The 242,085-nt window shown below is 39.4% G+C and overlaps 5 protein-coding genes across 9 annotated transcripts in view; 3 read left to right on the forward strand and 2 right to left on the reverse strand.

Moving 5' to 3' along the window:
• Nucleotides 1–793, forward strand: part of SCRN2 (secernin 2) — a 20,154-nt gene extending 19,361 nt beyond the window's left edge. For both annotated transcript variants that reach the window (XM_083378136.1, XM_083378135.1), the window contains exon 9: nt 1–793. This exon is cut by the window's left edge. The gene's annotated coding sequence lies outside the window, so the exon portion shown is untranslated.
• Nucleotides 794–7,356: 6,563 nt separating this feature from the next.
• LRRC46 (leucine rich repeat containing 46) lies at nt 7,357–20,532 on the reverse strand. Of its 2 annotated transcripts, none has more exons than XM_083378137.1 (8): nt 20,297–20,532; nt 17,471–17,570; nt 17,230–17,338; nt 16,282–16,328; nt 13,398–13,507; nt 12,675–12,744; nt 12,082–12,245; nt 7,357–7,781 (listed from the first exon to the last, which is right to left on the reverse strand). In XM_083378137.1, exons 1-8 carry the CDS (start codon nt 20,304–20,306, stop codon nt 7,408–7,410), a joined length of 984 nt encoding a protein of 327 aa, XP_083234263.1. In that variant the 5' UTR covers nt 20,307–20,532; the 3' UTR covers nt 7,357–7,407. The 2 variants fall into 2 exon arrangements, with proteins under 2 accessions (XP_083234263.1, XP_083234264.1); XM_083378138.1 differs by having other exon boundaries at nt 17,471–17,512; nt 20,297–20,418.
• Nucleotides 20,533–21,127: 595 nt separating this feature from the next.
• On the forward strand, nt 21,128–29,574 carry MRPL10 (mitochondrial ribosomal protein L10). The gene is made up of 5 exons (XM_083379079.1): nt 21,128–21,178; nt 23,453–23,622; nt 25,181–25,345; nt 26,091–26,235; nt 27,575–29,574. The coding sequence occupies exons 1-5, from the start codon at nt 21,136–21,138 to the stop codon at nt 27,802–27,804; spliced, it is 753 nt and encodes a 250-aa protein (XP_083235205.1). The 5' UTR covers nt 21,128–21,135; the 3' UTR covers nt 27,805–29,574.
• A 4,877-nt stretch (nt 29,575–34,451) lies between these two features.
• On the forward strand, nt 34,452–127,169 carry OSBPL7 (oxysterol binding protein like 7). 3 transcript variants are annotated; one of them, XM_083377060.1, is made up of 25 exons: nt 34,452–34,519; nt 46,664–46,867; nt 47,463–47,585; nt 49,269–49,322; nt 49,494–49,607; nt 50,776–50,901; nt 54,525–54,651; nt 55,352–55,455; nt 55,703–55,795; nt 56,148–56,277; nt 57,180–57,328; nt 57,943–58,050; nt 61,097–61,228; nt 64,355–64,448; nt 67,522–67,835; nt 68,420–68,557; nt 70,769–70,832; nt 73,767–73,845; nt 73,965–74,109; nt 75,283–75,427; nt 83,521–83,647; nt 84,296–84,418; nt 86,039–86,072; nt 121,838–121,923; nt 126,735–127,169. In XM_083377060.1, the coding sequence occupies exons 2-24, from the start codon at nt 46,751–46,753 to the stop codon at nt 121,901–121,903; spliced, it is 2,706 nt and encodes a 901-aa protein (XP_083233186.1). In that variant the 5' UTR covers nt 34,452–34,519; nt 46,664–46,750; the 3' UTR covers nt 121,904–121,923; nt 126,735–127,169. The 3 variants fall into 3 exon arrangements, with proteins under 3 accessions (XP_083233186.1, XP_083233187.1, XP_083233185.1); XM_083377061.1 differs by lacking the exons at nt 55,703–55,795; nt 121,838–121,923; nt 126,735–127,169 and adding an exon at nt 94,757–95,026; XM_083377059.1 differs by lacking the exons at nt 121,838–121,923; nt 126,735–127,169 and having other exon boundaries at nt 86,039–88,511.
• On the reverse strand, nt 95,200–143,392 carry TBX21 (T-box transcription factor 21; the record flags this gene model as incomplete). The annotated part of the gene is made up of 6 exons (XM_083377062.1): nt 95,200–95,869; nt 96,382–96,443; nt 99,019–99,177; nt 99,319–99,440; nt 103,709–103,863; nt 142,779–143,392. 6 exons carry the CDS (start codon nt 143,390–143,392, stop codon nt 95,200–95,202), a joined length of 1,782 nt encoding a protein of 593 aa, XP_083233188.1.
• Between the last annotated feature and the right edge of the window lie 98,693 nt (nt 143,393–242,085).

Below are 242,085 nucleotides of genomic sequence, written 5' to 3' on the forward strand. Positions count from 1 at the left end.
CCCCCAAGATCCACCTTCCTCACAAACTTTAGATCAGTGAGTGACATCATGGCAGACTGTTTGGACTAATGTTAAAAAGGCTCTAACACAAATCGCAAAAACTTACAAGGAACAGGCCAATAAGAAGCGTCCCTCTCAGGGTGGGGGAGAAATTCTTTCAACAAAATATTTAAGACTTAAATAACCTAGCAAGAAATTGGGACCGAAATTTCTTTGTTCTTCTTTTCCTGTAGTTAGGTTTATAAATCCTGTGACAGTGGAGTTAAAACTTCCTCACTTGTTGGGGAAATTTTATCCTGTTTTTCATTGTAATTTTTTTAAATCCCATTTATATCCCGCCCTTCTCTGAAGACTCAGGGTGGCTTACAATCTAAGAAGCACAAATCAATGTGCTTAGCAATAGCCTTCATTCTATGTATATGCCTGCTTATTTGGGGGGGGCCCAAGTGGCATTTTTACAAAGTCAGCTTATTACCCCCAACTATCTGGGTTCTCATTTTACCTACCTCGGAAGGATGGAAGGCTGAGTCAACCTTGAGCCTGGTGGGACTGGAACCTGCACTAATTGCAGGCAGCTAGTGTTACTTAAGGAGGTTACTTAATTTGCTAAAACCTCTCAGAGAGTCATCATTAAGACCAATTCCTAAGAAAGCACTTGGTCCTCTTTTGGTTGAGGGGAAACTCATTATGAAATTAAACAAATCCTTGACTAGGTTATACAAGGGGAAATTACAGTACTTAGTACAGTGGAAGGGATATCCCTTGTCAGAGGCAACCTGGTGAAAAGAACATATGTCAACGTTTTACGATAAGCATCCTCAAAAAACTCTGCAACGAACCTGAATGAAGCCATTTTGGCTCGTTTTCAGTTGCCACCAGACAGGGAGGTGGCATTTTTGTGTTAGCCTAAACAATTCTCTGTCCTGTGGGAACCAAGGTCATTTCTGTTTGTTAGATTGGGTGCTAAGCCTAATGTTAAAAAGCCCGCCAAATTATTCTGAGGAACATAGTTGATTGATAGTACTGGAATGGGAAGTTTAACTATGTAATACTGTAACTGTTTGGAGGGAACTTTAGTCTTGGTTTGATTGTGCTGATACTTTGTAGCCAATAAACATGTTCTTAAAGGAAAACTTAAGCCTTGTAGTTCTGTTCTAGTTGGTCTAATCTATCGGAACCACTTACGTTTATTTACATTTATTTAAACATATCATGTGTCAACTTTAGAATGATCATCTCTGCAGCTATTTTTTCCTTCTCAATTCTAGCTGACACGTAGCATGGAGAGAAAGGGGTTGCCAGGTGTTGCACTAGACCAGGGGTAGGCAACCTCGGCTCTTTTATGACTCATGGACTTCAAGTCCCAGAATTCCTGAGTCAGCTATGCTGACTCAGGAAGTCTGGGACTTGAAGTCCATGAGTCATAAAAGAGCCGAAGTTGCCTACCCCTGCACTAGACAAAACAGACTTTCTCTCTCAGACTTTCTCTCATGGGAACCAAAGTCATTTGCTGCTCCTGAGACTGCGGGCTGGGCATTTCATGAAAAGCCCGCCAACAAGCTGTATGCTTGCATAGCCTTAGGGGTGGAATTTTTAAACTTTATATTGGGGAATTGTTATGCATCTCTTCAGACTTGGTTTCACTTTTGAAGTGCTGATACTTTGTATCAATAAACTTGTTCTTTGAAGAATTGCAAGCCTTGGAGCTCTGCTTTATTTGTCTGTCAGAACCATGACACCATGTTTATGTTTACCCCTAACTAAAGGCCTTTCATTTGTAAATAGCACTAGTCCCAACACAGATCCTTGAAGAAGTTCACCTCCCATTTATTCCTACTCATTTCTTTCTGCTTTTAGTTTGCAGTCCATAAAAGGGTAGATCCTCTTACCCCATGTCTGCTAAATTTACTCAGCTTTTCATAAGTGTTGTTGAAACTGTCAACTCTAGAAGGTTTGTGAAACAGGTTTTATCTGTGCAGATTTTCCTTCAGCAAGATTTTTTTCTATGTGTCAAATTATTTATTGCTTAATTGTTTTTCTTTAATTACACGTCTACCAGTTTGCCTGGAACAGATGTTACATGACAGACATATAATTTATAGGATCTCCCTGGGTTTCTTTTAAAGATTTGTATCACATTTGGTTACCTTCCAGTCCTCTGGCCATGTGGTTGATTTAAGGAAAAAGTTACTTATTGCCTTTATGTTGCTGGATGATGGGGAAATGAAAATTATAATTATAGTGCCCTTAACATTGCAGAACTTATGTACTAAGTTCTGGAAATTACAGCCATTGGTATAAATACAAGATTTGTGTCTGGTGCAATGGGTTTTAATTATTTGGGAATTTTAAGGACACTTTTATTGCAATATAACTTTAATTAATTTCTTACAAAGTGATGGTGGTTTTTTGTATCCTCACTTTGGGATTGTGTTATAATTAAAAAGTGGGTTAGGGTAGGAAAAAATTAAAGAAAAATAACTAAAAATAGAACATCTCTGTAGATAAACCAATAGAAGCATTTAGCTCTTGTTATGTGAAACTTCCTTGGGGGTTTGTCCACTAAACTGAAGTAGCCTTTTGAAGTCCTATGCATAATCTGTGTGACATCTGGAGACTCATAAATATCATAAATAATATCATAAATAATCTGTGTGACATCTGGAGACTCATAAATATCAAGGACAGGGGCAGCATTTACAGTATCAGTTTTGGGAAACTAAGGCCATGGGAATCTTGGAGACATCACATCCATTATGGCATAATCGTGTACATTAAATGAATTATTTACGTCTTGTGTGCAATGACATTAGGATACATGTGATGTCACTGTGGCTCCTACAGCTGATGCTGCAAGAAATGGGATTGTGTTGCAAAGCAAAAGGACTAGGGAGACTTCCAGGTAAGATGTCCTGGTGTAACGGGCGCAGGAAAACGGGACTCCGTTTTCCACGTTCAATTTCGGTCTGCTGGGAACCCTAAAAAGGGCCTAAAGTCATCCTAGAGAGGCGACGAAGGGGAACGTTGTTGATCGCGGAGGGACGGCAGCCCTTAATCTGAGGAAGCCCTTCAAACCAGCAGAAGAAAGATTGGCCACATTTATGCGGCCAGCCCGAAGCCACCAAAAACCCAAGATAAGTACTAACTAGCAACTTCTGAAAAACACGGATGGAACTGGGTGAGAAGGATCCTCTCTTTATAACTTTAAAACTTTTTCCTGGAAAAAAGAACTCCCAAAGCAAAGAACCCCCCATATGATAGAGAGAACGGGAATTTAACCGCCCTGAGTCCTTCGGGAATAGGGCGGTATATAAATTAATTACATAAACAAACAAACAAATAAATAAATAAATAAATAAATAAATTTCCACCCCATTCTTTCAGGAAAAGAGAAGTAGCGAATAACTTCCTTCGGGGGAAATTAGAGGAAACTATAAGATTAATTTGGATTTAATATAGAGACATAGCTTTGACAAATATTGGGGACTAAAAGTATTTTTAAGACTTTATTTTCAAAAACTTATTTGGAAAGTTGGTGAAATAGGTTTGGATTTAAAAGCTGGAAGATGGATGTTAATGACATCTAGTGGTGAACCTTGGCATTAAAATTTATTATGCTTAAAGAAAATTTGGCACAAAGCCCAGACATAGATAAGGCTCTTTGTTGTTCCTGGAAAATTTCACTTTTGCAGACTGCAGCTGGGAAAAGGGGCGGGGAATCCTCAAGCTGTTTTATCTGTATGAAGGAGACAATAAACCATTCTAAATTGGCTGGCCTGAATTACAAATATTGTCTGACTTAGTTTCAAGAATTATCAAGAAATATTAAGAAATAGTGGGAAAGTTGCTTCTGGACTATTTCTCTTTGGAAGAAACATTGATAATGAACAAGAAAATGTAAATGGACTTCAGAAAGAAATTCTTTCCATGTTAAAATAAACCAGCCTAAGCTCAGGGACCTGATCACCCTCACCCCCGGGCAAGAGGGTGCTAACCGGAGGGTCAGAGCGCGCCATCGTTCGAAGACAGCAGGGGCGCGATCCCAGATGTTGATATGGCCCTCCGTGCAACCGCCTGCCACCATTCCCTATCGTCGTGGGGATTTGCAGCCCCACCCCAGCACACACAGAACCAGCAGTCTCCGCCCCCAACCCTATCTCGCCGGGACCCTTCATAGGCCCAGACTGGGTACCAATTAAAAATTCCCTCCCCATCCCTAACCCTTTAAAATACCTAGCTAAAAAATATATCAAGGGCCTCTTAATGCATCTCCACCAGAGGCCCCTAGTTAAGCCCAGCCACCTCTCGGGGTCCCAGCAATTGGGCCCATCATCAAGGGAAATGTTAGAAAGGGCGGCAGGTCGTATCCAGGAGGGAAACCCCCCCCCTGAGGGCGTACAAGTCCAATCTAGAGTATTGTACTCGAGCCATGAGATAGAACTGTCTGTATGAGCCATTGTTCACAAATGGGGTCAGATGTTATTAAGATTATGTTAGTTAAGATGTAAAAACATTAAGTCCGGAACATGTCTTCATCCAGCAATCCGCCAGTCCGGCTCTGCTCTCACCTGAGCCGGTCCAGACAAGGGTCCATGACTGTCCTCTCACCTAGCCATGAGATCCAGCCTGGGATGGATAAGGGCAGCATTGCTGGGGGAGCAAAAAAAAAATCCCCCCTGCTAGTCTCTCACACCAGCAGGGGATTGATAGCCAGTCCAGGGCCGCCCTCTCACCATGGCCTGTCCTAGACTCCTTCTGGAACATCATAGGGAGGTCACGGGAACAGGAAAAAAAATGTCCCAAATCCTGTTCCAGCCTCCAATCCATCTTGAAAAGTAACAAGCAGAGGCCATCCAAACACGCTAAATCCATTCCTAGGGCAGCAGGGAACTCAGTCAAAAATGTCAAGTGCTCAGATTCAAGCAGCCAAATCTCCATCGTCCTCTGAGAAAAAGGAGACAGAAAGGTCTCCCCCATAGCCTCCATGCCGAAACGGGAATCCGCGGCCATTTTATAAGCGAAAAGGCCAGGAGTAATAGTCAGGAGTAGAGAGATCCACGTGGCTGCAAATGGCACCCTCTAATTGAGTTCAGGTGCCAGATAGTCCATCCAGGGGTCCGCAGCAGGATCCTAGGCTGCCGAAGTCATTTCAGTCTAACGAAGCTCCCCAGCGCCCGAGGTAAGTGGAAGCAGGCGATCGATTCAAGCCAGCACAGCGCTCGACAGCTGATCCAAAGCACCAGCTGATCGGCGGCAGGTTACAAGCCGCCTGGCCGCTGCCGCTGCTACTTCTCTGGGAGGGGGGAAAGGCTCCACACCGCAAAACGGTGCTAGCCTGTTATTCCTACACCCCCCTCCAAATATGTCCCTCGGCTGGGCTTTCGTGAGCCTCCCAGTCCCCCATTGTGTCGGCTCACCGCAGAGCTCAGCGAACGCCGTATATCAAGGGCCTCTTAATGCGTCTCCACCAGAGGCCCCTAGTTAAGCCCAGCCACCTCTCGGGGTCCCAGCAATTGGGCCCATCATCAAGGGAAATGTTAGAAAGGGCGGCAGGTCGTATCCAGGAGGGAAACCCCCCCCCTGAGGGCGTACAAGTCCAATCTAGAGTATTGTACTCGAGCCATGAGATAGAACTGTCTGTATGAGCCATTGTTCACAAATGGGGTCAGATGTTATTAAGATTATGTTAGTTAAGATGTAAAAACATTAAGTCCGGAACATGTCTTCATCCAGCAATCCGCCAGTCCGGCTCTGCTCTCACCTGAGCCGGTCCAGACAAGGGTCCATGACTGTCCTCTCACCTAGCCATGAGATCCAGCCTGGGATGGATAAGGGCAGCATTGCTGGGGGAGCAAAAAAAAAATCCCCCTGCTAGTCTCTCACACCAGCAGGGGATTGATAGCCAGTCCAGGGCCGCCCTCTCACCATGGCCTGTCCTAGACTCCTTCTGGAACATCATAGGGAGGTCACGGGAACAGGAAAAAAAATGTCCCAAATCCTGTTCCAGCCTCCAATCCATCTTGAAAAGTAACAAGCAGAGGCCATCCAAACACGCTAAATCCATTCCTAGGGCAGCAGGGAACTCAGTCAAAAATGTCAAGTGCTCAGATTCAAGCAGCCAAATCTCCATCGTCCTCTGAGAAAAAGGAGACAGAAAGGTCTCCCCCATAGCCTCCATGCCGAAACGGGAATCCGCGGCCATTTTATAAGCGAAAAGGCCAGGAGTAATAGTCAGGAGTAGAGAGATCCACGTGGCTGCAAATGGCACCCTCTAATTGAGTTCAGGTGCCAGATAGTCCATCCAGGGGTCCGCAGCAGGATCCTAGGCTGCCGAAGTCATTTCAGTCTAACGAAGCTCCCCAGCGCCCGAGGTAAGTGGAAGCAGGCGATCGATTCAAGCCAGCACAGCGCTCGACAGCTGATCCAAAGCACCAGCTGATCGGCGGCAGGTTACAAGCCGCCTGGCCGCTGCCGCTGCTACTTCTCTGGGAGGGGGGAAAGGCTCCACACCGCAAAACGGTGCTAGCCTGTTATTCCTACACCCCCCTCCAAATATGTCCCTCGGCTGGGCTTTCGTGAGCCTCCCAGTCCCCCATTGTGTCGGCTCACCGCAGAGCTCAGCGAACACCGTCCATGGTCGCCGCCATCTTGAGCAAAAAAAAAACAAAACACTTTTAAACGTGTTTAACTTATTGTAAGAGTTGTGGGCATTTGTTTAATCTTTTTTAATTTTTGTATTTTGTCTATTTAACATGTATTGCCCTGTTCACCGCCCTGAGTCCTTCGGGAGAAGGGCGGTATACAAATAAAATTAATAATAATAATAATAATGCTGGGAAAGATTGAGGGCAATAGAAGAAGGGGACGACAGAGAATGACGTGGCTGGATAAAGTCACTGAAGCAGTAGGCGTGAGCTTAAATGGACTCCAGAAGATGGTAGAAGACAGGAAGGCCTGGAGGAACGTTGTCCATAGGGTCGCGATGGGTCAGACACGACTTCGCAGCTAACAACAACACAGGTGCAATTTTATAATTCAGTATTTTCCTTGGGGCTTTTTCCTGCCTCAAAGATAAATTAGTATTCACTGTTGTACATCTGTGCTACAAATATTAAGCACAGAAAAGCTCATTATATTTCACGAGAAAGAAAATTTCAGAGGGATGAGTATACCTGCTATTAATTTCCTGCCCCTCCCTTTTCTCAATAGAAGTGTTTCTTGCAAGTTACTGTGCAGACTACCCATTTTTCTAGTTTTCTGACTGGCAATCAATCATATTCTCCCTACCTCCTCCAACAGTTCATAATATCTTGTTTATTTTAAAAAATGGGCAATGCTTCACAAATGAAGTATATTAGTTTGATAAGATAAAGAATTACATAAGTAAAATAATGTTTCAACAAAATATCATTTTTTTATGTTCTTCTTTGCAGTTTTAGCTGCACTAGATGTTTTTCCTTTTGATATTTTCTGCTGGGTCTGAGTTGTGCCTTTGTGTTTTTCCTTTGGAATATTCGTTCCTGCATCAACTTCTGGAATCACTGTTCCTTGTGGTGATGGATTCAAAACCATATGGTTTTCAGTTTGAGATAAATTAGTTAGAACTGGAGATCTTGATTCTGGTAAATTTAGGGGTTCACCTTCACTGGTGCTGAACACAAGCTGCCTCAGATTCTGTCGCTGCCTCAGCTCTTCCAGACGGGTTTCGTGTTCACTCATTGCTGTCTCTCTCCGCCGAGCTGAGCGGCTACTGAATTCATTATGGAGATCAACAAAAAAGTCTAGCAAAAAAGGAGAAAAAGTTATAGTCTCTATAGTCCATTTATTGTTTTCAGCAAATTTGCATAGAAGTTGCAGAATTGGGGAATGCAAATTATTTTTGTTAATATGGATACACATAAACCAGAGGGTCAGGCTCAATGTATAGATTGAGCTAAAAGCTAAAAATACAGATGGTTTCTTCACTGAGTGCTGACTTGTTCAGTTTTGGGTTATAACTGGGGCATCTATTAGAGAAATCATGGCAGTCTGAGCAAATATCAGATCAGCCAGGAAGTTGCTCAAAGTCTCCACTTTAAAAATTGCACTTTTAATACAAATATTAAACATAATATACTGTAAATATAATTAGTATACATTTAATCTTAGCAGTTTTTAAAGAAAAATTAATATCTACCAGATCTTTTTTTTCATCTCTACTTTGGAAATAAAAGATTCTTTGGTGAAGATAAATGTCACTACAATTAATAATAATTATATTTATAATTCATGGATTACTGCCTTGTCGTGGCGAAGGGGCTTGCGTAATTCAATGAAGCTATGAGCTATGCCATGCAGGGCCACCCAAGACGGACAGGTCATAGCAGAGAGTTCTGACAAAACGTGATCCACTGGAGAAGGAAATGGCAACCCACTCCAGTATCTTTGCCATGAAAACCCTATGGACAGTACCAAAAGGCAAAACGATATGACGCTGGAAGATGTGCCCCTCAGGTCGGAAGGCGTCCAATATGCTACTGAGGAAGAGCAGAGGGCTAGTACTAGTAGCGCCAGAAAGAATGAAGCGACTGGGCCAAAGCCGAAAGGACGCTCAGCTGTGGATGTGTCTGGTGGTGAAAGGAAAGTCCAATGCTGTAAAGATTTTCTCTCCATAGGAACCTGGAATGTAAGATCCATGAATCAAGGCAAGCTGGACGTGGTCAAACAAGAGATGACAAGACTGAACATCGACATCTTAGGTATCAGCGAACTAAAATGGACAGGAATGGGTGAATTTAATTCAGATGACCATCAGGTATACTATTGCGGGCAAGAATCCCTCAGAAGAAATGGAGTAGCCTTCATAGTCAATAAAAGAGTAGGAAAAGCAATACTGGGATACAATCCTCAAAATGACAGAATGATCTCAGTTCGAATCCAAGGCAAACCATTCAATATCACAGTAGTCCAAGTCTATGCCCCAACCACCGGTGCTGAAGAGGATGAAATTGACCGGTTCTATGAAGCCCTACAGCACCTTATAGAACTAACACCAAAAAATGATGTCCTTATCATCATGGGGGATTGGAATTTTTTATTTATTTTTTTATTTTAATTCCATTTATATCCCGCCCTTCTCCGAAGACTCAGGGCGGCTTACAAGCTTAGCAGTAGCCTTCATTCTATGTATATGCCTGCTTATTAGGGCTTTCACACACACCCCAAGCGGCATTATTACAAAGTCAGCTTATTGCCCCCAACAATCTGGGTCCTCATTTTACCTACCTCGGAAGGATGGAAGGCTGAGTCAACCTTGAGCCTGGTGGGATGCGAACCTGCAGGCAGCTGGTGTTACTTAAGGAGGCATTAGCCCACTGCTCCACCAATGCTAAAGTAGGAAGCCAAAAGATAACCGGAATAACAGGCAAGTTTGGCCTTGGAGTACAAAATGAAGCAGGGCACAGGCTGATAGAATTTTGTCAAGAGAATACGATGGTCATAGCAAACACTCTTTTCCAACAACCCAAGAGACTGCTCTACACATGGACATCACCAGATGGTCAACACAGAAATCAGATTGACTATGTGCTCTGCAGCCAAAGATGGAGAAGCTCTATACAGTCAGTAAAAACAAGACCAGGTGCTGACTGTGGCTCAGACCGTGAGCTTCTTGTTGCAAAGTTTAGGCTTAAACTGAAGAAAGTAGGGAAAAGCACTAGGCCAGTCAGGTATGAATTAAATCATATCCCTGTTGAATATACAGTAGAGGTGACAAATAGATTTAAGGAATTAGATCTGATAGACAGAGTGCCTGAAGAACTATGGACAGAGGTTCGCAACATTGTACAAGAGGTAGCAACCAAAACCATCCCAAAGAAAAAGAAATGCAAGAAAACAAAATGGCTGTCTGAGGAAGCTTTGCAAATAGCTGAGGAAAGGAGGGAAGCGAAAGGCAAGGGAGAAAAAGAAAGATACGCCCAATTGAATGCAGAATTCCAGAGAATAGCTAGAAGAGATAAGAATGCCTTCTTAAATGAACAGTGCAAAGAAACAGAAGAAAACAATAGAATAGGGAGGACCAGAGATCTTTTCAAGAAAATTGGAGAGATGAAGGGAACGTTTCAGGCAAAAATGGGCATGATAAAGTACCAAAATGGCAGGGACCTAACAGAGGCAGAAGAGATTAAGAAGAGGTGGCAAAATTACACAGAAGAACTATACAAGAATGAGCTTAACGTCCCTGATAATCACAATGAGGTGGTCACTGACCTCTAGCCAGACATCCTAGAATGTGAAGTGAAGTGGGCCTTAGAAAAGCTCAGCAACAACAAAGCTAGTGGAGGTGACAGTATTCCAGCTGAGCTATTCAAAACCTTAAAAGACGATGCAGTAAAAGTGCTACACTCAATTTGCCAGCAAATTTGGAAAACTCAAGAGTGGCCACAGGATTGGAAAAGATCAGTTTACATTCCAATTCCAAAGAAAGGCAGTGCCAAAGAATGTTCAAACTATCGCACCATTGCACTCATTTCTCATGCTAGTAAAGTTATGCTTAAAATCCTACAAGCTAGACTCCAGCAGTATGTGGATCGAGAACTACCAGAAGTACAGGCAGGATTTCGAAGAGGCAGAGGAACTAGAGATCAAATTGCCAACATACGCTGGATTATGGAGAAAGCTAGAGAGTTCCAGAAAAACATCTACTTCTGCTTCATTGACTATGCTAAAGCCTTTGATTGTGTGGATCATAACAAACTGTGGCAAGTCCTTAAAGAGATGGGCGTACCAAACCATCTTATTTGTCTCTTGAGAAACCTATATGCGGGCCAAGAAGCAACAGTGAGAACTGGACACGGAACCACTGATTGGTTCAAAATTGGGAAAGGAGTCCGGCAAGGCTGTATACTGTCACCTTGCCTATTTAACTTATATGCAGAGCACATCATGAGAAAGGCAGGGCTAGATGAATCAAAAGTTGGAATTAAGATTGCCGAAAGAAATATCAACAACCTAAGATATGCAGATGATACCACTCTAATGGCAGAAAGTGAAGAGGAACTGAAGAGTCTCTTGTTGCGAGTGAAGAAGGAGAGTGCAAAAGTTGGGTTGAAACTAAACATTAAGAAAACCAAGATCATGGCATCCGGCCCTCTCAATTCCTGGCAAATAGATGGGGAAGAAATGGAGGTAGTGACAGATTTTATTTTCCTGGGCTCCAAGATCACTGCACATGGGGACTGTAGTCAAGAAATTAAAAGACGCTTGCTCCTCGGGAGGAAAGCCATGGCAAATCTAGACAGCACACTAAAAAGCAGAGACATCACCCTGTCAACAAAAGTGCGTATAGTCAAGGCTATGGTCTTCCCAGTTGCAATGTATGGCAGTGAAAGCTGGACCATAAGAAAGGCTGAGCGCCAAAGAATTGAAGCCTTTGAACTATGGTGCTGGAGAAGACTCCTGCAAGTCCCTTGGACTGCAAGGCGATCAAACCGGTCAGTCCTAGAGGAGATCAACCCTGACTGCTCTTTAGAAGGCCAGATCCTGAAGCTAAAACTCAAATACTTTGGCCACCTAATGAGAAGGAAGGACTCACTGGAGAAGAGCCTAATGCTGGGAAAGATTGAGGGCAAGAGAAGTAGGGGACGACAGAGAATGAGGTGGCTGGATGGAGTCACTGAAGCAGTAGGCGTGAGCTTAAATGGACTCCAGAAGATGGTAGAGGACAGGAAGGCCTGGAGGAACGTTGTCCATAGGGTCGCGATGGGTCGGACACGACTTCGCAACTAACAACAACAACATATTTATAATGGTTATGCTTTTTTTACTCTGCATATTTAATTCCTGTGAATTGTGGCTTTTAACCAGTGTTTCCATGATTTTCCCCCTTTGTTTTATCCTCCCATTGTTCTTGTGAGGTATGTTAAGTTAAAAATGACTGACCCTAAGATTATTAGGAAACATCAAAGGAATCTGTATTTCTTGATGCCTTCAGTATTAACCATTTCATAACATATCTTCAGAAGTATTTTTTCATTGCAGAACTAAGAATCTTTGCTTCCACATTGATGTAGCACTCCAAAACTGGCCTTGTAATTGGAATACCTTTTTCTGTGCTCAGTGGCTGAAAGAGCTCTGGACAGTCCTCATAATCACTCTCTTCTGAGCTATTTTCTTCCTCTTCATTGTTTTGGAGTATGATTTTCTGCTTTGAGATGGCTTTGTTGTCCAGTTCTATCAGATGGGGCAGAGCTGCCAATACACGCTCCCTGGAAAATGAAAATAAAAGTTCATCTCCGTACTCTGCTCTTTGTTGATTAATAAAAGTAGTAGGCAAGATCTTTTACATTTAATGATTCATATTTTTTGTTTTGTTTTAAATCAAATTCTTCCTGCCACCCATTTGCAAAGTGAGGACTTCCAGAATTATCTAACCAACCATTCTAGCCCAGAAAACACTGCCTCATTTCCCATGTTCTTAAAGGATTTAGAACATCCTATTTGCTTTATTCTATGTTGATGCAGTGGCCTTAGTGATGGGGTACTACTTTCCTAAATTTAATACCTTCCGGATATTAGTTCTTATACTGGCTGCGATAAAGGAAGTTCCAAATTCAGCCTGAAGAACAAGAAGTTAGAAAAGATAATTATAGGATGAGTTACTATGAATTAATATGATTTGTTTTCCCTGGTTTTACCTATAGCCTTTTTGATTTATGCATTTATTTCCAGTCAGGTCAAGGATTGCAAGGTTCAGGGGCAGCTCATCTATATAAACAAGAAGTTAGAAATAAGGAAGCTGGTGAGAGTGCAAATGAATACAGATTGATACAAGAATTTTTGGAGATTCAGGAGACTGGTTCATATTTTCATGAAATATTATCAAATTCAAAATACAATTATTATTTTATTAAATTGCTAAATAAATACTTCACATATCTTTTTTCATATTACAAGTCAAAGTGAAGGGCTGAATTTTAATAATATAGTGTTCTATAGTATAAGTTCATATAATATTTTCACAACGCATGAGGGAATATAAGTACTGATCAACACTGCTTGTCCAATTCTAGCTGTAGAGCAAACCTGGGCATTTTATGGCCCCTGAGCAACATATAGCCCTTTTACTGTCCCTATCTGGCCTGTGTAAGATTAGTTGAAAATTAGAAATCAAATGTCAATAATTGCATTATGCACAAAAGTAAGCAGAATAAAATTCAGCCTGTTGGTTGAGCTTTCCACAGGAGTCTCAGTTTGGGAAAATTAATTGCTCACCACTGTAGCAGAGGCCACAGCTCATAATTCTGATAGTTGATAATTAATGGTTATTGAATTATATTTCCAACATATCAGGAAAACACAAATTTGAGGATGGCTGGTATAGGTGGCAAAGATGAACAGAAGAATAGACATAGACTAACCTATGTCTAAAGTATCAATGCAATTCTGTGAAATATCCAGAAACTTCAAGTTGAGGAGAGATTGGAGGTTCTCTACTTTGCTGATGTAATTTCCAGATAATGACAGAAACCTGGAAGTATGTGAGAAGGCAAGACAAATTGTAAAATTCGTAAGACAAACAATAGTAATACACTGCCTTTCAGAAAAAAAGGAAATATACAGAAGCCATGATGACATCATAAAGCATGCAATCTATTTCTTACAGCAGACAGCTAGTTACAATCCAACTCTTAAAGCCAGGTGAGTGTTTCACTACCTGTTGGCTGGAAATCAACTACACATTTCTTATTCTCATTTCTGAATCCCTGATTTTAAAATTGGTCTAGTTCTCACTGAAGTGATAAGTACATTTCATTCAGATAAAAAATTAGCAACCCAAAAATAAAATATAACCATGTTAGTTTTCTATACTAAATTTTAAGTTTAGGGATGATCCCATCTGTAGATGTAACATTACACACCAGACAGGCCCTTCATTCTTGAGATAAACAAGCCTAAAGAAGAGTCGGTGGCTTTGGGGCACTGAAGCTCATTCTACTTCAAGTTGTTGCACACTCACGACATATACAGCCCTTTCAGTGATTTAGCTGCAAGTTAATTCTCTAAAATGGTTACACAGAAAATGGATCAGTTGATTTAGCTAACAGGAAAAGCATGTGGTATGCGGACATAGCAATACCTACATTTAATATATTTATATTAAAATGTTATGCCACTCATTTTCCCTGAAGGTGACTCTAAATGTCTTACTGGTTATAAAACAAGTAGAAAAATAACTAAAAACTATACACCGCCCTGAGTCCTTCAGGAGAAGGGCGGTATATAACTAAAATTATTGTTGTTGTTGTTGTTGTTGTTGTTGTTGTTATTATTATTATTATTATTATTATTATTATTATTATTATTAATTTAAAAACCTATACTGAAACCAGAACTAAGACACATATAGGACAGGATGAGGTCTTATCCTGTCAACCATCTCCAGCGGTGAGCATCCCCATCAGGGCCTCAGGGTAACCAGCAAAATCAATTTAAATACCTTTCCAGAAGGCCAAAAGGCTGAGAGCATTTTCACTTCCAGTGATAGAGCCTTCCAAAGAAATTAGGCCATGGCAGAAAAGACTATTCTTGAACCCACCTGATGGAATTTCTTAGCACATGGGACCCATACCAGGCTTCTTCCATTGGCTCAAGAGGGGGAAGCTAGTTCCATTGGGAGAGATGGCTCCTCAGATACTCTGGACCCATGCCATATAGGGCTTTAAAAGTAACAACCAATGCCTTGAATTGGATACAGAAGCAAACTAGTAACCAATGCAGCTCGTATAATAGTGATGTTATATGTGAGGCCTAGGAACTTCCAAGACTGTGCAGCACTGCATTCTGCACCTGTTGCTGTTTCCGAATACTTCTTAAGGATAGCCGCATTGGAGCATGTTGCAGTAATCCAGCTGAGAGATGACTAGGGCATGAGTCATCATGTGCAGTGCCTCACAATCCAGGTAAGGGAACAACAGATACACAATACAAAATTGTGCAAAGGCTTTCCTAGCTATGACTGCTGCCTGCTCTCTCAGCAGGAGTCTTGCAACTAGGAAGACCCCCAAGTTGCACATGATGTCTGTCTGAGATAGTGTAACCCCATCCGGAGTTAATGATAATAACAAATATGTAATTTATTTGAAGCATTTCATCTATTATCATTTGATGTATATTATCATAATATATTTGGACTCAATTTGATGCACACTGAATTGTTTTATTTCCATACAAACTAAGGAAGATTTTCCAGCTTCCCTTTTTAATTATTTGAATTTGAATTTGAATTTATTAAATTTATATGCCGCCCTTCTTCCTAAGGACTCAGGGCGGCTCACAACAATAAAAAGTTAAAAACATAAAATACACAATTTAAAAAAGAATTAAACAATGAAGTAAATACATAACAATAGACCCAGTAAAACCAAATTTAAAACTACAGTCAGTCCAGGCCCGATTGTTGGAACATCCATGTCTTCAGGTCACGGCGGAAAGACCGAAGGTCAGGGGCGATCCTCAGCTCTGGGGGCAATTCATTCCAGAGGGTTGGTGCGCCCACAGAGAAGGCTCTCCCCCTGGGGGTCGCCAGCTGGCATTGCTTAGCTGACGGCACCCTGAGGAGGCCAACTCTGTGGGAGTGAACTGGGCGATGGGAGGTTGATAATGGCAGCAGGTGGTCTCGCAAGTACCCGGGCCTAAGCCATTTAGGGCTTTAAAAGTGATTACCAGCACCTTGAATTGCACCCGGAGGACAACCGGAAGCCAGTGCAGCTCGCACAGGAGTGGTATAACATGGGAGTATCGAGAAACTCCCATAAGCACCCGCGCGGCCGCATTTTGCACCATCTGAAGCCTCCGGGTGCACTTCAAGGGCAGCCCCATGTAGAAAGCGTTGCAGTAATCCAGGCGAGAAGTGACAAGGGCATGGGTGACCGTGCACAGGGCATCTTAGTCCAAAAAGGGGCACAACTGGCGCACCAGGCGAACCCATGCGAAGGCCCCCCTGGTCACAGCAGCCAGATGATCCTCCAAGTTAAGCCGTGAATCCAGGAGGACACCCAAGTTGCAAGCCCTTTCAGAGGGGGCAATACCTCCCCACTCATCAAAAGAGGTGGAACATGTTGGACAATACGAGATGCCGGTATCCACAGCCACTCGGTCTTGGAGGGGTTCAGCCTGAGCCTGTTCCTTCCCATCCAGACCTGCACTGCCTCCAGGCACCGGGACATCACGTCAAGGGCATCGCTGGGTTGGTTTGGGGTGGAGATGAACAATTTAAATCATGTAAGTTAAAAATATACTTACTTCAAGTTTGGAAAGCAATTTAAGTTTTCAATTTTCTTTATTTGATTCTAAAAATGAAAATAGCACAAGTCTCAAGTTGTTATTAAATGCAGGAAGGGAATTGGGAAAGATTCATTCAGTGTATACAAATATATGTGCTTGCACTTTGAAAAGGAGTTTTTCTCCTAGCTATTAGGTCTTTGTGCAGTCCCTGAGAAACCTTCTAGGTAGTATTGTTTCATCTATAAAAGCAATAGCACTGTCATCACAAACACCAGAAAAACTCTAGTAAGAAAGTGGGACATGTAAGTTATTTGTGGATATCTCTGCTGTCTATTTTCCTGATGCTGCATCCTTATATGCATAAAGCATTGTAAGAAATATTAAGAATGGCAGACTAACTTTATTTTGGAATGACCACACCCAACCTGCAACCAAGGAAAATATTTTGCCCTTCATGGCAATTGATAAATATCATATTTAGTATTTGCTTTAAAAATAAAAATAAGATCAGCACCAAACCAAATTATGATTCACCCATCAAGATATCTGGATTCCTCCTTTATGAATTTTGCTAAATATTTTTTGTGTACATCTTCAATATAGTCCGACAAGAAAGAAGATAGGCAAAACACTGAGCACATAAATCATTTTTCTAAAACAGTGATCTGTCACTACTTCCATGGTTGGTTTTTTTGTGTGTGTATAGTGATACACTTTCAGGCCCTAAAGTCTTGGAAGTCTGAATATTTTTAAAACAGCTTTTTCTAGCCCAGTGCTCCAGCTGTGATGGAAAGTTGCTATCATGCCCAACCAATATAAGTTGTCACTTTATCAAAGGGAGTTGGGAAACAGCTAGTGGTACATAGTTAAGGCACATGCTTCGGATGCCAAGAAAGGGGGAAAAAACCCTTACCTTTCGAAGTTAGTGCTGTACTCAGTAGCAAAGAATGTAGCAGAGTATGTTACCTGTTGTAAATAGATGCTGTGGACATGTTTTAAGTCTGGCAGGTTGGTAATGCAGCTAATTCTCTCCCTATCTAGCCGTAGGATCTGTAGAGAAGCCAGAGCTTCAGATCTGGAATTCCAAAAATGTTTTTTCAGCCACTAACATTATACTTCTTTTCCTTTCCCCCATCCTCCTCCCTGCCAAAGTATTATCAGCACCTAAAAAAAAGTGTAATATTTAAACAATAGCAGGAATACTCACATCTTCTCTGGGTCCTCTTTCTCCACTGGTACTGGCATATTCCTTTGGACAATAAGAGATTTTGTCAAGTATACTCCTTCAGTGGAGGGTTGTAAATTTGCTGAAAACAAGTAAAGGATTCTGGTTTATCTAGGTTTAAATCGGCATATCAGCTACGCTACTATGTCATAAAAGCAAACCTCCTTGTTATTGTTTCTAACAGTGAAAGTTCATAAGAAAGATTCTAGGAAAAAGAACTCTGAAAGAAAATAAAAGATAATATATTTCCAGAATATATCAGAAAGGAAGAGGAAGATCCTTAATTTTATATAGAATACTGTCCCATGGCTATATCTCTACTTTGTATTGTATGGCTTTATTTGCCAAAGTTTTGTTGTTCTTAGTCATTGCCAGAAAAAATCTACCTGAGACACGATTAATTTTAATAACAGTCAGATTTAATCATACCTAAAATAAACCCATTGAAATGAATGGCACAAATTAACTATGATTACTGTAAATCCCACTAGTCCATATTAATAAATCTTACAGAAAGTATAATGGATAAAATTGATTTACCTACCAAATAACAACAAAATGATTTCTAAATGTCAGTATGTAGTCCTCAACCTACAACAGTTCATTTAGTGACTGACGTAACAACTGCACTAATAAAAGTGACTCATAGCACTAATAAAAGTGACTCATAACCGTTTTTGACACTTAACACAATTGTTGAAGCAGTGTCACCATGGTCACAAAATCAAGATTGGCAACTGACTGATATTTTCCTGGGGTCATGTTATCCCCTTTGGTAACTGATAAGCAAAATCAAGGAGGAAGCCAGATTAATTTAACAATCATGTTACTAACAACTACAGGGATTCACTTAACAACTGGCAAGAATGGTTGTAAAATGGGGCAAAGTTGTGTTAGCAAGAAAGTTTGGGTCCAATTGTAGTTGTAAGTCAAGGACTACCTGTAAATGTAATTCCAAAAGAAAATACAGAAAGGTGAAAAATATAAAATATAAAAAAGTAAAAAATAGGCAGTAATGGGCTGATTTATTTCCAGCTAAGAGCTGGGGGTACAGCAATACAAGGGAACAACAATCAATGAATTAATGGCCCGTCATCAACATCCCAATCAACAACTAAAAGCCACACACAACCAGGCACCTTATAAATACTATGCACAGAACAGCCCAGTGCACACATCCTGGAGATTGAAAAGTCCCTGAGGATGGGCTCCAGCGTGAGTCAAAAGCCTGAAAGAACAAACCTCTAGTCCCAGTGACCAAGTCAGATTGGATCCTGGGACGTGTATATTTGCCTTTATTCGCAAGTAGTGTCGAATTTGATTAACCTTATCCATGCCATGAGGGAAATAAAAATATACAAGAACTATCCCTCATTTAGTTAGGAACAATATTTTGATCACTGAGAAGGTTGATACTAATTGCTTATTGTTTCAGTTCTACATTGGACTAACTCCCTCAATCCCTATTGAAATTTAGTATTAGTATTGGCAACTAACCCATGAGGCTTTGTCACCTTAGATTTGGAGGAGATGTACGCTGTGTTGTCTAAAACCTGAGAACTTTTTGAAGGAAAAGTCTTCATCGTGGTTCAGTCCAAGCCGGGAATAAACAATATGGCAATTGCTTTAGAACAGACATGTCAAAACGTGACATCGCGAGATATATTGAGATTATTTTGCCATTGCCGGCAATGGGGCGGGTGTGGCTTCCGGATGACATGTCTGGCCCATGGGCCGGCAGTTTGACACCCCTGCTTTAGAAAGAAGGTTGCAGTTTATTGAAGAGGAGAGCCAGACAGAAATATGGCTCTGGAAGAAAAGAGAGAGAACATGTAGGGAGTAGGTTTTTATACCCTCTAAGGCTCTTGAGGTTCTTTTCTGTTCCTGTTTATTTTATTTTTATTTTTATTTTTATTACATTTATATCCCGCCCTTCTCCGAAGACTCATGGCGGCTTTACAAACTTAGCAGTAGCCTTCATTCTATGTATATGCCTGCTTATTAGGGCTTTCACACACACCCCAAGCGGCATTATTACAAAGTCAGCTTAATTGCCCCCAACAATCTGGGTCTTCATTTTACCTACGGAAGGATGGAAGGCTGAGTCAACCTTGAGCCTGGTGGGATGAGAACCTGCACTAATTGCAGGCAGCTGGTGTTACTTAAGGAGGCATCAGCCCACTGCTCCACCAAGGCTCTTTTGAGGCTTCTGTCCCATGCAACACTCTTTATAATCAGATATAAATATAATGACTATAAGTTATTTATTATAAAGGATAGTACTTCATTTCAGAAAACTGGCCTTTAGATTTAATTATTTTCTTGGTTTTGCTCTTGAATTTTCCTTTGTAAAGCAAAGTTATACACAGTTAATTTTTTTATCCTTGGGATTTAGAAAAGAATTTGTTCCCTTTTGAGGTTTATTTTTCCCCAAGAAAATATGATCACTATAGGTATAAACAACTAGTTTGCACATGCCTATTTTTAAAAATCTCAGTTTCTATTTTCTTAATAAGACATAAACTGATCTCTTACTTTCTAATTGACACATCTTATCTCAATTGCTTCTCATTCTTTTCTTACCTAGAGTGACACTTTTGCTCCTCCATAAGGGTGAAACATTAATTTGTATTTATTTTAGTGTTTCATTGGATTGTTGTTGCTGCTCAGAGTCACTTTCTGCGAGATGAGTGGCTGTGTAAGTCGGATTGATAAACTTTCTAAAACGGTGATACAGTAGTTCAGTTCTTTAATAATTACTTTTCAACGCCTTGAACTCTTAAGATACCTTCAAAGTGGAGGACTTACCTCCTGGCATGACTGATGAATCCTCCTGATGCCCAAAAATGATATCTGTCTCCTAGAAAAGAGACTGGGGAGGTTATCTGCAACCGCTATAGGTTCAGAATCTCAATGGAAACGGTCCACAGATAGTAGGGGGAGGAGGCAAGAATTACTATAACAACTCCTTGCATTTACTTGGCAACCAAAGAATGCAGCCATAGCAGCGTTCAAAAGTCTTTGTGTTCACCCCCCAAAAAAAACTTTGCAAAGGGAGATTCAGTTGCTTATAGCAGCAGGTTGGAAGGAGAATTTGTAAGAATTCCTTATGGGTGCGGATATCCACGCAAGGAGTGGCGGTGTCTCCTTGGCAACATTTATGGCAGTGTTTCTCAACCACAGTCACTTTAAAACGTATGGACTTCAGCCCCCAGAATTCCTCAGCCCACCCATGCTGGCTGAGGTACTCTGGGAGTTGAAGTCCACAGAGTGGCTGAGGCTAAAAAATATTGATCTAGGGCGAAACTAGCTTCTCTCATCTTTTTTACAAATGAACTGTTGTAAAACTGAAGTGTGGTACCTCTGCCTTTTTCTATGGGTGCCACTAGCAATCCTTAGGGTTACCATAGCTGAAGAAAGCAAAGGGTTGGAATCTTTCTGTACCTCTTTCCAGTCATTAAGTACTCGGAGAGAGAAAGAAGCTTGAGAGAGTTGATCACGAGACAACTTCTCGAGCCTTCATTGCTAGGAGACAAGAGCCTTTTTTTCTTTTTCTTTTGGGTACGTAGGACTGAGAGAAAAGGGTTCCTTCCCCTTTAAACCTCCACTCCCGTGATGCTCTATACTGACGTCCACGTTTTTCGGAAATGGCTGCTGTTGGCGGTTGGGGTAAAAGGGTCTGTAAAACCGGTAAGAGAAATGAAAAGTCGGAGAGCTTTTACGCCTCCGGAAATTATTATCCGTTATTGTGACTTGTAAATCACTATATCTTGTATGCAGTGAATGCTCATCATCTTCTGTGTCGGCGAGGCTAGCACTACAGCTCTCTCTGTTGAAATTCAGACTGAATCATTCTTTCTTTGCCAATCTTTCGCCCGCATTGCAAGCATCCTAACTTTTTGTAAATTTTGGACTGACACAGTTTAGACTGTTAGATTATTCAACTATTCATATCTCGATAAAGCAGAGGGAATGGGGTAACGAGGAGCTTTTGACATTGGTCAAAATTGTAATTGATAGTATTACGTTGAGTCTTTTGGGGGAAGAACTCGGTGTTTTTTCCAAGTAGATTTTAATATTAGGAAATACTTAAATAATTACACAGATAATATTGTGCATAATGCTGTATGGTACATAGACAAGGTATCCAAAATAAAAAGTTTTTAAATTGTAAAAGGTACTTTGAACTTCCTTTTATAATAGCTAACATATAACATAAGCAATTGTTACAAGTTTTGCTCCTTTGAATAAATTGTCCATTGATTTATAGATTTCAGACTCTTAATAGTTTAACAGGTCCCAGTTTGTTTTTACTATTGTTTTTTATTGTTTTTTATTGTTCAATCTGTATACCTTCCTTCCTCTGTACACCGCCCCGAGTCCCTCGGGAGAAGGGCGGTCTATAAAAACAAACAAATAAATAAATAAATAAATAAACATACAATAATTAATATTCTCTGCTCCCAAACATAAAGCAACTACTGTTTCTTCAATGATTTCTTAATCATTGTAAAAAAATGAGGCTAATTTTTATGTTACTGTCCTTTTGTAAATGAAATTTGTGGGAATCTCGATGGATGGAGATATTCAGAGCAATTTCTTTGGTATTAGTTGGTTTTAAAGTTTTGTTTTGACACAGAAATTTCTAATTATTTCTTATATCCTCTTTTCCTGTTTATCTTTTAAGCTAAACAGTCTAAATTATATAAATATGACCTTTGCAGCATCCCCATGGTCACATGATCAAAATTCAGAAACTTGTCAACTAACTCATATTTATGACTGTTGCAGTGTTCCAGGGTCACATGACCACTTTTTGCTACCTTCGGACAAGCAAAGTCAATGAGGAAGCCAGATCCACTTAACTGTTACTAATATAACAACTATATGTTTCATTTAAAAACTGGCGAGAAAGGTTGTAAATTGGGGCAAAATTCAATTAACATATATCTTGTTTAACAACAGAAATTGAGGATTACCCATATTTGTTTTCCAAGACAATTACAAGTACAAGTAGTATATTAAATCTAAAGTCATGACAGAAACTATTAATCAGTCCAAAATTTAATACCCATGATACTTACTCATTACTAAGCCTAAATTGACTCAGGTTGACTCAGCCTTCTATCCTTCCGAGGTAGGTAAAATGAGGACCCAGATTGTTGGGGGCAATTAAGCTGACTTTGTAATAATGCCCCTTGGGGTGTGTGTGAAAGCCCTAATAAGCAGGCATATACATAGAATGAAGGCTACTGCTAAGCTTGTAAGCCGCCCTGAGTCTTCGGAGAAGGGCGGGATATAAATGGAATTAAAATAATAAAAAAATAAAAATAAATATCTTACAGAAAGCTTGAGTGTGAGGAGTTACGAATTTCAAGAGTATTCTTGATACCTTTATGATTAAAAAAATGTTCTTCGTATGGTTGGTAATTCCTGTTGCTTCTAATCTTGCATGTGAGCTCAGGATGTCTCTGACAACTTTATTAATCACAGTCTTCCTGCTTAAATGTTTTATACTCTTTGCGTGAATACAAAACAATCAAATCTCAAAACCAGACATTTCTGTTTTTTCACTTTCCAGACAATTCTGATGCCAAGTACTATGATAGCATAAATATACAAATGCATCATATTATTACATTAGGCCCTGTAAGGGTTTTTATATTTTTGTTTTAGTTTATTTTTTTGTATTGGGGTGGAAATATGTTTTCTTTGTTCCACATGGAATTATGTCTTCTGTAACTATTGCTTAATCTTTTATTGTCTGCTCACATCACATCAATCTGAATTATTTATATAAATTAATCTTTATATTACTGGACTCTTAATTCTTTGTAATACTAGCATCCTTTGATTTTTCCTTGTGGAGTTGTTGTCTTGGAAATCGTGGTCATATAAGAGCCCACTTGCCTACATTTGGAATTTGTACTGTAGTCTAATTCTTCTGTTATTCTATTGGTCTAGGCTGGTTGCCTGCCCTGCAACTTATCCGTCATGGCTCCAAATCTGTCACACGTCATTGGAAACCAATGCACATTATGAGGGAAAAGTTGATGGCAGTGACTGAATATATCCCACCAAAACCTCCGACTTCAGAGACCTGTATGAAGCCCCATGTCATTCTTGCTAAAGAAGTAATAGCATTCTTCTATTTTGGGATGGTTGGAATGATATAAATACTCATTTGTAATTAAAATTCTTGAAAGACTTTTTATACTTTGCCCTTCGTAGTTCTGTCAGTTGTAGAAGGTTCATATTATATCTTTCTATAATAGATAGCCACATTATTCTAATAATGACTTAGATATCTAATGCTATGATTTCTGCTGACCTTTGGGCAATAGTTAATTTGTTCTGCTATTCAACTGTAAAGCCATAAGGAATTTCACTTCACATCCTTGCTTATGGTCCACTAAAATCAGAAATCAGCTGTGGCTATTCTACTCAGTTGTCTGAATTTAAATACTTTCCTCATGCTAGATCAGGCATGTCAAAGTCGTGATGTCACGTGACATATCGGGACTTTTTCCCCCGTTGCTGGCAATAGAGTCGGTGCAGTTTTGGCGTGACACATCTGGCCCTTAGGCTGGCAGTTTGACATACCTGTCCTAGATCATCTACATTTTGGTTATTTTCTTATGTTCAGGAAAGCATTTGCTTGATTCAGATGAGAATTAGTTGAATAGATCACTATTGCTTTCTCAGTGTTTATTTAATTTGCTTTATGGAATTTTTCATTTATATAAATTGGACCTTGTCATACATGGCTTTATTGTTTAAGATATAAGCAGAATTGTGAATCAGAGATGAATGGTAGAAATAACCCTATAAAGCCAATAGCACAACTGACATTCAAATAATATTGCTGGAGCTAACTTGCACTGATAACGCATCAGAGATATCCATTTTTTAACAATTATAAGGTTATACAACTGCCTTGGCTAACAGCTATATTATACTAGTATTGTAAAGCAGAATTCATTATACTGAATATCTCAAATTTACTTGTATTTTGACTATGGAAGTAAGACTGAATTTGTTTTTGTTCAACAGCAAGAGCATCTATCTATCTATCATATTCCCATCCAGATAGAAATTCTGCTTTCCTTTGTGATGGAATGACAGACGAATCCCTGCTGAATTGAGCAATTTGATTTGTATTTGTTTGGTTTAATTCTGTGCGATAAGTACCTAAAGTCTGAATTTTTCCACCTCCAAAATCATGGTAGAATGTTGTTTATTTAATTTTCAAATAGCAATAATTCTAATGAAGCTTGTTTAAATCAAGTTTCTGAGCCTTACTAAGTTTGGACAGAGTTTGAAGTAACATACACCTAACTAGACGGATAGCTTTAACTTAACTGATATCACAGAGAGAAAAAGCTAATTAAGTATAATTGTGAATGGTCATTATAATTAGAGGAACATTTTATTTTTATTGGTATCCCACTTTTATTATTTTTATATAAACTCAAGGCAGCAAACCCATTCAACACAAATTTCGCCTCTGATTTTCTCCACAGCCACCACCCTTTGAGATGAGCTGAGAGAGAGTGACCATTTTACGTTGGTGAATAAATCAGAATTTATGTTTCTGAAATCTTCTGGTATTTTGGAACTATGGAATATAATCTTTTAGAGTTTTTATTGTCTGTATTTTCAAGATTTCAAATCCATTTTTCTCCCATGCAGGAGACTGGCTATGAAAGACTATTATTGCGTCAAGTGAAACAAATATTTCTTGAAAATAAAATGATTATTGTGTGCCAATACAATTATATTCCTGGAAATGATATGGAATTATTCAGGCATCGGCTGCGAAAATATAATATCCATGTCAAATTTTTCCCCAATAAGGTATAGTTTTCTGTATTAATAGTCTTTCAAAAATATAGCATTGTAATAGTGTGTATAGTAAAGCATTTTTTTCTTTTGCTCTCTTTGATTTGTAAAAATAAAATATGTGCTTAGACTTAAATATTTTGCTTTCTCAGAAGGATCAGCCAATGAATTCTAATTTTTTAAAAAGTTTGTATAGAAACAATGTGCTAAAGGAACGTATGCTCCTTTTTGTTTAATACATTGTCAATAACTTATTAAGATAATTTAACTGATCAATAGCTAGCACAGTCAGATTGTATGGTTGTACAATTTTATCTTTCAACTCTTGCTTTGTTGTTCTTTGTTGTTCTTGATGCCTTTCTCTTTTTTCTTTCTGTGAAGTTAGTATGATTTTATTGGTAGAGTTGTAAGAGATCCTATTTGCCATTTAAAAGTTCACGTGCACGTGGAGAAGGGTTATAGTTTCAGTATATCCTATTTCTGTGAATGAAAAGTAGAATTTTGTTATAGCTCAGTCATACCCATATGAAATTCTATGTGGTGTACTTGTTTGATCCAGCACTGATTTGCTATATTGTTTCTTCTTGTTCCTTCAACCCTTCAATCTCCACAAAGTAGGACACTTTAATACAATAGGAAAATCTATTTGGGAGTCTCCAGGGAAAATGACCCCTTGTCTGTTCTGCTGTAATCTCTGTAATTATGATAATTTTTCAGTGTAAGGACAATTCTGGTATAATCCTTTCCTCCACTTTTCCAGATCATGATTCCCTTTCTTTTGGAATCTAAATACAAGAATCTCCTCCCTCTATTTGTGGAACGCAACCTTCTACTTGTCAGTATGGAAACAAGGGCTCGGGAAGCACTACAAGTCCTGAAGCGTGTGCCACAGATTAATATGTTAGGTAAGGGATGAGTTCTTAAAACTTTTTTGATGACAAAAGCATTAACAATCAGTAGTGGGGTAGGTGGGATAAGCACTTTCCAATCTAGACATTGTTTGTGGATGTTGACTCCCAGAGTTCTCACCAATGGTTGAAAATTCTGGAAGTTGCAGTGCATGTGTCTGGAAGTATCCAAGGTAGACAAAATTCCTATGATGGAGTTAGATAACCAGAAAACAAGCTATGGAAGAGGCAGATTAGAGGCAAATACTTGGAAGAGGCATTGCTCACAACTTACTTTATAGCAATTTGACAGGGTGTATATATATATTTGTTTTAAAAAAAATTCAGGTGGTGGAAGCTGCTTATTAAAAAAATAATAATTCTCAGAACTAGTTCTAGAAGGGTGGTTGTTGTTGAGAAACACTACCTTTTCTTGTCAGCTTAATGACTAATGGGAAAATAAGCTGTCCCCAAGGGACTAAGCCTTTTTTTTCCTACTTAGTCTTTAAGATAAAGTTGAATTCAAGAGACGAAGGGTGAAAAACTCTTCTTAGTTCTCTGTAGGATAACCTTCCCACAAACAATTAGGGCGAAAAAATATTCATTCCTTCCAGTTGCTTTTTTCCTTGGTCTCTTGTGAAGAGGGGTTTTGTTGTTCTCTTAGTCCTTTGGAACTAAGGTTCCTATAGAACCTTTCAAGTATTTCAGTTTGAAAACTGAAAATAGAATGCCTTTCTACTATTGAATTTGTGGATGTGCATAGTGCTGCACAGTAAAAAAAACCCGAGTTACCTATTTTGAGCAAATGTGATTATGTGACCAATTTTATTTATTTAATGTGTTTTTAAACTTTTTAGATAAAACATTTGTGCATTCTGTTTTCTTCTGGTTACATTCAGTCACCATCTTTTATAATTCTGCATCTCTGTTTGGAAATAAAATGTAAAATTTAATTTTTACAATTTTCTAGTTCAATTTTTAAAAACAAATCAGACTTCTCCTGTGCTCTCTTGTGTCATCCTTCCTTACCAGATTTCTCAGTTTCTTCAACCATGACCGCTTGCCATGAGAAGTTGTGGGTGCTTCATCACTTGAGGTTTTTAAGAAGAGACTGGACAGTCACATGTCTGAAATGGGATAGGGTCTTCTGTTTGAGTAGGGGGCCGGACTAGAAGAACTCCAAGGTCCCTTCCAGCTCTAGTCTGATTGATTGATTGACAAAGCTTCTAATGTTTTGGTTCAAAACATTTTGCCTTATAATGTACTGTTTTGCCCATTTAATGGTTACAGGAAAAAGAGTTTTAGTAATACATAGATTTCTGTCCTAACTTGAATGTTTTTATTGTTTTTTTTTCAGGAGCTTGCATCGACAACGTCATCCTAAGCAAACAAGGCTTTGTAAATTATGCTAAGCTGCCATCTATAGTAACTGCCCAGGGAGAAACTGCAGGTGTATTCTCACTCATGATGTCCAACACAAGCAGAGTTCTGCAGCGTGGCTCTGTTCATCTCAGTTCGTTGCTGGACCAATATGTTCAACAGGAAAATGAAAAAGTTGAAGAAAAAGCAGATGGGAACATCAGCTAAACTGGAAGCAATTTAATTCTTCAGTGTAAAATGGCCATGTTTACTTTATTGCATGCCCATGGGTTTGTGGGAGGGGTTAATTAGTATGATTGATAAAATTCTGACTATCAGTTAGACCACACAGAGAAAAAAAGCTGCAGAGCTAGACAATGAACAAGGAATTTTACTGACTGTTTATATAATAGTATATATTTGTAGAATTTTGCTGTATGTGGAAGATCCATAGATATTACCATTTAAATCAAATGTGCAGGTGCAGTACATTTTTAATATGAACATTTTATTAATTTGCATAATTTTCTGTTTTAGGTTGGGCAAGAAACAGTCTTTAATAGGAACTTATGTATTTATTTTAGGCTGTTTATATATCGTATCCAAATAGTTTAGTTTGACAAAGTAAGTTTTAAGAACTGAAGAACAAAATAAAAACAATCTTCCAGGCAATCCAAAATGAAATAATATTGAAAACATGTAAGATAACACCAAACTATTTACTCTTGCACCAAACTGCATATAATTTTTATCAATCTTTTTAAGAACCTAGGATGAATAATAACTTTATACTGTAATGCCAACCAGCTGTTCTTGAAAGGACAGATGTTTTCCCCACTTATGGTCCATTATTAGTATGATAAATGGATAGAAATTACAATAGTTTTAGTGAGAAATAGGTTGTTTTGTATCACTTTCAGAGTTCAGTTATTTGGACGGGGATTCCAACAGGTTCAATTAAATTATACAGTGTAGGAATAGAAAATAATGTGAGAAAAAATTAAAGGTTGAAATAGTTTGCTGAATGAGAAAACCTTTTTTGACATGAGCATCTTGAATATATAAGAAAGAACATAGGAAAAAGATACATAATTTTTTGTTATAGTACAAAATGTGTTTAAATAGAAATAATTCAGGATAAATAAAGTATGTGTGATCAACAGATAGCCATTCATTGCTTTCCATCTTTTAAATGCTTGGGTAGGATAAATGTTCTTATTTGGTTAAATAACTATTAAAATACTACAGAAATGCAGATTCATGGTAGTTGTATGTAGTGGATTTTAGCTTAAATTAAGCATGTATAATTATTCAGGTAGGGAAATAAATATGCTTGTTTACAAGATAAATAAAAATGTCTTCAATTATCTAAGTGAAATAATCCTGAGATCAAGCTGCATTGTCTGCTAAGATTTTTAAATTTAGTAATTTAACTACCATATTTTTCGGACCATAAGAGGCACTTTTTTTCCCCAAAAGTGGGGGGGAAAACGAGGGTGCGTCTTATGGTCCGAAGGTGATCTGTATGGCCAGCCCCAACCTCTGCAAGTGGAGCACGAATTGGCACATGTTGAGAAACGCCAATTTCACGCTCCTGCACTCTCCCTCGCTCGGTTTCAGCTTCCCTTGCTACAAGAGAAAGCAGGCTGAAACGGAGTGAGGAGATTGCCAGGAATGCGAATCGGCTGATCTCGCACTGCTGCAATCTGCCTCGTTTCAGCTTGCTTTCTCTTGTAGCAAGGGAAGCTGAAACCGAGCGAGGGAGTTTGCAGGAGCGCGAGATCGGCCGATTCGCATTTCTGGCAATCTCCCTCACTCCGTTTCAGCTTGCTTTCTCTTGTAGCAAGGGAAGCTGAAACCAAGCGAGGGAGTTTGCAGGAGCACAAGATCGGCCAATTCGCATTTCTGGCAATCTCCCTCACTCCGTTTCAGCTTGCTTTCTGCAAGAGAAAGCCGGGCTGCAGGGCCGCCTCCGCGGGTACTGCTCTAATGCAGAGAGGGAAGGACAAAGAGGGAGGGAAGGAAGCAAGGGAGGGACAATGGGAGAGGGAGGGAGAGAAAGTGGGAGAGAGAGAAGGAGAAAGAATTTTTTTCTTGTTTTCCTGCTCTAAAAACGGTGCGTCTTATGGTCCGGTGCGTCTTATGGTCCGAAAAATACGGTAAATTTAGCAGACAATGCAGCTTGAATAAAATATTCTGTTTTAATAACATTTTCTCAGGAAATATGAAAATTCAAGATATTGTATAAAGTTTGTGTCTTCCTATAACATTAATTATTGAGTTGGATCACTCACCATGCTTAGTCCGTTTTCTGAATAAATGACAACTAGCTTGGTTTCTTCTTGTTCTTCACTGACTATGTCATGTCTGACTCCTTGTGACCCCATAGACCACAGCATGTCAGGCCCTTCTATCTTCTACTCTCTCCTAGAGTCCACCCAAACCCATGCTTACTGCGTCAGTGATAGTCATTCTCTGCCATCCCCTTCTTTTGCCTTCATATATTTCCCAACATTAGGGTCATTTCCAATGAGTCCTTTTTTCTCATTTGATAGCCCAAGTATTTGAGCTTCAGCTTCAGTATCTGTCCTTCCAAAGAATAATCAGGGTTGATTTTCTTTAGGATTGATTAATTGAATCTCCTTGCAGTCCAAGGGACTCTCAAAAGTCTTCTCCAAAACCACAATTTGAAAGCATCCATTCTTCAACTCTCAGCCTTCCTTATGTTCCATACATTACTCCTGGGAAAACCATAGCTTTGATTATATGGACGTTTGTTGGCAAGTTGATGTCTGGTTTTTGATATGCTGTTTGCCATAGCTTTCCCAAGGAGCAAGTGTCTTAATTTCATGGCTGCAGTCACCATCTGCAGTGATCTTGGAGCACAAGAAAATAAAATCTGTCACTGCTTCCATTTCTTTCCCCTTCAATTTGCCAGGAAGTGGTAGGGCTGGATGCCATGATCTTAGTTTTTTTTTAATCTTGAGTTTCAAGCCAACTTTTGACACTTCTTGCACCCTCATCAAGAGGCTCTTTATTTCCTCTTCACTTTCTGCCATTAGAGTGATGTCTGCATATCTGAGGCTGTTGATATTTCTCCCAGCAATCTTAATTATGGCTTGTGATTCATCCAGCCAACATTTTGCATGATATACTCTGCATATAAATTAAATAAGCAGGGTGACAATATAGCCTTGTCAAACTACTTTCCCTATTTTGAACCAATCAGTTGTCTGGTTCTAACTTGCTTCTTGAGCCACATAGACGTTTCTCGAGATAGGTAAGATGTTCTGGTACTCCCATCTCTTTAAGAACCTGACACAATTAGTTGTGATCTACACAATCAAAGCCTTTAGCATAGTCCAAAGGCAAGTGAATGTTTTTCTGAAATTCCCTTGCTTTCTCCATAATCCAGCGAACGTTGACAATTTGATCTTTAGCTCATCTGCCTCTTTGAAATCCAGATAGTAGTTCTAAAACGTTTTTGGTAAATTTTGAGCCTGAACTTACTAGCATGTGAAATGAGCGCAACTTTACAATAGTTTAAACATTCCTTGGCGTTGCCCTTAGGGATTGGAATGTAAACTGACCTTTTCTAACTCTGTGGCCATTGTTGAGTTTTCCAAATTTGCTGGCATATTGAGTGCAGCACTTTTAACAGCATTATTGGTTAAGATTTTAAATAGCTGAGCTGGAATGCCGTCACCTATAGCTTTGTTGTTTGTAATGCTTCCTTAGGTCCACTTTACTTCGCATTCCAGCATGTCTGGTTCAAGGTCAGGGATCACATTATCATAGTTATCAGGGATATTAAAGTCATCATTATCACACTGTTGTATTTATATCTTGTTTCTTGGTCATTGTCTATTATTTTACTTCTGTTTACACACCTTTTCATTTTTGTAAGCAGCCTAGAATAGCCCCATGATGAGATAGGTGGCAAATAAATTTAACAAACAAAAAATGTGCACAAGCCTGCTGAAACCACTTCTGCAGCTTAGAATGACTTTTTTTTTAAAAAAAAAATCAGTTGCATAATAAGATGAGGGAAAGGAAGCATGACATTTGGAATATTTCCCCCCCCCTTAAAATAACTGCCATGGGTTACATGGGAGGGTTAACTGGGAGGGTGGCTCATATTGGAGCCCCCACTTTCTGAACCAATATTTTTGGCTTAGAGTGAAGCACTTTTCTCTACAGCTTGTAGCTGGATTCAGTCCTTTTTGAACGATCTTTGTTTTGCTGGTTTCTCTCTCAGTGGAAAATTTGGCTCTATTCTTTTTTTCCCCAGTAAAAATAAATTTATTTAATTTATATGTAATTAAATAATGACATTAAAGCCCTCTCTTTTGTCTCAGCTGTGAAAATCTGGCTTAATTTTTATTTATTGTTAAATTTATTTGCCTCCTATCTTGCCAAGGGGCTACTCTGTAGCTTTCAACAATAAAAAGGAAGAAATGAAGAGTGTAGAGAAAACAAAATAACAATGAAATAAACAATGAAAAAGAACAATGGGAAAATATCATTTTTTCTTTTTACAACTCTTTAATCCCTTGTTTCAAGGTGGAGTCGGGGTGACTGAGAGGAGTTGAATGTTTGCTGGCCAGATGCCCTTCCTGACCCTACGTGGAGTTTGCAGCAGATATTTTCTCTGCACCGATAAAGAAACATCAACAAGAAAATGGGTGGGTGGAGAACAGAGGGCAAGGGGTGTGTGTGGAGTGTGCCATCAATCCAGCAGCCACCTCCAATGTAGAACTCCCCCATTTGGTTCCCAGGCCAACTGGCAGAGCCAAGTCTTCAGGCGCCTGCAGAAGGATAAAATGGTGGGAACAGATCTTGCCTTAGAGGGTAGAATGTTTCAAAGGGCAGGCACTGCAGCCAAGAAGGCTCTTCTGGATCCGAATAGTAGGGAGTTCTTTGACCAACAAGGTCAGCAACAGGCCCTCTGCTAGCACAAGTAGGATGGGCTTGTCTTAGCAGGGATGAGACAGTTCATCCGGTAGCCTGGACCAATGCCATTAAGGGTTTCAAGGGCCATAACCAACACCTTGAACTGTACTTGGAGGAAAACCAGGAGCCAGAGAAGTTTGTTAAACAGAGATATAATATTGATTTTTTTCCCCTTTGCCTTCTGCTCTCCACACACCATTCTTAGGGGCCCCAAAGACTGCTCTCAGTGCCACACTTTATACCAGCTGAAGCTTCCAAATAGATTTCAAGGATAGTCTCACCTTGAGCTATTGCAGTAGTCCAGATGAGAGATGATTAAGGCTTGAGTAATGAGCGCAGGGAGTCATGATCAAGGAAAGCTCACAGCTGGTACACAAACTAGAGTTGTGCAAAAGCTCTCCTAGTCACACCTGCCACCTGCTCTTCAGGCAGGAGACATGAAAGCCTCTAGGTTGCAAACGGTCTGAATGGGGTTGTGCAACCGTGTCCAGAAATAAGAATAACAAAAAATTGGATCCTGAAGCTCCATGCAGTTAAAGCCACTCAGTCTGTCCAAAGTTTGTTCTTCTCTATCCAGCTCTCTACAGTCTCCAGAGAGACAGCAGAGACATCATCACTTGGATCACCATCTGTAGAGATGTAGAACTGAGTATCACCAACACATTGATGAAATCTCAACCAGTGACAGATGATCTCACCTAATAGCTTCATATAGATATTAAAACATAGAATACAGAGCCCTGTGGGATGCTACAAGTGACCAGGGCTGTCCTATAGCCAGTCTGAATCCTGACAGAAAAGGGCCCAGGAAATCTGTTTCATCCAGGATTTCCTGAAGCTGCTCAACAACCACCTTCCCCCAAAAATGGGAAGATGGGAGATTGCATGACAGTTGTCCAGGCAAGAGGGGTTGAATGACTTTTTTAAACAAAGGACAAATCAGGGCCTTCTTGAAAGGTCTCAGAAATGTCCCCTTTTGCAGTGAAGAATTTGTCATTGAATGAACCCACCTGGTGGTCACCCTCCTGGAGGCTTTCACCAGCCAGGAGAAACAAGAGCAGTGGTGGGATTCAGCCAGTTTGCACCACTTCAGTAGAACCAGTAGCTAATTTTTTGTTGCCCAGGTCCAGAATGTCTAGAAAATATAGCTGGATAATGCCAATATTGTAACAGTTCCTTGTAATAATTTCTGAAAGATCTATTTTTGTTGAATTGGCATGAACTCTTAAAGATGAGGAAATTCTTATGTAATGATTTATAAACCTGAATCTATTTTGTCAGAAGGCTAAAGTATTTCTCATGCTTTGTAAGGTTAAAGGGAAAAATAATAAACTAATTGTTAATTCTTCAACATACACATTTGATTTCTTCGTGTATAAATAAATGATCTCCAAGGCTAATTATTAAATTTATTGAACGAGTTTGCTTTTTTTCTTTGTTCTTTTCAGAAGCACTTAATTATTTAGAAATTTTCTGGTAAATATGGTAAATGAAAACACCGGGGATGAAAGGATGAAAACCTTTGGGTTTAAGAAAATACCAAAATATTGTACATCTTCTAATATCAATATATCATTGTCACTAAGCGGCTTGCAACCTTTCCAGCACCGCTTCGCTTGATGAAGTATTCTAATTACGAAATTCTGAGCGATCGCAAATCATCCCATTTTGGACCATATATATTTATTTCTACGAAGCCAAAGGGTCTCTTGGCGTTTTTTCTCTCTCTCTCCTAGCAATAATTTTGCCCAGGATGTTTAATGAGCCAGTCCTCCAAGAGGCAAGGTGGCAGATGCGAGCGAAGAGCAAAAAAAAAAAAAAAGATAAATTAACAAGAGTTGATCAGCGAAAGGAAGCGGCAGAAGTGGATTTCTTTCGGCTTTGCTCGGCAGCTGCTTCCTGGTTCCGGTTTGCAGCGGCAATAACTGTCCGTGGCTGTAAGAAGCGCAAAAGGAAGACCGTATGAGGCAAGCCTCGCAGACGCGTGCAGGTAAAAAAAAAAGTCAGCCTTTTCCTCTTCCTCCTTTCAGTTGGGGTTGGGACCTCGTTTCGGAAACGGGGAGGCAAGAATAGTGATTTTGTGCCGGGCTTGCTCGGCCCCGGGAACAAAAGGGTCTGCCTTCCGTTTTTTATTTGGGTGGTTGTGTTAACCTGGAAGAAACAAACGAATCGGAACATTGGGGTGAGATTGTGGAAATCGAATTGTAGTCGACTTTATCAAGTCTGTCCTGGATCATTATAGCAAAGAAAATTTAGAGAACGTTGTCACCAGGACAAAAAGTTGATGGTTCTAAGGAAAACTCCATAGCAGTTACAGTAGTTCTTTTTTCTTTGACGAATAGATACAGAATTTATTTTTATTTTATTTATTTTAATTCCATTTATATCCCGCCCTTCTCCGAAGATTCAGGGCGGCTTACAAGCTTAGCAGTAGCCTTCATTCTATGTATATGCCTGCTTATTAGGGCTTTCACACACACACCCCAAGCGGCATTATTACAAAGTCAGCTTAATTGCCCCCAACAATCTGGGTCCTCATTTTACCTACCTCAGAAGGATGGAAGGCTGAGTCAACCTTGAGCCTGGTGGGATGCGAACCTGCACTAATTGCAGGCAGCTGGTGTTACTTAAGGAGGCATTAGCCCACTGCTCCACCAAGGCTCTGTTAAAAAATATTTTTAAAAAAGTCTGAGGATTGTGAAATAGCATTGTAGGGGGAGCATAAGTTCAATTACTCAGGAGGTATTTCTTTTTTTTAGCAAAAAAAAGTGCTGATGAAATTTAAGTGTATGGAAAGGATTTTGCCCCTATTAAAAAGAAGACCTGTGAAAGAAAAAATACTGCTTTCCAGGGGGATAAATGAGATGAATTATGGGAAATGTGGATTTTGACACTTAATAGGCAATAAGAAAGGCTGGCTGAGTCGGATGTCTCTTTAAGATAAGTGAAATGTTATCTGAAGGATTTTGCCCTATTAAGAAGATGAGAATGTACTGAGACTTCTGAGTCAGAGATAGATGAGTGGTGGACTTTTACCCTTTTGCATAAAAGAGGATGTGGATTTGTGGTGAGAGATGTTGAAGAAAGGCGGGATGGTCATCTGAGTTCTGCTATGTGACATACAGTATATGGAAAGCATATGGCTATTTGACATACAGTGATTGGAAAGGAAATAGAAGACAACTAGCTGAGATACAGCTATGCTTTTGTGTAAAGTCCCTGATTAAAGACCCTAGTTTATCTTGGGCTGCCATATCTGAGCTGCAAAAAATCAGGATAGCCACTAGACAGCAGCCAAGTGTTTCTTTTAGCAGTTCTCTGCTGATTGTCTGGAAGTTTGCAGCTTGGATATGTAACGCTAATTTCTCTTAGGAAGAATTGGTATAGCAGTTCCTATGACTAGGATAAGAGGAAGATAGGGCTTTTATCTGGGCATCTTTCCCCAAAGAAGTGATATTTTGAAATTTACATGCATGGCAGAACATTGCCTATATTTGGAATTGTTCGCCCATATGTTTAAAAATTGCATCTGCAGCAGTGATTTAGGTACATGTATATGGGCTGTTCCAAATGCAGTTCCACAGATAGAACTTCCATGGTGGTCAAAGGTAAAAAGTTCAGTTTTTACTGTGTGGAATCCATTCACAACCACAAACTGAATACTTGTTTAAATATTTGTCAGTTCACTTCCACTTCCAAGCTTTGAGCAATTCTAGATCATATCCAAATGTTGCCACTGAATTTTAGTTCTTAATATGACAGAAGGTTTAAGCATGATTGTATTTAAATGTAATTAAAATGGACATTTAATATAACCAGCTTGATTTTGGGTGACTTCACTCACTTTTTCTTTTGGTCCAACTCCCTTATTGGAAGGCAGAATCCAACTTAAAAGTTTATTGTTGCATTTGGACTGAAGTGTTTTTTACCTGTATAATTCATTAAGTAGATAGAAGAAAAGAACTGGTACATTATCAAGCCATTGCAGATTTATTCATTTACAAGCATAAATCATATTTTCATACTGAATTATACATAATTTAAGTAGGCCTAGTAGTTCATGCTTCAGTTGTTCTTCTATAGTTTGCTATTTCAATCCCTTTGATTGCCTGTGCCTGGTTTCTGAATTCTGTCCAATATTTTCTCGTCTTTTCAGAACAGTGACATTTAGAATGGACTGTGTATTATTCTCAGTGGAAAGTTGCCAGTTACTAAGTACCATAATTGTATTTCAGTCCCAGAGCGTGGATGTTATACTTTAAATTTGTAGAACCCAAAATACCCTGTCCAATTTCAGCACAGAACCAGAAACTAGAACTGAAACCTCACCTGAGCTTTATGGGATATTGTGTCTCTGCATCTGTTACATCAGACATGTCAAACTCGTGACATCATGTGATTTTTATTTTTTTATTTTTTATTTTAATTCCATTTATATCCCGCCCATCTCCGAAGACTCAGGGCGGCTTACAAGCTTAGCAGTAGTCTTCATTCTATGTATATGCCTGCTTATTAGGGCTTTCACACACCCCAAGCGGCATTATTACAAAGTCAGCTTAATTGCCCCCAACAATCTGGGTCCTCATTTTACCTACCTCGGAAGGATGGAAGGCTGAGTCAACCTTGAACCTGGTGGGATGGGAACCTGCACTAATTGCAGGCAGCTGGTGTTACTTAAGGAGCCATTAGCCCACTGCTCCACCAAGGCTCTTATGTGATGTCGCGAGATGTATCGGGACTATTTTGCCATTGCCGGCAATGGGGTGGGGGTGGCTTCTGGATGCCGCATCTGGCCTGTGGGCCGGCAGTTTGACACTCCTGTATTACATGATAGTAATTTAAAGAAATAAGAACATTTTTATTTTCACAGGTTATCAAAAGTACATCTGATTTTATTGTTATGATGACTGTCACCGTGGAGATTTGGAAATTTTCCAAATTATTTTGGAAAGGTAATTTTTTAATTCCAATCAAATGGAATATTGTGAAGAAATTGTCTATAGGCGCCTGAGAACTCTGTCTATCTGCAGAAGTAACTCTTTGAAAACTGAATGGAATGAGGTCAAATTTGCTGTGCTTGAAAATGGGGTGGATCAGATATGGGGATGTGGATAAAAAACCCAGAATATACCCTTATGAGAGAGAGAGAGCTGGATAGCATATTGGAATGTTGATAACTACTGCTTTCCAAATTCCCATTCTTTTGTCCTTCCAGCCTCTCTACCAAGAGCAAAGCATATGTATAGATAAGTATACTATATAATCACTGCTGGCAAGGAGGTTGGAAAGAATTCCAGAATCCATGGCCTGTATATTTTATCTGTATTGACAATTATGGCGATAGTATATCTGGATTTCAATTAAATAGCATAGCACTGCAACAAAAAAATACCAACGGCTATTCAAATTTCTAAGTAGCAACTGTCCTTAATTTAAGGGCCAAGGATGTTGCAAAAAAACAACAACAATCACAACATTTCCCCCCCTTTCTTTAGTCTCACCTACTTGTTGAAACTTTGAATATTGCCTTCTGTGCAGGGATCAGCAGCATTTTTGGGTTAAGAGCACACTTGGAATTTTGAGAGCATATATAAGGGATATACTTTGTTTGACTATTAGGTAGTCCTTGATTTATAACCACAAGTGGAACCAGAATTTCTGTGGATATGCAAGGCGGTTGCTAAGTGAATCACACCCAATTTTCGAGCCTTTTTTGCCATAATTAAGCAAATCATTGCAGTTGTTCAGTAAATCATGGTTGTTAAATGAATCCACCTTTCCCCCATTGACTTGGAAGCCAGCTGGGAAGATCACAAATCATGATCACATGACCCTGGGATTGTAAATACTTGCTAGTTGCCAAATGTCTAAATTTTGATAAGTTGATTATGGGCATGTTGTGATAGTCATAAGTACGACAACCATAAGTCACTTTTTCTGTTCCACTGTAACTTCATATAGTTGCTAAATGAATGGTTATAAGTTAAGGACTACCTCTAATGGAGAGAGCAAATCACAAAACTTTCATAAAATAGAAGGCAAAGTAGTTAGTTCTCAACCATTCAGGATGCTTATGCATGAATGGTAGGACTTTATATCTGACAGCATTTCTGGATATGAATATAATGCCAGAGGCTGGTGCTTTATTTTGTAGCATAACAACATTAAATTTTAAAATGTTGGTGGGGCAGTAATTATGAAGGAAGCCAAGTGGGCTTATTGATCTCATTGCACTCCAGGTTATCTTCTGCTGGCTAAGGGTGTTTCAACTGATACAGCAAGTTATCATTTGTAACAACTGACCCACTACACATTGGAAGTCAATTTGAATGGAGAGTATTTGCTATACTACTACTTGTAAACAGTTAAATATATCTGTTTATATTAACAGAGGGGACTGAATGGCTGATTCTGTTATTCCATGCTTACAGATATATTGTGACTACGATATCTAGAATTCCCAAGCCAGATAAACATCCTGGGAATGTATGGTTTTTAACTCCTAGAATTTTCTAACTAGCCAGGCTATTGCTGAGAATTTTAAGAAGTAAAAGCAGGGAAGTGCTCAAGTTGGGGAAAAAAGGTGGCAACCAGAAAGCCTTTATATCTCAAGGGAAATTTTATAGTTTGGGTAAGTTAATGTCTTCAGCTTGGGAATATAATCAGATAGCTATAATTTGCTTGTTTTATGACACTTGATAGTACTTCATTTATCTGAAATGTACCTGAGCAGTTGCCTTTCCCTTGAACACCTGCCAGCTCCAACAATCTTATCTTTAAACCATTATCAATGCACTTTCTGCCCTCTCTGAGCAAAGGCCATTTCTGCCAGGTAGGATGGTTGTCATAAGCAACTTCCTTTTACCTTATTTAATTAAATCCAAAGAACAATATTGTTAAGCTTCACTAAAGGCAGAACATAGCTAAATAATGCTTTTTCAGGCCATCCTGCCTGAAAAACTGGGTGTCTATGCCAATAGGGATAGGAAATGGAGGATGTATTGTATTCGGCAACAGCCGGCATTGTAAAGCTAGCAAGGGGTCTATAAGATTTTTTGTTTCATCCTTCCTTAGCAAACTCTGACTCTTTTTCTGGAAATATATAAATCTTGTTTTATCTGCACACTGGGTTCCAAATCTAAACTATAACTTTTGAGGATTTTTGCCTGTCAGACCTTGCATTGCAAAACAGTGTTGTGTTTAGAGTTCCAATCTATTGAAAAGATCTAGCATTAGTTTCCTATTTAGCAACAAAGCCAACAGTTACTTTTCAGTCTAACCTACATTACAGAGTTGCTGTAGACTAAACTACAGAGAAGGAAGCCAGGAAGTGAGACTTTGTCCTAAGCTCATTGAAAAAAATATGAAATGCATTAAGATAGCAACGAATGAGACTGGTTTGGTACAACAATTTGTATGCTGTGCATTGTTGTATCCATACACATTTTTTAAACAATACAAGTCTAGTATATGAAAAGCCAAAACGTATTGTTGACTCCCCAGGCAGGTGTCTCAGTGTACTTTGAATTAACAGATTGTCAGCAGCTTGGAAGTGTTTAAAGTGTCAGTCTTCTGCATAGGGTTGTTCTTGCACAGATGCTTGGTTCCTTGACATTTATAAATTATAGATAAGCTCCAAATCTGTTTTAGGTAGATACTCACATTCAGTGACTTGCTGCTTAGGTGATCAGAATCATAAGTAGTCATATCAAGCCCTTAAAACCTGTGTGATGTTTTGGTCTTTTGAAGGGTCATTCATTTTTTTTGGCAATGCAATTCTTTGTAATAGTTGAATTTTGTTGTTGTTGTATTCCATAAGTTGCCCAAAGTCATGGCATTGGGATTTCCTTAAATTCCATAAATACATGAATATAGACTGGGTGAAGCATAAGGAGGCAGTATCAGAAAAATTGGGGAAACTGTGGCGTTGGCAGAAATGCATAGGACAGTATTTCTCAACGATAGCGACTCTAAGAAATGTGAACTTCAGTTCCCAGAATTACAAAGCCAGCATGACTGATTGGGGAATTTGAGGAGGTGGTCTACATATCTTAAAGTTGCCAAGATTAAGGAACACTGGCACAAAATTTTATTAGCAGAAAAAATCTTCAGAAGAAGGAATGGAATGGAATGGAATATCCTGATGTATAGTACTTAATGTATCAGCCTTTTGATCCATGGCTCATTAATTATATCTTTCACAAAAGGAACATTATTGTGTAATCCTCATTAACATTTGTGGCAGTTGTATACAAGTCACTACAGTGCAAAAGCTTTTGTCCTATTGATTTCAGGGAAAAGATGGAAAATGTAAAATAACTATTGCCATGTCATCACTATGGCAGATCATATTGCATGATTTCATTTGGTACCAAATGATGTTGCACAGGATTGTAAAAAAGGCACACAGAACAACCATAAATAAGATGATTTATGGTGTAGAACAATCATAAATAAGATGTTAAGGATGCATTATGGATTTTTTTCTGATTCATGTCATGAGTACTTAAAGCTTACAAAGAACCCATGCATAAAATAAACAGGCCTTAACACACACAAAAATGGAAGGACATATGGTTTTGTCTTCTTAGTAAAATGCCTTGGATTAACTCTGCTCAAACAGGTTGCATATTAAATCCTTCTAGAAGAAGATATTTAAAAAAACCATTACCATCTGATCACAGGGATGTTGCAATGGTTGTTAGTATAAAAACTGGTCATAAATCACTTTTTTCAGTGCTGTTATACCTTTGAATGGCCACTTACAACTAAATGGATAGTTGTAAGTCAAGGACTATCTCTATTCCTCTCAGAGTTGGATGGCTGGTCAGATTTCTAAAATAAATAAGTTTAGATCCTCTAGAATCAGTGCTTAAAAACCACTTTTCATTCATTTATTTTCAGTTAAGAGTATGACTAGAATTTTTGTTTCAAATTAATATGGATCAAAACTGTTTTTGAATTCAAAATTCAAGTGCCACATTCCTGGAAAACCATCAGTGATGCTGTAGTTGGGAACTAATGGATAGGCTTAAGAGCTTATTTATTGATGGCAGCGACGGTCTGAAAAGCCATCCATCATTCCAAAATTCCCTCAGTGCCCCAGAGTAAAGCTATCTCAAGTGTTCTTGAAACTGGGAGGAGTTTTAAATGACTTTCTAGAACTATTCACTCTTTCTAGGTAGTCTTCCAACAGATGAGTTGATCAAAGCAGTCAGGATTAATACTGATTAGCATTGTATAAACATAGGTATTGTTGTAAACCAAAGGATTCAGTAAACTGTAAGAACATAAGAACATTCTGCTAAATCATACAGTGGAGTTCATCTAATCCCGGATTCTGCATTTTTATGGTCAGCCAGACGTCTTCGGGAAATTCAGAAGTATGGAAAGCAGAATGAAAATCCTCTTCCATTGTCTCTTCTAAGTTGGTAAAATTAGGACCCAGATTGTTGGGGGCAATATGCTGACATTTGTAAACCACTCAGAGAGTGTTAGAAAGCACTATGGAATAGTATATTAATCTAACTAAGTGCTATTCGTTTTCCTACTTACACAAAGACAACTTCTCAGCAAAACACTCACTCGAAGTCTGGAATTGTTCTTTTGCATGGGAAAAACCTGCAAATTCTGTGCAAACAAGACACTCTTTCTTTTCCTTCATGTAAATATAATTATGCCAATCACTGCAATATAGTTACAAACTAGGTTCATTTACATCAATTAATCTTGATTTGTTTGTTCAGATTCAGATTATTGCTTGTATCTTACTATGTGTATATTTTTATTACTATGTAGAATAACATGAAGTATGTTATTCTAACAGGAAGAAAAATAAACAGTAAGCGACAAAAGTGGATAATTATAGTTGACTTCATTAGTTAATAAAAGCAGAAAAAAACACACATTTCCTAATATTCCATCCATTTTAACTTATTCAGTTCAGGAAACATAATTTGTATGTTCAAAATGTTTTAATGTGAACCTGCTGTGCAAATAACAGTATAGTATATACGTCTTACTTTGCTGTAGTTCACTGAACAAGAAAAATGGTCACATAAAGCCATAAACTGTGGTTTACAATCGACAGTGATTGAACTCCCACATGCAAAACATTTGGTTAAATACCTTTCCATGTCATTGGTTGATATGCACAAAAACGATCATTAGAAAAAGGATTAAAATGTTCAGACTCTGCAATGCTGCAATGTTTATAAGTGTGAAGTGTGAAAACTTTTTTCAGTTCCATTGTAACCTCAAACATCATCAAATAAATGGTTGTAAGATGAAAACTACCTGTAGTTAATCACTCAGAAATATACATAGGCAATCCTTGACCTATAACCATAACTGAGCCTGGAAATACAGTTGTAAACCACAGTGGTTGTTAAGCTGGTCACCAGATAACCATGCTCCATTTTACCTTTTGGGGGGGGCAGTCATTAAGCAAATGTAGTTGTTAAGAGAACCTGTTTTCCCCAATGGCGTTTTTGCTGGAAATCAGAAATAAACAGCAAAAACCCACAAAAAGCATGGTCATGTGATCACAGGATACTGTGAACAGCCATAGATGCAAGCCAGTTGCCAAATGCCCAAAATGCGATCATAATGACCTTGGGCACGGGTGCAGCCATCTGTTCTTCAAAGTCAGATCATAAGTAGCTTTGGGGAAGTCTATCATAACCTCAAATGGTCACTTGCAAACTGGTCAATAAGCAAAGACTACTTGTACTTAATCTCATAAATTGCTCCTTAGAAATCCCCACTAGTCAATCCAGACTCCAAGATTGTACCTAGGCCACAACTAGGGATGGACTTCTTTCATACTTCTTGTTCAAAATAATTTGAAAAAATTAATCCTGAACAAGAGAGTTTTAAAAGCATGAGAGGAGTCCATTGACATAGTTTGTTTCTAATCTGAGGTGTTTTAGGAACTCAGGATTCTAACTTTTGGACTTGACAGAAAGCAATCTTGTGCCATTTTTTTGGACATTGCAGAAACGTTATGACTAAATGTTTCAAAATTATGATAAGAGTAATGAAACATGAGTTAATGCTTGTGAATTTGTTTATTTTATGAGCAGGGCCTTTGTGCAACTTGCAGTCTGCATGTATTCAAACCAGAGAGAAAACATTTTTTTTAAAGAAACATGATTAAGCAGAGAAAAAGTCATAGGGGGATCTGTCTGGCTATTAAAAAAAAAGATTTCGTTATTTAAAATTAAATCTATGCTGCCGCAATAAAAAAAACACTTGGCAGCTTATATAGAAGAGATCATTTGAAGGAATGTACTCAAGCCAACTTTAGGGTTCAATATTCCCCATCCATTGTATCCCCATAGAAAGATTAAAAGTTTTCAGTTTTGGTTTCATCCAACTATGGGCCAGCATTATTTCATTTGAGTCCAAAGTGGTTCATTAAGGCAAACTAGCTATATAAACCAATGCTGGCAATGGTTTTACTCAAAACCTTGACAGACTAATTTGTGAGGCCTGTCCCAGGTTGGGCATTTAGGAAAGAAAAACCCTTGACTTCATTTGTAGAAAAAAGATATACTTTTACTAAAGACAAGCGGTTACAGCATAAGCAAAGCCAGATCTGAATATTCCGGAATAAATCCCTTAATTTCCCCCTTTCTCAGATTCTCCCAGGTCCTCCCTCCCTTAGTCGTTTGATCAATAGTATTCAAATTAGATGTTTTGGTAACAGTCCCAAAGATTGTTGCCTCTTTGGCCTCTTTGGCGGCTGTTTGCATTCTGTTCTCACACTTATCTCCTTGGATCTCGCATCTATTGTTTTAGATTGGACCTCTGGTTCCCACCATCCTCTTCTCGGACTCTCATCCCCATTTTCCCCTCCCCTTTTTTATGGCAGGGTGCCATCAACGCAAAGCAAAGATGAAGGGAATAGATGGCAGATCTGCCATCAGTGGCAGATCAATGCATCCAAATACACTGCTTAACTGGTTAAACAATGAAAAGTCTCCTATCTTGAATCATGCTTCAGGATTTATGACAAGGTCATCCATAAGACTCATCTAAGGCTCATTTGTAATGGGAACCATAATTTACTGTTATGTGCCTCCCTTTGTAAGATTCTCTTTTCTATTTGAGGGAACTCAGCTGACCTTCAAAAAAAAAAAAACCAAGAACATAGGCAAGATGTATTCTGTTTTCCCCTTTCTTTTTTTGGCTTCAGCAGGTGACAGACGGACCAAGATATTAAAGTTGCAGAGTTCTGCATGGCTGTTCCAATTGAATACACATAAGATCAGGTGACAAGCTGAGAACCTGTTTGCTAAGGGAAGATTGATGCATAAAGGGTGTAACTGAATAAGTGCTCCAATGGAACCAGAACAGTGTTGACAATTGTATAGGTGACACTGGTCAGAGGGCAAGATGTAGAAATGGGATTCAGAGCCACCTGGACCTCTGTCTGCAGGAGGATTTGGTGAATCAATCATAGCAATACCAGGATGGTTAAATGCTAATGGTTCTCCCTACACTAGAAGGAAAAAAAACACCTTTTGCTTATACTTATATGCTAAATTTTGCAGTAGGAAGGGGGAAAAACAGAGGAATCTACATTTTGCAGTCACAACAAGCACTGCAAGAGGAAAGAACCTTAGTGTATGTGGTGTTGCTGTTTACAACCGTTTGTGCTTTGGATAGGGATGGAAGAAAAGAAAGTAGAAACAAGGCTCAAGAGGGGGGAAATCTATCAATTTTTGTGTATGAGAGTGAGAGCAAGATTCATTTAGTTTCTACATATTGCTAAGCAGAAGTTCAAGGCAAGATTATCCAATCTCTAAGGATTCGGATCATGAAATCACAGCCTTGTTTCTAGGACATCAGAAATTAGGAGGCTGAGATATTTTAGAGGGGACTGCAATGCAAGACAAAGCTAAGACTAACTCAGCAAGATAGGGGTAAGGCTTAGTGGTATCCTTTTCAGTCATGGGTTGTTGGCCAAGCAGGAGAGCTTGATAGTGGCTAATACTCTGCATAAATCCTCCAGCAAAACAAAGGTCAAAATCTGGAAAAATATTTTTCCTTGATTCCGGATCCTTTTGTTAATTATTTGTTCCTTTCATAGCAGATCCTAGAAAGGAAGACAACTCTGTATCATATTGTATGAGAAAGTCAGAATGGACATGGATTAATTTCTTAGTAAACCTCCATCAGGTTGTGCTTCAGATCTTGCACCATGATTTGCAAAAGAGGATTATTATTATTTTTTTAAAAAAATGTATTCCAATTTCTGTGTAGGATTTTAGAGTCACATCTATATAAATTATTGAAGGGATACTTTAAAAAAATCTGAGTTATGTGTAAGGAATTGTTTGTGAAAAGGTCTATAATTTGTGGAATAAAGAAGCAAAGCAAAAATAAAATTGTGATTAAGAAGTGCAGAAACCATCTGACAAGAAAATAGAATTCTGCCCCTCCATATAATTGAAATGCTTTGACCACAAACCATGTGGGTGATTTAATTTCCCTGGGAGTTATTTTAATCGGGATATCTGAGTACTTACCACTTTCTACAGAGGGACAATCGAGAGCATCCTGTCATACAGCGTCACAGTCTGGTTTGGAAGCATCACTGCTTCAGACAGGAAGGCGGTGCAGAGAGTGGTGAGGATGGCCGAAAAGAACATTGGCAGTTGCCTCCCTCCCATCCAGGACATACCGGTAGCATATAAGTGTTGCTTGAACAGGGTCCGTAAGATTATCTGGGACACTACACATCCTCTTCACGACCTGTTTTCCTTGTTATCTTCTGTGAGGAGGCTTCGTGGTATCTGAAGCAGAACATCCAGATTTTGTTCCATACAGTATTAACCTTGTGAACTCTAAAGCTTCCTCCTTCCGTTATGTTTTCAAGATGGACAGTTATTAATATTTATATCTTATTTATATGTAAGGGTGTAGGTCTATATGTATGTTGTATATAAATGTGTGTTATGCATGTGTACACTTTGAGAGCAAGCAACTAAATTTCATTTTTAATGTGTGCCATTGTGCCCACGGTAAAAAATGACAATAAAGGTCGGTCTATCTATCTATCTATCTATCTATCTATCTATCTATCTATCTATCTATCTATCTGTTGTTGTTTTTTCCTTTCTCATAGCCATAGCCCTTTGAAGGTGATGATCTGGAGATGAAGACACAGTCCCCAAAAGTGCATCACTGATGCTCCCTTGGTTCATGGCAAGAGATGATAGCCTTCCCAGCGATGGGTAACCATGAAAAAGAGTCGTCATCTCCTAAAAGGGCACTACCCCCTTCCCGGTCTAATAGCACTGTATCTTCCAAACACAGCATTGCTTGGCAGGTATAGTTCCTTTTGACTGAGTGTCTACAAAACTGATTCCTACATGTCCCTGGGATTGGGGGAGGAACTCCAGATCAAATGTGTGACCAGGTACACCTGTCTACTTTGCTTAGGTTAATGTGTGTGTTGAGGTGGGGAATTTGTGCTAGGTATTTTATGGCCCTCGGGCCACATCTGGCCTTTTGGCTGTCCCTATTAGCTGAACGGGGCCTTGGCAGGGGCAGGGCATTGATGGGGGTACAGCGGTGGGGATGCAAGGCAGCATTGTTGACCCTCCACCACAGTCCAAGTTTCTCATATGATTCCTTGAGAAAATTAATTACCCATCCCTATTCTAAGTCCTACTAAATAGTAACTTCCAATATTGCCTTGTGTTTTGTGAGACTGTTGGAAGTGGCAGTTCAGCTCTGTTCAAGGGCCTGTCCATATATTGGCTGCATTGTACATGGCAAAGTACATGGTCTTGAACTCTAGCTGGACAGTGATGAGGGACTGCAGTATAGTGAATGATGCCTGGATAGTTATAACTCAAGTCGTCAAAGATTTCATTTTGGATGAAAGCTCCCATATTTCTGACTTCTTTTTTTTTACATAGAGTTCTGAGAGCTGGGAAGTGATAGATGATTTGCACATCCACAGTGGGGTCATCCAGCACCCAGAAAGGCAGGAGGGCTACCTGCTAAAGAAGCGAAAATGGCCCCTGAAAGGCTGGCACAAGGTATGTGTCAATAAAGTGACAGGATTCCTATTTTCTTTCCATGATTCAAGAGTGGGGATGAATTGCAGCTTTGCTCCTTGTTATCCTAAGTTGTCCCTGCTAGCCTTACTATTCCCAGTGGTCAGAATTAAATAACTGTAGCATTAAATTAACAACTCCATTCCCAAGTCATTTCTGTTCTCCTGAACTGGGAAATAAGCAAAATGTTGGTCTCCCAAAAATCTACTGGCTGCTGCTGTGAATTACAGGAGATGGATAAATGGCAAATGGTTGCTTTCAAGAGTTCTTACAAGAATTTTTGCCATAATATATGTGAATTATTTTGGGTGTTTTGGGGCTACAGTCTTAGACATACTTAGCTGGGAGTAATTCTTAATGGATGTTAATGGGTCTCATTTCCAAATATTGGAAATTCCAAGTATTTCCAAGGACTCATACCAAGCATTAAACTCTGCAGCAATTGATTGAGATCATACTTATGAAACACCAAGACTTCCATCCTTATATGTTATAGTTGTAAGTAAAAAAAACAAACCCCACATGACTACACCACCTAGCAATGGCATGTCCAGCAAGCCAGGTTGCTGTTATTAAACAAGGATTACACAGGTCATTAAGTGAGGACTTCATGTGACTACACCTTGTGACTGCTTGCCAGCTTCCCTATTGACTTTGCATATCAAAAACCAACAAGAATAAATCACAGTCACAATAATAAATACTAGCCCAGTGGTAAATACTAATTTATCACCACTGTAAGTTCAAACGATCACTAAACAAGTGGTTGTTAAATGAAGATCACCTCTAGAGTTGGAAGATACCATTTAGAGCATGTGTCCAAACCTTTGTTTGGTGCAGGAATGCATATCTGTGAAAATGAATTACAATAAATCTAGCCTATTTTATGAAGTTTAATGAGTACAGTGAAAAAAACTTCAAAGTGAGGAGAACTTTTTTAATGAAATATGAAAATAATGTTGATCAGTACCTTAATTTTAGCTTCTCAGAATAATCATCTAAAAAGTGAACAATGTAAGCAGCAAGAATCTATGGATGCTGTTGGCTAAACTCTAGTGAAATTAATTGTCAGGGGCCAAAGGATATTTATTTTACTTTATTTACATCCCACCTTTTAATATTTTTATAAATAATTCAAGGAGCCCACACAATACTCCTTCGTCCTACTTTCCCCACAACAATCCTGTGACTTGGATTGGGCTGAGAGAGAGTGACTGGCCCAAAGTCACCCAGCCAATTTTCATCCCTAAGGCAGTACTAGTGTTCACAAATCTCCTGGCTTCTAGCCTGATGCCTTATAACTACTAGATCAAATATTGACTGCTGGAGGAATGGACTACTATGCATTCTGAACAATGGCGTGACTGGTGGTTAGAACTTTGATTGGGAATACTGAACAATAAATAAGTAGTAGAATATTATTTATACTATTTATACTATGGGTCATGTTTACGATCTCCATTTTTAATAAACGGTCTAAAACAATTTTCCCATTTGGTGGACTACAACTTCTAAAATTCTCAGCCAGCATAGTAATTAGTTGAAAAAGACTAGTCTAGAAACCAGTGAGTGTGATAAAAGCAATTTTGAGACTATATTGTCCAACTCTTTTAACTTTTTAAGGAGTATCATAACATATAGCTTTTCTCTCTTTCTCCCTCTAAGCGTTATTTCATTTTGGAAGATGGCATTTTGAAATATGCCACTACACGCCAAGATGTGAGTATAGAATGGTGGAATTGGGGAAAACTGAGTGTCATGTACCAATTTTTACAGGAATCCTGATGGGGGACAAAGGGGAGGGGCAATTAATTTACTGAGAAACATATTTAAGAAAAAGGCTTATATTATTTCTCTGTGTAACTACTACATCTGTGACATTTCCCCTAGGTCTTGAAGGGGAAGTTACATGGCTCCATAGATGTTTGTTTGTCAGTCATGTCAGTTAATAAGAAGGCTCAACGTGTGGATTTGGACACAGAAGAGAATATTTATCATCTTAAGGTACATGTAGAATGACCCAGGATGAAAGAATAGAAAAGATCATTGCAATTCTGAAATCATATGCCAATTCATCCATAAGCTTTGGCTTACAAATGCTAAGGTGTTGTTTCTCCATTGTTTCAAAATTTGAGAACTGGTATATGATGGAGAAAGGCTTGAGCTGACCAATTATATCTAAAAATTTGTTTTTGCAAGGTTATCATGTTGGCTGCACAAAACATTTCTCCATGTGGTAAAGCAGAAAAATGTTTTGCAGAATAGTAATACCCTAATATCTAATATATGCCTGTGGAGTACAGCAGACATAATAGTATCTGCACAGAGTATTTTTTTGCAACTGCTTATCGTTCTCTAGATCTCTGGTAAAGGGTGAGTCCCCTTGTTCTGTTGTTTTATGAAGATAGAATTTCAAATTCCAGGTGAATATTTAAGGCCCCTTCATGGTAGGATTATTTATGCATGTAGGGCACAGCTGAGTATATGGCATCTTGAAGTTTGATTGTATTCATCCATTGCTAAAAGCAGAACTCAGCATCTAAATTATGTTTTCTTGCACTTTTCAAATAATGTAGCAGGTTGATCCTATATGAATTGGTGGCTACACATTTTTATTTACAATAACGGTATCTGAGGCTTCCCGTGGCCTTTGCAGAGTTTTTGAAATGAGGCAGTTTTTAAATCTTCTAAGTCCAATAAATTCTTAATAATAACTGCTATCTCCATCCTAACCCTCACAGGTTACTATCTTTTGTCAGTCATAAAATCAGAAAAAAACACAAATTCTTGCCATGGAATCATGTTAAGATGAGGATCATAAAATCATGCTAATTTTCGAAGATCTAGAAATCAGTTTTGTGTCTCAGATTTCAGACTTCATCTTGTATCCCCATCTGATTGGAGGTGCAATTTCCACTAGCAGAGTTGACCCTACCTTTAGATGAATGAAGAAGCGACTTTCAGTTACTAATTTGGGGTGTCAAAAGAAGGAACAGATTGTTAAACTGTTGCTGTCAGGGAGGAGAAATGAAACATTTGTGATATTTTTTAACTATCTTATAAACTTTGGATCCAGCAGAAGATGAAGTATGCTACTGCAGCTCAGAATCAGAATGATTGGGACAAATGTTTTTATTTTCTTAACATTTTGCTGTCTTCTCTTGGCCTCTAGATAAAATCCCAAGAGCTATTCAATAATTGGGTTGCAAAGTTGTGCTTGCATCGGCAAGCAGAGAAATTGCATTCATCCCAAAGACAGTTCATGACAGGTGGTGACAGAGCCTCTCATCCCTCACAAGTGAGTACAATAAAATGGAGCCTTCTTGCTTGGTGGCAAGCATCTCTTCTGAAATGTGGTAAGGGAGCATCTTAAATGTCCCTTACTGGTTTTTTGTAGGTTGTATGCAAAGAGAGGAAAATTGTATAGCATCTATCCAAAGAATTTCTTTTTGCAACATGAGTCAAAGTTGTGTAGATTATTCCAGTGAATAATTCTCTTCTCCCCTCTCTTTGAGCTCTTCTCGGACTTAGAGGCATGTAAAAGACAAGGAAAGAAGTAAATTGGGTGAAAGGTGCTGCTTCTATTTTTCTGAGAAAGTCAGCAAATAAAACTATATTTGAAAAAAATTCTCTTGCTGCCTAGTAAATTGGAAGAGGATATGAAACACCAGAAGTATATGTGTATGTGTGCTTTGATCTAAGAGTTTGTCTGAGCATCAGACATTAATGTTTCTGTCAGCTGGGCGGCAGTGCCTACAGTAGCTGAACTTGGCTGACAATGAAAACTAAGCAGGTTTAGATATCTATTTACCACAGTAGTAATCAGAGATATCAACTATGCAGATACCAAGTTGGAAATCAACTCTATGGTGAGTGGGAGACCAAACAGATTCCTAATCAACCTAGCCAACAACTTTGTCATACAAAAGATGGAGGAGGGAACTAGAAGTAAAGCTATACTGGATCTAGTTCTTATTAATATAGAAGAAGCGATAGAGCAATTTGAATTTGCCGGAATCTTGGGTGAAAGTGACCACATCATACTGGAATTCAGTACAATGCAAACACAGGCAATAGAAAATAATCCAGCCAGTATCTTAAACATCAAAAGAGCTGATTTTAACAAATCAGAGAGAACCTAGGAAAGATTCAGGGATGAAAATCCTAAAGGGGTAAACAACTCAAGAAATGTGGGAAACTCTGAAAAATGCGATCATGAAAGTCCAGTCCAGCAGAATACCACTGGGGGAAAAAACCAATAAGAAATTCAAGAAACCAGCAAGGGCTGCACAAAGCTCTCTCTGACAAGCTGAATGACAAAAAGGACAAGTACAAAAAAATGGAAAGACGGACAAGTAAAGAGCCTTGGTGGAGCAGTGGGCTAATGCCTCCTTAAGTAACACCAGCTGCCTGCAATTAGTGCAGGTTCGCATCCCACCAGGCTCAAGGTTGACTCAGCCTTCCATCCTTCCGAGGTAGGTAAAATGAGGACCCAGATTGTTGGGGGCAATTAAGCTGACTTTGTAATAATGCCGCTTGGGGGGTGTATGAAAGCCCTAATAAGCAGGCATATACATAGAATGAAGGCTACTGCTAAGCTTGTAAGCCGCCCTGAGTCTTCGGAGAAGGGCGGGATATAAATGGAATTAAAATAAATAAAAAAATAAAAATAATTAAGGTTGATTATCAGCAGATATCATGCAAAGATGAAGTCAGGAAAGCAAAGACTCAGAATGAACAAAAATTTGCAAAGAAATCAAGGACAATAAAATAAGTTTCTTTCAACATAGTAATAACAAGAAAAAAGTCAAGGGAACTGTAGGTCTGCTAAAGAGAGAAGATGGCAAGGAAATAACAGACAATAGGGAGAAAACAGCTGGTTAACTCATTCTTTGCATCAGTCTTCACACAAAAAGAAATTATAGCCCAGCATACCAAAAACAATACTGCAAAAGACAGACTAGAAACAAAAATTAAAATAAGCAAGAAAATAGTAACAGAACACCTATCTGATCTTGACTAATATAAATCACCGGGACCTGACATTATATCCCAGCGTTCTGAAGGAGCTGGCAGATGTTATCTCAGAACCATTGCACCGTATCTTTCAAAAATCCTGGAGCACTGGGGCAGTACGTGAGGGTTGGAAAAGGGCTGATGTGGTTCCCTTCTTCAAGAAAGGAAAAAAAAACACCCAGACCCAGGAAACTATAGACCAATCTGTCTAACATCAATACCTGGGAAGATTCTGGAAAAGATAATAAAAAAACAGATCTGTGAACAACTAAAAGCAAACAAAGTTATAACTAGCAGCCAACACGGGTTTGTTAAAAACATCATGCCAAACCAATCTCATTTCATTCTTTGATAAAGTGACTAAATTGGTAAACCAGCAAAGTGCCATTGACATAGTATACTTCGATTTCAGTAAGGCATTTGACAAAGTAGACAACAACCTACTTCTTGGTAAGCTGGAAAAAGGTGGAATAGACAACATCACCACCAGATGGATTTGTAGATGGCTGACAAATAGTACTACATCCACATGGAGAGAAGTAAGCAGTGGGGTACCACAAGGCCACATCTTAGGCCCAGTACTCTTTAATATCTTCATAAATGAGGAAATAGAAGGGGAACTCATCAAATTTGCAGATGACAATCATTTGGCAGGAATAGCCAACACCCCAGAAAACAAACTCAGGATCCAGAAAGATCTTGACAAACTTGAACAATGGGCCCTATCCAACAAAATGAACTTTAATGTGGAGAAAAGCAAAGTTTTACATTTAAACAGGAAAAATCAAAGGTATAAGTACAGTTAGGCGAGATCTGGCTCAAAAACAGTAACTGTGAGAGCGACCTTGGAATCCTAGTGGATGATCACAGCCAAAAAAGCTAATACAATCCTTGGTTGTATAAACAGAGGCATAGAATCAAGATCACGCAAAGTATTAGTACCGCTTTATAAAACCCTAGTAAGACCACACCTGGCATACTGCAACCAATTTTGGTCACCATACTACAAAAAAGATGTTGAGACTTTGGAAAAAGTTCAGAGAAGAGCAACTAAGATGATCCAAGGCTTGGAGACTAAAACATATGGAGAATGGCTGCAGAACTTGGGTTTGGCTAATCTAAAGAAAAGAAGAAATGGGTTGCATGACAACAGTGTTCCAGTATTTGAGGGGCTGCCACAAAGAAGAGAGGGTCAAATTATTCTCCAAAGCACCAAAGGGCAGGACAAGAAACAATGGTTGGAAATTGATCAAAGAGAAAAACAACCTGGAATTAAGGAGAAATTTCCTAACAGTGAGGACAATTAACCAGTGGAACAGCTTGCCTTCAGAAATCGTGGGCGCTCCATCACTGGAGATTTTTAAGAAGAGACTAGACAGCCACTTGTCTGAAATGGTATAGGTTCTCCTGCTTGAGCAGGGGGCTGGACTAGAAGACCTCCATGGTCCCTTCCAGCTCTACTCTATTCATTCATCAGGATATCCTAAGTCTGTTTACTAAAATGGGACATCAAAGTAACAAGTTAAAAAAAAAATCCCAGAAGTCATGGCTAACCACTTCTAAACTATTGTTAAGAAAATGACATGGAAAATTCCATGTAGACCTCAGAAGACAAGCTGGATTTAAGAAACATGTTTCTACCATTGTATTTTATGGAAGCCAATATCAGCATTGTGGTTCTGTCCAAACTCTCCTTTGTAATCAGTTTCTCAGACAAGTTTCTTATGTAGTTGGGAATGTTCTCTATGGTTTCCATTTTGTGATAGCGTCTTTTACAGAATTGCCAGGATACCCAAGAATTCTACAGGCTGAAGATCCATCCTAGATTCTGAAGTGGACTGAATTACTCAACTTCTTTGCTTCTAGTTTCATTTCTTCCTGTATTGTCTTGCTTAATTCTTGCAGGCCTGCAGCTCACGGCGCCACATACTGATGTCAGAAAGTGTCCCTGCCTTATCTTCACTGGCCAGTCCCCAGGAAAAAGTGAATTCTTGGCTCAGTGACAGTAAAGGACTAGACAGGTGCTCAGCAGGTAAGAATGAGACCTTCTTATCATCAGAAGGTCTTTCTTATATGGTAGATACAATGCTTATGGCATGAGCTTTGGCTATTTCCAAGCCAGCTTTCATCTTCAGAGACAAAGAGATTAGAATAGAATTTTCCAGAGTAAGTAGATACCCAATGAAGGGATTGACCAGTTACCTACATTAATATAGTATCTACTGTTATGGGTAGGCTTATGGCCTCTCAGGTATGAATTAAATCAGAGAATGAGGTGGCTGGATGGAGTTACTGAAGCAGTAGGCGTGAGTTTAAATGGACTCCAGAAGATGGTAGAGGACAGGAAGGCCTGGAGGAATGTTGTCCATAGGGTCGCGATGAGTCGGACACGACTTCGCAGCTAACAACAACAATGGGACAGGAGGGCAAGTTCTTCCCAATAAGTTTTCTTCAGGTTTTGGTTACTAAATACTGTAAATTCTTGTGGGAATTTAGCCAGTGAAATACATTTTCAGTGTAGGTCATCCATTCATCCTTCCCTTTGCAAATTTCCTCCAGTGTGTGTTCTTTTACAATGACTGATTGGTGTTTTGATATTCTGAGAGAACAGAAAGTGCTGCCTTCCTATTTCCTAGTCTACTTTTGCCACTTTTGCACTGCACGTTGGCAGTACAAATTCTTTTCAAGTATAACATATCTGTACTTTTCTAAATGATTTTGTTTTTTTCCAGAACTCTCAGAATGTCATGGAAAGCTTCAAGAACTCAGCCGTATGCTACAAAGTTTGGAATCTCTCCACCGCATTCCCTCTGCCTCTTTAATCTCAAATAGTCAGGTAAGGTACAGGTGTGTTAGTAGCATTTCTTTTTTACAAAGTTTTACATTAAAAAAAAAACCCTAAGCAACATATTTGGTCAAAGGCTACAAGGTTACTTTCACACGACTTAGGGTAGTTATGAATCACTGCTGTAGTAACCACTACACAATCAGAGCATTCCTGCGATTAGATTATGGTTAGTTATTTTGATTTGGAATTGATCTTTGATGGTTGTACAGTTTGAGATTGCATCTTGATTTTACAGACTTCAACAGGAACAGAAAGACCCAGAAAGGCAAAGAGATCGACGCGGATCTGGTGCACTCAGAGCTTTGCAAAGGATGACACCATAGGCAGGGTGAGATGGTTTGTGGATGGATGGGGTAGACAGCTTTTGGCACAAGGGTAGGAAATACAGAGTGAGAGAAGCATTCAGTCACCAGTGGAGAGATTCTTTGCTCTGTGGAAGATCCCAATGTTAGATTTCCAGAGAGGGCTGGATGAAGGGCCCAAAGTTACTACCAATTGGTGTGATTAATAGAGAACTATTGACTGCATCCCTAGGTTAAGAAGGGCCACTGTTGATTATGGAGATGAAGTACCTTTCTGGGATAGAGAAAGGAACCATCTTAAGGAATTAAAGAGGAAAGAATTTGTGTTAGGGAAGTTTTTGTGGGTGCCTTAAAACCAATTGGTTTTTCTTCTAGCAGGTGGGACGCCTGCATGGCTCCGTTCCCAATCTCTCAAGGTATTTTGAGTCCTGTCAGAACCAGGCCATGTTTAGCGTACCTCCAGAGTATAGCCAACTCCAAAGAAGTTTCTGGATCTTAGCTCAGAAAGGTGAGCTCAGTGCAGATATTAATAGTTGTATCAAAAGTTCAGGGATGACTGTCTTATTTTTACTATGGTGTAGTGCAGGGGTAGGCAACCTTGGCTCTTTTATGACTCGTGGACTTCAACTCCCAGAATTCCTGAGCCAGCCAAGGTTGCCTACCCCTGGTGTAGTGGGAGACATTGATTTCGTTCTTGGACTGTGGAGAGGAATGAAGCCATTGTTTTATGGACTCTGACTATTTTCTTTTTTCTCTTCTTAAATTCTCCAGAGAAATATGTTTCATCACAGTCAGTCACAGCCATGAGATCTAGAGAGTTCTGATTCCTTTTGTCACCTATATAAAACATACAGACTTTGTTGATATATTATATAACTTTACTTTTGGAAAATAGGGGAAGCATACATAAAAAGAGCCTTGCCTATCTATTGCTCTCCAGATTTATTGGATTACAACTTCCACCATGCTCCGCCAATAAAGCTATCTAAGGGATAGCTTTATCCCCCATCAGTAGGGAAAACAATGTTGTGTCTTTAAAAATTTCTCCCCAGCTCCTGAAGGTACACTGTCTTTCTTGCTTGCACACAAAACATCAAATTAACTCTTGTCTTGTGAGATTTCACTGGACCTTGATACATCAAGAATAGGTAATCTTACATTCCAGAAGTTTTGGACTACCTTTCTGGCTATTGCTTATTAATGACGACTGAAGCTCATAATGTCTGGAGGCACCATCTTGTCTATTTGAGTACAGATCAATCCCACTTTGATAGCTGCAGTCTATAAAACTAGAAATTTGAGGTTCTTCAAGAAAGTTAAAATTCAGAGGATTCCGGAATCTTTTCCTGATACAGAATCCTCTGCACTAATGAAATATAATGCTGCCTGTAACCATTTTTTCGTTGCCAGTTCACGGTTCTCTCAGCAGTGTCCTGGCTGTGCTGAACTCTGAGCGTGACCGTCTCCAAGAATTGCAGCAGATGTCAGATCTGCAACGTGACACTCTATCTTCTGCACAGGATGACCTTGGAGATGGCATCAACTCTACTACAGCTGTTGTAAGGGGTCATGATCCTTTGAAAGAATTATCAAGTGTTGGTTTAAAGCTTAGCTAAGAAATTCATACATCCGGTAGCCCAAATCAAGCACAGGTCATTTTACATGAACTGAAAGGATCTCCCCATCACCTCATTCCCATCATATTTCCTGTATTTGTAACAAGTAGTGTTTGGAACGATGATGATGCCATTCCAGCTTTATTTCATAATACTCAGTGTGGCATACAGTATGCTCCTGCTTCCTTTCCCCCCCCACAAAACAACTCTATGAGGTGGGTTGGGCTGAGAGAAAGCATCTGTCCCATAGTCACCCCCTGGCCTTCATGCTTACTGTGGGACTAGAACTCAGTGCTTGGCTTTAGTCTACCCATTTAACTGGGGATAGGTGAGGATAACTACCACCAAATTGGTAAAAAGCTCTACCATTCATTCATGGCAAATGTATTCAGTCCCCTGCATGTGGTTGTCTGAATGCTTTAAGTCAGAAAATAAGACAGAGCTTAATTTCTTTACAATTTAGGAAATATTCAGTGCCCAGTTTTAATGTACAACCCTTAACATTCATTTCCTCATTTCCCCTGTGCCAAAATAACAACCCTTTTTACTCCTTTCAGGCTTCTCTTCAGACTCTTGACAATCCTGAATGTATGCGCCGCTTTCATTCTCTCTCCGTTTCCTCAGATACTACTCTGGATTCTTTTGCCTCATTCGGTGCTTATGAGGTAAACCTTTCCCTAAGTGAAAACTAACTGGAATTGCTCTATGATCAGAAGTCACAGAACTGTTAATGTATCTCTAGCATGATCACTGTGTATTAACGCACAAATGCTTCCTTAAGCTGCATGAGGAAAGGATGGTGAGCAGCTAAAAGAATTATCACAAGGGAAAACAGCTTCTCTCCTGCTTTGTGGAATCTGACAGTTATATCTGTCCAGAGTTGCAGCAGTGAGATAAGTGGTTATATAATCTTAATTAAATTTTAAAAATAAAAATAAATAAACACTGGGCACAGACTTGAACACTGGGTCCTATCTAACAAAATGAAATTCAGTGGTGAAAAAAGTAAGGTTCTACATTTAGGCAAGAAAAACCAAATGTACAGGTATAGTATAGGTGGTACCTTGCTCAATAGTAGTAACTGTGAGAGGGATCTCGGAGTCCTAGTAGACAATCGCTTCAATATGAGCCAGCAGTGTGCTGCAGCTGCCAAAAAAGCCAACACAGTGCTAGGCTGCATTAACAGAGGGATAGAATCAAGATCATGTGAAGTGTTAATACCACTTTACAATGCCTTGTTAAGGCCACACTTGGAATACTGCATCCAGTTTTGGTCACCACGATGTAAAAAAGATGTTGAGACTCTAGAAAGAGTACAGAGAAGAACAACAAAGATGATTAGGGGAGGACTGGAGGCTAAAACATAAAAGGAACCATAGCTGGAATTGGGTATGTGTGGTTTAATGAAGAGAAGGACAAGGGGGGGACATGATAGCAGAGTTCCAATATCTCAGGGGCTCCCACAAAAAAGAGGGAGTCAAGCTATTCTCCAAAGCACCCGAAGGCAAGACAAGAAGCAACGGCTGGAAACTAATCAAGGAGAGAAGCAACCTAGAACTAAGGAGAAACTTCCTGACAGTTAGAACAATTAACCAGTGGAACAACCTGCCTACGGAAACGGTGAATGCTCCAACACTGGAAGTTTTTAAGAAGAGACTGGCCAGCTATTTGTCTGAAATGGCATAGGGTTTCCTGCCTGAGCAGGAATGATGACCTCCAAGGTCCCTTCCAACATCATTATCATTATTATTAGTTCCCTGTTATTGTAGAACTGGGTATTTTTTTGTCTGAGATGCAGTGAAATCCTCTGTCTTAATTTTGTCAAATGCAATCATATGAAAGAGTTTTGCTTTGTTAATGTTATGATCCTCTATCCTCCAAGTATTGATACAAATTGGGAGTCAAAATTCCAGACCTTTCAGCATACAAAGGCTGAATAAATTCTTTGTTTTATTTATTTATTCAGATTTTGTGCTACTTCAGTTTTAAAATTGACTCTGAATGATATACATACCCAATCTGGTTAAAAATACTATATGTAAAAATATGTGTAATATTAGGGAAGCAGGAACAGATGGGATTTTTTTTAACAGTTCTTGAAATATCAGCTTTTCTTACGATGTGGCCTAAATTATGTGACAAATCTTTCAGAAGGTGAGAAGTTTGATAAAAAAGAATCTAGTGAAAATAATTATAGAAGAGTAGGGCACATTTCTTTCCAAAGAGGCTGCTGAACAGGAAAGAGCATGTGGAGTCATTATAGATAGAAATTCAGTAGCCTAAAAAAAAAAAAACTGGTGCTTTGTGGGGCAATGTTTCTTTGAAATAGTTTTTAACCATTTATATTTTGAGAAATGCTGCAACACTTTCATTATAGTTGCTTCTTCGGGCATCATCATAATCTGACAGCAGTTTCTACCTCCCTTCCTCTCCCAGGTTCTGTCCTCTGAGACTTGGCCACTTGGCAGAGATGTTGCCATCCCTGGAATGCCAAGGGGGGGGGGGGGCGGGTGGAGGGGGAAAGCCCCAAAAAGGGTTTAGGGTTTCATTCAATTCCACTGCCTTCCTTCCCCCTCTTCTCTCCTGATGGGGCAGTTTCCATCAGTTGAATTCCACCAAATCAAATGGATCCTGCAAATGTTTTTGCAGCTTTACTTTGTTTTCCTAGAAATAGAGGAGAAAATGTATCAGTTTTAAAAATAAGTGAAAAACAAAATGTACACCAAAGCATGGTGTTTCAGTTCCAATCCATCTGAAAAAGTCTAGACTCTAGAGCCAGGGGTAGGCAACCTCGGCTCTTTTATGAGTACAGAGAAGAGCAACAAAGATGATTGGGGGACTGGAGGCTAAATCGTATAGGGAACGGTTGCTGGAATTGGGTATGTGTAGTTTAACGAAGAGAAGGGTGAGGGGTGACATGATAGCAGTGTTCCAATATCTCAGGGGCTACCACAAAGAAGAGGGAGTCAAGCTATTCTCCAAAGCACCTGAAAGCAGGACAAGAAGCAACGGATGGAAACTAGTCAAGGAGAGAAGCAACCTAGAACTAAGGAGAAACCTTCCTGACAGTTAGAACAATTAACCAGTGGACAAACCTGCCTCCAGAAGCTGTGAATGCTCCAACACTGGAAGTTTTTAAGAAGAGACTGGCCAGCCATTTGTCTGAAATGGTATAGGGTTTCTTGCCTGAGCAGGGGGTTGGACTAGATGACCTCCAAGGTCCCTTCCAACTTATGATGATGATGATGATGATGATGATGATGACTCATGGACTTCAACTCCCAGAATTCCTGAGTCAGGAATTCTGGGAGTTGAAGTCCATGAGTCATAAAAGAGCCGAGGTTGCCTACCCCTGCTCTAGAGCAAAGAAGGGTGAATTAGATTAGTGCTGCTCAACATCAGCAACTTTTAACATATGAGGATTTCAACTCCCAGAATTCTGTAGTCAGTCAAGCTGGTTGGAGAATTGTAGAAATTGGAGTCTCCACATTTTATATATGCTGGCTGGGGAATTCTTGGAGTGGAGGTCCACACATCTTAAAGCTGCCAAGGTTGACAAACACTGATTTAGATTATATCTCAGTTTACACTTGCCACCTTACCCTAACCCTGTTTGAAAGTACCATTTGGACTGACCTCTTTATTATTAAGATTGAAAATTCAGTAATAAAAACAAAAAAAAATGAAGAATTTTTGTATTCCCTTTTTCAGCCGGATGCTCTCTTGGTTAAGGGACAGAAGCAACAGCTCTCAAATTGCAGCATTGTCTCTCTCTCGGATTCACACACCGAGTTCTTTGATGCCTGTGAGGTATTCCTGTCAGCCAGCTCATCTGAGAATGAGGTTAGTGACAATAGCTATGAGAATTTTGCATTTCAGGAAGTCTTTTTGGGGAGGAGATATCTTGCCAAGAGTTTGCCTGCTTTTCTCCCTTGTTGGGAGGGGCACATCTGTTTGGGGCTTTTCTGAACAGATCTGTGGAAATTCAGCATATAAATCAGACATGTCAAACACAAGGCCCGGGGGCCAGATCCGGCCCGCGAAGTGGTTTCATGCGGCCCGCGAAGCTATCCTGGAAACAGTGAAGGAACGGCCCCCACTGCCTTGGCCCTGGCCCAGAGACCCTCCTTTTGCCAGAGACCCTCAGATCTGTCCCACTCCTGCCCAGGCCCTCATAGGCACCCTTGATGCGAACGATGTAGAGCTGGCCATGCCCACCCAGTAGGCCATACGCACTCTAGCCACGCCCACCCAGTAGACCACACCCACCCAGGCCACACCCACCCGGCCCCCTGAGGGCAACCGCAATGCTGATGCGGCCCTCAATGAAATTGAGTTTGACAACCCTGATATAAATCAACCATGAGGTTATTCATAGTGAGCAGATGATGCCCAATCTTTATGGGGGGTCTCAGCAACAGGTGGAAATCTGGCTGGTAGAAGGAACCCTGCAGCTGGAAAGGAATAGCTGTGTTTTCAGAGGGAGTTGTCATCTCAAGGGAGTTGTCATCTTAAGCACGCATCTATTTTTGAAAGTCGAAAATTGAGGTGCAATTATTTGCACAATTCTTGCTGAATTTGTTATAATATAGCCAGCTGCAAGAGCTTAGGGTCAGCTCAGGGCAATAGCATAGACAGGTTTTCAGTGAATCATTTGCCCCATCTGCTGGCAGCTAAGAAATAGCTATTAGATATGCCTAAATGTGCAATTACATTTAGCCGTTGAGTATGTACAGTTTTGTCAGGGACGCGGTGGCTCAGTGGGTTAGGACGCTGAGCTTGTCGATCAGAAGGTCGGCAGTTTGGCGGGTTGAAACCCGAGTGCCGTGTAACAGAGTGAGCGCCTGTTACTTGTCCCAGCTTCTGCCAACCTAGCAGTTCGAAAGCACGTAAAAATGCAAGTAGAAAAATAGGGACCACTCTGGTGAGAAGGTAACAGCGTTCCGTGCGCCTTTGGCGTCTAGTCATGCCGGCCACATGACTACGGAGACGTCCTCGGACAAGCGCTGGCTCTTCGGCTTTGAAACGGAGATGAGCACCGGCCCCTAGAGTTGGAAACGACTAGCACGCATGTGCGGGGGAACCTTTACCTTTTATGTACAGTTTATTGCATATGCAGTGCATCTCAGCTATAGTTTATCTGGTTGCTTTATTATTCGTTAGAAATGATCAATTGGCCAGGTTAGCTTTAATCTAAAGCCATATAACATAATAATGTATTCTGGTTTTTTTTTAGATTAATGTGATCATCACTTCTCTCTATTTTTCCCCATTTCTCTTTCTTCCTTTTGCCAATTAGTCAAGAGCCAAGCCACCCCACCCTTCTCCTAGCAGCTGACCTTCCTGCTCCACTTTCCAATCAGTTAGCACCACATACCCCAAACCCTACCTGTTGTTTTCAGCCCCTGCCTCTCCTGGCTTACTTTTTTGATTGGAAAATGCCAGCTTAGCAGAATCCAGACCTTTTTTTGCTTTTTTAGCTTAGATCTTTCCTGCCATTACCATCTTTTCCCACTTGGAAATAAGTCTAGATTCTTGGGATTGAAGTTAGGACCTATTCCTATGTCCCTGGGACATGCTGCTCCTAAAGACACTTTTCTGCCCTTTCAAGGCCTCTCAGTTTGACTGTATTCTCCCTCCTCTCAGGCAGCTCCACTTCACAACCTTTACTGTAGTGTTTCTCAACCTTGGCTACTCTTAAGATGTGTGGATCAACTCTCAGGATTCTCCAGCTAGCCATGCTGCTGTGGAATTCTAGGAATTGGTCCAAACATCTTAAAATTGCTAAGGTTGCTTTACTGTCCCTGTGTTCTGGGCACTCTCTTCTTGTTGTTGTTATTGCTCTCTTCCTTCCTTTCAATCTCCAGGTCCTCAAAACAGCCAGCTTTCACCAAAATTGAATATAAGTAGCATAAGGTTGTATAACTTGTAACTGTTTTAATACATGTTTATAGCTCCAAATTTGATACCCATTATCATAATTTAAATAGAAATACTGTACATGCCCATTTTGGATTGAGCAGGGAGAGAACTGAATCTATCATCCATCTGTCATCTAATTTTTTTTATTTTGGCACTTTTAAGGCCCCTATTCTCCCTTTTAGTTCCTTATCTTTAAGCACTGACTTGCCTTTCACAGCTCTTCACGTATAAGGTTGCCCATTTATTTATTTGTATGATTTTTCTTATAGTCACCCATCTCTTGCAAGTTAGTCTAAATGATTTTCAAGGATTAAAAGACATAAATATTGATAAAAATTATCCTCAGTTCTAAGGATAAACAATAACTTACGATGTGTTTCCCTTATTATTAATATCTCTTCATCCATTATTCTTTCCTGTTTTAGCTTTGCTTTTATAACTTTTAATTCTTTTTGATAATTATTATAATTGTTTTAACTAGTAAATGTCTCATTTACTGTTTTTACTGTATTGTTGTAGGCTGCCCAGAGTCACTTTCTGTGGGATAGGAAGCCATATAAACTTGGTAAAAATCAACAGCAGTGCTCATCTAACTACCTGACCCAAATGCCTGGGGAAAGTTAGATATAGTCTCTATTTAAATTTGTATCAACCAGAAGCAATCTTACTTACATTGAGTATTTTATGGTTATGAATTAAAGAGTTCTCCTGCTCTTTCACTTTTTTATATAGAGAAAAGAGATAACTTGCTCTCTATTAATCATTCTTTAGAGCTTAAAGCTTGTGTTTATGAGATTCCTACTGTGATTAGAGGCTACAGGTAGGATAGTATCTGCCTCACCTAGGCAATATTTTCTTCAGCATAAACTTATTAAAGAATGGATCCATAGGAGATCCATCCTTCAGTGTCCTCTCACCTTCTGATCCTGCCTACGTTTCCCTACATAGCAGTCCCGTTCTTTCCTTTCTTTCTTCTTGCCCATTTTTGCTCTTCCCTGGTAGCTCCTTATTTGCTGTGGTCTGTGTAACCTCCTGTTGCTCCTCCAGGCCACGGATGACGAATCCTGTGTCAGTGAAGTCACCAACAGTATCTCAGAGGACATGGTGGATATGCCAGGATGCTCTGACCGTTATCACAAAGGTACTTGATCCAAGGAATGGGCAGTTGTGTGCCCATAGGGGGAGAAAACTCAGTAGGGAGCTGGGGTTGAAAGATAGGGCAAGGGGAATTATCACGCTTTCCAGTAATAATGGGATTTCAGCTTTCAGAAATAACAGTACATTAGCCATGCTGGCTGGAAGTTTTTCGAGTTGTCATTCCAACATGTCAGATGAGTGTCAGATTATGGAAGGTTGAGTAAAAATGATCTTTCTGTAACCTGACACCCTCATGAAGTGTTGAAATTGTGATTCCAAAAATAAGGACAGATTGGTTAAAAACAAACATTGGAAGGTAAATTAGAAATGTAGATTGGAAAGGGTCTTCATATATCTTCTGCGTGGTCTTCCTTCCATAAGAAGTGATGTGTAGAATTTACTGTTGTTAGATATAGTGGTGAAGCTATGTTATGATTTTGGCTTGACTGAGCAGATTCTTAGATGACAGAATTGATTTCTATATACAGGCTGGTAATTTGTGTGCGTGTGTGTATATACGGCCCCATGCGTTTGTGTGCATATGTACACACACCTTTGAATAAGTTTTGACTTCTGGACATTGCCTGAATGAGTCTGTATAGTTTTCTTGACAACGTTTTCAGAAATAGTTACCACTGTCTTGTTCCTAGCTCTAAGAGAGAGTGACTGATCCACCCAGGTGAATTCATGCCTAGGCAGGAGTAGAATTCATAGTCTACTAGTTTTTAGTCTATGCATTTATCCACTATACCCTGGACGGTATCTCTTTCCTCTCCTACCATCCGGTAGGAGATATAGGAATATAGCCAGCCGTACCAACAGGCTGAAAAATAGCTTTTATCCGTGGGCTGTTAGGCTTTTATATGGGACATAATCTTATGCAGAATTGACTTGGGAGGCCGGTGTGTGGTGTAGTTGGTTCACATAGTGTGGTAGGATGGAGGGTTTATTGTCACTGTGTGTTGGGGGGAGAGAGCACGGGGGGAGGCTCAGCTAATCTCAATGTACACATGTTGTACTTTGACAATAAAGGTTTATTATTATTATTATTATTATTATTATTATTATTATTATTATTATTATTATTATTATTATTATTATCTAACTACAAGTTCATAGAATCATAGGGCTGCAAGGGACCTTGCAGGTCTAGTCCCCAAGGCAGGGGACTCATTGCATCCTAGACAAATGGCTGTCCAATTTTTTCATGAAGACCTCCAACAACGGCGCATCCACAATTCCAAGAGGCAAGCTGTTCCATTGATTAATTGATATTATTGTCTGGAAATTTCTCCTTCATTCCAGATTGGATCTTTTTTTAAAAGCTTCCACTGATTCCTTCTTTTCCTGTCCTCAGGTGCTTTGGAGAATAAGTGGACGCTCTCCTTCCTGTAGCAGCCCCTCAGATACCTGAAGACAGCAATCATGTCACCTCTAATCCTTCTCTTTGTTAGGCTAGAAATAACTAATTCCTAAACTGTTCCCTAAACAATTACGGTTCCTTATCATGTTTTTATCTGTTCTCTGCACTTTTTCTAGAGTTTCAGTGTATTTTTGGTATTGTGACGCCCAGAATTGGTTGTAAGTAGGGGCCTTACTTAAGTGCAGTATAGAATGATGCTATCACTTCTTGTGATCTTGATGCTCTCCCTCTGTTGATGCAGCCTAGGACTGCATTGGCTTTTTTGGCAGCTGCAGCACACTGCTGGCTCATATTTAAGAAATGGTCCACCAAGATTCTCTTACATTTATCACTGTTAAGCCAGGGCTGCCTATTCTATTTCTATATTTTTTTGTTTTTCCAGCCTAACTATAGGATCTTACTTTTCTCACCACTGAATTGCATCTTGTTAATTAGGGCCCAATGTCCAGGTCCGTCGAGATCCTTCTGAATCTTGAGTCTGTCTTCTAAAATGTTGGCAGTTGCCCCCAGTTTGGAGTTGTCTGCAAATTTGATCAATTACATTTTTATCCCCTCATATAGATCATTTATGAAGATATTGGAGACACTGGGCCCAAAACAAACTTTGAGGTACCCCATTGTTAGTAATGGTACTTCCATAATGGCAGAATACCACTTGCTCTAATAAACAGTGGAACAAAAGTGGTTTTTTCTTTGCTTCCTTTGCTTTCATGAAATATCTATGAAATCACGGTTGGGAATAAGGTTAGGAGGATGATCCTTTGATTTAATTCAGGAGCTTTTGGATAGGAACATTAACATATAAACTGGCAGAATGTGCTTTTGTGGTCACGATTTTTGACAGATGTTTCTGGATCAAGAAAACTAAATTTTGGGCTCTAGTTTTAAAGCCAGATTTAAAACTTCAAATCTTTTAAAACTTTAGTGGTTGTAGTCATCTATTAGGTGATTTAATTGCCTTTAAGTTAGTGTGATGTGGGAAAACAACCATTAGGTTAATAAAAGAAGTTTATGGTTTATGATTATATGATGATCAAGTTGTTATCATTGTATTAAGAATATGTAGTATGGAATATATAATATGGAATTTGGGGAACATGCCTATCTGCCAAGTTAGGTAAACCAACTGAAAAAAATGTTTGTCATGGGGGTCATGTCAGATTTGAAATATCCATTTACCAGAAAGTGAATTGAGGATGCTCACTACCATACCAGAATAATCTTTTTGGGATCAACAAGCCTTGTTATAAATACATGTTTCTCAAAACTCATGCTTTGCTTGCAAAATGAATATTACTCACTTCTTTTATTATTTATTTCTTTAGACACAATTGATAGCCAACCTCAGTCCTAACAATACAACAATCCCTCCCTCTTTAAACAAAACTATGCAGTAAAAATCAAAGTTAAAGGAAAAATAATTATCAGAGATGCCATTCACATGATCAAAAGGCTCACTGGAATACTTGTAAAGTTGAGGCAATTTGTTCCACCACAGGATACTGGGGTCTAGTATTGAATATGCATTTATTATTGCTTTTTTAATTTAAAGGAACTTTTTCTTTAAATCAGGTAGGCTATGGCACCTTAAGGGCACCCAAGGTGATATCTAGGGGCCTCAGCACATCATTGACTGTTTTCTACCCTCCACTAGGTTCAGGCTCTATGCAATGTATTGGGAACTCTTCCGAGATGAGTTTAGGTATGCCAGTGCCTCTTCCTCTTTATCTTCCTGGGCCGGGACCTGGGATAACCCGGAGGAACTGCCTGCCAGCTTCCCACAACCATGCTAATGACATCAGCCTCTGGAACATTCTTCGTAACAACATTGGCAAAGATCTCTCCAAGGTCTCCATGCCGGTGCAGTTGAATGAGCCACTCAACATGCTGCAACGCCTTTGTGAAGAATTGGAGTACAGTGCCCTGCTGGATGCAGCCAGCTGCAGTTTGGACCCCTGTGAAAGATTGGTAATATGCCTCTCCATATGTCAGAGATGGACCATCTATGGGTGGCCAAGGTTGCATCTAACTTTGTCACATAGTGGGGGGGCATGTCTCGGCTTTGGAATAACAGGTTTAAATATATACTTTTCTGTACATGGACATATCTTATAAGAAATATATATGCATGCTTAGAGGCAAATAACACTGCCTCATATGCAATCAGCCCTGGTTCGAATCTCAGATGGGTATAGCTGGCTGATGACGACTAACAAGTCAGAAATGCATCTCAGTTTCCCTTTAATTCTTTGTTAGTAATTTACACAAATATATGAATTGTCCGGTGTGACTACTGCCTGTTCGATAGCCTTCAAGATAGGCTGAAAACAGGAAATAAAGATTTGCCCCATGTTTGGGCCCTAGCAAGGTAATCTAAATAGTTAACATTTGAAATATATACCTCTTTGGGAATTCAACCTCTGTGATGTGGCTTGCAGAAAATAAACTTTCTAGGGTCCTCCCCTTACCTCCAAGTACATTCATAGCTGATTCTGGGAGTTTTTTTCCCCTTCTTGCGGGCATCCCTAAAATTTTCTGCTTCCTTCTAACAGCTCTGCATAGCTGCCTTTGCTGTATCTGCCTATGCCTCTACCTACTACCGTGCTGGCAGCAAGCCATTCAACCCTGTGTTGGGAGAAACATATGAGTGTGTCCGCCCTGACAAGGGGTTTCGTTTCCTAAGTGAACAGGTAATTGGCCGTAAGCAGCGGTTGCAGGCAGGATCTCAAATTTTCCAGTGACTTTTAGGCTGCATATAGAAGATGGATCAGGGTTTTCCTTCGATGATCTGTGGGAAAGGATTAGAGCCAACAGACAGAAATTTCAGGAAAGCAGATTTGGCTAAACATTACAAAAAGACTGGCAATATGGTCTTGTGACTCCTTTTATGAATGTAAAATAATTTGTTGAAATTAAAGATGGTTGAAATGCATGATTATCTGATAATTTAGCATTCTTCTCTGTGCTGAATTCTCAGGATGAGATTTTGGCGGTCATGGATAATTTTGTGGTGGGTGGGGGTACTTTTGGCATCCAGACTTGGAAATTTCACAGTGCATGAGAAGAAACTTCCTAATCTTATGAAGTGGAAGATCTGCTATTTTATGCCATCTTTCAGCATTGGTCAGAGACATTACTTTATGGCCCCATTTTAGATATTAGACATATCAGCCCAAGCATATGGGAGATCCAGTATTGTATAAAATGGACACAAAGATTTTTTTTCCCTCATCCATCCCAGATAATAAGATAATTGTTTTCCTCTCTAGCGTGACAAGTAGAATGACAGTGGAGGAGGGAAAATTATAGCTTTTAAAATCAAGACTAATAGGGAGAGAAATATGCTTGAATGTGGGTGAACCAGAAGGACATTTTATTTCCAATCTCTGAGTCAGTATAGCAGGGAACGTGGCATCATCTGGAGGAATGGCTCAGCAACTGCTTCATTGGAGAAAGAAAGGTCCCTTTTCCAAAGAGAAACATTTACCTTAAGAGTCACCAGTTTGCAAGTTGTGGTATCTTTCTGAGGGCAAAGTGGCTGTGGAGAACATTGTGCACCCGTTGAGTTCTTCCCCAACTGCGTCTTTGAGAGCCTGAAGTGAGCCAGAACAAAAATTAACAAGCCATTAATCATTTCTATCCTGTGTGCTGCCTCAGATAACAGATGCCATAGCTTGTTCATTATGAGCAATCCTTAGATGAGAGATAATAATTTGGATCATGCCATCTTTCCTAACAGTGATCCTGAAGAGTTTAATCTCAGTGGTAATAAACTGCTGCCTTTCTCTGATCATCTTTTTTAAAATTTCGAACTATGTAGAAGGTATTTAACATACCATGCTTAATATTTTATCTTTGGTGATGCAGTTTTCAAATGGATTGATATTTTTGGAATATTTAAGGGTCTCACCTTTATGGCCCTCTGTTCCAGATTGCATTTGCGGTGGTATTTTTGAAATCTTATTTACTAACTTTGAAAGAGCATTAACATTGTCAGATCTGTTATTTTACTTCTAAAGAGCTAGTAGTCTTCTGGCTACTTTGTTTTACTTCTTTTCCTCCCTTTAACCTTTAACCTTAATTCTGAATATAGAATAAAATATTGAATTTTTTTCTAGGCAGTTTTCCTAAGTATTGGTGCAGCCTTCACCTAAGTTTAACTAATCTTTAAATAGATCCATATGCATAAATGTGGAGCTCTGCATTTTCTAGTTATCTTTGATGAAGATATTATAGAATGAATGAATGAATGAATGAATGAATGAATGAATGAATGAATGAATGAATGAAGGGAAGGAGGGAGGGAGGGAGGGAGGGATATGTATGCTGTCTTAAATCCTCAAGTAAAAATGGGGAACAAATGCAATAAAAAGAAAACATTTGTAACAAATCTTTCCATTATCGGCAAATCCTCATGTTGTCTGGGAATGATGGCAGTTATATTCCATTACTTTTGAAGGCTACTGCAGTGGAAAAAATTGCACGAAATCTATTTGGCCGTTTTTGGTTTTTTTTGCCAACTTGGAATGTAGGTTAGAATCAGTATGAGCATGTATGCCAGTATGCCAACAGACTCATGCCTCTTTCCCATGAGACTTTTGTTCCTATTTTTAGAATCTTTGAAAGAAAAAAAATATTAATTAGGAAGTAGGGAAGAATTTGCTTTCTAACAAATTAGTCTTTCATATCTATCCATGGGCAAAATGGAAGTGATTTTGAGAATAAGCAAGAGTATTCCTTCCACGCAACCTATTTAATGATGCTGTGTGAATTTCAATAGTTTAGAATTATAAATAAAAACCATAATTTTGAAGGATCTTATGAGCAGTCAAGATGATTCAGATGGCTGCAGTGATTTAGATTTTTTGTGTGCTCTTTTGTCTATCCCACCCCAACTGCAGGTGAGCCATCATCCTCCTATCTCTGCCTGCCATGCAGAGTCTGAAAATTTCATTTTCTGGCAAGGTGAGGCAAAAATCTATTCTTGGTTGGAAAATGGGGGAAACAGATGGAATTTATTTTATTGAAAATAGTATTGACTGCTCTTTTAATCAAAACAACCAATATTACTTGTCAGGTTCTTTCCTAGAACTAGATCTGTACAAAATTTACTACAGGTAATTCCCGAGTTATGAGTGTTCACTTGACGCTCATTCAAATTTACACAACAAGTGGCCCCTAGTGTTTACAAGCAAGTCCCAAAATCACAAATATTGTAGCACCACGGCACTTGTTCGCCCTTACGAGTGACTGCAGAGGCTCTGCGGCATCACCTATTCCCCTCCCCAAAACTGCTTCCCCCCTCACTTCCTGCCGTGCTGGATACACTCACCCTACACTCATCTGTCTCCTCTCTGCCACGGTTTCTTTCCCTTTGAGGGAAAGGAGAGTTGGCTTGGAAATGCTTTTCGTACTGACAGTGGAAACTCCTGGGTGCAATAATATTGCATGAGTTCAAACACAAATTCTCTGCAAAAGTGATCATGGCCCCCAGAAGCTTCCATTCTCGGAGGGGGGAGGAATTGTTTGCTTTATTGCCTGGCTATGGGGCAAGGCGTGGAATCAAAGTTGGCAAGGCCCAGGAACCAATGCCATCCATTGCCTGGGTGTGCTGCTCACTTGCGTGCACCAGTCTTAGTTTGAGGGCAGAAATGAAGCCTTCAACTGAGTGGGGAGGCATCACAGAGCCAGGCCCCTTGCACCTGTGTCCAAGCTGCCACCGTCAGTGGCAGCAGCCATGATTCCCCCTCCTCAGCCAGCTACTCACCCTGCCTGACCTACTCCTTGCCTGACTGGCTGGCTGGCACAAATCCTGACTGCTCTTCTCCTTGTCATCCTCCCCACTCAAGTGGTGGCAGCAGCTTGAGTTTCTCGGCTCTGTCCAAAATGAACAAAGCGAAGACGCATCAGCAGGATTGCTCTCAAGAAGACCCCGCTCACGTGCGCCAGCCTTATTGAGAGCAATCCTGCTGATGCGTCTCCGCTTTGTTCATTTTGGAAGGAGCCAAGAAACTCAAGCCTCTGCCCCCGTTTCAGTGGGGAGGATGTCAAGGAGAAGAGCGGTCGAGATACGTGCCAGCCGGCCTGCCAGGCAATGAATAGGTTGTGCGGGGTGACTGGGGAGAAGGGATCATGGCTGCCAGCAACTTGGGTTTCTTGGCTCCATCTGAGTGGAAAAAAGTGGAGGCTCAGCAGTGGGATTGTTGTCAATAAGTCCAGTGCTTGCAAGCAAGCAGTGCATCTGGGTCTTCTTGAGAGTAATCCTTTTGCTGCCTCTCTGCTTGCTTCCACTCGGAGCCAAGAAACTCAAGTTGTTGCTTCCGCTTGAGTGGGGAGGTTGACAAGGAGAAGAGCGGTCAGGATTTGTGCCAGCCAGGTGGTCAGGCAAGGAGTAGTTCAGGTGGGGTGGCTGGCTCGCTGGCTAGGGATGGGGGACCATGGAGGAACCATGGCCGCTCAGGTGGCTGCCGCTGCCAGTGGCTTGGGTTTTGAAGCTCCCCATAGGCACTGAAACACTTTTTATCCAAACAGAAACCTGACAGACACTCCAAGCTCCGTATGCGTGGAACGGGGCGCTTGAGAAACAGAGTCTTCTGCTCCGTTTCTAAGCGCGCATTGGCAGCCATGCGGAGCTTGCAGTCATCTGTCAGGTCTCCATTTGGATAAAAAGTATTTCAGCGCCTATGGGGCGTTTGAAAACGAAGCAAATGCACTCAAACTCTTTTTACCTGGATGGAGACCTGACAGACACTGGAAGTTTTGCATGGCTGCCAGTGACGCTTGAGAAACGGAAAGGAGTTGGGGGGAAAAGTAGAAGATAGATGCCACAAACACTGCAAGACTTCAGGCTCACATTTTGTGCAAAAGAGGATGGGTGCCTGAACCCAGTGATATTACGGGCACCCAGGAGCTTCCATTGAATCTCCTTTCCCTCAAAAGCAGAAACCGTGATAGAGAGGAGACGGGTGTTTTTGAGGTAAGTGAGTCGTACACAGCAGGAAGGGAGGGGGAAGCATGCGATATCTTAGTGGGTTGTAGAGGCCTCGGGGGTCTGTTCCGTCACTAGGCCCCCCCATGGCCTTCCCCACCCTGAGATACCTTATGTGCACTTAACGAGTGGCACGTGTGTTAACGAACAGGGAGTGATCTTGTTCTCGGAAGGAGATTCACTCCCACAAATTCTCGAGTTACGAATGGAATGGGCAGGCCCCATTACATTCGTAACTCAAGGACTACTTGTATTCTTCGAGGGCAGTCACTCAAAGCCACTGCTTTTGGTTCAGTGGATTTTCTTTTGAAAAAGGAAAGGTTCCCTGAAATAGCTCTCAATCAACAAGATTTGGATGAGAAATGGGGAATTCTGAAGTTCTCTAGAATCTTCTGTTCCTTTCATGATAGATTTTGCACATTTAGAAGCCTGCATTGAATTTGAAAGAGTTAAAAAATTAAGTGTTTTCTGCTTCATGCAAAGTGCATCGTCTTAGCCAGTAATTGTCAAAAAAAAACAAACACCAACCCTCTTGTCTCTGGCCTCAGGTTGGTACAGATTTTGGATTAGAATGGGCCACCTTCTAGTGGCCTGGAAGTCCAAGAGATTAATTTTATGTTTTTAAAGAAATAACATCCACCTAGAATAGCCCAAGCAGAATTAATTAGATATGATGGGATTTGTAGCCTAAAAATCAGAATAGTGTCATATTAGTCACACTGCAATATAGAACTGGTTTGTTGGAACCACAATTGATTGGGAATTTTTGTTAGTCCCAACATATTTAATGAACCTCACTTGTAGTCCCAATTGCAATAATCTACATACCCCAATTTAAATTGATTCAAATCCTAAAGTAATATTGTGACTTCACACTTCATTTCTTTTTCCTTGAATTTTGTTTTGTTTAGACATGAAGTGGAAAAATAAGTTCTGGGGCAAATCCCTGGAGATAATTCCAGTTGGTACAGTGAACGTCCAGCTTCCCAGGTGAGTCACAAAGCCTGTTTGTTCCACCCTTCTTGATGATCCTTCTCTCATCGATTCCACACCCCCCCCATACCCTCACTTCTGGCACTCTTTTATCCTTTTTATTCTCCCTTCAAAAGGTTTGGGGATCACTATGAATGGAATAAGGTGACTTCTTGCATTCACAATATTCTGAGTGGCCAGCGTTGGATTGAGCATTACGGTGAGGTGTTGATTCGAAACGCGCGAGACAACAGATACCACTGCAAGCTTGCTTTCTGCAAAGTGAGTTGTAATATGGATCTGATCTTCCTGACTCCTGCCATGTTTTTTCTTTGGTCTCTGTTTAACTCCTCTTTCTGGTACTTCATCCGGTTTTTAATGTCAACTCTGAGGCTATTGAATATCAAGCTATAGTACAGGAGTCTTCAAACTTGGCTCTTTTATGACTTGTGGACTTCAACTCCCAGAATTTCTCAGCCAGGCATGCTGACTGAGGAATTCTGGGAGTTGAAGTCCACAAGTCATAAAAGGGCCAAGTTTGAGGACCCCTGCTATAGTAGATTGTTGTTCCATCTGGCTGAGTATTGTCTTCAGTCTTACTAGAAGTAGTTCCCTGGAACCTCAGATTGATCTGAAAAAGGATTTCCCTCTGGAAATGCTGTGCACTCCCACTGAGCTTTGGTCCGTTCTCTCTGATGTAAAATTTTAAATACCACTTCTGTCTTGATATATCTTACTGTGCTTCATTGTCCTGATTTGTGGCACTTGTTTCCTTCTCCTTTAATTTCTTGGCTGGTATTCCTAATCAATATGGTAACTCTTTCATTCCATACTCATCTCATCTCCCATTTCTTTTTTGGAGTCATCAGGCTTCATCATTTTCCTTTTTGTATTTGATTTCTCTCCTTTTGAGCCTCAGGTTTAGGATTTAGGATTTATTAAATTTATATGCCGCCCTTCTCCCTAAGGACTCAGGGCGGCTCACAACAATAAAAATTAAGAGACATAAAATACAAAAATTAAAAAAGAATTAAACAATGAATATAAGAAATATGGGACAATTTACACAATAAAAACCAAATTAAAAACCATGGTCAGTCCAGGCCTGCTTGTTGGAACAACCATGTCTTCAGGTCGCAGCGGAAGGATCGAAGGTCAGGGGCCGTCCGCAGCTCTGGAGGCAGTTCATTCCAGAGGGTCGGCCCGCCCACAGAGAAGGCTCTCCCCCTGGGGGTCGCCAGCCGGCATTGCCTGGCCGACGGAACCCTGAGGAGGCCGACTGTGGGAGCAAACTGGGCGATGGGAGGTTGACATTGGCAGCAGGTGGTCTCGCAAGGTTTGTCCCTTTCCTTTCATCTTCATTATCTCTTCTCAGACATCTCCTTGGCTTCCTACCAGGTGAACAGAAAACTGAATAGGAAGCCTACCTACCTTAACCTCTTCTCTTTTTGGCAGGCACGCTACTGGGGCTCCGGGGTCAATGAAGTGCAGGGTGCCATTCACAGCCATAACGGCAAGGTTATCCATCGACTTTTCGGGAAGTGGCACGAAGGGTTGTATCGTGGTGTGCCTCCTATTGGAAAGTGCCTCTGGAAGTCGAGTAAGAAATCAATTCTAAGGATTGCTGAGCAGTGGGGAAGTATCAGCTGCTTATATGGGACTGTTTCTTTATTTACAGACCAGTTTTCACCCATCTTAGCAAGCTCCAGATCAGTTTCATCAACAGTTCCCAGAATCCCCATAGGTGACAGTTTGGGAGATATGTGCAATTTCAGCTCATCTGTACAATATAAGATCCAGGAAGCTGATCTTTAATGTGTTAGTGGTCTTGTAAACCAAATTAACAAAATGGCAAAAAATGACAAAGTTAAATATGAATTAAATCTAACACAATCAGATGCATAATATATATCTTTTAAGTAACCTCAAAACCTAGTATACACATTTGTGCATTTGTATGTGCTGATCTTTGCAATTGTTTGGAAGTGTGTGGAATTCCTTTGTGGGGAAATGCTAAAGGGGGATGGGCATCTGTCAGAGCTGTTTTCCATTCTTAGGGTGAGAAACCGCTCCCCCTTCTTTCTAGTTCATATTCTGTGCACTAGCTTGAGGGAGCCTGTTTTAAAAATTTCAGTTAGGGAAATATAGGCAATTTTAAAATGTTATTTACTGTCCACCTTTCTACATATTTAATGTCTTAGATAAATACAGATGTTGAGTCATTTGATGTTCTCATGTTATGAGTTTTTGATCCTTTCCCCCTTTTGCACAGCATATAATATATCCCGTGTGCGGGTTTTACTGCATCCCTCAGTGTAATAATAATAATAAAAAAGGTGGCATCAGCTACATATAGCTGTCATTGAGATGTCAATGTCATCAGTTAGGGATAATTGAAAATTAGAAGAAGAAATCTCCAGCAAATCATTTAAATACAAACAGATTTAAACAGATTTGGAGCAAGAAAGATTTGGAGCAAACTCTTCTATGACAAACATGACAAGCATGAGATTAGTCAAATTATATTCTTTTTGACATCACATTCTAAAGTTGACTCTAGATGAAGAGAGATTAAATCTCTCTTAATCTCTGTATCACCGGAAACACTAGTAAATTTAGGCCATGAAATTCCCTTTGGGAAGTTATTAAAGGCAGTCTTTAAATCCATAAGGACTGATATAAACATTTGCCAGGAGATATTAATGTTTTAAATTACTTGGTAGTTTGAGACAAAAAAAATAGTGAAATTTTGACGCGCCCCCTACTAAACTAGCTTGCTCTGGGCAGAGCATATCTTCAACTTCGGGTTTTTCCAGGAAACTGGTTTTCCATTAAGATAACTAGTATATCGTGTGCCAGCAACTGAGAATAGATTTCACGGGTAGGTAATTGGAAGTAATTAATTAAAAATAATTGAAATTACTTTTTAGAAGTTGATATGATAGTTGCTAGGGACCAATATGTTAGCGTGTCTGATTATTAATTTGACAGAATAAAACAGCTAAGGTGGGCAATCAAGTGCTATAGGTTTTCAGAAGTTCTGGCATTACAGAATTAGAACCTGACGCCTTCCCAGATTGCAGCTTTCAGATCATTGCTTTTGAACAGTGCCGTGGGAAAGCACAGAAAAGATACGTAGTTGTTTTTTTCACTGTTTTTATTCTATTTTAATTGTGCTGCCCAGAGACATATATATAAAGCGGGCAGCCTATGCATTTATTAAATAAATAAGGCTAAGTTAATACACTGTATGTACACAAACACCGCAGAATGATCTTCGCATCTAGTACTGTCATCAAAACAACAAAAGCATATTATGAAGAAAGTGCTGCCTCCTCTGTACATTTGTGCAACATCACAATACATGAAAAAAGGGGTGAAGCTTGTGATGCAACACTGTCATTTCTTTCTTCCCTCCCCGTGGATAGCTTGGTATTTTCCAAACTTTTGAAAATGTAGAGCCCCAGTCAGCCATGATTGAGATAAAATGATGCACTAGATCAGACACGTCAAACACAAGGCCCGGGGGCCAGATCCGGCCCGCGAAGTGGTTTCATGCGGCCCGTGAAGCCATCCTGGAAACAGTGAGGGAACGGCCCCCACTGCCTTGGCCTTGGCCCAGAGACTCTTCTTCTGCCAGAGACCCTCGGATCTGTCCCACTCCTGCCCAGGCCCCCATAGGCACCCTTGATGCGAACAATGTAGAGCTGGCCACTCCCACCCAGTAGACCATACGCACTCTAGCCATGCCCACCCAGCAGGCCACGCCCACCCAGGCCATATCCACCAGGCCCCCTGAGGGCAACCGCCATGCTGATGCGGCCCTCAATGAAATTGAGTTTGACACCCCTGCACTAGATAGTATAAATAAAACAATGTTTAGTTTAGGATCTTCTGAGTTTCTAGGATATTGGAGAAAGTAAATCTTTGGTTTCTTTAAATGCCATAACTGGGGAATAAAAAGAGACACTGTTGTGAGAACCAACTCCTGCATTGAAATCTCCCATAAACAGATGAGAGCAAAGAGCCTGGCACTCTAAATCTGTTGCAGAATACATGGGAATTTTCCACTCTCTAGTTAACTGGTCTCTACTTGCTTCAAGAGAGGAGAAATATATACATTAATTAAGAAATGAAATAAACCAAATTTAAGTGGGTATCTTAGCCCTTTTCATAATTGTTGGTATTTGAACTACTAAATATTTATTAAAAAATCAGCATCAATTCCTTTTTATCCCTGTTGAATTGACAGAGTATCAAAAACATTATCCAAATAAATACATTATGGTCATTAAAAATAATTCCATATTTCTCAAGCTTCCTAGGTGATATACCATTCTGAAATGAATATGTTCAGTTTGAAGGGGTTGGGCATAGCCACCAAATGTTTTTCAGGAAGCAAAACACTTGAAAAAAAAGTTGTCCAATGTTATATCAGCACTTTTTTATGACTGGTACTTCAATCACTTTGTACCAGATGATTTCCAATTCAAGGAGCAGAAATATTACCTGAAAACAAAATAGTAGTGTGAGGGATAGAGGTAGCAAGAAGAGGAAGAAAGTGCCTGGAATGAGACAAGACTGATTTGTAAATAACAAATCCAGTGCAATTATCAAGCCAACATAAAAATGGCCTACAGTATAAGCAACCAAAGCATGGGAGAAAAATCTCCATGGTTTTAAACTTTGGAGCATATCTATGTAGAGAATTAGATTTTTAGCCTTTGTGGAAATTTTTATTGTAATTAAAGTTGCTTATAGCAGTAGAATATCTTATTTCAGATCAAGTTCTTGGTTTCCTATAAAAAAGGTGTAATCCTTCAGAAAGGATTATTGGTGGGCCTTGGCAAGGCAACCATCAATATGTTCTCCTTATTCTAGACCACAGGTCTGCAACCCGCGGCTCCTGCGGCTCCCAGTCCTCTGCCATGTGCAGTCCCCCCCCCCAAAAAAAAGTAGGACTAAAAAAATTCAACCAATCAATTCAAATATGCAGGGTAGGTGCATATCTCGCCTTGTCTCCACTCTTCAGTCAAACCCTGTTCTGTGCATGCGCGCATGTAGCGGCTCCCAGTTTTTCCTTTTGTGAGGGAACCAGTTCCGAGTGGCTCTTTCACTGTTTCAGGTTGCTGACCCCTGTTCTAGACCATGTTCCCACTCATCCATCCTTAGAGAATTTATGCACAAAATATTGGAAACAACTGGACATCCATTTCAGAGAGGGGATCATTGTGGCAAATAAGACTTCATAGGAATTTTTTTGGGATAAAGTGATATTTGTATGCGAGGAGAAATTTGATGAAGAAGTAGATGCAAAAGTTTATACTTATAATGAAACACTTTGCTGCAGCTTGGAAATCAGTGAAAAATCAAGCATTGGTAAATGGCTGGAAGAAATTGCTTTACAAGATGGATGCAGAGTTATAATTTGAAGTCAGTGGCTAGCATTGAAGAAAGTTGGTGAAAATGAAGCATAACTGTATCTTGAGTCTAGACGAAGATGAAAGAGATCGTACATACCAAGTAATGACAAAGCATAAGATTTTGAACATTCTACGGTTGACAAGAAGCAAGACAGTGAAATAGTATGAGAAGGAACAGCCAAATTAAGTTTTGGTATTCAGATCATGTCTTGATTATAAGACAACTTTTATTGACTCATCATCTCATCCTGAAGTCCAGCCTTACCACTCCCACATATACTTTTAAGTATGTAACCCAGGATTAAGTGCTACATTGCTAAGTCAAGAAAATATTATTTTATAAAGCAATCTCATCTGTGAGTATGAAATATGTCATTCAGATTTATTGGATGTTCAGCTTTAAGAGTTACCATTTTTCTTATTCTTTTAAATTCAGAAGTTGTACCTTATTGGTCTTCTACACTGTTTGTGCCTGGTTGTATTATTTGGCTTTCCAATAATTTCCATTTTTTCTTCTCCGCCTTTTGTGGTTATTGTATATCATTCTCCTTTTCTTTTCTTTTTATTGAAAAGTTTTACAGTATTGGGCCCATTTTATCATACAGTCCTTAACAAGCTCTGTTTCTGAATCAATCTCTATCAATGCAAGATATATCCGTTTAATGTGTGCAGGTTCCTGATTTCTAATTTGCTTTATCAAATTTTCATCAATCGTTGCAAATCCAATTTTCTGGTCTTCTTTCCACCTGGCCCGTAACTGAGTATATTGAAACCATGTTTGAACAACCTTCTCTTCTCGCAAGAAGCTATATGATTTCAAGCACCAAACATTCCTTTCCAAACTTAAAATTTCCTTGTAGGTAGTCTCATCGTGTTTGAAACCAGCATGTATATTTTCTATTGTGTGTTTTGGAATTGCCCACAATGGTATCTTACAACTTAGCTTATGTCTATACTTCTTCCAAACTCTCAGCAATGCCTGTCTTAAAATATGCGTCCTAAACACAGTACCTACCTTCTTATCATACAACAAATATGCATGCCAGCCAAACAACAAATCATGGCCCTCAAGATTTAATAACCTCGATTGCGTCAAATTGATCCAATCACTTATTCCTACTAATGCAGCAGCTTCATAATATAATTTAAAATTAGGCAATTTAAGGCCACCTCTCTCACGAATATCCTGCATAATCTTAAGTTTAACTCGTGGCTTTTTCCCTGCCCACACAAATTTATTGATACCACGCTGCCATTCCTCCAAATTAGAATCTTTCTTAAGAATCGGTATCATTTGAAATAAAAATAAAAATTTGGGCAGGACATTCATTTTCACTGCTGCAATCCGTCCCAACAAAGTCAATTGCAATTTTTGCCAACTCTCCAATTCTTTTTGAATTTCCCCCCACAATTTTTCATAATTATTTTTATATAGCTTTGTATTCGAGGGCGACAAAATTACCCCCAAATATTTAACCCTTTTAACAATCTCAAATCCAGTTAATCCTTCCAAGAAGGCCTTCTGTGAAACTGTCATGTTTCTAGCCAAAATTTTAGTTTTCTGTATGTTTACTTTAAATCCAGAAACCTTCCCATATTGTGTTATTATCTCTATCAGGTCCACAACAGAATTCTCTGGCTGGGTCACTGTAACAACCAGATCATCTGCAAATGCTCTCAATCTATAGTCCTGATCTCCAACTTGTATCCCCTTAATTTTTTCCGAATTCCGAATCTTGTTCAATAATATCTCTAAAGTTAATACAAATAACAAGGGCGATAACGGACATCCTTGCCTTGTACCCTTCTCAATATTACATACTGCCGTCAGACTATTGTTAACTATGATTCGGGCAGTTTGCTTTTGATATAATGCCCTAATCGGCTGTAAGAAATTTTCCCCAAAATCCATTTTATCTAACATTCTCAACAGAAATTGCCAATTCAATTGATCAAAAGCCTTTTCAGCATCTAAAAAGATTAGCGCTGCAGAGATCTGGTTGTGCCTTTCCAAAAACTCTAACACATCAACTATATGTCTCACATTATTTTTCATTTGCCTACCACTAATAAACCCCGTTTGATCCCCATGAATCACCTGTTGCAGAACCCTCATCAGTCTGTTAGCCAAAACCTTAGCAAATATCTTATAATCTGTATTTAAAAGCGAAATCGGTCTATAATTTTTAACTTGAGTAGCATCCTGATCTTCCTTCGGAATCAATGAAATAAAAGCTGTTCTCCAAGACGGTGGCACCTTTCCCCCCCTCTGGATTGTCTGGAACAGTTCCTTTAACGGTTTTATCATCTCAAATTGTAAATTTTTATAAAAGGCCGCAGACAAGCCATCCGTACCGGGCGCCTTATCAACCTTCAAATCCTTAATTGCTGTAAGGATTTCTTCTTCTGTGATCAGTTGGTTAATCCCCTCTCTTTGTGCTTGCGTAAGGACCGGAATATTAGCATTCTCCAAATATTTATCAATGTCTTTTACCTCAATTTCCTCTTTGGTATATAATTTCGAATAAAAATCCACAAAAGCATCCTTAATAAGATTCTGTTGAAACACAACCCTTCCTTTATATTCAATCTTGTCTATATTAGAGGCCCTTTGTTTCTTCCTCAGTCTATAGGCTAACCATCTGCCTGGTTTATTAGCGTTGCAAAAAGTATTATGCCTAGCAAACCGTAGATTGGTTGCCACTTGGTCTGCCATTAATTTATCAAATTGTCCTCTTAACAGCCTAATAGCCTCTTTAATCTTCACGTCCCCTGGATTCAAAATCAAAGCCCTTTCTTTTTCCTTTATTTCATTCTCCAGTTCTTTCCTTCTAGTTTCCACTACACGTCTACGTCTATTATTCATATATATCAACACACCTCTCATATAGGCCTTACTAGCATCCCAAACCATATCCATAGAGGTACCCTTATTCATGTTAATCTCAAAAAAATCCTTCATCCGCTGTTTACATTCTTCCACATTTCTCTGATCTCTAAACAAGTTCTCATTTACGCGCCACGAGCGCCTGTCTCTTTTCTCCTTATCAATCTCCAACCAAACTGGACTGTGGTCTGAAATAGTTCTTGCACATATCTTCACTTTTTTAGTTCTCAAAAAGAAATCATTAGTCAACAAAATAAAATCAATCCTTGAGAAAGATTGGTGTCTGTCAGAGTAAAAAGTATAATCCTTCTCCTGCAGGTGCCTCTCACGCCAGATATCTCGCAATTCCAGATCATCCTTCAATTCAAAAAAAGTTTTAGGCAGTCTGGCGTGGCTTGGAATACGCTTAAAAGCTCCAGCTTTATCCAAGTGTACATCCAGAACACCATTCCAATCTCCCATAAAAATAAAAGATTTATAATCCAACTGGGTAAGCTTTGTATGAAGTAAGCTAAAAAAATCAGCTTGTTGTTGGTTAGGTGCATATAGTCCAACTAGAAGCATCTTTTTACCTTCTAACAGCAGCTCAATCATAACATATCTTCCATGCTTATCTGCTTCAATTAAATCTGCTGTTAAGGCACTTTTAACATAAACAACTACTCCATTTTTCTTATTCTCTGCAGAGGCAACAAAATGCGTACCCAGTCTCGAGTTCAGTAAATACTTTTGATCCAAAACTCTAATATGCGTTTCTTGCAAACATATAACGTCTATCTTAAATTGCTTTAAATATTGAAAAACTTTCTTCCTCTTCTGCGGTGAATTCAGTCCATTAACATGGGGAGGGAAGAGGGAGGGGGGAAGGGGGGAGGGAAGGGGGGAGGGAAGAGGGAGGGGGGAGGTAGGGAGGGGAGGGTGGAGGGGGATGGGGGTTTTTAATGGAAAATTGTATTGTAAAACTTTTCAATAAAAAAAAAAAGTTTTACAGTACATTATATTTTTAACAACAAAACAAAACCCCTCCCAACCCCCTCCCCTCTCCTTTTCTTATAATTTCAGGAAGGCCTTACCTAATTTTGGAGAAAAGCCTCAAACAAATATTTTAATTTATCAATTGTATTGTATTATATAATTAATAGCTGTTCAAATATTTATTCCTCTTTGAGGGAGATGGGAAGTTTAGAAATGTGAAATATAAATAAATAAAATATTGAAATAAATATAAGTGTGATAATGGACTATATAGACTTTAGAAATCTCTCTCTCTCTCTCTCTCTCTCTCTCTCTCTCTCTCTCTCTCTCTCTCTCTCTCTCTCTCTCTCTCCCTCTCCCTCTCCCTCTCCCTCTCCCTCTCCCTCTCCCTCCCTACCTCCCGTCTAGATCTCATGCCTCGAGACCAAGAGAAGAACTATGGTTTCACTCAGTTTGCACTGGAGCTGAATGAACTTACTCCAGAGCTGAAACGCCTGCTTCCATCTACGGACACAAGATTGAGGCCTGACCAACGGTAAGGGCCAGGAAGAGATTGATACAAATTTTCCTTTATTTTTCAGTTCTTTTGAAAAAGATACATTAATATTATCCTAAAAGGTAAAGGTTCCCCCGCACATGCGTGCTAGTCGTTTCCAACTCTAGGGGCCGGTGCTCATCTCTGTTTCAAAGCCGAAGAGCCAGCGCTTGTCCGAGGACGTCTCTGTGGTCATGTGGCCGGCATGACTAGACGTCAAAGGCGCACAGAACGCTGTTACCTTCCCACTGTAGTGGTCCCTATTTTTCTACTTGCATTTTTACGTGCTTTCAAACTGCTAGGTTGGCAGAAGCTGGGACGAGTAACAGGTGCTCACTCTGTTACGCGGCACTCAGGATTCGACCCGCCAAACTGCTGACCATCTGATTGACAAGCTCAGCACCCTAACCCACTGAGCCACCGTGTCCCTTAATATTATCCTATCTTTCCACTAATAAGGTATTCAAGATAATTTACTTTCTGGCAGTTACAAAATTGCCAGTATCAGTTATAAAATGGATACAGCAACAAAGTAAGAATGAGCATTAAAACTGCACTTGAATGACTGTAAATGTGTGTTATAATCCCAACCTCCTGCATATTGTGTGAATTAAAAGCAATGTCTCTGAATTCGGTGGCTTCCTCCAGGTATCTGGAAGAGGGAAATGTGCAGGCTGCAGAAGCTCAAAAACGACGGATTGAGCAGTTGCAGCGAGATCGGCGCCGTGTGATGGAGGATAACAATATTTTCCACCAAGCACGCTTTTTCAGGTGCCTTTCCTTCTTTGCTTTATTTTGGGTTTCTTGGCCACAAGTGTAGCACCTACTTTTTGTTATTCTTCTTCCAAGAACCAAACATGAGGAGAACCAGTCTTAAATGAAGCCTGTCTATCAAGACAATAACTAGTGACGGTTATAAAGTGGGCCAGGCAACCACTTTTATTGCAGTGGTTGTTAAGCGAATCATGGTCATTAAGCAAATACACTGCCATTAAGCAAACTAGTGGTTTGCTATGAGCTCAACTTTGCTGAAAGTAAATGCCGTTTTTTTGGCAAAACTCAGAAAACGCAGTCATATGACCATGGGATGTTGTAAATGGCCATAAACGTAAGTTGCCAAGTGCCCAAAGTGCAGTTATTTGACAGTGGGGGGTTGGGGGCAACTGTTGGAAATCTGAATCTGGATCATAAGTAACCCACAGGTAGATCCATCGGAACTTCAAATGGCCATTAAGTGTCCAGTTGTAAGTTGAGGACTACATGTAGTAGTGCTGGAATAAGTTCAGTTCCTTATTCCATCAACTCAAGGGCCACTTTATATATTTGCATCAAAAGTTGCACTCCAAAGAGAGTTTGGCCAGACTGATTTTCTGGAAAAAATTGAAATGGGGTGAATGGGGAGATAGACTGTCTATCTAAATAGATACGTTTTAAGACATATGTTTTAACCACCTAAACTCCTCCCTCCCACCTCCAAAGAGGTGGGGGTGAGCCACATATTTTTCATCCCTGAAAGGGTTTTTCTGACATAGTGCTTTAAAAAGTTTTGTCTGCAAACATAAGGACTATGTGATGCCTAAAAAAACTAATACATTTACAATTGCATGAGAACATGGACATGTGGATCATTTCATCAGATGCATGCAAAAAACAGTATTATATTTGTAGGGGAGAGAAGTGTGGCTGGAATTATTGTCTAGAAATAAAGGCAACAAACACAATAGATTGCATTAGAGATAGAATCAAATTCTTACCTAAACAAAGCAAAGACAGCCTTAAATCAAGGTTGGTATGAAATCAAACCTTGGTATGATTTGAAGCCCAAAAAATCCCAAATATTAAATATGTATAAGAAACCTGAGCTACCTCTGATTCCAAGAAATCCACAAGTCTTTTGCATACTTACTATGTACTTGCACAGTCTAATACTGGAGAAAGTTCAGTATCCAGAAAACTGTAATTTTCATTGTGAAAAAGCAGCAAATAAACCTATCCTTAAAACTGCAAAGATTGATTTCTAAAACATGTGATCAGTGCTTAAAAAAGCATAAGTTGTGGTTAAGCAGAATTTCCTGTTATAATCTTGTTTTGATATTTTTTTTCCTTTTTGCATCAGCTACATATACGGTGGGTTAAAGTTTGTTAACATTCTAGTTCTCTAATTCCGAGAGGATATAAAAAGTTTAAAAATAGGAATGAAGACCATGTCGCCATTAGAAGTGGCTGGATTTGTAATTCACAGCATTCCTAACTCTGGGCCTTTTGGCTGGAGAGGACCAAGTTATGTTTCTGCAACAGATGTGGTGTTATAAAATTTCCCATTCCTGTTTTAAAGATTCTCCTTTTGCCTAGTCTAATGGCTGATGGGTTTCCTTCCTTTTTTTCTGACAGGAGGCAAGTGGATGCCAATGGCAAGGAATCTTGGGTAAGCAACAATACCTACTGGAAGCTGAGGACAGAGCCAGGCTTCAGCAATATGGACAGTGCAGTCTTATGGTAGCTGCTAGCATTTGCAAGAGCTGCAGTGCCTTCCCACCATCTCCCAAAGTGTGGTAGTAGACAGCAAGGATCTCTTGCTGGATAAGCACAAAGTGATCAAGGCATGTAACCCTGGAATACCAGCAACTTATGAAGGAAGGGGACATTGTCTCTTAGGTGTTGTGCTATTCGCTTCCAAAGCAGCACTCTTAAGAAAGACAACCCACGTCCATCTGCCATACTTGCACTGCTGCCTGCTGGGTAGGCAGACATTGGTTGATCCTTGCATTGTCACAAATGAAATTGGCAATAGGAAGCACTTTAATTTCACTTGGATCTTGGTGAGCAAAGCAGAAGTGATAAGACTAGTCAACTAGATTGCTCCAAAACGTGCATAAATAAGAGGTTTTGCTTTCAAAGCTTACCTTTTGTTCAAGTAACAGCAACATCCAACAGCAATGTATGCCGGAGGATACTAGCAATGTATGCTGGGGTAGGAGGCACAGAAGGAATTGTTTGTTTGCACAAAGGAGTTAGGGGCTTGAAGATTTGGGTCTTCTGGCTACTAACAGTGACCTCCTGGGGTGACTCTTTTCACATCTGCTTTTTTTTTAAAAAAAAGTACACCATCTGAAGAGAGCTCTTCTTAAAGTATTGGTGGAAATTTGACATCAGCCAGAGTAATGTTTCCTCAACCATAAAATGCCAGATTTTTGCTAACTATGTGGTACATCTGTTTGGGCAAAACCAGGATCTTTTCAGGCAGAATGTCTTAAGAAAGCACCTCTTGGGTTTCCCCTAAACCCCTTCCTTATCCCACTGTTTTTGTGGTTTATCTTTCCTACTTCCTCCTTTGCACAAATATGTTTCCTTTCTGCTTTGCTATATTTCCTTAGTGTTTGAAGCAATAATTAAAATGGAGGCCTGTGGAGAAGACATTTTAATATTCTCAAGTGAAGGAGTGTGGATTCCTCTAATAGCTCTTTGTAGCTCTGGGCAGAATCTTTCAGAGGTGTGATTGTACTGAGTGAAGAAGGGTGGAAAACCATGTATGACAGACATAGGGCATTATGAAAAGTGAAAGCAAGTATAGGTTGGTAGACAGAGAGGAAACTTGTGTTTTGTGGGAAACAAAGCAAACCTAGCAAGGGTATAGGATGGTGTGAATTCTGGGCACCTGACTTTTATTTCTAATAGGCAGATCAAAGGAGGAAGGAAAAGATCTCTGCCTGCACCCATGTAGTTTTCAAGTCATCATACAATAATAGCTGAGCAGCCATACTTATGAGACTGCTGCGTACTTGACAGTTCTATAGTTCATTGAGCACTGGATGGGCCACTATTTAGATTAGGATTTAGCTCAGTTTACTCAGGCTCTCACAACTATTTCTCTAGTTTATGCTTTCTTTGTTTTATTCTCCATTCCCTATCCCAGAGCACTCCATACATGGGGACAGGAGGTGACTGGAAATTATATCACACGTATATAATGCTAATATATTTGACCTGTGCTAGGCTGTGGTCTCCAGACCATCTCCTGTGACCTTACATTTTGTATACAATTATCAGAGCTTTCTCAGCATTAAACAATTGTACATCCAATGTTGTACTGCTCTCTACAGCATTAATGGAAAATTGCAGGGCAGGGCAGGACAGCCAAAAGTTTACATAGCTTTATGTTGCTTTTTCAGTGTTCAACTGACTCTTTCATCAGAGATCATTATGAAGGAAAGTTTTGTTGCTAGCACTTTGGGTTGTAGAATATCAAACACTGTGCTGATCAGTGTCTCCTGGTGCAACTTTGGACACGCTACCATCTCTCTTCGCTTGTTTATTAACCCAGTATAACATTTGCGTGTTTCTGAAAGGGATGGCGTCACTCACTGAATTCCTGGAAAGTACTTTGACTTCCAAATTTGCTGTGAGATATTGTGGATTGGTGTGTTTGGGTAAAATTGTGTTGAGTCTTACACTAAGCTTGTAGGAAAAAATCTGGAAGAATTTATTTCCATGTGATTCCCATATTATGTTGGGGGGCAAGAAGCTCTTTTAGCTAGTAAGGTTCAATTTGGATCCTTTTATTTTGCTATTTGATACAATAATGTGATGACTGCTGCATGCAGGGAAGAATGTTTTCCCTGTGACCTGCACTTAAAAAATTCAATCATACACGGTCGAGTAGATGTCCTCTGTGTGAGTCTGTCCCTCTCTGTGTGCTTGAGTGTCTTTAATATTTTGTCTTTCCCAAGTGCAGGTCAACCTGCTTTCATTTGCCTCTTCCGGCAGGTCCGGTCCTAAGTTTCTACTCCATATTAATTGGCCTATGTCCTTGTACTGTAGCTTGAACAATCAATGGCATGTCTAATTAAAAAGAGTTTGGAAAGTTCTAGTGTGGGGGAGTCATTTTTAAAATCTGACATATGGATGCTTATTTTCTAGTCTTTCGGATATGTGTCTCTCATGAATATTAATTTAAAACAATAAGTGCTTAGCAATCTTTCAGTTTACAGGTAGAACTTGACTTAAAACCATAATTGAGCCCAGAATTAAATTGTCATAAATTGAGGCAACACATGACTGGATTCAAAGTTACAGCCATTTTTTTATAATGATTGTTAAACAAGCACCATGGTCATTAAGTGAATCCACTGACACTTTTTGCCAGAAAACAGAAGCGGGCAAAAAACATTGCATATCGTGGTCACATGACCACGGGATCCTGCAAATAGCCATAAAGGTGAGCTGGTTGCCAAGTGCCCAAAATGCAGTTGCGTGACTGTGGAGGGATGGGTGTGGATGGGTTATATGCAGTCATCATGACTTAGAAAATGGGTCTTAGGAGGTCCATCATAATTTCAAATAGTTATTAAGTGATCAATCGTAACTATGATTACTCTCTATATAAATCATTTGAAGAAGGTCTCTTAAATCTCCAATGATGGAGCGCCCACAATTTCTGAAGGCAGAAGGTGATTCAGAACACATTGGAAAAATAATATATTTTTTTAGGATTGTTAAAGTGGCTGTGATTTTTACAAGATTTTCATGGCTGCTTTGAAACTTCCTGGTTTTGTGGGTGTGCACTAGGACGATCAGTGAATTGACTGAACCTGCACATGTACAGTATATGGAGATAGTTAGGAGCAGTTTCTGCTGCAGCTACGGCAGCCTTGTAAAAGACATGATTACCTCTTTTAAATGTTTTGGACAGTCCTAGTATTTATAACGAGCAGTGAAACTTCTCTCCAGAAATTGTTGGATTCCAATTTCCATTATTCATCTCCGATCACTCTGCTTGATTACAAAAGATGGATGTTAGAATTCAGCAACTATTAGAAGGGTAGTAAAAACCATTATTGTGCTTAACATGTTATTTTAGTATTCCTTATAGGCTTGGAATACCATTTTTTTTCTGAGCAGAGCTGCCATATCTAGGCATGAATTTGATGCAGCTCTTGAAATTATTTAGTCTCTACCTCCTAATTATGAATCCTACTTTGGAGGCAAATCCTCTGATATAGATTTTGCTGGAATAGTCCTACACAGAGCATTAGAACTGGTATGCTTTAGATATACTTGGACAGATCAGGAAATAATTGTATTTTGCTTCAGTATTGTAATGTAAGAAAATAATATTTTTATCTTCATATTGCAGGAAGTAAGAAATGTACTGGGCCCGGGGAAATAGTTTGCATGAGGAAATTGATGAATGCCTAATGTGATTATAGTGAACCCCAGCATTTGCTTATCAGTGGCCCAGTCTCTTAGTTGCTATGAGACTATTTTCATTTACTAACATTTCTCAAGATTAAAAAAATCAAATGGTTGGGTGTGCTGGAAAGTGCTTTCTTCTGCTCAACAAACTAGTATGGCTTAATATGGTGTCCTACTTCACATAATCTGGTAAGACTATGGCTGGATTCTTCAAACATATTAAGCCACTCAACTGATTTTAGTCTAATGTAGTAATGTGCAAACCCCCACTGCAAAAACCAAATTTAACACCAGAACCCATGTTTGGACCTACAAGAAAAAATACTTTTGATGGAGAGTCTGCCCTCTTATCTCATCCTGTCCAGTATTATTAAATTTAATCCAACATTTTAGCTCCAAGACCAGCACCTTTGTTGATTTCATGGACTATTTAAAAATCCATTATGATTTTGGCCTACAAAGAGCACAGGATGGTGATAGGGTGCCATGTTTGAATCATGACCTATTGAGGGAGAGTTTTGATCTAGGATTTCTCCCAATGGCCTAAATTTATTGAGGGCAATATGTATGATATGCAGCACAGACTTAAGCACCCACACTTTAGTCTACTGTATGATTTGTTTATGAGTTCATTATCTAGTATGATATCCATTTACTGTAAACAAGCATATTGTGTAAAGTATGAATAAAAATTGTGGGGATGGGTATTCTTGGTCATGTTAGCCAAATTTATAGGCTCACTTGTCCAGTCCAAAGTTTTACCCTCACCCCCATCCTCAGACTGCTGAGAAAGAGAGCTACACATAGTGTAAAGGAATTTGTGGTGCCTCATGTTACAACAATTATTTCCTGATCCAAATAGAAGAAATGTGAAATCATACCAAGACACTTCTTATTACGAAGACACTGGCTGAATCTGTGAGATCACCAAGAATTGAAATCAGCTTGAAGGAAACTTTACCTCTTAAAAGCTCCTTATGGCTTATGAAAGAGCTAGAGGCTCATTTTTGAAATCATATGTCTGGAAAAAGCTCATAGCATCCCAGCAGAATACCGCGTATGTGATAATTTAAATGCCATCTCTGAAGCACAACCGGTCTCGGATATTTTGCTGTCTGAAGGACAGTATGGTTCATGCATGTGCAGACAGATGAGCACATGTTCAGAAACAGATCAGGTAGGTCAGTGAATTTTCTTCCAAACCAATGAGTAGTCCAAGACATCTCAGAAGAGCAATATTCCTCGGGGAAGGTACCATAAGCTATGTGGCTCAAATTCTTCCATTAGTAGTTGTTAATCCCCACTTCCCTGCAAGGTGGGGTGCTGTGATCACTTCTGTCTCAGTGAGGATATGACCAATACTGTACATGTATAGAATTACTATAATGATGGCGTCCCCAAGGAATGAAAAACATACATGTTCACATGATACACATTCCAATGTGCGACAGTTTATTTAAAGAAATTCTTAAGCCCAAAAACAAATCTCACAGAGCCTGTACACTACTTTCAATAAATATTTGCAACCATAAAGATTTTTGTTATCCTGAAAAATAAAATTAGAAAAGAGAACTACAAAACACCACAAAGATCATTTTCTCTTTTACATCTACATCTTTTTTGTTATCTTTTAAGAGTGTAAACAGCTGAATCTGACCACCACCACCACCATCCCAAGGTGATTCAGCAGACGTTACTGGGCCAACAAGAGACTTTGAGGGGAGTGTCCCTTTTGATTGTCTAGCTTAATTAAATTACCAAATGACCATCAAGTGTTTCCAGGATCAGGGCTTATAAATTACGATTCGTTTGGGAGGGAAAATCTTTCTAAGGGAACAGGTTGAAATATAAAAATACAACCTATGTCTGCCTCTGCCCATAGTCCATAAAGCTAATTATTTAGATAGGGTTTTATAAATTATCAGGTGGGCCAACCCACTGGGATATTTTTCAGTATTTAAAAGGATTCAATGGAGGGGGGACACCATGCGTAGGATAATGGCCTGAGGATTGACAACATTTTTTGCCTTTGGAAAATTGGAGGATATGCTTGTTGCATTTGCCTGAAAATTATGGCAAATGCTACAGAATCCACCAAAAAAGTTTGATACAGAAGTTCTTCTGATTTTGCATACAACAAGAGGTAATTTGTTTTCTCCCTTTGCCTGCACCACCAATTTTCAGAGGAGAGGAGTAGGGAGACTCCTTGGGAAATCTATTCCTGAATGCTGATTACATCTGGCCTTTGCTCTTCTCTGTGGTTGAAATCTGTGGACTGAGACATAAGATAGCAAGCAAAAATGGCAACAAACATTTGCAGTGTAGAAGACCTACAAGCAGCCTGTTCAATCTTTTAGAATTCAGGTGTTAGAAAGGAATTCATGGTGCATGGCATTTACTTCCTAGGACAGCAGTCCCCAACCTTTCTGGCTTGGTGGCCTGGCACAGGTGGGGGGGGAGAGGGAATGTTTCCATGTGAGTGGCAGACGCCCGTGCATGCACAGGTCCATTTGTGTGAGCAGCAGGTGCATACACTCACTGCTTGCGCAAATGGAGCTTCGAAAGGGAGTGTAAGAGCCTACTGCTTGTGTGAGTGGAGCTGCATACCTGCACACTTGCCTGCCTCTTGAGCAGCCTGATTCAGAATGGACCACAGTCTAGTAGTGGGCCACCATCCAGGTGTTTGTTTATTTATTTATTTTATTTATTTAGATTTATATACCGCCCTTTCCCGAAGGACTCAGGGCGGTTTACAGGGCATTTAAAAGAAAGTCAATACAAACATTAAAACAAATTTAAAAAGATTAAATAGAACCCTGAGAAAATTAAAACCCAGTTAAAATTAAGATTAAAAAATTCTCAGCCTGGGCCAGAGAGCTCGAAGAGCCAGGTCTTCAGGTCCCGGCGGAATGAACGGAGGTTGGGGGCAGTCCTAAGCTCCGCAGGCAGCTGGTTCCACAGGGCAGGCGCACCCACTGTGAAGGCCCTACCCCTGGGTGTTACCCGCCGGCAGTCTTTAACCGGCGGCACCCTGAGGAGACCCTCCCTGTGGGAGCGCACTGGACGAAGGGAACTTGATGCTGGCAGCAGGTGTTCCCTCAAATATCCCGGACCCTCGCCATTTAGGGCTTTATAGGTCATCACCAGCACCTTGAATCTCACCCGAAGGGCAACTGGAAGCCAATGCAGCTTGCGGAGTAGAGGTGTTACATGGGAGTATAGGGAGACCCCCATCACGACTCGCGCAGCAGCATTCTGCACCAGCTGAAGCCTCCAGGTGGACCTCAAGGGCAGCCCCATGTTGGGGGCCCCTGTGCTAGGAAATTTAGAATGGAGTCATAGTACAGAATCTTCTTGTTTGACTAAGTTTTAAACCATCCCAGAGTCCCAAGGAACTTCAGCATTGTCCATATGGCCCAAGTATGCATAGCAGAGAATACATATTTGCACACCTGTATAAGTTTTGTCCTAGAGCTGAGTTATGAATCCCCAGAACTGGCTAAATTTCTGCTTTTTTTTTTTACATTTCTTTACATGAGGCAATACACCGGATTACTAAATCCGATTACTAAGTGGAATAAGCTTATCCACAAAGACCCATCTCTCAGGTTCAGCTACTCTTGATGATCCAGGATTAGTTGGTTTGTTTTGCCACAAAAACAAGTTTTGTTATTTCTAGTTCATAATTAGAGAGATAGTGTTCTATGATAATGAAATTATTACTGTAACCTATGGTTTTTGCATATGTAGACTGTAACTGCAATCTTTTCCTGGCTAGGTTATTATTGAACTTAACTTTAGAGATGAAATTATTTATCTTAAGAGTTCTCAGAGGGAATCAGATCTTTTGAAAGTCTTTTCTGTTTGAAAGGAGGTACAGCTAAAATCTAGTTAAAAGATTTTTTTTAAAAATATCAAAAGAGATAGCAAGGGCATATAAATTGGCAAACAACAACAATCTTTGTATATAGCAGATTGACCAACAGCTGTACTGGTGAAAGCTTTTCCCACTGTTTTAAGATATATTGCATTCTATTTGTATCGATTCCCAAATTTGCATATGTATGTGTCTATATGAGTTTGTGTATCTCTACCATCCTTTGTTTTTTTTGGGGGGGGTATACATTTCCTCTTTTCTTATAATGCATAAGTGGCTGACTTCTTTAATTCAAGCACTCATCCAAGTAAACGCAAAGCAATGAGAACACAGCACATCTGTATGTGATCAGATGTATACGCTGAGCTCTATTAAAAAGACACTTGAGGTTATTAATCCCTGGTGGGTTGGACCAACAGAACCTTGATTTTGAAACCAAGCATGCAGAATTGAAATAAAATGTAGGAATAGTACATTTTTGTTTTGTACCAAAAACATTTTTCCAAATTGCTTGCCATAATTTTAATTCAGTCTTACTATCCACAATAATCCCAATGATATGTTAATGGATTGTGGGGATTTTAAGAAGGATAGATAGGTAGAGATTGGAGCGTAATTACATTGTCCTAAATTTAGTTACGATAAAGACATTGAGATGTTACTAGCTGTGCAATAAGAGAAGAGGTCCGTTTGTACTCATTCAAAGGCACAAAATGCATATCCCCTTTAAAGCAAAGTGCTGCAGAGAGATTGCATCCTCAGAGAGATGCATAGCCTAGTTGTATTCATGGTTTCCAATTCAGCAGGTGATACTTACATTGAGGCCTACTTTGCTGCGCCAATCTCTAATAGATCAGAACAACTGAAACCAGAAAGCTGATATGTAGCATTATGGCATGCACTTTAGAATTAAGAAGTATTTGTGCACATGTGTGAGTTTATCAGATCTCTCCATGTCAAATTTCACATCTTAATATTTGCTAAACATTTCAATGCATTTAAGAAGATAAAATTGTTTCTCATTGCTCAACAATATGCAGGAATGGCAGAGCTTGGAAGCAAAACTGAAAATAGCTACAGTATGTGAAGAGAACCTGCAGATGTGTTGCGTTGATGCATTTCTACTGGAGTGTGTCTGTCCTTGTCATTTGCCACACACAAGCAAAAGCTCTTATACATGAATATAAGGGAATCCAAGAGCCAAGATCTGGGCTCACCATGAAAGCTTGCATCACTTAGATCCACAAATGTCGCAATGAATGCATGTTTAACATCAGAAGACTACCACCTGGAAACTGTAGAATAAAGAAGTGTGATTACAAAGAACCTCAATCTATGACTTAGCGATACTTTTGGCAGTGCCCATGGAGGAGTGGACTATTCCCCACAAAGAGATGCATCTTACAGGGAACTTCTGATACAAAGTTACCTCTGCAGAAATTCCCCCCCCCCATCCTTTGCTATTCCACCTCTCTGACTTCTCTTAGTTGCCATAGAACCCATAATAACCACTGTCCCCACCACTTTCTTTGTCATAGAGCTCCCCATTGCGGAGAGGTGGGGAGCTTTCGGCACTTGAGACATAAGGAGACACTCTGCGACGCTTACACTCAGCTTCGTATAAGCCAGAGTCTGACGAATCTGCAGACTTCACTGAGCCTGGTTCAGCCCAGCCCTCATTGTCCTTCCCTTTCTCCTCTCCAGCAGGCAAGGCCTGCAAATCCCGCATGGGCCGGAACCAGCTCAGGGGCCCAGGATTGGGCTTGGGATGGTGGTACTGAGGTGGTGAACTCCATGCAGGAGGCGGACCAAATGGGTGGTCCTGATAATAGGGCAAGGAGGAGTGGGAGGCCGGCTGGAGAGCAAATGGCTTTACCCCATAGGGCATAAATTTGTTCCCTCGGAAGTCTCCCTCATAGGCACCATATTCCAAGGGAGCAGGGGGAGGCTGTTGTGAAGCAAAATACCAGTGGGGAGGATCCTTGGGTGGCAGAGGGAGTGGGACACATTCTCGATTGAAGAAGCGGCTCTGGGGCAGTGGAAACTGGTCGTGCAAGAAAGGCTGGAACCGGCTGCCTGACAGGAGCTGTTGGCAGCTGGCCACACTGGGTGGAGATGGGGTTGTGCGCTCTCCCTCGGTTGTGGTATACATCCTGGCAAAGGGTGGAGAGTGGAGAGAGAAAAACAACAAGTGGGTGTGAGACAAGGAATCTGCACCAGATAGTTAGGAAAGACAATCAAAGGAGTTCATTCTTGGGCAGTAGATTGGATTGCAAGCCTATTTCAAGCCATAGTACCTGATTGTCCTGCTCTAGGATAGACAGTTGGCTATCCTCCACATACAGCTCACACATATTCCAGATAGCATAACTAATCAAGGATTATGGATGCTATATCTTTGGATCTCTGCAGAATACCAGATTATCCACTGCAATTTTTGCTTGTTAACTCCCCACTGCAACCCATGTAATATACTAATTACTGTGCAATTAAGAAATCATATCAAACTACAGTTTGCCATAGTTTTTTAACCATTTCTATGCAATGATTAAATTGGTAACACACCTAGAGGAGGCAAAGGGCATTACATTCAAATAGAATACAAGGGGTCATGAAATGCTAATGAATACATTAAGAAATTAGGAAGAAAATGCAATAGACTTACGTATCAAAATTGTCGCGGAAGCCTTTAGCAAAAGGGTTATGATCTATTTTCAGCTGAGTGATCTAGAAAAAAATCAAGGAAACTGAAAATAGTAGCTATAAATTTTATTTATACTATAGTATAGTATAGTATTGTATTGTATAGCATAGCATAGTATTTATAGTATAGTATAGTATAGTATAGTATTTATAAAAGGGATGCAGTGGCTCAGTGGGTTAGGACGCTGAGCTTGTCGATCAGAAGGTTGGCAGTTTGGCGGGTCGAATCCCGAGTGCCGCTTAACAGAGTGAGCACCTGTTACTCATCCCAGCTTCTGCCAACCTAGCACTTCGAAAGCACGTAAAAATGCAAGTAGAAAAATAGGGGCCACTATGGTGGGAAGGTAACAGTGTTCCGTGCACCTTTGGCGTCTAGTCATGCCGGCCACATGACCACGGAGACGTCCTTGGACAAGCACTGGCTCTTCGGCTTTGAAATAGAGATGAGCACCAGCCCCTAGAGTTGGAAACGACTAGCACGCATGTGTGGGGGAACCTTTACCTTTACCTTTACCTTTATAGTATTTATAGCATATATAGTATTTATACCATAATACCAAAAAGGAATGAGTTTAGCTATCTCATCTCATCCAATTCATTATTATTATTATTATTATTATTATTATTATTATTATTATTAATAATAATAATAATAATAATAATAATAATAATAATAGAGTTAATCTTCAATTTGATTCTCAAGTATGAGGCCGGTAAAAACTTAACAATTCAAGTTCTAACCAAGGACCTAGGAGTTGTTAAGGTAATGTCTGAGTAAATAGTTCTGAGTAAGGTGGTTTTTTGCAAAGTCAGAATATTCACGTCTGATAAGTTCAAAATTTCCATGTGTCTAGGCAGCCTTTGGGTATTGCTCCAAGGACTCCTATTACTATTGGCACAACCATTGATTTCTTCCTCCACAATCGCTCAACTTCAATTTGCAGATCACGATATCTCATTATTTTTTCTAGTTGTTGAGTATTGTTGTTGTTATTGTTGTTGTTCATCCCATAGTTAACCAGATGTTTAGACTGGATTTGGCATTTGTATTCACTTATCAAATCCTGGCTTTACTACTTCTACAACTAGTGCTACTATACTACAATTACTATTATTTTGGATTTCATGTTGTATGTGGGGTGGCGCAATGGCTCAGTGATTAAGGAAGTGTGCTTGGAAAGCTGACAGCTCAGGTTCAAGATGTGAGAACCATGTGATGGGGTGAACTCCCGACACTGCCCCAGCTCCTGCCAACCTAGCAGTTCGAAAGCATGCAAATTTGAGTAGATAAATAGGTACCATTTAGGTGGGATGATAACATCACTCTGTGACTTCATGCTGGCCACCTGATTATGGAAATGTCTTTCAACAGGGCTTGATCAATGGCCTAAAAACAGAGATGAGCACTGTCCCCTATAAGTGGCAACATCCAGCGGGGTAAAATCCACAGGGATTCCTTTTTACCAAGTTGTATGTATTATACCAAAATCCACTATATAATGATGGGGACAATGGTGGTAAGAATAAATAACTATTGTATGCTATGGCAAAATGGATTTTTGATCCTTGTGTTACTTCACAGAACTTCAAGTGTACTCAGTCATTCTTTGCCTGCAAACACTGTTGTCTTTTTCATTTCTAAATTAGCTGATGTGTTCTTGCCAAGAGGATATTTATTAACTTGGTGATTGTTAAAGAATAACTTTCCCTAACTGAACTACTTTAATTATTAAGTTCCCCCAGCCAATCAGAGATGTGGTGGTTAGGTTAGACCACAGGTCTGCAACCCGCGGCTCCGGAGCCGCATGCAGCTCTTTCAGCCGTCTCCTGTGGCTTCCAGTCCTCTGCCATGTGCAGTCCAAAAAAAAAGTGGGACTAAAAAGTTCAAACAATCAATTCAAATATGCAGGGTAGGTGCATATCTCGCCTTGACTCCCACTTTTCAGTCAAACCCTGTTCTGCGCATGCGCGCATGTACGTGCATGTGCACACATTTTTTTGCGGCTCCCAGTTTTTCCTTTTGTGAGGGAACCGGTTCCGAGTGGCTCTTTCACTGTTTCAGGTTGCTGACCCCTGGGTTAGACTAAGACTAAGACTAGGGAGATCCAGGTTCAAATCCTAGCTAAGTCATGGCACTCAATACAATAATCCTCATTTAATGACCGGCTCATTTAGCAATTGTTTGCAGTTATGATAGTGATGAAAAAAAGTAAGCTTGCAACACATCCTCCCTTTTACGGCTTTTGAAAGTCTGTAAAGCAAAGGAAAGCTTTAGTAAGATTATAAGCCCAATCACAATTTCACTTAGCAATCGCTTTGCTTAACAACCAGTTTGCTGGTCCCAATTCTGGTTGCTAAATGAGGGCTAGCTATAGATAATTTGAGCCCATTACCACGTAGAGCCCTAAAGTCCCTCATAGGAATAGCATGAGGATAAAATGGGGGTGGGAAGCCAGGAGTGTATGAAGTTTTAGAGGAATGTTGGGATAGAAATACTACAAACAGGCAAATAAATATTTTCTAAATTTGTCACCACCTTCTTACCCTTCTGCCATACAAAGAGTGAAAGGGTGCGATTCTTCTTCTCATATAAACTTACATCAGCATTTTGGTATGCAGTAACTGCGATGAACTGAGTCTCTGGAAAAGTAAAGGTCTGGGTGCAGATTGAGGGATGCACTTCGTCCACTTCGCCCTGCTTGGCCTCAGTAACATGCAGGCGAGGCTGATACTTGTGTAAGGACTGCAGTACAATCATCTGCCAAATACACGGGACACGATTCATTCATACAAGATCTGTGAGTGGCAGCTGAACATATTCCACCCCAATAACAGTCCTGGATTTTTTAATATCAATGCTGACGAGATGGATAAAATCCAGATTCAAGAACCCCGTTACCTGGGTGATATTGTTTGATGCTCCTTTATTGTTGGTGAGTTTCAGTTTCCCAAAGGAAATTTCCTGTCGCATCCAATGTGCTCCAGTGTTGGGAGAATCTGGATGCATGTATGTCCGATTCCCTGCCAGAACGATGGCATTTCCAGTAAGTATCTTGCAGTTTAAGCATGGAGAAAGTACATACTAAACTATTAAGTAAACAAACTCACTTGAAGCCACTTCAGACCAACTATTCTTGCTATGTTTTGCTCGGTCTGTTCCTGAAATGACAGTTCCCAATCAGTGGCGTAGCGTGGGTTGTCAGCACCCAGGGCAAGGCAAGTAATTTGCGCCCCCTAACCCGTGGATTTTAGCACTCGAGTCTCTTCCACTAGATTAGTTAAAGAAACCCTTACCCCCTAAGCACGTTTGTTATGAAAATACTGATGTAATTAAAGTAAAATGCATCTAATGCGCCCCCCCAGATGTTGCGCCCGGTGCGGCCGGCCCCCCCTGCACCCCCCACGCTACGCCACTGTTCCCAATTTCTTAGCAGGAAGTATGACAAATACATAAAGTGGCTGCTTGCTTTGACGGGTAGGGTGATAAGAAGAGGCACATATAGATTATGGGATGTTATCTAGGACTATGACCCTGCCTATAAACAGGATAACCCGGAGTGTGAAATCCCATAAATATGCGATTTTCTTTACATTTTTAGACAGATTCTTGGGCCAAGGGGATTCTAATAAACAGCAGATTCCCCTAAACTCATCTCAGCTTGCAACATAGCCATAGATTATAATTTTTAAAGTAAAGCATTATGTTTTGAAAACAAGATATATTAAAGCTCTAATACCTACTGTACAAACAATTAGGATTAGAATGGTTCCTAAATATGCAAATCTATGTCCAGGGTGTCCCAATGCAAATTTCCCATTAATGATATCAATATTAAAATGCTTTTCATATTTTAAAAATTACCTGCTTTTAATGAAATTATTATTATTGTTATTATCTTTTATTGTTATTTGTAGTACAGGTAGTCCTTGACTTATGATCACATTTGGGGCCAGAACGTGCTAAGCAAACCAGTTGCCAAGAGACTTGTGTCTGATTTTATAATGTTTTTTTGCTATGGTTGTTAAGTGAATCATTGCACTGAAGTGAATAAGTGAGTCTGAAGGGGTTAAGTGAGTCTGGCTTCCCAAATTGACTTTGCTTATTGGAAGTGGCTGAGAAAGTTGCAAATGGTGATCACATTACCCCAGGATGCTGCAACTGTTGTAAATACATGCTAGTTGGCAAGCATCCAAAATTTGATAATGTGACCATGTGGATTGTTGCAATGGTTGTAAATGTAAGTACTGGTCACAAGTCACTTTTTCCAGTGCTGTTGTAATTTTGAACAGTTACTAAATGAATGATTGTATGTCAAGGACTATCTGTATTATTACTTAAAGTAATTATTTAATAAATTATTTTTATAGAGTAGACATTTAGGGGTCAGAAATTCTTAAATCTTAAATCCACTGGACCATTAAAGCATGTGGCCTTGTTGATTTGCTGTAAAACTAAATATTTAGAACATGGACAGTAATTTATAGTAATGGAAACACACTTTGTACATGCTCAAAAACAACTTTAATTTATTATTTCATATCATAATTTTTGTATTGTCTGTAGGAATAGGAATAGTCTGCATGAATAGGAAGAGGAAGAAGTATTAGGCATGTTTGCCACCTTGAATTGCTTATAAGAATAATAAAGGTGGGATTAAAAATAACCTAAAAAATTTTTTTGTATTAATATTTTGCTAACAGATTTTAATGATTACAGTGCCATTTCTCATCTCTGGCAGTAGATGGAGCAATGGTTCTTGAAACTGGGGTAATATTTGAAAACGCAACTGGGATGGTGGAATGGCAACAATGAAAGGATATTTTTTTCCACTTTCTGATTTGAATCACATATTTAAACATTCATTCTGTGTGACAATTTTATTTACAAATTATCTGCTAATAATTTTATGATATTTTGAATAGTATTAATAGGACAGTTTTTAAAAAGAATCAACTGAACAAATAGGAATCCCAGCTAGGAAATAAAGCCTCTTTTTTTTCCCACCTCAGCATTCCAGATAAGTTCTAAGCAGAAGGAAAATGGAATGCTTCCAAAGAGATCTCCTGAAAAATTGTAGCTTCTGTCATTGAAGAGATGGAAAATGGGGTCCACTGATTGGGCAGGTATTATGGGATGAAAGAAACATTTTAAATATTTTAAGTTGCAAGCTGCCCGGAGTCACTGAGAGCGAGTTAGGTGGCCCTATACATTTTATTTAAAATATTTTTCCAGACTGAAAGTTTTTAGCATTGCCTCCCTTCTTCTTCTTCTTCTTCTTCTTCTTCTTCTTCTTCTTCTTCTTTTTTAATAGAAAGAGAAGCCCTAATATTTTAGTTCAACCAAAATGATTGTGACTGATTCTTAGCACCTGCCTTTGAGGCTTGTTTAGCTGTATCAGGATGATGTTATTAATCTCTCATTGGTTGAAGATGGGAAATAACTGCTACCTTCCTCTAAAATCCCAATTTCCATCTAAGATCTTAATTTCTTTAGATCCGTTTGAGGATCCTTAGATTCCATTTAAAATACTATTTTCCGACTTGGATAGCACTCCTGACTGCCTATTTTAGATAATTAAATATCATTCCTTTAGAATGTAATAAGTACCATTTTTAGTATCTGTGGAATTGTATAATACAGGGGTCCCCAACCTTTGGGCTGAGGTCCATTAATATAATGGGCCGTGGCCTGTTCAGAACCAGCTGCACAAGCAGTGGGCAAGCATGTGTGTGCGCGCAGCTCCTCTTTTGCAAGCGATGGGTGCTTGCACTTGTTTGTGAAGCTCCATTTCCATGAGTGCCCCCACATCTGCCGCTCATACAGAACCATCCCCTGTCCCCTCCCTGCTGGACTGCCAAGCAGGAAAGGCTGGGGACCACAGGTGTAATACCTCTGGGCATTTCTGACATCATCATCAGTTTCAACTCATACCTAATGGTAGGGTACAGTAGGCCTCAACTTATGACCCATTGCTTAGCACCAGTTTAAAGTTACAGCAGATTCTCAAAGGTTCTTATGACCTGGATTCAAAGTCCAATGTCCCCCTCCCACCACACACACACACACATACAGACACACATACACACACACCATAGTCACAGGATCACATTTTGGATGCTCAGCAACTGGCCCACACTTATGACTGTTTACATTATCCTGTGGTCATGTGACTATGATTTACAGTGGGTTTTTTTTGCTGGAACCGAACATTTATTTCCAAAGTCTGGCAATGACAGTTTTCAGACAGTGGGCTTCATTTAATAACCACCATGTCAGCTTAATCTTCACTTAATGATTGCCACAAAAATATCATAAAAACAGGTTGGTCATGCTTAGGTGCCTCAATTTATGACTGTCATGACATATGACAGAAATTCCAAGCTCCATTATGGTTATAAGTTAAGGATTACCTGTAAATGTTTTGGGAAGCCTTTGTAGAAAAGCAATAGATAAACATTCTAAATCTATGAATTCCTACATACGAATAGAAGATTCATGACTGAATTGAACCGGAAATGAATCCTGATACTGTATGTCAAGAAATAAGAAATGTAAGAAATAGAGCTGTGTGATGTTGAAAGAAAAGGGTGTTTGGGAGCATGCATAATCATCTTCATAATAACTGCATATTCCTAGGAACAGATGTCTTCGTTAAGAGTAGCTATTGGGGAATTCATGAGCACCTCCAGGTGCTACAAAGCAATTCTTCCCCTCAAATTTGAAATGCTGCATGCCCATAGTAAGAAAGCCTTCAGATTCATGAAGAATGTATCTCTTTTATTATTTTATTATCTTGGATTGAATACGTTATCTAGAAGTTTAAACTATCACGGACCTTCTCCTCATTCATTTTGCTATAGATGCCTGAGAATGAGTCCGATAATGGTAGAGACCTGAAGTACATATTTCTTATTGCTGATTTTTAAAATTCATTTTATAGTATGGGTCCAAACTAGATTTGAAACCATCCACATTTAATTTAGGGTGGTAATTGCCTCTTTAAAAAAAAGAAAACAAAACAGTAGTCCATGCACACAAACCTAAAAGAAGATTTGTTTAAATCAGGGGTCTTCAAACCTGGCCCTTTTATGACTTGTGGACTTCAACTCCCAGAATTCCTCAGCCAGGCACACTGGGAGGAATTCTGGGAGTTGAAGTCCAAAAGTCATAAGAGGGCCAAGTTTGAAGACCCCTGGTTTAAATGTTTGCTAGTAGAATCCTGATTGGAATTTTACTCCTTTGAAAAGAGAAGAGACAATGAAAAAAGAGAGGATTTCTCTATTTATACCTGGCATATTTCCCTCGGCCTTGCCGCATTGAACCCATTTCCCGCCTTGGTATCGCCAATGGTGCTGATCCACTAACACAACATCCACATAGATGCTATAATGAGCCACAGGATCCAGCCCGGAGATGTTGAAACTCAGAAATGGAAACATCCTCCTAATTGGTGAGGTAGAAAGAAGGATTGGGGAAGAGAGAAAAGAAAGGTAGGCTATCACATTACATATTTCCCAGAAACTCAGTTTGTTCTCTGCTTTTATGCTGAGACATGCCTGTAGTCAAGTAAAGCACATTTTTAAAGAAAATGTTATGGCAACTGTTCACACTTCTGTTTTCTATATGTATTACTTATTATTAGAAAGTAATTACAAGGTGACACAATCCTTGCTTGTCCCTATTGCCATTTGAAATCTTAATTGTGCAAAATAACTCATGTAATATGCATTCCTACCAAATTCTTACTTTCCAACTATATAGCCCACATGTAGTCTACATATTGACTACATATTACACATACACACACATATATATAAAATGTTGCATATTTTTGCATTTTAAAGTTTCTTATTACTTGGTATCTGTATTTGTCCTGATTTATGTGTTTGTGTCTTTGTTGGAAAAAGCTGACCTCATTGCAGAACACATATTAATTTATTAATACTCATTCAGATATACTCCAATATACTGGGGGGAAAAACAAGAAAATCAGTATGCAATAGTTAAGGAGTCTGACCAGAAGTGGGAAGACCCAGCTTTTAGTCCTCCCTAATGGGTGATCTTGGATAATCACTTCCTTTCATCCCAATCAACATTAGATTCTGTCACAACCCAGCTGATAAACAAAATATCTTGTCTCACCATTCAACAACAGAAGTGTTTATGGCTCAGTGCTTAAATATAAAATTATCTTTCATTGATTAGTTAGGACAGTAAGGGCAAATCTGTTGAGCTTGGCATATCAAAAATTAAGAAAATATCTAATTTGACTGTGCTGGCATGTCACCCACCTCCACGTACCCTCCTGAACAGCAGTGGCAGCAATGTTGAAAGTAGGCTTGAAATAGAGGCCTTGGGCCTCAAACCTCAGCCCTAGCACTACTACTGGCCCTCAAAAATGCTACTCTGTGTCACTGTCCAAGGTGTGACAGGCCCCTATGGCCTATCAAAGGCTGCTCTGAGTTGCACGAGGCCTTTGTTCTTGAAGAAGCTTTGGAGAATGCTTTTCTTCAACCTCTACATGCTCTGCAACCCCCCCCCCCAAAATATGCGCCATTCTCATGTGATTTTTGAAGACTCTGGACGCCCTGCAGGAACATACCCATTCTTGCACAGCCTCCAAAAATTATTTGAGAACGGGATGTATTTTCAAGAATAGTTGTTGTCAGGTATTGTTGAATGCTGATGAGTCTTCTGAAACATTGTGGCATGTCACTTTTGACACATCAAAAGTGGGAGTATTTCTTCCAAAGAAAGAAAGGAAGAGAGGAAAGAGATGAATTTTCACTGTGTATCAAAATAATCTTTTGCTTCCCATCTGTTCTTGCTGGTGTAGCTGAATGTGCAATACATCCTTCAGCTTCTTCAATGGCTGCATTTAGCCCTAAGAAGGTTAATTACTTCCCAATGGACAATTTCCAGCCATTCACAATTGCTTCACCTAATTCCAAAAGGGCAGCTCAAACAGAATAGAACAAGTTCTGTATTTTCTTTCCTGAAGAACTGTTGAATTGACTGCAACAGATGTAAGAACAGCTCTGTTTCTTTTTTACCCCCTCTGACCTTAAGCAAATTCTTTACCTTACCATTTCCCTCTTGCTCCTCCCTTCCTCCCTCCCTCTTTCGTTCCCCTTCTGCCACATTTCCGGTTCAGAAATAGACACTGCTATTTTCAGAGAAAGTGAGAAGAGAAGAAAGAGAGAGAGAAAACCCCTCAAAACAGATGGACAAAATGTCAGATAGTATGAGTCTATTCCCAGGGCAAATTGTTTGATACTTGAGAATGGAGAATCCAAATCACAAATATACACACACTGAATAATCTGGGGCTTGCTTACAAAAGAGTTTTTCTGCATAATTGAAATAAACAACTCCTGTCTGAACAGTTCCCATTAATTTGAATGGGACCTATGCAAAATAATTTCTCATTCAATCATTGTATAGCACAGGGGTAGCAACCTTGGCTCTTTCATGACTTGTGGACTTCAATACCCAGAATTCCTGAACCAGCCATGCTGACTCAGGAATTCTGGTAGTTGAAGTCCACAAGTCATAAAAGAGCCAAGGTTACCTACCTCTGGTATAGCAAGTATCAAATTTAGCCATCAACCTTTTAAAACACATTCTGCAATATCAGTCCTAATAAAATGGATTATGATTGTGCCAAGCCAGATACAATTTTGTTTGGAATCTTTTCCCATATCTCCACACAAATGCTGATATAACTGAGGGATGAGGAGAAAATTAAAGAAGAAAAATCAGAATCTAAACTCACAGCTTTACATTCAAAATGTGTCACAATCAGATTCTTTTACTCTGATTGTGCAGAAAAGACTGTCAGCAACCTCACAGGAGACATACTTGTTACAGTTCTAGAAGGAATGTTGGTAGAGTTGGGATTGGACAAAATAGAACCAAATATTTATTCTAAATTTATAGCACATAGTTTCTTTTGAGATTATAGAAGTTTAAATCGGACTTAGTTTTGTTCCATTAATTTCTCTACAATGCAAGTCCATACATATTTTTAGAAGTAGGCTCAACAGATTTTAATACTAAGTAAGTGTATATATAGGATTGAACCAACCCATCATGATTCATTATCTTTTCCCTTTTAATCTATTAAACTACAGGAGCATCTTGAATAGGGTAAAGAGGAGGCTGAGAAGTAAAGTGAACATAAATATTATTTTCTGTTCGTTATTTTTTAAGGACTTGATGATTGTCACAGATAGAAGGAAGCTTCTCTTTCTCAACATGGCAAATGATGTAAAATGTAGATACATGTGTTATACTAAAATATAATAACATCCCCTCATATATGACTAATGTATATAGTCAGCAAACTCTTACATTCTTGAGTTGTCAAATATTTGAAAACTAAGAGATGCACATGTGACTCAGCAATTCAAGCTAATCAGAAACACCATTAGGGCGGTATATAAATGGAATTAAAATAAATAAATAAATAAATTATCTTGAAAAAGTCCAAATCAAAACAAAAGATCTTGTGAAGTATATGTACATTTAACATAGATCTCTCACTAGCACAAAGAATTACATAAGGAAAAAGGCATGATTAGAAAATTAATAAACATCCTTTATAGATTCCCACAAATAATACCATTCTAGAAGCATTGAAGTTAAAAGTGAATTTTTCATCTTCCTGATAGAATTAAATATGTCAGAGTTAATGCCTCTCTGGATATCAATTTATATAGGGCACAAGTTCAATTTAGTTTAGTTGATGGCCAATGACTATGTAAAATAAATAACCTAAAACTGTAGTATAAAACAGGGGTCCCTAATCTCCGGTCCGTGGACCTCTACTGCGCCACGGCATGCCAGCAACCGGTCTGCACAAACAAGCAAAGCCCCATACGCAAGATGCAGGCAGCACACAAAACCACGCACCCTCCGGTCCACAGAGAAACCTCTCTCCACAGAACTGGTCCCTGGTGCCCAAAAGGTTGCGTACCTCTGGTATAAAAGATAAATTTTAAATGTGGTTCATAGCATCAGTGATACACCAATAGTAATGGCAGAAAGAAGTTATTGTCTGGCTGTCAATCTCAATGCCTCCATTTTTTTTCAGGGATGTCTAGTTCATTATGAATCCTCGCTAAAAGTTAATGGTGGCTCAGTGGGTTAGGACGCTGAGCTTGTCGATCAGAAGGTCGGCAGTTTGGCGGGTCAAATCCCGAGTGCCGCATAACAGAGTGAGCGCCTGTTACTTGTCCCAGCTTCTGCCAACCTAGCAGTTCGAAAACATGTAAAAATGCAAGTGGAAAAATAGGGAACACTACAGTGGGAAGGTAACAGCGTTCTGTGCGCCTTTGGCGTCTAGTCATGCCGGCCACATGACCACGGAGACATCCTTGGACAAGTGCTGGCTCTTCGGCTTTGAAACGGAGATGAGCACCGGCCCCTAGAGTCGGAAATGACTAGCACGCGTGTGCGGGGGAACCTTTACCTTTACCTTTTAACAAACCCAGTGAAATACAAAAAGGAACATTATGGATACTCAATGTCTCCTCTCTTTATTTTATTCTTGAAATACTCACTAGAGCAGGGGTGTCAAACTGCCGGCCTATGGGGCAGACGCGTCATGCGGAAGCCGCGCCCACCCCATTGCCGGCAATGGCAAAACAGTCCCGATATGTTGTGCAACATCACGTGACGTTGTGAGTTTGACATGTCTGGACTAGAGATATAAGATGAGATGATTGTGGGAATAAAGATTAAAAAAGAAACTTATAGGTTAAGGGCTTTTGTAAGTAACGATATTGATTTTGGAAGATCATTTAAAAGGACACTAAGGGACAAATTAAAATAATTTAGTACATTAACAGGGTTCAAAATTAACAAATAATATGAAGATAGACAATCAAATAGAATTGAATATGCTGGTTTTTAAGATTCAGAAGAAGATAAATTATCTGGTATCACTGACTATATGTTATTTCTATGTTATGAATTACATGTTATTTCAAAATAACTATGTTAATACATAGAATGAAGTTAAAGATAAATGTTAAGATGGGAGAAACTACAACTGTCATTGCTGGGGAGAATTTCGGCAATAAAAACCAGTGTATTGCCTACAAGGATGTTTTTGTTGCAGAGAATACCTGTTTTAACAACTGATTAATCATTTAAACAATGGCAGAAAGACTTATCTAAATATGTATGACAAAAAGCCACTAGTTAAATACTGGTAGTCATTGATTTATGACCACAATTGAGCTCAACATTTCCATTGCTAAGCAAGACAGTTGTTAATTGAGTTTTGCCACGTTTTACGACCTTTCTTCCCACAATTGTGAATTGAATCATTGTAGTTCTTAAGTTAGTAACATGATTGTTAAGTTAATCTGGCTTCCCCTTTGACTTTGCTTGTCAGAAGGTCATAAAAGGTGATCACATGACCCTAGGATACTGCAACTGTCATAAATTTATGCCAGTTTCCAAGTGCCTGAATTTCGATCACATGCTGCAATGGTTGTGAGTGTAAAAAAACAATCATAAGTCACTTTTTTCAGTGTTGCTGCAACTTTGAATGGTCACTAAACAAAGGTAGTAAGTTGAGGATTACCTGTATAAGGGGTTACAAGATGCAAAGAAAAGTGGAGCCTACTTGATTTGAAATTGTATTTTGCAGCTTGCTGTTTGGTTTGCATGGAAGATTGGGTACAGCTGAGAAACAAAATGCTTTTGGTGTTAGAAGGACATGACTTGAGAATTGGGTGGCATGGATATTTATGGTGCAACAAAGTCAAGGTTAATGTGGATTTTTAAAAATGATTATGTTAGATGTATGTTATTGAGAATATGGAATAGATATAAACCCAGGTTGTGTCCAAAACACCTTTCTGATTCTCAGTACAAGAACCATTTTATAGACAAGAAATAGGCAAAAAATGGCTTATTTACTGGGAAATACTAGAATTTTGCCAAGGGGAATGTAAAATAAAATAAGAATAAAACTATTCTGAGTTTCAAAAAAAGAAGCTAGATACATTTTTTTGTACTTAAGATGTTTTTGAGAAGATAATTTAAAAGTCACATTCATTTAATGGAATAAAATCATTTTTTTTCTTTTGTACCTTTTTTTCTGTTGGAAAGATCACCCTCTCCAATTACCAACATACTGACTTGGCCCCCTCCCCTAATTGCCAAATGGGAAATATCTCCATACCAAAAGAAGTAGGCTGCTCTCAAAAGATCAATTCCTCAGAAACCAACAAAATCAATGTTTTAATCCCACTTACTACTAAATTTAATCTCAAACAGAAGCAGCCCATCAAGATTTCTTTCTTTAATGAGATGGAGAGAAGATGATGGAATTGGGGTTCACTCCTCATTAAAAAAATTCTTCATATTCCCTCAGGTCCCTCTTCCAGGTCTGCGTCTTAAATCTAACTATAAAAATTGCCAAAAAGGAACACTATGCTGTAATGCTACTGAAATCAAAAGTTGGCATTACAGCTCATCTGAGAATAGAGGGTTTATTTTTCATTGCAGATATAGTAAATCAGGAGAGAAATTATTTGGACGTCAGAACACCCACCCAATCAAAATAGAGAAATGCACCACTTCCTGCCCCACCCAACTTAAAGTAGAAAGATATGTATGAAAACACACACACACGCACACGCACACACGACAAATAAAATACTTATCAAAATAATGACTAAATTCACTTCACACACTGGGCTAAACTAAAATGAGATTGGTTGGTTTGTGTTTCACTGTATTGAGAAACCTTCTACTTCTCTTTGCATGCTGTTTATACTGAGTCATTCCATTAAAATTTAATGTGATTTATTTATTTGCATATACTGTGTTATGTGAAGACAGAAATCATATTTTGTTGGTCTAGGTTTAGAATGTTTTACAACACAGGTTGAGCTCCGGACGGCGCCCGATCTTCACTCCTTTCGCCGCGATCTAAAAACACACTTGTTTGAACAAGCCGGCCTGGCCTGATGGGGGATTGGTGGGGTTTTTATTGTATTTTATTGAGGTTTTACTATGTATTAATTGTTTTTAGTGGGCATGTATTTAATCATTTTTTAACTTTTGTAATTCTGTGATTTTATTCTTGCCCTGTTCACCGCCCTGAGTCCTTCGGGAGAAGGGCGGTATAGAAATATTAATAAATTAAATTAAATTAAATAAATATTGGGTTTTGTAAGCCGGATCTAAGACTAGGATGATCTGTGCATCAGCTGCCCCTCTGATGTACAAATATGCTCTCTGTCAATGGTTGTGATTTCTAAAAAAGACCTTAAAGACAGTTTGGAACAAGGTTCTGATGAAACAGGGTATAGCAATAACAATGACACCAGCAACATTTTTGTCTCATGAATTGATATCCTTCTGAAATTTAGATATTCCCATCTATTTTCTGCATGATTTAATACTATATTTTGAGATACAGGATAATACTATAAAAGTTGCATTATGTCATTAATTTATGCTTTTATCCTTCTGACTTACTTTTCTGAGGCTTTCAAAAAGAAGATACAGTTAATCAATGAAAGGATTGGATTTGCAGTCTGGTTTGTATTCCAGCAATTTAAGACTTAAAAATCAAGTTTTAAAACTTGGTTTAAACTTACCTCCCGGATAGATTACTGCAATGCTCTCTATATGGGGCTCTCTACATGGGGCTGTCCTTGAAGACCACCCGGAGGCTCCAGCTGGTGCAGAATGCGGCCATGCGGGTAGTGATGGGAGCATCCCGATACTCCCATATTACACCCCTCCTGCGTGAGCTGCATTGGTTACCGGTTGTCTTCCGGGTGAGATTTAAGGTGCTGGTACTTACCTTTAAAGCCCTACATGGCCTAGGCTTGGGATATTTGCAGGACCGTCTGCTGCCGGGAACGACTTCCCATCGCCCAGTGCGCTCACACAGAGAGGGCCTCCTCAGGGTGCCGTCGGCTAGACAATGTCGGCTGGCGACCCCCAGGGGGAGGGCCTTCTCTGTGGGAGCGCCAGCCCTGTGGAACCAACTCCCCCTTGAGCTCCGGATGGCCCCGGATCTCTGGTCCTTTCGCCGCGGCCTTAAAACATTCCTTTTTCATCAGGCTGACCTGAACTGACGACAGGGTTTTTTAAAAATGTTTTTTAATTTTTAATTGTTTAGTTTAACTTATTTATTGGGGCTGTTTATTTAATTTCTTTTAACTTTTGTATTGTTGTTTTTATTGTTGTTAGCCGCCCTGAGTCCTTCGGGAGATAGGGTGGCATATAAGTCCCAAAAAAATAAAATAAAATAAAATAACTAACTAACTAACTAACTAAATAAATAAATAAATAAATAATAAATAAATCACAGAATATTAGCATGACTGAAAATATGAAATTTATTCAGAATTGTCTCCTTCCTAAAGAATAGTTCACAAATTGTCTAGATTGTTCAATATATAAATGGAAATGTATGTTCTCATCAAATTTTCCATCCATCAATACAAGCTACCAGTGATAATCACAAAAATAAACCAAGTAAAATGTGCAAAAATTTAGTACAAGCATTGTATTTGCATAGACTCTCAAAGCAAATGTATAATCATTTAAAAAGAAAGATAAATGGATTGCATCTGCAGGTAATCAAAATATTGCAGATAACTTAAAATACCTATTTGTGCCCTCTTAAAGCAAAGTTTCTTTATTCTATATCTGTCAGAAATCAACCAGTTTTAACTGATTAAACCAACTGGCGCTCTAATATTTAGAACTGTTGTGCTGATAAAGAATTTTATAGTGGTATGCACTATACACTATACTTCTTACTTTCTGGTAGTGCCATTTATATTATATGTCAGAATCTACCTTAAGTTTGTTTTTTTGTTAATTATTTGAACAATTTATATGGCAGCTCATCTCACAGTAGTGCATCTGGATGACAAAGAATTAAAACCAAAAAACAAGACAAACACAATAACATAAAGAACTCAAAACAATACACCTAATACAAAAGCCCAAGCTGTAAAATAAAAAAAAATTACAATTAATAAAAGAAAACAATCAAACAAACCAGCTATTAGAGCTTGCTTAGTATTTTGATCTAAATGCCAATCAAGCCCCACACTAGTTCTGGGCAACCACACTTGAAGAGCAAATCAGAAAAACTGGAACAGGTATAAAGAAAGGCAATGAGAATAATCAAGATATTGGAAACTAAGACCTATGACTGGTGATTCAGTGAACCCAGTAAGAGAAGACTCAGGGGAAAAACAATTAACCCTGATCAAGTCTCTTAAGGAAACCAGAAGGTCATGGAATGGTAGCCTGAAATTACAGGAAAACAGATTTTGATTGAATGTTAATGAGAAAGAGACTTAATGGTAAAAACATTACTATAGGACATGGGTGTCGAACTCGATCGTGCCACGTGATGTATCGTGATGTATTGCAATGTTTTTTGCCTTTGTGTAGCTGTAGTGGCCATGGTCTGCATGTGATGCATCCAGCCCACGAGCCACCAATTTGACACCACTGCCATAGGAGGTACTGGTTCCTCTTCACTAAATGTTTCCCAAAAGCCAGACAGATGTTTTTTTAAGAATATACTTTGTTATATATCATTTTTATTAAAATCTTTTCAACAAGAACAGACATGTCAAACACAAGGCCCATGGGGCGAATCTGGCCTGATATGTGGTCCCGTCTGGCCTGGGGAACTGCTCTGGAAAGAGCGAAGGACCGGCCTGCTGCACCTCAGCTCAGCCCAGGCCGACTGGGTGCTGACCAACAACCTGGTTGTGTTCATCAAGACCAGTGGCAACATGGCAGCGCTGGCAATCTCTCCCCCTCCCATCACCCCCTCCTGAGAGTGGAGGAAGGAAAGAGGTGAGAAGGAGAGAAGGAAGGAAGGAAGGGTAGCAGAGAGGGAAGTTGGGAGGGGGATCGGCCCTGGCTGGGAGGCTTTGCCAGAGCTTTGCAGATTCGGCAGACAGGTCAGGAGCTCTGGTGGCAGGGCAGGGCTCTTGGGGAGGGGAGGGCTCTCGGGGAGGGATTTTTAAAGTGAAGAAGAGATTGACTAGGGGAAGAAGGTTTTATTTTCTCTTTTCTGGAGAGACAAGCCAAGAGGAGGTAGAGCGAGGTAGGAAGTTTATTCTCTGGAGAGAGAATAAAAAGCCTTTTTGCCAACTTCCTAACTTGTTCTCCCTCCTCTGGTGGCAGTGCTGCTGCTGGTGCTGCTGCTGATCAACAACCTGGTTGCGTCCATCAAAGCCAGAACACGCTCAGCCTTAAATCCACTGGGTAGCTCTGCCCTGCCCCCTGGTGTGCGTGCAAGTGGAGTCCGGAATCCCTGCTGGCTGTCTTGCCTTGCAGGCTGACTTCACCCAGGATGCCAGTGCTGGCCATCTCCTGTGTGCATACCCGGGGTGCAGGACAGAGGCAGCAGGGCAGCTCCTTGCTGGTTCCAGTGGATCTTAGGCTTTGATGGATGCAACCAGGTTGTAGATCAGTGCCACCCCCCTCCCCACCAGCACCTCCACGAGGCATCCCTTTCAACGGGACCACCCCTGCCCACACACATGGTATAGGCAGCAGCACAGTGCTGGCAATCTCTCCCCCTCCCATCACCCCTTCCTGAGCATGGGGGAAGGAAAGAGATGAGAAGGTGAAGGAAGGAATGGAGGGAGGGAGGGAGGAACAGAGGGTAGGAGGAACGGAGGGTGGGAGGAAGGAACGGAGGGTGGGAGGAGGTAAAAAGGGAGAGGAAGAAAGGAACAGGGAGGAAGGAATGGAGGGTGAGAAGAAGGAAGGAAGGAATGGAGGAAGGAAAGGAGAGTGGGAGGGAGGGAAAGGGAGAGAGGAAGGAACAGGGAGGAAGGAATGGAGGGTGGGAGGGAGGAAGAGAGAAACAGGAAGGAAGGAATGGAGGGTGAGAGGGAGGAAGGAAGGAAGGAAGGAACAGAGGGAGGGAGGGTGGGAGAGACCATGTCCCGGCGCTCGCCCTGGTCCCACCCTTCTCCACCAGAGACCCTCAGATCTGCCCCACTCCTGCCCAGGCACCCCTGAAGTGAGTGATGTCAAGATGGCCACGCCCACCCAGTAGGCCACACCCATCCCAGCCACACTCATCTGGCCCCCCTGAGGGCAACCACAATGTTGATGCAGCCCTTAACGAAATTGAGTTTGACACCCCTGAATTAGAAGATAAAATCTAACACAAACTAGTATTCCATAAGGAAAAAAAATAAAAATTAAAGGAATAAAAGTTAAAGAAAAATAGAAAAGGAGGAAAAGCAAAACATAAAAAAATGGTTTCCGATATTTTCCATGACAGTTGTAAATATGAATATGTTTTTATCTCTCTAAAGTTACATCACATTACTGTTCTTTCTATATCTTTTCCTGTCTAATAATCAAAACCATAAATCACAAATCTGAAAGAAGTCAGCAAGAAATAAAGATAATATCTTATCTCTAGTCAAAGAAGTTAATTTATCTATTTCGGCAAAATCTGTCAACTTCACAAGCATTACTCCATAGTGGGAGTGTTTTACTAACTTGTCTCTTTCCTCTTAAGCCATTAAATGGGCAACAATACTTACAAGTGAAAGATCTGTCAACCTGCACAAGTATACCTGTAGAATCTTCAAAGTAGTGGAAGGACACCAAAGAAACATGGGAAGAGTTTTACATTCCCATTGACTCCAACTAAACTCTTAGCAATTGTTTTTTTTAAATGTTGTTGGGATATGAACTCACAAATATGTCAAGTCATTCCCCCCTACAATCGATCCAAAGGAGTCATATAGCTAGAATGATTGTGCAGAATTTTTGAAGTTATTGCAAAGAGTATATTAAGAGTATCTAAATGTCATACAAATATATACATACAAATATCTATTAGCCAGTTGAAAGAAACACATGCCCCACTTATAACATTTCTAATACTATATATGAAAATTGCATTCTGATATTTAACCATAGTTGCAAGTCATAGTTTGGTATTATTGAATTTGAAGTTGATATACATAATTGGAAATTTTGCTTCAATTCAAAAGAAAGAAAATATTTAGAAGTCAGTTTTCTCATCCCCTGTTAAATTTGGGAGCTACATCCAACTATCTTAAAATATGTTGCAAGTCCATGAAAGGACACAAGAGATCTTGTCAAGACTGCAACCTTGCACTTGGGTCAATGGAGATCAATGGGCATACAAACTTGATAAATAACCATAAATCTGCAAATATTCCTATAAAGGGCCACCAACCTACTGCATGCTGAACTGCTGATAATGTCGCTATCAATAAATATAGTAAATTATGTTCAAAGCTAAATTGATGGAAGGTAGAAGAGTCCCTACAAGGGAGATTCTGGCTGAATACTGGCTGAATGACTCCACCTCAGCAATCTAGCCAGACTTGATAAGATTTCTCTATTTCAGATTCTTTTGACTTTGGCGAACCATGACAAAAAGGCCAAGCTACTTATTTATAGTTGTGTTTTCATCTCGTTTTCTCTTTCATTTTCAAGTGAAGCATGATAAAGGAGATATAGGGTGGTATAGTGTGGAAAGCTGCTGTGAAACGTATAGCAGCTCAGGATGCAGCCATGATTTTCATTCCTTTTTCTCAGCATTTCTGGTTGGCAGAAGTGAAAAGATTGCAGATTGTGACATAGTAGATGACCTTTTGTGAGAATTTGAGAAAACAATAATAATATGGACGCGCTCTCTCGCTCTCTCATCTTTCTATTTCAAAGATTGCTGCTCCCTTGTCACAAAGTGTAACAAGGTAAAAGTAGGCTTCCTTCACTTGGGATCCCTAGATGTGTTGGGTGTACAATTCTCATGGTCAAAAAGAGTTACAATTACAACACATTGGAGCAATTTGAGTCTAAGAAATTATTTGGCAGACGTACTCAATTTGAAGTGTGAATGGGCTATTGCAGATCTATTGAAATAAAATATTTCACTCCAAGCACCCTCTTTTCCATTTGCATTTGAACTGTCAGCCTGTAAATGCCAGTTTTGGGAGAATTTCTGCACTATTAGGGATCTCGGCAAAGTCATATTATTTTGGATTGACGGTAGGAAGACACAGATTCAAGTCATGAATCTTTGGGTTAGGCAAAAGCTGGATTCATAACATGCTTCATAAGGTAAGATAAAGTCTTTGGGGCAGCTTTCACATAACACACCCAGTCTTGTTAATTTTGTTTCTGTGTTAGAATGGCTGTTGATTAATTAGTAGCTTATAGCCCAATGGAATACATTGGGCTATGGATCCCATTTGTGATATATCTATTATGCAATATAGAATCCAACTAGAGCCAAGAAAATATGAAAAATATGTATAACTAGTTGAATTGTATTGACTGAACTCAACTATTTTTAGTACCTTCAAGTTATTGTTGACTCCTGGAGACTTCCTGGATTAATCTTTGCAATTTTATTCGCAATATTTCAAAAGTGACTTGCCATTGTTTCCTTTCTAGAGCTGAGAGAATATAACTGCTTGAAATTCATCCAGCTGGCTTCACCTAATTTTTATCACAGGATAATTGTAAAGATGAATTAGGAAGGTTAAGAATCATATAAGTCAACCTGAGTTCTTGGAATTTTGTGTGTGTGTGTGTGTGTGTGTGTGTGTGTGTGTGTGTGTGTAAATAAACACAGATACTGGATTTTTAAAAAAATCTTTGGTGGGGATATCACTTTGTTTATAATAAGTAGGGTTATTTTCCTCTAGCAAACAATTATGAAGAAACATTATGGGAAGAAGGATCTTGAAAAGGCCTTTCCTATGTAAATAGATCATAATTTTTGTCTTCTTTGTCACTTAAGTTATTTGCCTTTTCTGATTCTTGCCACAATCTACAACACTTTGATGGACCCATACCTGTGATGGGGATTCAGTGCGCCCTGATTGACTTTTAGAAGGGGAGCTGAAACTCGTTCTCTCCACCTTGACAAAACAACCAAAACAATTGAGCGGATTGTGTGGTGGGCTGCTTACTTCCTGAGCTAACGTTGCTGGGAGAAGGTTACATGGCCCACATTAACCACTCAAGAGACAGTGAGTACAATTCCTCTTATCTTCAATCCCATCTTCCTCCCAGTTGCAAATGCAAAACTCTGCAGGTGTTGTAACCACTGCTCAAAATGATAACACGTTCTGTGGATTTAAATTTTACACAATTTTATACAACTGATTTTTCTTATATCTAACGTAAAAGTGAGAGAACTGAGATTGAGAGACATTCAATGTCTACTCCAAAACTTTGCTAAACTGAAACTTGTTTTCACAGATGGCATTTATTCTGTTAATTCAGCCCTCTAGAATGCCCCCTTTTATTTTTCCCTTTCAGAACCATGGATCTGATAAAATTTATACTGTCACAGCAAACAAGAGAAATCATTTTCTATTTTGCTGGCTAATGACCAAAACGAATTTTTTTTGTTTCAGTTTCTACCTTTAGAGAGGCTAGGTAATTTATGTTCTAAGGTTAATCACCTTATGCCTCCCATCCTGTAGTTGACTATGATATATCGGGAAGGGTTGCTGGAATTGGGTATGTGTAGTTTAATGAAGAGAAGGGTGAGGGGTGACATGATAGCAGTGTTCCAATATCTCAGTGGCTGCCACAAAGAAGAGGGAGTCAAGCTACTCTCCAAAGCACCTGAAAGCAGGACAAGAAGCCACGGATGGAAACTAGTCAAGGAGAGAAGCAACCTAGAACTAAGGAGAAACTTCCTGACAGTTAGAACAATTAACCAGTGGAACAACCTGCCTCCAGAAGTGGAGAATGCTCCAACACTGGAAGTTTTTAAGAAGAGACTGGACAGCCATTTGCCTGAAATGGTATAGGGTTTCCTGCCTGAGCAGGTTGGACTAGATGACCTCCAAGGTCCCTTCCAACTACTTCTTCTTCTTCTTCTTCTTCTTCTTCTTCTTCTTCTTCTTCTTCTTCTTCTTCTTCTTCTTCTTCTTCTTCTTCTTCTTCTTCTTTTTCTTTTTCTTTTTCTTCTTCTTCTTATTATTATTATTATTATTATTATTATTATACATTATTAGCAATTGTGAAGCATTCTTCTCTTCTACATTTCACCACTGTTCCATGTTTTACAACTGTTTCTAAACAAACAACTATATTGAATAGTAGATTTATTGTGATCAACTGAAATAACAGAAAAATATGTGTAAGACTTTTTTTAAAGTTCTCCATAAATCTTCCTTGAGTACAAATACTACAGATAGGAGATTTAGAAGGGAAGAATATATATATATTTAAAAATTCTCAAGTCTTATAGCTCTATAGGCTGCAGTTGAAAGTTAATTTAGGAATGTGTAAATTAGGGACATTCCAGATATGGTCTTAGATTAATATAGAAATGAATCTCTTCTGATGTCCACTGGAAACCAAGAGTAAAGGACGGTGAAATGTCAATCCTAATAAGCACTACAGTGTTCCTGATTGTCCAGGTGCTTACACTAAACCCATTGCTTCCTTCCTTGGGACTTTTTCATCCAGTCCCAGCTGCTTCAATGGGTTTACTGTAATTTGTTATTAATTGTATTGATGGAGGCTGCTGGTTAATTGTCCTACTTCTTAATATTTTTAGCAGAAAAACTTCCATGTGCCATTGAAAATAGCTTGCAGTTCATATTTTGCTGATTGTAAGATAGTGCAAGTATGACTGTAGATATTTTATCGGATATGTTTTATAGATAGGCCTCATTTAGCAACCACAATTGAGACTGGCAATTTGGTCATTAAGTAAAGCAGACACTAAGTGAAACTTTGCCTGTGCTTAGTTAGGATCTTACTTCAGCTTTTCTTTGATTTACAGACCTATGAAGGTTGTAAGTGCAAAGATTGATCATAATATTACTTTTTCATCACTGCCATAATTCTGAATTTTTGCTAATTGGCTAAACAAGGGCTACCTGTATTTTATTCTTTATTATTACCCTGTAACTGCTCTGTTTTGCAGATTTTATTTAATACATTTTATTTAATCTTAGTTGATAATCTGTAATAAAGTATTTGCATTTTTTAGAATAGTTGTTTAGAGTAGAGATAGCAAAGTTAATCTGTCTGTTATTATGATATGTACAAATATTTCTTTAAGGATCAGTTTTGGCTCCTATTTTCAAAAAGAAAATTGGATGATGAAATGAAAATAGCATAATATCACCCTCTATCTCAGGCATGTCAAACTCACGACATTGCGTGATGTCACGCAACATATCGGGACTTTTCCCCCATTGCCGGCAATGGGGTGGACGCAGTTTCGGCATGACACATCTGGCCTGTGAGTTGGCAGTTTGACATGCCCATTCTATCTGCATCTCACCGGGACAGTCACATCTCCACATTTTATGGTCCTAACTTTGTTTGTTTCAACCCTGCCTACCACAAGGTTTCCAATCTCTGATCACAAAATGAATGCAGCCTTTGACAGGAAAAAGATGCCCACCCATTCCTATTACAAAGATATGAGAATTCCATCTAAATTTTCCTGACAACCAGGCTCTTAAACAGTGCCAAAGACGGTATTCCCATTTACAATCTGAAAAAGATTTTTCTGTTTGAGATATGAAACTATAGAGTTTTAACTCTCAGTGTTGTCTTTTGTTGCTGTGTTTGTGTCACAAACCTCAAACAGAAACCTCATGATGAAAATCAAACATTGTCTTACAACAAAGAGATGAAATAAATCATTTAAAAAAAATTCTGTTCTTCAGCTTTCGGCAACATACAAATAGGCATATATACAGAATGACACAGGTTACAAATTTTAGCTTTTCCATGGGTTTGTGTCTATGTTTGTATATAAGGAAATTAGCAGGCTAATGATTTTTATTTCTCCACCCAACCCCTTTCTCTTGTTGATGATTCATCCTATAAGACTTAGGGCAGAGACATTCTCTTTTATTAATCTGTAAGAATACTAGCGCTTCATCCTCCCATCCCACTAACTTCAAAGGCACTTCAATGTTTTTCAGGGATGTGCCTTCATGATAAATTCCATCTCACCTCCAGCCCTCATTAGTCCTAAAGTCATCTTTAGTCGTCCCACTGTTAAAGTTGTTTTCCTCTTTTCTGTACATAAACTTTGCCATATGGACAGTTTACAACACTTGGTGACAGAGTTGCCAATGAAGTGATAGTAATGGGCATTGCTCAGCACCCATTAGACTTCTTAAAGACCCTGCAGCCATGTTCTCAGGGCATTGCCCTCCATGGCCATTTTGGCTTGGGTTGTGAGCTTAATTAGACAGTAAATCCGTATTTCAGAAAATGCCCGCTGTGCTTTATCCGGGTTTCTTATTTTCACATTTTTCTAGAAGAGCAGTGAACCTTTTTGTTGAACAAGTGCTTAGCAGTTCTGTGAAAAAAACGGAACCTCTTTTTTTAAAAACAAAAAACGTCTGGCACTCCTGTTGATATTTTCTAGAAAAGAGAGACAGGTTCTGACAGTACAGTAGTTTCTTCTGCTTTTATTCTCAAAGAACAGGTGTTTCAGCTGCTTTTGTTGAGAAGGGATTTCATATGACTGTACTTTCCACTGTTTTCAAGACTTTTGGGAGAGGCACCAGTTTCCTTACTCCAGCACCATTTTATTTCTCAGTCTAGCTAGTCACAATCATTTACTTCTAGCATTATAATTTTTGTGCAGTTTTTACTTTTGAGGAAATAGTAAGAAAGATGTGAAATTGTCAATAATTCTGCCAATTTCTGTTTTCCTTTGGGGCTTTTTATGAATATTGTTTATTATTAGATTTATATAATCATCTCAAATAATTGTCAATAATTCTGCCAATTTCTGTTTTCCTTTGGGGCTTTTTATGAATGTTGTTTATTATTAGATTTATATAATCATCTCAAATAAATTACTCTGGGTGGATTACAATATTTAGATAATAAAAACAACTATGAAACCATAACATAACCATAGCATAGCAGGAATCATAAACAACAAACAACATAAGCAGAAGATGAGCTCCCTCACACATCTTGGGCTCCAGATTGAAGCAAAGAACCACACCTTCAAGGTCTTGCAAAAGGCCAATGGGATGGTGCCAATCGGATCTCTGGAGGGATATTTCAGAGGGTGGACAGTCTGGAGAGCATAGGCAGGGCACAGGTGAAGTAGAAGAGGAAATTCTGTTGATTGCCTACAACTTCGGTCCCATCCTGCATCCCAACTTGTCAGGTAAGATATTTTTGAACATGGGAATTTTGATGCTCCCTGAATAAGTATGCATCTCTCCCTCCCTCCCTCCCTCCCTCCCTCCCTCTGTATGTTTTGTGCATATGTGTAATCACATTACTGATTCAAGTTTCTCTAATATCAAGATCATAACTTCAGCAAAGTCTTTCACTTGCCCTCCACCATGCATTAGAGAGAATAATCTTTGGTTTATTTTCCCATTCACAGGTAATACTGTACTGGGAGGCCAAGGAGGGAAAGGAATTCAGGATATCCCTCAATCACTTTCCCTAAAACAATCCATCATTAAATCTGTAAGTGTCAGGTCTGCAAAGCCAAGAATGATATGAGTAAAAGCTCAAAGAAGTTTCTTTATTGCATATTAGCTCACAGACAAATCTTGTCAAACTAAAGCATATTCTGCATAACTATCTAGATAAATGCTGATAAGCAATTAGGGAGGATCCCTCCTCCACTGGTTCTTGCATAGCAATGTTTCAAAGCTGGTGTTTCTCTTTATTCCTTCCTCTCGTAATTCAGACCCAGATTCTATCACAATAAGCACACTACCACTCACCAACCTCATTAAACCTTTGAGTTTAAAGGAGCAAAATTATGTATCCTGGACAGGAGGGTCTGCATCATTGGTCATTGACTTCAAAATGGGGAGAGGGGGTGAAGCAGAAAACCAAAGTCCAGAAACTGTTTCTACAACTCCCATCATCCTACCAGTAATATTTCAAAAAGCAATAACAAAAAAGAAATGAGGATGTTTTCAACATTTCACTAGTTACAAATATTCTAATATCTAATATCTATTTTTTCAGATCTTTATACAATTTTAGTTCTAATTACTTGTGATCTTCCTATATAATAGAACAGGGGTGTCAAACTCAATTTCATTGAGCGCCGCATCAGCATTGCAGTTGCCCTCAGGGGGCCGGGTGGGTATGGCCTGGGTGGGTGTGGCCTACTGGGTGGGCGTGGCCAGCTCTACATTGTTCGCATCAAGGGTGCCTATGGGGGCCTGTGCAGGAGTGGGACAGATCTGAGGATCTCTGGCAGAAGGAGGGTCTCTGGGCCAGGGCCAAGACAGTGGGGGCCGTTCCCTCACTGTTTCCAGGATGGCTTCGTGGGCCGCATGAAACCACTTTGCGGGCCGGATCTGGCCCCCGGGCCTTGTGTTTGACATGTCTGTAATAGAACAAGATATATCTAATAGCTAATGTATAGAATAGAATAAAAACTTTATGTCACTTTGAATGTACACTAATTGGCATACATTAAAATGAAATTTTATTGCATACTGCTCTCAAAGGGTCACTACCTCCTATATACACTACATAAATATGACATAAATAAATAAATAAATAAATAAATAAATAAATAAATAAATAAATAAATAAATAAATAACTCACTGCAGTGAGCTGCATGGTTAGAAATAGCAAACACATCTATGGAGGGAACACAAAAAAGCAATTGCTAAAAAACATTGGTTGGAGTGTCCATATTGATTATTTGATTCTGGCTAGGAAATCGTTAAATAAATAAATAAATAAATAAATAACTTCAAGTTACAAGGCTTAGATCTATGTATTACTGCCTTTTAATGGCTGAAGCAGAAGGAAAGGAGCAGATTTTTGACCACTCCTCTTTTTGTAAGCATTTCATTTCTGAAGTATCACAAGTGGGCAGAACAAATTTATATTAGCTACAGACTACAAAGGGGCTTTGAAAATCTTGGAATTTTGGAGCCTTGCAAGAACACTAAACAGGCCTTAATGGACTTCTGGAGTTCTTCGTTGGTGGGATCTTCTCTGTCAGACTTCATGCCGCAGTCCACATATCCGCATGTTTCATTTCAAAATGTACAACATTGGTATACAGAAAAATACATTTGAATTAGGTCAGAACCCAAATAGTTTTATTTGCAAAATTTTGGTCATGTAACTGAAGGGATGCTGCAATTGCCATAACTAAGAGATAGTTTGGTATAGTGGTTAAGGTGTTAGCCTAGGAAAAAACAGCAGATCATGAATTCTAGTTCCATGATAGTCATGAAAGTCAACTGGGTGACTTTGGCGCATCACTCTCCCCTGGCCTAACCCACCTTACATGGTTAGTAGGAGGAAGAGGGATATTATGTATGTTCATCACCTTGAATTACTTGTAAAGTAATAAGGATGGGATAAAAATCTAATGAATAAATAAATAAAACTTCAGGCACAAGTTGTAAAACCAAAATTTTTAGTCAGAATTTTGAATGGTTGCTGAATGAGTAGTTATAAATTGAGGATTACCTGCTTATTTTTTTTCATTGAGAAATGACTCAAATTAAATTTCCAACTGTTGGAGGAGTAGCAGATGCCTACAGGTGGAGAGATATCAGCCTTCTCAGATATCAGGAATTACTTTATCAGAAAGGTGATTAAAAGAGAAGAAAAAGACATTGGGTAGAAATTCTGGATAGAAATTTCATTTAAAGAGAAACTATAGACAAGATGGATGGTTTTGCTTTACTTTGTTTATGGGGAAAGTTTGTATCTTTAGGTAGCTTTCCCCAAGCAGGTACTTTCCAGATATGTGGGACTGTTATAATCCTAGCTAAATGACATGGTGTTATATGGGATGAGTAAAGCAAATACCTGTCATACCCAATAACTTGAATTATACCCAGAAGCAAACAGCAACCAGTGCAGTTTTCAAAGCAAGGGTATTACATGGGCATATCTCGGCATGCCCATTGCTATCCAGGCATTCTGAATCAGTGGAAGCTCTCGAATGATCTTCAAGAGCAATCCTGGGTTACAGTAAGCTGGGAGGTGACTAGGGTATGAGTGACTATCTGGAGGACTTCCCTATCTGGGTAAATCTGATGTACCAGATGAGTCTGTGCAGAGGCCTTCCTGGCAACAGCTTCCACCTGCTCATTGTGAAGAGCCATGAGTCCAGGAAAACCCACAAATTGTCCACCATTCTTAAATGGAGAAGTACTACTTTATCCATGGTTCAAATGGCACTAACATTCACACCACTCAGTCTTGAAAGGATTGAATCAGATACAGTTCCTCCCCATCCAGATTTTATAAAGTGTAAAATATCCCACTACATCCTGTGAGCCTGGTGTAGCGACCTAATGCCAGGATACACAGTTCAAAAGTCACAGACATAGGCTATAATAACAAAAACTTGCAAGTGCTTGACCTTCCCTCCTCATATCCCAGTGAATCATTTTGTCTGAATGTTGATTTTGCTTTCAAATGTTATCTTGCTTCCTTGGACTTGGAATGTCTCATTACTCTGCCTAGGTAAGGCTTCTTATATGATTCTGTTAAGTTCATTTCCCTTATCTCTGCATCCAAGATAAACACACAAGGAGAGGCTCCCTAGAGGGGATTTTCAAGATCCCAGTTACAAGAAGCAGATAAGACCTTGGCTGAATCCACTGAAAGCCTCTGTAAACAGGCTGATTGAAAAACAGACATTGCTTAACTAATATTTCTATCATACACACACACACACACACACACACAGAGAGAGAGAGAGAGAGAGAGAGAGAGAGAGAGAGAGAGAGAGAGAGAGAGAGAGAGAGAAATAGATAGATAGAAATTAGAAAGATACTACTCAAAGAATCTTTGATTACATAATGAGCAAAAGGATTAATTTTTTAAAAGGATCCACATTCCACCCTGAAAAGACACATGGACAACAGTTATAAAAAGCTATGGCACTTGAAGATGGAATCTGAGAGCTGCAATGCATGGGGCTAAGATGGACAGCTCGTAAAGCTACATCACATACAGAGCCAGAATATTCTGTTTTAAAATCTATAGTATAAGGAGTTTACTTTGTCATGGTTAAAAACACGGGATACAGGGAGAAACAAGACAATTTATTGTTCCAAAGGTACCTTTTCAAATGGCTACTGGATTTTTTTTCCTTGATGATGTTTCACTTCTCATCCAAGAAACTTCTTCTGAAGAACTGAACTGAAAAAGCTTGGATGAGAAAAAAAACAAAGTCCAGTTGCCTTTTTGAAAAAGCACCTTTTGGACAACTGTGACCTGGGTGATTGAGTATCTCCATAGACAGATCAATTTAGTGCACAAACTGTAGTGTTTTCTGAATTTCCCATCCTAAAATGGTAAGAAACTCTTGTAATTTTATAAAAGTGAGGGGGGCACTGGAAGAAGCAAAAAGAAGGGGTGGAGCTGCACATAGCCCTCAGAGTTTTGATTGTCTGATTCAGTGTTTTTCAACCTTTTTTGGGCAAAGGCACACTTGTTTCATGAAAAAAATCACGAGGCACTCCACCATTAGAAAATGTTAAAAAATTTAACTCTGTGCCTATATTGACTATATATAAAGTAATTCTCTTGAATAGGAATCAAATAAACACAAAGAAAGTATTTTATAATTACTTTTCAATTTTTCCCACGGCACACCAGGCAACTAGTGTGCCGCGGAACAGTGGTTGAAAAACACTGGTCTAATTCTTGCTCAGAAAAATAATAGCATAGAACAGTTCGTTCCACCATTTTAGAACTGAAGCTGGCCCTGGAATAGTCAATGCATTCACTGTGGTACAAAAGGAATAGGATCCCTAGCTAGAGAAGATTGCAAAATGTTTCAGCTTTAAATATGGACCTTTTGTTGTGTTTTGGGATCCAGTTCTCTTAAAATGGCATCTTGTTTCTTCTAATGTCGGTGAACCACCCAGAGCTTGAAGCAAAGGGTGGGGGAAGGACTTTTCTCCAACTGCAACAATCTTGAAGAGTGCACAGGAAATGCAGTGACTTTAATGCATTTAGACTTTTGACACATTTGGAACAGGTTGGTTACAGTATTAAAGTGAGACGTTCTTTCTGTGGCTTAAGAAAAGAAGATAATGAGAGGATGAGAGAAAAATAATCTTATAGAAAGTAGGATAAAAACAACTAAGAATGAAAGATATCAGGGTTATCACATCTAGTATATTTTGCAAACAGAAGTTGCCAATAATATCCAGATCAGTTTTGAATTGAGAATAGGTTTTCATTCATAATATTAGAAGTGTTATATGCATACTTTGTTTTTATGTCAACTTAGATGACATTGAGGTTCCTTCCAATTTTGTGACTCTAGGTGCATTCAGTAAGGAAGGAAAGATGAGAGGATGGGTTGCAACTGAAGAAGGAAAAGAATGTCATCAAGAACACAATTGATGTTAAAAACATCCTTCTGCATGATACTAAAAATCCTAAACTAGTCCATCATCCTGTTTCCTAGAACAGTTACTATTAAGCATGCCATGAAGGAACAACAGCCAAGATTCAGCAGGATATTTCGTCTGATTATGAAGGTTCTAACTGGATAACATACACTGAAATTTATCCTTTTGGCATTAAAGCCAGTTACCAATTATCCAGTAAGAAAACAAAATAAAAACATCAAAGTGAACAAGCAGAAAAATAGTGATTTAGAGGCAAGAAAAGGAAAAAGATGATGAAAAAGAAAGAGAAGAGGGCAAAAATTACACTGATCATTATATGTTGCTTCAAAACTTAAGTCACAGAGATCAAAAGAAGTTACTCCCAAATAAAGACAAAGAATTGCATTCAAACATAGAAGATGCTTCTTTGTTGATAGTTGAAATATGCTAACATGAAAAAAACCTCAAGACTCTCTGCAAGATGTTCCTTACAGATGCTGTGATGAGAAAGTGAATAGAGTAAAAGTGAAAAAGATAAATTCATGACAAATTTATATAGACCTAATTATTGATTGATTGATTAGCCCTTGGACCATATCAAAGTGCAAAGTTCCAGAGACAATTACTAAAATTTGATAAAAGCAATTTAAAATGGAATTAGATAAAATACAATTTAAAATGAAATTGGAATAAAATAAAATGCGATTGGGATAAAATACAGCCTAAAATGAAATTGGAATAGAATACAATAATTTAAGATATAGATAAAATATGATAAAATCAGTATCACTCCTGCAATCTATCCCAATCAGTCCCACATAGGCAGATCTCAACTGAACCATTTGGTTAAGTACTGTGCTGTGTTAAATGTTATTTTCAGATTCTGGCCACACATAAGGTACCGTAAGTTGTTTTGATGTGGGGATCCCAATGGGTCATCTGCTTAATATATAGACTGAGGTACCTGTCTCTCTCCTTCTTATACAGACCTAATCAAAGAATGAATGAATGAATGAATGAATTATAGTCCAGCAGAAGAAAAGTAGTCATGAGCCTGCCTTTTCCATGAAAATCCTATATTTGAAATGTGGCCCTGTTAATACTTGGTTTAAAGAGAATAAGATATAAGAAAAGAGAAACTTTTTGTCTAGCTAGCAGCTCTCCTATTATTCATTCTATTTGCATATTTATCTTAATAAAAATGGATATTGATGGTGGTGAGAAGTCTTGAGCTTCAGTCTAAATTATACTGATTCTGTCTAAATTTCCATGTATATATTTAAATAGTCATAAAATCAGTCAAATCAAATAATAATAACAAGTAAGTTGGAAGGGACCTTGGAGGTCATCTAGTCCAACCCCCTGCTCAGGCAGGAAACCCTATACTATTTCAGGCAAATGGCTGTCCAGTCTCTTCTTAAAAACTTCCAGTGTTGGAGCATTCACCACTTCTGGAGGCAGGTTGTTCCACTGGTTAATTGTTCTAACTGTCAGGAAGTTTCTCCTTAGTTCTAGGTTGCTTCTCTCCTTGACTAGTTTCTATCAGTTGCTTCTTGTCTTGCTTTCAGGTGCTTTGGAGAATAGCTTGACTTCTTCTTTGTGGTAGCCCCTAAGATATTGGAACACTGCTATCATGTCACCCCTCACCCTTCTCTTCATTAAACTACACATACCCAATTCCAACAACCGTTCCCTATATATTTTAGCCTCCAGTCCCCTAATCATCTTTGTTGCCCTTCTCTGTACCCTTTCTAGAGTCTCAACATCTTTTTTACATCGTGGTGACCAAAACTGGATACAATATTCCAGGTGTGGCCTTACCAAGGCATTTTAAAGTGGTATTAGTACTTCATGTGATCTTGATTCTATCCCTCTATTAATGCAGCCTAGCACTGTGTTGGCTATTTTGGCAGCCGCAGCACACTGCTGGCTCATATTGAAGCGATTGTCTACTAGGACTCAGAGATCCCTTTCACAGTTACTACTATTGAGCAAGATACCACCTATACTATATCTGCGCATTTGATTTTCCCTGCCTAAATGTAGAACCTTACTTTTTTCACCATCGAATTTCATTTTGTTAGATAGCGCCCAGTGTTCGAGTCTGTCCAGATTCTCCTGTATTTTAAGCCTATCTTCTGGAGTATTGGCTATTCCTGCCAGCTTGGTGTCATCTGCAAAATTGATGAGTTCCCCATCTATCCCCTCATCCAAATCGTTGATGAAGATGTTGAAGAGCACTGGGCCCAGAACAGAGCCCTGGGGCACCCCACTACACACTTCCTTCCATGTAGATGCAGTTCCATTGAGGACCACACGCTGAGTACGGCCTGTCAGCCAGCTACGAATCCATCCACATTTTTCTATCTTATCAAGTAGTAGGTTGTGATCTACTTTTATCAAATGCCTTACTGAAGTCCAAGTAAATTATATCTACAGCTTTCCTCTGGTCCACTAATTTTGTCACTTGGTCAAAGAATGTAATAAGATTTGTCTGGCACGATCTGTTTTTGACAAACCCATGTTGATGTTTAGTGATGACTTTGTTTGCATCAAGGTGTTTGCTGATTTGTTGTTTGATTATCTTTTCCAGAATCTTCCCAGGTATTGAGGTCAGGCTGATAGGTCTGTAGTTTCCTGGATGTATTTTTTCCCTTTTTTGAAGATGGGAACTACATCAGCTCTCTTCCAGTCCTCTGGTAGTTCCCCAGTGCTCCAGGATCTTTGAAAAATATAGTTCAGTGGTTCTGAGATCACGTCTGCCAGTTCCTTGAGAACATTGGGGTGTAATCCATCTGGTCCTGGTGATTTGAACCCGTCTAGGCTGGACAGGTGCTCACTTACCATTTTCTTGCCTATCTTAACTTTCGTTTCTGTTCTGTTTTTTATGGCACTGGTTTTGGTAGGTTGTACTGTTTTTTCCCTTTGTGTAAAGACAGATGCAAAAAACGAGTTAAATAGTTCTGCTTTCTCCCTGTTGCTTGTCACCTTCTTGCCATTTTCCCCCACTAATGGACCTATCATTTCCTTAACTTTTTTCTTGTTTTTATATGTTGAAAGAAGCTTTTGTTATTTTTTACTTTGGTCGCAAGCCTTAGTTCATTTTGAGCCTTAGCTTCCCTCACTTCATCTTTGCAGGGCTATTTGCTGATATTCTGCCTTAGTTATGTGCCCCTCTTTCCACTTCTTATACTTGTCCTTTTTATCTTTCCATTTGTCAGAGAGTTCTTTATGTAGCCATGCTGGTTTCTTTTGAGAGCTGGTGTTTTTCTTCTTTGTTGGTATTGTGCTAGACTGGACCTTTATTATCTCACTTTTCAAAATTTCCCAAGCTTCTTGAGTTGTTTTCCCCTTTAGGATTCTCATCCATGGAATTCTTCCCAAGGTCTCTCTAAGTTTATTGAAATTAGCTCTTTTACAGTCCAAGACTCTAGTTTGGCTGTGTTCTATTGCTTCTGCTTCCAGAAAGTTGAATTCCAATATTGCATGATCACTTCCCCCCAAGGTTCCTGTGGCTTCAACACTTTCTATCATTTCTTCTCTGTTAGTGAGAATTAAATCCAATATGACTAATCCCCTAGTTCCCTTCTCTACTTTTTGGGAGAGGAAATTGTCTGCTAGGTTTGTCAGGAATCTGTTTGATCTTCCACTTGGTGCAGAGTTTGTCTCCCAGTTGATATCAGGGTAATTAAAGTCCTCCATTACTATTGTGATGTGCTTCCTACATACCTTAGTTAGCTGACTAGCAAAAAGTTCATCTATTTCCTCTGCTTGGTTGGGCGGCTTATAGTATACACCTATGGCAATGTCATTTTTTTTCACCTTTTATATTGACCCAAATGCATTCAAGTTTACAGTTTTCATCATTGTTGTGCTCTATTTCTGTAGAGATAAAGTTATTTCTTATATATAGAGCAACTCCACCTCCTCTTTTGTTTGGTCTGTTTCTTTTAAATAATAGTTATTTAATATTAGTTATAGACCAGTGTAGAATAGTCATATATGAACCTGCAATGCATTGAATAATAATGATGATGAATCAGAGAAGGCCACAAAGTACAAAAATCTGAAAATTGAAATTGAAAGATTATGGAATAAACTGGTGGTCCCAATGGTTATCGGCACACTGGGTGGGTACCAAAAAATCTCTGGTGGCTCTTAGACAATCTATGCATTGACAAAATTTCTACCTGTCAACTACAAAAGGACCCAACTCCTTGGATCTGCACATATACTATGCCAATACATTACAATATACTAGGTTCCTCTTTTTGGGGGGCAATGCCTCAATTGGCATCTTAAGCAGCAGAAAGGGGGAGCCTGTTAGGTGTGTTGGAAAAAAAACATAGAAAGAACTCTGGAAGACATCTGTCTTCATAGCTGGATTTAATACCTACCAGTCTTTCCCTGAAAATAAGACTGGGTCTTATATTTTGGGGGGACCATTACCCTGACCATTAGGGCTCAGGAGTTGTCTGACTTTGCAGCTCCCTACCAGCTCCCTCTCACTGTCTTCTTGCTCACAGCAGCAATGGCTTACAGGGCTTCCCAGGTCAGACGCTTGGGAGGCGAGGGTAGTGCTGGTGGAACACACCTTCAGGCGAGGAAAAGAACGGCACAGACAGGTGTGGGAAGGACTGGGTGGTACAAGCCTCCCCTGCCGCCTCCCTACAGCAGACATGTCAAACTCATGATGTCATGTGACATCGCACAACGTATTGGAACTTTTTTCCCATTGCTGGTAATGGGGTGGGCGTGGTTTCGTCATGACGCATCCGGCCCGCAGGCCAACAGTTTGACACCCCTGCCCTACAGCTTAAGACCATAATGTAGAAAAGCCCTGAACATACAATCTAAAGCTCTTATCCATACAAGTGGATGATGTGACTGCCCACACCAGAGGACTATTGTTTACAGGATTCCTCAGTGAACAAGCTCCATACTTTCCAAATTCCAATATAAGTCAAAAATTCTGAGACCAAGCTGCTATGTCAGTTTCCGTCATTCTGAAAAAAAAATAGTTGTTCTATTGAGTCTATCAGAAAACAATTCTGATATTATAACAAACATCTTAAAAGTTCCCATTTAACATAAAGGAGTATGTATAATAGGCATTATAGGTTCAGAACCCCAAAAAACATTTGGGAGATCACTGAAAATTAGTACCCTACAACAATGGACTTCCTTGCAAAACTATAATATGGCAGAAAAGAGGGAGTCCTATTAGTCTTCCATTACCTTGCAGATTAAAAGAAATACTGTATATAAACTATTGTAATGCAAACGAAACACTGTTTAAATAGATGATTCTCAGGCCAAGGCACTTCTCTGACAGCGATGAAAAATGTTGTCTCCACTAATAGCCTGATATTGCTTACCCTTTTCTCAATTTTCCTCCCTTTGTCTCTTTCTCTCCACTGCCTTAAGCATTTCTTCTTTTCTCTTGCATTTCTTCTTATTCACATAAGCATGGAGGCATGGAAATCAGGCTTTGAAGTATTCCTTTTAACAACCACAAAATGCAACTGACCATCTCAGTCCCATCAGCCAACAATAAGAAGAGAAAGACAATGGAACAGTCCTATTTGCAAATCACTTTCCTTCCATCCTAGGGCAAGGTTGGAAACTAGGATGGTATTGGAGGAGGAATTGAATGGTATCCCCCTGTGAAAATGAAGGAGTAGGTAGGATCCACAAAGCCCAAATATTCATCCAGAGAGATGCAAGTGAGGAGGGCAGAACAGGTCCAACATCAGCATCATGCTAGCTACCAATGATGATGATGACAATGATGACAGAGGAGCTGGTTGACTGAGTCTATATTGGATTACAAAGGTATGCCCTACAAGTGCTTTTCAAAAGACAACTGGACTTTCGTTGTTTTTCCCTTGAAGATGTTTCGGCTTCTCATCCAAGAAGCTTCATTTCTTCAGAACTGAAAACACAACATGTCTTCAAGGGAAAAAAACAAAGAAAATTCAGGGCCTTGGTGGAGCAGTGGGCTAATGCCTCCTTAAGTAACACCAGCTGCCTGCAATTAGTGCAGGTTCGCATCCCACCAGGCTCAAGGTTGACTCAGCCTTCCATCCTTCCGAGGTAGGTAAAATGAGGACCCAGATTGTTGGGGGCAATTAAAGCTGACTTTGTAATAATGCCGCTTGGGGTGTGTGTGAAAGCCCTAATAAGCAGGCATATACATAGAATGAAGGCCACTGCTAAGCTTGTAAGCCGCCCTGAGTCTTCGGAGAAGGGCGGGATATAAATGGGATTAAAATAAAAATAAAAAATAAAATAGTCTAGTACTTTAATCACTACACTACTTGGCTCTCAAGATTTTTCTTGATACATGAACTACCAGCAAAGGGACATTCTGGGGGACATTTTATGCCACACCCTAATTAAATCTTCTATCCATCAAGCTATTACACAGTTATTTAAAAGGATCTTAAATGGATATTAATATTTTGTGGAATTCTTACAATTAAGCATTGTTATATTTTGATTACGTTCTAACAGGCTTCATTAAGTGTATAGGACCATTGATTTTTCAGGCTTTCATCATTTCTTATTCCCTTTCTCCAAGATCCTGTCCCCACACTTGACCTTACATCATCATTACAGATTTCTATGTTCTTCTTTGTAACCTTTAATGAGTTCCAAGATTGGATCAGGAGCCAATTGAAATAACAGCAGTATGTGAATATAATAAATAAATAAATCAATTTTCTTTCAGAAGTTGTAGGTGGACCTATTTCAATTGATGCCAAACAGGAAAAATATAGAGATGGCTGTATTTACACATTTTTACTTCCTCTCGTAAAGGAGTAACACTTTTACATAAATAATTGGGAGGTGGTAGCCACTTATTTAGTTTGTTTTCTACAAAGGGACAATTTTCCAGAATCTAATGCCTACCCATTCATAGTCATGTTATAAATGCAGCTATTCTTGCAGTCAAGGATAAAAGTTGGTAGATTTGAATTTTTAATGGGGATCAGCAAAGGAACTCATCCTATGCTAAAAACATACAGGTAGTCCTCAACTTATGGCCACAACTGAGCCCCAAATTTCTGTTGCTAAGCGAGGCAGTTGTTAAGACTCGTGCTTTATTTTACACCATTTTTTGCCACAATTATTAAGATAATCTCTGCAGTTGTTAAGTGAATCATGAGGTCGTTAAGCAAATCTGGCTTCCTGCATTGACTTTGCTTTTTGGAAAATGGCAGGAAAAGTTACAAATGGAGGTCATCTGGTTCTGTCATAAATATATGCCAGTGGCCAAAGTTGTATCGTGACAGTGGGAAAGCTGCAAGAGTCGTAAGTGTGAAAACAAGTCATAAGTCACTTTTTTCCATATCATTAAATAAATGTTTTTAAGTCGAGGACTACATGTAGTACATTAGAGAGACACAGATGAACCCTCTCCCCGAAATGCTATCTTTTAACATGCATATATGTTTTTTAAAACAGTGAAGTATTTAGAATTACAATCTGCTAATACTCAATATTACAGCTATTTAACTCCAGTCGGTATCACTTATCTTTATTTTTTCTGCTATCTCTTATATGTGTGCAAAATGTAGCTTATTTTTTAATCTGAAAAGGAATATTTCATGATGTCATGGAAAATCCTAATGAACGGAAAAAAAAATCAGTAGATTTTACAATGCTTAATAATAAAATCCACGACGTATCATGAGTTTCATTTCCTTACCCAGCATAAAATATTAGCTTCAGGAAAATATGAGAAAGTTTCAGAAGTGTTTTTTACTATTCAAATCTTACAAATTTATATATTTAAAAAATATGGCAATAAATAAAATAACATGTATAGGTATAGTATGCTAACACTTACAGCACTATCCCATGTTCAAAAAGTCATTATCGGTCAATTAATTATTATTAAATTTCAATTGTTTATTATGTATTTATTAATTTATTTGATTTATTAATTTATGTATTTATTTAATTAAAAAGTACTGTATTAGTTTAATTAAAAGTATTAGTTTGCATATATAGAAAGCAGAAAAAAACCATACTATATGCTGTTTCAAACTTTTCAGACAGGTCACAGTTAAAACTATTTGAGCACTTTTTCAGAGGTGATTTTTGCTGGGTTTTTTATGTCTTCACTAGACGAAAGGCCATTTCTGAGCATATAATTCAATGAACTGCTACCCACTTTAAAAGTACTGCATAGTTTGGACATACTACCTTCTTCCACACGTATTTGCTCATTCAGTAAAATAATTTTCTGAGAGTCTATGATGACTACTTCCTTTAGAAATAGCAACAAGAGAAAGATTTGTTAGTAATAGCATTTTTCAGAGGTGATTTAAGACATAAAAAACCCAGCAAAACCCAGCAAAATCCATGCTTGTAGATTTTTTAAAGTATTGCTATTAAAAATAGTCTAATTAATTTTGCTACATAAAACAATACATCCAGAATTCTTTATCATTTATTTACAAAAAAAGAATGCACAATTAATTGAGTTAATGTTGCAATATAAATGAATGCTTTTATGCACTTTGTTGAATGATACGTTTGCCCCCAAATCAGTGGCAATTTTAAAAAAATGATGTTGGGACCAATTACTTCCAGAAAGCCCTTGTGTGTGATAGCATACCATCCAAACACTTGCACAGTATGCATGGGAAAAGCTGAACAGTTGTTATTTATGAGTGAGAAAAATGAATCCTGAATATTTTTCAAAGAATTTTATTTAGTAGTTAGCTATTTTCTAAGAAAATAAGAAACCCCAATTAGACATTCTCATTCTTGATTAGTTCAGGCCTTATTATAAGCTTATCTATCCAGAAAACTCTTCATACTGGTAGATTTAAAAATGAGAAAGTAACATCATTTCCCAAAAGTTGTAACAATTTGCTTTCTAAACATGAAATAACATCATGAAATAATTATAGGTGGATTTATAGGTGACTGGAAACACAAGGTATACTGCTTAGTGAAAACTCAGAAAAGTAAAATAATAAATCCAAATTAATAATCATAAAAATAATAATGGATAATTACATGTAGATTTATAAATGACTAAAATCCCACGGTATACTGTATATCAAAAATTCAGAAAAGTAAAACAATCAACCCAGAGTAATAATAATAATAAAATAATAATGGACAAGCAGTAAGTGAAAAGAAAAAATAATATATAGGAGAGAATGCAGAGTGCTTATTACTAACAAATCTTTCTCTTGTTGCTATTTCTAAAGGAAGTAGTCATCATAGACTCTCAGAAAATTATTTTACTGAATGAGCAAATACGTGTGGAAGAAGGTAGTATGTCCAAACTATGCAGTACTTTTAAAGTGGGTAGCAGTTCATTGAATTATGCTCAGAAATGGCCTTTCGTCTAGTGAAGACATAAAAAACCCAGCAAAACATTATCCTAATCAATAATCAATCTCAAAATCTTCCAGTCAGATGCTCTCCCAGACTAATGTGCTTCTAGGAATTCTGAAAGTAGTAACCCATTCAGATAGTGCCAGATTGAGGAAATCTGAACAACCTACATTCTCTGTTGGCCCGATCATTTCTAACAGCCCATTCTGAATAAGTACACTACTGTAGGAATATCCAGAGCATGTTCTTTGTTGATGCGCAAAGAAAATTTCCTTAAAACAAAAGTAGAACTGAAACACAGAAAAGTCAGGAAAAAATTTTTTTGCTTCTTTACTTACTGATACCATTCATGAAATGAAACAATAATACACTATTACATAATAATATAATAATTATACACACTAAAAATAGGGACAATGAATTGTGCCCTTCATCCCCACAGTGACATTATTCTACTTACCAAGGAGCCAAGGTGGGGAAGTACACCAAACAGCTGAAGAAGAAAAAGGGCATTGGAAGAATATCTAACAGTGAAGAATATGCACTGAATTTACAGTACAAAGAATACCATGAATACCAAAGAGGCCAACTGGCCTACAAGAAAAACCAAATGAAGAACAGAAAAGAGGATGGCAAGGCAAATTATCATATGGCCAATACACCAAGCAAAGCAGATAAGAGCACTTTCTGTGAGATGGGTGCCGTATAAATGTAATTAATAAACAAACAGACAAATAAATAGCTAGTGATGGCTAATAGCAGGAAAGTTGACTAAAGGGACAGAGAGACTATTTTTGATTGCACAAAAGTCCTAAAGTCCAGTGAATTCTGGACTTCAGAATTCAAACAGACAAGCAACAGCCACACAACATCCAAGAGTTAACAACTGTTGATGAGAAAGACAAAAAATGGAAAGTGCAATATTTGAAGATAGCAGAATGGAAGCAAAAGAATTGCAGAAAATCACAAAATACAAAGAGTTATAAATATAAATAGAATAATTATGACAAATATGGCACAGATCATACCAATAGCAATAGTCACACAGGGTGCAATTCCAAAACATGGAATATTGCTTGGACACCATCAGCATTGATTGATAAAATCACCATCAGTCATTTGCAAAAGGCAGATTTACTTGGAACAGCTTACATCATGCTACAGTACTTTAAACATCATCAAAGAACAGCACCTACCTTTCCCAGGTCCTTGAGAACAACTGGAAAGGTGAATAAAAGGGCCCAAATATCTGACTGAATATGCAACGATAATAATACAATTCTGGTATCTTCCACCCCATATTTCTCCTCCCAACATCTTCTCAAATCTGTGCTTCAAAAGGGACATCTTTTTTTCTGGTTTATTCAGAATACAGAGCCTTTCTTCTGTGTAATCTTTGACTTATACACAGGCAGAAACTGAATTTGTGCATAGGAAATGCCTCCCTCTTCCACCTCCAATTTCTAAAATTTAAACACAATGTCATGAAAGGGTAACCAGTAGGTACGATGGTGATGGCAGTTATCAGAAAGTTTTGGTCTATGAAAAGATGCTCCTTTCTCAGAAACCAGAATTACTAGATAGTCCTTAAGTACTCTGCACTTTGACAGATAGAAGTGCAGTAAAATCTGCACTTATTCCAGATGTTTTAGCCTGACCATTTTTTCCACCACTTCCTGTGCATTACTTATTTAACTTGGTCTGTTTATGGTCCTTAAACGTTTGTTCTGAATTTCCCTTCTTGGAGTCAGCAGAAGAAACTTCTGTTGGCTATAATTATTTGCTATTGCACATATTTTTTCACTGAAGTCCACTGCCCCAAGAGCCCATACATCCAATTTGAATTAAAAACCAATGGGAGGAACCTCCGCAATCGCACTTTACCTTGGAATTTATTGTCTTATGAAAAGTAGGGTGACAATGCAAGAAAAGCCATTCAGACATACCCATTGCCAACTCTTAACTAAATAAACGCAAGACACTAATTGAGAGAATTTCACCTAAATTATCTTCTGATTGGAATTCTGTTTTAAGGACAAATAATATTCCACTAATGAAATGAATAAGCCTCATCCAGTGGCCAGAGGAAAGTAAAGAATATGGCAACTCTTTGCTGCCCTCTAATGGTCTGTCAGAGTTTTGCTGCTCTGATCTGGTATCCTTATATAACTGAGAAGAAAAAATATATATCTTGAAAATAATCTCCTTGCAGTAGATCCATGTTTTTTTGTTCACAGCCCAGTTTTGCTGATTAGACAGACAACTACCTAAATTTGACAAACAAACAACTTTGTCATGTTTTTATAGCTGTCCATTTCACAGTCAAAAGACTCTGGGCTGCACCCCAAAATTACTCCCTAAGGCAACCAGTATAGTATAGTATAGTATAGTATAGTATAGTATAGTATAGTATAGTATAGTATAGTATAGTATAGTATAGTATAGTATAGTATAGTATAGTATAGTATAGTATAGTATAGTATAGTATAGTATAGTATAGTATAGTATAGCATAGCATAGCATAGCATAGCATAGCATAGTATAGTATAGTATAGTATAGTACAGTACAGACCTTTCACTGTTCCTAAGTTAGAATTTAGCCACATTTGAATTGGCAAGGAGCATAAAATTTGCTGACTTCATTTCATTTCCAATATTACCCTGTTTATAGTGTGTCTGTTTCAAGTCAGTACAATCGCCTAACTTCTTCACAATGAAGTGGCAGACAAACCTTCAACAGGCTGGGAGAGACTACTTAGGATGACTTAAGTCTGCCTCAATAATGGGGTTGGATGAGATGAAGTCAAAGTACAACAGAGACAAGTGACAACAATTAATCAGTGGGGTGGCTTGCCTCCAATAGCTGTGGGTACTCCAACACTGGAAGTTTTTAAGAAAAGATTGGGGATCCATTTGTCTGGAATAGTTTAGGGTCTCACTTCCATTCTGTAAATAATGATGCCAAGACATGTTTGTATACAATTTGAGAGCAAGTGGGTAAAAGGTTCTGGATCTAAAGGCAGACTCGTCTTTGCATGTGAATCTGAGGTGAGAATTTGTCCTCAGTTAGAAATATAATTGAAACTTGTTAGCTCTTCATTTAAGAATTAAAAATCTGTTCAGATACAGAAAAACAATACTTTTAAAAGACCTGGATCTCTTTTCCATGGCTGGAAGAGACAACATCATCTTCCACTTCTGTTGTAGCCTTTGTGGCTTTGTGGCATAATGTGCCTGACAATGGGGACCTCCTTGGTCTATGAATCTTGGTATCTTTCCATGTCATTTTTTCCCCTCCTAATTTCCTCTCTCCCTTTAGGATTGATCACTATGCAACTTAAGGCAAACTCTGGCGTAAGTTGGTATGTAGGGGAAGAAAAAGTATAGAAATAAGCATGGAAATCCATAACTGTACTCTCTATTTTCATACCTTCTCAGAAGAGAAGAGGAAGAAACTGAAGAGATCTCGTTGGCAGGATATTCTTCTTTAGGCTGTGTATTGAGATACCTTTCCCCCCTTTCCTCTGTCTCTGCTAGATCCTTGGGATCTGCAGCTTGGTTGAGAGGAATTTGAGCAGAAATGAGCAGAGAGGAGAGAAAAGAAGGCAAAAAAGAAAAGAAAATGGCAATGGTGACCTTTATAAAGATTTCCTAGTCTGACATGAATTGCCTGGAGAAACTAGGAGGACTGGTGTGAGATAGGTAGGCTCATGTGCGAGTGTTAATATGTTCAGAGCTTCATTTCTAGAAAAAGATTTCTGGCAGTACATCCTTCATTCCCCTCTGTAGTTCCTCAGGATAAAAGAAATATATTCTACAACTTCTCCAAGGCATGTGGCACTTACTTCAAACATTCCGAAGATTATGACCTGTTAGAGAACAGATCAGAAGGCTGAACTAACTTTGTCTCTCCATAATCAAGTTCAAATAAAGTAAATCTATATACTTGGCTTTTTTATTGTCCATATTGTCATGTGCCCTTGCTCTCTGTAGAATCAACCTATATCTTAAGAATCAAATTTGATCTCTCTTCTGACTCAACTGAAAAGCCAGCTGACATATTCACATGAGAAAAAAATGTATATATTTTTCCTAGTTCTGTGCTGGGAGATCATTGGTTAGTTGCATGTTTAACCACGATTTATAAAGGTGTTTTGACAAATATGTGCCCACAAACACCACAAGAAAGCAACTGTAGCACTTTTTGTGACAAGTGGGAAAATGTAGAAACTAGAATTGTGTAAATTAGGATTTGATGATTTAAGAACTTTTGGTCAATTCATAGACTACCTTTCTCTATCACTTTGAAGTGTTTTTTTTTTTTTTGAGTAGCCACAGTATAAGTTGCATCACTTATTCTGAGCTTTTCAGAAGAACTGTAAGCTACTAAGGTCAAAGTAGTTTAAAGCAACTTATAAATAATTGCATCCAACTGTGGACAACTGAGTAATATTTCAAAAAAGGTGGTCCATAGAGAAATGACTGTCAAACTTTAATTAAGATTCTACATGTAAAATAGAATGCTTCTCAACTATAAGAAATGTATTGTGACATTTGTTCTTTGCATTTTTAATACTTTTGATTTTTCTCTGTGTTTGCAATGCTATGTCTGATATGAGTGATTCCATAATTATGGTGTCCTTTCTGCTACATGTTAGAAACTTCTAAGATATTTCTTCTTTTTCCTTATACTTATGTGGAGAATCCAGTACTCAATACGCCGAAATTTTCTGGTTTAATGAAATTTCATTGCTGGTATCAGGAACATTTTTCTAGACTATGTGACTAATCCAGTTAATATTTGTTTTTATTATCTGACCATTGTTAGTTCATTTACAAAATGGTCCTATACATTTCTGTTCAGAAGTTACCTTATTTAATTAAGTTGTGTTCCTTCCCAGATAATTAGATACAGTGAAACAATTTCAATTAGTTATAATAATGGAATACAAAAGTAATGTTATTTCTTTAATGCACATTTTGGTTATTGAAGGAAGTATAAGGTAATTCTCAAATTAAGAAATAAGAGCACCAATTAAAATAAGTGGATCTGTAAGATAAGGGCATCTTTAATAATATCTCTATAAAACCACATTTCATTTTAAATCTCATTTTAATTCCCTCTTACAGTAGCATACCAGAATTAAAATAGCCTCATGAAAACAAACATAAACAGATGTGCCTCTAACTCTTAGTGACACTCATTAAAATTGGTCTCACTGATTAATCAGCTAAAGCTTTCTTTTTTTAACTAGCATATAAATACCCTGAAATGGAGAGAAAGGAATCTGTAACTAGGAATTAAACTATCAAGAATATTTAATTAAACCTTCAGTCGATTAAAGTACTAGTCGAAATTGATTTTAAAAATTATATCCCTTAGAAAGCAAAACAGAACTGTTTAAACACACACACACACAGAGAGAGAGAGAGAGAGAGAGAGAGAGAGATACATTGTTCAGGCATAGTCTACATGCTTTTTTAAAATAACAAAGTTTTTATACTATTTTTCACTTTGGGAAGTTCTGATGAGGGAAAAATATTGAAATTCATCTCATGCTGCTTATAAAAATAAAAAACCATATTCTCCTAAGCACCAAAATGTTTTTTCTGTCCCCCTTTTCAATTTCCATTGTACTATTGCTTCTTAAAATAAAAATAAATAAATAAAAGTTACAAGCTTTCTTGCCTTAGTTACTCTATTATTAAATAATAACAAACCAGTTTAAGTTACTAGTTGGGGCTACAAAACTATTTGGGGTCCCAGGAGAGCAGTCACATCTTTTAACCTTTCCTGCATAATGCTAGACAGTGGATGAGAACACATCAGATTTGCCTTCCTAAAACTTGTTAGCAATGTTTATAATAAAATATTGCAAATTAATCCTGTATGTATGTATGTATATATGTATATATGTAAGTATGTATGTATATGTATATGTATGTATGTATATATGTATATGTATATATATGTTTCATGGGGGTAGTGGTTGAAGAATATATATGAAGTTGCTGATCATCCACCTGGAAGCCATCAGGTTACTGGAAAATAACTTTCCTATTATTACCAAGGTTTAGGAAAAGTTTCTACAGGAGGCACAGATTCTTCCAGGATGATAAGCATCCCAACCTGCAAATGGGAAGGGAATTCACCCGTGAAATATTTAAATGTTTATCTTAATGTTATCTTCCTTTCTCCTTCTTTGAAATAAGCCAGCTGTACTGTTTGATTGGTCCTCCCTCGGCTACCAAACTCTGGACAGATTATCAGGATCGTCAGCCTCGTCCTTGGGGTCCCTGCCCGGTGAGCCCTACAGAGAAATTGCCAAGCCAACCACCTGTTTTTTGCAGCCAAGCACACGCACAGACAGCTGGTGCCTGTAAGAGACAAGATTTCCCCCATCCCGGCTCCTCTTCGGTCTGGGATTGGAGTTCTCAGCAAACGAGGAAAGAAGAACACGGGTCTTTCCCCACCCCCCTTCTCCTCCTTCGCGGAGGGAGCCCCACTTGCCCGAAGCCCCAGGTAACCCCCCCTCCCCCTTTCTCCTCCGTTCCCCGCGGCCCAGCCGCAGCCAGCCAGCCGTGTTGTCGTGGCGTCTCCTCGCATGCCTCACCTGCCCTGCTTGGTAATGATCATTTCCGTCTGATGCTTGTGGAACTTGGCCCAGAGTGAATAGTTGTTGAGGACCACCTGGATCTTTCCGGAGACCTGATAGCCCGGCACGGGATAGAGAGGAGCCCGCGGGAACACGTGCTGGATCGCCGTCGAGTAGCAGCCTTCTCCGGCGGGTGAGCTAGCATACAGATCTCCGGCGCTGGGATAGAGCTCGCCAGCTGAGACGAAGCTAGGATTCCCGGCGTGGCCAGTTGACGCTGGGATAGGCGCGGGAGGCTGACCTCGGTAGGAAGAGCAGTTGTTCGCTGCCGGCCCCAAAAACCTTCCCGAAGAGGCCGGGTCGCTCCCCGCAAAAGCGCTTTGCACCATTGGGCCTCCGTAGGTCAGCCCTAAGTTACAGCTGCCTTCCTGCAAGGGGGCATCGGGGTAGTAGAAGCGGTCCTGGGGGGCTCCCATTTTCAGTTCGCCCCCACCGCCCGAGTCTTTGGTCGTGGTTCCCTGGAGGTCCGGAGGCTCCTTGGCAAAGTTTTGGCTCTCTGCCCCGTTCAGCATCGTAAGGGCAGCGGCGGTCGGATTGGCAGGTCCTCCGGTGATTGAATCCAAGGCGCCCATTGAAGAAAAAGACTCACGGGACAGATTCGCGGCTCGGAGCGGCGGCAGGTAGAGCGGCGGAAAGAAGGGGGAGCGGAGAGCAAAACAAAGTTTTGAGATGGAGAGGACGGAAAGTAGAAAGTCCTGAGGAAGCGCTGGAGCGCTTAGAGTTTCATCCAGACTGGAAAAGACGCGTCAGCGCACGCCTAAACACTTTCCTGGTCAAAGAGGCCAGTTAGTCAATTTCACGGCTGCGTCTTCTTAAAATCCCGACTTGCTCCGTTATCATTAACGGAGTGTGGAGAGAGCGAGAAAACTTTCGCGACTTTGCTGCGTGTATGTCAAGATCCGGTTGATGGCAACGGCAGAGTCAAGATCACAGTTGGTCTCGCCGGATTTCTTCCTTAGGACTTTTCTGAAGACTCGGCGGAGCTTTTCCTGCACTAATCACTTCTTCGCTACTTCGCCAATCCATCCTCTTTGCCTCCGAAAACTGCGCTCTCGATCTGCCTCCTATTAAAAGAAAGACAAACGGCTTATCTTCCATTGGCTGGGGAGAGTTTTTAAGTCCCGCCCCTCCGGCTCTACCTTCCTCCTCCAACGACGAGCGGCGCTATTACTTGAATGGATGTGATCGGGTCTCCTCAGCCCGCCGGTCTCCGTTTCCACCGTGAGCGGCAGAAAATTGACCTGCACCTTCCGACCAACCGGGAGCGGGGTCCGCTTTGCTTGTTTCCACAGTCCTGCTGTGGACTGCCTCTGCAATCAAAAAATAATATAATGCAAACTGAATGTGTTTATTTATTACATTTGTAGTTCACGTTTTTTCTCTAATACCCTAGAGAAGAGCAGTAAGGAAATAGAGATTTCTTAGTTTTGGCATCCTTAAGACTGTGGACTTCCAACTTCTAGAATTCCCCAACCAGCATGAGACTTCCACCACCTGAGATGATTTCTCCTCAATCTCCATGTCAACATCAACATCAAGCTTGGCAGATTGGAAAGACCTTGTTGTCCTTCATTGGTTTGCTTGCTGAATGAGGATTTGAACCTGAATTTTCCTTGTCCCTGCTCTGTCTAATCCCCACACATTCCCTTCTTTCACAACAGTTGCCACCTGTCCTCAAGAACCTGGACAGGCCTTCACACTACACTCCTATTCAAAAGTCAGAATCCACAAACTTTCCACACTGTTTTCTCATTCAGTCTTATATTATTCTAAAATGAAAGCTCTCAAGTGGATGGAAAGAAAGGGACACACAGTACAATGCTCATAAAGGAGATTCTGTCTATGGGAAGCCCACAGCTGTATGTTCCACCCTTTCACAGAACCTATCCAGACACTGTTTCTGAACTGTACTCTTAGAAGGATGGAAGGAAAAAGGATTAAACATGTGGCTATCAATCACTTTAATAAGTACATTTAAATTTCGGTTTACCCTCTCCAAATGTTAAAATGCAGCCTTCAGAATAACATTTAAAGGCCAAATGGGTCCTTATCCTGAAAGTGTTGCATACTTGTAGTATATAAGCATATATATGCTCAATAATGATAGCCTGGCCTGGGCACAAATGTGTACAGAGAGAGCATGGCCTGGGTGCAAGATTGTTCTGACATTTAGTGCCTATTGCCTTTCCTCAAGAAATCCAACACAAGAAGCTACAGACCAGCTTTCAACTCACAGAATGGCTTGTTCAGTTTTTTTCCCTTGCCTAAAATCAAGTAATAATCAAGTAGATTGCTACCAATTATCTTTCCATTTAAAAGGAGGGGGAGGGGGTTAAGACTAACCAGGAAATCCACTTGATATTTTCCATCACTTCTGAAGGAAGTCAGATCAAATACATACTAAAAAGATTAATTTGATAATGCCTGGATTGGTCCCAGTTAAAAAGAATTCAGTGTTTTGATGTGAAGGATATGGATCTTTTTTTAAAAAAAAACATCTCTTTTTGAGGATCTTGCTTTTGCACATTTTAAAATAGTCTAGAAGTAGTTGAAGCAATAAGTGGTGATAAGTACTTTTTAAATGAACATTTTCGGTGTCCATGCCACTTTAATTTTTATCAAAAATCACAATTACAGAGGTGTTTGGGGGAAGGAGAGATGCAAAACAACTTATTGTAGATACATTATATATTGCCAAAGATTTGGTTAGATGTGCCTCAGTCCCAAGTTGCAAAACTTATTTCAGATCAAGTCAATTTATGTAGCTGTAAAGAATTTCAAAACACTTTCTTTAAAGTTTGGAATATATTTAGGTGAGAAGCCTTACACTCAAAATCTCACAAAACAAATCTAAATAGATGACTGATGACTTTATCAGAAATATGATAAAACTACTCTGTACATATACTGTTTTCTTTTTTCTTTCTTCTAGATTGGTCTATAACATTGCAAAATCCATTTCCAAGCTAAATTCAGTTCAGTAAAATATTTTTTCTTCCATTCAATAATTCTCAGTAATAATTTCATTTTTATTTAAAAAAGAAGCATGGTATTGAAGCCTGTATTAATAGCATTCAATTTCAGCAGAAATAAATGAGATTATCTAAATAACTCTTTACTATATTTTTTTACTGATCTCCAGAAAACCAAAGTATCCTATTGTTTTCTTGTGTGTGTATACATACATACACACATACATACATACATGCCTATACATATATACATGCATACATGCATACATACATACATATTTACCAACCAGAGGAAGGGAATGTTTACATCTAGGGTAATGTGACTTTTTGTAGCTTAAAAGAAATATATAGCTTTTCTCCTTTCACTCCTGCATTAATTCTGAAAAATCCTCATTTCCAAAGAATACCGAGCTGCGCTGATATGTTTATTTGTTTGTTCTAGGATGACCTTGCCCTTTGAGGAGTATGCTGGATCTATATTCTGACATATTATAGATGTAGCCAGGATAAAAATTACATTTCATTTCCTTTACAATTTTGAGGGGGAGGACATCCATGGTTTCAGAGGGATTGAGTGGGCTTGACCGAAAGCAATGGGGAAAGAATGTCATTTCTGTTGTGTGTGTATGTGTTGTGTGACTCTGATAAACTGGTAAGGATTTTGAAACATTTTTACAGTATGGTACCTTGTTCATTAAAAAGGCATATTTTTATAAATCACATTGGTAAACCAGTAAAGAGATCATCCTTGTTTTTAAACATTTTGAATAATAGTTTCTTAGTCATATGTAACAATGCCCCCCCCAATCTTTTTTCTGTTTAAAAAGTTATTAATGTTTCTTGGAATTTGATATGCCCAGTTTCCTTCTGAGATCAAAACACACTTGGGAAGCATCTACACACAGAAACAAATGTGTGCGTGTACACGCGCATTCACACCCACCCACCCACACACACACACACCAGAGGATGATGCAGAGACCTACATATCAAGCAGAAAATGTCCAAATGAAATATTCCCTTTTTTTTTGCTTAAATGTATTATTTCAAGGGTTATTAAGTACCACAGTTAACAAAGCTGCACCTACTACCTGTCATATAAGAATAGCTTGGGAGAATGCCCTGGCAGTCAAAGATATTCCTGCAGATTTGGTCTACAGTAGATTTCAGAATCACCTGTTTGTTTTCATGACCAATTTGTTTTGGAGGTTAGGTCAGGAAATCCTTGCAGACATCCCAATCACCAGCAGGAAGGTCTGTCTGGACCGATGTAAAGGGAGTGATGCCCCGCCCATAAAACTGCAAATAGAGCGGACTTGATGGGCCAAGTTGTCCCCCCAGGGAAGCTGTGTATTGTCTCATCAGACAGAGTTTAGCAGCCATCTCAGACCATTCACAGCTTCAATTGTTTGGAGTTGTTTCTTCTCCCTTTAGCTCCCCAATGCAAAATCTTCCTTTCCGGTATCCTGCAACCTCAGCTGTGCTCCATAAGAATCTTGCATCTGGAAAAGTAAACCAAAGCGATATAGGAAACATTAAAGCAAATGTTTCATTCTCAGACCTTAAGGAGAAGTCAAGTAGAAAACCAGCAAAACACAAAACAACCAACCCCTCCCCCCTCCCTCCTTCCAAACCAACTTCAAAGCAGCAGTGAAATTTGAACCATTAAATGGAGAGATAAGTGATATTTCAGGGTGTCAGAAGTGTATACGGAAACTACAGATACTGGTTCTTCCAACCTGCTGCCTTCCAAATGCACTAGATTACAAGTCCCATCACTCCATAGAAATCCATGGTGGCTAGAGAGAGAAAAATATTGTAGTCCAATGCATCTCAAGGCACCATGTTTTATTTTATCTGGCTGGCATTTCCTATCAAACAAATGCTGCAGGATTTTAAAATGAAATCCAAATCTATTTAAATACAATAAGGTGAATGCCTTGTGTGTGTGTCTGTGTCTGTGTATACACATACATACACATGCATGCACACCCAAACATTACCAATATAAAGGGTTGAAGAAAGAATTTAGAAAATTATCTCCATGAAGAAGTGGGTTTTATTTATAATGTACCAGAAGGCCAAAGTTTAAAATGTAATACTATTGTGCTTTATTGGATAGCTAATGAATACACATTATTTTTGTCTATAAGCAATTATTTTGGAAATTGTATTTGAAATTACTGATCATGTTCCTAAATAAAATGACATCTTAATAACCTACCATCTGAATTCAGTCAAAAATCATTGGATCTTATTTTTCCCCCCAGCATCATTAATATCAGGTATAAAAACTGTGAATAGTGTTGTCCAATTTTAGGTATCTACTTTGAAGTGCATGAAGCAGAAAAAGTTCACCTTGCACACAAGCGCAAGGAGAAAGGCTTAAAGTTTTTCACAAAAGCATTTTAAAATAATAAATTAAATTTATAGTTGCTTACTTGATCTTGCATTTTACTTTTTTACCCCTAAAAATGTCGGTCATATTTATGATCAGCCAGAAGTGAATAGTTGCTTTGTAAATCATGGAATAAAAAATGCATGAATTGGGCTTAAAGATCATCTAATCCACCACCTGCTCAGTAGAGGAATCTGCTAGCTAGGCCATCCCCAAACCTACTCTTTCAGTTGTTTCCCAACAATGGAGATCACACACACACACGCACACACACACACACCCCACATCTAGGCAAACTTTTCTACTGCTTAGCAGTTCTTACGATCAGGAGATTCCTCCCAAGAGTAACTCTCTATCTCTCCTTCTTGTCATCCTTTGTTCCTGTTTTATCTTCAGTTTTACCAGTGAATGGGTCCATACATCATCATCATCATCATCATCATAAGTTGGAAGGGACCTTGGAGGTCATCTAGTCCAACCCCCTGCTAAGGCAGGAAACCCTATACCATTTCAGACAAATGGCTGTCCAGTCTCTTCTTAAAAACTTCCAGTGTTGGAGCATTCACCACTTCTGGAGGCAGGTTGTTCCACTGGTTAGTTGTTCTAACTGTCAGGAAGTTTCTCCTTAGTTCTAGGTTGCTTCTCTCCTTGACTAGTTTCCATCCATTGCTTCTTGTCCTGCTTTCAGGTGCTTTGGAGAATAGCTTGACTCCCTCTTCTTTGTGGCGGCCCCTGAGATATTGGGACACTGCTATCATGTCACCCCTCACCCTTCTCTTCGTTAAACTACACATACCCAATTCCAGCAACCGTTCCCTATATGTTTTAGCCTCCAGTCCCCCAATCATTTTTGTTGCTCTTCTTCATGACCCTCTTTTATATAGATCAATCTTTCCTCAGTCTTCTCTTTTGCAGACTAAGTTTGCTCATCTCGTTTAACTGTTCCTCACTAGGACTTAATTTCCACACTCTTTATCACCGTTGTAGTTCTTCTCTACACCTGCTCCAACCTCTCCATATCCTTTTTAAAGCACAGGGTTTCATACTCCAAGTCCAACGTAACTAGGGTACTGGCATCAGTGGGGCCATGTATTTCCATGCTTTTGGCATAGAGCTTTTATAAACTTGCTCTTATTTTTTTCAAAACCCATGCAGAAAGGCACTGAAAGTTGTCAACACAAGGCCAGCATTTAAGACGGACATAACTTTTTTCCAACCAGAGAGAAACTGTTGCCTTTCATTTCTTCTGGGAAAAAGACTCAAACCTTTCCCCATCTCACTGGAAACTTGGCCTATTCTCTTAATCTGTCACAACAGGAAACATCAGAAATAAAGGGCATTTGATTACCCTTGCTGCAGATTAAGGCTGCCAAAGTTCCATATTATGGTAGAATTTCATGAAAAATAATAATAATAAAACTATTAAGGTATAGATGTTTGGGACCAAGTGCATTTTACATCCTTCTCTGGAAATAATGTTTCTCTAATTTTAATCTGACATAATCTCCAGGTTAGGTGATGATGATGATGATGATGATGATTTTAAGTCTTGACTTTTGATGACTACAGGAAGTTTGTTTAATCAGGTCTTTGTTCTTAGATTAAGAAAAAGAGAGGGAGGGAGAAAGGGAGGGGGAGAGAGCGAGAGAGGGAGGGGGAGAGAGCGAGAGAGGGAGGGGGAGAGAGGGAGGACTGGCCGAAGTTCACCAGAGGACTTCAGGCCTGAGGCATGACTAGAATACACAGTCTCCTGATTGGTAGCCAATTGCCTTTAATCATTACACCAAACTGACTTTCATATTATTATTATTACTATTATGCAAACTCAGATGCCTAATCTTAGATATAATAGATACAATCCCCTACACATTTTTTCACTCATTTCATTGAGATGTATAAAACTGTATAAAACTGCATTTCACTATCAGGTGTAGCTGTGGTTCTGTGCTATTCTCCGGACAATAAAGGTGATTCAAGTAGCAATCTTATGTTCTTCTTGACTGCATGCATTCCCACACTGTCTCATTAATGTTCTCCTCTAGTGTAAGATGAAAAACAAAATTCTCCCAATCTGCTATTCCCTCCAAGTTTCTCTATTTCTGGTAGAAGAAATGCAGAATTCTAACAAATCTTCAGTCTCTAATCTGCATTGAAAATCAGTGGGTATTTTTCTGTGTTAAGATGAAACTGCAGTGGCCTTTATGAGAGCTACAAGCAAAAGAAGGTGATGCTACTCAGTTGAAATCAACATCAACTTTTTTTCTCTTTTAAAGGATTTCTGGAAAATCCGATGTACCTGGAATTAAACATGCACATACACATACAAATTTTATGGTTGGCTAGACCCATAATCTATTCTGCAGGAGAAAATAACAAATTTCAGAGATTGAGTCATCCTTGCATAATAAATCTCAAGCTGCGTATTGCAAGAATAAAAAAGACACCAAAGAATTTCCTGCAACATCCTAAGAGAGTCTTGTGAATTGATAAAATGAGATTTTCTGATGCATTTTTCTACTAAGTTATTCCATGGTACACACCAGCAAAAAGAACCAAAAAGGAAAGCCCAGTCCCCTAGGTAGGTGCCTGTTGCATCTCAAAATGTGTCAGTGTTTTCCATACATAATGAGTTAGCTTTAGGAATAGCAGAACTCTTGTTCCTCCTCAGTCTACAGTAAAATGGTCATTTAGCTTTTTCTGACTTTGAATTCATGATATTGTTGATCTATCTCTTGTGGCAATTCTATCCCCCTTTTGGGGAAAATGAGAGTTGAAACTGATGGTCCTAAGATATAGAAAGGATGAGTTATTTTTATATTTTCTATGTTGTTGCCTTGTGTCCTTGCTGGAAGAATGCAGAATGCTGTTCATGTCTCTTCTGCCTTTATAATCCGTCATAATATTCTTATCAAGTAGATAAAGTAGCGGGTACACAGTTACTGTTCTCTATAAGCTTTGTGGCTGAGAGCAGAATACTGAGTCATCTTGAACTCTCTTCTTGATACCACGCTGGGTCTTTCAGAAAATGTCTGAACCTCAAACTCTATAAAAAGACTGGATCTCTCTCTCTCTCTCTCTCTCTCTCTCTCTCTCTCTCTCTCTCTCTCTCTCTCATTTTGTTTAGTGTTAGGAGATAACATACGATCCATAAATTTCCTGCCCTATTTGGGAAGAAATTGTTCGTGAGAACTCATTAAGAAGAGGGGGAAAGTGCGATAGCACAAAGTTCCTTCATGTAAGAATGTGTTAATTCATTCTAGTCTTACTTTCTCCTCAGCAAAGGAAAATAAAAATAAATGTAATTAATACCTCGTGTAATCAAGCCTTCCAGCCAGGAAGGAAAGAAAGTAAACCACACAAAAAATCTCAGAGTTAGAATTCTCCTCTCCCTGCTCCAGCTGGTTTAAGGTAATCTGGTCTGGACATGTTCATATAAGCAAAGCAAAACAGCACTCATAATTCTATAGGTACTAACAAGGAATAATTGCTTTACTATTGTTTGCACAACTTTTAAAACAGACATGGATTTATCTCCATCTCCATCCCAGAATTTCAGGGAAGGTTTGTGTGTGTGTCTTCAGATGCATTTCCTATAGATTCTTATAGTCTTCCATCTTCATATTTTAAAAAATCCATTTTAAAAATAAAGTCTCATATACAGAAAAGGTAACCATTTTAGTCAGTTAGTCATGATTGTGGTCTCAGAACAATACAAGAAATATTTTCATAAGTGGTTAAGAAACTAGTACATAAAAAATTCATCCCCAGAGTTGAAATATACTTATGAAGCAGCCTTAAGACTCATAAGTAAAGTCAAACAAGGGTAATCTCAGTCTCTGTAAATGTGATCATATCTAAGATTACATAAAATATGGCAATACAATAACCATCATTCAGTGACCACTTGTTCAGTGAATCTTCAAACATATGATTGGGCTGAACAAGGAGAGGTTTAAAACCAGTCCTTGTAGTTTTGGCTGTCCTAGTGTCCCTGTAGTCACATGATCATGATTCAGGCACTTGGCACTTGGCTTGCAATTGTGTCACTGCTTAGCATCCTGTGGTCATGTGACTGCCATTTGCAACCTTCATTGCTGGCTTCCAAAAAGGCAACTCAAGAGGCTGCAAATGGTAATCACATGACGTCACAGATGTGGTATTTTCCTAACAATAGTGATTGGAGCTGCAGAAATTGCATTGTAAGTTGGTGCAGTCACATGACATTGTTGAAGGAAAAGTCTTCATCATGATTAAGTCCAAGCCAGGAATAAACAACATGGCGACTGCTTTAGGAAGAAGGTTGCAGTTTTTTTTATTGAAAAGTTTTCAATACATTTTATCTTTAACAATCCCTCCCCCACCCCCCAGCCAGCCCTTCCTAGCCCTCCCTAACCCTCCACCCTCCCCTTCCCCCCTCCCCCATCCCCGACTTCCCAGAGCTAAATACAAGGTATAAAAATAAAAACAATCATAAACAACCATATGCTAACAACAATAAGGTATTAAATCTATCGCACTCTAGCTCATATAAAATGACTACAAGCAATACTAATGTCACATCAAAACTTATACAAATGCTAAATGAAACTTTTTAGTCCCATATTTGTTCTGGATGTAATCAATCCACTTTTTCCACTCCATAATATAACGTTGTTGCAAATGGTCTTTCAAATAAGCCGATATCTTTGCCATTTCCGCCAGGTCAGAAACTTTTAAAGTCCATTATTCTATAGTCGGCAGTTCCTCCTTCTTCCAATATTGACCTACTAAAAGTCTTGCTGCCGTAATTAAATTCAACATCAACTTAGTGTCCACAACAGTAGTATCCGTAATTATGCCCAATAAAAACAATTGCGGACAAAACTTTATCCTTTGCTTAAATATCTTCCGCATATTCCACCAGATTTTAATCCAAAAAGCTTTAACCTTTTTACAGGTCCACCATATATGAAAGTACGTTGCGTCTTCGCCACCACACTTCCAACATTTAGGTTGATAGTTCGGATACATACTTGCAAGCTTTTTAGGATCTAAATGCCACCTATAAAACATTTTATAAAAGTTCTCTCTTAAATTTTGGGCTTGCGTAAATTTTACATTCCTCACCCAGATCTTTTCCCAAGTATCCATTGTGATAACTTCTTGAATATTCTGAGCCCATTTTATCATGCAATCTTTAACAAGTTCTGTTTCTGAATCAATTTCTATCAATGCAAGATATATCCGTTTGATATGTGCTGGACCCTGATTTCTAATTTGCTTTACCAGATTTTCATCAGTCATTGAAAAACCAATTTTCTGATCTTCTTTCCACCTGGCCCATATTGAAACCAGGTTTGGACAATCTTCTCTTCTCGTAGAAAATTATACGGCTTCAAACACCTTACGTTCCTCTCCAAACTTAGGATTTCCTTGTATGTAGTCACATCATGTTTGAACCCAACATTTATATTTTCTATTGCGTGTTTTGGTATTGCCCATAAAGGTATCTTGTAATTTAACTTATGTCTATACTTTTTCCAAACTCTCAACAAAGCATACCTAAAAATATGCACCTTAAACACATTATCTACCTTCTTATCATACAATAAATATGCATGCCAACCAAATAACAAGTCGTGGCCTTCAAGATTTAATAATCTCCCTTGTGTTAAATTAATCCAATCACTTATCGCTAACAAAGCAGCAGCTTCATAGTATAATTTAAAGTTGGGCATTTTGAGACCACCTCTTTCACGCGTGTCCTGCATAATCTTAAATTTAACTCATGGCCTTTTCCCTGCCCATACAAATTTATTGATACCCTTTTGCCATTCCTCCAGATTTGAGTCCTTTTTAAGGATAGGTATCATAGGTATCATGAAGGTTGCAGTTTATTGAAGAGGAGAGCCAGACAGAAAGATGGCTCTGGGGAAAAAAGAGTGAGCACATGTAGGGAGTGGGTTTTTATACCCTCTGGGGCTCTTGAGGTTGTTTCCTGTTCCTGTTTGAGGCTTTGTATTTCCTGTGTTATGTATTTTGACCTGAGTCTGGGTGTGCCTTTCTGGTATTCTGAGGGTGATGGGTTAATCCTATTATGTCCCAAGGTTGGTTTCTGCTTTTAAAATCCTTTAGGTAAATATATTCTGCCTTTTAAATATTTCCAAAAATATTTCTTTCTCGGGGGGGGGGCTGACTTCCTACAACATCATGTTTTACAAAGTCACACATTACAACTGCATTACCTAGCATTCCCAATCCCATTTACCATGATTAACTCTGGATTACTCATAGCTAAATTCTCATATATAGTGGGAGTTTCAATTGTCAAGCCAGTGGATCTTAATCTTAAACGCTACAGGGTAAAAATCTAGCAGCGTGCATGTAATAAATGGTAATTCATCCATTAATAGTATCTGGGCATGGTCCAAATCTGAGAGATCCAGAGAGCCACTTACTCAAGGCAGGATAAATCTGTTTGAACGTCTCTGTAAAACAGACATGTCAAACTCGCAATGTCATGTGATGTCGTGCGATGTATGGGAGCTTTTTCCCCATTGTCGGCAATGGTGTGGGCACAGTTTCCTCATGAGGCATCTGGCTGCGGGCCGGCAGTTTGACACCCCTGCTGTAAAAGGAGCAACGAAGTACACTTTCCATGATTTTCACTTCTTCTAACTCAAAAGAATGCTCAATGCTACGTTTTTATATTTACTGAAAGAAGAGGATGACAGTGGGCCAGAGCAATCTTTCCTATGGAAAAGAGATAGTGAGTTAGCATGCTTAACAATGGTAATTGGGACTAGAATTTCCATCACTAGATGATGTGTTTGTAAAGTGGGATGCCCCTTAATGATGGCAATCCCAGTATTCCCTGTTGCCATCATTAAGCGAGGATTATGGGTTGTTAAGTGAGAACCTCATCACAACATCCTGCTTCCTTCCAACAACTAAAATCAATAGGGAAATGGACAAGAAGTTGCAACCGGGGACGACTTCCCATCGCCCAGTGCGCTCACACAGAGAGGGCCTCCTCAGGGTGCCGTCGGCCAGACAATGTTGGCTGGCGACCCCCAGGGGGAGGCCCTGCTCTGTGGGAGCACCAGCCCTTTGGAACCAGCTTCCCCTTGAGCTTCGGATGGCCCCGGACCTCCGGTCCTTTCGCCACAACCTCAAAACTTTTCTCTTCCATCAGGCTGACCTGGATTGATGATGGGTTTTTAAATACGTTTTAATTTTTAACTGTAGTTAATTTATTTTGGGGCTGTTATTTAATTCGTTTTTTAATTTTTGTATTGTTGTTTTTTATTGTTGTAAGCCGCCCTGAGTCCTTTGGGAGATAGGGCGGCATATAAGTCCCAAAAATAAATAAATAAATAAATAACTTACAACTTGCAAGCAGGCCCATATGCAGCTAGGTGTCATGCAGTAGTGATTTTTGGCCTGGATTGGCTGCTGCTGGGTGTAGCTGGTGAACGCACAGCTGCAGCAGCACTTGCAAGTGGTTTTGGGTCTGGAAATGACTACGATTGAGCAGGGGAGGCTTACTGGAGTGACTTTTGACCTTCTCTGCCTCCATTGACTTTGCTTGTGGGAAGCTGGAAGGGAAAGTTGTGAATGGCATAAATATGAGCCAGTTGCCAAGGGCCCAGCTTGCAGCCACGTGTTCACAAGCACAGTGCAGTGGCCAGACTTCTAAGTTCACAAGCACAGTGCAGTGGCCAGACTTCTAAGTATCACTTTTTGCGTGCCATTGTAACTTTGAATGGTCACTGAATGATTGGTCAATAAGCAAGGACCATCTGTAATTTACTTTGCCTAGATCCACCTAATGCTAAGTATCCTTTATCCTCTGCTTCAAAGTTTATTTCTCCTAATCATATTCTCTCTGATGAACTAAGGAGGAGGAGAAGCCCATATTGGTCATAAGAAAAATGCTAAAATCTAATTTAAGGTAATAATATACTGTCAACTAATTGGAAGAAAAAGTGTGCAAACTTTTCAAATTTCCAGATCTATGAGCTAGGCAAGGCAGGCTGGGGAAAACATTTCACAGTTCAAAAAAAAGCAGACTTTTAATTTTTTGTTACTTTGCACCACAATTTTTTTTTCTTTTGTTACATCTTAACAAATGAACAAGATGTTTTGTAACATCTTGGTATTCTGTAATATCCCGTGAACAGCACAGTTGTTGTAAACCTAGGCACATATGTTTTGCAAACTTATGCATTACTTATTTTAAACCACTGGAAATATAGAATTCCAAAGTGTTACAATTTTTGCCACTTTAAAATTATCTTGATTCTTCACTTCCATCTTTTCCTGTACATAGAGTGTTGTTATAGATACGATCCAAATTGTCATTTGATTGATTATGCACCATCACGTTCTTTTCAATTCCTAGCGATCAGATAGATTTTTTCCCATGATATTATCATTTGCTGTTCCCAAAAATTCCATATCATATTAATCTAAATTTGATATTCTCATATTTTTCCTGGAAAATCAAAATTTAAAGTATTATATGCCAGAATTATGGATTTTCACAAGCTCATTGATCCCAGCAATGGTTATTTTATCTCATTAATCAAAGCAAGGATAACTATCTCTTTTCTTCCTTCCTGTCTGAAATAGAAAATTGTCAGCTAGGCACATTAGGATTTTTCTGGAATGTGTGTGTGTGAAAGAGAGAGAGAGGGAGAGACATGAAAGATTACAATCTTTGCTTCTCTGAAATGTTTAATTAGTCTGAGGAAAGCATTGTCCACATCCTCTTTTTGGTTTAAGAATCTATAATCATCTCCAACCACAAGGGGTTTTTTCTGTCCATTTATTTTGCAACTATGTTCACTGTCCCAGATTTCTATACAAATATTTTATTGCATATTTTACTCTGAACAAGTCATTTTTTTCAACAGCTTTGTTCCATTCATAAAATTCATGCCACCATGACTAGTATCTCCATCAAGTTATATATATATCTGTCTATTTGAAATTTGACCTCATTTTGTTTATTACTCATATTTTGCACATAGGTGCCCATGTGGGCATTGAAAATTTTGGATATTCTACTCCAGTGTCTTTTCTTCTTAACTGATTCTGTGGATTGCTAAGCACACAACTTCTTTTCTCCTGTCTCCAGCTTCAATTCCATGTTAGCTTTCTTTGTAGCAAAGCTATCAAAGATTCAAGGCCCATAAAAAGCAAATTTATGATTGCACAAGTTCTTGTGGGTTGCAGACTACTTCATCAGATAATGCATTGGGATTCATAAAAGCGATTTATTTCTCCATACCTTTAACTACATTATTTCAATCATTCACAAGATGTTATTTCAACCATATTGTAAAGGCAAGATTCATTCTCTTCTGGCCTTGAAAGGTACCATGTAACTCCCGACCAAATTGCCCTTTGTTAAGGAATTTTTTATTGTGATTCCAAGTCAGTCAGTGCTATCTGAGCAATGATTTAAACAATTAGATTAACCAACTAGGGCTCTAGTACTCATGAAAATACTCAGCTGATAAGGAGGGAGAGAGAGATGAGGTGCCTTTAAATCAGTGTTGACCCTGAGGACTGTCTAGATTACTCCCTACAGTTTTCTTGGCAAGGTTTTTTTTTTAGAAGTGGTTTGATACTGTCTACTGCCTAGGGCTGAGCAAGGTCCCTCAGCTGGCTTTGTGCCTTAAAAAAGAAAAGAAAAAAATACCATCACTCTTTAATAGAACCTTTTAAAAGTCAGTTGCCTCCTTCGCAAATGCTGATAAATTCAAAGTGGAATGCTCTTTCTTTACAGCACTATATTTTTCTTTAAAAAAAAGGTAAACACCCAATTTTTAGAGCAAAGACATGCAACCTTGTTCAGGCCAAAGTGTGCATTTAATTTTTGAATGGCATGCCAGGGACCACTCTAAAGATGGGAGGGAAGTGCAAAAAAAAGAAAAGAAAAGGGGGGGGGGCTAAACAGAAAACTAAATGTAAGTATATTTGGATTTAATTAAATGGTATTCAATACATACAGTACAGTCAACAAATATTTCATTATTTTTGGTTCCTTCTGTATTAAGATTTTCAATTTGATAGCTATTTTGGGAGGAGCTCTGAGAGTCACAGCCTACGCCAGGTGTGGCGAACCTACGGCACGTGTGCCACAGGTGGCAGGTGGAGCCCTCCCTGTGCACACGCACGCCATCACCCCGGAAGGAGGCGGGGCCAGGCTCCTCCCCTCTGCTTCTCCATGTACGCCTGCGCTCTCTTTCTCTCTCTCTGCACTCTTGAGTCAGAGCAGGTGCAAGAACTGGGTGGATCAGGGCTGGATGGTGGAAGCAGCTGCCAGCGTGAGTCCAGGTAAGCCTGCAGAGCGATTTTGCGGGGGGGGGGTGGCATGGCCAATCTGGGGGGAAGAGGCTTTTTACAAGCCTCTGGAGCTCAGATCAGGTTGCTGGGGTGTTGCAAAATCGCCCCCATGGCCATGGATTCAAGTTCGGGAAGGAAGGCAGGGCGATCCATGCAGCCCTGATTTGCAGTAGAATCCATCACTGGGCCAGCAGTCAGATCTTGCTGCTGGTAGAACAAATTCAAACAGTGCCAACGACTTTTAACGGTCTCACCAACAGTTCCAAAACAACTAGAAACTCGCCATGCCAGCAAAGATTGTTGGTCGTATGTCGTATGTTACCTTAGTTCCACCATGTTGCTCAAACACATTAAAATCTTCCTGATCATGTGGCCTATACTAGCCCTTAAAAACTATTCGCCTTCAAGAGCCACTGCAGCCGCAGCCATTCCAGGCGCCGCCATCTTAGGTCTGATGCCCATTCCAAACCCTGGGAGATTATAGAACTCCCAAAACTTGAACAATTCTACTGTTGAGCTGTGCTGTCTAATTTAATAAGAGGTGGTAGAATAGGATGGGTTCTCCTAAAATCCATTCTCATCTCAAAACTAGAGTGAATTAAGCTCCATATTGTTATAGCTGAAGCAAAGGGTCAGTTGTTCAACCTCCCATCTATATGCAGACTCATCACTGTCTTGAATGAGCCCCATGACCATTGCAGTGTCTGCAAACTTCAGAACTTTAACAGAAGGTTTCTTTGAGGTGCAGTCATTGGTATAAAGAGAAAAGAGCAATGGAGAATGCACACAGCCCTGAGGGGCACATGTGCTCATTGCCAGGAATTAAATGTAATTTTCCCTAGCCTCATCTGTTGCTTCCTATCTGTAAAAAAACCTACCTACTAAATTACCCACCTACCTACTATCAGAGATACCAATTTTACTGCTAGAGAAATGTAACATTGGAAAAATACTATGTGTGATTTTAAAGGAAATATTTTTGCCATTTTTAAAAATAAGTTTTAATCAAAATATAATAACTCTTGCATATTTTAATATTTTATTATCTTGTCAGTTTTGGAGAAAAATAGTTGTCCTATTTTTTTCCCTGTAGAAAATAATGAGGGGAGATGATTTGAAGATGGGGAAGGGATTATTCACACAGCATAGTTTACTTCTGTTCTGGGATACCTTCAGGATGCAGTTACAATTATCTAAGCAGCTTTGAGGAATTAGTTGAGATAAGTAAATAAATAAGTAAAGAAACAGGCTTGAGAAGTTCTTTCAATCATATTTTAATATTAGCATAAAGATTGGGATGTAAGCTAAAGTGAAGGAAAGTGAAGGAAACTGTGGGGCGTTTCTCTTTTTATTTTTAGAAGAAGTTCTTAATTAAGTTGTTTCATTATTAAAAATACCAAACAAACTATGACTAAGCTGTCTCTTAAAGTCAACAGGGGGGAAGAATCAACCCACATGGGAACAGTTGCATCAAATTTTACCCAACTTTTCTAAGCATAGAGGGGAGTGAAACCAGACACTGTTCACTGATAAAACTTTATATCTGAACAAGCTGGCAACCCCCTCGGGAATAACCAACTCATTGGTCACCTCAAAGAGATGTTGAATCATTGCCCAGGTGTGCATCATCATTTGCATCCACCATCACTAGCTTGAGATTAGACTGCTCTACAAGAGTTCTAGCTGCCATTTATTTTGAAACCATATCTACAACCTTAGTTGTCAATCTTTGATTTTTCAGAGGCAAGGGAACAGGACTAAGAGTTTTCAGTATCCTTGTCCCAACATATATAAATTTGGATTAGTTATCTTATAAGGCAACTGAAAGTGGAAAGTGCAAAAATTTCAAATATAAACACTTGCAAACTGAAGGCAACTGTGTGCAAATATATAGATAACTATTGGATTTCTGTCTATTTTATTATCTCTCAGGCAGCACCTTCAGTCTTATAATATTCAGAGTGCATAGGTATTGGATATATATAAAATCCAATACATCTGAAGGTTATTAGATTGTGGAGGACTGTTTTGAAATAATATTGAAGAACTTTATAGCTATTGGATTATGTATCCATATTTTTATAAAATTATTTTGACTTCCTCTCTCTTAATCGGCTACTCGGAATATACAACTAATTTACTGTTGAATAAGATGTATAAGGGACGTGGTGGCTCAGTGGGTTAGGATGCCTAGCTTGTCGATCAGAAGGTCAGCAGTTTGGCGGGTCGAATCCCGAGTGCCACATAGCAGAGTGAGCGCCTGTTACTTGTCCCAGCTTCTGCCAACCTAGCAGTTCGAAAGCACGTAAAAATGCAAGTAGAAAAATAGGGACCACTACAGTGGGAAGGTAACAGCGTTCTGTGCGCCTTTGGCGTCTAGTCATGCCGGCCACACGACCATGGAGACGTCCTCGGACAAACGCTGGCTCTTCGGCTTTGAAACGGAGATGAGCACCGGCCCCTAGAGTTGGAAACGACTAGCACGCATGTGCAGGGGAACCTTTACCTTTTAAGATGTTTATTGAGACATTAACTTATTTTCTATATCTTTTCTATATCTATATCTTCTTCAGGATGATCTTCTTGAAGGGTAGCAGCTTTAGTAATATTGCCCTCATGATTCCCAACCAGCTCTCAATTTGTATTATTGCATCATTCAAAGTGCTGATATTAATTTTTAAATCTACAAAGGGCTGGGGATCAAGGCATCCAAACCCTGAAGCCTTTCTCAGAATTAAGTGCCTAATGGGCAGATTAGAAATAGGATTGCCGGGTAAACAAGTAAGTAAGTACTTACTCGTCAGGTTTTCTTACTAAAATCTTAGTAAGACCACACCTGGAATACTGCAACCAGTTTTGGTCACCACATTACAAAAAAGATGTTGAGACTTTGGAAAAAGCACAGAGAAGAGCAACTAAGGTGCTTAAAGGCCTGGAGACTAAAAACATATGAAGAACAGTTGCAGGAACTGGGTATGGCTAGTCTAGAGAAAAAAAGGACTAGAGGGTGACATGATGGTAGTATTGCAGTATTTGAGGGGCTGCTACTAAGAAGAGAGGGTCAACTTATTTTCCAAAGCACCAGAAGGCAAGACAAGAAACAATGGATGGAAACTAATCAAGGAGAGAAGCAACCTTACACTAATGAGAAACTTAATGAGAAACTTAACTGCCTTCAGAAGTTGTGGGTGCTCCATCACTGGAGATTTTTAAGAAGAGACTGGACAACTACTTCTCTGAAATGGTATAGGGTCTCCTACTTGAGCAGGGGGTTGGACTAGAAGACCTTCAAGGTCCCTTCCAGCTCTATTCTGAATGAAATTGGGTGCCCAGCTTCTAGCCCAATTGTAGGATGCCTGCCTCAAAAAGCTTGCCAGAGGCAAAAAGAAGTCTGCCTAGATAGATTTTCTCTATTAGGAACTTCTTCCATGTTGCTGCTCAGAACAATTCTCTGTAGGCTTGATTTCTCCATTCTGTGGTGCTGGCTATAGCTTTGCTGACAGTCTTGAAGGGACTGGAATCATGTAGGGAGCAGTGCTTTCCAGGAACACTGTCACAAAAAGCAGAAAAATGAAGTACTGTATTTATTGGTGTATAACACGCACTTTTTCTTCCTGAAAATAGGGGGCAAATGATGTGTGCGTGTTATACGCCGATATAATTTAAGGTTTTTTTCCTGAAATTTCCTTTTTAAAATGAGGTGCGTGTTATACGCCGGTGCGTGTTATACGCCGATAAATACGGTATCTCTTGGTGAGACATTAAATCTGGATTGAGTGAAAGAGCCAAGTTTACTTGCTTTTAGCCAGTGGCCTTTTCAATACATATACAGATGACTCAAAAGATGGCATTAAAACATATAGATATTAATTAGAGTTCAAAACATAAAACTATTAGACACACTCAGCTTTTTTGCAATCAGTTGCAGTCCCAAAGATAACTTTCTGACTATAGCTTGCTCAGTACAAAAAGGTGGTTGTCCAATGGTTTATGACTAACGTGGTGCCTGTACTATCTCATCACTAGATATGATGGATAAAAATTTCCCTCTTGGGTGAGTATATTATCAGCATGGAAGTTAATAATCTGAAATATTTTTAATTTCCATCTCTCTACAGATAGCTTTCCAGTTGGTTTGTGTGTTACATGTTACACATGAGATAGCATGTGAACAGATCTACAGGAAGTGTTAATTTCTCCCCTCCACAATCCATTTCCATTCCCATCTGCTGTAGCATCATGTTCCTTTTTTCACTGCAATCCCCCCATGGACTTGCATTTCTGCCTGTGAAGAGTCATTGTACATGCAGTGCAATATATCCCTAAGCGAGGCAGCTGTTCTCCTGCAAGCAAACTCAACGTAACCTCCTATCTGCACATGCCTCCCTCTGTCTTATCTGCATAACATGCAATACACACATACACACAGCTCCATTTAGAAGTCTCACCCATTAATTAGAAGGTTAAGGGAATGACAAACTGTTTCTTTCCAGGCCTGATGTCTTGATTCAATTTTGGTGGAGTGCCTGTTTGTCTGTGTATGAATACCATTTCCTGCAAGACACTTGCCCCAAGATATTGGCTGTGTTCCTGCTTTTGATACAGTTGTCACATCTCATCAGAAAGGGCCACTCAGAGAGACAGAGGAGGAGGCTGTTTGCCAATCAGGAGCTCTTGCCAAGTAAAATTTCACCCAGATCATTAAAAGAGGAAGTAGGAATCGGCAAAAGGGCTATCAGCACTTGACTTGTACTCTTGCCAAGAATGTACGACTCACTGATTACTCACCCTCAAACCACACAATCCAGATTACACGTGCATCAGAAGCAGGAAACAGACTACTAATCCATTACATCATGGGTGCACAATCTCCAGACCAGGGGTTGTGCATCAGTACTTCCAGTGTAGCCTTTAATGTCCACCCCCTCCAGATTGTAGGTACATATGAGACACCTATTTTGGTTTGGTTTGGCTCACATAGCTCTCAATATTTATTCAAAACCAGAGTGAGATCCAAAGGGCTATGGATAACTATAAATTAATGCATGTAAGGACATACACAAAATTTTTATAGCATAAAATACAGGCATACACACACAATTATTATTTCCAAGTTACCCTGACAAAGTTTAATACATTTTATTTCTTTGGGTGAGAAAGTTCAAAAACAGTTCCAATGGTCTACGACCCAGTGATCTCACTTCTCTTTGACAGCTGAACCCATTAATTTCTGGCTAAGCAGTTCAAACGTTTAAAACCACAGTGAGAGTAGCATTTTTTTTAAAGTTGTGATTCTGTGGAATTTGTGGTCAGTCCATTTCCTCATTTGCAAGAATTCCTGTGTCTTTTGGTTGTGGACATTCAGGGGCTTTCAAAGGGAAAGGGAAGGGGGTATCTGATGCCTCTTCAAGACTCATCATAAGAAGCACTGAGATATTTTTTATACATTCAAATATAGTATAAAATAAGGACGGGGTGGGGTGGGGGGTGGGGAGAGAACTGCAACAGTGCAAGCAATTTATTTTATTTCACTTTTGTGTGGACTGCAAGTGAGGAGGGCTGTAGCAGATAATTCTGATGCTTGTTCTCAGAAAAGAAAGAAGAGCATTTCCAAATTTTTGGAGTCGATTGTGCATTTTCTCCAAATGTCATTTGAGGAACTGGGGTAGAAGAGGAGAAAATTATCTGCAGGAAATCATCAGCACCACTACTATGTAGCAACTTACCATAAAATTTATTAGTGTGGTTTTGGGGATGGGGCAGATGCATGCAGATATCCCTTGTGACATGCCTGCACAGGCTGTCCTCTCCTTACCCAGAGAATCAGATGAGAGATGGTCCATTCTTTCAGGAAGAAGTCTGAGCAAGGGGAAGGCAAATGAGGCTTAGCTGTCAGTCACAAAAGTTTGCAGAGAGCATTGTTCCCATGGTCTATTGTAAGAGATGGGTCATGTTTCCCTTCTTCCCAGTTACCAGAGCTAGAAGCCTGAGATTATAGTTGTTGCTCCAGCTTCATCCCAGCAGCCACAACCACAAACAGACCATTAAGGAAAAGCCAGCTAGGCTTGTTAGCCATCTTTCAGAATTGTCAAAAAAAAAATCTTCCTGCCCCATTTTTTCTGTTGCTTTGGAAACAAATAATCTAAGTTATACCAATTCCTTTACCCCTTCCAGTTCTTTCTATCTTTGATTGCTTAAGCATGGAACACAACAGGAAGGTCTGCCTTTTCTTCTACAACTTGTCCCTTGTTGTGTACTGTAGCTGATGCTGCAGATATGGATTCTGTGCCATCCTGTAGTTATCCATTCAAGACCATCTTGGGCAGCTTCAGGCTTTGTCACACGGGGCAAAACTAGTCATCTCAAACTATACAGTTCTGAAGCTCATTTTACACCAGGCAGATGAACAAGTTCAATGAAGTCCTGCCACCATTAGAAGCTTGGAAACCAGTTCTGTCTTCTATTAATTGTAGGAAAAAGGGTGTCTGTCATCAATGCTAGGCTTGTTTAAAGAGCTGAAGGCTGATGCAGGTGGCAAGCCATGGGCTGTTCAGCTATGCTTGACATAAAGATTTCCTTGCAGGAAAGAAACTGAGAGAATAAATGAAGTGGCCTGGAACCATATTTGGTTACAACAGAAAACAAGAAGCTGTAGCTGGTGGAAGCAACAACCTTATGGGAGAAACAAGTCAAGGGAAACTCATTTTTTCCTGTACCAAACCACATTCCTTTGCAGTAGTTTGTGAGGAGTCAAGGCCAGCATGAGGTAGTGCAGACACAAAGAGAGAAAGTGATTCTCTCCTTCCTCTCTCTCCCTCTGCAACTGCTTTTTCTTTCTCTCTTTCTCTCTTGCTTTTATTTTCTGCTCTGCAAGATACTAGAGAGCTCAGATGCTAGCTTGCAGAGAACTTTGAAGTTACTCATTTCTTAGAAAAGGGAGAGAGGTTGGTGACAGGATCATAGCATTTAGGCATTCACAGAAGAATGCAGAGTGTAAGAAGATAGTTAGAAAGAGGACAGAATTTGAAGACATTTTCAACTTCATTACTTAAGTCAGTGTTTCTCAACCCCGGCAGCTTTAAGGGATGGGTGGACCAACTCCCAGAAAATTCTGGGAGTTACCAGTCCACATATCTTGAAGTTGCTGAGGTTGAAAAACATTGACTTAAGAAGTTAGACTGGGAAAAATAAGGACGATCAGGGTGAAAGAAAACCTCTTGCTTTTCTACTAGGACGATTTCCTTCTTTGTTCCACTCTCCCATTCTCTCGCTTCCAAGGGAGAATCTAGAGCAGCAGTAGGGGTGATGTTATCATTCACTTGTCTCAGATTCTCAGCCCCAAACCTCCTGCAGCTGGTCACAAGTGTGAAGGTAGCCAAGAACCCTCCAAAATATGTTTCTAAAGAGTCATTTTTAACATCACAGATGGGATGAAATAGCCAAGCATGTGCTTGATCATATTATGTATCATTTTAATTGAATTTAAATGTGAAATGAAATCCACATTTTATTTTGCTCTGATTCTACCCACTATTTTAGGAATGCAGTCTCAAACATGCCATTCAAAGGTCAAGGGCTGCTCTTGAGTTGAAAAAATATATGCATCCTTCATGTAAGACATGGGCTGAGACAAGAAGGCAGAATTTAATTAGGTCAAGGAAGAGCCTGGAGAATCTTGATTGAAAGTGAACTCAAAGATAGTAGGTGTAACATAGACATGGACAAGTTGGAAAACAGCTTGCTTTGTGACTTTGGTGTGTGTGTGTGCAAGAGAGAGAGAGGGAGAGGGAGAGGGAGAGGGAGAGGGAGAGGAGGGAGAGAGAGAGAGAGAGAGAGAGAGAGAGAGAGAGAGAGAGAGAGAGAGAGAGAGAGAGAGAGAGAGAGAGAGAGAGAGAGAGAGAGAGAGAGAGAAATGTGGAGAGATTTTCAGAAGTGGTTGGCCATTGCTAGCTTCTTAGGGCTGAGATAGAGTGGCCCAAAGTCCCTCAGCTGTTTCTAAGTATGGACTAGAATTAATAATCTCACAGTTTCTAGTCTGGTGCATTAAGCACTAAATCAAACTAACTCTCATTTATTCTGGCTGAAGTATAACTTTTCTCCCCTTCTTTATTTATTGCATTTGTTTATCAGTAAAGGACTCCCGGCAGTTTTTCTTCCTTTTTATAATATTTTCAATTCTTTTGAAAGTTTGAGAGTGTGAGTGAGGTTATTCAAAAGTAGAAGAGATTCTTTAAGCCCTATTAATTTAAGCTTCAATTAAATAAAATGCAGAAGATTATTTTTGTTGCCAGCTATTAACTCCAAACATTTCTGAAAAGTATCCAGCAACGAATCATTTCTTTTTTTTGCCTCAAGAAAGCAATGTGAACATGAAATCACCCAAAGTAGAATATAGCTTGGGAAGAGACTTTATTTTTTTTTACTTCATTATTTAGAGAAGTCTGAATAAGTTCTTGCCTTTAATCAGAATTTTTGGATGGAACCGCCAAGGAACTGGGCCAAACACTTCTTCAGACATTTCAAAATAAGAAACAACTGTGTGAAATTAAGGGATCCCAGACAGACAGGCCCAAAACAATTTCTCAGCTCCATACTGCTCCTCACACTCCACTTAGCCCAAAGGGGAAGGTTTCATGACACCATTCCGAAGTAACAGAAGGATCACCTGCCTCTATTGAAAAAGGCAGCATTTTGAAAACCTGTTCTGGAATAATAAATCATTAGTTTTAGCTCCTATCAACAACTTAGGATGGAAGGCTACAAGTGAGGCTTCCTTAATCTTCTGGAAGGAAGTGAGCTCTCATTTCAACAGCACAATCCGATACTTGTCAGTGTAAACAGAGAGGAACAGGAAGGGAAGCTATTAGCATAGTTCAGCTAATGCCATCCAAAAACAGCTTGAAGCCTGGATGGAAGAAGGAAAATATCAAAGGGTTAATCCCATTCCAGCCAGATCCTTCTCTAGTGTTAGACTTGAAACATGACAGACAGATCAGTTCCTACCTCAGCTTTAAATGTATGCAGGCTTTCTTCTTCCTTTTGTCTCCAATAGCTGGTACTTGCGGGTACACTGTCTGTGAATGTAGAGGTTCCTTTTTAATTCTCATGACTGATAGGTGGAGGCAAGCCTAACTTTTACGACTTTGCTTAATCCCCTGTGAAAGACATCTAAGCTAGTGACATTGGCATGTTTTGCAACTGTGAGCTACACACATTGCTTGTGTTTTTTTTGAAGAGGGGTTTCCTTTGTTGTGTTGCCCTTTCAAATTAGCAAATCGGATTATTTCTTCTATGGTGAAACTCCAAGAATTGATGCAGAATGAGTATTAAAATAATATCCACCTACAATCCCAGCTATGATATCTCTTGTTAGTGTGAAAATGAGCTTCTGTACCAGAATCCTTCTGATTTTTGGCAATTATATGGCAGTTGTACTATGTTTCCATACTGGATATAAAACGAACCCAGAAAACTGGGACCATAAATTAACTTAAACTAATTTAGATTTGGTGTGTTCATCTAGATTAAGTTTATGCATGTGGCATAACTGCAGTTCTTTGGTCTGTGAGCTGCTCTAATTAAGTATATTACCATGGGGACATTCATGGGGAACTAATCAGGACTCCCAATGTCTTTGCTTGAAGAGGCATACAATTGATGGAAAATCTTTAACAATGTTAAATGTTTTGAATAGATGATGGACAGATAGGTAGATAGATAGATAGATAGATAGATAGATAGATAGATAGATAGATAGATAGATAATCATTCTTAAAGACAATAATATCATGGCAGTAATATGGAAATGGTTGGCTTCCTTTTGGGATATTTTTTTACTCATGTGTTAAGCTAAGCTGTGGGTGGAATATCTCTATGGTTCTCTCTTTAAGTGTTAACTTAATCTAATCTGACTTCAAAAATTAGGGCTGTTATTTGTAGCTACAATATGCTTAGAGGTGCCATTACGTTTCAGGAGTTAGATAGAAATAGCATTTTCAGAGAAACATATGAGCCTAGCTATTATGGTTTGTAAATCAAGACTTTTGATTTGACATCATGTGTGAATTTAGTTACTAGGGCTTAGAGAACAGGTCATGATTCAAACAAATTATAATATGGCTTCAAAGGATTGTTACTGTGTCAAATAGCAAAAAATAAATATGAATCAATCATAGATAGATAGATAGATAGATAGATAGATAGATAGATAGATAGATAGATAGATAGATTAGATATATATAGATATAGATAGATATAGATAGATATAGATAGATATAGATATAGATATAGATAGATAGATAGATAGATAGATAGATAGATAGATAGATAGATAGATAGATAGATAGATAGATAGATAGTTTAATTTCAGAAGGCCAAATATTAATGCCATGATTTCAGAGCTTTTTTAAAATTAAGAGAAGGGGATTTAGGAGTGAGAATGGTGGTTTAGGTAGCATAAAGGATGACCTTGATGCAGAAAGGGAAGATCCATTACCAAAGCAAAAAATAGATTAATATGATGTAAGCCCTTATGAAGAGATTTATGAAAACATCTTAGAGAGATGCCCCTCTAATTCACATAAAGGTAAGGAGAGAAGAGGGGAAGCATATTCAAACTTGCAAGATTCTGTTACTTTAATAAAAGTAACTTTAGGCCTGCACAGTGTTCGTTTCTTGTTCTGGTCTATTTGTAGAGCTATATAGTGTACTTACCTCCCTGAACCTCTCATTCACCTTCTGGTTCTCCATTCCACAAATGCAAAAGGGTGGTTTGGAGTCTTTTTTTCATATGGCAACATAAGACATACCGTCATCTGTAATTGTCAGGATTTTTGTAGCTGTAGCAAAAACGGGCCAAGATACATTGACCCATTCATTTCTAGTAATATCAACACAGCACTCAATTGACCATGTAGAAGATCAAGAAGTTGAGTTGGAACATCTAACTTCTCAGATGATGCCAACTACTATGCTACAGGTAGGTTAGAGCAGACCCTGGTCCAAATAGTCTCATCATTATATATCTCTGATTTTTGCTGAAAGAGGTTCCATTCTTGCTAGGTTTCCTTATTATGCAGTTAATAAGTGCTCTTGAACTATACACAGTAATGTAAAAATAGATGAGGGGAGAATTCGTGGCCTTCCAGAACCAGCTAAATGTTGGTTCTTGGTCAAGCTAATCAGTGATGAGATTGCATTATTATATGTGGTCTCCTTTCTTAACAGAATTTCTGTGATCGAATGGAAGAAATATTGAGCTTTCCTTTGGATACTGTTATCATTCATTGTATGAATAAGGAAAGTTGGTATTTATATATCAAAAACCTCATCTGGAAGCATCTTTGAACTCTGTCTGGCCTACTGAACTTACTGCCTGGAGAAGGCAAAGTAAATCCTAGTAGACACAGAGGTGCTGTTGTTCCTTTAAAGTCTACACACTTCAGAGTATCTTGGGCAATCAGAACAAATTCCAAATAAGTTTCAATTAAACCATGCTAAATTGGAGATAATAAAAGCTCTGTATACTGCTTGCTTAAAAACAATTTAACTTTTGTATTCCACAGTGCTATCTTTTGCGACTAGGTTTGCGCATCATTCAGATTGTCATCTATGCTCTGCTTTTGCGGTTCTATCTTAGCTGTTCGTAAACAGAAACACAGAATTGAATATTTCCCTAAAATGTGCTACATCATCTCCAGCTTCTAAGATTTCATCCTCCTTAGTTTCACTCTAATTTTGAGACTGCACCATGAGGATTAGAAAACTATATGCTTGTGACTAAGATTCTCTGGAGTTAGTATTTTGAATTCTATACATACTTTAAACTCCATGTTTGCATGTATAATAATATTAAATTTGTATTTTCAAAGAATACCATGGATTGTTGGTCTATACTTAATGCCAAGCCATAATATTTTTTATTCAGTTTAAATTTAGTGGTTGCACATCCTCATGGTGATTTATAGACAATGGTTGAACAAACCCAGCAAAGTATATATTCAATACATCAAAGTTAAGCAAATCAGGACTTAGTATAATGTTGGAACTTCATGTGTGATTACATACCATCAGATGTTCTTCAAATGAATCTTTCCCATCTTATAGTCCCATTTTTTCCCTCTGTTCTTTCCTTTGCCACTTTCACACTGTTTCTATCTCTTACTACTTGATTCTAACTCCCCACCTGCCCAAGTTTCCTATTGTCTAAGAAATAGATCAAAAGGGCTGTTTTGCTTTTTTATATTTGGTCAGAGGTTGTAACACATGTAGCAATATTCAGTTGTTCTTAGCGGTCAGCACCCATCACTTCCTGCCTTTTAATCCTTCTGATGAAAGCAACAGTCCCTCTAGCCATCTACAGATTTTGCTTTCCAGAGTAATGCTAAACGGGAGAGACAGGGCTTGGAGGAACCCTGGGAACTATAAAAAGAGAGGAAGCTGGATTTCAGACACAATCTGATTTCCTCTGAAACTAATCCCAGCATACACAATCCACACAAGAAGCCTAGGGAGAGATGCAAGGAAAATTGTGGGATGGAGCCATTCTTCCTTGCCTCAACTCCCACTGGGCATTTTTATAATTCCTTTTGAATGAAGAGGAATGCCTACAATAAAATAAGGCAAAGTGGTAATCTTATGTACAATATTTTTGATTAATTTTTTCAAAAGTTTTGCTTTTCCTCATTTGCAGAGTATTTTGGAAGTAGATAGTCTGGATTTCCAATCTTGTCCCACCAGCACATGCAGTTAGCTTTAACTCATCCCAGTGGATTATTGAAATAGTTGCATGGCAATTTTTGTGTACCATTAAACAGGTTTTTCCTGTTCCAGCCGCCCCAAAACCATAATTTGTCAATTCTCTCTATCTCCCCCTTCTCTCTCTCTCTCTCTCACACACACACACCAGTTTTAATCAGTCATTGGAATAATGTGCATCTCCTGTGCATCCCCTCACACACACTGTTGCTGATGAAGATGATACATCCAGTTAACCCTTAAGCACAGCAGTAAGAATCATGATAGTACATTATTATTCTAGCTAGTATGTATATACTGATAAAGCAAAGAGTGAGTTACATGGGGATGCACAGGAAGAATTTCTACTCTGAATTCCATATTAGTTAACATGGGAGATACTGTATAAATTTTCCATCTCCAAGGATACTCTTATATTATTGGTCATCCCTGATCATTTGCATAGTTTTCTGGTGTGAATCAGATTTGTAATTTGAGGTTATAATCTTATGCATATTTACTGGTTTCTAAGTATGACTGAGGGACGCGGTGGCTCAGTGGGTTAGGACGCTGAGCTTGTCGATCGGAAGGTCGGCAGTTTGGCGGGTCGAATCCCGAGTGCCGCATAGCAGAGTGAGCACCTGTTACTCGTCCCAGCTTCTGCCAACCTAGCAGTTCAAAAGCATGTAAAAATGCAAGTAGAAAAATAGGGACCACTACGGTGGGAAGGTAACAGCGTTCCGTGTGCCTTTGGCATCTAGTCATGCCGGCCACATGACCACGGAGACGTCCTCGGACAAGCGCTGGCTCTTCGGCTTTGAAACGGAGATGAGCACCGCCCCCTAGAGTCGGAAACGACTAGCATGCATGTGCGGCGGAACCTTTACCTTTACCTTTAAGTATGACTGATTTAAAAATAAAATAAAATAAAATAAAAATAGAAAAAACAAAATAAATAAAATAAAGTTTATTTCTCATAGAGAATTTTAGGATCTTACACTGGTTGTGAAGTGATCCAGGATGCTTGTTTATACAATGCACATCTCTAGGTCATTTGAGGCAGAAAGCCAAATTTCACCAAGAATGCTTGTCTGTAGTGTATGCACAAGGCTAGAAAGCAGGAGTCTGGGAGTTATAGCTCTGCCTTAAGCATGAAAGAAGCTGGTGACTTTGGGCCAGTCACTCTTTCTCAGTCCTAGGAAAGAGGCAAGGGCAAACCACTTTCAAAATCTTGCCAGAAAAACCAGCAGGGACTTTCCAGGCAATCATGAGGAGGCAACACTGACTCAAAGACACTAAAAACAACAATTACTATTACTTGTTGGGACACCAGACAGATTATTCCAAGGATGCATGCACATATAAACATATACATACATATGGAAACAATGAAAAACTAAAAGTAAGGTTTATATATTGCAGAACATAAACAAACTCATAAGTAAGTTTTAACCCTGAACTACATTAAATGGAAGAAAGAGAGAAAAGGATCCTTTTTTAAAATTCTATGCAAGCACAGAGACATTATCATCCTTCCTCCCATTAAGCCATAATCAGTTAGCTATATATTGGTGCATAACTGACCCTCCCCTCCTATATTTCCCAAGTGGGAACAAAGTAGTATGGATAAGTGAGTCCTTAATAGTCACCCATTTGTTGTTCAAAATAGGCCTAATGTTTTCAAAATAGGCCTAATGTTTTCATTATAATTTTTGCTTGCACAATAATTGTCTTGAGTCAAGGGAGCTACTTTCACAAATTGGGACATAATAAATAAGAGGAAACCCACTCCAAGATCTTCAGACACTGAAAGGGTTAAATGAAAACTTAAACTGTAAATAGAAATCTGAAGCTCATGAGAATCCAACTTTGAGGAACCTATCAAAATCAGAGTGGGAAGGTTCATCAACTATTCATCGGCTTTTCTTTTCCCCCATCAGGGCTCTCCCCAAGGGTAAGATACCAGTCAAGAAAGGAAGATCCATAGAAATCTACAAGTTGCAGATCAGTGAATTAGGAACTAATATAAGCTAGATGTTGGATAGAATCCCTTTTCACTTATGGAAAGGGTTCTGAGCTTTGTGTGTGTTTGAAGGAGATCCTGGGCTGAGGAAATAGCTAACTGAAATCAAGCTCTTCAGAAGTCATTGTCATTTCTCTCACCCACCCCCTCTGTGCCTTTCAACTTCCTGCTAGGTCTTTGACCTTGCTATGCATAAGAAAGTGAAGGCTTAATGCATTAGTGACACACATGCTGAGGACAGGAACCAGCCTTTGGCACAAATCCTTCAATCAGATCAAACTCCTGAAGATCTCCACTTGCCTTTCCCTGAGTAAATCAGGTCAGAAGAGGAGTCCTTGCAGAAAAGTGGTAGTGACAGCATTGCAAGTCAACGTTTCTCTGGGGTTGTGGGTGGAGGTTCACAGACCTTCCCCCCTCTCCTGGATCAGTAGGGGCCAATCCACTTTAGCCCATATGCAAGCTCAGGCATGTATTCCATTATCCCCCTTACCAGTTAAACCCTTGATGAAAGAACTCATGATTACCACTCCCTTGCCCATGGAAATCTAGCCCATCTGTTATGACATTTAAATAAACCTCCATGTTTTTTTTTATAATTGGAATTACAGTTGGAATGTTGCTGCCTAATCAACATTAACTTTCCAGCGGCATTGACTATCTATCCTCTGTTGAAAATACAGGGTTAGAATAAGCAAGCCTCAGTATAAGCCTAAGGCCTTAACTGATGTCTCATCTAGTCCCTTCCTCCCTCTCTCTCTTTCTCTCTCACAATCTGCTACTTCTCACATAAAACATTGCAACATCATGATCTTAATTGTAGCTGCAGATACAAAGTTCACATGTACATATGCAAACACATTCATATAAATAATCATTTTTCCTTGGTAGTCTATTAGGTTTTTGAGGGCATCTAACTTTTTCAATATTGAGAGGTATCCCTGTGCTGATATTATCTATAATAGTTCAGTTGGGAGGGAGAAGGGTGCCCAAATGTTCTAAATAACATTGACGTTTAAAAATAATAATGAAGTCCAGCTGAGCGGAAACCTACAATCCAAGGGTAGCAGCTGTAAGATTCAGGGATTGCTACTCAACTGACCTCATGTTGGCCTATACATAATCATAGGAAAGGGTGGGGGAGAGGAGGTGGAGGGTTATAAATAGGGAATTAACCCCTACTACATAGCTTATCAAAATGGGGAAAAATATGACTGCTTCCTTTTCTATAGAAGAAGGAGAAGAAATACTAAAATTTGCAGGTGATATGTCATTGGGTGAAGTAGCTAATAGATCGAAATACAGAAATACAATTTAAAATCATTAGATAATTGTGAAAATAGCAGAGTAATGCAGTTTTGTAGAAATAAACGTAAACAGTAAGACAATTCTAATGTAGAGGGATGCTGGTTTGCAATACTTGTGAAAGACATTTAAAAAGTTAAAAATCAAGTCCAAGTCAAGTTCAACTGGTAACAAAATCATGATACTTAATAGGCAGCAATAAAATATATTCCTGCCTTTTTCTGGAATAATTTTTTAGCTTCTTCATTTAGCCCACAGATTTGATATGTCTTGAAATTTCCTACCTAAATTCTAATCTGGTCAGACTCTTAGTAGATTACAAATTCATTTACAAATGTTACAAGAATATAGTTCTTAAATCATAGGTAGTTATCATCTGCTTTTATTTTGCACTGATTAGAACCCACCTGAAATATTGTGTTTAGCTTTGGACTCCAGATTTTAAGGAAGATTCAGAGAAACTGGTATAGGTCAAAGACGATGATCAATAGATGTGAGATTAATGACTATGAACAGAGCTGGAAGGCTGGGATTCATTAACCTTGATAAGAAAAAGTTGAGGGGAGTCACATTGGTTTGTGCTTAAATTGTAAGCTGCCCTGAGTCTTCGGAGAAGGGCGGGATATAAATGGGATTAAAATAAAAAAATAAAATAAAACAATAGCTGTTTTCAAATACCTGAAAATAAAAGCACATGAAAATATCTGTTCTACATTATCCTTAATTGAAACTTAACATTAAGAAAACCAAGATTATGGCATCCGGCCCCCTCAATTCCTGGCAAATAGATGGGGAAGAAATGGAGGTAGTGACAGATTTTATTTTCCTGGGCTCCAAGATCACCGCAAATGGGAACTGCAGCCAAGAAATTAAAAGACTTGCTCCTGGGGAGGAAAGCCATGGCAAATCTAGACTGCACGCTAAAAAGCAGAAACATCACCCTGCCAACAAAAGTGTGTATAGTCAAGGCTATAGTTGCAATGTATGGCTGTGAAAGTTGGACTATAAGAAAGTCTGAGCACCAAAGAATTGAGGCCTTTGAACTATGGTGCTGGAGAAGACTCCTGCGAGTCTCTTGGACTGCAAGGCGATCAAGCCGCTCAGTCCTAGAGGAGATCAACCCTGACTGCTCTTTAGAAGGCCAGATCCTGAAGCTGAAACTCAAATACTTTGGCCACCTAATGAGAAGGAAGGACTCACTGGAGAAGAGCCTAATGCTGGGAAAGATTGAGGACAATAGAAGAAAGGGACGACAGAGAATGAGGTGGCTGGATGGAGTCACTGAAGCAGTAGGCGTGAGCCTAGATGGACTCCAGAAGATGGTAGAGGACAGGAAGGCCTGGAGGAAAATTGTCAATAGGTTGGACACGAATTCGCAACTAACAATAACAACAAAATTATCCTTAAGGCAAGACAGAAAATAATTGTCTAAAGTTATAGAAAAGAAATTCTGTTTGGTTGTTAGAAAAAAATTATAATAATAAGAAAAGTTCAACACTGGATCTAGTTATCAAGATAGCTTGTGGACTCTCTTCACTGCGTATGTATAAACAGAAGTGGGCAGGTATCTGTCAGGAACGCTTTAGATTGGATTCCTGAACTGAGCAGGATATTAGACAATTCCAGATCTACGAATCTGTTATTTTAAAATTAATTAGAGAAGATAGGGAAATAATGCTGGCATTTGGAATAAAAAGCACTGTTGGTTTGAGATACCGGCACAAATATTGCTCTTGTTTATTTAAACTAGCCCCCAACCCCCACATAGATATATAACCCCCTCTAGTGGCAATGGCTGGTTAAGGTAACTGCAGCTATTGCCATAGGACCTAAGTTGGGAAAGTCCAAGGAACATTCTAGCCTAACAAGCAATGAATACCATTTTGACAGTTTTCAGACTAGGCTCATGTCCAGCCAATTTGTCAAGACTGCAGTTACTTTTTCATCCTGGAAGACCATTTCAGGCATTGCAGTTTTCTCTCATGGATTCCATTCTTATTTTCCTCCATCAGCCTTTTTCCTTTTTTCAGTCTTTGGGATTGAATCTGCTATTGAATCTGGGGGTCATAAAAGTCAAGGCAGCAGCCCTCTTTTGTAAGTGAAGTTCACAGAAAGGGGTGGAGCTTTGATTGTGTAGTTGCAGATATGATCTTGACTTTAGATCAACATCCACCCATCCCAGTTCTCCTGTTCTTAAGCCAGCAACTATTCTGACTTGTGAAGTTATCTTTTTCAGTCTGTTATCCTCCAAATGTGCAATGTGCTGGTAGTTAATTATGGGAATTGTGGGAGTTGAATCATGTTGGGAAAAGCAGAACATTTGATCACTCCAAAATGTGTTGCAATTTTGCCTGTTCCAAGTTCTTACATTGCTTACATTTTGAAAAAAGGAAAGAGATTAACAGGATTATTGATAGAATTTGGACTAGATCTACCATCTTCAGATCCTCACTCATCCATGAAGCATTTCGCAAATCTCTATTTGCTGACCAGTTAACCTGATGAACCCATTATGGGGATAGGAGGAGATAAAATCAAGTAAGTCATTTTATGCTCTATAAAGGAAGGCCACTGCATGATTTACTTGTAATATACAGGTAGTCCTCGATTAATACTACCTAATTCAGCAAGGACACCACTGGAAAAATAGATTTATGAATGGTCCTCAAAGGTATGCTATTGGCCACATGAACACCATTTTGCAAGCTTCACAGCTGGTTTCCAACAAACAGAGTCTATGGGAGAATTGGCAATAAGTTGGAAGTCACAATAATGTAACATCAACATACTAATGGCTGTGGGTGATTCACTGAATGACTGCAGCAGAACTGACATTATAAATTGAATATGATCATATGATATTTCACTTTACGTCTATGTCACTTGCTAAAGGAGTTGCCAATTCCAATTGTGCTTTAGTGAGGATTATCTGTACTAATAAAATGTTTTCTTATTAGGGCTGGACCAAGCATGGGCTGAAGCTGCTATACCTAGATGATGAATTTGGGTGCTATATTAAGGAGAATGCCATAAAGCACATTTTTGCAGGAGATACCAGGCAAAACTGGCAGAAATCAAAAGCCCTTTGTAGAATCTAGAAATTGCAGCCCCATTTTCACCTTGTTCCCCCAAATGCAGCAATGCCAGATATATCAACAGAAACATGTACAAGACCTCTCTCTCACACCATGGCATGCAACACACAACTCTCTGTGTTGTCTTATGCTGATTTAAAATTCTTCCACTTTCCAAAAGTGCAAGTAGTCCTGACAAAACATTTGCTTCAATGGAAGTATTCTGCACAGCCTCATTACACTGGGGTGAGGGGGACAACTTCCCAAAGAATCACAGTCTGTGGGGAGGAGTGGGGAGGAGGGGATGCTGGATTTTTCTGTCCCTCGATGCTTCCCTACAATTCTTCCTTTACAACATTTTACATTTAGGGGAAAGAAACCCCACTAGTACTAGTGCTGGTAGAAGGCTTGTTTTTATCTAGCCATAACTGGAGAAATGGTGCAGACAGGGAGAATCTAATTGCCAGAAGATAAAACATGACAACCTGCAGCCTGCCAGACAATCTCTGATTGTGACTTGGAATTGTCCACAACCATCCCAGGAACTTCACTGAGTTTTCCAGGAAGGGGTCACTGTTTTCCTCATTTCTTTCCATAACCAGATTTCATTAGACCTACTCTTTCTACATACTGTACGTGTTTAAAATACATGTTAGTTACGAACCAATGCAGATTCATCCAATCTTCTTCTGGTTTTATATAGGTTGTTGTGATTTTCTTTTGCCTTTGAAAATGTATGTAAGAGTCAGCCCCTCATTTCCCATTATAGGAATCAAAGGTGGTTTGCTGGGGTTAGCTGGCTGGTGATGTGACTAAATGAGTGAAATCATATTTTTGCTCTCCCTCTTAAGAAAGGAAGGAAATATAGGGAGGTCTGCCTTTTGCTAAAGTCTTAGATCTCCGGTTTTTCCAGCCTTCTTCTCTGATAATGCAGAGCATGAAAGGAGAGCCTTAACTCAAAAGGAAATGAATTCCTAGCTGTCTGAAGGTACTAACAGGCACATCCCCAAGTAGGTAGTGTTTACACTTTGTGCCACTCATAGCCTCTCATTATAATTAGTCTTTCTCTTCCCTACTAGATACACATCTGTGCCCAACTTCAAGTGGAAGAGAAAGAAGTCCCAGAAATGAGAGAGAGAGTTCAGAACCTCATTGAACTTGCAAAGCTGGGAGATATGGAGACCTGCAAGGATTAGTAGAAAAGGAGCAGATGGGTATCTGAAGGCTTTGGACCATAAATGTTCTTGTGGTGGGTTCAGAACCTTTATATGATCCTGTGTGCTACTTCATTTGTAAATCAAACACCATGGAACTTGCTCAGCTATTTCTATATTTTTGTTATAACAGCTGTGGGAGAGGGAAGGAGAGAAAACTGTCTAAAAGTAGTTCTAAAAACGTTGAAGAAATGCAGTTTTCAATTTAAAATATGGCATCAGTGTTGCAAATGAAATGTTTATTTAACGATTTGTCTGCATAGCTGTCATGTGAGGTTTTAACTTTTGCTTTGCTTAACTTTTAACCAGAGTGCTTTTGTTCAAATAAACAAAGCACCTTACTACCTGATACTTAATAGGCAGGCCCTCATCTAGGGATGAGAAAAATTGTAGTTCCACGTAACTGGAATGTTGCTTTAGTGATCAGAAAGTCTTGGGAAACAAAGAAATACGTTTTTGCATATATTTTTTCAAGGAATCAGTACCATGGAGAGCTCCCCTCGAGCTGCAAGTATCCTTGTAGAGCTTTGGGCAACTGCTAAGAAAAACAAATCCTTTGGGCTTCTGTATTGGGATTGATGGCTTCTTGTCAACGGTTCTGCTTTATATGTTTGCAGTAAGACAAGCTGATGCAAAAGCAGAAAGGATGAATGAGAAGACAGGAGGTAGCCTAAAATGGGCTCAGGTAAGCCAGACTGTACAAATCTCTTCTAAAAAAAGAGTTTCAGGGAATTATTTTAGTTCACAAATAGAAAAAAAGAAGATAGGGACGTGTGTGTGTGTGTGGTGGAGAGAATGATTTCATTTAAGGATGGTTAAGTCTGTTGCCTTCCAGATTGGATGGATTACATTTTTCATCACCCTGAAGGGAAGAAATCTGCATAGGGAATGGTCAGATAAAAAAGGGTGTAACCCACAGCTGTGTAATGAATGAAGAAAGAGGTCAGAAGAGATTCACCTTAGATTCTCAGGCTATAAAAGAGATGGTGGGAGATTCAGACTAGTGAGATTCTGTTAAGATAGCTTTACAATAAAGTAGAATTAGTTTACCTGACTGTATTTCCTGTCTTGTGTACCTGGGAAGGCTGATATAGTCCTTGAATGGAATAAAAGGAAAGAATTGAAATTAGGAAAATAAAAGGAAGTTAGTGGATTCTAATTTTCACCTTTTTGCTTCCACCAGAATTACTGCATTAAACCGTGTGATGTGACACTTGATGTTCCATTAAGAAATGTCCAGCTGAGCTGATGGACCATAGTCCTAAATCTAAATGGAATTTAGTGGAACTGAATTATTCTGTCAGTCCCAAAGATGGTAGATGTATCCTGTATAAATTGCCCAGAGTCACTTTGGATAGTGAGAAAGTTGGCATATAAAGGTAATAAATAAATAATTGTGCAACTACATTTTGAAAAAATCTATATTTTTCACATGACTATTAGATCACCAGGAAAAAAAAGAGCAGAAAGAAAATGGTAGAGTATGATAAGCATGTTTTGGCTTTGGTTCATCAAAATTGGTTGCTGCCTCATTTTCACTTCAGAAATTGTTCTCTGTGCTTATTCCATTTCTAATTTCAGTTAGACTTATCTATTTTATATTAGCTAAGCCAACTAGTTGCAGCCAAGTAATTTGGTTTAAATGAACTGAATTTGACTAATGAAAAGTAGGTAGTCTTGGTAGTCTTATCTCTAGTCTTGGCTCAGTGTTGTAATATTTCATAACCCTTGATCAACTATCAACTCTCCATCCCTTCTTTATAACTGAATGAATTGTTATCTATTTTCTTTCTCCCCTCTGGGAGGAGGTTTCAAAGTATTTGTAGTAGTACTAGATTCTGTAACAGCATTGTTCCTTATGCCATCTGTATTGTAAATTTGCAGGATTTGTTTTGTATATATACATGTACATGTATACATTCAAACTAGACTGTGATGTTTTTCTGTGTCATATATGTGTATGTAGGTATATGCATAATGGTATTTTTTTGAGAGCTGAATGCAATGAAATTTCATTTTAATGTACACTAATTAATGACAATAAATTAGTGACATTTATAGTGACAATAAAGTTTTTATTCTATTCTATTCTAATTGCTGAACTTCCAATTTCACTTTGACCTGTTAAATTGTTCCTGTGTAGAATTTCTACTGTAGAATGCCTGTTAGAATCTGCTCCCCGGTGGCAGTTTTCAATTTTTTTCTAATTGTGTCCAGTCATTCCACCTGAGAAACGAGTAAATATGCATGTGATCCTCAACCTCTGAGTAAATTAATGTTTAAATCAGAAGTATCTGATATTACTTGCAGTTTGCCTGGAAAAAGCTATACTTGTTATTCAGAAGGAAAATAAAAACAAAATATCATAGAGATGGGACAATTCTTTTATTAGTAATGAAACTGAACTTTCATAAAATCCATAAATTTCATGTGTTTCCCATTTATTTATTCATTTGACTTTTAATGGCTGACTATTTAAGTCTCTTGGCCATTTACATTAACTTTTCTAACCATCAAGAAAGGTGGTTCAAAACCTAGGAAAAAGGGGGGGGGACGGTGAAAGAAACTGATCGTCAAGCTGCATTTGTACTAGCTTGAATTTGGCCTTCTTAAGTACTTCTGTTATACCAAGGGGTCTCTCAAATCTTGCCAGGAAATTTTTTTTTAACTCAGTGTGATTTAGCAATTATTTTTTAAATAATGAAGATGCAGCTCTGCTGCTCTTAGGAAAAATGTTGGGTTAGGGACTGTTCTGAATTTTGGTGGTGAGAGAAACACATCAGCTTACAGGTCTGTCCAAGAAATTTTGGAATAGATAAGCATCGTTGTTGTTTTTTTACCACCAAAATAACCAGTGATACTGGACAGATGAAACAGGAATGTTAGAGGATGGAATCATAAGGTTGGAAGGGACCAATCTAGTGTCCTGCTCAAGGCATGAGTCTTACCATCCTGGACAAATTGTTGTCCAATTTTTTCTTGAAAACTTCCAATGATGAAGCACCCACAACTCTGGAGGGCAAGCTGTTCCATTCACTATTCATTCTCACATTCTCACTGTGAGGAATTTTCAGGTTCTCACTCATCCTCAATGTCAGGAAATTCCTCCTCAGTTCCAGATTGAATCTCCCTCTGATGAGTTTCCACCAATTGCTTCTTGTCCTATCTTCAGATGCTCTGGAGGAGAAAGTAACCACCTCTTCTCCATGACAGCCCTTCAAGTACTGGAAGGCAGATATCATGTGTCCTAAAGTCTTCTCTTTGTTAGGCTAACAAATTATACCTAGTTCCCTTACCCTTTCATCATATGAATTAACTCTAGACCCGTAATCACTTTAGGGGTCTTCTCTGCACTCTTTGTAAGGCTTCAGCAACTTTTTTGTATTGTGATGACCAGAACTAAATGCAGTACTCCAGGTATGGCCTCACTAGGGTGGTATAAAGCAGTGCTGTCACTTCCCGTGATTGTGATGCTATTCCTCTGTTGATGCAGCAGAGGTCTGGGTTGGCTTTTTTGGCAACTGCACTGCTGACTCATATTTAAGCAGTGGTCTACCAGGACACCTAGATCCCTCTCACAGGAACTACTGTTGGGTCAGGTACTGCCTATCCTGTACCTGTGCATCTATTTTTTCTTGCCTAAGTGCTTCCCCCAGCTTTGTGTCATCTCCAAATTTGCTGAGCAACTTTCAATCCCCTCATCTAGGTCATTTATGAAGATGTTGACAAGCAATGGGCCCAGAACAGAACCTTGATTATCAACTAGGATCTTGACCTAGACATCTGATAAACAAGGTACAATTTTTGTTTTGTACTGGCACTTTGCACAGTCTAGCTAATTCTCTGCTAAAAAGGAAAGGAAAATCTTGCCAACATCAATTCAGCTCCTTTTGCTTATGTTAATGGAACAGTTGCATGGATAGAAAACAATTCAGTCTTGTTTGGGTAATGATGTTCCATCATTATGAAGAAAATGTACTGAACGAAAATCCAATCAAAGCATAAGTGGTAGAAGGTACAGATTGTTTTTTTTTTCTTTTACTGCATCACATATTGAAGAGTGTATATTCTATAAATGGAGATTCCAATAATCTGCTTTATGAGTAAAACCTGGTAAGATGAAGTTGCTGTAAGTTCATGGGGCCTTGAGATCTGGGGGTTTATCATTCTTAGTTCCAGATGGGGTTGAATTATCCCAGACAGACCCAGTGTGCAATCTGGGGGTTCCCCTGGACTCATGACTCCTGCCCAAATAGGAACCCAAAGATTAGAGGTCTGGAGGCTAATTTCTATGATGAAAGGCTAAACTAAGGGAATTAGATATATTTAGCCTAACAAAGAGAAGCAGTCATGAGTAGGAGAACCTTTGTGCCAGTTCATTTGTATACAATTACACGTTTTCTGCATTAGGAGGCTCTGCACACAGTTACTCATACCCTAGTCATCTTCCAGTTGAATTTCTGCAATGTGCTCTACATAGCGCTACTCTTGAAGAGTATTCAGAAGCTACCACTGGTACAGAATGTAGTGACATGGACAGTTCTGGAGGCCCCTTGGGTGGTACATGTGATGCTGAAATTACATGTGCTGCACTGATTGCCAGTTTGCTTCTGGATCCAATTCAAGGGGTTGGTCATTACCTTTAAAAGACTTTATGGTATGGATCCAGGGTATCTGAGGAACTGCCTTACCTTGTTGGGACTAACCCAATTCACTTATTCCATAAGAAAAGTCCTACTTTGGATCCCATCAGCCAAAGAATTTTGACTCGTGGGATCCAGAAGCAGAGCTTTTTTTGCTGTGGCCTCCACCCTCTGGAATATTTTTCTCATCAGAGGTGACATCTTCCTCCATAATCCTGACCTTCTAGAAGAGCCTAAAATCTTGGCTTTGCTACTTGGTCTAGATCCCCAAAAGGAACCTTTAACATTGGGGGTGACTGATGGGATAGAGAAGATACTCACCCTCTAGCTGCCCATCATTTTGGTTTTTAATTTTAATTTGAACCTTATTTTTTAACTTTTATTATATTGTAACAGAGTGAGCGCCTGTTACTCGTCCCAGCTTCTGCCAACCTAGCAGTTCGAAAGCACGTAAAAATGCAAGTAGAAAAATAGGGACCACTACGGTGGGAAGGTAACAGCATTCCGTGTGCCTTTGTCTTCTAGTCATGCCGGCCACATGACCACGGAGATGTCCTCGGTCAAGCACTGGCTCTTCGGCTTTGCAATGGAGATGAGCACCGGCCCCTAGAGTCGGAAACGACTAGCACGCATGTGCAGGGGAACCTTTACCTTTACCTTTTACCTATATTGTAAACTGCCCAGGGTCACTCTATTTGTGAGATATCCAACCAAGAAATTCAATAAATAAATATATAATTCTAACAGATTTATCTTCTGTGAACTCATCCTTTTTAAAGCCTTGCAAACCACTTGATCAGAACATAGCATTCAGGATATAGCGATTGCTTCTTAGTCGTCCAGTGCTAAGAAGAATCTGAGATGTGCCACATTTACTAGTGACCAATTCATTCAGATTTTAATCTCTATTTAAAATTGAAATGGAGAGGCATTTTATTTCATGACAGGAAAAGGGCTTCTCAGAATTCAAAGTGACAAATGATGGGTTCTGTGCTTTAATTGATGTGACACTCGGCTGACATTGTAAGTTGGGGGGAAGGTAAGAGGGGATGGAGAGAAGAAAGGATGACTAATGTTCAAGTCAGGAAATAGGTCAGAAGGAAGGAAGTAAAAACAGTTTAATTTCAGAGGTAGTTCGGTAAATCTGAAACCTTTATGTTTCTCATCTCTCTGCTCTTCTACTTACAAAACTCCGTATGTGAGCCTAGACAGCATCACCTGATTAAATATATTGACTAAGTTTTCTGGCAAGAAGTAAAGTAGGCTGATCTAAATGTGCTATGAAATTCCAACACTCGGGGCATAATGTAAGACTCATGAGATTTTCAGAGAAGAAAAGGTAGAGAGATGCCAGGTGAGCCAGACATAACCTTGGGATAAGCTGTGTTCCAATTTAATGAATGCTGCCTATATAGCCAGAGGCCATTTAAAAGCTTAGGAAGATGCAATGCAGCCCCCTGCCCCCCAGTTTGAAGACGAGATATACATATATTGCAATTCATCAATCTGCTTTTGGTTTTTCCTCACAGAAGACATGATACATGCTCCAACCATTATACTATTTACTGGTTTTTTTTGTTTGTTTTTTAAACTGATTGCTTTTAAGCTGCAACTTTCATGCGATCATATCCTCTGTGAACTGCCAAGAACTATTTATTTCAAAATTGCAGGGCTATCAGTTTTATTTACGAGATACTAATAGGGAGGGTGCACTCTTGGTATAGAAACAGGGACAGTCTAGCCTGGAGTAGGAAATTGGACTAAGGGATTATGAAATTGACTAGAACGCGTTCTTTGATAAAATTGGATTGTGAAATTTAATAGAGAATGGCAAAGCATCAAGAAGATAGTAGGAAGGAAGTGACATTGTCATAATCTATGTTCCCCCAGGGGAATGGTGAGCTGCTGCTGCTTCTCCAACGACTTCAAATGCTGAGGATTAGTGAAGGATGGTTTGAACCTATGCATATTGGTGGGAATAAATTTGGAGTAGAAAGAATAAACAAGCAAAGATGGCACAACTTCAGCAGCAGTTGTTTGCTTTCTAAATACAGAGAATATTACATCTGAGTGTAATGCCATTATGTGTCTACTCAGAGCATTTGCAGAATCTTATGTGAAGAAGTGTAGTTATGTGTAGATCTTTCCCGGTGCCCATCCTACATGTATGGGATGACCTCTCACTGTTCCAACTCTTAGGGATTGCAATCAGCTCATGCTTCTTGGTCATGTTGCTTTTGTATTCTTGTTACACTGGTTATTCTGTTTTTACATTTTTTTCCAATTACCCACAGGTACAGGGGAAACAAAGCCTTGCAGACCACACTATCTAAGCTAGCAATGATGTCGAGCCTGAACTTAAATTTCTATAGCATTTTTCATTCTCACCTAGCCTCTTGGAAGATCACAGTGGTGGTGGTGATAGTGATAGTCTCCAGAGATAAAAAATGCGGTCAGTACAAAGGTCCCTCTCCATGTCAATGAGACCCATGAGCAAACCTCTCCTCTGCATATTATGCTTATTAGCAAAAGAAAAGAATTAGGTTTACATTCCAGTATCACATGCCAACATATACTATATTGCATTTCTAAAGACATCTTTCAAAAATATATCTTCCTTACCGTAAGAGTAGCTACCAGATAAATGCATAGAATATAGGTATGCAGCTTTAGACTGGGAATAAATCTGATGATCAAATGTACTGCTGCATCTGGAAATAAAGCATGTGTATTTAAATTCATTTATTAAGTTCAGAGATCTAACCCTCTTGATTGCGTGGCACTCATTCAATTGTCAATCACACTGACAACCTCAGAAGGGCCATAAGTTCAGACCAATAGAAACAGCAGCACTTCATATTGAGGCACCTGGCTCCTGCAACCTACCAGGCATGGGCTATATTTAGGGGGCAGCAGGAGAAAAAGAGAAAGACAGATTGGCAGTGCTATATATTTAAAACTGTGCATTCTGCTTCTTTTCAAAATCCCCCAAAGAGCTGATAATTGTGTTAAAGGAACTTCAACATAATAAACATAGTAGATGATTACATTTAAATACTATAGGCTGAAGTACTGTTCTCCATCTATTATATAATTAATTGATGTTTATATATATTTTACTTTCCCTTCCTGGAGCTGAAGATGACTTGCATTGTGTGTGTCCCAATTTTATTTTCACAAAAGTCCTGTGAGTTTGGCTAGGCTTAGAAAGGGTGTTTGGCTTAAAATGTTTTGTGCTGAATCAAGATATAACCCAAGGACTCTGTCCTCCTACTCCCAAACCAGTCTTTAACTAGAATAAAAATCATGCTTATTGTGGCATTCCTCTATCTTAGTGCCCTTGAACTGCATGGAAACATAACCTAGAACTTTAATCAAAGGCCACACTGATTTGGAGTTCTAGAAGACGAACCAGCATTGAAGAATGTCCAGATTAGGAAAGATGTTTATCTGTCCAAGTACAACTAGGAGAAACAATTTAGCTTTAGACTCTTAATTAGTGCAGAATGTAAAACATTTTGGAAAGAATCCCAATCAACTTCCCTACTTCTCTGCACAACTTTGCTTCCACACTTCTACTTTAATAATGAAATAGAGACTCTCTAGGTAAAGCTTGTATTCTCATTCAACTCTAAGTGACAGGAACAAAAAAAACCCCACTTTCTATTAGTTTTCTGTAAGACACATAAATATTTGTCCAAAATGATAATATTGTATGGTGGATTGGACTAAGTGTAACTGTCTTTTCGATTGACCAGTGATTTTTGAATTAGTTCAAACCAGGATAAAGGTTTCTTTTTTTCTTCCATTGGTAAATCAGTAAAGTGTGAGCAGTCACTGTCCAACATACATGAGGTGGTTACTAGATAGAACAAATAAATTCAAAACATGTCAAGCACTAAGAGAATCAACAGAGGGAACTTAAGGAAAAAGTCTATAAATGGAAACCATTTATCCAGTTCCAGCCACAGAAAGGAACTCATTAATGCACGGAGAAAATGGGAAAGAAAACAGAAAATTTCACCTATCCAGGCCAGTAGCAATTACCATTTGGATAGTAGATCTAGCCAGCATTACTGTTCAAGATTGTAATCTGGATAGTGTTTTCTTACCCATTTCATTTGTACCATAGGAGACAAGCAGCTTAAGACTGCCATGTGGAAACACTCGTAGTCTCTTCATTTATTCATAAAATAGCATACCCACCCATCTCTTTCTGTTGCTAGTTTACCTGATATTCTGCCTGGCCTAGTTCATCCTTGGCAAGTCTATTTGCTTGCCTTTTCCAGATACTTGTTTACTAGTGCTTGAAATGGAGAAATAAACAAGAGATGATTTTGTTCCAGATTAAGCTGGACTCAATCACTCTAATAGACCACTGTCAGAATCCATTCAATTTGCTCAGGACCAGTTGTACCACCAGGCAGAATAAGACAAATGTTACATTACTGATGTCAAAATAATCTTCTCAATCTTCTTACAGAGGAGTTCTGTACAGTATACAATTTAATCAACACAATAAAACATTAAGACCTTGACTTACCCTTGTTAGAAATTTAGATTGGGTCAATAACAGCTATTAATTTCTATAGAGGCTTAACAGCCTTTTAAAAAATATTAATGATGTACTCCCAGAAGTACAGTTTCTGTAATCTTTTGGACCAACACTATGTGATAACTTTAGGCATGACCAAAGTAATTTAGGCAAAAGCATTTGGTCTTTCAAACATCTCCTTTTTTCCTTTATCTCCCATTCCTTTCTATTTTTTTCTCTCTTTCTGACAGTTTCCTTCCCATGAAGCAGGCTGCCAGGGAAGGGACAAATTTCTTTGCAGAGATCTAAATTAATTGAATACAGAACACTGTTAAAATTACACTATATGGCTGCAAGTAGTCCTACAGCCATGTGTTGCTCTCCTTAGATTAGAAGCTCTTGAATTTAAAAACTTGCTTTTCCAAGTCAGCATTAATTTACCCAACAAAATCAAACATTAACTTGATATCTCTGAGTCACTTTAACTGTTGTTGGCAAAAAGCTAAAAGAAGATTTAAGGAATAGTGCTCTGCCTTGAAAACTAATCCAATTGAATTGCTTTAGATAGTGACCTTTGCCAAATTTCTAGGTTCCTAGCATATTAAGTATTCTTTAAAACAAATCCTTGAGTGTTTTCTCATCAGACCCTACAACTAGGGTGTGCTTCAGTTAACAACCTATTATTGTAAAGTCACAATGATCAAATGAAACACTGAACCACAAGTACTCAACCACATTTTAGTCTGTGTAGTTAGTTTATTGTCATATTATGGAAGTCCAGAAAAAAAATGATTGGGTTGTTAAAGAAAAGTCATTTGACATAATCACATATTTTTGGATTTGTATGGCAAAAAGGAGAATAAACTAACCACTGAAATGTGGTTGAGTAGTTGCGGTTCAGTGTCAAGTAATTATTGTGACAATCTGGCAGATCAGAAACTCTGAAATCTTCTGGTTTGCAAAAAGTTTTGTTGCCCAAAGAGAAAAAAAGATGGCCTCGTTTACATTCCATGAACAGAAACAGTTGCACTTTGCTTTGATGCTTCTGAAAGGATGGTGTCTTTCAACATACTTGAAAGACATGGCAATCTTCTTTAGGGGCACAATGAATGTTCCCATGGGTCAACTCTTTCCACCTGAGTCCCATTCTGTCACATTACAGGCTGTCCCTGCAACCAACCTTGACTCAAAATCATTATCAAAGACATTCGGGGATCAGATCAGACCAAGATTATTGTCCTGGATATCTCTTCAGTGCTATTTAATGTAAGTTTTGCCAATTTGGGGCAGTTTCATCATTCAGCATCAGGGCTTGTCATGACAAACAGCTTTAAAGACAACTATAATGAGGGTGAAGTTCAGTAATGCAGGCTGGGCTCACAACATCAAAAACAGCTGCTGTGTCAAAATATGATTCTGTGGCCAGAAATAGACAAATCCAACAGCTATAATAATTCCAACCTATCTCAGTGGGCGCTCCTATTTAAGGTTGATAGTGTAATTTAGTTTTTTAGGCTGCATCTCTTAAATGTTGCTGTTCTGCTCCAAACAGCCAGTCCCAAAACAATTTTTTAAATTTTTTGCTGTTACAAATTCTCTCCATGCTGGCTTGCTTTTAAAAGAATCCTGTAGTTTCTTCCAGGTCAGGAAAGACCAAATCAAAAACAGATGCAAATATATTTGACATAAAATCCCCACAAGTGAGCTGTTAAAATCTCTTGAAGAAAAGAAAAAAAAACATTTGTAAATTATATCAACCTGCAAGAAAATACATTTATTTAAATACCAGGAAAAGCTAGGGTTTCAAAATATTCATTAATGTTCCTACATAAAATGAAAAGTAGGATAAATCTGAAATATTTGAACTACAGTATTATCAGATTAAATTAATAGAATTAATTAATATGAAATTAATATAAAATTAATATGAGCCAGCAGTGTGCTGCAGCTGCCAAAAAAGCCAACACAGTGCTAGGCTGCATTAACAGAGGGATAGAATCAAGATCACGTGACGTACTAATACCACTTTACAATGCTTTGGTAAGGCCACACCTGGAATACTGCATCCAGTTTTGGTCACCACAATGTAAAAAAGATGTTGAGACTCTAGAAAGGGTACAGAGAAGAGCAACAAAGATGATTGGGGGACTGGAGGCTAAAACATATCGGGAACGGTTGCTGGAATTGGGTATGTGTAGTTTAATGAAGAGAAGGGTGAGGGGTGACATGATAGCAGTGTTCCAATATCTAAGGGGCTGCCACAAAGAAGAGGGAGTCAAGCTATTCTCCAAAGCACCTGAAAGCAGGACAAGAAGCAATGGATGGAAACTAGTCAAGGAGAGAAGCAACCTAGAACTAAGGAGAAACTTCCTGACAGTTAGAACAATTAACCAGTGGAACAACCTGCCTCCAGAAATTGTGACTGTTCCAACACTGGACGTTTTTAAGAAGAGATTGAACAACCATTTGTCTGAAATGGTATAGGGTTTCCTGCCTGAGCAGGGGGTTGGACTAGATGACCTCCAAGGTCCCTTCCAACTTCTTCTTCTTCTTCTTCTTCTTCTTCTTCTTCTTCTTCTTCTTCTTCTTCTTCTTCTTCTTATTATTATTATTATTATTATTATTATTATTATTACAGTATAATCTTGCAAAACGGATGCCACATCAGCGGTGACTATTGTTCAGATAGGAAGTTATACTTCTTTTAGGGTTATGATTTTATTCGTAACATATTTATAGTTTTTAAATTTTTATTTGTGCTTGTTTTATGCTGTAAGCTGCTTTACTTCATGCATGTGAAATACATATTAATGATGGAATATTGTGAGTGTTACTACTATTGATCTCAATTTTAGATTTTCTATAAACGGTGAGTCTATTAGATTTGGCAGCATTCAAATATAGTAAACAAATAATCTTGATAAAATAACATGGTAAAATTAGAATGTGAGATGGTATAGTTCTTCAAGTCTTGTACTTTGGAGGATTGTGTCCTTTTAAATTAAAGTTATGATCTTGACTAGTCCAGAAGTGGTTAATCCCTAGTTCATGGCCTACATATAACCCTTGGCCCACCAAGATTATGGTTCCAAACCTCAATGGTAAACCACCAAATTCTCTTGCTCTCTCTATATATTTTCTTAAAGGAAATAACAAACAAATTCTGACAAGCAAAAATGAAAGGGGACTGAAAATTTCTTAATGAAAAAACTGTGGCATGCAGAAGAAAAAAAAGGTTTCCCATGTTTTAACTAACATTTTACTTGTTAAAAAGGAAACCCTGACAATGAAGAACTAACTTCTCAAGCTGAAAGAAGTCGTGGACTCTTTGCTTGGGCACTGTGGCTTGGGCCTCAATGTCTTTTGGGCAATCCCACACCATCTGGGCAATCCATTGTCAATAGTGAGCCCTATAAACTAGATGTCAATGCTGCAAACATTGACATATTTTTGCACTGACAATATAAGAGACAGCCTGTTACTTTAAATTGCTTCGCTTTGCGGGGAAACAGCCGATGTTTTGAGAAGATTAGAAAAGCCCGCGTACAGAATGGGAAGTGAAACCTCATATGTAAAACTAATTGGAAAATGTGATTTATGACGTGTAGATAAGGGTGGGGATTGTATGTGTTACAATGGGTTTGGGGGGAGGAGATCTCAGATTCTGGCATCCCTCCATGAGTGCTAATGTTTTGTTTCATTATTAAGACTTTTTAGATAAACAATGCCTGCATTTTGTTTGAATTGTCTCATTTATCAGAACCATGACACTAGAATTTACTATTCTTTTAGTAATTTGGTACTTTTGCTCTCTGTTTTGTGATATTTGGGCTGATACTTATACTGTAATGATATTGTATTATTTAACCATGGATTTTGGAATTATTCCTGTGGATTAAAACAGCTTTATTTGTCTTTTGGAAGAGTACAAAAGAACCTTTCAAATATAGGGGAGCTTTAAGAGAATTGTACAACTAACTAGAAAATTTGAGACTATTTTCATTTGTAATGCTCACCTTTTTATTCATTGTGCAATATAATCATTTAATATTACATGAGGTAATTCTGCTATTCATGCATGTTAAACACTCCTCCACCTTACATCATTAGCAAATAATACTTTGCAATGCTCTTACTAGAAAAAATAAACAGCCTTGTTTCTGATTTCTTGGAGATCCAGCCGATCCGAATCCGACCGATTGCGACTAAGAGCCTATATTAGGTCTTATCTCGCTGCGATAAGGGAGGCAAGGTCTAACCACTTCGCCACCCTTATCGCGTCCGCAGATAATCGCCCGGCCGCCCTGTTTAGGGTGACTCGCTCCCTCCTGAATCAGGAGGTGAGGGAGGAACCCTTGCAGGGTCGTGCCGAGGAGTTTAACCAACATCTGTCGGACAAAATCGCTTGGATTCGGACCGGTTTGGACTCTGACTGGGCAGAGTCTGACGATCAGGACATGGGCGGTCTTGTTGATATTACCTGGGAGGAGTTTGATTCTGTGACACCGGAGGAAGTGGACAGGATTATGGGGAGGCTGAGCTTTACCACATGTTTATTGGACCCGTGCCCTTCCTGGCTGGTTTATGCAGCCCGGGAGAGGACGCGCAGCTGGTTCCAGGCAGTTATATCGGCTTCTTTGAGTGAGGGTAGCTTCCCTGCCGTCTTGAAAGAGGTGGTGGTGAGGCCTCTCCTCAAGAAGCCTGCCTTGGACCCAACTGTATTGAACAACTTTCGTCCGGTCTCCAACCTTCGCTTCCTTGCGAAGGTTGTTGAGAGTGTGGTGGCGCATCAGCTCCCTCTGGTCCTGGATGAAGCGGATTATCTAGACCCGTACCAATCGGGTTTCAGGCCCGGGTACAGCATGGAGACGGCATTGGTCGCGCTGGTGAATGATCTCTGGAGGGCTCGGGACAGGGGACATTCCTCTGTTCTAGTCCTATTAGACCTCTCAGCGGCTTTCGATACCATCGACCATGGTATCTTGCTGCGGCGTCTCAGGGGATTGGGAGTGGGAGGCACGGTTTTACAGTGGTTCTCCTCCTATCTCCAGGGACGCTCGCAGTCGGTGTTGACAGGAGGGCAGAGGTCGACCGCGAGGTCTCTCGTTTGTGGAGTTCCTCAGGGGTCGGTCCTCTCGCCTCTCCTGTTCAACATCTATATGAAACCGCTGGGTGAGATCATTCGTGGCTTTGGAGTTGGGTATCATCAGTATGCTGATGATACCCAGCTTTTTCTTTCGACCCCAAACCACCCCAGTGATGCCCTCAATGTGATGTCCCGTTGCCTGGAGGCGGTCCAGGTCTGGATGGGGAGGAACAGACTTCAACTCAACCCCGACAAGACTGAGTGGCTTTGCATACCTTCATCCCGGGTTTATTCAGATATTCCATCTCTTTCTATGGGGGGTGAATTATTACCCCCTGTAGATAGGGCTCGCAACTTGGGAGTCCTCCTAGATTCACGGCTTACCTTGGAAGACCACATAGTGGCTGTGACTAGGGGGGCTTTCGCCCAGGTCCGCCTGGTGCGCCAGTTGCGGCCCTATCTAAGCCGGGATGATTTATGCACGGTCACTCATGCGCTCGTGACCTTTCGTCTGGACTACTGCAACGCTCTCTACATGGGGCTGCCCTTGAAGACCACCCAGAGGCTCCAACTGGTACAGAATGCAGCCGCGAGAGTTGTGTTGGGAGTCTCCCGATACTCCCATGTTACACCTCTGCTCCGTGAGCTGCATTGGTTGCCAGTTGTCTTCCGGGTGAGATTCAAGGTACTAGTAATGGTGTTTAAAGCCCTACATGGCAGGGGTCCGGAGTACCTCAGGGAACACCTGCTGCCGGCATCAATCTCCCTGCGCCCTGTGCGTTCCCACAGAGAGGGTCTCCTCAGGGTGCCACCGATCAGAGAATGTCGATTGGTGGCCCCCAGGGGGAGATCCTTCTCTGTGGGTGCTCTGGAACTATGGAATCAGTTACCGGTAGAGCTCCGGATGGCGCCCGATCTTCGCTCCTTTCGCCGCGATCTGAAGACGTTTTTGTTTGTACAAGCCGGCCTAGCCTGATGGGGGATTGGTGGGGTTTTTATTCTTGTATTTTTATTGTTGTATCTTTGGGGTTTTATAATTGTAGCATATTAATTGTTTTAAAATCGGGCAATTATTTAATCTCCTTTTAATATTTGTAACTTTGTATTTTATTCTTGCCCTGTGAACCGCCCTGAGTCCTTCGGGAGAAGGGCGGTATAGAAATATTATTAAATTAAATTAAATTAAATTAAATTAATATTTCAGCTCACTCATTAATCAGTAGTGCCATGGCTGAAGATTTATGTTCTCCTGGTGAAACTCAATATTTACCTTCAAAGGCAACTGAGCTAAGCAAAGACAACAAATGCACATGGAATGAAAAGTTTAAAAAGAATTAAACTAGTAAATACAATGATAACATGACAATTTAAAATCCAGTAAAATCTAATTAAAATACATAGTCAGTCCAGATCCACTTGTTGAAACAACCAAGTCTTCAGGTCACAGTGGAAGGACCGAAGGTCAGGGGCCGTCCGCAGCTCTGGAGGTAGTTCATTCCAGAGGGTCAGCGCGCCCACAGAGAATGAGCGAGGTGAATTAAGAACACATCAATATGACTTTGGTCAGAGAAAGAAAGTTATTCTAATCTGATAGAGCTGTAATAACCTTTAAAAGCTTCATGAACTGAAGTGTAAACTCAGTTGAAGACTCAATATTCTCCCAAAAGGAAAATGGCCCTTCAGAAGTTTCCATTTCTGGAAGCCAAATCAGGAAAATGAGAAGAACCATATCTATATTTAATTGAAATAGATTGTTTAATATGCACAGTGTTGGTTCACATTCATTCTTATTACAAACTCTTAAAAAGAAAAGCTATAGGTTTTCATATATATCAGGGAGACTGTGTTGTGTATTAATGTAATTTCACATGGGCAGTTATAAAAGGTTAACTGTTGTTGTTAATTCAAATCCTTAACTGTCTGTCTATTATTTTGCAAGCTTGTATTTTGGGCAGGAAAGTTCGCTTTAAACTCATTGGTTGCCGCCTAGTAGCAGTTCAGACTCTGCGAATTCCCACACTTAGAAGATCGGCTCAGGGACTGACTGGTATGTGGCCTGAGAAACAGAGACTTAGAGCAGAGGCTGTTTGCGAAAGAGACTTTGACGTTGAAAGGATGCCTTGAAAGAAGAGGCTGCCAGGGGAGCCGTCAAAGCTTTACAACCATCAAAGAATCTCCCCAGCCAGATAGCTGTTCATCATGAAGATTCAGAGAGAGTCGATGACCCAGATGAGAACATTGAGATCAACCAGGTGCAGAGGTTTCCAGGAAGAGGGCAGCAGCCACTTGAGAAGGCAGTCTTCTTCCCTAGCTGTGCTGGCTGCGGAGGATGGCACCGGCACTCAGAATGCAAATTTCATATTGCTGTGTGCCGATCATGTGGCAAACAGGGCCACATCGCTATCGTCTGTAAAGGTCACCAGAGGGAATCTCCACCAGAAGACTTCGCCAGGAGAAGTAAAGGGGCAAAACAGAGTAGGATATTGCTCAGGAAGAAGGAGCACTCTAAGAACAGGAGCCCATCGCCCTCTCAAAGAAAAGCTTAGACTAAGAGTCAAGCTACAAGGAATTCTGTGCTCAATGGAATTGGACACCGGGTCAGCCCTGTCCATAATCTCCCACAAAACTTTCAACTACATTTGCAGTCATGGTGGAAAACGAGTCAGACTCAAGCCATCAAATCTAGTGTTGCCAGATTTTCAAAATTCCCGCGTAGCGGTTAAGGGCGAAGCTATTCTAAAAGTAAGATTCAATCCCCTCAACATTGTGGAAGTTGAAGGCCAGCGCACAAGCCTGATTGGCCCAGACTGGTTTGATGCCCTGGGCATCCATGTGACTGGCATCAACAGAACTCAAACAGTGGATTTGGCAGCTGTCTGCCAGGAATATGCTGATGTATTCAGCCCTAGGTTAGGCAAGTACAAGGGAGCACCAATCACCCTCCACCTTGATCCAATCATACCCCCAATCAGAATCAAGCCTCGCAGAGTGCTTTTTGCTCTTAAACCCAAGATAGATGCAGAGCTAGATAAGTTAGTGTAGAAGGCATGCTGCAATCGGTAGATAGCAGTTTGTGGGAGACCCCCATAGTCACACCAGTTAAATCAAATGGTGAAGTGCGCATCTGTGCTGATTATAAGTGCACCATTAATAAAGCACTTCAGCAGCATTCGTACCCGATACCTGTAGTTAGCCACATCCTGGCATAATTACAGCAAGTTTGCTTATTTGCAAAGTTGGACCTGGCATAGGCATATCAGCAACTGCCTGTGGTTGATGCCACGACAGAGGCTCAAACAATAGTTACTCATAGAGGGGCACTCAGGGTTCGTTGCCTGCAGTATGGGGTCAATGTGGCCCCAGGGCTTTTTCAGAGCATGAGTCAGCAGAAATATTAGCAGTACATCTAAGAGCTGTTCTTCAGTGCTTCTGCGAAGCGGGGCTGAAGCACAGGAGAGACAAATGTCAAAAAGGTGTGAACTCCACAGAGTTCCTGGGATTCCAGATAGACGCCGCTGGAATCCACCCCACTGACTCAGTGCTTAAGGCTATTCAGCAGGCTCCCAGACCTCAGTCAAAGGGGGAGCTGCAGGCATTTTTAGGGTTACTCAATTTCTACCATGCATTCCTTCCTCATAAGGCTGCATTAGCAGAGCCTTTACATAGGCTCCTGGATAAGAGGGTGCCATGGCAGTGGACAAGTATCCATGGAAAAAGTTTCAAAGCAGTCAAATCACTGCTGTCTTCAAACTCTGCGTTAACACATTTCAATGATAAACTGCCTATTAGTATTGCATGTGATGTTTCATCATACAGGATAGGAGCATTTTTGAGCCAACTAAAGGTTGACGGGAGGCAAGCTCCCATAGCATACTATCCAAGGACACTTTTCCCTGTGGAAAGGAATTACGCACAAATTGATAAGGAGGCATTGGCCATAGTGGCAGGAATAAAGAAATTCCATGATTTTCTTTATGGTCACCCATTTAAGGTCTTTACAGACTACAAGCCTCTTCTAGGTTTGCTTACTGCAGACAAGCAAACCCCTCAAGGATGCTGAGGTGGTCAATCTTTATGGCAGCCTACAGTTACAGGCTAGTCCATAAGCCGGGCAAGGAAATGGGCCACACTGATGCACTCAGCAGGTTGCCCCTGCATCATTCAGAACCAGACCCTGCACCTACTGCATGCATCCTGGCAATCCAGGACCTGCCAGAGTCTCCCCTTCACACAGGGGATGTGGCTGCTGAAACAGCCACTGACAAAACACTCAGTTGTGTTTTGAACTGGGTGCTGAGGGGGTGGCCAGAAGCCAGTCCTGGGACAGAATTTCACAGCTTCATCAGAAGACAAGATGAGCTATCAGCATACAAGGGCTGCATTATTTGGGGAAATTGGGTCATAGTCCCACACACATTAAAGACTTAGAATCTCTGCATGAAGGACATCCTGGAATAGTCAGGATGAAGGCACTTGCAAGAAGCTACCTGTGGTGGCCAGAGTTGGATAAGGATTTATAGTGAAAGGATGACAGGTTTGCCAGCTGAAATGCCTCAAGCCCCAGTACATTGCTGGGAAACCACGCAAACTCCCTGGTCTAGGATTCACATAGACTATGCTGGACCTTTCCAAGGACAGGTATTCCTCATTGTAGTGACAGTTACTCCAAGTGGCTGCAGGTAGCACCTGTCCCTACTATGACTACTGCCAGGACTATCCAGAAACTGCGCAGAATCTTTGCCATGCATGGCTTACCTGATATAATTGTGTCAGACAATGGGGCACAATTTACTTCTGCTGAGTTTCAGTCCTTCTTAAGGACTAACATGATTAGACATGCCACATCAGCCCCCTTTCACTCAGCCTCGAATGGCCAAGCAGAACGCATGGTCAGAATGACCAAGGAGTCACTAAAAAGAATAGCATCTGGAGATTGGCATCATTGGCTGGCAGACTTTCTGCTCTGCCAGCATACAACTCCCTGCACATCTACAAGCCACAGCCCAGGAGAACTAAGATGGGGATGTTGGCTGACCACAAACCTGGACCGTCTAATCATGGACCGAGTGGCATTGGATACAGTGCAGCCCAAGCCCCTGAGGAACTTGCAAGTTGGTGACCAAGTCTGAGCAAGGAACTATGGACAAGGAGCACCATGGGTGGTAGCTGTGGTTTGCAAGGTGTCAGGACCTCTGTCACACGAAGTGGTCCTGGAAAATGGTTGGGTGGTTCGCCGCCACATCGATCAATTGCACCAGTGGCAGGCTAATCAAACCCTGGCTGCCGACAGAGAGGAGAGCTGGGAGCTGCCTGACAGCTGTGACATGCCTGAGTCTTCCAGTGCTTGCGAGACTCACAGAGACATGGAGGATGTTTTAGCCTTGGGCGAGTCACCACTGAATGAAGGAACTGCGCCCACAGAACAGAACTTGTTTGCGGACCAGTTTCCAAGTCTTTCCGGAACTGCTCCGTCCACGAACATAAGCACAGGTCTACCTGGCCAACTCAGCCAAAAAGACACCAGTCTATCCGAAATGAGCGGGTCAAAGAGCCCTGGTCTACCCAGCCAGTTGAGGGGGCTGGTAGACTGGGAACCTCTGGCAGTATTGTGGTGATCGGAATGGTCACGGAAGCTGCCTGCCTATTTACAAGACTATGTACATTTTCTTGATGTATGAGTTATCTAGGGGGAAAGGGTGTTGTGTATTAATGTAATTTCATATAGGCAGTTATAAAAGGTTAACTGTTGTTGTTAATTCAAATCCTTAACTGTCTATTATTTTGCAAGCTTGTGTTTTGGGCAGGAATTTTTGCTTTAAACTCATTGATTGCCGCCTAGCGGCGGTCCGTATAAATAGATGTCAAGTGGCTGTTAGAGCCGCTTCTGTGTTGATGGAAAAAACTAGCTGGTACTTTTCACTCCCGTCTCTTCAATGCCTCACCGATCTCAGTTTACAACAGACTGTACAACCTAACTCTATATTTAATGAAGTTGACCACCAATGGCAGTTTTTTGAGAAAAAGATATTCAAGAACTGTCAGCTATATGCAACAGATACTTGTCATGTGCACCCAATTAGATTGATCCAGACTGAAAGGAGCCATAAAAGCACTGGACTTGAGAAGTGGCAATTTTTATATCTCCCTATAAGACTTGGGGATATATTTTATTTTTTAAAAAAACAAGATGCAAAAGTGAAATATGAAATTTACCAGTCTATGTTTTCCATTGCCTCTATCCTATATTATAGTCTATTCCAATTATTTCTATATTATTACAATAATTACTATTACAATAATTACAATACTCTTTCATTATTCAATTATTATTATTTTCAGTACTATATAGTAATACTATTTTGTAACAGTACAAAATTGTTTTTTCTCTTACAAATATTGTTCTGTCTTAATTTCTCTCTCTGGAATTTTTCCTGTTTTTTTTCTTCTCTGTTACTAGCCAGCATATAGAATACCTGCAACTTTGCACATTGTGTTTTTATACTTGTGCCTTTCCTCATTTTGCTGTGCCTCTTTTCCTCTGGTCTATTCAATCACTTTGGAGGAAAGATACCTCTTTTTATTTGGCTCTCTTACTCAGTTTGCTGGTGGCTGCAGAGTTTCCAAAACACATCTCTTCCCACATTGGTTTCAAGGTTGTGACTTTATTAGCAACTCTGCTGTGATGAAGCTTTGTGAGATTGCTCTCATAGGAGGGGAAGAAGGCAGCACAGGTGCCTACAATTTTTGTAAGCAGTCTGCTCTACCACAATACTGGATTATCCAAGCACAGTTTACTACCTGTCTTTGATGCATAAGGGGATAATCCTATTTTAAATTTCAGCGGTTACGGTACTCTTGACCCAGCAAAGCTTGAGAAAGGCACGGTTGTGATAGACTCATGGTGATATCAGGGTGATAGAAAAACTAACTTTTCGAATAAGGTGAAAGGATAAACAAAACAATTTATTTGCGATTTGATAGCACCATTGTTATCCTACACTTGGTTTTTGAAAGAAATATATAACAATAAAATAAAATATGATGGAAAGATATCAGATCTGCAAGTAATACAATATGTAATAATCTCTCTTCACAGCCACCCTGTAAAATAGGTTAGGCGGACAGATCACACCTGGTTTAACATCCACCAGCAATTGATAGTCAAAATTTGAAAATATAAAATCAACAGAATAAAATGGAATTTGCCAGTGCTAATCTCAATTCTTAACTCTAAAAGCCAGACTGTTTCTCAAACATAAGACTTTGGGAGGCAATCAGGTTGCACTGAGGAACAAATAGATTAATATATCTCATTAAAAAAAACAATACTATCAGGTGGATAAATCCCATTCCCATTTTATAAATGAGCTTCATTTCCTCTTGGGAGCTGATTTTTCTAGCTTTCTGATAGTTTGTGAGAAAATGTAGCTGTGTACTAGCAATGATCTAATCATATTAAAATCAGCAGCCAGTTGCTAGAAAGGAAGCTGGTGGCAATATTGCAATTTTATATCCCACTGGTGATGACCAAAGGCTTTGTCATGTTGCTCCCAGAGTTGCTCTCGTTCCCAGAGCCGCTGGACTTCAACCAGAAAAGGAGACGTATGTGCAAACCAGCCTGAGTGAACTTTGCAGGGGAAGAAGCTTCAGATCAATTCAAGGATGGAGAACCATAAGGAAGAGGATGCCAGCAGCTGAAATGCAAAGTACAAATTTGCAGGAGGAGTGGGGTTGAGGAAAAGAGGCTGGACTGAGAAACAAACATCCTTTGATGTATGATATTTATGACCCCAAATTTAACCCCACTTACTGCTTTGGAAAATATTACCCCCAATGCTGATCAATTCTGGCAGCTGAGTTGTGCCCCCTTGGCTGGTTTGCTGAGGCATGGTCTGCAGCAGAGAAGAAAAAGGAGGATGGCAGATCCAAGGGGGGACAAGAGTATAGTAATGTCATAGGAAGTTCAATTCTGTCAGCTCCTGACAGAGAGATCACTTGCCCTGCAGCCCTTCCACACGCTTCATGTCTTGAGTATTTACACACAAACACACACACACACACACACACACACACACACACACTGCAGAACAGTTTGCTCTAAACTAAAGAAAGTCCAAATGTGCCACTGCCCCAAAGCTGTGTCTTGTCATGACTGTTGCCACTGATCTGGGAGAAACTGATATTGATGTCAGACCCAAGCCTGCCTACACATTTAATTTGGGGTAATCAACCTTTGATATTTGGCACAGGTTGATATTTTCTCAGGATGTACAGCAAGGCATTAGCTATTGGAGTTGAGGATTAAGACTGACAATTTTGGTGATCTGAAAGAAATTTCTCTTGCTTTAGGGGAAATTTAGGACAGGGAAGTCAAAAAGGCTGTTATGAACCCTTGGCGCAATTTGTTGCAACTAAGGCAGTATCCTGCTTCCGAAATACTTCGACATCTCAATCACAACGTGTTTGTATAATTAAAAAGCCAGTAAACATCTGCCATAAAGATTGAAGTTCATGTAATCCAACCCACATCAGTCCACTATTAAAGCATCTCTGTCAGGTAATATTCCAAGTTCTGTGCAAATATTTGCAGCAAAGGACAGGCCACCACCTTCTGAAGCCACCTGTTCCATTGTTGAACAGCTCCTAGCATTAGGAAATGCTTTTTGATATTCTGCTGACATCTGGTTCTTTATCGTGTAAATTGTGTCTTGTCCTAATTTGTGTAATTCTGAAAAATTCTGTCTAGTGTTCTACATGCATTCCTTTAGATACTTGAAGACATGTATCTCTCTTTTCTTTTTTGCAAGCTACACATATTTCAAATCTTCAATCATTCCTTGTAAAATCTGGATTTTCCCTCCGGATTCCTTATCATCTTGGTTAATCTGAATTCAAAATGTCAGAGTCATGGCTGAACCAGATGCAGAGGCAGGCAGTGTTAAAAGAGAAAAGGGATTGTTTTCCTTAGAAAGCTTTTGCCAGCAAAGCATTTTTCAAATGTTTTGGGACTTCAACACTCAGAATCCCCCACTAGAATTCTTTTGCTCAGAAATTTGGGAACTGTAATCTGCTCCCTAATGGTCACTTGGCACTTGCTTGCTTAACTCTACATGAAATCCATTAACAGAGCAACTTCAGAATTGTAGATCAGCAAACCTATCTCAGTGAAATTAAGCATTCCTCAGTGGTATTTGTGAAATCCCAGCATATACAACACCAAGCTGGGGATGGTCAATCCAAACATACTAATACTTAATGTTCCCAATGGAAACATAGTCTTGCATAACTCAGTGAAGCTTGTGCAAGAGATGCCTCAGAAGTTTTCTGCATGAAAATCTTTAATGCACTAATATTAAACACTTTCTGTTGACTTTTTTCATCATCTCCTGATTAGCTTGGGTTGAGTTCCATTTCATCTCTGAAAAGGATTTCTTTTTCTTTATTGCATCTCATTAGCCTACATTAGCTTTCTTCCCCCTTTCAGATGCAAACTGAACAATTTAATGTTTCCTTTTGCTAGATAAACCAAGACCTGTCTTCTAATATCCCTCTAGCTACTGGTGCTTAAAGGAGGCTTAGCACTCTAGTTGAGTATCAAGTATATGATGCATTGTGACAAGGAGGGTGTGCTGTCTCCTGCAGTGGATCTGGGCTGTGCCTCCTACTCTGTTCTCTTCTTCTACTTTCCTGCTGTCCCTAGAGGCTTATCATCACCTAGAAGGTGATAATAGGAGAAACACGTTCTGTTTTCTCACATTAAGAAAGGGAAGGGTGATGGATGGAAGCTGTGATTCCGAATAAGAGAAAGGAAGAAAAATGGAGATTCATATAGCTCCTTTTCATTTTTTTGTGCTCCAGGGTTAATCATCCTAAGAGGCATCCATGGGAGACTCTGAACAAGAATAAATGTTAAATAAATAAATCCCACCCAAAGAGGGGAAATTTCTGCCCAAAGATGTTATAAAATAACAGAGCCCAATAAAACACAGGCCTGAGGTATATATTGTTTTGCATGAATCCTTACTACTTGAAATTTTCTTGTGGATAAATAGATGATTGATTAGATAGACAGACAGATATAGATAATGGGTGGTTAGACAAGTGGCAGATAGATAGGTGGCAGATACATAGACACTCAACAGTGTTTATTGTTGCATAAAGATATTTTGAAAGTGCCATTTTCATTTTTTAGAATTGTTAACCTTTCTGAAACTGGGAGAAATTTTAAAAATAGTAATACTTTTTCAGAAATATGGGACCTCAAAGGTGCCCTGTGTTGAAAGAAAAATTATCATCAGTTCAGTCCAAGCTGGGAATAAACAAAATGGAGACAGCTTAGGAAAGAAGGTTCTATTTATTGAGTTGCCAGAAACTTCAGTGACATAAATGTTTCTGGGGTAGCTGACAAAATGGAGCTGGGAGTGCGTGGGTTTTTACACTTTTTTTGGAGCTTTGTGTTTATTTTATTTATTTTATTTTTATTTTATTAGATTTATATACCGCCCTTTCCCGAAGGACTCAGGGCGGTTTACAGAGTATTAAAACAAAACCAGTACAAAAGTTAAAAACAATTAAAAAGATTAAATCATCCCTAAAATTAAAAACCCCAGTTAAAAATTCTCAGCCTGGGCCGGAGAGCTCAAAGAGCCAGGTCTTCAGATCCCGGCAAAATGAATGAAGGTCGGGGGCAGTCCTAAGCTCCACGGGCAGCTGGTTCCAGAGGGCAGGCGCACCCACAGAGAAGGCCCTTCCCCTGGGTGTTATCCGCTGGCAGTCTTTTACCGGAGGCACCCTGAGAAGACCCTGTTTGTTGTTGTTCCTGTTTGAGGTTGTTCCTGTTCCTGTGTCATGTATTTTAACCTGAGCTTTTGGTATTCTAATGGTGATGGGTTAATCCTATTATGTCCTAAAGGTCATGTTCTGTTTCTCTGGGGCTGTGGATGAAGGCGTTTTACTTATGAATAGGTGGCCCAGCCTTTCTCAATAGGATTATCAAATCTGCATTTTTATAGAGCTGGCCTGCTCAGTTTCTGCCTGGGGAAACTTGGGCAGAAAAGCCTTTTAAGATTTTTTTCCTTCCATTATTCCTTTGGGGAAATATAATATTCTGCCTTTTTTAATATCCCCCCAAATATTTCCTTCTCTGGGGGGTTGTGCTGACTTCCTACACTTGATGCCCCAACTTTCTGAAGGTTTTGGAAACAGGGCAGTTGTGAGATTGGCCTCCATTTAACAAGTGGGTTAAAGAAATAGATGTGGTTTATTTCTGAAATATAGGAAGCATAGCTCTTACTCTCACTTCAGACTAGCTGTAAAGCTTTGCAAACATAATAAAGGATTATTTCTTAAGATCAGGGATTTTCGCATTTAAAACCTGTGTTCCATAACTGTATTTCATTCTTTCCTTGCAGTTAATGATTTCAGCATCTTGTATGTCTTGTAAAGATCAGTACTACAAGCAGCTGACTTGGACAGCTACTGCCAAGTGTCATGAACAGAAAACTATCACTTCTTTAATAGCAATTGATTTATTTGTAGAATCAGGAAGGGACACACAGAGGATCCCTACCCAAGTAATCCAAAGTTCCTTTGGATTCTGCCTGTCCTGATTTGGAATTCAAAATTAATGATGACTTGTACACTAATATCATAACACAAATCTGCCTTATATATTTGTATTCTGATACCCGATGTAAGAAATTACAAATCGTGGATCATGACTCTAGTTTTGTCACTTGATAAATTTCATCTTACGCTATCAAGCAGAAAGAGTAGCAGTGAAAAGAAATATTGCCAGAATTTGCATATTTATTTTGTACTAGATCTCACCCTCTCAATTTAAAAATTGGCAAAAAAATTGGGTTCATATATTTTTAAAAGGATGCTTCTTTTAAAAACTTCCTTGTTATTAACAAGATAGTATGGGAGAATGGGGTGTAGTCAACCTTTGGCTGTGTTATGAGACATATTAATTTGGATGTATTAATAGTCTCCAGCCAATAGTTCCTAATGGTAGGGTTAGAAGTAATATAGTAATCAATAATACAAGGTGCCTATTCCAGTTAAGAGACTTCTATTAAAAAAAGGTTATATTGAATTCCACCACAAAAAAGTAAAATGTAAAAATATAATTAGCCTAAACATCATGGTTATTTTGGCATCAGCTATCATAGAAAGAAAACATTTGTTTTGGCAATAATGAATTAATTGAATGTGAAAATTAATATTGGGTCTAAATCATTAAAATTTATTACTTCTGAAATATATAACATTTTATGAAATATAGCTCTAAATAAAGATTATTCATGGGCTGTGGTTCAGAATTGCATGAACAAAATTATGGACTTCAACCAATTTCAATGCAATGATAAGAAGTCAACCTACAAATGATTAATACATACTAAAATTAGCATAACTTTAGATGTCCAAATGCTAGGGGACCACGCAGTTGAAGAAATACATATTATTATCAAGCAAAAAAGTAAAAAACTACAATTAATGTTATGAATTATTCCTTTTCTCCAATAGATCATTGAATCATAGAGTTCTCACAACTGACTTTCTGCAGCAAGAACAGTGATTGTCAGATCTTAGAAGACATAAAAAGATCTTAGAAGATATTAGAGGCCATTTCTATAGCTATATGATACATCAATACATGCTTTGTAGCTGTTCTTTAAAAGTCTACACATGAAATAGTACTGACAGTGAAGTTAAGAATCCTTTTAAGATACTGTGGGAGGTATCTATAGAATATATGATTTATAGATAAATGTTATTACCAGAAGTGGATAAGAAATATAACTGAGCCTTCCAATCAGATTGTTTACTATAAATATGAGAGGCTGGAGCTACAGAATGCAGGAGGCCAAAAGGGCATAGAAGGAATAAATTGGGTGGGAGAATTGAAGCGTCCCTGGGCTTGTAAGTTTGGGTGAGCTGCTAAGTGCCCAAATTTCAATTACATGATCACAGGGACACTGCTGTAACTTTGGGGACTGGTCAAGTTCCTTCATTCAGAGCTGACATAACTTTGAATGGTCACTGAATGAATGGTTGTAAATCAAGGACTGTCAAGCACCAGAGAAATCAGGAGATCCAGGCAGTTCAAATGAGCATGCAAATAGGCAATAGATAAGAATCATCAGAATTCAGGGTGGGCTGGACTTAGATCTCTTGTGAGGATGAAGGGATATATGACTGATGATCTATTTGACCCCTCCCCTGGATATAGTCTGGTCATCTCGATCCCTCCATTTTCCTCCCTTCTCTTTCATGGGTTTTGTGTGCTGTTTCCCCTTCCTGCATTGTGTCTTCAAAGTCTGTTTTCCTGGGAGTTTGGCAAGGATGGAAGGGAGGCAGTCTCAAAGAAATTCACCTCCACTTCCTCTGAAGGAGCTAGTGAGCCAGGTGGTGGTTCCTGTAATACACATCATTAGAGGTTCTCTCTTTTCTCCTTCCTGGGAATTGAAGGCCAGATGTGGAAGGCCATCATAAGCAAGTGTTCCACCGCCCCCTGGAGAAATACAGAGGGGTTGGTTAACCTCTTCCTCAACAGGTTCCTCAGGTCAACCTTGGCTTGTGAGGGAAGCTATAGTGAAACTGATGAACTAAATCAGGGACATGCACATACAATGCATTTTCTCAGGAGCGATCTGCAACTGGGTAGCCTTTCCAATAAATCAAGTACCTCTTTTCCTAGAGTCTAGGATTTCTTCCATCTCGTATTCTTGTTCTCCCTTGACTATGACTGGTGGTGGAAAGTAGTACGGGGATTATATTATACTTGTGGGAATATTTTTGGAAAATAATGTTCAGTGAAATAGTGGATCCACCTTCACTGAAGGGAGTACTTGGAGATGGAAGGCTACAGGGTTGATTTATTGGACAACTTTGAATGGTTCCACAAATTTAGCCTCTGGCTTCTTGAGAGCCAAACTTTGGTAGAGAGTCAAACTTGGAAGGTCTTAAGAGCCAATCTTTGGTAGACAGCCAGACTTTGTCTCCTATTGCTATGAGAGGTCCCTCTTGCTAATAGACATCTGCTGTCTTCTTGTAAGCCTATTTCATTTGGTTGAGTTGGTGTTTTGGTGTTTTAAGTTGGCCTGAAAATTGCTCCTGTAAGAAGTCAACCAGCCTGGTACAGTTGAATGTCGAAGACAGTTTAATGTTCATGGCCTTCTTTGAACCTAATGAGGTTGTAAACATTGTGGAGGTGCAGGGTCCTAAAAAATGCTTGTTTCTCCAGTCTACAGTATCTAATAGGTATGGAATTAATGGCAGCGCATAATGATCTCTTACTGTGATTTGTAATTATGGACCACTCTCAGTGGAGGGGTTCCCACTGTGTTAGGCCCACTAGGGTCTTGCTTCTTGGCTATGAAGAAAGTGGGAGCCAAGTCAGGAGACTGGGAGAGTGTCAGAACCTCTCAAATGGATTTGCTTACAGTTTATTGCTTGTGCCTATGTATTCATTTTTGGGGCCTGCCATTCTGATGGGAAGGGGGCTTGTTCATTGAGGAATGTATTTGCCTTGCTCTGCTTTGCCCTCCCTCCATGTGAAAGGAATGTGGCCTGAAAACATCTGTCTTATCTCCAGACAACAGAGCCTGGGATCATTGGGAAATAAAACCGAGAGAGACCTTGAGAAGGACACTAAATCACTAGGTTCTCAAAACAACCTAGTACCTATGGATTGGCTGGGTTTTAAATGGATGGTTGGACACTGGGGGGAGGAGACCTGAATGGACATTTTGATGTAACTTTTCACACATGAAATCTTCAGACATTGCTTTGCCTTCCAGTTATCACTAACTCTTAATAAAAGTTTCTCTTGAGACAATGCCTGTTCCAAGAGTTCTGCTTCCTTGGGAGATCTAGTTGAGGCAGGTCCTTAAAGAGGGTCTTATTAATCTCTTACAAATTAGAGTCAAAATATTGTTTTAAAGTTTCTAAATCTGTAGTAGACATTTGGTATTGTTTCTTGGCATTAATTTTGGTGCCAGGGACCATGTTTATGGTGCAATCAATCAAGGCTTCCTCCTCCCCCAAAACATCAGCAAAGACAGCATATTTACTTCACAGATGGAGAACCTTAACCTTTGGGGTGGGCTGGTGGGAGGTTTCAGAAGGCCGATATCAGTGTGAAAGGCATTCAGGACTATCATAAGCAATAGATCAGTTTTTCCCACTTAATAGTGGGGTGATCGTGTTGTAACCAAGCAGTTCCCAACATAATGGAAGATCAATGTGGTTAACCCTTCAGGATGGTGATTTACTGTTAAGTTCAAAGGCAATGTTAAGTTCCAAGGCACTATGGCGTGAGTAATAAGGGCCTGCTTTTAAAATTCAGCCATCAATAGTTATCACTGGCAAGGAAGACTTCAGGAGAATTGTAGGGATCTTAAATTTCTGGAATGTGGCTAGGCTTATGAAGTTGGAAGTTGCCACAGAATCTATAAAAACAGAGATGGGGCTTACTGACCATTGGGAAATGTCATTGTAGAATCAAATTTTATTAATGTACCTGAGTGTGGAGGTAAGTGAGCCTCATTCAGTGCTTGGGAACCCCCCCCCCATGAACTCATAGAAGGGGGGCATTTCTCATTTCTATGACTTTGGGGCTTATTATCTAGGCTGTGAGTAGTGGAGACATTGCCTCTCCTAGGAGGTTTAGTAGGGCAATTCTTGACCATGGGGCCAGGCTCTCCACAATAGAAAAAAAGGATGAGGTCTCTGTGCCATTGCCATTTTTCTGCTCCTGGGGCTCGTCTGGTCACTCTGATTTTAATTGGCTCTTCAGTGTTCAAATTCAAGGGGGGGTCTGTGAGGCTAGGGGTAATGACAGAGGAGTCAGCTTTGGAAGCGGTTGGCTGGGGCTGCTGAAAAATGTTCTAAGTTCTATGAGTCAAGACTCAACTGTTATGTACGTAGAGATCTTGTAGTCTGTGGGGAATACCTTGATTAAGGTATTGATTAAAAAAAGTTGAGCCCATTCCTAAATTGTGATTTAAGGTTGGCTCATTCCAATTCAGATCTTCTGCAATGAGCCTGAAATCTTCAACTTCTGTTCTCATGGAATTGTTGCCCTGGCAAAGCTGGAAGATACCTTATTCATCAGTTTCTATCCAAATAGAGTCTCCAAATGCTCTCTAAATCTAATGAGGGAGTTTGGGAAACTATCCAGAACAGGGTCACTGGTTGCAATAAGTGGAAACACCCATTTGGCAGTGGAATTGATTAAAAGCCTGAGGATGAAGGAGGCTCTTAATCTGTCTATTGGAAATTTCCCAGGTTGGGTTCTCATCTAATCAGACTCTCCAGTGAATCTCTGTAGATCTCTGTGGTAGGCAACTGGGAGTCTTGAGGATGAGCATGGCAGGAACTGGCAGTTGTGCTGGGCAGGTGGAGCAGGTGGTTGTGGTTGCAAAGGAATCCCTTGTTGAAATCAGGATCTGCATTTGCTGCATCATTTATTGAAAATTGCCTGCAAGATTCCTGATTTTGTCTTCTAGGCTGTCTTGGCATTTGCTGATAGAGCAGAAGTCTGGCTCATCCACTATTGCTGCAGCTCTGGGATCTGAAGCTATGGCGTGAGTATTCCAGAGTCCATGAAAAGTTTTAGTGAAGGGAGTAGTTCAGATTAATATCAAGCGCCAGGGAAAGCAGGAGATCCAAGCAGTTCAAATGAGCGTAAAGATTTTTATTGCGAGCTTAAGCTCTCTACAAGAATCTGAAACTACCAACAGTCAAAGCAAATGGGCAATTGATAAGAGTCACAGGAATTCAGGGTGGGCTGGATTTAGATCTCTTGCGGATGCAAAGGGACTTATGACTGATGACACATTTGACTCCTCCCTCAGGCTCAGCCTTGTCATCTCCTACAAAGACTTCTTGTATGTGTTTTAAGTAATTATACCATTACTTGATCTGTTGTTTGATCTACACAATTGCGTTCTTAATATGGTGTATTTTCTTTAATTGAACTAACTTAAAAATTATTTCCGCTGGTTCACATGACACAGCAGGTTAAAACTGTGGTTAAACATCGCACATTTCAGGTTTGACTCATGCCTTCCTTTATGCGGACAGGAAACTGTGGGAGTAGAGAAAGCATTTTTTTCTTACTGTTTTGATAGGTGAACGGGCTAGAAAGAGACAGAAAGTGCAATTTCTCTGCAGAGCTTTGAATCTGGTTTCTTATAAGAAATGATGCTTCTCTGAAACAAAGGCAGTGCAGTGTGTAAGGCTGGGAGTCCCATGAAACAAGCCACAGATTCTCCCAGAAGGTCAAGGAAATGATGTGTGGAGAGAAAATCAAGACTAACATGTGGTTGCTCAGGTGTTCCCTCCCACAGGACAGTGTGTGAGTGTGTGTGTGTTTGTGGGTGGGTGGGTGGGTGGGTGGGCAGATGGGCAGGGAGATTCTTCAGAAGGTGTTGGACTTTAGTAACAAAGCAATCTCACTCCATTCTTCCTCAAGATAAAAGGTACTAATTCCTTAATAATCTGGCCATTAATTTCTGGCTTTTCAAACTTCTGTCATATTCCTTCCCTCTCTTATCAAAGGAGTTAAAATACAAAACTGACTCATTTGTTTTAGTTTGTGCTACAGTAATCCCATGAAAAAGTCTTTGGGAGTAACAATAATCATCCCCTACATTAAGTTAAAACATTTTAAAGTGATATATCAAAGTCATAACAGAGTAACAAGACTCATTCTATTTAATCTGTGGGCTCTGATTATCATTTTCATTAATAACAGGGCTCCCATTGTGCACTAAGATGAAATAGGTTTTTCTACAGTTCGGACTACATAAACCCAGCCACTGTCATTTGTCACCCTGATTTATGGCTTAGCATTTCCCTCTCTTGTAAAGCTACTGAAAGAATATGAACTCTGGTCATCATATTCAGATAGGGGAAGGAAGATAGTAACATAGTTGTGATCACCCTTGTACTAAACTGGTCAGGATTTACTCAACAGAAGGGAATATCTGAAGCTCAGGATGACCTGTGGAGTCCTTGGTGCTCTCTGAGCTTGGTGTTTGCTTACAGGTACTCCATTACTGAAGTAAGTAATATAATGAGATCAACAACACAGCTCAGAGAGCACCAAGGACTCCACATAATTTACTCAATAATATTTTTTTCTCATATGCCTTTATGCTAAGGCTAAGCCATAATTTCATTACAGCCATGAACCTATAAAGTCTTCTGAGGTTTTTTTTTCAGATTCACTGTACAGTTCCCAAAGCCTTGAAACAATCTCCCAGGCTCTCTTTGAAATTTGTAGTTAAAATATAATTTTAATAAAGGGAAAAGTAGCAAGCATACCTGATGAAAAATCAGGCAGAGGTGACTTCTGAATGCTCAGATGATACCACAATGGAAGAGATCTCAGGATTCATTTATTCTACTCCAGTGAGATGGTTGTTTCAGCTTCTACTTTTGCCTCTTCCATTGCCTCTCTTCAATATGGAGATTATTTCTAATTTATGTTTTATAACAACGGGATCCAGGAAACAGTATAATACAGACTATTTTATCCCCGGGAAGCTGTGGCATATTCTCACATGGATTCGTGGATACAGATAGTTCTCACTTAAATGACTGAAATTAATGATTGAATTAAGTGACATGGTCATTAACTGAAACATCTTGTGACTGTGCTAGACTTATGATGTCAATTCTGCTGTGGCCATTAAGAGAATCACTCTCAGTATGACAACATGTAACTGTGACTTTTAGCTTATTGCTGACTTCTGCATTAAATTTGCTTGTTGAAAGCTTGCTGTGAGATTTGCAAATGGTGATAACATGATTGTGTGGATGCTGCAATGGCCATAAGTTTAAGAACTGGTCATAAAGCTACTTCTTTAGCATTACCATTAATATAAACAATTGTTAAACAGGAAGTCATTACCCTAGTACAGGGGTGTCACACTGCTGGCCCACGGGCCAGTTGTATCATACAGAGGCCGCACCCACCCCAGCTTCAGCAATGCAAAAAAAATTGTGATACGTCACAACACGTCAAGTGATGTGGTGAGTTTGACACCTGTGCCCTAGGACTACCTGTATTATGTGATGGTTTTATCTCTTTTTTTTCCTTTTTTTACCTTTTTATCTCTGTTACAGTAGTCATTCATCCTGCTGTACAGAGGATAGTACTATAGTTGAAAGCAAATATTGAAAATATTAATGTGAAAGGTTGTCTAGTATAAATCCAATTGAGAGGAAACACCAGAAAGTAGCCATTTAAAACTGAGCAATATACCAGTCACAGCTAGGATGAGATGGATTACAGACTGATTTAAAGCAGGGGAATTACTTCTCAGCTTGCAAAGTAGTATATCCACATTTTATGTCCACCTTTTCACCTTTTATTCTTTGTGCTTTTGCGAAACAAGTAGGCTTTAATTTTAGGTCTTTTTGTTTTAAATTATATACATAAATGCTTGTATAAAAAATAATATAAATATCTGGGGGCCCAGGTTGCATACATGGACAACCTTTTGAGGGGTCAGAGGGAATCATGTAGCCTTTTGCTGTAAATGTGACCCCCAGCACAGAAAATATTAGACTGAAAAAAATTCCAATTTAAATTGTCAAAGACCTTCTCTATATCTAAGAATATCAATGTCCCTTGTTTTTCATTATGTTGCTCCAAGTATTTCAAAATAATCAAAACATTTCTATTATCTTGTAGTAGTCTTTTAGGTTAAAAAAAGCATTGATCTTCATGAATCCTATAAACTTATCTTCAATGTATCAGCCAAATTCACAATAAAAAAATAATAATAAATATTATTTAATAAAATATATTTGTCATTTTTTTCTCCTGTTCTGTTGTGTTCAAATCTCAGAGACTGCCTTATCAATAGTGTCTTATTAAATCAAATCTTGTCTCTCTTTAGGCATTAAGATTATATTAGCCTCTTTCCAACTATCAGGAATCTTTCTATTGTATAGGATTATTCATATTTGTTGTAAAAGTTGTAACAGCTCATCCTCACCCTAACCCTCAAAACAATTTTAGCAGGAGGCTGGAAACCCACCTGGCCAAGTGCCCTTCTTGTTTTAGTCTTGGCTTTGTATAAGTAATATAACAGAATGAAATACTTTTCACATATTTGCATTATCTGTTATTGTAGTACATATTTCCTTCTTCTAACTTGAATATCATTTTCTTTTTCTTTTTGCAATTTGTTTATTTGCAAATTCAAAGGGTTTTTTTGTTTTATGTAGTTCATCTTTATTTTCATCTCTCTCATTGCTAATGTAGATAGTTGTCTCTAAAAACTTAATTTGGTGGGTAATACTTGTCATTCCTCGGGATTTTTAAAATTCTTCTTCCTTTTTTTAATCTCATCTGAAATCACTTGCATTTTCTCTTGCTTTTTCTTTTTTAAATTCACTCTGGCCTACAAACTATTTCTTCACAAAAGCTTTATTTGCATCCCAAACCATCCTTATTTTTGTACCTTTAAGACTATTCTAAAAAAAAATCCTTTAACTTTTTTTTTTTACAATCCTTCATATAATTTCTTTTTCTGACAATATCTCATTCAATCTCCATTTCTAAATTTTTGAAGCTGTGAATGGTCCAACACTGTAAGTCTCTAAGAAGAGATTGGACAGCCACTTGTCTGAAATGGTATAGGGTTTCCTGCTTGAGCAGGGAGTTGGACTAGATGACCTCCAAGATCCCTTCCAAATTATTATTATTATTATTATTATTATTATTATTATTATTATTATTATTATTATTATTATTATTATTATTATTATTAATCATTGCACAGTCAGCCAGATGTTCAGACTGATTTTGGCATTTTTGTCTATCTATCGAGTCCTTACCAAGGACCTGGGATAGCAGATGTGGATGTTTGATGGTATTATAGATATCGTCGCATAATGGAAGCAGTTCCTAGTAAGGCCGCCTTTTGCAATTGACTAATGGTGAATTTGTCAATGCCAATGGTGTTCAAGTGGTGCTCCAGTTGTTTTGGGATTGCGCCCAAGGCACCTATTACTATTGGTACTACCTTTGCTTGCCTTTGCCACAGTGTTTCTATTTCTATTTGTAGGTCTTTGTATTTTGTTATCTTCTCCAGTTCTTTCTTGTCTTTTCTGCTGTCTCCAGGCACTGCCACGTCCACTATGCAGACTTTTTTGTTTTTCTTATCAACAATTGTTAAGTCCGGGGTGTTATGTTGCAGGTGCTTGTCTGTTTGAATTCTGAAGTCCCAGAGCAGTTTAACTTTATCATTTTCTATGACTTTCTCTATTTTATGATCCCACCAGTTCTTGCTTACAGGCAAATGATATTTCTTGCAGATCTTCCAATGCACCATTGTTGCTACTTTGTCATGCTGCTGCTTGTAGTCAGTCTGTGTGATCTTCTTGTAGCAGCTTACCAGTTGGTCCACTGTTTCTTCAGCTACTTTGCATAGGCGGCACTTACTCTCAATTTTGACTTTGTATGCATTTGTCCTTAAGGCTTGGTCTTGTACAGCCAGAATTAGTCCCTCGGTCTCTTTCTTCAACTTTCTTGCTCTTATCCATTGCCAGGTATTTTTATTATCTGCTTTCCCAGCTATTTTTTTTAATGTACATGCCATTTAATACTTTGTCTTCCCATGCCTCTATTCTGTTCTTCATTTGGTCTTTCTTGTAGGCCAGTTTGGTCTCTCCAGTTGTCAATAAGCCTTCCTGATATACTAATTCCAGTGCATCTTCATCAGTGTCCTTTAGATATTCTTCCAAAGCCATTTTTTCTTCTTCAACCATCTGATGTACTTGCAGCATTCCATGCCTATGTCACTACGTGGATGAATGACATGATTCATTGTCATTATTTTTCTGGTCGTCCTATCCATTGCTTTAGTTCTGCTTAATTCCAGTCCACTATTGCAGCTGTGTGTTTAATGACTGGAATTGCCCAGATGTTGATTGCCTTCACGGTATTTCCTCCATTGAATTTGGACTTTAAGATCTTCTTCGCTCTCTTGATGTATTCACCTCTAATCTTTTTCTTGACTTCAGTGTGCATGATATTGTCAGCTTGTTGTTGACAGATTGTTGGTCCGCACAGAGGTAGAAATGCAGATTGTTTTGCATGCTGAAAACTCTGTTGAACTAAATGAAGAAATTGATTTCCTTTATAATGGTACAGATACAGTATAGTCAGTGGTGGGATTCAAATATGTGAACAACCAGTTCTCTGTGTGGATACCGCTTCTGGAAGTCCATTCTGGGCCTGGGCAACAAAAAGTTAACTACCTGTTCTGCTGAACTGGTGTGAACTGGCTGAATCCCACCACAGAGTATAGTGTTGTGCAAGAGTGAAGCAGACATTTTCTCCATTTGTGCTGTAGAATTGGGCAATATTTTGCTGTCAGCTGGTAATATGCTGAAGAAAGAAGACCACAAAGCTGAAGGAAACAACACCTTGCTTCACTGATCACATACATAAATAGGACAACACCAAACAGAATTGGCTTGAAACAGAGACCAGCAAGGCAAAATAGAAATTGGCAATGATGGGCAGCAGATTTTAGGTTGGTATCATCTGGGTGGAGAAAGACCTTCTACCAAGCATGGAAAATAAAGAGCAAAAGGAACACATCAGTTTTCGTTTTGCATTCAAGCTTGCTTAAGACTCTTTTTTAATAGGTTTCCAATTTTCTGAGCTGAGATGTTAGTTTGCTTCTTTTTTTTCCATCCCTCTGTTCCCCTTTATGAACTTTCTTGACTCATGCATTTTGCCCTCACTGGAAACCTCGCCCTGGAAAGTGAGGAGTGAGTAATTGTAAGTCATTTTGTAACAACTGTGGTGGTGTTTGATTTCTTGTCACATGATTTAGAAAAATGTATCCTCTTTGCTGAGTTAAGTTATGTTCTTGCAGAGCAGATTGGTCAAATGAAACTGTGAAACGCAATTGGCTTCCACATCTTGGTTAATTCCATGTTTGCAGGCTGGGTTTTGTTTGAGATGGGGAGGACATGAGGGAAATTATTCTGATATGTTTCTGCCTCTTCTGATGAACCTCTATGGAGCTGTATGTGGTGGTGGGGGCGACATAGCAGCAGTGCTTTGTGGCTTTGATTTCACTTAATACCCCTGACAAGTTTAATTCTCCCCAAGCCCCTCATCTTGCATCATTCCACATTCTTTAGCATTTTTGTGATGAACATGCACTGATATATACCATCAAATTTTTAACTGGTGGCACACTTATTACATGGCACTCGTTACAGAAATCATTGCCAACTGGGAAGATTTCTGAGGCAGCAGCATGTCAATTTATAACTGGTAGTGAAAATTTGCAAAGATTTCTCTAAACTGTATTTCCATTAATGGAGAAGTGTCCCACAATGTGTAGAGTATCAAAATTGTCATGAGGATTCCAACAAAGAATTATAGCAATCAAAGACACCAAAGAAAAGATCAGTAACCATTACATAAACTAGTAATTTATTCCCATTCTTTTATTCTGTTTCTCTCTTTCTATATGTGAAATTCAGTATATGCTCAATGAAAGTTAGTTGCTTTGGAACAGAATTCAGACTTTCACACACCCCTTAATGCTGATGCTTATTTCCTAATAAGGTAAAGGTAAAGGTTCCCCCGCACATGCATGCTAGTCGTTTCCAACTCTAGGGGCCGGTGCTCATCTCCGTTTCAAAGCCGAAGAGCCAGCGCTTGTCCGAGAATGTCTCTGTGGTCATGTGGCCAGCATGACTAGATGCCAAAGGCGCACGGAACGCTGTTACCTTCCCACCGTAGTGGTCCCTATTTTTCTACTTGCATTTTTACATGCTTTCGAACAACTAGGTTGGCAGAAGCTGGGACAAGTAACAGGCGCTCACTCTGTTACGCGGCACTCGGGATTCGACCCGCCAAACTGCCAACCTTCTGATCGACAAGCTCAGCATCCTAACCCACTGAGCCACCGCGTCCCTTTATTTCCTAATAACCTGCTACTAAATAGAGAGGAAGGGATGTATTAACTAAGATGACTGCTGCTGCCAGAGGGATCCACAGGTGGGGTGAAAAAAGTCAACGGTGACCACATTTAGGCTAATGAGGCCCTGCCTCCTTTTTTTACATGTATCACATCTGCAACAGACACATGACAGCAGATATCATTGCAAAGAAGTAGCCACCACATTGATTACCTTGATTCTTCCTTTCGATGACCTTCATCCTCATTGTACAAGGGTCTCTGTACTCACAAGGCATTATGGAAGAGAATATGGCAACAACTGAAGCTCCTCTGATTTTTCAGAGTCCACAGCAATATAGCAGTGTGCTATCATGACTCAATTCCCGTAACTAAATAAGTCAAACATTGGAAAAGGGCTATTCAGATGGATAAAATAAAAAAAATCATAGATTTGGAATATTGAGTAAGGTAAACCATTTTATATACATTTCCAACAAACTGTACCCTCCCTTGCACTGATGATGCTACCTAGCCTGGTAAGGAAATATACGTAGGACAACTACCAAGCTCAAACAATTCAATTCTGAGCCACAATATTCCCTACTATTAGAATGGGAATAGGCTTTTAAGCCATGTACTTTTCAGTGAAGAGTAACCTACATCTCTTTGATGCTACACTCTTAACTGCTCTTCCTTTTAGAGAAAGTCTCTAACATTTTACCAGGATCTTTCTTCCAACAATTTATACTCATTATCCCTTGTCCTACACACAGGTCTCGTCCTAGCCTCAGGTCCTGCCAACCAAGCAGTTCAAAAACATTCAAATGCAAGTAGATTAATATATACCATTTTGGTGGGAAGGTAACAGTACTCCGTGATATCATGCTGGCCACATGACTGCAGAAATATCTTCAGGCAGTGCTGGCTCAGTGGCTTTGAAATGGAGATGAGCACTGCCCCTATAGTTGGCAACGGCAGAGCAAGTAAAATCCTCAGGGACTCCTTTTATTTCCAGTATGTGTGAGATTATAACTGTTATGTATTGGCTCAATTGTAACACCATGTGGTAAGCTGGAGCTAGCTAACGGCTCTCTAGCAACTCAGACTCCCCGTCTCCACTGCTGCTATTGGCTGCCCCTAGGCGGTAATGGGTTGCTTTAAACCTATTGGCTGCCACCTAGGGGCCAGGCTATAAATTGCTGCAGGCTGCAGCCCAGTTCTCATTTCAGATCCTGTAAGCAAATAAACATGACCATTGCTGAACTCACTTGCCTCATCTCCATTCCTGTGCAACGAACTCACTACACAACACTGGCGACGAAGGTGGGATTGTGCTTCTCTGAAAGAGCTGAAGTTCACTAGGGGAGAGGCAGCACATGCCTGGTGGGAAAAGGCATCCCCCCCCCTTCGGTCGGCTAGCCAGACATGCTAGCGATCATGTGCTCAGTGGATCAATCCCTGGGCATCAGAGAAGCAGGATCAGAAGATGCAGGAACCAGCCGAGAAGACCTGAAGAATGCCTAAGGTTGGAAGGCTGTGAGAGTTTGATATCAAGCATCTGGAGGGATGGCCATCTTATTTGTCCCAGGTAGAAAACTACCTCCAGGCAAATCTTGTCACAGAAGATGGGCTGAAGGCCGCCATGCTGCTTTGTGTGTGTGGCCTAGCCACATTTGACCTGGCCAAAAACCTGTTTGCCCCGACGCCACTGGAGTCAGTCTCCTACACTGAGCTTAAGAAGAAGCTAGGAGAACATTTCCAGCTGAAGATGTCGATGATTGCTTGGCATTACAAATTCGAACAGCGAATGCAGCAGCCCAGTGAGACCTCATCAGAATACATCGCGGCCTTCAGGCAGGCCGCACGCCTGTGTAAATTTGCTGACGTTGAAGAGCGACTGCGAGACCGGCTCATCTGCGGCCTACGAAACCAAACGCTGTAGCAAAGACTGTTTGCTAGACCAAATTTAACCTTCACTGAAGCCCAGGACGAAGTCATGACAGATGAAGCCACTGGGGGTGCAGTCCAAACAGTCCAGCCCACCAAAATAACGAAACATGAAGAAACAGTCCACCACGAGGATGCCAAACACTCAGAGGAATCATCAGAGGAAGAAGATGCCGAAGTCAACAAGCTACACAAGCAGCCCGACACACAGCACCATAGCAGCAAGCTATAAGAGACTCCTTACAAAGCAGTTCTCTTACCTAGATGTAAAGATTGTGGCGGCAGCCACCAACACGCTGATTGCAGATTCCGGTCAGCCACATGCAGGGCTTGCGGCAAAACCAGCCACATCACAGCAGTTTGCAGAGCTCGCCAGAGGGACCGGCCATCGAAACATCAGTTGGAGGATCCAACCAGGAGAGGTACTAGGGGCCAGGGACTGTTTAGTGTGGGGTTTTGTAAAAGCCGCAGAAGTGTATGCCGCACCGGGATCCGACGCCCCCTCAAACCAAAATTTAAACTTCAGGTGGAGCTACAAGGCGTCCCCTGTAAAATGGAGTTGGACACAGGCTCATCTGTTTCCATTATTTCCCTGGACACATTTAATTTCGTGTGCAGTCACAGTAGAAAATGGGCCAAGCTAAAGCCCTCCAACATAATTTTAACTGATTTTCAAAATGCTAAAGTCAAAGTTAAAGGGGAAGCCACCTTGGCCATAACATTTAAAGGGTTTTATGGGCACCCAGATGTCATAGTAGTAGGGGGCCAGAGAATGAATCTAATAGGACTCGATTGGTTTGATGCTTTAGGCATTTAATTAACCGGTATCAACTGGACACAAGCTGTGAATCTAATGTCAGTTTGCGAGGACTTTGCAGATGTATTTGATTCAGCCCTAGGAACATACACAGGCCCGCCTATTTCATTCAAGCTAGATCCCAGTGTGGTCCCCATTAGGGTTAAGCCTTGAAGGGTCCCCTTTGCCCTCAAACATAAAATTGACACAGAAATAGACAAGCTTGTAGAACAGGGCGTTTTACAACCAGTTGATGGTGGGGAGTGGGAAACTCCTATAATCACACCACTCAAGGCCAACGGAGAAATTAGAATATGTGCAGACTATAAATGTACTATTAACAAAGCCCTTAAGCAACACACATACCCTGTCCCAGTGGTGAACCACATTTTATCTTCTTTGCAAGGGGGCACTATTTTTGCAAAGTTAGATTTGGCACAGGCCTATCAGCAATTGCCAGTCAATGAGGCCACAGCCGCAGCTCAGATGATCGTGACTCACAGGGGGGCTTTCAAAGTGAAGCATTTACAATTTGGGGTTAGTGTTGCTCCAGGCATTTTCCAGGGAATCATGGAACGCACACTTAAAGGGTGTTTGCCCTGATTTTAATGATGTACTAATTGCTGGAGAATCTACAGACATATTAGCCAGCAGGCTCAGAGCTGTCCTACAAAGGCTGCGGGAAGCAGGCCTCAAATTAAAAAAAGAGTAAATGTAGTATTGGGGTTTCTTCAACTGAATTTCTGGGATTTCGAATTGATGCTAACAGTATTCAAACCTGCTGAGTCAAAAGTGAAGGCCATTCAATTGGCTCCTAGTCCTAAATCCAAAGGAGAGCTACAAGCATTCTTGGGCCTCCTCAATTTCTACCATGCATTTCTGCCTAACAAGGCCACATTGGCAGAGCCTCTTCACAGGCTCTTAGATAGAAAAGCTCCATGGAAATGGACCAGCATTCACGAGAAAAGTTTCCAGGACCTAAAGGCACTATTGTCAGTTAAATCTACTGTAACTCATTTTAGGGAGTCTAAACCAGTCTGTTTAGCATGTGATGCATCTCCTTATGGGGTGGGGGCAGTCTTGAGTTATTTAGAAAAGAATGGAACACAAGTCCCTATTGCATTTTATTCAAGGACACTGTTCTCTGCTGAGCGTAACTACGCTCAAATTGACAAAGAGGCCTTAGCCATTGTAGCAGGAATTTAAAAATTCCATGACTATTTATATGGCAGGAACTTCATAGTCTTCACAGACCACAAACCATTGCTGGGACTCTTCACAACAGACAAACAAACTCCCCACATACTTTCCCCAAGAATGCTGAGATGGTCTATTTTCCTGTCTGCATACACATTTAAGCTGGTTCACAAACCTGGCAAAGAAATGGGCCATGCTGATGGCCTCAGCAGACTCCCACTGCCACTATCAGAACCAGACCCGGCCCCTGCAGCCAGAATTCTGTCCATTCAGGACCTGCCAGAATTTCCCCTCCATGCTGGGGACATAGCTGCAGAAACAGCTACTGATAAAACACTTAGTAGAGTGCATTCATGGGTACACACAGGGTGGTTAGATAAAAGCCCAGGCTCTGAGTTCCAGAGTTACTTTGTTAGAAGACATGAGCTATCAGCTCACAAGGGGTGCATCCTATGGGGGAACAGAGTCATAATCCCCTCATCACTGAGAGATAGAGTTTTACAGTCAATACATGAAGGCCATCCAGGCATTGTCAGAATGAAAGCTTTAGCAAGAAGCTACCTTTGGTGGCCTGGCCTAGACAAGGACATTGAGGCACAAGTACATGGATGTTATACATGCCAGCAATCAAGGCCTGGAATGCCACATGCTCCAGTTCACAGGTGGGAGAAGATGCACAATCCCTGGTCTAGAATTCATATAGACTATGCTGGGCCCTTTCAGGGGCAGCTCTTCCTCATAGTAGTAGACAGCCACTCCAATTGGCTTGAAGTAATCCCAGTTGCAAACATGACTACTGCTAGGACCATCTAGGTGCTGAGAAAACTCTTTGCCACAGATGGGTTGCCAGATGTCGTAGTTTCAGACAATGGGGCACAATTCACTGCTGCTGAATTTCAGGCCTTCCTTAGAGCAAATCTCATCAGACATGCAACATCTGCACCCTTTTATCTGTCTTCTAATGGTCAAGCTGAACGCATGGTGAGGACAACGAAGGAATCACTCAAGCGCATTGTCACAGGTGACTGGCATCACAGATTGGCAGATTTTCTACTCTGCCAGCATTCTACACCCTGCACTGCTACAGGTAAAAGTCCTGCAGAACTTCATTGGGGGAGGTGACTGATCACTAAACTGAACAGGTTGCATCCAGACAGAGTGGCAGCAGAAGCCTCTCGACCAAAACCCCCAAGGGGCTGCAAGTGGGCAATTGGGTATGGGCCAGAAACTATAGACATGGGAATCTGTGAGTTCCTGGTAAAATTACCAAATCATCTGGTCCCCTCTCATCAGACGCCACATTGATCAACTCAGAAAGTGGTTTCCAGAACCGCCACTAAGCGAGGACTGCGTCATAAGTCCCTCCCAAAGTCCCCAAACTTGCAGCCAAGCCAGCCCACACATGGACTATCAAGACTCTTCCTTCATAAGCAATGAGGAATTGGGCATAGAGGAGGGGAGTCCAGAAGTGCAACATGGATCCCCTGACGGAGCAAGCCAACCAAATTTTAACAACCGCTGTGCTAACTCTGCTGAACAATCTGACTCTGGGGTGGGCATCTAATTCCTTTGACTCAAGTGCATCAAGGAACACTGGTCTGCCTGGCCCGATGGGTAAGCTGGTAGACCAGAAAGTGACTGGAACCCTGAGGCATTCCACAAGGGCATGCAAGCCTCCTACTTATCTAGCACATTATGTTGTAAAATAAAGGAACTATAATGTTGTCTGTACTATTGACTTGTCCCTGTACTGAAACAATAATGGAACTATGATGTTGTTAACTGTCTAGTGTGCTGTTAATGGAAGCCTATTCATTCTGGAGTTAAAATTGTGTAACTTACCTAACTGTTGCTATGATGTTAAATCATGTAACTTGTATTGTTTTGCTAATTGTTGCTATGATGTTGTGTGTTCTAAGAGCAGAGGTGTGTTATGTATTGGTTTCAATTGTAACACCATGTGGTAAGCTGGAGCTAGCTAGGCTCTCCAGCAACTCAGACTCCCCGTCTCCAGTGCTGCTATTGGCTGCCCCTAGGCAGCAATGGGTTGCTTTAAACCTATTGACTGCCGCCTAGAGACCAGGCTATAAATTGCTGCAGGCTGCAGCCCAGTTCTCAGTTCAGATCCTGCAAGCAAATAAGCATGACCATTGCTGAACTCACTTGCCTCGTCTCCATTCCTGTGCAACGAACACACTACACAACAATAACCTTAGTTTTCTTTGCCATTTTAAATTATTTTGTTTTGAGAAAAGTGGAGTTTATGGAAAATAAATATATAAATACAGAGAGCATGCTAGGTAAACTTTAAACTACGTGAGGTGTGATTGCATTCGTAGCAGACATTTGAATCTACAAACACGTTCAGGGAAATAGAAAATACTGCTGAGTTAAACTGAGCTCTACCTACAAGGTGAGCATATGAGAAGACATGTGTATTTGCATATGAACATGTCTATGGATCCTAACAAACCACACTATTAAAAAGCAGAATTTTCATGCTTAATGAAATTTCACATACATTTCAATTTAGAAATTTTATCATAAATATAATTGATTCGTAAACAAGTCTTGCTGTGGGTTCTATCCTCTTTTCAAAATTTGGAATCAGTTTCTGTCAAGGCCTCTTAGCCACAACCTCTTCAAAAGCTGGGTTATCTCTTTCACACCATCTGGCCAAAGTTTTGTGGAGGTATTGTTTTGTTTTGTTTTTGCTCTACATACCACAAAAGTTCTTCAGAATCAGGTTTTGCAAAGGAACTCCTATAGGACAAAATAAGCTGTTAAATAAGTTTGGAAAGTTTTCAGATTGAATGGCATATAAACCAGAATAAATTAAAAGTTGTATAGTGTTCTGTATGTTCTTTATGAATTTATGAGTCTTTACCAAATTCCCAACTGATTTGGCAAATGCTACTATAGAAGAGACACAAGAAGACAAACTACGTATTACATTTAGAGGCAGCTAATAAACTTTTAATGGATACCACCACCAGCAGCGGCGGCGGCAGCAGTGGCGGTGGTGGGGGCAGGGGATGGTTTCACACATGCAGCCTAGCTCCTGCACATGCGCAAATGAAGTTTTGCATGCTCGCCTGCCACTTGTGTGATCCGGTTCCCAATGGGCTGCATACTAGTAGCTGTTCTGTGGCCTGAGGGTTGGGAAGACATTATTGTATCTTAGCAAATTATGTTTCATTACAGACTCAACTCTTCTGAGTTATAATACATCTCCTTATGAAAATACCTATTTTTTTTTTTTAGTCAAAGCCAGCTTCATTGTGATCGTCAAAGAACACTGTAAGGAAAGCTTTTACCACCGTGGTGCCTGTAATTAGTGATTTTCCAACTCCAGCCTTTGGATTGCGGATTACAATCCTTTACTGTCTTTCTTTCCTTCAGGGCTTAGGGGAGGAGAGGTCATCTCAGTGGCGACTCTCTTGTGGGGTTCCTCAGGGATGCTGCCTCTTACTGTCTAACATTTACATGAAAGTCACTCTTCAGACTGAAATGTGGTACCCATCTCAGTTTTGATGATCAAAACTACACATTGCCACACCTAACCTTCCTCGATATAGCCTTGATAACATGTCCCGATATATGAAGGCTGCAAGGATCAGAATGGGAGCAAAATAGGCTGAAATTGAAACCAAAATGAGAAGGCCTAAGATTTGGGACTCAGTGGCTCAGTGGGTTAGGATGCTGAGCTTGTCGATCAGAAGGTCGGCAGTTTGGCGGGTTGAATCCCGAGTGCCGCATAACAGAGTGAGCGCCTGTTACTCGTCCCAGCTTCTGCCAACCTAGCAGTTCGAAAGCACGTAAAAATGCAAGTAGAAAAATAGGGACCACTACGGTGGGAAGGTAACAGTATTCCGTGTGCCTTTGGCGTCTAGTCATGCCGGCCACATGACCACGGAGACGTCCTCAGACAAGCGCTGGCTCTTCGACTTTGAAACGGAGATGAGCACTGGCCCCTAGAGTCAGAAACGACTAGCACGCATGTGTGGGGGAACCTTTACCTTTACATTTTAAGATTTGGAGGTACTTCTTCATGGCAACTTCTGCTATATGGAACCACATTCTGACTAACATTAGATCTGTGATCTTTATTCAGGGGATACTGAACAAAGAGATCTTTTGAACCACATTCATTGATCAAGTAGATGCCAGATATTAAATGCTAGATATTAAACTTTGTTGTTTAAAATTGCTGGTATCATTATTATTTCCTACATACCTTATCATGGAAGTTTTATTTTGTTATTTTTTCTTCCTGTGGATATTTTAATCCTGTGTAATTTGTTGTTGATCATTTTAAATCCTTGCGGGGTATGGTGGAATCCAATCTTGAATGATATTTAAATAAAGACAAATTTTTATTCTGTCTCAATAGTCACTCTGTCTAGGAATAAAGCAGGATTCACTGATTCAATTCAGTTAAATAAATGGCTCTGGTGTTTTTTTCCAGGAGGAGACACAAATGCAAAGTAAAACATTGCAAAATAAATTGAGCTGTATGCAGGTTTCATTTTTGTGAAGAAATGTATTAGTACTTGTAGAGCCCAATTCACTGTTTACTAAGGAAAAATAGAAAAGGCTAAATATGCAATACTGGAGAAGAAAACAACAAAGAGGGATGCCTGATTTCTCTTATTTTTTTCTACATAGAAGGATGGGAGTTGTTGAATGACAAATCCCTCTTTCTAAGGATCTGAGAGGGAATAATAGGGATTCTCAGAGCCTCAACAAACTACACTTCCCAAGATTCTCTAGTGGAAGCCATGCAAGTAATTGTAAGATGATAAGCTTGGAGCCCAAAGACATAACATAGGAATGCTGATCTAGATATTCCCCAGCTTTAAAAATAACTTTAGGGGGCAAATTCCATCTCTAATGCAGTGCTACCCTACTATTTTGTAAATCCATTGTAGGTGTAAAATCAGTTCTTAAATAACAAATGAATACTTTGCCTAAGTCACCTTGAGAAGCTCTCTTGTTTAACTCAAAGTGGGTCAGTTACACTGAGCAGTAATAAGCAAAGTTGAACAGCAGAGCTTTTGTGAAGGGAAAGCAAGGAAGAGGTGTTACCTTCTCTACCTCAAAGAAGGAAGAGCTTATTAACACCTTCCCCACATTCCTAATAATGAAACAGGCCTCTGTATTGTGTGGGTTAGGGTGGTATGTTTCTCCCCCACAAAGCACATGAAGCATCAGCCTCCAATTAAGATCTAATTATCTGAGGCAAGTTGATTTCCATTAACACATCTGATTCAGAAGCAGGTGTATGATGCCTTAGCCTTAAAGCCGACTTCATTAGCACTACTCCACATCTGTTTTTGGAAGATAGGGGAAGTTAGGGGAAGTCATCTTGTGAACCATCACAGATGGAAGTTTAAACAGCCAAGTGCTTTTATACCTAGCCCCCAGACTAAAAGGGTAATCTATGAAGGGGTGGTTTATTGCAGATGTTTGTAAGAAAGAGAGGACGACTTTTTAATTGTTCAGGAGAGGATTAAAAGCACTACAGGTGGTCCTCAACTTATGACCATTCATTTAGTGACCATTTGAAGTCACAGCAGAGAAGAAGTGATTTACAATCAGTTCTTACCCTTATAACCATCCCACCATCCCCATGGTCACAGAATCAGAAATTTGAGCATTGTCAACTAGCATTTATTTATCATGATTGCAATGTCCCAAAGTCATGTGAGTACCATTTATGACTTTCCCAGCCAGCTTCTGACAAGCAAAGTCAATGGGAAAAGCCAAATTTGCTTTAACAACCACATGATTCATTTAACAACTGCAATGATTCACTTATCAACCATGGCAGAAAATGTAACATTGGGTGCAAATTATTTAACAATTTAGCAACAGATATTCTGGTCCCCATTATGCTTGTAAATCAAGGACTATCTGTAATGTGGATGTTGTCTCTTCAAATATTGTGTATTGGCTTGCTAGACTATATATATTTAACAGCACAACTGATTGCTGCATCAAATGCAAAAACTATTTGGAAAGTTAGTAAAGATCTATCCAGAGTAATTAAACCGATAGTCTAGTGTTCTATGTTGTTCTGAATTACTTTTGTTCTTTTTGTGGGCAGGTAAGAACAGGTCTCATAAAGTACAGCCGTTCACTATTTTTATTTTCTAAGAAATGCATTGGAGCATATTAAAATAAACACATACCAGAGGCTAATGCTCTATACTGAAGCATGCCAACTTTTTAATTTTTTCAATTATTTTTTTCTGAAGACACAAATTTAGCGTGTTAAAGGATCTTTATAGATGCCAGTGGAGGTGGTTTCATGCTCAATTTGAAATTGTTATTTTGCATTTGAAACAGTTATTTTTGCTGCTTGAGAAGTGTTTTAGGTAGTATGTACTTTAAAATTTATCAAAAGAGGCTGTTTCAAATGCAAAACTGCCGTTTCAAAAATAAAGCAACTGTTTCATATATAAAGGGATGCGGTGGCTCAGTGGGTTAGGACGCTGAGCTTGTCGATCAGAAGGTCGGCAGTTTGGCGGGTCGAATCCCGAGTGCCGCATAACAGAGCGCCTGTTACTCGTCCCAGCTTCTGCCAACCTAGCAGTTTGAAAGCACGTAAAAATGCAAGTAGAAAAATAGGGACCACTACAGTGGAAATGTAACAGCATTCCATGCACCTTTGGCATCTAGTCATGCCGGCCACATGACCACGGAGACGTCCTTGGACAAGCTCTGGCTCTTCGGCTTTGAAACGGAGATGAGCACCGGCCCCTAGAGTTGGAAACGACTAGCACGCATGTGCGGGGGAACCTTTACCTTTACCTTTTACCTTCATATATAAAATGGAGCATTTCAAATTTGAAAATTATCATATGAGTGCGAATGCTTTTATAATCTATGATCATAAGATTAATCTATGTAAAGTGTGAGCATTTATAAAACATTATACATATTTTAAAAACTGTTTCTTTGTGTATTTATCTGGAAATATGTCTTAAGAACCACAGCAGACCTGTTTTTAACATTTCTAAACAATAGTGGTCATGCTGGTGTGGTATCAAACTCAAGAAATTATGCTTTGTTTCATATAATAAAATAATATACTCTGCTTTTGAATCTTTACTACTGACATATTGAGTTATAATTAGTATTTGAGGGGCTGTCACAAAGAAGAGGGGGTCATTTTCCAAAGCACCAGAAGGCAAAAGAAGAAATAATGGATGGAAACTAATCCAGGAGAGAAGCAACCTGGAATTAAGGAGAAGCTTCTAACAGTGAGGATAATCAACTACTGGAACAGCTTACTTTCAGAAGTTGTAGATCATGGGTGTCAAACTGCGAGCCCGTGGGCCGGTTTCATCATACTGAAACTGCACCTACCCCATTGCTAGCAATGGAAAAAGTCATGATAAGTCATGATACATCACTTGACGTGGCGAGTTTGACACCCATGTTGTAGGTGCTTCATCACTGGAGATTTTTAAGAAAAGACTGGACAGCCAACTGTCTGAAATAATGGTATAGAATCTTCTGCTTGACCAGGGGGTTGGACTTTTAGACCTCTAAGATCTATTCCAGCTCTATTCTGATTGATTGCATAATCTCAGTATTTTTGTTCTTTATAGATATCTTTTTTGTAAATGTATCTCTGTTTTAAGTACTGTTCATACACTTCTGTAAAGAAAGATTGAATATATGTTTCCGTTTAGCCATACTTGTATATCTGTTCACATTGTATTTCATGAACATCATTTTTTTTATTTTTATTTTTATTCCATTTATATCCCGCCCTTCTCCGAAGACTCAGGGCGGCTTACAAGCTTAGCAGTAGCCTTCATTCTATGTATATGCCTGCTTATTATGTCATATATATATATATATATATATATATATATATATATATATATATATATGTGTGTGTGTGTGTGTGTGTGTGTGTGTGTGTGTGTGTGTGTGTGTGTGTGTGGTGTGTGTGTGTGTATGTATATATGTATGATCTGAATTAAATTCACCCATTCCTGTCCATTTTAGTTTGGTGATGCCTAAGATGTTGATGTTCAATCTAGTCATCTCTTGTTTGACCACGTCCAGCTTTCCTTGATTCATAGATCTTACATTCCAAGTTCCTATGGAGAAAAAATATTTACAGCATCAGACTTTCCTTTCATCACCAGACACATCCACAGCTGAGCGTCCTTTCGGCTTTGGCCCAGTCGCTTCATTCTTTCTGGCGCTACTAGTACTAGCCCTCTGCTCTTCCCCAGTAGCATATTGGATGCCTTCCGACCTGAGGGGCTCATCTTCCAGCGTCATAGACGCCAAAGGCGCTGTTACCTTCCCACCTTAGTGGTCCCTATTTTTCTACTTGCATTTTTATGTGCTTTCGAACTGCTAGGTTGGCAGAAGCTGGGACGAGTAACAGGCACTCACTCTGTTACGCGGCACTCGGGATTCAACCCGCCAAACTGCCGACCTTCTGATTGACAAGCTCAGCATCCGAACCCACTGAGCCACCGCACATATATGTGTGTGTGTGTGTGTGTGTGTGTGTATGTGTGTATATATATATATGTGTGTGTGTGTGTGTGTGTGTGCTTAGATGATTAGGTTGCAGTCCTATATTTTATCTGAGATTAAGCTATTTTAATTCCATTGGATCTAATTTTCAACAATGTGTAGGATTACAGCATTAGTTTATTAACTAGCATATTTCTGAATGGCATGTAAAAGAAAATAAGGGTTTATAGTATACATTATAAAAAGGAGGATATTTTGGGCTAATTTGCATAAAGTATTTCTTATTTTTTAACTGTGTAAAAACCATGATTATATAATTTGAATATTGTATTTTTAATACCTATTTAAGTCTTTGAAGTGGTAACATTCCTATGGTTAAATCTATTTGTTTTAGGGTATAATTTGACATATCCTGACACATTTGCAAAATATACCATCTTGTTGTTAAATGTTCCTCCACCAGTAAATGTAAAAATAGAACACAAATTTTACAAAACCACACTGGGAAAAAAACCTGTACCTTCTTAGCAGCTGTGTGACAGGCAGAAGCATAAAAGTAAATCTCTTCTTGCATGAATTAAGTCTACTTCTATTGATTTCTGTCTGCATAAAGATAACGGACCTTCATCGGGAAAACATTTTTCTTAGATAGCACTTTTAATGTTTGTATACAAAAAACTTGATTTCATGCCTATTTATTAAAAAATGGAACAAGCTTATTGTTTACTAACATTTTAACTCATTCTGGAAACATTTGAAATACCCCAAAGAGCAATTTTACATACTGTAGCTTTGGATCATTTGTACTATAGTTGTTGAAACAATAGAAAATTATTTTAATAGCCCAACATTCTAGGGCAGCGGTGTCAAACTGCTGGCCCACGGGGCAGTTGCATCGTATGGAGGCTGCCCACCCCAGCTCAGGCAATGCGAAAAAGGTCGCGATACGTTGCAACATGTCATGTGATGTGGCAAGTTTGACACCTGTGTTCTAGGGCTATGTTGAAAGCTACAGCTTCATAAACCAGCCACACTGCAGCATTGTTGGATACTTTCAATGCAGGTTCCAGACTATCCCCAGGCTTCTTCCAAATTACGTAGCAGCCTAGTCGCAATCCTCCTATTGTTTCCTAAAAGTAAATATGACTTAAATGACCATAACTGAAATCCAAATGTCTTATTGCTGAGCAAGGCAATTTTTAAATAAGTCATGCACAATTAAACAACCTTTTTTATGGTTATTAAGTGAATCACTGCAGTTGGTAAGTAAATCATGTGGTGGTTAAATAAATCTAGCTTTCCCCATTGACTAGCTTTCCCCATTGACTTTGTTGGAGGCTGGCTGGAAAAGTCTCAAATGGCAATCAGTGATCCTGGGACGCTGCATTATAAATATATGTTGGTTGCCAAACACCCAGGTTTTGATCATGGAGATCTGCAATGGTCATAAGTGCATGGGTTGTTCATACCTTTTTTCAGTGTTGTTGTATTTTGAAATTGTCACTAAATGAATGGTTGTAAGTCAAGAACTATATATATCCTCCACCCCCTGCCAAATTCAGGGAAGGGTATTGCAAAAGTTGGTGTCAAGAGAAATTGTATTCCAATTGATACTGGGAAAAGAATGTTTCAGCAGCAGTATTGTTGTTTTCCTTGAGTAATGTATTGGCTACCACTTCCTACAAGCATGGAACATGTTTCCATGACACAGACAATGCTTGCTTTCTCCAAGACTGACAAGTGTAGTTTTTGAGGATACATAGGTTTTAAATTTACAAAATTATTCAAAATATAAGTAGAAGACAGAAGTGCTTTTTCTCTTAAAACACTAGAATTCAGGATTATCCAGTTACTATGCATTGTGAGAAACTTTGCCAATGGCAAAAGGAAATAGTTCTTTATACAATACATAATTAATTACAGTGCATAATTATCTGGAATCTACTACTCTAAAATATGAAGATGGTAGTAGCTTAAGTGGTTTTTAAGCATGTAAGTGAGATTATGTACAATCATGGAAGAATGCTCGGGCATTTCCTTCTGTGCACTGAAATTCTGTTGGCCCATCTGGTTAACCATGTGAGAAACAGGATGCTACACTATTTAGGGTTTTGGTCAGACCATCAGGTCAAAACTGCTGAGGTATCCCGGTAAACTGGTGACTGTAATGCCGGAATCAGCTCAAGCTTAGCATTGTTTCAGATTTAGTAAACTAATTTTCATGTGAAAATTAATCTTAGAACTTGTAGTTCAGAGTGTTGTGTGGGGAAGGAAATGAGGATAAAAATACAGGACAGCAAAAAGGGAAGCAAAACTTGCAGAAGAACCTCGGAAATTCAGTAGGTAGGAAAGAAGAAAAAGGTCTTGGTTTCTCTAGCCCAGTGTTTCTGGGCTGGGGAATTCTGGGAGTCCACACATCTGAAAGCTTCGAAGTTTGAGAAATGCTGCTCTAACTAGTAATATATCTCCACCATTACTGACAAAAGTTGAGTGTCCAGGATAATGTCTCATTGATCTCATTGGATCAGCATGATCCAGTTTGAAATGCATTTAATTTCCAAGCAACATCTTCCCCCAAACTCCTGACTGCAGTCATCACACACACACACACACACACACACACACACTATACAATATTATATATTATAAAGTTTACTGGTTATAGATTTGAAATTAATATTTTCTTTTTCTATAGAATACACATAATTTATTATCTGGCAAAGTGGTACACAGAAAACAAGAAATTCCACATGATTGCATCATTCCTCCCTCCAATATAAATTGAGTAAAATGTAGTCCTTGTTATATTTTATAGTTAAGAAGCAGCTGTAAGAAGTAACTCTCAACTATGGAACTTTGGATATTCAGTGGTGCCCCTATCTCACTGCCTTTCTTTTCAAAGAATGGAAAGAACTTCACTGATGATAAATCTTGCTCATATCTGGGATTTTGTTCCCATATGTTGCTCAGACATCTCCAGGTGCTGCCAAGTAAATTGTAAAGCAGTTTTCCCCTGCTCCCTGGTTCTACTACTAGGATTCACTATACCTAAACATGGAGGCTTCAGTTGTAGTATCTCTTTGTCTCTTGGTACAGCTCTTTGCTTTCAAGAGTCTTTAAATCTTTTAAACTCAGCTTCTGAATAATATGAATAGGATTGTAAGGAATTTTTGTTTTTTAAAAAGTAGTCCTCTAAGTTAATAATCCATATCCCCTAACATATAAATAGTTGTGACTTTAGTTGAACTTACTTTGCATGATCTTTCCATGCTTACATATCAATAAGAAAATTCATCTTTTTGCAAGGGCAATAATTTTATGAAATTTCATTAGTTAATTCTTATTATGTGAAATTCTTTTTAAGTTGATCTTGAAGCTGAGGCTGGTAGTTTCTATGGCAGTATATATTGCTGCTAAGAATTCTAACTCCCAAGTCTCTACCCCATTCATCTCATTTCCACCAACTTTATTTATGTATTTATTTATTTTACAAAGTTTGAAACTAACAAGGAAGTTTGTGGGTGTACTTATTAATTTGCTAAACCTCAGAACTGCTTTTAATAAGGCTTTTAGTTTTAAAACACTTTTGCCTCAGAAATCAAAAGTCAATCCTGTTTCATTATAGTATTGATGCCATTGCTTTAAATACCACTGCGTCTTAGAATGAGTTGAATTTTTTAAGGTGATTTTACTGGGCCATTCAGGGTAGCACACTTGGCTACAAATGAATCACATTCATGTAGACCCAATCCATCTTCCTCTAGTTTCTGCCAAAAATCAAGCTGCCTAAAAATTTTACAACTTGCTGTTCCAATGTATCTGAAATGTGCCAGGTGAGATAAACAAAAAGGACACACATATATTAATCCGTTACTCTCCTTAGTGTAAAGGGTGCAGAAGAATGCTTGCAAGGAACTCTGTTTAGTGGAAAGATGCCATTTGGATTACCTACTTTGAACAAATATTCATTTAGACTTGAAGGTCCCCTCTTGTTGATCAGTTACCATTTCATAGGAAAATAGTCCTTTAAATGTCACATTTTTCTAAATGAGTCATTTTGTTCTTCATACAATGACCTCTCCACCTGTTGGTTCTGCTATCTGAAGTTAGGCATATGGTAACCAAAGCATGAAGTCCTTTCTAATAATTGCTTCTTTGATATATCTGTAAAAAAGTAAATTTTCCCCCTTTGGGATTTTCTGAATTTTTGCATACTTTTCACCTCTATATCAGTGTATTTTTAAAAAATTATGAAGGTCCCTGAAAGAGCTTTTGTTTCCATGATCAAATTTTACTGCATTAAAAATTAAAATGTATGCATTTATAGAATATTTGTTGAGTCACATGAAAATAGCAACATACAATATTTTCATGAAAAAACAATCTGTTTAAGGAATTTTAAAAAAATTAATAAAAGTATCTGTTTTAAACTTTTGTAAGTATTTTCAATATCTGGCTTAACAGAAGACAATTGGACTCTCATGTCTGATTCTGTATTTATTGTGTTATGTTGTTTTAGTTGAAGTATATGGAGAAAATCCAGTTTTGTGCAGATATGGATTAAAAATGAAAGAAAAAAGTATTTTGACAGTCTTTTCACATAGTGTATCTTTGATACTACACAAGAATTTTACAAGTAATTTCTCAAAGGTGCTGTGTGAAATTTGGTATCAATTAACTTTTCACGTTCAGCTATATTAAAATCTAGTGGTCAACCTTGAACTTTAAATGGATCTTTTACCCATACATGATTTTGTAATATCATGCTTTGAAAAATATTAGTTCACTAAATATTTGAAATGTTGACACAAAACAGTCCATCCAATCCTGAGCCACACATAGATGGAAGAAGCCATCAAGATGGCAGCTGGGCCACATGGATGACCAATTGGCAACCACTAAGTGCACCTGTTCCCATCATCCACTTGGGCATCTGAGTCCTCCAGTCAGTCAGGATGCCTACTCCCAGGGCCCAAGCTACAGCCACCTTGCACAGAGATTTGCAGTTCTATTTCTAGATTGAACCACAGAATGGAGGATAGATAGTATCCTGCAATTCACTCAACTTCTGCCTTGCCTCGTTGCTGCATCTTCAGGGATTGGCTAAACAATGCTGTACCAGAAACAGGTAATTCATAGCCTACCAGGCACCACCGGTATCCCATTGCCTCATTCCACACTATTCTATGCTCCTGATACTGAGACGTACTGTCTGCAGTCAGCTTGCTAATCCACCCCAGCTGCAACATGCATAGGTCCACGTAAAGCTATTTGTCTATTCCTCTGCCACTGTTGCTGCCATTGACACTTCTCAAGGTTGTTTGATTTGATTTTAATATTGTAATCTTTTTCAACACAGCTGGCAAGTAGTTTTGATTTTGCAGACCTTTGGACCACATTTTAAGAAACACTGCTCTAAATGATATCAAATTTTGTATGGGTCTTGCTGATACATAAAGTAAATGTATCAGCAAGACCCATATAAACAATGTCCATGTTTAGTGCTGGTTTCATTTATTCTATGAGCATTCAGGATACCATGCAGTGTGAAAAATATAATTTCTTCTCAGATTCAGCAACTGGTTGGCCTCCCTCTGGCTATAATAACCACAACCAAACATTTTCTGCAAAATAGAATCTGCCAGAATTAATGTAAGAAACAAATCACAATCTATTTCTTACACGAATCCTAGTAGATTCTACTTTAACATTCAGTTTAGAAACCTTTTAGTGTTTTCCAACAAGAACTGTTTGTTTCAGATCCTACCATATTTTTATGAAGCTTAAATCTTTACTTTGAGTTCATTATTCTAGGGCTTTGAATAGGAGAAACTCACTGAAATCTGGAGCCCTCTCAGAATCTGATAATACTGTGTCTTGATGCATTGAGTATCATATCATGTTCCAGTTGTCTTTTCCATGTGGCAGCCAGTTTATCTAGCCATCTAAGTGTCAATGCTGCAAACATTGACATGTTTTTGCACCATGACACTAAGGCTGTTTACATGCAAAAGCCCCGCTCCTTATACTTCCCTTCAAATTTGCTTGTGGACATCTGAGATTACAACCCACAGGTGAAAACATCTGAAGTGGGCTATTGTGAGCATTTACATTTAATAATTATTAAGATCAGGGCCCAGATAAACATAAAGGCTTTCAAAAATAAGCCCTGGGTACTGTAGATACCGTGTTTCCCTGAAAATAAGACCCACTCTGAAAATAAGCCCTAGCTTGATTTTTACATATGCGCCCAATATAAGCCCTAGCTCTAAAATAAGCCCTAGAACCCTGCCTATTCCATTGCACCTGGTTGCACAAGGTGGGGTGAGATGCATGGATAAAAATCAAGCTAGGGCAGGGATGGGGGATGGAGATGGAGCTGCCCCAAGTGACCCACCCCCACTTACCTTAGGATATTTGCAGCCAGGCCTCCCATACCCCGACACCTGTCTCATCTCACCGGCCCATTTCTTCTGTGTCTGCTCAATGCCACTCATGCACGTCGCCCTGGCCTTCATTTTGCTGGCAGAGGGCTTCAGGAAAGGCCTCTGCAGCTGAGAAACAAGCTTCGGACTGATCCACCCAGTGCCCCCTCAGCCTCTGTTTTGTCGTCATAGGCCTTTCCAAAGTGGATGCCAGTGGGTGCTGCACACATCAATCCAGAACTTGTTTCTCAGCTGCAGAGGCCTTTTTCTGAAGGCCTCTGCTGTCGAAACGGAGGCTGGGGGCAACAGCAAGGCACGGGAAGTCTGCCTGCAGCTGTCCTAAGGTAAGCGGGTAAAACATCCCCTGAAAATAACACCTCTTTTAGAGGCAAAAGAAATATAAGACTGGGTCTTCTTTTCAGGGAAACATGGTAGGTTTTGCTACTTGGACAAAGTGTTTCTTAGTGAAGTGTGATTTTTCCAAGCATTATAACATAAACAGATGCCACTGGCCAAAAAAACATCCTAAGCCATGATAAAATCTATTAGTTGGCAACTTTTATTTGAGTTATTCTGTTTCACACAGTACAGAAAGAAAAGGACAACACAGACAGATCATCTCTCTCCCAAATATTTTACTCAAAGTGCTAAGAAAAGCTCCCCCTTGCTTCTTTATATTTAGGTTAAGAAAGCTAGAGGAGAGGGTTAATTTCTGAGAAACAAATAACTAAAAAAAAAACCCCTTTCTATTTTCAATGTGTCCCGGATATCTTCCCATGAATTTTTATGAAACTCTTTGCAAAACTACACAGACTTTCATGAAATTGAGTGAATTTAAAGAATTTTCAGAATACCTTAATCTTTTAATTATATGACTAATAGTAGTGGGTTTTCATTTGCACTAATTTAAACAGTTGCATTCCTGCTCCCAATAGATGAATTCTTTATATTAAACTTGATAATTCTTTAAATTCATCAGCATAAGTATTATCTTTAGGAGTATTTTTCTCCTGATAGTAAGAAAATTTGGCTTACAAATAATTGAAACCAATATTAAATAGTTAAGAAAAAAAATACTAGTCAGAAGACAAGTTCTAATGAAAAATTATAATTGCTTACAAGAGCACAACACAAATTCTTAATATATCTTTCCATCTTTATTTGTTACATAAGCAGCAGTAAAAATGGCAAATGTTGGATATTCTGAACTTTTGAAAATACATTGGAATGGAGTCTACATTAATGTTTGTGAAAATCCTCTGATAGTTAATTAAAAAAAGATCAGCAGGGAACATAAAGAAAAATATTTTAAACATGCATTTTGAGAAAGTGAAATAAGCTATCTGATACTTACCATGCTGGCTGACAATAAGAAAGTTAAGGATTAACTTCATGGCTGAATTTGCCTATTATGCCAAACCAAGATATTTTTATGACGACTTGTTGAATAAGATATAGCCTAGCTCACACATAGTACTAAGCCACAATTGGCAGGTTCATATTGCCCTTACTCAAAAGCAAACCACACTATAGTATGAGATATAAACTTAACATTACATTAATTTATTAGTGTGTCATGACAATAGTTTAGGAACATGTGAGCTGGCCTGCTTCTTCAGAATAAAAATTATATTTATCCAGCACTCTCTTAACTGAGCGAATCATCTGAGGTTTTGGGGAAAAAATCATCACAATAATTTTGTCATGACAATAGCTTCTTGTACCAAAAATTGGTATTTAGCAGCATCTTGCCTTTAAAAACATTTCACTTAAGTACTACAGCCAATAGCCATCAATCAACCTAACAATTACCGTACAAATAGTTTTAACTTCCAGCTGACGTCAGAACAGAATTGGTAATTTGTTCAATATATCAGAGTAAAATACTCTAGAATGTACAACTATGGATATGTGGAAACCACATCCCGTCTAACTTAAAATTATATGTAGAATCTAATTTATTGTAAATTCCATAGATTCTATGTCAGATATATACACTGAAAAAGTATTAATTTTGCCTAACATAGAAGGAGTATTCTCTCAATCCCATGATTATAGTGGTGAGACTTTTTCCCCAAGGGATTTAGGAGAAATGTCGCCAAGAGAATGGTTATTCATTGAGTTTGTCTAAGCAATATATTGTCATCATGACAAATATAAAATTTAAACTAGGGACTTTGTGCATTACAGGTCACTTGCATTTTATACCAGCTGAAACAAGTGTGAAGAACCTTTGTGGAAACTATGTTTACACCTCCATTTCATGGCTCTCATGCGTCCCTAACATTGCTGACTGCTCCTTGAAATCTTTAAAAAACATTATGAAGCTTCAAAGCAAGGGAAACAATCTATTTGAGCCCTTAGTAGATTATCAACTTTTTAAAAAATAAATTATAAAAACATTCCCATAATTCAAGGCCCACCCTCCCCCCATTCTTGGTTAGTTGATTGGTTGGTTGATTTTTTTTTGCTTGTAATCATTCCTGTTTCTCGTAAACATCGAGGTAGATTTCATGTAATAAAATGGAAGAGAGGCGAAAAGTTGCAAGATACATTTTCAAATGTATACCACTTACGTGGCTCTTTTCCTATTTAAAGAAAACCAAATAGTTGTAGAAATCATGTGATTTATGCAGAAGAAAATTTTCTATTGATAATTTCAGGAGTTACATGATAGAGAATATCATTGCCAATGGAAGGCCTCTTTAAATTGCTTCATTTGATGATACAAACATGGGTTCAAGTTCTGACTGCCTTCCTCAGGAGGGCTTCTTCCATTTTCTTGTAACTTTTGCAGAGATTTAGGAAAACTGTTCAACCCTTGGACTGAGCTACAGTACACCAAGAAAAATTTAAAGTGGACAATTATGTATGGCAGCTATGAGAGGTATAGCAACCATTTGTTATAAAATGTATGAGACCAAGATAGGCTTCAGCAGAAACAGGTCTATCGTGAAGGATAATTAATGGTTCAAGGCTGATATAGGTCCTCATTAAGGGGTGGCAGGCCGGGACAGAGACAAAGTGGACACAACTGGATGTTCTCCTATGTAAGCCTCCAGGAATATAAAGCTATAACTTCTATCTATGAGTTCTACCCAGTGATGAGATTCAGCCAGTTCGCACCACTTCCACAGAACTGATAGCTAATTGTTTTGTTGTCCAGGCCCAGAACGGACTTCCAGAAGTGGAATCCACACAGAGAACCAGTTGTTCACATATCTGAATCCCACCACTGGTTCTACCACATCATACAATACTGGATTTTAAAGGTTTTTCAATAGAGGATGAATTTTCTCCATGGCATCTCAGGAAGCTCTTTGAGCAATCATTAAAAGATTGGATATATTCATCAATTTACCCTGTGAAAGAGATATCATAGCAGTCTCAGATGTCCAAAGGGTTGTTTCTTAAAAGAAGGAGTGGAATTATTATTTTTTATTGTTCAGAGTAAGGACCAGAACCAGTAGGTTAAAACTAAATAAATGGGCTTGTACCATGCATCCAGAAGAATTTCTCATTATATAGGTTGCTAACCATTGAAATAGATTGGCAAATGAAGTATTGAGTTCATCAAACATGTCCTAGATACCATTTGTCACATATATTCTAGTGCACGAGTCACAAATGTGCCATGTCACGTGACATGTCGCAACGTATCGTGACTCTTTTTGCATTGCTGACAATGGGGTGGGCGTGGCTTTGGTATGATGAATCCAGCCCGCGGGCCGGCAGTTTGACACCCCTGTTCTAGTGGAACAACTATGGAAAAGGGGGTCACATTAGATGTATTCTAAGGCAGAGGTCCCCAACCTTTTGGGCACCAGGGACTGGTTCCATGGAGTTTTTTTGCAGACCGGAGGGGGCTGCCTACATCCTGCAAATGGAGCTTTGCTTGTTTGCATGGACCGGTTTCTGGCATGCCACGGGCTGGTGCCAATCCATGGACCAGGGGTTGGGGACCCTTGTTCTAAGGTCTTTTCCAACTTTATAAAAGGCAGTTTGTAAAATGCTTCCAGGTTTCACTGGGAGGCAGGAAGCATTGTGGAACTCAACTTTCCCAATCCCAAAACAAAGGTCAGAGGATATGCTTCCTTGTGCATTTCTCCTGACCACAGGTAAAAAAACAAACAAACCCCCATTTCCTATAGTTGCAGAACAGCTAGAATTTTTGGATACTTGCAGTATTCTATCTCCAAATCTCAGCTGATGAAGAACTGTTATCGCTTAATCTATTTTCTATCCTGCATTAAAGGGCAATATGGATTCAGCATTTTGAGATATATCCCTGCAGCTTGTTCTAGTCACAAGGACAGAAGCATGTCTGTGCACCATCTTAAATACTGGCCTAAAATACATTTCATTTGGTCCTCTTTTAATTTTAGAATTTTTATCCCACCTTTTTATTTTTATTTATTTTTATAATCCTGTAGCTGAGCATTTACTGGCTGGATGTCCTTCCTGATGCTTACATGGAATTCACAGCAGATATTTTTTCTTAGCACCCTAGGAAAGAAGCATCTGCCACTACCTAGGATTGAACTCTCAACCTTCCAAGTGAGAGGCAAGTGTCTTTACCACTAGGCCACCACACTGCTCTTATCCTCTCTTTATTATTTTTATAAATAACTTAAGACAACAAACATACCTAATATTCTTTCTTCCTGCTATTGTACCACAACATCGGACCTGTAAGGTGAATTGGACTGAGAAAGCGTGATTGGTCCTAAGTCATCCAACTGGTTAATGCTGGACTAGAACTTTCACTTGGTGTGCAGCTTACTCAAATTAGAGAAAATCAGCTCCAAGTACAGTAAGGACCAATATGGCAATATAAAAAGGGTCATAGGAACTGTTCAGCACTTTATATAAGGGGTCCCCAACTATGGGCCATTCACACCCACTCGTGCTAGCAGCTGCAGACCTGTTTGCGCCTGCGCACCTGAACAAACAGGGCTGCTAGCGCCATGCAGGTTGTGTAGCCCATTTGCGCTTGTGTGCGGGTGATAGCAGCAGCGGCACCTAGCACTTGTATGTGCAGATGGGCTGCTAGCGCCATGTGGGTGTGCGTGGACCTGTACATGTGCAGCTCTGTTTGCACACACACACGCCCACACACACAAATTTCCCAGCGGCTCCCTTTCCCTCCAGGCCACCAGCATGAAAAGGTTGGTGATCTCTGCTTTAGATTTCTGCTGCCAGACATATAAAGAGGTTTCTTTTTATATATGCAAAGTCCTTTCCAAATTACTTTTCTGAAATTTGGATCTTCAACCAAATTAGTCTGAACATAATGTAAGTATTGGAAGCTTCTTTCTGCGTATATATAAATGCTGAATCCACTTGATTTTTTGTATAATATGTGGCCTATTTTTGTTGCTAGAAAGGTATGTTCCACCTCACAGTTGTATTTCTACGGCGTCTGAGATTGAAAAAACAGGTTAGATTAAAAATACCCGACCAAGCATGGTAACTGATGTTTGCAGGAGTTCAGCACCTTTTCTGCTGCCAGCTTTTTTTTTATGTAATCCCTGACAGTGGTTTCACAGCAGGGAAGGTTTGAAGACCTGATTCTCCTGCTGTTTAGTTTCTCCCTCAGCATGGGAAGAATTTAAATAAAGGATGGGCATAATATTGACACATATAGAACAGAGAGTTAAAATCTGATTAAAGACAAGGGACAGGGGAATGTGGTGATTTGCAATCTTGACCAGACAAAGACGGGAAGAAAAAAATGTTAAATTACTGTTGGTCTCCCTTAACCCAGTGCCTCCCCCAGATGCACTGGATTAGTCATTCCTCAGCATCATGGACATTAGGATGATCAGAATGAAATTCAGCACAGATGGAGGTATCTGGCTGGGGGAGGTTGCTTATGTCTTAGAAACACTGATCCCAACTAGTTTTATGTGCCCAAAAAGATGGAGACAGAGACATGCCTATTGCCCATTGGCAGTCTGAGATCTTGGGATAAGGCAGGCTGTAAATCTTAAACATATACTTTTGTTAATAGAACCTGGAGATAGGAAGAGTTGCCTCAAGAAGAAGGAAAAGAAAATCATGCAACTCTTCTCTCCCTCTCCACTTTTTTTTAAAGTAAAGGCCGATGTACAGATAGG

This window comes from Vipera ursinii (assembly GCF_947247035.1).
Source record: "Vipera ursinii genome assembly, chromosome: Z".
In the NCBI taxonomy this organism is placed as follows: domain Eukaryota; kingdom Metazoa; phylum Chordata; class Lepidosauria; order Squamata; family Viperidae; genus Vipera; species Vipera ursinii.

Bases quoted from the DNA above. Each gene is read 5' to 3' on its own strand.
- LRRC46 (XM_083378137.1), bottom strand. The intron at 17,339-17,470 runs GTGAGTATTCCT...TTGGAATTCCAG, and splicing joins AAAGAGGACCCAGAGAAGAT to ATCTGAAGCTCTGGCTTCTC. The intron at 12,745-13,397 runs GTTAGTCTATGT...TTGTTTATATAG, and splicing joins CATTGATACTTTAGACATAG to ATGAGCTGCCCCTGAACCTT.
- MRPL10 (XM_083379079.1), top strand. From the start codon at position 21,136: ATGGCTGCTGTTGGCGGTTGGGGTAAAAGGGTCTGTAAAACCG. The intron at 21,179-23,452 runs GTAAGAGAAATG...CTATTGGTCTAG, and splicing joins TAAAAGGGTCTGTAAAACCG to GCTGGTTGCCTGCCCTGCAA. The intron at 25,346-26,090 runs GTATAGTTTTCT...CCACTTTTCCAG, and splicing joins TCAAATTTTTCCCCAATAAG to ATCATGATTCCCTTTCTTTT.
- OSBPL7 (XM_083377059.1), top strand. From the start codon at position 46,751: ATGATAGCCTTCCCAGCGATGGGTAACCATGAAAAAGAGTCGTCATCT. The intron at 49,608-50,775 runs GTACATGTAGAA...CTTGGCCTCTAG, and splicing joins AGAATATTTATCATCTTAAG to ATAAAATCCCAAGAGCTATT. The intron at 58,051-61,096 runs GTAAACCTTTCC...TCCCTTTTTCAG, and splicing joins CCTCATTCGGTGCTTATGAG to CCGGATGCTCTCTTGGTTAA.